Source organism: Coloeus monedula (assembly GCF_965178545.1).
Source record: "Coloeus monedula genome assembly, chromosome: 5".
Classification (NCBI taxonomy): Eukaryota; Metazoa; Chordata; class Aves; order Passeriformes; family Corvidae; genus Coloeus; species Coloeus monedula.
Genome location: NC_138785.1, coordinates 74925382 through 75171665, shown reverse-complemented (window position 1 = coordinate 75171665; position 246284 = coordinate 74925382). Strand labels below are relative to the sequence as shown.

Below are 246284 nucleotides of genomic sequence, written 5' to 3'. Positions count from 1 at the left end.
AACGACCCTTTCATTGTATTTTCTCTCCCTGCTCAGCTGAGGAGGGGAGTGAGAGTAGTTTTGGGAGGCACCCGCTGTCCAGCCAGGGTCACCCCACTACAGTGACAATCCAGAGAGCAGTGTCATGCACTGCCTGTATCCTGAGCTGGCTGATTCTCAGAGCCAGACTGGCTTTTCTGGCAGCACCTTGGGAAATGACTGGGTATCTGAATCCACAGATTCAGGGCATGCTGGCAGTTCTCTGTGTCCCAGGAATATAGATGTATGTAGAAATAGCCTCTGTGTGCCTCCATTTCTGTATAGCCTACAAGGGATTTGCAACCTATTTCTCATCACTCACACCTTTTTGGTTTTATGTTGCCTTTGAATACCAGGTCAGCCCATCACAGCAGTTCTAAACTAAACCCAAGATTTCATCCTCCTTCTTAAGGCCTCAAGCAGAAAAGGCAAAATCTCTGAGCAATGGTTTTGTTAGAGATAATTGACTGACAAGAAAAAGCCAACCAGTCTTTAGACTGTTTTCTTTCCTATCTGCTCGACACCCTTCATTATCCCAGTAACTCACACAGAAATCACTAAGGCTCCCACTGAGAATCTTCCTCAGACAGGTAACTAACATTTGAATTTCTAAACACAAATGAACTATTGAAATGTGGTGAATTGGCTATTTCCACCTAGTCTGCTGTCTTTGCATTGCTGCACTTAAACCATGGTGACCCTTTTAGAGGGAAAAATGTGAATAGGATCTTTTTCCCTTTTATTTCTTTTAGTAATAAATTCTCAGCTGTTGACATCTTTCCTCACTCAAAACTATTTCTGTAAGTCCAGACACAATCATATTGCTGGAGACAGACCAAAGGTAACAGTTACCTAAAATCTCCAAACACTGTCAACTTTCTCACACCATTTTTAATCTGTTGAAAATGAAAGGTCTGAAATTTTCACCCTTCGTGCTGCAAAGGACATCCTTGCTGTGTGTCCAGCAGAGTTTGCTGCTTTGCCCACAAATTCAGAAGAGGATGACTTTTAAATTCTTTATTCTTCCTTGCTGAGGTCTTTGCTGTTAGAAATTAAGACCCAGAAATCCTTGGAGATCATTAGCTTGTTTTCCAGGGTAGGACGGTATCCTTTTTTTCAGATCCTCTTTTTTTTGCTTACACAATTAGAATCATAAAATCACAGAGTGGTTTGAGTTGGAAGGGACGTTAAAGCTGATCTCATTCCACCCCCTGCCACAGGCAGGGACACCTTCCACTAGACCAGGGTGCTCCAAACCCTGTCCAACCCAGCCTTGGACACTCCCAGAGATGGGGCAGCCGCAGCTTCTCTGCGCAACCTGTGCCAGGGCCTTACACCCTCACACGGAAAAATCTCTTCCCATATTGCTTCCTAGGTTGTTCAGAGCCCCATTCAGCCTCACCTTGAACATTTCCTTTTCCCTGCCCTTCAGCCTCAGCGTGTCCCCACGCCTCAGGCCCACAGTGTGTGGGGTGATTGGGGAGCATTCCCGAGGTAGGGGGGACACAACCCCACCTCTGAGGGGACCTTTTTGGGCTCACCTGTGGAATGGCGACATCCCCAGGATGCTGGTGGGACAGACCCCCAGGCAAGCCCTTTCCACAGTCCATGGGGGGCAGTGGAGCCCAGCACAGGGCTGCTCCATCCCAGGGCAGTGCCTGCCCCTGTGCCGGCACTGCTGCGGCACCTCCAGTGCTGGGGGCAGTCCTGAGCCCCGCAATTCAAGACAAACATGAAGGGGCTGGAGCGTGTCCAGGGAAGAGAACAAAGTTGAGGAAGGCTCTGGAGCCCCAGGAGCGGCTGAGGGAGCTGGGAAGGGGCTGGAGAAATCCTGAGGGAGCTGGGAAGGGGCTGGAGAATTCCTGAGGGAGCTGGAAAGGGGCTCAGGCTGGAGCAAAGGAGGCTCAGGGGGGACCTTGTGGCTCTGCACAAGTCCCTGACAGGAGGGGGCAGCCGGGGGGGTCGGGCTCTGCTGGCAGGGAACAGGGACAGGAGGAGAGGGAACGGCCTCAGGCTGGGCCAGGGCAGGCTCAGGGTGGACATCAGCAGGAATTTCCCCATGGAAAGGGTGCTCAGGCCTTGGCAGGGGCTGCCCAGGGAGGTTTGGAGTCCCCATCCCTGGAGGTGTCCAAGGAATGACTGGATGTGGCACTCAGTGCTCTGGGCTGTTTGACAAGGTAGGTGGGCGGGGGGGGGGGGAGGGTCACAGGTTGGACTTGGTGATCCTGGAGGTCTTTTCCAATCCCAGCGATTCTGTGATTCTCTTACTCCCATTAGCCTTCCTTTAACTGGGGGCAGTGCTTGTGCTGTATCTGTGCCAGCTGCTGCTTTCTGACCTGTAATATTTAACTAATGGAGAGCAGTAAAGGGGCTTTCATTTTACATACCAATTTTAAATCGACTAATTTCCTGGGAAATGGCATTTCATGGTTTGGGAATTGCCGTGTGCTTTAAACTCTGCTTGTTAAACTTGCTGAGACGAGAAACTCACCCCTAAGTGAAGAGTTCTGCAGCCGTAGGACCTAACCAAGAATTGCTTCCACTCTTTCTAAACTAGGGATTGTAATTAGTGGAACCGTCCTGTGACTCTGTGATCCCCTGATCCGCCCCCTCCCCGCCGCCATGGCCGCGGGGGTGACGTCACTAGCCCCGCCCCCCGGTTCTCCCCCCACTCGCGGCCACCGTAGCGGGATCGGCGGAGGCCTCGCGGCGGCCGATGGTCCGCGTTGTGCCGCCGCCCCCCGCCCGCCCCGCTCCGACCCGGCAGCGGCCGCAGATGGCGCGGCGGGGACCGGGCAGGCGGGGCGGGAGGTCACCGGCACCGCCGCCGCTGCTGGCGCTGCTGCTGCTGTTGCTGTTGGGCCCCGCCGCCGCCGCCGGCGAGGAGGTGGCGGTGTCCAAGGAATGCGACAAGCCGTGCGCCAACGGCGGGCGGTGCCAGCCGGGCACAGGGCAGTGCGAGTGCCAGCCTGGCTGGGTGGGCGACCAGTGCCAGCACTGCGGGGGGCGCTTCAGGTGAGACCCCGCGGGGCGGGGGGGCGGGGGACGGAGTGCGGGGACGCGTGGGGTCGCTGTGGATGGGGGTTGAGGGGCCGGTTTGGGTAAGGGGTTGGTTCGGTGTTCGGGGCTGGTTCAGGAGTGAGGGGTTACGTTTGGGGTACGGGGATGAAAGGGTAGCTCAAAGGTGAGGGGCTGGTTTGGAGTGAGGAGTTGGCTCGCAGTATGGGGGTCTGACTGGTTTGGGTATGGAGCGGAGTGTGTGGCAGCCACAGCAGGGCCGGGGGTGAGGGACGGGGCAAGGGAGAAAGGAGGGGACACAGGAATGGGTCGGTGGTCCGGGTCAGATTGCCCAAAGGAGCACTTGAGGGAAATAGGGAGGTGGGTACGAGAAGCAGGTTTGAGCACTCAGAGGGTGTGGGAGGCTGAGGGGGGTCCAGGGATGAGTGAGGGTAGGAGGGTCGTGGTGCGAGGGGAAGGGCCGGGTGACAGTAAAGGTGAGGGGCGGGACCAGGTGAGGTTAAAGGTGAGCGGCAGGTAAAGGTGACAGTAAAGGTGAGTGGCAGGTCAAGGGGATGGTGAGGGGCACTCAGGTGATGATAAAGATGAGAGACAGGTCCAAGTGATGATAAAGGTAAGGATACAGGTGTTAGAGCAGGTTAGGAGTGTGTTGAGGGGACAATAGGGGCTGGGGCCCTGGCTGAGTGAGGGCAATGAGAGTATGAGGTGGGATGTGGATGTAAAGGGATAGGCAGGAGCCATGCAGGGAGACAGAAGGGATTTGGATGCAGAGGGAGAGGTGGATGTGCGGAGACAGGCTTGAGAGGTGACGGCAGCATGGGGTGATGGGGTGACAGTGTAGAAGGCTAGATCTGGAGGTCCACAGAGGAGATGAGTGGTTGGGGCTTCCTGGGGGAGGTCTGGGAGCAATGGGATGTGGGTGTTGAGTGCCCCAGTTGGTGAGTACAGGATATTTGTAATGCAGAAAGGCACCTCTGAGGGGGTTGAATTTTTGGTTGCAGAGGGGTCACTGGTGATGAGTTGTGACTCTCAGGGGCTATGTAGGAGCAGGGATGTGGTTGTAGGGCACTGGATCAGTCGGAGTCTGGATGTGATGGATTGCTGAGCCAGGAAAATGTTGGGTTTAAGTTTTAGTAGGTCTGGACAGAAAGTAAGGCTGGAGGGGAGTGGGTAGGGGGGGATATTTTTTTGGCAGCAGGGTTAGGTTTGGGGACTGTGTAGATGGAAGTCTAAGGATGATGGGTGAATGGGGGCAGGCTTTGTGTGTGGGTATGGCTGGAGGTGGAAGCAGGTGAGAGCAGTGAGGAGCAAGTGGACAGAGGAGGACAGCGTGGGTGTGGGACCAATTCCTGGGTGGAGAGAAGGACTAATGTGGAGATGGGAGTAGATCAGACTGAGAACAGGTTGGAGGGGAAGGGTGTGCAAGTGGGTGTTAGGGCTGGGTGGAGACTTTAGAGGTGTTTGGGGGGTTAAGGACGTTCCTCTTGGCAGATCAGCAGGTGCTGGTTTTGGTTAAAGGTTATTTCAGGAGAGGTGTGTGAAGGGGAGAGAAGCAGTATCGTTATGGGAGTAGCTGATATTTGGGAGGCTCATCTTTTGGAGCTTTAATGCTGCTGGCTCTTGTTGAAGGACAGTGGGACTAGCAGCCTGGTGGAAAGAAGCTCCTGGGCATGTGGGGAGACAAGACTGGGCAGCGGGAGGGAATTGAATGGGACACAGGACATTGGGAGAGTCCTGCTGCTTCAGAGTAATTTTTTTTTGAGAAAAAAAAGGCTAAAGGGGGAGGCTCTGGGCAGGGGGATGGAGCACCCCTGGCTCTGCGCTGGTCCAGGCCATGTGCAAACGTGTGTGTGTGGGAATGAGGGGTGTCTGCACAGGACACTGATTTTTGGGCTATATGATGATGGAAAGTGCATTTCTGCAGTGCTGGGGCCAGTTCTTTTAGTGTTGGGTTTCTTGGTTGGGTTGTGTGTCTGAAGTCTATCCCACAGGATGAGAAAATGGAAATCTTCTTGGGAATAGGCTGGGAGTGCTCCCTGGCTTCTCTGTTATGGCAGGGGTTTCTGTAAGATGGTTACCTGCCTTGGATTCGTCAGCTGTTGCAGTGAGAGAGCCAGTGTGTGTGTCTGCATGCATTAGGTGAATTCCCTGGGAAGGGCTGATTCCTGGAAAAGAAGGAAATGAGAAAAGGATGATTATCCTAGGCAGTGACTGCTTTCTTGGGGAGCTACTGAAAGCGCCAAGCACTCTTCGATGACATTCCCTATGGATGTGGGAGAAGGATAACTGTCTGTATGACCTAAAGTCATGGAAGAAAAATACTTCAATTTTTTTTATTCCTGTTTATTGACAGTCTGTAGATGGGTGTGTGTTGCAGACAGTTTGCAAGGGGTTTTGTATAGAAACAATTTCAGGTTAGGCAAGCCCTGGAAGTCCAAACCTGCCTTTTTCATGTCTTTTTGCTGCTGTCATTTTCTTTTAGCTGGGAGAGAGCTTTACGGAATAGCCTCATACTTGTTACTTTCTTAGAGAAACTTAGGTTTTTTGTCGTTTTAAGGGGACTGGATTTGAGAAGCTTCTTTTCCAAATGGTGATGCCCGGTGAAAAAAAGAATTGGTATATATTCACTGCTAATAGAACCTCAATTTTTTATCCTCTTACCTGTTTTGATAAAACTTCTTGTTTCTTTCTCACATATAATTCTAGTCTAAAATTTTGCCTGAAAATATAGTACATGTTTTCTTTATAGATGATTTTTCTGTTTATTATTTTATTAAGGAGTTGAAGTTTCTAGTAATGTTTTTAAACTCGGCGCTCTGAGAAGTGCAGGCGAGCAATGTTCAGAGCTTTGCAATCATGTGTCTTCTTTCACATGCCTTGAGTTTGCTCTGTGTCCTGTCAGAAATGGCTCTGCAGGAGGTTTTTTTTTGGTTCACGATTGTCAAGGGTTTGGCTTTAAAGGACTTGATGTGTTATTAGGTGCTGTAGGTACAAATGGGAAGTAGAAGAGCAGGTGAAAATTATTTTCTAAGTGTGGCATATTCCATGTGCTTATCTGCTAGACTGAGAGATGTAATTAAATTTGGCATGTTAATCATACTGTCTTGATGTGTATGATGACTATATTTGTGGCCTTGACTATTTTCATTTACATTGTAAAGATACACCTTGTGCTTCACTAACCTACTAATCTCTCAAATCTTGTGTTCACAGTGAAGGATGAACATTGTAGCATAGAGTTGCAGTCTGCTAATATTCTGTTTCCTTTTTTCCCTGAGAAAAAGTTTTGGGTCTGTTTTAGACTGCAGTTGGATGTTTAAGTGACATACCCCAGATCAGTGGTGCTCTTTAGAGGTAGAAGGCTGATTTAGGAAGGACTTCAGGTGGCTTTTTTTTAAGATGTGGAACCAGCCACTTTAGTTGTTCAAAGATAAACACCTTGGTGTTAATGGAATCTGAAATAGAAAACACAGAATGTGCCTGATGTGCTTGTCTTCTATTTCAGTACAAACCTTCAGTGGGCTCTTGGCTGGGTGGAGGCTGCTGTGGGCTTTGAGCTGCCATGATATGGGCAGGAGAGGAGCTACTGCTGGGAGGGATGAGAAGTTCTCCAGTCACAGATCTGCAGCAGCATCCTGAGTTAACATTTGGAGCAGTGGGAGCTTGGGAGCTCCAAACTTGAGAGTGAAATTGGCAGCATTGAGTATTGTACAGTCAAAACGATTCTGCACACTTGGTTAACAGCTTCTTCAAAGCACTATCTGCAGCTCGGTGACACAACCTCTTGTCCTGCCTAAACTGCGTTGTGTCAGCCAGCTGCCTAATTAGCAGATGGAATTAAGGTTGGAAAAGCCCTCCGAGATCATCGAGTCCAACCGCCCCCCCAGCACTGCCAAGACTACTGTTAACCACATCCACGTGTTTTTTGAACACTTCAGGGATGGGAACTCAGCCACTTTCCTGGGCAGCCTGTTCCAGTGCCTGACTAACATTTCCATGAAGAAATTTTCCCCAATATCCAGTCTAATCCCCTGCCACAGGTGCAACTTGAGGCCATTTCCTCTTGGTTCTGTCCCTTGTTCTCTCGGAGTAGAGCCTGACTCCCCCTGGCTGCACCCTCCTGTCAGGGAGTTTTAGAGAGTGAGGGAGTGAGAACGAGCTCTTCTCATTCTAACCCCCTGATCCTCTGTTTTTCCAGGCTGATACCCCCCAGCTCCCTCAGCTGCTCCTCACCAGACAAGGTGGATAAAGCACAGGATAAGAAATGACCTCTGGTTCCCATAGATTTATTGTCCTGAGATTGTAAAGGGTTGGATTAACAAATTCAGGATAATGATTGACTTATTGAACAGTCAGTGTATGTGGATTGTGTCTGTAGGCTCACTGATGGGCAGTTTGATGTATGACTGTAGCTGAAAATAATATTTTGACTATGCAATAAAATACCAAATGATTTCAGGAATATGGATTTTGTATGTAAAGGCACTGGTGTTCCTTTCATGGTAATACTTTTTTTGTGGTGGAAGATGGCAAATGCTAAGCAGGACTTAACCATGCAACCTAACAGTTGGAGAGTAAAAAAAAGAGTTAGCATGTATCCTTTAAACTCCCTTTTCATTAATATAATGGGAGGAGTTATGTGTTGCTGATTAAATGTTACGAAGGACTTGGTGGTTATAGAGTGTCCTTGGTCAAAGAATATTACAGTGAAGAGGAATTTCATCTCTAGATTTGTATAAATCCCAACCTGAAAGAGTTGTGAGCTGGAAAAGAACTATCACAATTCTCTTTGTTAAAGTAATAGGAACTTTTGGTCAAAAGCTTATATACAAGCGATTGTCTTTTAAAAGCTACCTGAGGCAGTTTAACGATTTAGGAAGGTCAGGAAGCTGCTTAACAGATCCAAGGATGTTGACAATTTGAATCAAATCAGTTTAAGTGCTCAAATTAGATCTGGGGGCTGCATTCGTGCCTGATCCCCATTCTGTTTCTCCTTTTTCATTAGGATATTGTGCTTTAGAATGATTTTCTCTTCCATACTGCTTAATGAAAGGCTTGCTCAAACACTGTGCACTGGTAAAAAAGAATAAGCTATTCAAGTAGGAAATACTTAAACATCATCAATTTTAATGAATACACTGAGAAAAAAGAACAAATGCAGGCTTTTATTTAGTTCTTGAAGGTATGTGTGGTTATCTTAATGCATGCGTATCTATATTTCTGTCTATCCATATGTGTCTATAAGATATATAAATATTATATGTTTTGTGGCTTGGAGCAGCCTGGTCTAGTGGAAGGTGTCCCTGCCCATATCAGGGGTGTGGAACTAGGCGGTCTTTAAGGTCCTTTCCCACCCAAACCATTCCATGATTCTGTTTAAATGATCTGTTCATTGAGAAACTCTTGGCTAATATTTAATCTGAATTCCGTGTTATTGCTTCTCTCACTGTTTTATTGGATGATCTGATATTTTGCTATGGCTGTTTTAAGAACAAAACTTCATCTGTGAAATAATTCAGTATTTTTGAAATATCGGAGTTGTTCTGCAGGTTTTACTGTGCACTAAATGACCAGCATAAATATTTGACTTGCGGGAGGTTTTGTTAATGTTTGCAATAAGCTCACTGCTTATTTTCAGTCTGCTTTATACTAAGGAGGCAGTAGTGGAAAATTCAGAGCAGTCAGATAAAACAGCTCTGCTTCACACACATCCAGTGCCTTCCCTATTGGAGCTTTAGTTGTTGGAATTATTGAACACGTCATGGTTTTAACCTGTGAGAGAGAGGAGTAAGTCCTGTCCTGTTCCTGTCTTCCTGCTGAGCACATCTGAGCATTGAGACCTCCTGGAACAGAGCAGATAAAGGATAACATTCCTCTGCCTGCCAAATCCAGGGACGTATCACTGACTTAGACTTACAAACACTTCCTTATCTGCAGCAGTCACCATTTCTGTCTCATTTCTCTGTTTCTGTAAGTATCAGGGAATACCTGAGTCCCTTAGCAGTTGTCTGACACTACTCTAGATTTTTCCAGTATTTCAGTCTCAGTTGTTCTTTTTGTTATGGATGCAAAATAATCACAGAATGGTTTGGGTTGGAAGGAACCTTAAAGTTCTTCTCATTCTAACCCTCTGTCATGGGCAGGGACACCTTCCGCTAGACCAGGTTGCTCCAAACCCTATCCAACCTGATCTTGAACACTTCCAGGAATGGGGCAGCCACAGCCTCTCTTGGCAACTAATAAAATAAGCTCAGGTCCAACCAGGTGTTCGTTAACATCTTCATCAATTTACATTTAATGTAAATAACTTACATTGAAATACCAAAAAATGACTGAGATTAGCACTGTTTTTACAGAAACTTATTACTTTCTTTAATTAAAAAAAATCAAGGACCGGCAATCCTTTTATCCTGTGTCCTGATAAATTTAAATAATATTTGGAACGCATGTGTTGGATTTGACTTTCCTGGCTTGTTCCTCTGAAGCTTTTGTGAGCAATCAAATTTCAAACCCTGAGCTTCCTGCGCCTGTCTATGAAATCTGTGCTGAGTATCCTATATTTAGATAATGCTGCTGCTGACCAAGCTGTTGTCTTACTGTATTAATTTAGGATACCCTTGGGTGGTCTTTTCTTGAACAGTTTCCTTGAAGAATTTTTTTCCAAATTGAAGTTCTAAGCGCAGCACTTGGAATTACCTTCTTGATCAGGTGGAGCTTTGCTTTTTTTCCTGCACTCAAAATATTCCCAGCAAGTAGGAGCTTTTAAATCACATCTTCTAAAGCACGGGAAAAAACCAGAGTAAAACAGGCAGAAGATGGGGTTGAGAATGATGTGATTTTGTAAGTGGTTTTGGGGGAGGAGGGAGTTGCTCCAAACTGGAATTCACCGTAAGGACCACAGCAATTTTATGCCAGTGCTTTGTTCTTGCACAGCCACGTGCTCACATCTGCCTGTTAAACCTCTGCAGCATCTTGGAAGTAGGACTGGAATATTTGGTAATCAATTTTACAGCAGTGAACAGAGATGGTAGTTTGCTTTTGTGCACGGCTTTGAATGAAATACTCATTTAGTCACCGAAACACTGAAGCAGTAATGATGTTTGCTTTTTGTTTCCTGCTTTTGTTCCCTTGCTTTGTTTATGGCTGATCCTTGCAGAAGTTCCTTTAGATCTACTTGAGACTGTCACTTTTCCTCCCTTTGCTTAAAATAAATATTTATTTGATGGAGAGGCAGGTTGCTTGCCAAGGTTTTGGTGGATGTGTGCTGCATACAGATAATTCTGGGCACAGTTTGGACTTGAGGAATGTGAAATGCTTGGGATATTCAGAATGTAAGGGCTCTGTCCTTATTGCAGAGTTGTGACATCATTGGGGTTGTTAAGAGCCCTTAATTGCACACAGAACAAGCTTCATGTAGCAGTCTGATAACCTAAATTTGGGTCATTGGCATAGTGGGGGATTTGAAGAATAATTTAAAGAAAATGGACTCTGTGTTTTGGGCTGATAATAAGCATCTTAGTGCATCTTGCATGATGAAGAAGAATTTAAACAAACTGAGCAATATTCCTGCTAAAGAGGGGTAGTTGATCTCCAGAGCAGATTGTGCGAAGTACTTCTTGGATACCCCAGGATCTGGATAACATTCCTGGTCCTGGTTATGGCTTTATTTGGTAAAACAAGTTTCCTGCAGTATCACCAGATTCAGAATTTTCAGTTCCCTGAAAATGCAGAAATGGAATTAAGCTGGTTTAGGGGACACCATGCTGACAGGGGTGGTCTGGGCATTCCAACCAAGGGTTTTCCGATGTGTAAAGTACCTTTTATTCCCTGCCATGCCTGTTGGGCTCAGAGCTGCAGAAGTAAAAACATTGCTGTACACAAACTCATCTCGGGTGTGCTCGGTGTGTGTCGCAAAAATTTAAATAGGGGGTTGTTGCTTCTTGTAGGTACAGGGTGTTATGCATCCTCTTTGGGGTGAAAATGATCCATAATGACCTTTACCATTAGATAGTGCTGCTCAGCTTTACCTGGAGACTTAGGCAGGATGTATAAATACAGCTGTGAAAATCCCAGATTTTCTATTATTTGTCCTTGCCCTCTGTTTCCTGATGTTCAGAAGCCTTCATTTTTTTTCTTGCTAGTTTCTGTAGGCTGAAAGGAAACAAAATAAGGAAAGCTGTGCTAGGAAAACACTCTTTGGAAGACTTTCTTATTAGTGTTTGTATTGCTTGAAAATTTAATACCCATCTCCAAGGTGGTGCTTGTCTACTCAAAGGATAAGAAGCTTGGCACAGATGAATTAGCGTTTTTTGTAAACTCCTTTTATAAACTCAAATACAGAAAGTGAGAGCTATTTTTACATTCAGAAAATTTAGGTTGGGTTTAATATTATTTCATGGTGAAGGGAAGGACTAACCATGTCTTCAATTACTTTGTGATTAAAAGCTGTTTAGTTTTCATCCCTGCTGGTTTTCAGTCATTGCAATGAAAAAAATTACTCTTGCAGTGGATTAGCTGTGTATTGAGTGGGTTTAGTGTTTTTTTTCCCCTCAGTTTCTTTGTGCTTGTGTCATAACCACTTTCCTTCCACAGTCTGGTCATTTTCCACATGTTGGTGTCATGGCACTGCTCCCAGATATTTTGAATGTAATTGCCCTATCTAGGGAAAATCTATGATTCAGGTTTACCCTGAGCACAGCTTTTTGATTTCGTTGCTTTTTACGGTCAAAAATGTGTTTGAGTTCCTCTAAAATAAACTTTTCAAGGTGGCTTTGTGAAGGTTTCTTGCAGCAATGTGCAGCATGTTTCCTGCCAGAGTTGTGCACCTGGCTGTTTAATGATTAATTTACACAGTCAATCTCCCATTAATCCAGAGTGGAGAGTGTCACTTGAATTTTATAGTGATTTCAGAGCTTAGATCTCTAGTGTCTGCCTGCTACATGCTTTGATCATGCTTTTGATTGTGAAATCAGCAGAGGTGATGCCACAAAGATTTCCAGCCTTTGCAAGACCTGAGTTGCAGAGTAGTGTGGAACTGAAGTGCTGACTGGACAGGCCAGTGCAACAAGAAAAAAAAAAACAAACCACAAACAGGGAAACCTCCAGCGTTATTTCCTATTAAGAATTTTTGTGCTGCTAGAAGGAAGTATACTACTGTATCCAGATTTTGAGCATACATCCAAGTTGCTGGCTTACTGGAAGCGAAGTATTGCATTCTAAATATTATAGTGGGAAATAATTAGTTTTGAAGTCACTGGTGATTTTAATTTTTTTCAAGGGGACATCAGGAACAGGCAGAATTGTAGGGCGAGTTGCTTTTAGTTTTGTTGAAAAAGTTGAAATTTATTGTTGTTCAAGATACACTATTTCCATCTGCATTTATTTATAGTTGCTGCCTTCTTGTTTGACAGTGTGTTAGTGCACTTTTGTTAAGGGCTTGATTTATTACACTGAAACACATAACAGGCAGCTCTGTAAATTTGGGTCGGTCGGTGTGTTTCTCACAAGCACAGGTTGCAGGGACTCTTTAAAGTCACTGGTTTTCATTTTGGGAATAGTAATGGGTGTTTAAGTATACCCTTGTTCAACTTCTGGAGGATGAATCATTTTGAGGAGGTGTTGATGTGGTTCAAAGTCAAAACCAGGACTTGACTTCCTGCCTATGCACATTTTTTTCTGAAACATCCATGCTAATATTGCTGGAATTTTAATTTTCTTGTGGATGCTGCTGATAGTCTGTTAACTTGTTTTATCTGAATTTATGTGGTGAGCCCAAGGAAAACTCTGAGCTACTGAAAGCATGTTAAACCAGTAATTCCTGGATCATTTCCAGCTTTTCTCAGTACCTGAGCTGATGAGAATTTCTGGGACAGCAGGCAAATGTCAGTACCAGCAGAATTCCCTTATGTGAATGGTACAATAACAATTTCTACACAAGTTTGATGTTTGAGAGGATGGGGATTTGGATTTCTGGTAGAAACAGGAATGTGTGATCCAGCTGGAAAAGCTGAAATTACTTTATAGCCTCTAACTGTACTGTTCCCTTGAGAACAGATGACCACAGACTTCAGGAATCAAATGGAAGTACAGTTCATCGTCTAATCCCCTTGGTTCAGCTTCCTTATCAATTAATTAGGACAAATTATTTATATGTTTTAAAGATGTTCTGATGACGACTCTGTTTACATAGGAATTTGGAGGTTTGAAAGCGTATTTTAATGGCAGTTTTGCATGGTAACTGGTATTCAATTGTCTATTCTGAGAATAATACTGCCCTACAGAAGAAATGTGGTGAAGGTTGCTATAAATATGCCTAAATCATCTTCTCTGAGGCTGATGAAAAAGGATATTGTGTGTAAAAAGTGATGGAGTTTAAATGGGATCTTAATTTCTCTATTCAGCACTTAGGGGAATTTGTCATGTGGTATTGAAAGACAAATTGAAAGACAAAAAAAAAGTCATAATGTGAAAATTGGTTATCAAATCAAAGCTGGTTGAGGCATCAGAGTGGCTTCTGTGCCTGAGCTTTGCTTGCTTGCAAGTGCAAGATGTGTGTGCATTAGATAGGACATGGTGCTGGAGGAGACATCCTTTGCTACATTCCCACTGTCTAAATCCCACTGATTTTCCAGTATCCCAGGGCAGGTAGGATTGAAACATGAGTGCAGACATGAAGGTATGGTGACTCACTCTATGTTGTAGACTTGGCCTCCTCAAGCAGTGACCCGTGGTAAGACAGGTTTGACATGAGGTTCACCAGTGCCAGTGAGATCGGGCACTCTGGCTGGGCTGGAGATTCTCCCAGGGAACATGGAGGGAGGTCTTTCCCTTTTTCTTGTAGGTTGATGTAACTTCATACGCCTAGTTCATGGAAACACAGACTGGTTTGGGTTGGAAGGGACCTTAAAGCCCATCCTGTTCTCCCCTTTGCCATAGGCAGGGACACCTTCCACTAGACCAGGTTTCTCCAAGCCCCATTCAGCCTGGCCTTGGACACTTCCAGGGATGGGGCGGCCACAGCTGCTCTGGGCACCCTGTGCCAGGGCCTCCCCACCCTCACAGGGAAGAATTTCTTCCCGATATCCCATCTAACCTTGTCCTCCGGCAGTGTGAAGCCATTCCCCCTTGTCCTGTCATTCCATGTCCTTGTCCCAGGTCTCTCTCTAGCTCTCTTGGAGCCATTTTAGGTTCTGGAAGGTGCTGGAATTTCGTTATGGAGCTTTCTCAAGGCTGAACCAACCCCAACTCTCTCAGCCTGTCTCCATAGGGTTCCTGCTTTTACCTGTAGATTTGAAGAAGAAATTCTGTAGGAGACAACCGTGCATGTGTCTATTGATTTTTGTTTGCACTTGAATTTTTCATACATTTTGTATTGATTTATAGTTTTGGGGTTTTTTTGTAGCAGAGCCCTTCATGGCTAGTCTTTACAGGGCTCTCTGGGCATTAAGGCTGTCTTGATTTTTTTGTAGTGAGTTCAATAAATAAGTCAATTTCCATCATTCACTGAAGGAAATCTTTCTGTTCAGGTTTAGGGAGATTAACAGGATTCTATAGACACAACTGAAATTGATGTTTCCTTAGTGTCTTGTAACATAATGATTTTTTGACTGATGTGACCAGAAGGAGCAAATTCACACTGAAAATATGAAAGTAGGTGGATGAAGGCCACTACCCATCGATGCTGGAGGGGATAAACCACTATGGATGATCTCTGTGGTAACTGTCATATCTGAAGAAGAAAAAACATTCATTTTGAGGTCAGAAAGCACTGTGGGAAGTTTTTAAGTTCTCCTAACTTAAACATGTGATAAGAGCAGTTGAAAGGTGCTGTGCCTGGTGGTCAAACTGAGCATTGGAAGCCCTTTGACAGGCTGGGCTGTTGATTGGCTGAAGATTAACGGCAGGTCAGGACTGTCACTTGGGGCCAGATGCTTTCCATTTAATCTCCAATTAAATTAAAAAAAAAAAAAAAAAAAAAAAGAAAACCAAAGCCAGATAGCTATAATTTTAATGGGGTAAAATATGTACACATGCACATATTTTTCTCTCTCTCTACCATGACTGACTTGCATTTCAACAGAGGTTCTCCTCTGATGACTTTGAGTCTTTTTATAAGCTTTTTTTATGAGTTGTATATGTTCATTATTAGGTCTTTAAAAACAAACTCTTGAAAATTTTGGCCCCAGTGAGTTGTGTGTTGCTGTAACTTCTGTGGTGAGTGAAAATAGCAGGAATGGTAAGTTTCTAAATTTTCTTTTTGGGTTGTTTTTCTTCTGGCAGCTACTTCTGTACCTAGTATGTGTAAAACATTTGTAGTGTAGGTAAAGCTCTACAATTACTGAGATGTGGAGTCAAAGTAATTATTGTGCATGTCACTTATGTTCCTTAATATATAGTATTCTATTTAAGTAATGGAGCTAAGGAGAAAAGAGGACAGGTCAGCAGTGTGAAATAGTTGTACAAAGTAATTTTGATATATGTAATATGAAGTGTATTATGTCTCATCTCATCCTGATCTTGGTAGCAAAGGTCTTACTGATTATACAGTAAAATATCTTAAAACATTGCTGGTGGTGGTATTGTTTGAGATATTTCCTGACATGTAGAGTAAACTGAATGCAAACTTTTCAGGTGTGGGATTTTGAAATTAAATACCACTTAGGATCTAAAAATGTAAATAAAATGTTATGAGCTGCCTTTTGAGGAATCCGATCCACAGACTGCACAGGACGTGTCTGTTCTAAATGGGCACCGAACTAAACGTAAATGGTGGCAATATGCCACATGCAGTCTTATTCCAGGTTATCTTCAGAAATATTCCTGCAGGAGAGAAGGGGAGACTGAGGTCAGAGCTCACTGTGAACTGCAGCTCCTCCCGAGGGGCAGCTCCGATCTCTACTCTCTGTGACGAGTGATAGGACCCAAGGGAACAGCTGGAGCTGTGTCGGGGAGGGTTAGGTGGATATCAGGAGAAGGTTCTTCCCCCAGAGGGTGGTCAGACACTGGACAGGCTCCCCAGGGAATGATCATGGTCCCAAGGCTGCCAGAGCTCCAGGAGCATTTGGGCAATGTGCTCAAGCACACGGTGGGATTGTTGGGGTGTCCTGTGCAGAGCCAGGAGCTGGACTCAGTGGTCCTTGTCGGTCCCTTCCAGCTCAGGATATTGTGTGATTCCATGTGGAAATAAAGCCAAGACTAGTACAGCAATCTTCCCTGCTGTCCTTGCTTCCTGGTGATATCTATAGCAAACTAGTGGCAGCAAATTACAACAGGATTGAAAATGGGGAAGGGAGATTGCTGTGCATCACTTGGTCTGGTTTGAGGGTTTTTTTGGGTTTTGTTTTTTTTCCACAGTCGTGGTTTGTATCTTGACTTGACTTGTTTGCTGTGTTTTCGTTGAAGTTTCAGTTCAGAAGGGTGTAGCACACTTCCTCTCCAAGTGAACTAATACAGGATAGAATTACAGGACTGATTGATGAAGTGATAACAGCTGTGGTGCTGAGCTGATTGGGTACAAGGAGGTACTTTGCAGCCCCTGCAGACAGAGACTGGGCACCATCAGAGTCTTACCTGCCAATCTGAATATGCCTTTAGAGAGCTGTTTCCACACCAAGCTTTTGGAGAATGGTGAGTCCTTTCCCAAGCTGACTGTTAAACTGCAGAGCTCGTCCCAAGCACTGGAAGTGAGAACATGAGACACCATGTGTATATATCATGTTACTTACGTGCACAGAGGGAGTATGCAGGACTCCTAGTCTTAACGTTTGGATTGTGCTGCCCCTAAAACAGTCCATGTTGTACATTGTCCTGATTATTTATATACTGATGGCATTCACCTTCACTGGTTCAAATGAGATTCTCTGCCTTTTTCATTGCTACTCTTTTAATCTTAATGCTTTGATTAGATTTTCAGAAGTTTTATTGTATCCTCTATATCCTTAATTCACTTTTAAAACCTTTTCTTCATCTAATTAGAATAGAATTTTACCCTTGAGCAGGTGTATGATAATCTTTTAAGAGCAGTTTTAGAAATAGGGTGAAGAAGGTGAAGAGCTAGTAATAGAAAGTAACATTAGTTGAGTCTTCAGTTTGTGGAATAGTGATTAAAAAAATTGAGGGAAAGATGATCTGCTATCTTCAGACCCATCGGTCTGACCTTGAGATCAATTTTAAGAATGCGTTAAAGAGAAGAATAAAAAGTACATAGACAGAAATTTCTAGATAGATTCGCCATTTGTAAGGGATACTGTTTAAAATACAATATATATGTGCGTTGGATGTTTTATGAACATCATTTAGGATGAAGGCACCTGTAAGAGATAAATAACTGCAATCTGGGCTTTGGAAGCCTCTTTGATTCAATGGCACCACCCAAAGCTGGACTGCACTGCATGACCTATGAAGAACTTTTCACCTCAGGTGTGGTAGTCAGGAAATCTGGAGAGTTTATCTTCCATTCTGTTGTTTCTATGGATATAGAATTACTCAGGCTCCTTCTCATATTATAGATGGAAGGGGAGCAGCTGGTGAGGTGTTAAACAGGAGGATGAGGGTTAAAAGAGGGGTCAAGGGAGGGGATTCTGCCCCTATGCCCCGCTCAGGTGAGACCTCACCTGCAGAGCTGCCTCCAGCTCTGGGCCCTCAGCACAGGAAGGACATGGAATTGTTGGAGCGAGTCCAGAGGAGGCACCAAGATGATCAGAGGGATGGAACAGCTCTGCTATGAGGACAGGCTGAGACAATTGGGATTGTTCAGTCTGGAGAAGACAAGGTTCTGGGGTGACCTGATTTTGGCCTTCTAGTAACTGAAGGGAGCCAACAAAATGTGAGGAGACTTTGGACAAGGACTTGGAGAGACAGGACAAGGGGGAATGGCTTCAAACAGAGACGATGTTGATTTAGATTAGATATAAGGAAGAAGCTTTTTATGATGAGGGTGGTGAGGCCCTGGTACAGGTTGCCCAGAGAAGCTGTGGCTGCCCCATCCCTGGAAGTGTCCAAGCTCAGGTTGGATGGAGCTTGGAGCCACCTAGTCTAGTGGAAGATGTCCCTGCCCATGGCAGGGGGTTGGAATTGGATGGGCTTTAAGGTCCTTTCCAACCCAAACCATTTCATGATTCTATTGTGAGAGATAAAATAATGTTTTGTTTCAGGCATAAGAATGTATACTTAATGTCACGTAGGCAAAGATATAGCTAGCACAAGGCCAGGCCTCAGGAGGGAGCGTGGCAGGGAGGAAAAGGGGAGATAACCGATGCTTGTTACGAGGGAGGGGAAGGAAAGGGCAAGGGAGGTGTTGGTTTGAGTGCAGTAGGTGGTCAGAAAGAATGTAAGTTCCTGAGTACCCAGCCAGTGGGAAAGGGGACAGGGACCCCTGCCAGCCGGGGAAGGGTATAAAAAAGTTTGTGGATTTTAGGGGGAGGTGTGTCTCCTCAGTGAGATGCACCTGACTCAGCTGATGCGTTTATATTAATGTATAGTTTTGCTTCGATGACTTTGTCCTCTTTCAACTTTATCGGTGAATATTTCTCACAATTTGGGGAATTGTCTGGGAGACTTGACCTCTGACTCTGCGGAGCGGGACAATGGGAATAGGGGAAGACGTGGCCTGCTGATTTCAGCAGCCCCTGACCCACTGTCGTGCTTCATGAGGGCTGCAGGTGAGGCTCAGATGGAGGACTCCCAAAGCAAATGGGGGAAGAGATGTGAGAAAAGACTAGAGTATATGTGTGGCAGCCGATAATACCTGTGCACAGAACCCAGGTAAGAAAAGTGACTGTTAAGTACTGTTTGGGTGTCTGGGAATAGCAGGACTGAGTATGTGTGGCTGAGATGCAGATTTATCTGCAAAGTGATTGTGCAGTCCTTCTAACTGCAGTTCCGTCCCTCTGCGAGGAGAGCGGTGGGCGAAGGGACGAAGCGAGATGGGTCGTGACGAAAGGTGTTCTGTGGGATTTTAAGAGATGGGGAATAGGCCTAGTAAGAAGAATGGAAAGAGGGGAGAGAAGCTGTAAGACTTCACTCCGAGCACACCTCCCAACAGTCCTTTGGGGAGAATGCTCAGGGACTGGGGCCTGGAGGGTATGTCTTGCACCCAGGGAAATGATAAAAAGAAAATGATACAGTACTGTATGTTTGAGTGGACTAAGGAACCTATTAGATCTGACCCATTATATTGCCTGAAATATGGGTCATCAGAGAATTGGATCTGTCAGGCTTTAAATCAGTATAAACACCAAGAGACCTTCTGATCAAGACAAAAGTGATCATGCTTCCTGTTGGAAAGGGAGCTGGTCTCTCTTTGTGGCTAGGAATTTTAAGGAGAGTAAGGAGGAGAGCAAAAGGGGAAAATGAGACCCTTTAAATAATTTTGCCCGCTTCCTGTGCACCAGAGGGAGAACTGAATGCCACAGCTTTAGAAGGAGGGGCTGATGAGCAGGGTGGGATTGATCACAATGAGGGAGGAAATGAGAAGGCTCCTTCGATTCAAACGATGCGCAGAACTCAGACCACTGAGTTAGAGCAATTTGAAAGGGATATTCAAAACTTTACGTTTCCCTCTTCAGATATGACCCCCATTGCTAGTACAGCAACACAGATGTTCCCCTTGCGAGAAGTGCTTATGTGTGGAGCACAAGGGGGGTTAGGGTTTGTTAATGCACCACTGATGAGTGCTAAAATTTGGGAATTTAAAAAAGAAGCGAGTAAGATACTAAACGACCCTTTAGGATTGGCAGAACAATTAGATGAATTTCTGGGTCCAAAAATCTATACCTGGGATGAAATGCATTCTATTTTGGGGACCTTATTCACAGCAGAGGAAAGGCAAATTATATGGACTGAAGGAATAAGAATTTGGGAGGGAGAAGACCCACCTAATGTATAGGGAAGAGTACCTGGTGAGCAGAAGTTTCCCATAGTAAGACCTAAGTGGGACCAAAATACAATTGAAGGGAGAAATAGTATGTCTGATTGCAAGAGGCTAGTAATCAGAGGAATAAAGGAAGTGATGCCAAAGGGGCAGAATTTTGAGAAAGCATTTGAAAATAAGCAGCGAAAAGATGGGTCACCTATTGCATGGTTACAGAGGCTTAAAAAGAACATGCAGCAATACTCAGGAGTTGATCCTGAGAGTTATATTGGTCAGAAATCGTTAAAGATGAACTTTGTCACTAAAGCCTGGCCTCTTATAAAGAAGAAGTTAGAAAAGATTTATGGGAAATCCCCTTAGTCAATGGAAAGAGAATCTTTGTCAGTGGGTCATCAAGATGTATAAATGGGAAGTGTTATGATGGTTACGCTGTTGTGGATGGTGAGCAGAGTAGTTTACTGAAGAAAGGAAGATTGCCCAACAACTGGTCAGCCCAGACATGTGAATTGCATGCATTGAAACAAGCCTTGGAGCTACACAGAGGAGAGAAAGGAACAATTTATATAGATTCCAAATATGCTTTTAGGATAATACATACTTTTGGGAAAATCTGGAAGGAGTGTGGATTAATTTCCTCTAGAGGAAAGGAATTAGTACATGAGTGGCTACTCTAAGAAGTTGTGGAAGCTCTTGATCTGCCTGAGGAGATTCTGATGTCCCATGACATGAACTACAGCAAAGGAGGGACTCTGGAAATAAGGGGAAATCAGCTGGTTAAGGAAGCCACCATAGAAAAAGAAACCAAAATGCTTGCTCTAACACCTAGCAGCAAAGTAAAGAATATAAAAATCCTGCTGTTTACTAAGGTGGAAGAGGAATTCTTACAGAAGATGGGAGGTGTAAAGATTCAGAAAGGCAGGTGGCTATTACCAAATGGGAGGCAAATATTGAACAAGGCCATTACTAGAGAAATATTAATTAAACTACAACGAGGAGCACACGGGGGAACTCAAGCACTATATGATAAATTTTTAAGAACTTACTGCTGTGTGGGAGTTTACACAGTAGCCAAACAAATGACTGAACAGTGCTTGATTTGTCAAAAGATGAATAAGAAAGTGATGAGTAAAACCCCTAGTGGGGGAAGAACCTTGGCTCTTAGACCTTTCCAGAGCATACATGTAGATTGTTCAGTACAGTGATGGAGATACCTACTGGTAATAGTCAATGATCTTACCCACTGGGTAGGGGCTTTTCCCACTGCAAGTGCTACCACCTCTGATGTGCCTAAAATTCTGTCAGAACAGATATGGAGTAATTGAGAGGATAGACTCTTAATACAGGGACTCACTTCATGTCAAAAACCTTACAGACTGTGTGTGTGGCTTTAGATACAAATTGGAACTTCCACACTCGTTGGTATCCCCAAAGTTTGGGATGTGTTGAAAGGATGAATGCTACACTTAAAACCCATATTACTAAATTAATCATTGAAACTAAACTGCCATGGACCAAGTGTTTACCTTTAGAAACACTAAGAATTAGAACTGCTCCAAGAAAACTTATGGGAGTGTCTCCTTGTGAAATGTTGTTTGGATTACTTTATCTGGGAAGGGAGGAAGGGTTGCCAGTTCCTGAAACAAATGGCCTGTATCTTAAAAATTATTTGCAGGCAATAATGCTCTTTTTTGCAGATCTTAGAAGAAAGGGGTTGCTGCCCCAAACCTCACTCCTGAACATTTACATCCATCAGGTAAAACTGGGAGATTGGGTATTGATAAAATCTTGGAAAAATGACTCCTTGACAGCTGACATGGGGAGGTCCTTTTCAAATACACTTGACAATTGAGACAGCAGTTCACACCACAGTCAGAGGGTGGTCACATGCAACCTGAATTAAAGGATCAGTGGAGTCACTTCCCAGGGACTGGGCTGTGATACAGAGAAGTAGCCCTCTAAAATTAACTCTTCAAAGATAATCTGTCCTGGAAATTAATAATTAAAATTTTACTGCCTGGATTATAATTTTAGTCCTAGTAAACCTTCTGTTTTAGCTAACTCTGGCATTAAATGCTATAGAACCTGGAAAGCTGCTGGAAAAAGTTACTGGGGTTTCACCCATCATCTCTGGCTCAATTTGGCATGCTATTCTGATAAACCTACAAAATGTCAGGAAAGGCTCCCTGGTGAAACACAAACCTGCTGGATTGTCCAAAATTTAGGAACATAGACTCAACCATCAGAAAGTTTGCTCATGTGCTAATACAGAAATGGAATACAATGTGGGATTCTCAGTGATGGGATAACTCATTTGGGAAAACCTGGTGGAAAAAGATGGGCTTCTTTCTATTATGTGCCTTTGCTGGATTATTGCTTATACCTTGTCTTATTCCCTGTTTTATCAGGTTAATTGCTAATGTAGTAGTAGGAATGGAGATGGTCAGAATACCAGTGAACCCAAACCTAGCAGCTGCTAGAGAAAGAATAGGATACCCAGGAGATCATGGTCCTAAGGAGGCAAGATCAGAAAAGACCAGAAGAAGACTGACATCTTACTTTGCACAAGCTAGAGCAAAGCTACGGGCCTCAGCAGGAAACAAAGACCTAAAACTTTGGAGTAAGCCTAGCTCAGCACAAGCCCGAGTTTGCAAAATAACAGGACTGGAGTGTAACTGTTACATTTGAATATAACTGCTCTGCCAACAGGCACCAGCCCACACTGGCCAGACAGATAACCAAACCAGGGGTTTCAGCAAAAAGGTGATAAATAAAAAGAGGGTGGCTTGTGAGGGAGAAAATAATGAGAAAATAATGTTTTGCTTTAGCCATTGTGTCAGGCATAAGATTGTATACTTACATCACAGAGGCAAAGATGTAGCTAGCACAAGGCCAGGCCTCAGGAGTGGCGGGAGGGGAGAGGGGAGTTAACCAAGGCTTGTTACGAGGGAGGGGAAGGAAAGGGCAAGGGGGGTGTTGGTTTGAGTGCAGTAGGTGGTCAGAAAGAATGTAAGTTCCTGAGTACCCAGCCAGTGGGAAAGGGGACAGGGACCCCTGCCAGCCGGGGAAGGGTATAAAAAAGTTTGTGGATTTTAGGGGGAGGTGTGTCTCCTCAGTGAGATGCACCTGACTCAGCTGATGCGTTTATATTAATGTATAGTTTTGCTTCGATGACTTTGTCCTCTTTCAACTTTATCGGTGAATATTTCTCACACTGTGAAAGAAAGGGAGAGGGTAGGAAGTTGGAGCTGGAACCTGATATTTAGTATTTTCATTCATGACCTGGGTAGAGTGAAGAGATGTTCACTGCTCACATCACTGATTATGTCATTGTGGAGCCTGGGTACAGAGATCACACCATCATCTGGGCAGAGCAGGGGGAATGAAGTGACAGAATGAGGCTGAGGTGGTATCGCACTCATGGGGGACTTACAGAAAAAGCCTGTTAAGATGAAGTTATATAAAAAAGAAAGACCGAGGAACAGTAATTGGTTCTTTGAATAGTTATTTGTCAGCATGATGCATTTGGGAAGACGAAGGAAAAAGGCAGAGAGGAGAAGGAGGAAAAATGATACTGTGGTTCAAAGCACTCGTAGGAGCATCTCCTGGGTAATATCATCACCCTCTGAGCAGTTGGTTTCCTTTTAATCATGTGTTTGCAAAGAGGATTTTTCTGGTTTTATTTTTAGGGGTTCTGGCTGTCATTTCTCTCTAAGTTTTTTATGTCTGTTAATCAGCAAGTGCTCTTGGCCTGCAGCTGTTTCTTACCAGTCTAAGAACTGTTCATTCCACAGTGCTTTATGGGTGCTAAACTGAAATTACTATTTCAATTACCGAAGGTAATTTTTGAAATGGAACAAGTACTCATGTTTAATCCAGAGATGTTGATGATTCACTCCAGCACCAGTCATTCCATGATCCTGTACATCTCTCCCTCTGCAACCCAGTGACATATATGCAGATTAGAAACTGGGAGTCAGTAATTGCAGAACGTTTTGTCGTGCCATCTTCCCTTTAAGAACTATTAAGTTGTTTTAGAAGTATTTTTTTGTTACTATTTTTTGTTACACGTTGTTCTCCAGCTCACTGGGAGCAGGTGGATACTTTATTTCTTAATTGTCACCATGTCAGCTTTTCCTCAAATGGAAAAAATACTTTAATATAAAACTTTAACTAGATATATAAAGGCTTGTCACACTCTTAATATAGAACATCAGTCTAACTGAAGTGGAATCAATTAGAGCAAAATAATGTGTGTATGTTACCACTTTTCGTGGGGAGCTGCTGACAGCAGGGCAGGGTGGGGGTGGGTCTCCCTCTCTGCTTTCCATCCGGAGCTGAAGTTCACCCCAAACCCACTGGCTGAGGAATCCTGACAATTATGACCCTTTGGGAGCCTCGCAAGGCTTCTCAGGTGTTCTTCTATATATAAAACTAATTTGCAGGAAGTCAATTTTTTTTCATTCCTTACAATATTGGGATTTTTTTTTTTTTTTTGTTTGTTTGTTTGTTTGAAGCACAAGGTTTTATGTTTCCATCTTTCTGCTGGAAATTGTGTTCTCCCGGTTTTGGCGGCTTGTGTGATGTGTATTCACTGTTCATGTGATAAAGTTCATGTACTTAGAGGATTGAAACGCTAATTTCAACCATTGCATCTTTCAATGATTTTGAAAATTCAGATAAAACTTAATGTGGGAAGTTGTATTTTTGGTGTGGAATGGTGGAACCTATGAAAAAGTGATGTTAAAGTTTTTATGTAAAATTTCAGTAAGGCAAATTAATCTTCCTCCCCTCCCCCTTCCCCCATATTTATTTACATAAATGATTTTTGATTTGTTTCTGGGGTTAAAAAGTGATTGTTTTTAATGCAGTTCTCAAGTGATATTGTTAGTAACCTTGCAAAAGTTTTGCATTAACATGTAATTTTTATGTAATGCTTCACTACACTGAGCCTCATAAAATCTTCCTCTTGCTCATGTCCCTGTGTTAGGGAATTGTGGAAATATGACTGGGATGGGCAGGATGCAAAGTGCTCTGCAGCAAATTAGTGGCTAGATGAGGTCTGGGAGTCTCCAGGCTCGTCTGGCAGAGCAGCCTGTGCTTATTGACAAGTCACAGTGCTGCTCATGTAGAAATAATTTTGTCTCCAGAGAAAAGAGGATCGAGAGCCCTGGGAAAACGTCTGCTTTTTGGTTCAGTATGGAGCAGTGAGGATCACAGGCGAGAGACAGCTTGGACCAAACTCCTAATAAATGCATCAGCCACTGCTTTTGTCCATGAGGGAATTGTTTACTAGTCACTGTGGAACAAACATTAACACCATGAAATCCTGTGTCTCACTGAGATAGCAAATGTGTCATGCAAATTTATTTGGGTTCCAAAGCAGCAGCAAATTTAGTATGGACTGTGCAAGACTTTCCTGTTTCCCTCTGATGTTAAAGGGGGTGTTGTGAAAGGTCCTGTGGGTGAGTTTATAATTGTATTTGGCTGTAAAGCCCTGTCAGCTTTCAAGGCTTTTCTGTGTTTGCTGTCCATGAAACACTTTTGGATTCAGCCTTAAAGCTGTTGCCCACACATAGAAAATGGTGACTTGAATTAAACTTCAAAATTAATGGTCCCGATCTTAAAAACGAGCATTCAGTATTTATCAGTTCTTGCCTTTTCTGCCTCTGAAATACCAGAGAGTTATTTGGGGGGGGTTAATCATGTAATTTTTGATGGAGTTGATGGCAAATGTCTAAATGCTGCTTGTCCTCCTTGCTTTAGAGGGTTTGGGTTAGGGTTAGCTGAGCTGATACCAACAGGTATTAGCTCAGTATTGGCCCAGTCCTATTTAATATTTTATTGATGATCTAGATGAGGAGATCGAGTGCACCCTTAGTGAGTTTGCAGATGACACAAAATTCTGTGGAAGTGTCTGCTGGAGAGCAGGAACTTCTACAGAGGGCTCTGGGCAGGCTGGATTGATGGGCTGAGACCACCGGGTTGAGGGTCAACAAGGCCCAGGGCTGAGTCCTGCACTTGAGTTGCAGCAACCTTGTGGAGCACTCCAGGTGGTAGAGGGGCTGGAGAAGGCCCTGGGGGTGCTGGGGACAGCAGCTGGACATGAGCCCCGGGGTGCCCAGCTGGGCAAGAGGCCAGTGGCCCCTGGGCTGTCCCAGCACTGGAGTGGCATCAGGGCCAGGGCAGTGCCTGTCCCTGTGCTGGCACTGCTGGGGCACCTCCAGTGGTGGGGGCAGCTCTGGAGAGACCCTGAGGGGCTGGAGCTGTCCAGGGAAGAGAACGGAGCTGGGAAGGGGCTGGAGAATTCCTGAGGGAGCTGGAAAGGGGCTCAGGCTGGAGCAAAGGAGGCTCAGGGGGGACCTTGTGGCTCTGCACAAGTCCCTGACAGGAGGGGGCAGCCGGGGGGGTCGGGCTCTGCTGGCAGGGAACAGGGACAGGAGGAGAGGGAACGGCCTCAGGCTGGGCCAGGGCAGGCTCAGGGTGGACATCAGCAGGAATTTCCCCATGGAAAGGGTGCTCAGGCCTTGGCAGGGGCTGCCCAGGGAGGTTTGGAGTCCCCATCCCTGGAGGTGTCCAAGGAATGACTGGATGTGGCACTCAGTGCTCTGGGCTGTTTGACAAGGTAGGTGGGCGGGGGGGGGGGAGGGTCACAGGTTGGACTTGGTGATCCTGGAGGTCTTTTCCAATCCCAGCGATTCTGTGATTCTCTTACTCCCATTAGCCTTCCTTTAACTGGGGGCAGTGCTTGTGCTGTATCTGTGCCAGCTGCTGCTTTCTGACCTGTAATATTTAACTAATGGAGAGCAGTAAAGGGGCTTTCATTTTACATACCAATTTTAAATCGACTAATTTCCTGGGAAATGGCATTTCATGGTTTGGGAATTGCCGTGTGCTTTAAACTCTGCTTGTTAAACTTGCTGAGACGAGAAACTCACCCCTAAGTGAAGAGTTCTGCAGCCGTAGGACCTAACCAAGAATTGCTTCCACTCTTTCTAAACTAGGGAGTGTGACTCTGAGCCAGTTTGAACAGCCTGTCTTAATCGAAATAAAACTCAAATGCTTTGGGCAAGTTTTGTCTCCCTTTTCCCCTATCAGGCTTTAATAAATAAATTAAATAATGAGATGCAAAAAGCTCAAAATAGTACTGCAGAGCTCTTGGCAGGCAGGAAAGCAACTGTTCCTGCAGGTGAGATGAAGGGGAAAAACAAGTTAGGTCTTCAACCCGCTCTTGCTTGTCCCTATTGCGGACTACTGTGACAGCTCACCTTCTTCCCAGAGCTCATCTCAGGCAGTCACACTCCTGAGAGCTGGGTATCATTTTTCCCTCTGCTTTGGGAATCATGTTTGCTTTTTGGGGTTTCAGCTCTGTGTGTTCAGGTGTAACAGGGCTTTGACATGATCTGGGCTATGGGGACCTCCCCTGGTCAGACCACCTATTGTGGTCCAGATACTTGGGATATTTGGAGGAGCTCTGTAATTGGATGTGGGAGTTTTAAAATTTCCTAGGGAATATCGTGCAGACATATTTTTAACTTTTTTGTCATGAAATGATGAATTTTTATTTGTACATTTGCACAGATAATTTTAGCATAAGAACAAAATGGTTCCTGAAAGCTGTTGTCCAGTGCCTGGTACCTTTGGATGTTTTCATATGTCTAAGAGGAATTTATCTCCATGGTTGCTTCACTTCTTATTCCTTGTGCTCTAAATTACCTCTGGCAGATTAATTTAAAGCACAGGAGATGAGAGGAAGTTACTGACCTTATGATGCGTTGATGCATCTGTGGTTAGATCTGGGAAGCATTCAGCTGGAATTTTCTCCTTTGACCTGGAGGTTGGTATTTATTGTGTTAAATATCTGAAATGTGGGCTGACACCAAGATTGCCCTCGGTGTTGTACCTGTGCTATACCTGTGTGTGTTCCTCAGCCCCACAGCAGGGCAGAGAATGGCTTTGAGCCTGGAACAAAAATATATCCAAGAGGAAAAGAGCCTGGCAGATTACCCAAGTTGCATCAACACCTTGAAAGGCTTCCCACGACGTCCAGGCGTGGACAATGTGGCCGTGTTGGAGTGTGCTGGAGAGAAGCACTCTGTGAAGTGGGTTATGGGTTTCTGCTCTGGAGGATTCCACATAAGTGGTTCTCCTAGTGCTCTGTCATAGGGTATAGTGAAGTATCATTTCTTTCTTTAAGCAATTTTAAGGCAGGAATGAACTTTTCCTTGCAGGGTCTAAGGGTGCGGACTGGGGATGGTCGGTGTTTCTCTTAAATAATGTTTTAAGCCATCTTAGTTTTGAATAGAGATAATGAAATGAAAATGTAGGAAGCTAAATGGGAAAGTAGAACGAGGCAAAACCTTTTCTTTTCCTGTTTTTCTTAGTAATAAACTAAGGCAAGCACAGCAGTATTTTGTGCACAATTCCTTGTAAGTGCAAACAGGCTTTTAGAATCATGGAATCGTTTGGGTTAGAAGGGACCTTAAAGATCGTATTATTCCATCCTGCTGCCATGAGTGAGAACACCTTCCACTAGACCAGGCTGCTCCAAGCCCTGTCCAGCCTTGTCTTGGACACTTCCAGGGATCCAGGGGCAGCCACAGCTGCTCTGGGCACCCTGTGCCAGGGCCTCGTATCTCCTGCAGAAAATAATTTCTTCCTAATACCTAATCTAAACCCTCCTTCATCTTAGGGCCATTTCCTGTGGATGTTGCCAGAGTGAGGAAAGAATTGGTGATGACTGAATCCTAAATAAGAAGTTGGGACTTTATTTTTAGAGTTGTTTTGTGGAGAGGTGGCCTGTCAGTCATGTTCAGCTTGGTAGCGAAGTGAGGAGTTATTTCAAAACTTTGCATAACTAGTGTTGAGCCACTGTCTTTGTTTTTGTTGTCACAAATCTGTTGCAAGCAGATGGAATTTCTTTTTTTCCCACTGCCGCCCCAGAATAGCTCCTCTCAAAGTCATTTTGGAGGCAATAGGAAAGGTGCATATGGCAGAGTTAGGGATGTAAGCAATGATTTTTGCAGCTATATCTTCCCTCAGGGTGTTTAGGTCTTTGCTGGCTGAGTTGGGTGCCCACAATTGTGGTATTTTTTTGGTTGGTCTATTCATCTGTTGGATTTGTTGTTTTGTACTCTTTATTTGTTTGAAGGGAGAGTTTCTTTGTAGTGATTATCAAGAGATCTGCATGTTAGACATTGCCTTACTACAAGAAAAGAGAAAATAAAACCCCACCATGCAGGAACATCTGCCTCCACAACTAAGGAACTGGGAGGCTGTGGTGTGACCTTCCCTGAATCAAGAGTGTTTTGTAGACAAACACTCCAGAGCTACTTATCCTAGAAAGAAATGCTAAGAGGTCTTGTATTATAAAGGTATTGTAGCGAGACTGTTGCTAAGGCGGCATTGACATAAAGCACAAATTCTGTGTAATGTGCCAATGAGTGCATTGTTTCTATGTTTTCAAGGTTTGTTCCAAAAATAAAATGGTTTCACATAGTCTTTGCTTGATTAAAGTGTGCTTAAAAAGTCATGGAATCCCAGAATGTTTTAGATTGGAAGGGACCTTAAAGCTCATCTCGTTCCACCCCTGCCATGGGCAGGGACACCTTCCACTGTCCCAGGCTGCTCCAAGCCCCATCCAACCTGGCCCTGGACACTGCCAAGGATCCAGGGGCAGCCACAGCTGCCTTGGGCACCCTGTGCCAGGGCTCCCCACCCTCCCAGGGAACAATTCCTTCCCAATATCCCATTTCTCCCTGCTGTCTGGCAGTGTGTAGCCATTCCCCCTTGTCCTGTCACTTCAGGCCTTGTCCAAAGTCCCTCTGCAGCTCTCCTGGAACCTCTTTAGGCTCTTGAAGAGGCTCTAATGTCTCCCTGGAGCCTTCTCTTCTCCAGGTGAAAACTCCAGCTCTCCCAGCCTGTTTTTATTTTTTAGAAGAATTTTCTTTTTCCAAACCCAACTTTTCTTGCTGCTGCTTCTGCCCAGGTAAGGAGTCAAGGCCTGGTGTTTTAATAGCCAAGAATTTCTGTTGGTGGGTTAGGAAATACCTGACCTGAATTGTAAAGTTTATTGTGCAGATGCATTTAATAAGGCATAGCAGTCTATAGTGCCTAAACCCACCCCATTCCCTAAGGGATTTAGACTGGTGACAGTGATGCTGTCAAACACACTCTGGCATTTGAAAGTCCCTCCAACTCTTCATCTCCTTGAGTTTGGAGCTGTTGAGTTACTGGATGACTTTCACATTTAGTTTATTTGCTCAGGCACTTAAATAAACACTGGGATGGTTTGAGCACTGTGGGTTTATTTAATTCTTCCCAGGAGCTGCTGGAAAAGCTTAGACTGGCTGGTGAAGTAATCTGTGTAGTTAAAGTGATGTGTGCAAGCAGTAGAAAGTTTTCATTGAAGGGATTAAGGTGATTTAATCAAAGCTACATGAAGTCTGGCCTTTTCTCCATTTGCTAAGCCAGGAATTTGGCTGTGTGTTTGAGTATAAAGTGCTGCAGGTGACTTCCCATCCCATAGGTGTGAGTGAGAACACACAGCTGGACGAGTGCTTGGTATTCACGTTTTTTGTATGTCACTGTAGGCCTGTCTAAGTTCAAGTCATCTGGATTATTCTTTATTTTTTGATTTTTTTTCTGCTTAACAAAGGGTAACTTCTGAAGGAAGCCAACTGTGTACACCTGTCTTCATTAGATCGTTGAAGTGTTTGGTATTTAGCTCCTTTTTTTTCTATGTAGTGTGAAATTGCTTTCATTAACATGAGTCATTTGGGGAAAATGCCACTTGTGCTTTTCTGCAAGGGGTTGCAAATAATTCTTTTTCTTGCTGTGATAATGAATTTAGCACAACAGTGTGTGGAATGGAGGAACAGCTGGCTTGAACTGGAAAAGGGAAGGGAGAAGAACTGATGAAGTGTTTGTGGAAGTGTTTACAATTCTGTACCAATATGTATGTGGAAATGAGAAGTTCCTGTAAAACCAGAAATTAGGAGACAGCTTTTCTGCTCCCATCTTTCTGTCTCCTGGATATTGGCAAACATAAGTGTTGCTTATTTATGTTGTGAAGTTGGGTGCTTATTTCCAATTGTTTCTGCAGGTGCTAAAAGATAAAATCCTAGAATGATTTGGGTTGAAGGGACCTTAAAGACATATAGTTCCAAACCCCCTGCCATGGGCAGGGACCCCATCCACTAGACCAGGGTGCCCCAAGCCCCGTCCAGCCTGGCCTTGGGCACTGCCAGGGATCCAGGGGCAGCCCCAGCTGCTCTGGCAATTCCAGCCCAGCCCCTGCCCACCCTCCCAGCCAGCAATTCCTTCCCAACATCCCAGCCCAAGCTCCCCTTTCCCACTGGGAAGCCATTCCCTGCCTCCTGTCCCTCCAGCCCTTGGCCCCAGTCCCTCTGCAGCTCTCCTGGAGCCCCTTGAGGCCCTGCAAGGGGCTCGCAGCTCTCCCTGGCTCCTTCCCTTCTCCAGGGCAACATTCCCAGCTCTCCCAGCTGCCTCCAGAGCAGAGGGGCTCCAGCCCTGGAGCAGCTCCGGGGCCTCCTCTGGGCTCTCTCCAGCAGCTCCACGTCCTTCTGCTCTTGGCCCCAGGGCTGGGGCAGCTCTGCAGGTGGGCTCTCACCTGAGGAGAGATGAGGGGGGCACAGGGGCAGAATCCCTCCCCTCCTCTGCTGCCCACGCTGGGGGATCAGCCCAGAGCACAGGGGGCTCTGGGCTGGGTCATGTCCTGCTCTCACCCACGTGCACCCCTAAGTCTTGCTCCCCTGGGGTGCTCTCCTTCCTCAGCCTGTTCTGATACCAGGCATTGCCCTGACCCAGGTACAGGACTTTGCACTTGGCCTTGTTGAACCTCATGAGTTTTGCACTGTTCCACCTCTCCAGCCTGTCCAGGTCCCATTGGGTGGCATTCCACCCCTCAGGCGTGTCACCCTCACCACTCAGCTTGGTGTCATCAGCTGTTCATGGGAGCAACAGAGCTGGAAACTCAGCTGGATTCTCGGGCCAGCACTAGCGCTGACCTGGGCTCTGCTTTCTGAGCCAGTGATCACAATCCTGCTTGAGTGCCTGTCCAAAATCCCTCAGGTGGATGTGCTGGAGGGACTGTTAGGAGAGAGGGGTCATGTGGCTGAAGGGAGTATGTCTGGGAGCAGATTTCACTGAAATGAGGTTGAAAACTGAATTATCTGAATAGATTGTAGGAGATTGTAGTGATAAATTGTTGGTTTATTTTATTTTTGGTGCTCTGTGGACTTCTCCTTCTCCCCTCAATGAAATTCTTCTCTGTGCCCTCCTTGAGAAAAATATTTACATGCCTTTCATTCTTTACAGTAACACATGTGAGGAGAAGGACATTTTTGGGACAGACAGAATATCCTTGTGCAATACAAACGTACAGACTCTTTACTGAGGGACCACACTTCCCTCGTTCTCTCAGGTTTAATATTTCATGCTTAAAGGGCTCCTTTGGTCTTGTATTATTTTTACTGCTTGTGGCATCCCTGAGAACATCTTCTTTATTAGTTGATCAAGGTGTCATTAAATTATGATATTGGCTGAGAATTGGTTTCATTAATAAATACAGTATTTTCATTATCAACTCCCTGATCTTTGCATGTCTTTATGGTGTTCCTTCAGCCAAAGACCTGCTTTAAAACGTCAAGGATTTGTCATTCTGTAGGATCACAAATGTTTTTCTGGATTTTGGGATGTACTGTTATTACTGTATCCCACAGCTGTAGGGAGGGGAGAAGATCCAGCAGGCAGGAATTTTGCAGCAAGATTGATTTATTTAATTATTTTACAAACTCTTATAGACTTTTTTCTTCATAGTCTAATTGGACAAAGGACCAGCCACCCCCTGGGTGGATTGGCTAAAATCCTAAACATCCATTGTCAAAATATTTTTCTACTGTACCATAAACAAAGTTCTACAAGGTCACAGGTGTTCATAGTTTACAGAACTTCTAATCTCTTCGTGAGAGAGAAAAGTATCCCACGGGCTTAGAAAGAAGCAAGAAAAGTCTTGCTAGCAGCAATATTGTATCCACGTACTATGACTGTTTTAAGGATCTGTATCTGAGGTTGTGTGTCAAAATCTGTTTTTGAGGCCCAGGCCAAACAGAAGTTAACCTTAACAGCAATCTTTTTCCTACCTACTTGTATTTCTTTAGGGATCAGTTTTCCCAGCAGGTAACACTGCTACGTAGTAGCTTAACATTTTTGGATGTCAGGAAGGAAATAAAAAGAATTATTTCAATCCCTATTAGGAAAGTGGGTCAGGCTGTGATATTTATTTATAGAATGTCTCAGTATTTTCATTTTTGTTGCAACACTGACTGATCTTTGGCTTGAGCTTTTCTGTAAGTGCGACTACGAGGTTCTGAGCTCTGCATTTGTCCTAGAAATCAGCAGTGATGTAGGGTGGCAAGTTTGCAGCTAAATCAGATTCTAAATGGGCTTCTTGAGGGTTCAATGGATTATTTTGGGCTTTAGTGCTTAGGAAGAATTGGGCAGCAGTTTCATATATGACATTGGAAAGCGGAAGGGATTGCTGCTGCTGCTTTTACATTTCTCACAGAACCTTGGTGGTTTTGCATTTGTGTGACAAAGTGCAGGATGTTGATGGTCCTCTGCTCCATGGGGATGGCCTTAAGCTCCACTATTTCTGATTCCTGCTGGCCTGAAGGCTGTCAGTTGCTTAACCTCTTTTCACTCACAATACAGCACATGTTCTGCCAATGAATGCTTTTCCTGGTCCTAAATGTAGGCCTGACAACTTGAAAGCTTATCAGAGTGAAGGGCTCTCTAACTGGAGGAGAAGATTGATGTCTGTCAATTCTGAGCATGTGGGCTTTAAAGAATTTGAATTATGAGGCCTTATTTACAAGGGTCACAGGTGTGCTGTACTGCAACTTAATTGATTGCACAGGTGCTTGAGATCCATTGAGTAATTGAATATTTCTAGTTTTGGGAAAGGGATGAAAAATCATCTTACAGACCTTGTGTGCATGAGCCTTTGATGATTCTCTTTGACCATTGCAATAATGTGGTTTCTTTGTCCTTTTGTCTTGCAGAGGGTTAAGTTTTGGGGTAAGACATTTGCAAGGGCTCTTGATCCAAGGTTTTAGGGGTTCATTGTGTGCCAGGGAAAGAGAGGGATTGATATATTCTTTTTCTGCTGCAGTGAGATGGTTTGTGATGCATGAGATGCATTTGCTTCCGCTGTGCTCTGTTGTCTCTTCCTGCCTGGTGTGAGTAAGACAACTCCCTACCACAAACCTCAGGAGCATTTTAGGATCACCAGTGAAGGATGAGGCTCCAGTTTTTCTGGGCATTACAAACACTTCCAGCTAAATTGTCTTTATTTCAATGAACTAGGCCAAGATCCAATAAGTGGATTTGGGAACAGATAGGGAACAGTTGTGGAGTGCAACTGCTGGATTAGATTAATAAACAGCTGTTGTAGTGTCCACCATCTGCATGGCTGATGTCTCGGGTACAGTAGTGGGTATGGGGGACCTCAAGGGGACCTCATGAATTGGCCTTTTGTCATGGTAATGTTTCTGCATAAAATACTGGCACTGGGGAAGGTGTTCAAAGAAATAGGAGTGCTAAGATTGGAGTTGTTGCAGTGTGAAAGCAGAGATCAAAGATAATACAGAGATAATAGAACAATGCCACAGAAAAATGTGCTGCCAAACAGCACAAAATGTGCTGCTTGTGTGAAGAACACACCCCTTCAGTGTAATTATAATAATAATAATAATAATATCTTTTATTCTTTGTTTTACCCAGGAAGTTTAAATGGGGGAAAAATTTGTAGTAAAGGTACACAGTAGTGTTGACATTCATAGTGCAGCTTGGCTGGTTGGTTCAGCAGAGATAAAGCTGAGGTTATGCAGTGAAAAAATGCTGCTTTGTGGTCTCTCAGATGAGGCTGGGAATAAAGAAATAGGAAAATATGCAGGGACCTAAATTTGGGATGTTTTCAGTTTGAATTTAATAGCTGGAAAAACTTAGAGGCAAGAACAAGATTGGAGCTCCAGTGTGTTTCTGGTAGTATCACAAGGCTTCCAAACTGATGGTTTGGAAGCAGTGGAGAAGTGCTGGTGTCATTTGGGATCCAGCACAGGTTTTATTTTCAGTGCTTCTGATGTGGGGAAATGGGGTTGGAGGAGGGAAATCAGCTTTTCCTTCATAGTTTCTCTTGTCTTAGTCTTGAGGTTAGGTAATTTTAATTATTTTAATAATTTGATTTTAAAAAAAAGTTTGTGTTTTAATTATTAGAATAAAAACCTTTACTGTGAGGAAGAAGTTCTTCCCTGTGAGGGTGGGCAGGCCCTGGCACAGGGTGCCCAGAGCAGCTGTGGCTGCCCCTGGATCCCTGGCAGTGCCCAAGGCCAGGCTGGACACTGGGGCTTGGAGCAGCCTGGGACAGTGGGAGGTGTCCCTGCCATGGCAGGGGTGGGATGGGATGGGCTTTAAGGTCCCTTCCAATCTAAAACATTCTGGGATTCCATGATTATGCTACAGCAGTGACTTTTGCATGAGTTTGCTCATCTTGAGGACTTTTATCTCAGTTGTATTGGAGACTTTGTACGTTAAAGAGAGAGGAGGAGAGAATTCTCTGTGTGCGCCTGGAGCAGTTCATAGTCTCTGTTTTAGGTACCTGTTGCTGTGTAAGTAAAATCCTTATCAAAGGGGATTTTGCAGTAATGTCATTACCTTCATCTGTGAGACCTGGCCTGTAGTTAATTACATCTTCCCAGCTTTACCTGTGGTGTGGAACCGAGGTGACAGAAGAAGGGATTTAGCTGTTCTATGGTAGAAATTAATGAAAAATCTGTGTGGATTGCTTATCTGCTTCTCTCATCCCCTGTGTGCCTCACCACTATTCCATGACTGTAAATTAAAGTGTTTGCTTATAATATGTGTCCTTTAACCTCAGTGCTTTTAGTGAGAACACGAACAAAGTCAAATTAATAATCAATTTAGGATAGAAAACGTTTGTTCTGGTAAAAGGCTGTAACAGCCCTTTCTTTATGCCTTCAACTCCAAATATACCCGAAATAATGACTTTTAATTGTGAAGTGCTTGAGCACTTGGGAAGGAGAAGGGAGAAAGGAGGAGAACTCATTGCTTGCATCAGTCTCTAGATTTAGCAACTTCAAAATTAGGATGGACAAGGGGTTTTGGGGTTTGTTTGGTGGTTTTGGCTGTTTGTTTTTGTTTGGTTGGTTTGTTTTGGATTTTTGTTTGTTTTTTTATTATTTGGTTGGTTTTTTTTTTTTAATGCAAAGGCTGTGCTAAACTTCTCCAGACAAGATGCCAGTAAGTCTTCACTGTCAGTGTTACTGCAGTCTAACTAAAAGTAATACAAACCCGTTTTGAGATCCAGTGATGACCGCTTAGAGGTCACATTTTAATGTGTTTTATAAGCCAAACCAGCCTGCTTACCTTTCCTGGTGAGTAATGAAGGAAAGGCAAGCTGCATTTTTTCTTTAATAATACTTTTGATGAAAATAAATATATTCAACACCCTGTTGCCAGCATGTAGTGTACCTTTAATGTCACAATGCTTTGGAAGTAAGTGCTGCAAAAATATTTAATCCTAAATTCTAAGGTACTTTTTATGAGTTTTTGTGCTCACTAGCAACAGGATTGCTTTAGATTTATTAGATGGCAATTAGTCAACAGCTTTAAAGCTTTGCCTTGTTGTGCAGCTCCTGTCTATGTAGGAGTTTTCTCAGTGTATACTACTTCGTATCTGAAAAATATATGCTGCTAGTATTACTCAGGTTGTTATTAAAAACACATGGATTTATCTGGTGATTTCCAATATCAGATTTGGCTGTTTACTCAGGAGATACCATTGGTTGCTGCCTGATTTTCTTGTGTTGTTTTCTGCTTTTCAGGGGTTCCCAGAATGAGTGGGGAATTGAAGATGAAGAATCTTTTTGCATAAAATATTTCTCTTTGAAGTTCTTTTTTGTTAGCTCTTCATTCTTGTTGTTGCTTCCCTTTTGTCTTTTTCTTTAAAAAAGCTGGAATAGGCAGCACTCAAGGTTGGAGCTCTTCGAATATGTGGGCTGTAGGTTCATCTCCCTGACTTTCTTCTTTCCCTTTGATTCTTATATATTGCAGTCTACTTGGAAATCAGTGAAAAATTTAGTGTACACAACACTGTTGTGAACAGTGAAGGTTGAAACAAGCCTTAAGTATTGTGTGTATATGCATGTATATGTATGTATTTATGCAGTATACTTATGTATTTTTTAAATCTGAGTTTTGTGAATAGATTCTTGCAGTTGTTTTTTCTACCCTGGAGGTTTTAAAGTTGATGTTGTAGTTTAGGGCCTTGTAAAAATTGTAGTACAGGGCCTGACTTTTTTGTTTTCTTAGGGTGTAGCAGCTGCTCCTTGCAGAGTAGGAGATGTAACACCCAGGTAGTACAGAAACGCTTCTTGTGTAGCAGCAACATGTTTTACCAAGTTAGCAAAGACAAGTGGTATTTGATGCCTTTCCATATTTTCTTGTGTCTGATTTCTGCATCTGAGTCATAAAATTACCATAAAATCCCAGAATTGTTTAGGTTGGAAAAGCCCTCTAAGACCATCAAGTCCAAGTGTTCCCCAGCACAGCCAAGACCACCCCTGCCCCGTGTCCCCAAGTGCCACAACCACAGGGCTTTGAAATCCCTCCAGGGATGGGCACTCCACCCCTGCCCTGGGCAGCTGTGCCAGAACTGGACAGCCCTTTCCAGGAAGGAATATTCCCAATATCCACCCTGAGCCTCCCCTGGCCCAGCCTGAGGCCGTTCCCTCTCCTCCTGTCCCTGTTCCCTGCCAGCAGAGCCCCGACCCCCCCGGCTGCCCCCTCCTGTCAGGGACTTGTGCAGAGCCACAAGGTCCCCCCTGAGCCTCCTTTTCTCCAGCCTGAGCCCCTTTCCAGCTCCCTCAGGAATTCTCCAGCCCCTTCCCAGCTCCGTTCCCTTCCCTGGACAGCTCCAGCCCCTCAGGGTCTCTCCAGAGCTGCCCCCAGCACTGGAGGTGCCCCAGCAGTGCCAGCCCAGGGACGGGCACTGCCCTGGCCCTGCTGCCACTCCAGTGCTGGGACAGCCCAGGGGCCACTGGCCTCTTGCCCACCTGGGCACCCCCAGCTCGTGTCCAGCTGCTGTCCCCAGCACCCCCAGGGCCTTTTCCAGTTTTCCAGCCCCTCTGCCCCAGCCTGGAGCTGCAGGGTGTTGCTGTGACCCAAGTGCAGGACCTGGCACTTGGCCTGGTTGTACCCCACATCCTAAGCATGCCCAAAGCTTTCAGTGGGGCCAAAAACCCCTGCGCCTGGTGGTGTTGGTGACAGGTTCCACGGGGTAGGAGCCTTCTATGTGAGAGTAGCCTGATGTATGTCAGGAAAACGTTCTGCATCCAAGTCCCTCATTCCTGGAGTGTTTTTCCTTCTTGAGTTACTCATGTGTTCCCTTCGCAAGCCTTTGCTCCCAGACAAAGCCAAAACACTGTGTAGGACATGTCCCAGTTATGGAAAGCCCCAGCCCTGTGTCACGTATGGCACAGGCAGCACTGACCATGGGGAACGGGGCTGTTTGCTTTTTTACTGGAGCTTGGAGATCAGTTGAGCTTTATGTATTGAATGGAAGGATGAAGTTCTAGTTTCAGTTTGCTTTTGTGCTGAAGATTTATTTCTGTCTGTCTGGGACAGTATTTATAGAAGAATATGGATGCTGCTGCCCTGCTCTAGCCAGGCAGTGCAGGCCGTGAGAACTTAATTCCTATCTATTTTACTTTCAGATATGTCAACTCTGATTTATTATAGATTTTTAATATCCCTTATTTGTCCATAATGGCAGGAAGTTTAGTAAGGAGTCTGAGTAACTTACAGATAAGTTTGTACTAATAGTGTATCAAAGTTTGACTTATATTTTTAATACTAAATCCAATGTTTTGCTGAAACTTCATTGAATTACTTTCAATGCTCTTATTTTTTTCCCCCCCTGAGATGTGACATGGCTGGGGCTACAGTACTAACAGGATTTTTTTTTTTTGGTGGCACTCTTGGTAGCATTTCTGTGGTGAATGAATTAGTAATTGTTTCCAGATAAAATTGTTGCTAGAGTTGTATGAGCAGAGGCTCCCTAAAAAACTTGCCACATGGCATGAGGTCGTTTTTAGCTTGAGAGACTTGCTCAGGTTTTCAGAATCTCTGCTCTTGGTTGCAGGCAAAGTTTTGTCAGTGTTCATACTGTTTGATTTATGGCTTTTTCATGGATATTATAGTCAAAAGGATAAAATTTTAGACAAAAAGACTAGATGTTACTGCCTCCAACGTGGAAGTTTCATTTGGTTTTGTGAATTCCTGGTCAGCAGATAAGTGGTTTGAATTTTCAAAGATATTGAAGTTTAAAAATAAATATAAATCAAAGAATTGTGGACTGGTTTGAGTTGGAAGGGACCTTAAAGATCATCCAGTTCCAACCCCTGCCATGGTCAGGGAAACCTCCCACTGTCCCAGATTGCTCCAAGCCCTGTCCAACCTGGCCTTGGACACTTTCAGAGATGGGGCAGTCACAGCTTCTCTGGGTGCCCTGTGCCACCCTCACAAGGAACAATTTCTTCCCAATATCCAGCCTAAATCTATACCTTCTGTATGTGTATTTTTTTTAATCTAATCTCTGTGTACACCTACATCGGTGTCTCCATTGAAGGCCCAGATGCTTCCTGTGCTTCCAAATATCTGAGTATTTTCTTCACTTGCTTGAATGTCCATTTCCTGCACAACTTCAGTAATTGGCTTTTTAAAATCTTCAGCTCAGTTTCTCAGGTTGAAAAGTATTATAATAAATTCATTTATAGACAGAGGAAGGTGGTTTTAAAAAGCCTGTGGGTTTTACCTTTTTAATTTGTATCAGAGATCAACCTTAGAAATGCTTGATGGAAAAGAGTTTGGAAAATCATTTTTGACTCAGCCAAAATATTAAAAAAAGATGAGACATTAACATTAGCAGATCACTGGGGAAAGACACAGAAGAGGTTCCAGCATACTGGTTTTGGGAACTTCTGATCTTGCTTTCTTCTCTTTTTGCCAAGTTTAAATTTACAGTGTTTTTATTTAAAAGCTGTGTTGTAAGTAGGACAGTTGAATTTTGCCAGAGGGCTGTGGTTTGCTCCTGCCATGTGCCGACAATGAAGTTGATAACTTGCCTAGGAAGGAATCCTGTTTTGCATGCCAGGGTATGCTCTACCAGAACGTTGTGTTTGGGAGCCTTCAGGTGCTGCTGCCATTTGCTGCCATCCTTCCCTGTCATTTATTTTCAGCAGTTTCTGCAATACTTCAACAGTTTGTTAGAATTCAGCTGGAATATTTTAACTAATTCATATGAGATAGGAATTTATATACCAATGGTTTAGCTCTTGGTTTTGTCTTTTGCTGGTGTAGAACTTGCACTGTACAGTGTTTGCAGATGTTGATAATAATATAGAATCACTGAATGGTTGGGGTGGAAGGGACCTTAAGGCCCATCTCATTCCATCCCCTGCCATGGGCAGGGACACCTTCCACTAGACCAGGTTGCTCCAAGACTCGTCCAGCCTTGCCTTGATCACTTCCAGGGATGGGGCTTGGGGATCGGTCCTCCATTCAGGAAATTGTCAGGGAGTTTGTGGAGAGTCAAATACAGAATGAGTGAGAGGTTGCACCATCTCTTCATCTGAACTTCATGCACGAATGGTGCAGTTTGTATAGATAAATGCTTTAGGAATAATTTTAGCTTCTGTTGGGAATTCCTTTTGCTGGATAGGTGGTATATCTGTACATGTGGGTTTGGAACCATGACATCAATCTGATAGAGAAACCGTCATTCTTGAAGTGATGTCCTTCAAGATGTCATTCTTGAAGAACAATCATCAGAAGGCCTGCACAGAGAGTTCAACAGAAGATTCCCAGCTGGGTTTTGTTGTGCTGTAGTTGGTTTGTTTATAGTGAATCTTAAGTAAATAATAATGTATTGATGGATCTTCAAAATTTAGGGAATCCTTTCTGAATGTTTAATACCACTGGAAACTAATGCTTGTCTTTGTTTTTTTATTTACAGACTCACTGAACCTTCAGGGTATGTCACAGATGGGCCTGGAAATTACAAATACAAGACAAAATGCACCTGGCTCATTGAAGGAAGGTGAGTGTGGGAAGCAGCTTGGGAGTTTTGTGTTGCTTACTGGGACTTTTAGGTGAGTTTTATCTGCACTGAATATTCTTAGTCTCATAATTCCTTCTGGCTATTCAAAAAGCTAGATAGGGCAACACTTAATTGCTCTTGGTAAATAAGTTTTTGTGCAACTGAGCCCTCCAAACTGACTTCTGATTAAGAGGTTTATGTTGAAAAAGCATGTGGTAAACAAAAATCAGTGCATTTCTGTAAATAATGAAGGATTATGAATTACTTAACTGATACCATGGTGGGCCATTCAGATGATGGGATTCACTACATTATTGGGGGCCTTCCCCCCTGCCGTGGGGTCCTGGGAGAGGGGCCCTGGGGGGAGACACGGGGTTCCTCTGCCCCTGCTCAGCCTCGTTCCCCATTGGTTGTTTTCTGTTCCCTGCCCGGGCAAGGACCCTCGGGTCCCGTGATTGAACAGTTCCTGGGCAGAGCCCCGGCCATGGGCTGGAGAAATAAACGTCTCTGAAAATCTAGCAGGAATCGGTCCATAGATATTTCTTTTCCACGGGCCTCGTTGTTTGATACGCATGTTACAGTAATCCCCACTGTAACAACATATGGGATTTCTCAGTAGTATAAGAAACAAGAGAAAGCTCTGAAAGCTTTTATTCATGAAGAATCAGTTTCTGTAGTGATGAACTTCAGATGTTTCTTTACTCTCTGAGCCATGAGGACTTCAGAGGAACCATTGACCTTTTATTGCAAAGGTTTTCTAAACTGGGAGAAGTCCCTCAGATCTCTCCCCTTACTTTGCTGCCCTTCCTGTATTTGATCCCTATATTGCTTACAGCAATTTCTTGCACAGGTTTTTAGGAGTAGCATATTTAGTGTCTGTCCTCTGTCACCTGATTGATGGTGCAGCAGTTCAGAGTGTCTCACTTGTTGAAGTATATTTTTGATAGTACCAAGCTGGTGCCAGGACTGTAAGAGCCATTTGTTCAGTCTCTAAGGCTTTTCCATGGTCAGATAGGATGCTGTGTGATAACATCTGTGTGTTCAGTCACATTCCATGTTGTTCCCTGAATCTGCAGGTAGAGAGGTCTGTGAATTGGCATGAGTCACGTGAGAGCATGAACTCGCACTGGACGCTGCAAACTGAGGCCTCTTGGCATCTTGGAGGATCAGAACTGGAGAGGAACTTGGGACAAGGGCCCGGAGTACCAAGACAAGGGGGAATGGCTTCCCACTGCCAGAGGGCAGGGTTAGATGTGATATTGGGAAGGAATTGTTGTTCCTTGTCAGGGTGGTGAGGCCCTGGCACAGGGTGCTCAGAGGGGCTGTGGCTGCTCCTGGATCCCTGGAAGTGTCCATGTCTAGGGTGGATGGGGCTTGGAGCAACTTGTCCATGGCAGGGGGTGGAATGAGATAGTGGTGAAGGTCCCTTCCTAGATGATCCACTCTATGGCTCTTTATTTGGGAGGTTTGATGAGTTAGGAGGAATTATTCATTGTATCTGCTTCAGACATTTGTTTGAGTTGAGGAGGTTTAATTCCTAGACTCTCAAAGTACTCAAAACTGAGAGGTTTGCTACTCCATAGAACCATCCAGAATGATGAAATTGAGAGGCAACCACTCACTATTAACTTTATAAGGAGCCCAGTTGTTTGAGGTGGTTAAGAGCAAAAGTTGGATGCTCCAAGTGGCTACACCTTTTAATTTTTGTAGGTAATAGGAGTATAGCTGCAGACAGTTTGCAATTACAAATAATTAAAAAATGTTTCACAAGAGCATTGCTGCAGACAGACCAGTCTCAGCCATCCCAGTACAGCCAGCTTAACCCTCATAACTTCTGTTTTTAAAGGATATTGTGACTCATATTTTTATCAGAAGTGAAGTGCTTCTCATGAGTCCTCAATAATGTCACCAAAGCTGCTCCTCCAGCCTATAATTACTACTGCTGAGAGGCTTCCTAGGGAACCACCACTTTGTGGGGTTTGAAGTGAGAGCTTTCTCGCTGGAAAGACAGAAATGTTCCTCCCTATTCCATAGCCAGGCATTTAGGTTGGAGTCCTTTTCCTGCCTGTGACAGTTTATACCCTGCTGTCAGAGCATGGTGGTAAACAGAAAAGAGATAATCATGCTGATTAAACCAGCTGAAATATGCAGTTGTGTGAAAAGAGTCCAAGCTCGCTGCCAGAAGTGAAATTCCCAGAGATCTGGACTTGGAAAGCAGCACATGCAAAGCTGTTCAGTTCTGAGTGCCCTCACCTTGTTGCTGGCATTCCGTTGTGCAGAGGGCTTTGAGGTTAGCAGGGAAGGGTACAATCCGAGTAAGCCATTGAAGACACTGGAGAAATTCAGATACAGAATTAGCCATGTGTTCCTTAGTGTTCTCATTTCCTTTCTTCACCGTTCCTGATTTTTTTCTTGGCTGGTGTCTGTGCTATGTTCTCATCCCAGGGGAGTCCTTTTCATTTTTCCCAGGAGTGTGAACAAAGCAGATGAGATCCATGGAGCCTTAGGATCCCACGGCAGAACCATGTGATTTTGCAGATGAGGGCTGTCTGCTAATGGTCATTGGCTGTTGCAAAGAGACTCTTCCTTTTTGTTTGTGGTCTGAAGCTTAACTGATTGACAGTTTCTTTCTGCTCTACAGCTGTCAGGCTGTTCAAGTAGAAGCAAACCCCTATGACTCCATAGGCTGCTCAGTTCTGAAGTCGGAGGTACTCTTTGTACCTTTTCTTTAAGCAGGACATTATCCTTGAGTTTCACCTGCTGCTCTTTTTCCAAAGGCCTAGAGCAGATCGTTGTACCTATTGAAAAATAGCCGTTTGCAGAGTAAGTCCCTAAAGACTTCCCCTGCTGTGGGAAGGAAGGAGTCTATGGCAAGCTGACATTTTCAAAATGTATTTGATTAGGATGAACAGGGATTTCGTCTGAATCCAGGGGCAATGCTGTCAGGGTGATCCTAGTCACTTGTGTCTGTCCTTTCAACAGCTACAGCTGTGGGTGGGAACAGGCACTGCTGATATAGATTCACTCTCTATTTGTTTCAGGTCCAAGCACAATGTTAGTGGTGTTTGCACCCTCTTGGAGCTGAGTCCTGAATTAAATATCTGCTGTCGTTTCTCTGTGATTGTCTTTAGATGTATCTTTTTATATTAGCCGTGAAACGAATGGTATCTTACCACGTTGAAAAGTTGGACATGCTCCGGCTGTGTGAGCTAGCCCCCAGAAGCCCCCATGCCGTGGGCTGATTCTCAGAGTGGGCAGCAGGGGAGGGGGATTCTGCCCCTGGGCCCCTCAGGTGAGAGCCCACCTGCAGAGCTGCCCCAGCCCTGGGGCCAAGAGCAGAAGGACGTGGAGCTGCTGGAGAGAGCCCAGAGGAGGCCCCGGAGCTGCTCCAGGGCTGGAGCCCCTCTGCTCTGGAGGCAGCTGGGAGAGCTGGGAATGCTCCCCTGGAGAAGGGAAGGAGCCAGGGAGAGCTGCGAGCCCCTTGCAGGGCCTCAAGGGGCTCCAGGAGAGCTGCAGAGGGACTTTTGGCTTGTTTGGACAGTGGCTGAGGTCACTTGGTTTGTTCAGCCTGGAGAAGACTGAGAGGAGACCTCATCAGTCTGCAACTTCGTTCTGAGGCATAGAGAAGGGGCTGACACAGATCTCCCTGTGGCCAGGGACAGGACCCAAGGGAATCTCTTGAAGCTGTGTCAGGGGAGGTTTAGTTTGGATATCAGGAAAAGGTTCTTTCCCCAGAGGGTGGTCAGACACTGAACAAGCTCTGCAGGGAATGGTCACAGCCCCAAGGCTGCCCGAGCTCCAGGAGCATTTGGGCAATGCACTCAAGCACACGGTGGGATTGTTGGGGTGTCCTGTGCAGGACCAGGAGTTGGACTCAGTGATCCTTGTCAGTCCTTTCCAATTCAGCGTATTCTGTGATTCTGTGATTCTGTGATCTCTACTGCACAATAGGACACAGTTTCTGACCATAAAGAACTTTTTGCTTAATACCAGGGGAGCCGCACAAAAAAAAAAAAAAACCGGAGCCACAGCGTGTTTAATGCACCTACAGTTACACCAAGTCACTCAGTTTTGGTCTTGTCTGGACCAGAGCTTCACACCAGTGGAGTACTGTGAAGGGATTTTGCCCTGTGTGTTGAGTGGCTAATTGCAATTTTTTTTTTTCTTCTTCTTTACAGGCCAAACACAATCCTCAGGCTTCGATTCAATCACTTTGCCACAGAGTGCAGTTGGGACCACTTGTATGTGTATGATGGAGACTCAATTTATGCTCCCTTACTGGCAGCTTTTAGGTAAGTTCCCCTTGGTGAGACTGTTAACTGTAGCCAGTGGTATTTTCTTAAAATAGAGCCTGACTTAAGTATGGCTTCTAACATTGTAAACATGATCCAGTAATCCAAATGTATAACACTGCAAGTGCAGCACATATAGCCAGTGTCCTTTTGTGCACTGTTTGTCAGCATAAACAATTAAGGAGTTGTTTTTCGCTTTTACAATGAACAAGTCATGTCACTGCACTGTAGCATGTAAGTATTATGTTTTCTTTTCCAAATCCTGATTCTTTGAGAGACAAAAAAATTATTGTCATCTGTCTGGGCTAGAGATGATTTGGTGTGCAGGCTCCTTTGAGAGGAGAAAACTGCCCCTTTTATGAGTTTGAACATGATTTAGGAGTTAAACTTGTAGTATGTCAATGCAGACAGAAGGGCAAAAGCCAGCTAATGTTGTAGACATGGAGGTCTCATGGAATTATGTGTATCTTTTACGTACCTTAAACTTTAAACTTTTAAACTATTTGGAACATGTTCAGAAACAACAATGATGGATCAACCTTGTAAAAACAGAATCACAGGATCGTTTGGGTTGGGAGGGACCTTAAAGCTCATTCAGTGCCACCCCCTGCCATGGCAGGGACACCTTCCACTGTCCCAGGCTGCTCCAAGCCCCAATGTCCAGCCTGGCCACTTCCAGGGATCCAGGGGCAGCCCCAGCTGCTCTGGGCACCCTGTACCAGGACCTCACTACCCTCACAAGGAATTGGGATCCTTCCCAATAGCCCATCCATCCCTGCCCTCTGGCAGTGGGAAGCCATTCCCTGTGTCCTGTCCCTCCATCCCATGTCAAATGTTCCTCTCCAGCTCTTGATGTGTAAAAGTATCCATTCTGCCAATAGGTTACAGGTATTTGGCTTGTGATGAGAGATCAGTGTGGATGCTGGTGAACAATCGACATTTCATGCTGAGACCTAAATGTAACTTGTGCATTTCTGTATTTCAGTCTCATAGTCACACCACCACCTTATGCTTTTTATTCTTTAAACTGAAATTAGGAAAATAATCCTAAGTTATCTATGGAAAAAACTAACGGTTCCCCTGGGACTCTGCTTGTTCCAAGCGGCTGCGTAACTATTTCCAGAATTAACCTGCTGCTGGGCTTCCTCTCATTTGTGAAATAAAGATCTAAAAATACTTTGTGTTTGTTCTAGAAAATCTTTGTAGTGTCTATGAGAGAAGATCAACAGAGGAACAAAAGTTGATAAAAATTTAAACCACCATATGTGGTTTTTTGGTCTTCAACTGCAAGTGTAGAGTTGTTTTGGAGTGAAGGAATGTTTCCCATAAAGCTTCAGACTAACGTGAGGTCAAAAAGGACACGTCATTTGAAGAAGAAACAACCTTCTCTCTCCTAAAATCCTCCAAAAACCTGGCAATGCCACCTGGAAATGCTCTCCTGGTATCATGCCCTGATTGATGTGCAGGAAGAGGAGGAAATGTCATCTTGACCCAAAGTCATTTTGTTCTAATCAATCTATTTTTTAATACACTGGTGAAAAGGTGAAATGATGATGATTTGTGCCTGCCGTTTCTTGTGTGCTTTCCAAAAATTAATAGGCTTTTAAAACTGAAGTTATAAGTAGTTCACAGCACAGTTATGTTGTAGTTCACCATCACACAGTTATGGTTCAGACTGGGAAATCTTCTGTAAATCAGGAAGCCTGGGCCTGAGGACAAGCAGACGTGAGCTTAGTACAATACAATAACGTTTTTGAGGTAGTGAAAAAAAATCCAATTTAAAAAAAAATTGCTTCTTTAGATGGCGTTTGAATTTAACTTCATTAGCACTGAGCTGTCGTGTTCAGTAATCCAAGTTCAGGAAATGGCAGATGCTTCTCATTTTGTTGAGGTACTAGAAAGCATCTGGTGAAAAACACCTTTCTCTAATACAAAAAGAATGCACTGGAGTTCTTTAAGGGCAGTGTTCATGTTTTCTCAATTTACTTGGGTTATATTAAATTTATTATTACCATAACTATATTTCCTTGTTCATTATTTTTTGCACCCTGCCAGGAGATTTGCAAGATTGAGCTTTGTACAGTTGGACCCTGTAAACTTTCAGGGTTTGTTGATAAACACTAGAAATTCCTTCCTCTCTGAACTCAGTTTTTGTTCCCTCCCTGGCTTTTTACAGCAGTTCCCTGAGCCTTCACTTCCTTCACTGCTCTCATTTGTTTTCTTGACCTTCTGATGCTTATTTATGTTTGTTCACAAGATGATATTTATCCTGAATGTATATCTATCTTGTATATATGTAAGATGATCTTGGAAATCCTCGGCACTGGATTATAGGGAAGCTTTAAATTGGTTTTAGCAGTTTTTAACAGCAATAAATATTTGCATAATGGCAACATTTACACAGTTCAAGTGTCTGCACAGACTAAACTCCTGGTAGTCTGAGAGCCCCCAGAGCTGCCTGGTCCTGCACATTAAGCTTTTTTTTAATTAAACAGCATTAAAAATATCTTTGCTGGTTTATATTTGTGATCACGGGCACAATGAGACTGTGTAAACGTGCTGCTTCAAAAATGCAATACAAGAACATGGAAACAAATGCAGCATGTTTGCCAGCACTGATGAAGAAATCTGAATTAGATAAACTCCACTCAGCACCTGTGAACTTTGTTGGTTTTGTTAACTTTACACCACATTAAACATTTACCAGAGCTGGTTTTCACCTTTATTTTCATTTTGCTGTGGTTGGCAGGGGGTGTTTTCCTCATCAAACCCAGTTGTTCTTGTGCAAGACCTTTGGCAATGGCCCAGAAGCTCCTGGTGGTTGCTATCAGGTGCCAGATAGATGGTCATGTGAGCCCTTGTTCCCTCAGGAAACAGGATCAGCTCCCCATCCTTTTGTTACTTGCTGGCTAATATGGCACTTGAGCACCCAAATTTGAGTGTAGGATTGAGTTGGGTTGGAAGGGTCTGATCTGTCTCTCAAAGTAGGGCGACAGTCAGAGCCCTTTGCTCAAGACTTCGTCCACGCAAGGTGTGAATTTGTCTTTAGGATGGAGATCTCGTTGATCCTCTGGGTCAGTGGTCCAGAGATTGGTGTTAAAAAATAAAAAGAATGGTAAAAAATGAATCTAATACTAATGTCTAGTCACAATATCTTGCTGCAACCTGTGTGTGTGGCCTCCTGTCCTTTTCTTGTGAACCTCTGGTATTCCCTTCTCTCTGATCTCTCCTGAGGTAGTTGAGGTCTGAAATTGGATTTCACCCTTCTTCAGCCATCTCTCCTTGAAGATAAAGACACCTCACTCCTTCTACCTCTCCTTGTACCATAGATCATATGGTTGACCTGCCTCTATTTTTTCCTAGTATTCCCTCAATTGTTTGCCAGAAATTGTAACTGACCTTGCTGCCATGGGAACGTGTATCCAGCTTGGGGGCCTCCAACAGCAGCAGGGTGTGGAGCTGCCAGAGCAAGTCCAGAGGAGGCCACGGAGATGCTCCAAGGGCTGGAGCTCCTCTGCCATTGACACAGGCTGGGAGAGCTGGGTGTGTTCCTCTGGAGAAGAGAAAATTTCAGGGAGACCTCAGAGCCCCTACCAGTGCCTAAAAGGGCTCATGAGAGCTGGAGAAGGACTTTGGACAAGGGCCTGGAGTGACAGGACAAGGGAGAATGCCTTCCCACTGCCAGAGGACAGGATTAGATAGGATATTGGGAAGGCATTGTTCCCTGTGAGGGTGGGAAGGCCCTGGCACAGGGTGCCCAGAGAAGCTGGGGCTGCCCCTGGATCTCTGGCAAGGCCAGGCTGGGTGGGGCTTGGAGCAGCCTGGGACAGTGGGAGCTGTCCCTGCCCATGGCAGGAGTTGGAATGAGATGATCCTTAAGGTCTCTTCCAACTTAAACTGTTCCATGATTCTGTGCTAACAACAGTCATGTAAGAACTGAGGAGGTTTTTTGGGCAAAGCCCCTGATCTGGAGGGTTCTGCAGATGGACAGGCTTCCCTGTGGTGGTGCTGCAGCAGCTGGGTCTGTGTATAATGCAAAAAGGGAAGAAAGTTTCAAGAAAGATTGTACTTTGAGGTGCTGCCAGCTCTATAATGAATCTATCGTCTATTTTTTTAGTAAGTCTTGTTGCAATGGGTTTGTTTCCTTAAAAGTCCATATTTGGGAGTCATCTTGCTTCATTTCAGACAATAAATTTGAGATGTCTCCTTGTATTCTCCTCCCTCCTTTTTAATTTTTTTTTCTATTGTTTTATTTTTAGTCTTCTGTAATTTCTGTTTTTAGTTTGTTTAGTTTTACTCTTGTAGTTCTGAGTATAGATGAGATGCATGGACTGGTTTTTAGTAACAGAAATCTTGCCATTTTGTGTACGTGTGTGTCCAGATAGATCAAAGTATTTAAAAATTAGGATAATTGGATTTTGATGGATTGCAAAGCTTATTTTTCAGTATCATCTTTATCCTTTTACTCCTCCGTGACCTCTACTCTGTGTTTTCTCTCTTTCCTTTTGTGACTCCCAATTTTGCTTGTTTTCTGCCCAGTAAAATGTCTCATACTTCTGATCTCTAACAGGTTGTGTCTCAGGAGGAAATGAGGAATATACCAGTACTGTGATACTCACATAGCAAATCCAGGAAAAGTAATAGAGGAGGTGCCCTTTGTTTTATATTATTCTGGTTTTTCAATGGTCTAGGGGAAAGAACAGGGCAGGGTGCAGGGCAATGGAGAAGTTGGGTCTCCTGGACATAATTGTGGACTTCAGTACTTGAAGTGAGCCTCCATATTGAGTTGGAGAGAGACTTTGGACAAGAGCATGGAGTGATAGTACAAGGAGGAATGGCTTCCTACTGACAGAGAGTAGGCCTAGATGGGATATTGGGAAGGAATTGTTCCCTGTGAGGGTGGGCAGGCCCTGGCACAGGGTGCCCAGAGCAGCTGTGGCTGCCCCTGGATCCCTGGCAGTGTCCAAGGCCAGGTTGGATGGGGCTTGGAGCAGCCTGGGACAGTGGGAGGTGTCCGTGCCCACGGCACAGGGCTGGAACAAGATGATCTTTAAAGTTTCTTCCAACCCAGACCATTCTGTGTTTCGTTGATTCTGTGATACTGTTTTATTTTCTGCCACTGACTTCACAAATCCATCTTACAGAAAATAGATGTTATTTCAGTGCAAAGCAGAGGTTTGCCTTTCTCTGGGTGTCACTGGGCAGCTGAGCTGAGTAGGAGTGTTTATTTGCTTTGGAGTAGAGATGGTTGCAAAATGTTTTGAAACCTTATGAAAGGAAATAAAAGCAGAGTGTTGTGAAACATGCTAATCGTGGCCAGAGTTGCTCAGAGATTCTGGATCATAATTTAAAGGAAGTTTTGCATAATCCTTTATCATTCTGATTCTGCGTATTGGATTCTTCTTCATGGCAGATGTAAATTCTGTTTGTGCATCTGTTTATTCCATATGATGCTGGCAGCATTCTTGTCAAACAAATCCCAAATTTGAGATTTGAGATTTGTGATTTCTGTGATAGTCCTTTCATTGGAAAGATTATTGAAGGGAATTTTTGTCTTGCCTTCCATCTATTTTGCCCTGTAATATCAGTGATAAGTGCTGAAGAAGAAACCAGAACAAAGAAATTTTTTTCTTGTCCCTGACCTGCAGTTTTCCTTACCCAAATTATTTTCAAATGTCTGTTTTCCCGTGGTGGAGGTATAGTGTCCTACAGTTTCCATTACAAAGGAATATTATGAACCAAACAAGAAGTTTGTTAGGCTTTTTGTTCTTTGGTTTTATGGGAGATGGTCTTCTGGGAGAGATAAACTTCGGAAGTCTCAAATGTTGAGAATGAAACAAGGCACCTCTTCCAGAGAGAGGAAAATAGAATTAATTTTGCCTTTTAATCCCATATCCTTGAGAAGCAAATGAGCAGCAGGGGGAAATCCGGCTTTCTCATAAGGAAATATTTATTGAACTGCATATCTGCAGATGTGCTGGAGGTGTTTAGCCAAAATGTGGGATCAGGTTCCAGTGATTTTATGGCGTGTTGGTAAAATGTCCACTGTAAGACTTGTTGTGCAGGAAGGGCTGTTGTGCAGTTTGCAGTGCGATCCTACTGTAGGTTGCTCATTCATCTGCTGGTTTTGGTGCAAATACCCCAAAATCTGTAGCAAAAAGGATCGCTGGGTGTCTGTTCTATTCTTGGAGCACACCATTGTATTGTACTGTGGGGACAGAAAAATTCAGGTCACAAAAAAATGCTTTCCAGGTGGTATTAATGGATGCTGTGGATAGCTGGGAGTGATTTCCTTGAGTGGATAAACTCATTTACTCTGTCCTAGGAAACTGTCTTCAACTGCATTTCTATTCTAAATAGATGTGGAAAGAGGAAAAGTAAGTTCTTTTCGGGGGGGAAATTCTTTTCATCATTGCTTTTTAGTTGATGGTGGCCTTGGATACTCAGGAGTTGCAGGGCACGGGACAAGGCTCAGCTGTTTTCCCAGGAAAGTGGCTGGAGCTGCCTCTGGTTCCCTGCCCGAAACACTCCACTCTGCGACTTGAAGTCTCTACTTGTCACAAAGCTTCAACTTTGCCTTTGAAAATGGAAGTGAGGCTGAGGAAAGACGGATCTGTACAGGAAAATAGCAACTGACTGTGAATAGAGGGTGGTAGGCAATGTGCTGTGCATGGATAAAGGCTTTTAAAACCATAAATTCAATAGACTTTGAATTTGTGCCAGCTTTGATGCCTGTTGTATGAGAGAGGAATTAACTTTTTCATTTTTTTATTGTCAGGCTTCTGTTAAATGAAGAATAAACATTCCCTTTTAGATACAAAGTATTTAGTGCAATAGGTAACTAGGTAGTAGTTACTTTTTTCAAAGCTCATTGAGTCTCCTTATCAGTTTACTACAATTATTTTGACAAACCATTATATAAATCTGTAGTGTGTCCAGTCTGGAATACTGTGGATAGTCTTGCCCACCATCTTTGCTTCTCTCTGCCACTCCTGGAGTATGAAAAGGCTGTAGGATCTCAGAGAACCTGGAAGGGTGAGAGAAACATCCAAGGTGTCCAGAAGTGTGAAGCAAAGAATGAGGTGGGAGTTGGGAGTGTGCCTGGACAGGCCCAAGGAGCAGCACTGTAGGAACCTCATGGGGTTCAACAAGGTCAAGTGCAAGGTCCGGTATCAGATTGGAGCAGTCTCGAGTACCAGAAGAGACTGGGGGATGGAGGGGTTGAGAGCAGCCACGGGGACAAGGACTTGGGGATGCTGGTGGGTAAGAGACTGGATGTGCCCTGGCCTTGTGAGCTGGGGCCAAGAATGCCCCCCGTGCCCTTGGCTGATCCCAGAGTGGGCAGCAGGGGAGGGGGATTCTCCCCCTGAACCCCCTCAGGTGAGAGCCCACCTGCAGAGCTGCCCCAGCCCTGGGGCCAAGAGCAGAAGGACGTGGAGCTGCTGGAGAGAGCCCAGAGGAGGCCCCGGAGCTGCTCCAGGGCTGGAGCCCCTCTGCTCTGGAGGCAGCTGGGAGAGCTGGGAATGCTCCCCTGGAGAAGGGAAGGAGCCAGGGAGAGCTGCGAGCCCCTTGCAGGGCCTCAAGGGGCTCCAGGAGAGCTGCAGAGGGACTGGGGCCAAGGGCTGGAGGGACAGGAGGCAGGGAATGGCTTCCCAGTGGGAAAGGGCAGGGATGGATGGGATACTGGGAAGGAATTGTTCCCTGGGAGGGTGGGCAGGCCCTGGCACAGGGTGCCCAGAGCAGGTGTGGCTGTCCCTGGATCCCTGGCAGTGTCCAAGGCCAGGTTAGATGGGACTTGGAACACCCTGGTCTAGTAGAAGGTTTCCCTGCCCATGGCAGTGGGTGAAATGAGATGAGCTTTAAGTCTCTGGTTTAAGCTTCTAATGCAAACCAGTCTGTGATTCTATGACTGACTGCTCTTATTTCTCATAGAAAAGGAACCCGAGAGGCAGCAAGTCAAAAATGAGTAGAATAATCCTTTCTCTGTTGTTGTGGACTTAAATTGTTAACCTTACTGCTGCAGATTTTTTCAGGTGAAAAGCATATAAATTATTAAGAAAGGAATTGGATAGAAGCATGGATGAATGGTTTATTTAACTGTGCTGATTTGGGTGCATTCTCCAGGTCTAAGCATCTGAACTGGATGTCTGGAAGCTGGATTACGCATCAACAAAATGCTCTGTACTTGCTTGATTTGTCACAACCTTTCCCAGTCATTTTTGTAGCCCACAGTCAGGAGGAAATCTGGGCTCAGCAGACCTTTACTTTGACTTCATAATACAGATTTTATTCTTTTGGGACACATTAATTTCTGTTTCCAAACATGCCACCTTGTTTTATGAATCGGACCTGCTTAATTCATTGCTGAGTAACAAGGGAGGGAAAGGTTCTTGATAAGGATCACTAACATTCTAGATAGCTTCAGATTTTCTCAGGTTAAATACTTTCAATAGATACTTATTTATGATTCCACAAATTCATTATAAATAATGGAAGTATGTTGAGTTTCAATTATTTTATTAGTACTGGTACATTTACTCTTGTTGCTTTGCTCCCTTTTATTTCTCTTCTAATACTGTTCTTTTACTTTTCCAGTGGTCTTATTGTTCCTGAGAAAGACAGCAATGAAACAGTACCCGAAGTTGTAGCTACTTCTGGATATGCTCTTCTACATTTCTTTAGTGATGCTGCCTATAATCTCACAGGGTTTAACATCACCTATAAGTAAGTGGCTCCACTCCACAGTGATGCTGCAAGTTGAGCAAAAGGAGATTTCTTCTTTTCTCACTTTTGTCTTGAAATAAACAATTGCCATTGAAGTGTGTAATTATGAACAGACACCTGAAATTTGATTTTTATCTTTATTATACCCTTGCAACAGCTAATAAGTGGCATGTGCTCAATGTTACAACTTGTCAGTGTGGACAAATGTTTGCTCCAAGAGACATCGTATTACTTGTTTTATGTTATTAGATCAGTTTGATCGTATCTAGTCAAGAAGAATTGATGTATTTTGTGCATGTCTGTGCTCTCTGTGCAGAGATACTTCTGCGCAAACACACTTTTCCATCAGCCACACATTTCACTTGAGACACTGGGCTGTACCTGCTCTTGAGAATCCTCATCCTTGGGATGCTCTTTCTTATTCAATCCCTGGATTAAATCCCTTAATCCGGTTCTTTTTATTCTGGAATGGTTTTATATTCTTTCTTTCATATTCTGAATAGATGGGTGCTTTCTGTTCACTGACATGTATTTAGTCCTCATTGATGAGCTTTTTAAAAGTAATTCTGGTGTGCTCCCTAATTTTAGAAAGGTTTTGTCTTGAAGTAAATGTATTGACATACTCACAGAGATGGAAGCTTTTGCTACTCTAGGGATCATGAGCTTTGAAATTTTTTGCTCCTGCAGGTGCAAGTTATGTTTGTGCCACACTGGGAGATTTAACTTGGGAGTAACCTGCGGAAGGTCTCACCTCTTTCAGAAAAAACAGCTGGAAAAACAGTCACAACTGACTTTTTGCAAAAATTGAGTTTCTCTTAAAATGAGGAGCTTAGTTCTTGAATATCAAGTCTCGGTGCTTTCATCCTTAGTAAGAACATAAATATGTGCTTAATAATGCACATAATAGTGAATTTTTTGAAAAATAGGGGGCATCCAGAACCCCCTGAAAGCTCCAGAAGAAGATGAGGAGCCTTTGCAAAGTTGCTTGAATCAGAGGAGCTAAAGCAGCAGCATGCTCCAAGTCTGGCTGATTGCGTAAACCAGGACTCCATCTACTGCCAGCTGTTGGGTTTGCACCATTGCAATAAAATATTCTATCCAAGAACAATATTCTTTTAATTCTTCACTTTCTTCATAATTTCAAACAATTTTCAAGTGCTGTTTTGTGTTCTGGTTCTTAGGTTTTCTTGTAACATTTTTTTCAGCAATTAGATTAAATGGTACATTTGTTTCTTTTAACTGTCTTCATAGTTACTACTGGATGTAGGTCCTCAACAAACACTTGTGAAATTATGTCTTGGAGCCAGTGACAGTGAGAATAATGGGTAGTAATCCCCATCTGTGAATTATACTGGTTGTTACACCAGCAAAAACCGGAGTCTGGAAATTAATATGATCTCAAAATTTGGACCTTTACCAAGGATGTATCTGGTTTTGCCTCAGCTACATTGCACATATTATAAAATCAGAAATTATTCAAAGCAGGCACGTCTTTGGCTTAGGTTTCATCTCCAGTGTGTTCTCTTGGTAAGCAGATCCCAGAATAGCACCTGATTGTGAGCAGTTTAAGTATAAATTTCACAGACACCACAGCAGCCTTATACTTTGATTAAATTCCTCCCTTACTGTTGGGTGTTTTAAGGCAAGTAATTTGCCTTACAAATGGCTAAAAATCACTGATAATTTTCTCAGAGGATCTGAGAGTTTAACTTGTGAAATGAAGCAGTTCTGTAGGAATAGAGTACACATCTCTACAGGTCCATCACACCAGGTACCAGATGACAGTCTCTTGGTTTGTAATGATTTGTATTAACTTTGTTCAGCGTCACTCTTGCCTTTGTTAATAAGTCTTGGGGATCTGCTTCCTTCCTGACAAACTGCTCTGTCCCCAGTTTCAATATGTGTCCCAATAACTGCTCTGGCCGAGGGGAGTGCAAGCTCAACAGCAGCACCAGCGCTCTGCAGTGTGAGTGTGCCGCATACTGGAAGGGAGAAGCTTGTGACATCCCCTACTGCACCGAGGATTGCGGGGCCCCTGAGAGAGGCCGGTGCAACTTCAACGACTCCAAAGCATGTGTGTGCTCTGCAGGCTGGCAAGGTGAGTGTCCTGGTGGGGATAGAGAACTTCGGGGATGCCTTTTCTGTGTGTGGAACTGTAAGTTTAATTGGGAGTACGTGGGAATGTTCTGCATGACAAGTATTAGCATTTTGACTAGGAACAGAGTATCTGCTTTTTAAATTTGAAAGATCACATTTCATTTGGAAGGATGGATATGCTGGAGAGGAGGTCACAGAGAGGCTCCAAGGGCTGGAGCCCCTCAGCTCTGGAGATAGGCTGGGAGAGCTGGGGGTGTTCACCTGAAGAAGGGAAGGCTCCAGGGAGAGCTGCGAGCCCCTTGCAGGGCCTCAAGGGGCTCCAGGAGAGCTGCAGAGGGACTGGGGACAAGGGCCCAGAGTGCCAGGACAAAGGGGAATGACTTTAAATTGAAACTGGGTTGTTCTAAATTAGACATAAGGAAGAAATTTTTTACAGTGAGGGGAGGCCCTGGCACAGAGCCCAGAGCAGCTCTGGCTGCCCCATCCCTGGAAGTGTCCAAGGCCAGGGTGGATGGGACTTGGAGCACCCTGGTCTAGTGGAAGGTGTCCCTGCCCATGCCAGGGGTTGGAAGGGAATCCTTCCAACCCAACCCAGTCTGTGAGTCTGTGTTTTCTTACAATTGCTTTTAAGAGCAACTTCATCACCATCCAAAGTGAAACCAACCCGTGGTATGCAGGCATCACTTCAAACCTCATTCCTATGCATCTAAAGGAAATTTGAACCTGGTTGTCATAGCTGACCTGTTTGAACATGTAAAATGCCTTGTTCTCATGTCCAGCTGATCTAATCAGCCATGTCCAACTTGGCAATGATTTGGGCTGAACATACATTTTTCCTTTGTAAAGACCTACTGACATGTAAGAGTTAGTGTCATATTAAATGCAACCAGCTACAGCACTGGTAGGAGATAGACCTCCAGCTGAAATAAAGACTTTGGAAAAAAAGAGTTTTTAAACCTTCTTTTCCCAGGTCCTGGCTGTTCAATTCCTCTTCCTGCAAACCAGTCGTTTTGGACCCGGGAGGAGTACTCTCTTCCAAAACTTCCTAGAGCATCCCACAAAACCGTCATCCATGACAATAAAATGTGGATTGTTGGAGGCTATGTCTTCAATCATTCTGACTCTCAGAAGGTTTTAGCGTGAGTATACACCCAGATAATAAAAACTAAAGAGAGGAACTTAGATTTGAGAGCTAACTTTGCTTTGGTCTATGCTTCATCTCCAAGGGAAAACAACTGTAATAAAAACTAAGGCTCGTGTTTGAGATGGGGGAAAATCTTGCTAAGGGGTGCTAATTTGGGAAAAGAAAAGCGTAAGGTTCCTAATGTTCAGTGAGTTTTTGATTCATCTGTGTCTGACAGCATTTAACTATTCCCCGTATATTTCTGGGCCAGCTCCTAAATTATATCTGGCCTCATATTCAAAGAGGGCAGTTTTGCTTCTATGTTTTTAGCCCTTCCCTGTGTCATGTCTGTGTGACTTCAGAGTTTTAGGCTCCTTAATTAACACATACTGATTACTCTGGATAGTTATCCATAGTGGATAGGATACCAAACAGGGAGTGGCATCACGATGAGGACATTTATGCAATTGTTAGAGGAGATTTAACAGTGACTAAAATATCAAGTAATAATTGTGTGCTTCATGGAAATACTCCATTAAAAAAAATGCAGCTTTTGTATTGTATTTGGGCAGATCCAGACAAAAGCTGGGTTTTTTTCCAGGGATACTCGCATACCTCACTTGGATGAACCTAAGTGAGAGCTGTGTATTCTGCACTCACGTCCGGAGGTAATGGTTCTTATAGGGGAAGAGGAGCTGAAAATGCGCATTTAAATGTAGAACACTTGCTAGATGCACCCACAATTTACTCCTCCAAAGTCACACCTCGTTTTTTAGTAGGATACCCTATGGCTTTGTTGAATGCTTTCTCAGAGATGATTTTATCTCACAAGGCTCTTAGCATGGCAAGTATAGTGCATTATTTTAGATAAAAAGCCACAAGCCATTTTCAGGGCAGAGGGCTTATGTTATTTCAAGCATGAATGGCAAAGACATAATTAAAAAGTGCTTTTTAAGCACTGGCAGATTTTTTTTGATCAAGTATTTGGAAATTACCTAAGTTTAGTGTAAAGTTTTCATACTGTTTTGAGGGAGAGGTGGTGTAGGTTATCACAGCTTAATAGGCAATGCATTAGCTCTTGGGTTTGTATGGAAAAGAAAAGAGGGCAAAGGAAATCAATATGTGGATGTTGGGTAATAGAGCAGGCTCAATTGGATTTTTTTAACCCATAAGTAGTCTGTGTGAGCTTTGTGCATGCTGAAATCATGGCAGGATTTATTATTTTAGTAAATAATTATATTTAATATATTAAGTTGGTAGATAATTTTCCCCAAATCTTAGAAAGGACAAGCAATCATATTCTCAGCTTTAATACCTATTCCTTGGAAAATAATTCCATTTTTGTTGCACAGGTATGATCTTATTTCTGAAGAGTGGCTTCCACTGAACAACTCTGTGAACGCGGTAGAGATGAGATATGGTCATTCGTTGGCGTTACACAAGGTAAGTTCAGTGTTCCAGACTCACTTCCCAGCTGTATCCCCTTCTTCTCTCCTGCTTCCCACCCCTTATCACAGATCAGTCTTGCTTTGGGAGAAGTGTTCCTCATTCAGTGGCTTGTCCACGCTTAGGCCAGGCTGTATCCTTGTGCTCTAGGAAATCCTTGGATGTGTGTCCTAGGAAGTCTGTAGTGCTTCAGCCTGTGTGTTCCTTCTTTGCCCTTTTTCCAGAGATTTTAAGGAGGACTGAGGTCAGTGAGTCCATAATTTCCTTCTTGCTGTCTGTGCTGACAAGACATGCCTGAGGCTGAGTTTGCTGGAGTTCAGCTGGTTCTCCAGCTGCCTTTTATGTAGATCACATAAATATTTTTATGAGCTCTGTTGTCCAAGACACCAAAGGAGAGCTGGGGAATTAGGGATTTTTGTTTCTTGCTCTGCAAGTAAACTTGTGAATCTAATCTTCCAGCATCTGACACAGCAAGCAGATTTGACTGTTTTTATCTCCTTTCTCACCTGTGTGCCTTGCTGTGAGTGAAGGCCATGTGAGAGCAGGATGGGAAAGTCTTTGGAAAGGAAATGAGCTGAGCCATTATTGACCTTTGAGTTTTGGAATGTTATTTAGCTCAAACAGTGCAGACCTGTACAAAACTTAATTATAAATACTCAAAAAATGCCACACACTGCCATTCACAGACAGAGCACTTGAAGAACCTCAAAGGATGGAAATTCATCATGGAATCACAAAATGGTTTGGGTTGGAAGGCACCTTAAAGCTCATCTAGTCCCAACCACCTGCCATGGGCAGGGACACCTTCCATTATCCCAGGGTGCTCCAAGCCCTGTCCAACCTGGCCTTGAACACTTCCATGGATGGGACAGCCACAGCTGCTCTGGGCACCCTGTGCCAGGGCCTCATTACCCTCACAGGGAAGAATTTCTTTCCAATATCCCATCTAACCCAGTCCTCTGCCAGTGTGAAGCCATTCCCTGTGTCCTGTCACTCCAGGCCCTTGTCCACAGCCTCTCTCCAGGGGACTTTATTAAGTAACTTCAGACCAGTAGCTTCATTCCTTACCAAGTAGCTGTTTCCTAAACGCTAAACTCCTTGGCTTTATTTTGTCTGACTTCTTTCAGGATAATATCTACATGTATGGTGGTAAGATAGATGCAACGGGGAACGTGAGCAGCCAGCTGTGGGTGTTCCACATTTCCAACCAGAGCTGGGCCCCGGTGACTCCGAAGGCCAAGGAGCAGTACGCCGTGGTTGGACACTCGGCTCACATCGTCACTCTGCAGGACAACAGCACCGTCATGCTCGTCCTCTTTGGGCACTGCCCGCTCTACGGGTACATCAGCAATGTCCAGGAGTACAACCTGGGTGAGTGTGAGTGGGGCCCTCTGCCAGTCACTTGAAGTGTAAGAGTTGGTTTGAAAGTTATTTAAATTACTCATGTTCAGATAGCAAAACACAGGCAAATGTGTTGTCCTCCTCCTGTTTGTATTTACAAGAAGTTGAACCTAACGTATTTGTATAACCCAGTGAGCAGGCAACCACGTGACTCCAGCTTTAATACACAGTGTTAGGTCCCAAAGACATAAAGCTGTAATTGAGAGACTAAGCAGGACAACTGGGGGGCAATTGAGATTAATTTTCCTCTCTCCCTCTGAAAAAAAAACCCCACTTCTGTAGTTATTTTTTAATCCTGGAATTATAATAATGGCTGTAACAATTCAGACCAAATATCTGCTTAATACCTGATACTCATGTCCCCAGCAGCAGATGCTTAGGGAAAGAGATGCTGAATTTCTGGATTCCCATATCCCTGATAGATCTGACCCCCATATCCTGGAATAGTCCAGGCCCTGATTTTAGGATCCAGAGATTTCTAGTATCATCAGGGGAGAAGCACAGGAAACTTTCCAGGTAAACTGAACTCCTGCCTAACTCAGCAATGGAGGCACGTTCCGGGCTCCATGGACCAAGTTCACAACAGGAATGTGCTGGTTATTCTCAGAAATAGTGGCCCTGTCTGCACTTCGGACCTGTTATCTTTGTCCTCCAGTCATGCTCATCCAGAGCACCTACTGGAGCCTGATTCTCTGGTGTCCACGTGAGCGAGATTTCTTCCTCCAGGAGAAATGCAGAGAGAACAAGGGCGGGTAGGGCAGTGATTTGTTTGTGCCATGTGTGATCTTGCAGACTGTTAAATTCCTTTGCCTATTGTGTGCCTGCTCTGGCCTGGAATTGAGAACCTTGTTTAGGGTTTCATTCAGCACTTACTACAGAGATTTGGTGTATAATGTGGTATTTTTATTTCAGTTGCCATGATAATATGTCTAAAGTGCTTCAGACCAATGTTATTTTAGTGAGTGAGATATAGGATCATGAATCACATTATTAGTTTTTAACGGCAGTGTTCTTCACAGTCAGACTTGGCTTCAGTGTTGTCTGGCTTTATATTTATATATTTACATATATATAAAAAGTAAAAGTGCTCTTGAGCCCCATTCCAAATCAAGTCACTGTGCTGGCATTTTCATGTCATTGAAATGCAATCTATTGTTTGTCTATTTTTTATTTCCCATTTACTTAGCTTGTCTGCAAAATGTAATAAATGACTGTGGAAGAGCTATTTCTTTATTAAAAATAGCTGGCAACACTTCTTGACAACAAACTTCTTGAAGAAGAATATTTTTGGATATGAAGTGATGGAGACAGTGTCTAGATCTGAGTCAGGGGAATCCCAATTTATTTCACCATGTTGTTGATGAGTTATTAATGGACAGAAATTAACCATGTTTTGTCACTCATATTTTTTAGTGACAAATACCTGGAGTATCTTACAGACTAGTGGAGCTTTGGTGCAAGGAGGATATGGTCACAGCAGTGTTTATGATCCAAATACAAGATCGATCTATATCCACGGAGGTTACAAAGCATTCAGTGCCAACAAGTACAGGCTGGCAGATGATTTGTACAAATATGAAATTGATTCCCGTATGTGGTAAGTGGTTCTTCTTGTCTTTTTCCTGTTTACTACCCTATCAGTTTTGTTTGTAGTGAACAAGAGGATGGGTATTTGATAAGGGTACAGTGGTTTATGTCTACCTGAATTCAGGATAGATACTGTGCTCTTGGATCTCTTGTTTTTATGTCCCTTTATGAATAGACAATCATATAATCAATATAATCAAGGCTGTGAACGAGCCAAGAAATCCATTTTAATATATTGTTTGATTCAAGATGGATAGAAAAATATTTGATGTTTTTTTCTTGCTAACTGTACAGCCTGTGCATATGAGTGCAGTTACTGCAGTCAAACGAGTGATAATCCATTCTGCAGTTAAGACTGTAATAGAATTTCTATTATAACCCCATTTTCTTCTGGCTCTGTAACTGCTTGAAATGTTCATTTCTTAAGCTGAAATCTTCTGTGATTTGTTTCTGCCCAAAGGTGAGTTTTTTTAAAAAGCTATGTTCGCATTTCACAACTTGGAGCAACAGAGGTGAAATACATTTTCCTTAATTGTGTGTTTTTCTTAACGCTGCTTCTAAAGGCTCCTAACAAAGAGGAGACTGTCTTTTGGGTTAATGCATGTAAATTTGAGTCGCTATATCTCTTATTGAGTGTTAAAATAGTTTGTGTTTCTGCAACATCTGTTTGTGAGTCTGTACTGATGAGTAAGGTAATGAGTGACTAATTTCCAACCCCCCTCCTTCCCGCTCAGTTGTACACACAGAAATAACCCCACTTCCTCTCTAGGTTAATTTGGTCTTCCACTTCAGCCATGGAGTGGACAAATCTGGCTGAGTACTTAACGGTACTTAGCAGAAACTTAACAAATGTGACAATGTTCTTCCAAACTCCTGCAGCACCAATTTTCTTTTGTCACATTTATTTCATCAGTCTGGCAAGCCCTGTTGAGCAAGTAGAGAGTGTAGGACTGCCTATTCATCTCTATCTCTGCCCTTTTTTTGTGTCACTGACTCTTTGTTTTATTCTTCAGGGATTTAGGCCCTCTCTTCCTTGTTAAATCCCATGAGCTTCCCTTGGGCCCACTTCTTGAGCTCCTCCAGGTCCCTCTGAATCGAATCCTGTCCCTCAGGCGTGTCAAGCACACTCTCAACTCGGTGTCCTTAGTGGAAGGGATGTTAAAGCTCAACCTGTTCCAGCCCCTGCCATGGGCAGGGACCCTGTCCACTAGACCAGGTGCTTCAAGTCCCATCCAGCCTGGCCTTGGACACTGCCAGGGATCCAGGGACAGCCACAGCTGCTCTGGGTACCCTGTGCCAGGGCCTGCCCACCCTCCCAGGGAACAATTCCTTCCCAGTATCCCATCCATCCCTGCCCTTTCCCACTGGGAAGCCATTCCCTGCCTCCTGTCCCTCCAGCCCTTGGCCCCAGTCCCTCTGCAGCTCTCCTGGAGCCCCTTTAGGCCCTGCAAGGGGCTCGCAGCTCTCCCTGGCTCCTTCCCTTCTCCAGGGGAACATTCCCAGCTCTCCCAGCTGCCTCCAGAGCAGAGGGGCTCCAGCCCTGGAGCAGCTCCGGGGCCTCCTCTGGGCTCTCTCCAGCAGCTCCACGTCCTTCTGCTCTTGGCCCCAGGGCTGGGGCAGCTCTGCAGGTGGGCTCTCACCTGAGGGGGCTCAGGGGCAGAATCCCCTCCTTCAACACAAATCCTCAGAAAAGTAGGAAAATCCTCCAAAAGATGACCCTTTGTGTTCAGTGTCATCAATCCTACTGATTGAAGTTGAGATCAGTGCTGAGTTTGATTAGTGCTTCCCATGATTTAGTCACCAATGAACCAGCGTGTTGTGCAGGGCTCACAAGCTGCAGGGCTCTATTTTCAGGAGCTGTATAGATTTCCTTAAAATAGAATTTTTACTTCTAAGCAACAGATGCTGCCCAGTGTGAAAGAATTATTTGGGTTCCTGTAAAAGCAGAGTTACTATAAAATATTGGAGTCTTCCCAGGCTGACTTTGCTCAAAAGCCAAGTTAGTGTGAAAACTTGAGAATCCCTAGGGAAAGAAGTGATGATTTGAAGATCTGTAGCTTTGGAAAGAGGCTCTCATGGATATATTTCTCCTATAAATTGGCAAAGCAAATGGAAAGATGAGAATGAAATTACAGGAGGAATTGAATAGTGTGGAATGTAATTGTTAAGCACCTCATTAGGAAAAGTAGTTAGATACTATTACTCTCCTCCCTGCACCCTCAAAATGTTCTTCAGCTTGGATTTATGGAGTGTTTTGTCTTTGCCAGGTACTTACCAGTCTCATTAATACATATATTTTTATTTCTGAAGGACTATTCTGAAAGACAGCCGATTTTTCCGGTACTTGCACACAGCTGTGATAGTGAGTGGGACCATGCTGGTGTTTGGAGGAAACACTCACAATGACACCTCCATGAGCCATGGAGCCAAGTGCTTTTCTTCAGATTTTATGGCATATGATATCGGTAAGTTCTAGCAGAAATAATGACAAACCCCCAAATACTTGGCTATTCCAACAGAGCTGTCTTCAGTTTGCCTTCAGAATGATTGGTTTACATGCTGGGTATTTTATCCCAAATGGTGCTGGGCACAGGGATGTGCAATCAAGAGAGGCTCATTAGCTTGCTACAGAATTCCAAGCAAATGAGGTGAGTGATTTCCAGTTACAGACAACAGCAGTTCCTTCGTCAACAGTTTATACACAACCTTGGGCATTAAAAATGAGGTTTTAAACTGTGTATTGTTACAGAATCATAAAATCATAGAATCATTAAGGTTGGAAAAAACCTTTAAGATCACCAAGTCCAACTGGCAACCCAGCACTGCTATAATTTTCACCACTGAACCATGTCCTCAAGTGCCACATCCACACCTTTTTTGAACACTTCCAGAGATGGTGACTCCATCACTGCCCTAGGCAGCTTGTTCCGGTGTTTTGCAACCCTTTGCATCAAAAAACATTTCCTAATATCTAATCTGCATCTTCCCTGGCACAACTTGAGGCTGTTTCCTGTCCTGCTGTCTCAGCCGTAAATCTCTCCTGATGTTTTGAGTGTGTTTAAATCTATGATGGATCAAAAATTCAGGTTCTTAGGACAGTTACAAACACTAGACCCTGCTGAAACTCACCTTGTACAGTGCATGCTCTTGTTTTATCTGCTTTATTCAGTAATAAAGCCAAATTTTAGGTTGGATTTGCTGAGTTTCAATAGCCAGGAGAGGGCAGCATTTATTTGTGGATTTGGATTCCAGAGACTATGAGTTTAAGAAGGACAAGGAAAGAAGAGATGAAATTACCTAAAAGAAGTTACATACACACACAGATAATTTGTACTGGGGAAAAACGCCATTCTGTACTCTGACATTTGCCTTTCGCTCTCAGAATGCTCCAAATGTGGGTTCCCTGAAATAATCATGTAAATCTGAAATGTCCAAGTGACTGTCCGCTGAGATCCCACTCCTGGTTTGTGAGAGGAAAGTGCAAGTGAATACTTGGATCATCAGGGTTTGGTATCCTTGTGCCATTTTGCTCTCTGTTACAGCAGTCATTCCATTCTGCCTCCTGTGATTTCCAGTCACATCCCTTTGGAATTTTTGTGTGCTCATAACTGGCTTTATTTTGATTTATTTTTTAATTGAAGAATTAAAATGGGATATTTGACCAGATGGGATGGGGCTTGGAGCAGCCTGGTCTAGTGGAAGGTGTTCCTGGCCATGGCACAGAGCTGAAATGAGATTGTCTTTAAGGTGCCATCCAGCCCAGAGTATTTTGTCATTCTGTGGCAGTCATGAACAGTTTGAATTTTTAAACTTTGGTAGCAATAGTGATAGATTTTTCTTTCTGCATTCTGCTATCTGCCCTGACCTATTGAACTCTCTGTTAGGTGTAAAACACAAATTGCATTAATTTGACAAAATATCCCAATAATGATGTTCATTTTGATTCACTTTAGGTAACAGGCAGGTTCACGTTACATGACATGAGTGGTGTAGTCAACATCCCCCATTCTTACCAGAAGCTCACTGACATGGGGAGCTTACATTGATTTTACTTCACATGATGGGTGAGAGGTGTTCTTGAGTCCCCTCATTCCTTAGAGAAGAGACTCTCAGCCTGAAAAGAGCAGCTTTTTTTTCAGAAATAAGACCACTACTTCTGTTCTCTTCACTGTGGGAGCAGAATCATGCCCATTGTGCATGATTTTCCTTATCCCATGTGACTAGGAATAAATTAGGGTGGAGGCTCATCATTTGTGTCACAGCAGAAATACCTTTTCAGTGGTTCTTCATGCATGATCTCTGCAGTAATCAATTACCCTGGTCGTGCTCATGTTGGTCTCCATGGGAATAAGCTCATATAGCCCCCCCTGTTATCTATCCCTTGATGTTCCCAAGGCACAAGTTACCCAGGAGAAAACCAAGCAAGGTCAGTTGATACTGGGGGCCTTCAGTGGAGAGGCTTAATAATTGTCTTTATTTCCTACTTTTATAGTATGCTGTCTGGCTGGTTTGCTCATTTTTTACATCTCGTTGATTAGTGATCATGACTGATTAATGATCGTAGTGATAGTTGGAAGACTGGAGAGAAGTGGAATTAAACCCAGTCTGAAACAAATGCTTCAAACCCAGGTCTTCTCCTTAACCTTTGCCATTAAAACTTATTTTGGTAGTAACTAATTTTATTTACATCATCAAATTTTTCTGGTTTTCCCTCCTCAAATTTCCAAGTAGTCAGAGCACATGCACTGAGTATTGTGAGGACAAAAAATCTTTTTTCTGTGTGGGGCAATGCCAACAGCTTGCACTGAGATGGTGAGCAATAAAAGTTCTTGAATGCTTCTTATCCTTTATTCTCTGCTTGACCAGGTTGGGACATATTCAGTCCAAATTGTCCAGGTACTGCCTAGTTTGGGAAGGTTTCAGGATAACAATCCAGCTGTGTGCATGTGCTATTGTAGATTCTCAGGACAAGCCTTTGGATTGTTGACATTTGGGTTGGTGAGCACTCGGGCAGAGCTGTCTCACAGTATTTTCCCTGTTTTCTGCACACTGAAATGGCCAATTAGCTCTTCCTGTCCCCAAAATTGGTCTGTCTGGCCTTTGTCAAAAAGTTTCCTGCTCTGCAGCAGCTTTCGGTGGAAAAATGCCTGATGTAATCTTCTACCTCCTGCTTAATGTAAAGGTGCTACTTTTATGATGATCTTTTCTTCCCACAGAAGAGAAACTAAAACTCTTGTATTTACCCCATCAAAATTCTGATTTTATGACATAGGGAGAAGCTGGATGTTTTCGTAGCTGATACGTTATGTTTGAACAGTACATTTAATAAATCCTGCCATTTTAAGCTTTAGGTTAAGTTAGGAAGGAGAAGATTCTTCATAGTCTGAGAATAACTCAGTTTTTCCAATACTTGATCTCTGGTTAAAGATGGGAAAGAAGCTTAGAAAGCAAAGTATTCCAGGCCTTCTATTAATTTAGAAAAACATGTTTCTTGGCCTCACATAACACACAACTTGATGGCTGAAAAATTGCAAATTGCTGTCCAATTTTTCTGAAGTCTCCTATTAAAAACTGGAACTGTCATGCTTGGCTCAGGAGTGATGCTGGGCTAGGTTAAATTCTTTGAAAATGGAGCAAATGACATATAAAAATAAATTTCAAAATAACAATTTATCGAAGTACTAAATCTGTGTGTTCTCTCTTTTCTTTATCGGCACTCTTGAACAAAATTGCTCCTCATCTGTTGTTTTATCCAACAATTTTCCAATTAAATTGAGTAAAAAATTAAAACTTTGTTTATCTTTGTCCTTTCAGTTTATCCATGGGCTAGTTTGGTTTGTGGGCTTATTTTTTTCCAGAGGGTCAGTCCATGCAACAATGGTTTTATCTTGTATTAAAGAATCTTAGGAGTATTTGAGGGCTCTGTAGATCTTTACAGAAGATTGACTTTTCTGTCTTAATTGCATAAATTGCATCCAAGTGCCTCTGGGATATTGGCCCCCAAGGTGATCCATTCCCTTTATGAAATTTAAGTGTTATGAATTGGACTGACTTTTCCTACTTTTGTTCCTTTGCTCACTGGGTTAGATGTTTCTTTGTTTGTTTTTTCTCCCATGCTGCCCAAAGGAAAAAATTACCTGAGAAGCCAAGTAAAAAATGAAGCAGAACTTATAAATGTTATGCTAATAGAAAAAGATGGAATAATCTAACATTGTATTAAAAGAGAAAAACAGCCACAAATCCTTAAGCTGTGATGAGTGAAAAATATTTTTAAAAACATGGATATCTGCCCTCTAGGAACATAATGGCAATGGAAAAAGTAAAAAAAAAAAGATAAGCCTCTGTTCTCAGTGATACTGGTTTGGGGCAAAACTGCAAATAATTCATGTATAAACAGATCAAACCAGAACTTGTTACATGGTGAAAATTCTACTAGTAAAGGAGGAAAAGCAACTACTTCTTGTCCTGTTCCCTGGGAGCAGAGCCCGACTCCCCCGGCTGCCCCCTCCTGTCAGGGACTTGTGCAGAGCCACAAGGTCCCCCCTGAGCCTCCTTTGCTCCAGCCTGAGCCCCTTCCCAGCTCCCTCAGGAATTCTCCAGCCCCTTCCCAGCTCCCTCAGGAACTCTCCAGCCCCTTCCCAGCTCCGTTCCCTTCCCTGGACACGCTCCAGCCCCTCAATCTCTTTACTGAAAGATCACAGGTAGTTTGGGATCTTCCAGGAAGAAGCATGCTGTGTAAGTTGTCTCATTCATTATCCAGAGAAACATTTCTGAAATGAGTTTTTTTCACTCGTAGCTTGTGATCGGTGGTCTGTCCTTCCTCGCCCGGGTCTCCACCACGATGTGAACAGGTTTGGGCACTCTGCTGTGCTGTACAACAGGTAAGGGCAGAGATGTTCCATATCTCTGTACATGTGCACATGGAGATCAGGAACTCTGGACGAGGGGGCTCCTCCTTGTCCAGGGAGCTTTTGGCTGCCCCATCCCTGGAAGTGTCCAAAGCCAGGTTGGATGGGGTTTGGAGCAACCTGGTCTAGTGGGAGGTGTCCCTGCCAATGGCACGGGGTGGAATGAGATGGGATTTAAGGTTCCTTCCCACCCAAACCGTTCTGTCATTCTGTGAATCTCGGAAAGTTTTCAGATCTTCACTCTTGCATGTCTTCAGTATTCACCTGTTCCCATCAGCCCTTCCTCACTGGGCTAAACTGTCTCAGCTCACTTAGTTTTTCCAATAATTTGATTTTTTTTTTCATTATTTTTATATATATTTCTATTTTTTATTTATGTCACAATTGTGCATTTCAATGTATTTCACATTAATTTCTTAGCTGCACTGACACTGATTTTCAAATCTGAATTTCCCTCATGCTTTTTAAATTTGTCCATGTTTCACTTGACACACCTTATCCTATGGGGCTGCTCTTCCCTAGGCACGTGATGTCCAGTATTTGGGTGAAATCTTAGGTGAGATTTCGGCTGTTAAGCCTTACACACTGTATCCCTGCTTCGAGATGAACAGCTGTTACAGAATCAGCTGTTACTGAATCAGTGGAACCAAGTTGGAGAAATTCATATCATAGGAGTCCTAAAATAGAATGAAAATCATATTAAAAATACTTATTATTCAATCAAAACTTCTCTTTTCAGTTGCCTTGAGCCTTCTTCACGGTATTTTTAAGGGTGCATTGGCAAACACAGATGCACAGAGAATTTCTGGGTGACATTTTTGTGTAACTACTAAAATTTGATGTTTTACCTGGTGCAATTGTGATACTGTGGTTTAAAATCCCACACCTCTCCCCCTACAAAATATTATTTGTTTTGGGGGTTGTTTGGGTTTTTTTAGTTGACACAATGACTCTGTGCAGTTGTTACCAGCCATGCAAAGTGTGGTTTTCTGACAGAAGAGTAGAGACAGTGACAGCACCAAATTGTTTTGTCATGGTTTCTGAACTCTGGTGTAATGCTATGATACCATCTCCCCAGTTTTTAGCCTTCCTCCGTGTGTTGCCACTGCAGATTATAGGAGGATCCCACATTTTTGCAGCATTTTATGTGTAATCATGTTGATCAGGTGCTCCCAAAGTTTTGGCTGAAGGGGAACGTTGGTTGATGACCTTGAATAGCTCTGACTCTGTGTTGAGTCTCTCTGGCTTCTCTGAAACAGTGAAATTTGACTGACCTTTTCTTTAGTGCTTCCCTTAACCAAGAGCTATTTATTTGGATTTATATATGCTGGCATGTAATAAAACACTTCCCTCAGACCTTAAATCCCATTTACCTGGAGCAGTGCTCTGTCCATGAAAACAGCTGCGAGATTTTCTCTCTTTACTTCCATGTTGTCCAGCACCATGTATGTATTTGGAGGCTTCAACAGCCTCCTCCTGAGTGACATCCTGAAGTTCACACCTGAGAGATGTGAGGCTTTTGACAACGCGACGTCCTGCCTGCGGGCAGGTCCTGGCGTCAGATGTGTGTGGGCTCCCAGCCCTCCTCGCTGCATCCCCTGGGAAAATGCAACAGTGGAGCAGCAGCAAAAGGTCTTTGAAGACTGTCCTCCCAAGCCAGGTATGTGTCACGTTCTTCCTATTGCCTTTTCTGAAGGGTGTGCAGGGTCTTTTTCTCTTTCCAAATTCTGTCACGTGTTAATTGTATGCCATTACAATGTCAGGTTTTAGATGGGGGGCTGTGGTTGTGCTTCCACATGTCCTGGGAGCCCTTCCTCTGACCAAATGTCATGGAGATGTGGAGAAGTTTCTGTCTCCTGCTCCTGAAGCTGCTTGTTCATGAGATCTTCTTCCTACCCTTCTTCTTGGACTTACTTTTCTGTCCCAAACAAGCATCACCAGCCAGGAACCAGGCCTGGACCATCATTCTGTAAATGTTTGCTCCAAGAATTGACCTTGTGGGAGCCAAGAATTTGCTGGTGAACACCACGGGGTGAGGAAGGGCATCCGGATCTGGTGGAGTTTTCCGTTCAAAAGAGACAGCAGGAATACTGCTTTAGGAAAAGTTACGGTATCTTTTTGGTAGGGGGTTGGAGCCCGATGATCTTTAAGGTCCCTTCCAACCCAAGCCATTCTGGGATTCTGTGATTCTATTTATAGAGGCAGGCAAAATGAATGAATGTTTTAAGGTCTGATTCCTGTATTTCTCCATAGGATAATTTTAAACAGCTTTATCCTGATACATTCATTGCTCTGAATTGATTATACAACCCTTGATTCTGTAACAGATGTGCAGCCTTTAATTATTTAATAGAAACTGATGTAAGGGGACATTGCCTTGCTGGGCTCTCAATGCACCATAAATTTTCACAAAACACAGGCAATAAATAATTGGAAAGATGAAAGAAAAGTTCAGGCTTCGCAGGGAAATGCTCCACTTGAAGGCCTGGTTTGCAGGAAGATGGGCCTGTGGTGGGAGATGGCCACTGTCCTGATGGAATATCCTCTGGCATCATTTCCCCGGGCATTAGCGTGTCTTAGTTCATGTGCTTCTGTGTCTTGGTGCATTATTTTCTGGTGGTGTGTTTTAGGGCTCCTTGGGCACTAAAAATGATTGCTGCTGTAAATAAAAGCAATTTTCTATCAGTTCAAACACATGAAAGTACCTGATTTTAGCTGCTAACAGAAAATCTACAGGCACTGCTATTTGGTTGTATCTTTTGCTGTAAATAATCAAGTTCTTAGAGCTCTGTCAGGAAATGCCTGTTTTTGGTCATGCAGGTTTTTTTCTTTAATAGTTGTAGACAATGAAAAATGTGATCAGATTACAGACTGCTACAGCTGCACAGCCAACACAAACAGCTGTCAGTGGTGTTCTGACCAGTGTATCCCAGCACACAACAACTGCACAGAGGAACAGGTAATGGCTCTTAACACTTCCTTAGTTTGAATTTACCCCTTGGAACAGCAAATGTTCACATGTTTTCATCTGTCAGTGTTATGATCCCTGTTTTGTTATTCCCAGTGCATGTCTAGCTCAAAAGTGCTACATGCTTGGATTCTTTCAATTTGATCCAAGGGTTTTGCATGGTATTTTCCAATGAACTTAGGAGGATGGCTGTGGGCAGGAGAAGAGCTGGAGGTTTCACCATGGTATGATTATTCATTAATCACATTTTGGGTTTGGTATCAATAGGGTTTTCCCTAGGAAAAACAAAATAACCCTCTTGTAAAAGCTTTAGTACAGAAAACATGCCAGGTGGTGTTTGGGGGAATGTCTTGGATAACCAGCCCAGTTCCATGGCTTTTGGATATCTGAATTTCTCTGTAGAGCTGAACTGTGATATTTAGTGTTGTGATTATGGCTGTTATAAACCCACATGGGTTGGATATTAGAAAAAGCCTCACCTGTGCTATTTCTTTTAGGTTCCTGTTACTCTCTATGACAATTGTCCCAAGGATAATCCTGCCTATTACTGTAACAAAAAGACGAGTTGTAAAAGCTGTGCCATGGATCAAAACTGTCAGTGGGAACCTAGGAATCAGGAGTGCATTGCTTTGCCAGGTAGGTACTGGTGGCATAACCCAAATTTACCCAGTCCAAAAGTTGTTGCAGGGTGTTTTTTTAATTTTTGTTGGTTTTACCTCCAAATCTGTAATTTTTAGTGTTAAGATGGAGCAAATAATGTTGTTTAATCATACCAGCTTTGGTATGAAACTTAATTTGTAGTAAATACATCAAGTCTGCTGGAATATTTTTCAGTCCCAGTTGTCTGAAGAGGACTATGATCACTCATATAATTATTAGGCTGTATTTCATCTCTCCCTTTTCATTTGATAAAAGCTGTTGATAATAGGCTTCTGCAAGATATTAGGTTTAATAATGCCTGCTATTTAATTTAGGAACTAAAATTGTGCAAAAGCATAATGGCACATAGTGGACAAATGAGGCAAGTAACACCTGAAGTGTTTAAGGAAAATTCTCCTATTAGAGTGTTTCCAGTGGAGCTCACAAGAGTTGGTTATTAGTTCCCTTGCAGTAATTATTTTTTTTTTTATCCCAATGACTGGGAGAGAAATACACAATCTCCAGTGATTAACATTTGTAGGTAATAAAGTGTAGAGAAAGAGGAGAAAAGAAAGCCCAGGATATTTTAATGGACATGGAAAGCCTTCCCCAAGAAACTGGTAGGTCTGGACATGTCCAGGTCTGGTGTTTGCTAGTTTGCAACAGCTAAAAATTGAGGAGACTTTGAAGAAGAGCAATGAGAGTGAGAAAAACATCTTTTAGTGAGATAGACAAAGAGCTTGGTCTGTTTTATTTGATGTAGAAAGGGTGATGACTTGATCATATGTGTAAAAAGCTCGTATGAAAAATTGACACTTGAGAGCTTTTCCGTCTGCTAAGTCTGAATTCACACTGGAAATGCCCATCAGGGTTTTTTCTGTAAGGGAAATAATTAATCCAAAGTGTAAGGAGTTCTCCAGTAGTGGGGTTGTGCTCAAGATGAAGCAGGGAATGAAGCAGGGATTAATCCTGGAAGTTTGTGCTGTGGAGAGGATTAGCCCAACGACCCTCTCCTGCCAAAAGGTCCCCTGACAACTGTGGGTGAATAAGTGGCTTTAAGACATCAACAAAATACAAGTTTGGTTTCTTTTCCTCTTTCTCCTTCAACAGTTTTACTATTCAGTGTTGTAATAAGTGCTTTGATTACATACTGCAGGTAACTAAATGTCGATGTCGGACTTCAGCTCCCTTAAATGGATTTTCTTCTCCTTCAGTATTATTATCCATCAACATTTCTGAGCACACCTCTATGTCATAGTGGTTTGGGATGGGGCTGTAGGTGTTTTTAGTGGAAGGGAATAGAATCATTAAGTCTGCAAAATACCTCCGAGATCATCATCATCAAGTTCAACCTTTGTCCCAACCTCACCATGCCCACTAAGCCACAGCACTAAGGGCCATGTCTGCTTGTTTTCTGAACACTTCCAGGGGTGGGGACTCCACCACTCACCTGGGCAGCCCCTTCCAATGCCTGACAACCCTCTCCATGAAGAAATTTTCCTTATTACGCAACCTAAACCTTCCCTGGCCCAACCTGAGGGCATTTCCCCCTCTTCCCTGGGAGAGGAGCCTGACTCCCCCCGGCTGCCCCTTCCTGTCAGGGACTTGTGCAGAGCCACAAGGTCCCCCCTGAGCCTCCTTTGCTCCAGGCTCAGCCCCTTCCCAGCTCCCTCAGGAATTCTCCAGCCCCTTTCCAGCTCCCTCAGGAACTCTCCAGCCCCTTCCTAGCTCTGTTCCCCTCCCTGGACATGCTCCAGCCCCTCCAGGGCTCTCTTGGCCCAGAGCTGCCCCCAGCACTGGAGGTGCCCCAGCAGTGCCAGCCCAGGGACAGGCACTGCCCTGGCCCTGCTGCCACTCCAGTGCTGTGACAGCCCAGGGGCCACTGGCCTCTTGCCCACATGGGCTCATGTTTTTTCATGGTTCTTTCACTGCCTTGATTGTTGGGAAGGTCACCTGCATCTCTGGGTTTACTTTCTTTTCCCGCCTTGTCCCCCAGAAAATATCTGTGGAACAAACTGGCATTTGGTTGGCAACTCCTGCCTGAAGATCACCAATGCTAAGGAGAACTACGATCATGCCAAACTGTCCTGCAGGTCCAATGGTGCTTTATTGGCTTCTCTCACCACCCAGAAGAAAGTGGAATTTGTTCTGAAGGAGCTGCAGAAGATGCAGTCTTCGGTGAGTGCTTCTCTTGTACGTCCCTTGTGTAATAAAGCTGTGGCTGTGGAGGAGTCCTTGCCGGGGTATTGTGTGCTTTGTACACAATAGAAATGCCTCTTAACCAAAACCAACTGATTTTCTTTTGAAATTCAGTGTACTCTCTAGGTGCTTCTGAGCTAAAATTGTAGAGAATGTAAATGGGAAAGATAAATATAAACATACACAGTGCCTTGGAGATATCACTTTCTGTTCTGGAATCACACCCGCATTTCCTCAGTGGAATACAGGACTGCAGCAGGAACCCTCTGGTGACTTGTGCACAATATTTTATAAATAAAGGTCCCTTTGGGGCACTGGAGGTGCTTAATGTAAAGTATTGAGTTATTTACTCCACTTAGAAAAGCAGCTGTTTAAAATGTCACCTTCTCATTCCACAGAGCTGCTTGGCTTATTTGGCATTATTTGTGTGTGATTTAGTAGCAGGTGCTTTTCTGTCGGGCCCAGGGAGAAGTGAGTTGGAGTTTTTCCCTCTTCATGCATCAATGAAATAAATACATCTTTTTTCCAGTCCCTGGGAGAAGCAGGGAGATGTTCAGGGCAGGTTGTGTAGGTGGTGCTACAGCCCTGACAAAGAATGATGCTGTGCATCTTTTCTAAAATCCTGGATTAGGCTGGAAAGCTGCTGTGGGCTGATGGCACATCAGAATAACAACTCCGGGCTCCCAGAGGCCACTGTGGGAAGCATTTTCTCTAGAAAAAATGAGGCTAGAGGGAATAGGATTGCTTTTTTTCAGGGGAGAACATGCTTCAGTATTTAAGAGGAATATTCCCCTATTAAAACAAGAACATTCCTTGCCTTGATTCCCTTTGTAATTTTAAAGTGGAATTTCAACAATTACAGTGTTTTAGAGGGGAGTCGATTTAGCCAAGGAAAGGTTAGGTGCAATTTAAGCAAGATTGTTCATTAAGTCTTTTGTAAAATGAGGAAGCCAAGCCTGGGATAGCGTAAAAATATGTGATTCTGACAGCTCCAGGTGTTTCTGGATATTCCAGTAGTTGAGTGTAGAGGAACTTAAAATTCGTAAAGGCACATGGTAACCCTTCCCTCATAGTGTTTAAATCTTTACACTGTGTAAAAAAGAATTGTTAATTTACCGGGTTTTTTTCCACCTACAGAGCACTTTGAAAATTGAGCTGAAAGAGACTAGGAGCCTGTTTTAGTGGATATTAGTATAGAATGCTTGTAAGGTGGGAAACTGCATCCTGAGCTGATCCCAGAGAGTGGGCAGCAGGGGAGGGGGGAAATCTGCCCCTCTGCCCTGCTCAGGTGAGAGCCCACCTGCAGAGCTGCCCCAGCCCTGGGGCCAAGAGCAGAAGGACGTGGAGCTGCTGGAGAGAGCCCAGAGGAGGCCCCGGAGCTGCTCCAGGGCTGGAGCCCCTCTGCTCTGGAGGCAGCTGGGAGAGCTGGGAATGCTCCCCTGGAGAAGGGAAGGAGCCAGGGAGAGCTGCGAGCCCCTTGCAGGGCCTCAAGGGGCTCCAGGAGAGCTGCAGAGGGACTGGGGCCAAGGGCTGGAGGGACAGGAGGCAGGGAATGGCTTCCCAGTGGGAAAGGGCAGGGATGGATGGGATACTGGGAAGGAATTGTTCCCTGGGAGGGTGGGGAGGCCCTGGCACAGGGTGCCCAGAGAAGCTGCATCTATCCCATCCCTGGAGATGTTCCAGGCCAGACTGGATGGGGCTTGGAGCCCTGGTGGATGTGCTGGGGGAGGCTCTGTTTTGAAGTTACTCCTTGTTCAAGTAACCTGTATGTAGATGTTTAGTAATAAGAAAATATGTTGGTGTTAGCACAATATGCTTTGTAACCCTGTTGTTGTTGTAAGCTGCAGCTCTAGGGTATAAAAGCGCATAAAATCATTCTGAAGTAGGTGATGTTTACATATTTTAACAGTAAAACAAGATGCTATTGCAATAGAGCTCAAATGCTCCTCCCCAAAATGAAAGCGTGCCAAAAAATAAATTGGCAGTAGAAATAGTTTTCTTATGGGATCTTTATATTAAGAAGTTTGTGGCCAGCAACACTAACTTCGATTTGACCTGCTCCTTTATTTCTAGCCCAAAACTTTGACTCCATGGGTTGGATTGAGGAAAATCAATGTGTCATATTGGTGCTGGGAAGACATGTCTCCCTTCACCAACACCCTCGTCCAGTGGCTTCCCAATGAACCAAGTGATGCTGGATTTTGTGGATATTTAGCTGAGCCTTCCCAACAGGGACTGAAGGCAGCAACGTGTATCAACGAGGTCAACGGCACTGTGTGTGAAAGGCCAGGTAACAACAGCTGTCTGGTTGATGAGTATTTCTTAGAGAGTAAAGAGAATACAATTTTTTGTGTTTCAACCCAGCTGAATCATGACTTTGCCGAAGAAAAGTAGTTCTGAACCCGTGTCTTGTGGACGTATTTCATGCAGGAACTAGAAATTTTAAAATTAGCTCAACATTTATGCTGTTAACTGTAAAATATTTGAAGTACATTATTTTAATTATTTTTTCTCAATTGCATACCTACATGTGACATTTAGGTTAATTATGGTATGGAGCAATCTCCTGTTTAAAAAAACCAAACAAAGTAACTTTCCAATTGAATTCCTCATTTTCCCTGCTCCTGCTATGTAGCCAGAAGAGGATTTTGTCAAAGTTTGAAATTAATTGGCCAAGACACTTTGGAGATACGAGAACTTTGAAAAAAGGAAGCTATTTGCTTTTGGGAAAAGTCTTCCAGCTTTCTTGAAACTGCGTATCTTTTCAGATGGCTTGGTCTGTTAACTCTCCACTGTAGCTGATTATTTCTGAATACCAGTTAGTGCCTCTTTAAGTGTTAGGGAAGTTGGTTGATCAAATAAAAATTTTAAGTACATTACACCAGTTGAAATCATTCTTTGTGGAAGTGCAGGATGTGAATCCTGAATGTGGAACGTGAACTCAAAATTCTGTATGTTTTCACTTGTAGCACTTGGGTTTAAGCTTTACCTTGTTTTTTATGGTGTGAGAACAATCACTTGAAGCAAAGCTTAAAGCATTGGCTCACACTACAAACTGCTGAGTTAGTTCTGCTTTGAGTGCTCATTTATGTCTGGAACTGATCAAATCACTTAAAACATGTCCCTGTGTGCTCATGTAAAACATGGGGATTCTTCCCTATGCTTTGCTGGGGAGGGTAACTGAGGAATACATCAACAGAGCTGGAGAGAAAAAGAGACCACTCTCATAACACCGTTCCCCGGAGAAGCTGTGGCTGCCCCATCCCTGGAAGTGTTCAAGGCCAGGTTGGATGGGGCTTGGAGCAGCCTGGGATAGTGGAAGTTGGCCCTGCCCATGGCGGGGGGTGGGATGAGATGGTTTTTATGGTCCCTTCCAAGCCATGATTACTTCTGGAAGAGAACTGATTGTTGTCCTCCCCCCGCAGCCAACCACAGCGCCAAGCAGTGCCGCACGCCCTGCGCGCTGCGCTCCGCCTGCGGGGAGTGCACGAGCGGCAGCTCCGAGTGCATGTGGTGCAGCAACATGAAGCAGTGCGTGGACTCCAACGCTTACGTGGCCTCCTTCCCCTATGGGCAGTGCATGGAGTGGTACACCATGAGCAGCTGTCCACGTAAGTGACCGCTCCTGGCTCCTGGGGGTGCCTGGGCGCTTGTGTTTTGTTGGTAAAAGTCATTGAGACCCACGTGGGTTGTGCTGAAAATCCCCTGGATGAGAGGAACAAGACCAGGCTGGATGGGGTTTGGAGCAACCTGGTCTAGTGGAAGGATTCCTGCCCGTGGCAGGAGGTGGAATGACACTGTCTGTAAGGTCCTTTCCAACCCAAACCACTTTGTGATTGCCTGATTATCAAATCCAAATTAGGGTTTACACAAGTGTTTTACTCAGAAGTATTGTCTACTTACAGACTGTAGCAGGAATTTCTACCTCATTATAAATAAATGATTTACTTTTATGCCACTTTTAGGTAGATGTAAGTAAACTGCAAAAGCTTCATGGCACTTTGGAATGCTGTGTTTTCTTTTCAAACTGGGGTAAAAGAGGCAAAAAACTTAAAACAGGCGAAGATGTAGAAATTATTTGATTTATGTTGAATTCTTTAGAAGTTGGGTGTGAGCAGGGCCATCACCAGTAGCTCAAAGTGTTACAAAATAAGAGATGAAGAAAATAATTTTAAGGAACATGAGAGTGTGAACTTCCCATATTGCCAGAGGTCAAAAGTTGGAGGAAGAATCAGGCAGGAGATGAGTAAGCTAAAATAATGGACAACAATGTTTTTCTACTACTCTTCTTTACTTTTTAAAGGCAAATTTTGTCAATTTAAACATCAAAATAGAAAGTCTGCTCATCTTGCATCACAAAGAATCCAGAAAATATTTTTCAAGATGGTCTGGGGAAAGGAATAGAAAAAGTTTTCTGTATGTAAAGAGTTTGTCACCCCTGAAATCCCATCCCATTAGAGAAAGGAGGGGCTAAAGGGTGGAATTTTATTCTTCTACTTGTATTCTATGCTTTTTGACTTAGATAAATACTTGAAATAATAGCATGTGACACTGAAATGTGGCAGGAAGAGGCTCAAAGTGACTAAACCAGCCAGTTTTTAGCCTTTGCTTCCAGATGGCTCATTTGATCATCTGATCGATTATAAATCAATCAGAGATGTTTTCTAGAGGGAACATTAACCTCTGGTGTTAGAGGGTGGTGTGTAATGGTTTGAAAAACCTCTGTGTGTGTTGTGCTGTTTCATAACTCACTGATTAATGAAAACTTTGTTAATAGTTATTTTAGATTCTGGAATAAATATGCTGATAGGAACATGTTACTGTGAATATCAGAATAAATATTTCTAGATTTGATAAGATCAATATTTTGTTGAGGTAAAAATACAAGGTTTTCTGCGTTTTTTGTTGCCTGTGTTTGACATAGTGATTTATTCCACAATTCCGTGTTTGTTTTTTTATAGCTGAGAACTGCTCAGGCTACTGCACATGTGCTCAGTGCTTGGAGCAGCCTGGCTGTGGGTGGTGCACGGATCCGAGCAACACTGGGAAGGGGAAGTGCATCGAAGGCTCTTACCGGGGTCCTGTCAAGATGCCGACCCCATCCACTCCAGGGAAACACAGCTTGGAGCCTGTCCTTAATGTCACTATGTGTCCTGTGGAGAACAGCTATAACTGGTCCTTTATTCAGTGTCCAGGTAAATGAGTGGTGTTTAATTGTCCAGCATTTTGATTAAATGCAAGGGGAGAGAGTTTTTAAGGCTATGGGGATGTCTGTGTTCCCTCCTGCTAATAGAGGGAGGAGAGGAGTATAGAATATAAGTAGGAACTACACACTTGGAGATGGAAGGAGCTGTGCAGCTGAGCTGCACAGGTTTGCTGCATGAAGACATTCTTATTTATTACTTGAGAGAAATAATTACTTTCCCTACAAACCTTTAATGAGATTTTAACTTTTGTTCCTTTATTTATTTTAAGGCTGTTTGAAAGAAAGGCGGATCTTCCTTTGAAGGTTGTCTTAAGTATTAATAATACTTAGGATGATTTTTAACTAATGTTTTTGACACAAAACCAACGCTTCCCTCCCCGTTCCTTGTAAATCCACCCCACCAGCAGCTTCCAGTCCAACATGCCTGAAATGTTTTGCAGTTCAGTTTTCTGTGTATTGCATTCAAGTCCAGTTTTTTGATATACACCTGTCTTTGGCTCCATGTATCGCTAGCAAGAGACAAGAACCTCTCGGAAGATGAATGCAACGGTTTCATTTATCTTCTGCACAGTGCAGACTCCTGAGCGTCTCTGTGAGCTACATTTGAGCACCAATACTCATCATTTTCCTGTTCTCTTCAGCCTGTCAGTGTAACGGGCACAGCAAGTGTGTAAATGAGAGCATTTGTGAGAAGTGTGAAAACCTGACCACGGGCAAACACTGTGAGACGTGTATCTCGGGCTACTACGGGGATCCCACCAACGGGGGCACGTGTCAGCGTAAGTGCTGCCTTCGAGCTTCCTGCACTGAGCTTTTCCATGTTTTTCACTCTTTGCTCGTTCCTCCGCTATCTTAACACAAATTATATCCTGATAATTCATGTTTTCTTTCCTGCAGGCAAGGCTCAATTCTTGTTTCTTCAAATCGAAGACACTCAAACTGCTGAGTGAAATTACTTTCATTGCACATAAAGATGATTTTATACCCTCCTTTCTAAACTTGGAATGACCACAGTGAAAAATGTTTGTATTTTAGTGTTTGATGATCCTGTTTTTAAAAGAAACAGTGTTGATCCGAATGTCTTGAACAAATGTCTGCTTATCTAAGTTTCACCTTCTATTCCATTTGGTTAATGTGTTGTGTGTTTATAGTTAAAATTGTCTGCTTCATAAAGGCTTGCCATGTTTCACTGAGGACTTGGCTGGATTTCAGCTGAGGATTAGGAGAACCCTGTTAAAATTGCATTCCAGTTTGTAAAGTCCTTTGGGACTCTCTGGCACAAAGAGCTGTTTTCAGGTGTGCAAGATCCAGTTAGCAAACTGGGAAAGACCAATGCATTTAGTATTGAGAAATATACATGGAAGTCTTGGAGTTTTGACCTGCAACCTTGTGACATGGTTTTGAACTGCTGTGAATTTTTCAGTGTTGTGGCATTGGGGAGACCAATTGTAAACCAGAATCCAGCTGTGAGAGGTGCAGATGTGCAGATGTGAGAGAAGGTGCTTCTTTCTCCTAAGAGATTTAATCACAGCATCGTGGAATTGTTTGGGTTGGAAGGGACCTTAGAACTCATGCTGCTCCAAACCTGCTGCCATGGGCAGTGACACCTTCCACTATCCCAGCTGCTCCAAGCCCCATCCAGTCTGGCCTGGAACATCTCCAGGGATGGGATAGATGCAGCTTCTCTGGGCACCCTGTGCCAGGGCCTCCCCACCCTCCCAGGGAACAATTCCTTCCCAAGATCCCATCTATCCCTGCCCTCTGGCAGTGGGAAGCCATTCCCTGCCTCCTGTCCCTCCAGCCCTTGGCCCCAGTCCCTCTGCAGCTCTCCTGGAGCCCCTTGAGGCCCTGCAAGGGGCTCGCAGCTCTCCCTGCCTCCTTCCCTTCTCCAGGGCAACATTACCAGCTCTCCCAGCCTGGCTCCAGAGCAGAGGGGCTCCAGCCCTGGAGCAGCTCCGGGGCCTCCTCTGGGCTCTCTCCAGCAGCTCCACGTCCTTCTGCTCTTGGCCCCAGGGCTGGGGCAGCTCTGCAGGTGGGCTCTCACCTGAGCAGGGCAGAGGGGCAGATTTCCCCCCTCCCCTGCTGCCCACGCTGGGGGATCAGCCCAAGGCATAGGGGGTTTCTGGGCTGGGGCACGTCCAGCTCTCATCCACCAGCACCCCTAAGTCCTACTCCACAGGGGTGCTCTCCAGCCATTCCACACCCATCCTGTATTTGTGCTCTGGCTTGCATCAACCCAGGTACAGGACCTTGCACTTTGCCTTGTTGAAATTCATGAGGTTCACACAGTCCCATGTCTCCAGTCTGTCCAGGTCCCTCTTGATGCCATCCAGGTACCGTTGGATGCTGTCTAGGTCCCTCTGGATGTCCCCCCTTCCCTCTAGCATGCTGACCATACCAGTTTGTTGTCACCAGCAAACCAGCAAACTTGCTGTGGATTCCTCAATCCCACTGCCCCTGTCACCAACAGAGATATTAAACAGCCCTGGTCCCAGTGGATTATGTTAATGGAGTATAGTGAGGTAGAATGAGACAATTAGATACAGTGGTGGAAGAGGTAGAATAAAAATAACATTGCTCAGAGTAGCGTCAGTACTTCTGTGAAATGAGTGTGGGTGGTTTGTGGCCATCCTGGAAGATCAAAGCAGAGGTGATTAGTGAGCGGACATTGAAGACTTTTTGTTGCTTCTTCCAAGTGTGGAGACAATCCAGTAGAAAATACTTGAATATTCATTTAGTGTGTTGACTGGAAGTAGTGCTGACCTTTTGGATGAAGATGAGAGTCAGTAGCTGGAGCATGGAGTCCTGTTTCCTCAGGCAGGAGGAAGGTGGTGATGGTTGAGGCTACGAAGAACTTCCCAATGGACAGATTCGAGGAAGGGGGTGAAAAACTCACAGGGATACAGCTGCCTCCCTTAGAGAAAAGGGATATGGAATTCCAACAGACAGCACGGGTACAGAAGAGAGGGTGCATCCCTGACACTTGATTTCACAACATTATCTGCCAGATTAAATACTGCTGATACTCATAAACTCATTTTGGGTGAAGATACTTTGAAATGCAGTAATGAATAAATTGAGGCTGAGTTGCCTGAGAAAATACAGAATTCTACCCTGAGCTTTCAGGTTTAATCATTGGATCACAACGTGCCTGTTGGTAGGTGTCGCTTTTCTATGTGTCTGCAAACGGAGAGTAAGTTCCTTTGGACTCTTGTGCATAAGGATTGTCCCAAAATAGTTTGTTGTTAGATAATGAATGACAGACTGAAATCATCCAGATGCCTGAAAAAGAAATTAGAAAATGTGTTGAGAGGTTGTGGAACAGCATTCATTCCTTATCTGATGGAACCAGAAGCTCATGTCAGAAGTGCTTTGCTCTCAAGTGCTTTGGGTCCAGGTTTTTAATTTGCTGTGATTTAACACTATTTACTGGGAAGGGGAAAGAATGAGGGAAGCAGGAACCTGGGCAGAAAGACTGAGATGGATTGGGAAAGGGAAAGCAAGAGCAAATCACCCTATCTGATGCAGCCAGGCTGACTGCTGCCCATTAGTTATTTTTGCTTGGTGAAAACCTTTCCAGAGGGGAATTCTTCAGATAAGGATTGGCTGACAGGCAGCAGAGCCAGCTCCTGTTTTCTCCCTTCTCTGAGCCGTGGTCCCTCCATCCTTTCCCGTTAATAATGTGCTGATTTCACTCTTTTTGTGCATTTGTGAGCAATACTTTGTGCTGCTCTGTTTTTAGAGCCCACAGTCACAGCCATGCTGGAGATAGTTGTTGTACACTCCAGCCTGACACACAAACATCTGTGTGTTTGCACACTCATTGCCTAGTGTGAGTCATGGGATCATGGAATGGTTGGGTTGGAAGGGTTCTAATAGGCCATTCTATTCCACCCCTGCCATGGGCAGGGAAACCTTCCACTGTCCCAGGCTGCTCCAAGCCCTGTCCAGCCTGGCCTTGGACAGTCCCAGGGATCCAGGGGCAGCCACAGCTGCTCTGGGCACCCTGTGCCAGGGCCTCCCCACCCTTGCAGGGAGGAATTTCTTCCCCATATCCCATCTAACCCTGCTCTCTTTTATTTCAATGCCTTCACTCCTACATAGCCCTGTAAAAAGTCCCAACACAAGGTTATATTACTTGTATTGAAAATATTTTGTCAAACTGCAGTTATTTCCCTGAAAAAATTGTTTGCATCACATCATACACCCTGGTGTTGGCAGAGCTAGGCAGATAATAACTAAATGGCAGGTAAATCACTCCTCAGAGGTTGCTTTTAGGAAGTGTCTAAGTAGAGGAGTATTAATCAGGAAGGGCAGGAAATACAGCACATCAAATGTAAAAATAGCTGCAAGGTGCTTTCTCTGCCTTCAGGATTTTTCTGAATTTTCTGATTAAAGTTTCCCATGAAAATATGCTGGTGGGAGATAAGGAAGTTATTTGCAAGCAAAGGAAAGGCACTATTATGCCTGAAATCAGATTGCAGCTGTGGCAGTGCTTCCGAACACATCCATGCAGCCTTTGCTGGTGGCCCATGAGTTGCTGGTGCCACGGGCCTGCCTGTTTCCATCTTCCAGGGCTCAGGGGGCCCTGCAGGGCAGCTAAAGCACGTGGCATGGAAGAATAGTGTTGGGCAGGTGGGTGACGGTGTTGCCATTGGGAAGCTGGACCCTCACAAATGTAGAAAGAGGAGTAACGATCCGCATGCCCATCTCGAATGAGTCCATGACCCATGGTTTGTGAAGAAGGTGGAAGAAGGCTCACTGGAAGGTGGTTCATCATCAGGCTGTTACCATGATTCACAGTCAAAAAGCCATTTCCAGTGGTTTTGGGTTTCTGCTCCATCATCCAACTCTGGCGGGAAATTGTCATTTGTAGACTCCAGTGAGGTTGTCAGGAACATTCTATCAATAGTTTGTTTCCAAAGTTTAAAGTTCTCTGAAAAGCCATGAGAAAATGTCTCTTTGTGCATATTCCAGTTCTTTAGTAAATGATCTCCAGTTACAGGCTTGTAGGAAAGTGGATAAATGAATAAATTCTGTTGTTTTAAATGGGAATATTTGAGTGTTCAGTCTTCTTGATACGCATGTGGCTGAAGAGCAGAGAGGAAAGAAAAATTAATGTTATTGCTCAAGATGCTGCAATCTGCCTCTAAACAACCTGAGGTTTAAAAATCAGGAGATTTCATGTGTGTTCATCTTGAATATTGATCCAGCTTCACTTTGCTTCCCTTGTGCAAAGTGTAAGAAGACATTCTCAATAGTACTAAGACTTATTTTTCTTTAAGTGGCTCTAATGAAAAGTGTGTTTCTTTCACAGAATACAATTATTTTGTTGAATTTTCATTCTGTCTCCTTGTTCCCACAATAGGCCTTTTAGCTTCTTCCTCTTATGTCTGTGTTGCTGCTTGGAAACCTCTCCCTTGCATCTGAGAAGCACAATTAAGTGTTGCTGATACAGTATAGCTTCCATTATGTGCCAACAGAAAGAAGATATCAAAAGGATTCCTATAATAAGGTCCAAGGCTGGCAGAGATATTCAGGACTGGGGACTTCATGTCTAAGAATCTGCTGGTACATTGATTGGCATGACTGCTTAGTGAGGAGGAATATGTCTTCTTAGGGAGGCTCCGGCCTTCAAAGCACCTTGTTCCCAGCAAGCTCAGGGACCAAAACCGAGATCTTCGCTTTGTATAGTTTTTTCCTTACATTGTACACTCTGCTATGTGCAGCTCCAGATGGATGCACCTTCATTGGCAGAACAACTACTAAAAGGCACCTGCGTATAAGGAGAAGTTGTTAAATCTGTTCTTCCAGTGATAGTGAGCGAGATATCAAAGTCAACTGGTTGTGTAGGCTTTGTTCTTATTTGTTGATTTGGTTTGGGTTTTTTTTTTTCATGTTTCTCTTCTACATCTTTATGAATAAAGGTCTCAAAGTGTGTCAATATGAGCATTTAGTTTAAATCAGGAGCATTTTTGTGAACAAAATCTATTGTATGTCCCCACCGTGCTACCTTGGATTGGATCTTGAGCAGGCTCAGGTGTATGAGGTGGTCTGTTTTGGGCATGTGCCAAACCTGAAGTTGTTCAGGGCTGTGCAGGTTTGCTTCAACCACAACTCGATGACATTCAGTGCAAAGTTATGCTAAAATATATTGGGGAATGCACCCCAAACTAGTTCCAGCATGGATGTAATCATCTTAGCAGCATTTGTTTTCTGCTGATGCTGTTGATAATGACATTATTTCTTCAATAGGACTGATGAGACATTATTTTTCCCAAGGCCTATTTATTTATTTCTAGAAAAAACCCTTGAAGTCCCACAGGCTTTGTTTTATTTTCCAAACTCTTTTCTCAAGAGTTTTGAGTTTGGCTGAAATGTGTTAGCAAGCCCAAAATTATTCCAAATACTATCTTTTCCTTCCTAGTTATGATATCAGCCCTGCTGTCTAACAACAGCAGAGGAAGTTAAATAAATTTTTGAGGCGAAAAAGCACAGTCTGATGATGATTTCCTAGAAAACATCAGTCCTGGGTAGCTTGTGCTTGCTCGGTTTTGATGCACGGGTCTATTTTCATCTGCCTTCTGTAGCTCAAAGAAAGCAAAGAGCACCAAATGGGTTTTCATCTGCACGGTAATTGTCGATGTATCTCAGTTTGACAACTAAAGGACTTAATTGCTATTGAATTTGTTTCTCTTCTTCATTCAACGTTGCATCTTCTCCCCTCTCTTCTCAACAGCTTGCAAGTGCAATGGCCATGCGTCCGTCTGCAACACAAACACAGGGAAATGTTTCTGCACAACCAAGGGAATCAAAGGAGATGAGTGTCAACTGTGAGTCCATTTCCCTTTGTTATTTAAAATCAAAAAGTTGTGCACATACCACCTTGGACACCCCCCCATTTTTTAATGGTTGTGTTTATGATGCCTCTGCTCATTTCTTCCTCCTGACAGTTGAGTGACTGCACCGAGGGTGCAGCCAGCCATGCTTCTCCTGGGGAATATCATGAACAGAATGATTTCCTGAAGACTTCCAGTTTTAAAAACAATTCAACTGGGAATGTCACGCAGAGGGGATGGGTGAAAATCCCCATCTCCCAAACTATACATAAAATCACAGAATGGTTTGGGTTGGAAGGGACCTTAGGGATCATCCCGTTCCACCCCTGCCATGGGCAGGGACCCCATCTACTGTCCCAGGCTGCTCCAAGTCCCACCCAGCCTGGCCTTGAACACTTCCAGGGATCCAGGGGCAGCCACAGCTGCTCTGGGCACCCTGTGCCAGGACCTCCCCACCCTCATAGCCAGGAATTCCTTCCCAACATCCCATCCATCCCTGCCCTCTGGCAGTAGGAAGCCATTCCCTGCCTCCTGTCCCTCCAGCCCTTGGCCCCAGTCCCTCTGCAGCTCTCCTGGAGCCCCTTGAGGCCCTGCAAGGGGCTCGCAGCTCTCCCTGGCTCCTTCCCTTCTCCAGGGCAACATTCCCAGCTCTCCCAGCCTGGCTCCAGAGCAGAGGGGCTCCAGCCCTGGAGCAGCTCCGGGGCCTCCTCTGGGCTCTCTCCACTTTGCTTTTTCCCTCAAGAGTTTCTTTTTAATTGGTAGATTTTACTGTCCGTGCTCTCTGATGCTGTTCTGTGGGAGTGTAAATATATCCGAAATGAGCCTTTGACATTCAAGCAGTTTAATGGAGCAGTTTTAGAGCAACAAATTTGCTGGAGGTTTCTCTGTAACGTAACAGAAATGCTTTTAGTGTAATGTTAGTGGAAATAATTTAATTCCAAATAATTTCACTGCCAGGTTTATTTTTAAAGCATTGCTCACATGAATAAACGTTTATAGGATAGAAGCTGGAATGGCCATAAATGACTTAAGCTAATCCAGTTCCATGCATTGTGAAGAGCTAATAAATACCTTCCAAGTGGATGCAAATGTTAATATCCAGAATTTTATATTTCATTTTTACTGTATGTGAGTTGGACTTGCAGGGAACATGGAATTTCTTCATCAACCCAGTTTAGCTCAGACATTCATCTTTAATTGTATACTGTTATCAGCACAGGTTGTATTTACTGGTATTTAGTGGCTGGGAATACACAGAACTGCAAAAAAAATCCATTTATTAAAAAATATGTATTCTTTTTAGGTGTGAAGTGGAAAACAGATATCAGGGAAATCCACTTAAAGGAACATGTTACTGTGAGTACCCTTGGGATTTTGTTTGGAGATAAAAAATGTGCTTGAAGTTTAAAATACCTTACTTAAAACTTGTTTTAGTTGTCTCAACCTGTGTTTAAAATATGGGGGATTAAGGAAAGGACAAAAAAATAGCTTAAAAACCTTCACTTTTCTCAAATGCGTTGTTTAAAGAGAGTGAAAATGCTTTTCTTGATAAGGTCTCTGTGATGATTGGATCTTTTGAACACTATTTTGAATGTTTTTCATATGACTGAGATGAAATCTGGTCTTTTGGAGAGCCCTCTAAACTATATTCCTAGTAGGTAAAAAACAAAGAATGTCTAGAATTTGTATAAGTGCAAAATACTGTTTATTTTAAATTCTGGTCCATGTTAGAATGGATTTCGAAATTGCCACGTTTCCTCGGAAATGAGCAGTTGGATTCCCATGCAGTTCCAGAAGATCCTTTGCCAAGATTCAGATTACCTAATGGAAACTTTCCAGCTTCTATTTGCAAATATTAGCAATCAGCAGCCTGGCAGGCGTGGAGAGATGGAATCTTAAATTACATAAAGTCTCCAATAGTGGTTTTGTCCAGCACAGAAATGATCAACTGGCTGGTTTTGGCTTATTTGAATTCTGCTTGTGTGGCCAAACAAGGGCACTGCTGGCTTCTCATGACAATCTCTGTGTAAGAATGACCAAATTCCTTGCTGAAATGGCAGGGATGGTTAAATGGGCAAAAAGTGGGGAAAGGCAAAACTTACCAACTCTTACAGGAAGAACCTTGTGCTGTCCAGATCCAGTCTTGCTTGGTTCTATTCCTTGAATATTTCTTTGTGCTGTGCATTATCCCCTTCCAAGTGGGAATTACACAGCTATTGAATTTTTCTGCTATTTCCTTAGATCACAGAGGTATTGCAGGCTGGAAAAGTAAATCTTCTGGCATGTTTTTTACAATGTATAGGTAGGATATTGATTTAGATCAAGGCTGGAGGCTGTTGCCTGGCAAGTATAAGTCACCTCTCTTCCCTCTCTAGGCTCAACTCCCAGAGTTTTTTGTTCCTTAAGTGGAATCATATGTAGGTTGGAGTCATTTGTAGCAGTGTCATGACAGTGTCATGTCCTGGTTGTCCAAGAAACCCTTCAGTGAGACCGTGCCTTCCTTTACAGAAGTTTCTTTATTCCAGGAGGTGGGATAACTGTCTCCCTGCATTCCTTACAGATACTCTTCTCATCGACTATCAGTTCACCTTCAGCCTTTCCCAGGAGGACGATCGCTATTACACAGCAATCAATTTTGTAGCAACACCTGAAGAGGTAAATTTTCTATTTTCCCCTTTAACTTTGTCCTTTGTCTTCTCTTAGCCCTGGAGGCGATGAATTGTTCCAGTTCTGCGGGTCTCCAGGTGTAGTCTTGTGGTGTGGAAGGTGTGTCCAGCTCCCTGGAACAGCCAGAGCTTTCTGACCTTGGCTTGGCTGTGCAGTCCCAAATCCTCACAGTACAATTTCGTAAGGAACCACAGCTGATTCTTTCCAGTTGATTGAACAACCTCTGAGCCATTCCAGTTTTTTTAAATCACAGAACAGTTTGGGTTGGAAGGGACCTTAAAGATCATCCTGCTCCAAACCCTCTGCCAGGTCCTCTGCAGGGACACCTCCCACTGTCCCAGGCTGCTCCAAGCCCCAATGTCCAGCCTGGCCTTGGGCACTGCCAGGGATCCAGGGGCAGCCACAGCTGCTCTGGGCACCCTGTGCCAGGGCCTGCCCACCCTCATATTTATTCCCAATATCCCATCTCTCCCTGCCCTCTGGCAGTGGGAAGCCATTCCCTGTGTCCTGGCACTCCAGGCCCTTGTCCAAAGTCCTTCTCCAGCTCTCTTGGGGCCCCTTTAGGCACTTCTTAGGCACTTCTCTTCTGCAGGCTGAACAATCCCATCTCTCTCAGCCTGTCTCCAGAGCAGAGACAATTTGCTTGTTTTCACCCCATATCTTGTGTCTCAGTTCTTCCTGTGATATTCTATATGCGTGACTTTCTTATTCTTTGTTAGGTTTTCCTTGAGGAGGAGAATGCTTCTTTCAGAAAATGTAGTATAAAGTTTTTAGCTTGATGTATTTTCTTTATGTAAGTAACAAATTTCAGGATAATTTTTTGTAGTGAAGATTTCCTAGGAAACAGTACAGTAAAATTGCTTATCCTAAAAATGGGGTTTCCTCTTTGTTTTCTTCCTTTAGCAAAACAGAGACCTGGACATGTTCATCAATGCATCTAAAAACTTCAACCTCAACATTACTTGGTCCACAAGTTTTGCAGGTGAATCGAGGATGATCTAAGTAACTTGAGAGCTTCTTTATCAGTTTCTGACAAATGCAAATTTAACTGGGAAAACTTGGGGGGTTTTTAACCTATGTACTTTTTGTGTAGTGTTCTTAAATAGTCAGCCTGAGGGAGGAGGTAAAATGTTTAAAAAACCTATGTTTTCAACTTTAATAGTGTATTTTGTAAACATTAAAAGTGCAAATTTTATTTTTAACAATGCAACATCTTGGCACACATTGATTTTGATAATGCAGTGCATCTTAAAATAGTTGGTTTTGAATGAATAGTTAATTTTTTAACATTAGAATTTAGGTTGGTTTGCCCTTTTGTTTGTTTTCTTAAATACACATTGAAACATCTTTTCTTGCTACTCCTTACAACAGCTGGCACGCAGGCTGGGGAGGAAATTCCAGTTGTTTCCAGAACCAATATAAAAGAATACAAGGACAGTTTCTCCAATGAGAAATTTGATTTCCGCAACAACCCGAACATCACATTCTTTGTTTATGTCAGCAATTTCACCTGGCCCATAAAAATACAGGTAAGAGCTGCTAATATATGTAAAATTATTTAAAGGTGCTTTTTTTGTTTCTCTCAAGAACTGTGGCAGTTTGCTGTGCTTGGAGTTTCCAAGCTGAACCAGCCTTGGTGTAATCCCACAGCAGACAGAGTTTGATGTTTCTGGATAAGAGGAAGGTGTGAGGCATCTTCTGATGTTGGCCTCAGCCCAGTGGATCTGAAGATGTGCTGTGAAATAAAGTGACACACGTATTAACAGGGCTGTGTTTCACGAGGTGTGTGACTTCAGATTGATGATATTGATGTTGTAGAAAAAGACTGATAAAGCTAAAGATGAAGCCTGGAAAGAGCAGACAGAGGAAATACTTTAGTGGCTCTTCAGTGTCTGGTTCTCAAAAGGCACAGCTCGAGGACCATCCCTTTTCTCCTGCTGCTGCCTAAGGATGGTGGCATGTGCAGGACAAGAGGGACAAGCTCATTCTTTCACTTCATTCAGTATAGTTGGTTGACAGGCAGTGCTGTGGTGATGAAGCTGGTGCAGGAGAAGCAGTGGATGAAGCTTGGTGGTCATAAAATCAGACAGAATCACTCTGTGATGGCAGTCACAGAGACTCTGCAGCTGCTGAGGCAGCTCACAATTCACAGGAGCCTCGGCCTTCTTCTTGCAGTGGGCTGGTCAAGTATCAACCCCCTGTGTGCTCAGAGTGATGTGGGTGTTCTTTGAAGGACAAAATCCTTTGAGGTCTGGAACAGAGATCATGGAATGCTTTGCGTTGGAACAGACTGTAAAGATGATCTTGTTGCACCCGCTGCCATGGGCAGGGACAGCTTTCACTGGCTCAGGTTGCACCAAGCCCTGTCCAGCCTGGCCTTGGACACTTCCAGGGATCCAGGGACAGCCCCAGCTGCTCTGGGCACCCTGTGCCAGGGCCTCACCACCCTCACAGCCAGGAATTCCTTCCCAATATCCCATCCATCCCTGCCCTTTCCCACTGGGAAGCCATTCCCTGCCTCCTGTCCCTCCAGGCCTGGGCCCCAGTCCCCCTGCAGCTCTCCTGGAGCCCCTTGAGGCCCTGCAAGGGGCTCGCAGCTCTCCCTGGCTCCTTCCCTTCTCCAGGGCAACATTCCCAGCTCTTCCAGGCTGCCTCCAGAGCAGAGGGGCTCCAGCCCTGGAGCAGCTCCGGGGCCTCCTCAGGACTTTCTGAGGACATGAATGTATCGGTCATTCTGTTCAAATGCCATCCTTGAACTAACTTCTGCCCTCTTAACTCTTGAAATATTCTTCACCATCTTTATCTCACCCAGGAATTCCCAGTATATTGATATCCATAATGAAACTTGGATTAGCTCTGTTCTGTTGCCTAGGTCTATATAATAAATTATTTTTCCAAACAGAAGATAGTGAACTGGTATGGCACAGGTTACTGTTGTCAGCTCCACTGCTTGTTCATTTCAGTTTTTCATTTACTAATTAAGTTCTTTCATTCAACTTGTCTTGAAACTTTGCTTTCTCTAGAGGTCTTGGGAGGGGGAATATTTAGATTCTCCCTTCTTCCCTAAGTACAAGTTTTAAATGTTCCATGCGCAGCCATGCTCAGATGGTAAACTGCTTTAACAGCTTTATTCCAGAGGATACTATTTCATGAACCATTTCTTTTGGAGTTGGGATGCATGTTGTGTGCTTTCCCTGGCTCTGAATGCATCATGTTGTGTATCTCCTGTTACTTTATTCCCATTAAACACTGCCTTGTTGTGTATCTCCTGTTACTTTATTCCCATTAAACACTGCCTTGCACCCATGTTCAGTGTCCTTATCCCTAATGAAAACTCTTCATACCTCTTCTTACAGCATCCTCTCTTCCCTTCCCCTCCTGGTTTTCTTTACTTGTATGCTTTGTTTTCATTTGCTGAGCTCTGGCACAGCTTGACTTCTGGCAGTTCTTATTTGATCTCTCTACTTCTTGCTGGCTTTAAAGACATTGCTAATGAATCCTTTCCTCTCCTTAATATGAAGTCTCTTTAATTGATCCTCATGTTCCTTTTGAGGTTAGCTCTGAGGATGCAGCTTTCAAATAGTTTTGCATCTTTGACCTGAGAGAAATATTTAGATGGCAGCTTTCCCATTCCTGATCTCCTTAGTCCACTTGATTTTACTGTTTGATTTCATTTCTCATAGTTAAAGAGTGAACTTTGATTCTCTTACAACACTTAACCTCTCTTTATCCTTAATTTAATGTGAATGTGCTTGTATGCACTCAATCCAAGTTAATGTTTTATCACCAGCTCTTCTTAATGCCTTTTCTACTTGCCAAAACAAAGTCTAAAATAGCATCAGCTCTTTTTCGTTGAGACACACTTTTTGTGAAGAAGTCTGGCAGCAACCAGGAATCTGTGGTCCATAGTATTTCTATTAGTTTCCTCTTCAGTGCATAGCTAAAAACCAGGACTGACTGTGTCCTTTCAGGTCTTGTGCAATCTGCTGTGATGGATTGAGCTTCCCTTAGTTGCAGTCTGTGTTCCTACCTGTCCATTCCATACCCCAATTTTTTTCATTTTTGTGAAGTTGCGGCTCTTTGTAGTTTGTGTTCAATATGATAAAATAGAAGCTAAATCATGGTACAGGTTTTTGGGACAAAGATTTTTTGGACAAATACCTAGAGCAGCTGTGGCAGCTCCATCCCTGGAGGGTTCAAGGCCGGTTGGACAGGGCTTGGAGCACCCTGGGATAGTGGAAGGTGTCCCTGCCCACGGCAGGGGGATGGATTGAGATGAGCTTTAAGATTTCTTCCAACCCACCTCATTCTCTGATTCTGTGATTTTAAGACTTCCTAGCTGAAGTCAGTCCTTGACTCATCCCATGCTACATTCTTCTCAGGAATAGTTTTTATTTAGACCTTTCCCTCTCTGATTTATTTTTCCGAGGGGTTCATCCCTGATTTCACTGCAGAAAAGTTCCTGTGCTATTGGGATCAGTCCTTCAGGGCAGACTGGCTTGTTAATTAAAACTCCATGTTGCAGTATGTGCAGGATGCAAACTGTTCTCTTATCTCCTAGCTTGTCTCCCACAGTATTCCTCATTGCAGGTATGCTATTAAACTGTCACACAGCTACAGAACATGTTTCAATTTCCCTTTGGAAATTACACTGATTTTAATAGAGTATGTCAAAGTCAGGAAAATTCTGCTCCTGCCAAGCTGCTGGAAATTATTCTGTCCTCATGTGTGTGCATCACCTGGCAGCTCACGCATGTGTTTGGGCTGTTCCTGGGCAGTGCAGCATGTCCAAGTCATATTTTTGGGGGTTTTTCTTTGTTTGAATATCTTAGTAAACTGCCCTTGTGCATACACTCACTTGTCCTGGCTTATTTTCAATTTCAATACAACAGATGAATTTAAACATGAGTGTTTATACAAAATCTTGCAACAGAAAACTTCAGAAATGTAGTTGTTACTGCAAAGCAATTCTGTAATCCACTTTTTCTTTAAGTATTACAAACTTTATCTTGAAGTCCTTGATTGAAATCTGTCTCTTACTCACTCTCCTTGCCTGTTAAAATCTGCGCTTGGAAAGTATAAATGCTCCTTTGTGTAAGAGATGGCTGTGTCCCTGCCAATGCTCAGTTCTGGCTCTTCTTTCCCCGTCTTGCTCCACCTCTTTTCCAAACCACTTCAGTTCATTTCTTTTTTGAAGTATATTGGTTTAGGATGTCTTTTCCTGCCTGGTTAATGACTTAAAATGATTATTCAGTAAAAGAACTAAAGCAGCAAAATGCAGAAAGCCTTCAAAATACAGCAATCATCTTCCTAATTCCTCCTTTCTGAGCAGTTCCAAGCATGCAGGAGTTCACTTGAAGCCTTACCTTGCCAAGCTTTCCTGAAAATCCAGGTAAGGTCTTGTCAACAGTGTCTGGATATTTCCATTCTCTCTGCTTTGTGAGCTTTTCTTTGCTGCAAACCTTGGACACGTGGAATTTTGAAGCATTTAACAAACCCCAGCTGTTCACCTTCCTCTCTTCAGCTTTGCTCTAAATATTCCCTATCTTCCCCCAAAGTGGGAGTGCACCCTTTAAGAAAGGACCTTAGTGAGCATTGAAGGGTTGAGCTTTTTTTTCACTTATATAAATGCAACAGTAATCTTTTTCCCACTATTTTTGTTTGCTTAATCTTCATTGTGAGTTTGCTTTGTTACTCTTTCCAAATTTAGCTCAGAGTAAAAGAGAGATATTGACTATAAATAATCAGCTGTACAGTAGCACAGTAAGAAGCAAAGGAATTCAGTGCAGAAACTTTCAGAGGAGTTCTCTTCATGGGTTTCAGTGCATGCAAAGTGAGCTCACTCTGAGGTGAAACTGCAGTTCTGGAGCTGACAAATAGTTAATGGTGAGAATTTGAAACTCTCTTTGATACCTGTGTAAATGTCAGCAGGTTTTAACACTGTTGAAACTAGTATGTATTTACCTGGAGCTGATTCCAGTGAGTGAATCCCTCCCCAGAGTGTACAGGGGGGTGAAAATTCAATCTACTAATGCAGCAAATTCTCCCCTGGCTGTAAGCTTTCTGCTTCATTACAATTTACTGCTGATGGTGTTTGCTACCACTCACTAAATAGAAATTGGTGGTTTAGTCTTGTTTCATACCCAAACTATTGTTTACATTCACTAACATTCTGTCCCATTTGATATTCGATTTTTTCCTCTCAGATTCAGAGCATCTTGCATTGATCTCTACGTCCTGAGAATGTGTGAGACGTTTAGGAGCTGATTAAGGCAAAACCAGTTTGTAATTGTATCATTAACTGGCAATTGCCTCCTCTCTTTCCTTTGTGTTGGTTGAAGGATTTTGATTTGAACATGTTTAAATGTTAATTATGAACCAAATGCTTCAAGAAACAAAAAGAGGTGAAGGAATTTTGCAGCCCTTGCATACAAAATGTACCATTTGCAAAATCTCATTAGATATTCACGATATATAATTGTCTTGGCAATTCATCGTCGTGTTGGGCTTCAAAGAGTGCCACTGTAACTACATAGCATTGCTGCATGTGCAGGGTGCTGGAGGCTGCAGCAGCATTGCATAGCTCCCACTCTTTGAAGAGTATTTGAGAACCAGTGGGAAACATTCAACTCACTTAAATTGTTGCCTTCCACTCAGATTTCATAAAGGCTGTAATGGAAAAATAGCTAAAATTGCCCCTGCTGCCTTCAATTTTAGTTTCTCAAACTTTCTTCCGGTTTCTTCTACTTGATTTATTTCAGGATGGTCTATCTATATAGTCTCCTTTATATCTTTATCCCTTTTTACACAGAAAGTTCCTGGAATGAACTGGATTGGAGGGACCTTAAAGACCATCTATGGAGTGCTTAACTCGGTCACATCATGTGTTGTCCTAATTAACCTATTTCCAAACATGCTGTTTACCCTGATAGGAAGATATTGGTGAACCCACTCAAAATGCTGTGTTGCTCTCTGGTTCATCTGCTGAAAGGGGGAGTGGTGAACTGAAAGGTGGAAACAATTCAGGTCCCTTCAGTGGGTCGCAGCTGGCACAGGAAGTGTCAGGAGGTCAAGTGCAGAAACTGTAACTAATGGGAGACCTGGAAATTGAGGACAGGCTCAAATGTGCAGTAATTAAACCATAATTTGGTCTGTGGTGCTTTCTTTCGGCAGTGATCCAGGTGACTGTCACAGGTGACTGTGTTTGGACTGGCACACAGAATCCTAGAATCACAGACTGGTTTGGATTGGAAGGGACTTTAAAGATCATCTCATTCAAACCCTTGCCACGGGCAGGGACACCTTCCACTGTCCCAGGCTGCTCCAAGCCCCATCCAACCTGGCCTGGAACACTTCCAGGGATGCAGGGGCAGCCACAGCTTCTCTGGGCAACCTGTGCCATGGCCTCACAGGGAAGAATTTCTTCCCAAATCCCATCTAACCTTGCTGTCTGCCAGTGTGAAGCCATTCCCTGTGTCCTGGCCCTTGTCCCAAGTCCCTCTCCAGCTCTGCTGGAGTGCCTTTAGACCCTGGGAGGGGCTCTAAAGTCTCCCCAGAGCCTTCTCTTTCCAGGCTGAACACCCCCAGCTCTCCCAGCCTGGCTCTGTAGGAGAAATCCAGGTGTCACAGCTCCAGCTGATCTGTACAGATCTGTTGCAGGTGCCATCCCCAGGAATGAGATGTCAGCCATTAGCTGATGTGCTCTTTAATGAATCCCCTTCCTTCGGGGCCCTCCCTCTCTGCCTTCTGTTGCTTTGCTTAAATTCCCATTGCCAGGATGACTGTGTCCAACTTTGGAAGCAAAACACTCATTTTAGTGCTCCAGTGAAGAGAGCTGCACTGCTGCATTATGTGAGATTTCTGATAGATCTGGGAGTATGACTGTGCTCCTATTAAACATTTTAGAGCAGGCACTTTCTTGGATTCAAGTGCCTTGTATGTTAGACCTGTGACTACTAATTTTTTTAAGACCTTTTCTTCTGTCCTGAGTTGTTTTAAGGGAATAGCCGAAGCTCTGTTGTTTCACAGGCATCAAAAGACTTCTCTGCCTCTCTCTGCAACCCAAGGGTTTGCCATAGGATTGTGTTATAGTTACTAATTGCCTCCTTTGACCTGGGAAAAAATTCCCCCTGGTTTCCATCATATGCTGAAAATGTCTGTAGGTATGTAGGAGAGCAAATTCCCTTCACATCTCTTTGGCTTAGCAGAGCTGGCAATGATGTTGGAAATGGGTCTTCTCCTTAGCCAGGAGGTATTTCCTGTTTTAGTACTTAGGCAAAATTTAGGTGGAGCCACCTGGCATCAACTGCATTTCTGAGTCAAGATGAATTATACACTAGACTGAGATTCTGCTGAGGAATGGGTCTTGTTTTTTCTTATGGTGAACGTGGCTATTTAAGTTGGAAATATTAGCCAATATTTTACAAACTGCCAGGAATTACATTCCTAAGAAGACTCCACAATCCTCAGACAAAGCTGTCGATCTGATCTTTATCATTGTTTATTTCAGTGTTTCATTGCTGTTGTGTCCTGCAGTATGTAAATACTGAAACCTTCTGAAATTCTCATTTTTCAAAGTAAAACTTCTTCATTAAAGCAGTTTTGATTTGAAATTCTTCTTCTAGTGCTCTTCCCCATCACCCTGCTAGTTTTATTGGCAACATTACCCCTAAAACAGTTGGTCTGCATTAGCAGGAATATTAATACCACTTTGAATTAAGCTTTAATTTTACTTGCCATTCATGTTTAGTGTAGTTCAGGAAACATTTGTTTTGTTCCAGAGCTAAATGATGGATGACACTTTGCCACAGCCAAGGAAAGCTTTGGGGTACCTTTAGCTCCTGCCATCTGAGGAAGGGCCCAGAACAGAGCTGGAGGAACAGCAGATCTCACACATTCCTTTTATGTTAGGCTTTCAGCCTCTTTCAGGTGACATGGGTATTGCCAGCAGTGATGCTCTCTGTGTTTCCACTCTTTGAGGTTTAGAGCCTGACTAAAAGGCTTTCGTAACACATGGGAAAAGATCGAGCAAAGAAACCATCCACGGTTAGAAAGCAGGGCCCGAACTGTCTCTGATTCCTTGATTCCTCTCTGGAGGAAGCATTAGGCATTTGATACAGGGCATGAATAACCCCTGAGGACTGGATATGGCCCATGGAGGTTTCCAGCCTTTCTCTGAATTAGTGTCATTCTCAAATCAAAAGCCACAGGCTCATTGAATGAGAGCTCTAGGTGAGGGTAAAGAGAAAGTGTCTTTGTTGTTGGCCAAAGAGAATAAAATACATTGAGATAGGTAGTGATTGCTTCGATAAAATAATTATGTGGGCTTGAAATTGCAGTGAGGTTGCTGATCTGGACAGGTTTCCTGCCAGGTCCTCATGTGCCTCATGCATATTTAATGAGGAAGAGATGTAGGTGCAGAGATAAAATCATCCTCAACTCTCTGGAACCATTTATTCCAAAAATGTTCTTTTTTTCTGTTGCTTCTGAAAGCATTGTAATGCCAAAGTTGTTTGCTAATGATGTCCCTTGCCTTTCTTTAGTTATAACTGCAGGTGCTTTTGGGCCTCTCTTCCTGTATTTTCTCTCACCATGTGAGAGGTTTTCTTGAAATGCAACAATGAAATGTAAATCAATTTGTTAATCTGATGAAATTTGCTGTTGAATGTAATTACTTTTGGAGACATGCAATTACATGCTGATTTTTCAGAACAGGCAAACTGACATCATCTACTGTGGGATGGAAAGATCTAAAACAGAACAGTTAAATGGTCCTTTAAAACATGAAACAGCTGCTTGTGTTTTATCTGCTCCTGCTGCCTTATTTTTGGCATCAACTGATGACATTTTTCTCCTTTTAGAAGTTGTTCCCTTTTCGATTAGGTAATATTTTTGTTAGCACCTTCTTAAATCCTTTAAAAGGAGGATTTCTCTCAAAGGCAGTTAACCCTTGGCAGGATGTGGTACCACTTCAGTCCTTTTTACAGGAGGTTGTAGCTTCAGCAATCCTGAAAATTGTTCATGCCAAACTTTTCCCAGGTGCTGTGTTGGGGGGGGGGGGGGGGGGGGTGGATTTTCATCAGAGATTCATGGAATGGTTTGGGTTGGAAGGGAGATGAAGGAGCACCTTGTTCCAGCCCTGCCATGGGCAGGGACACCTCCCACTGTCCCAGGCTGCTCCAAGCCCCAGTGTCCAACCTGGCCTGGGACACTGCCAGGGATCCAGGGGCAGCCCCAGCTGCTCTGGGCACCCTGTGCCAGGGCCTGCCCACCCTCCCAGGGAAGAATTTTTTCCCAAATCCCATCTAACCCTTCATTCTTGCAGTAGGAAGCCATTCCCTGTGTCCTGGCACTCCAGGCCCTTGACTCTCCAGCTCTCTTGGGGCCCCTTTAGGCCCTGGAAAGGACAACTGTTAAAATCTTGGGGTTTTTCATCTGCAACTTGGGATTTCTTGGGATGATCTGTAGTGACTCACATAGCTTTTGTGAGGTTTATTGTAATGTCTTCCTACAGCACTAGAAGTCTTTCTGTGTGCCTGTTGCAAAACTTCAGCTGCATAAATAAGAAAAGTTATAGGAGAACAGAGAGAGACAGCCTGCGATTCAGGTTTAATAATACCAGGAGCATTTCTTAGCTTGTATTTTTTTGAGATCTGACAGTGACATATGTATTGATTGCCTTAATTTTAAGGAAGCTGATTTTTTTTTCTCTTTTCAAGTGCAGGGCTGGAAAAAATATGAATATAATATATAAATTATATAGTACATAATATATAATATATAAAAAATTGCAGAATTAATCTTCTATGGAAGGAAAGTCCGAATTAGGCATTAATTTCTCTTGGTTAGGGCCAGTGCTGGTTGCTTGAAGTTGCTGTATTTCTGTGATGAATAACTCTTGAAAACACCATAACCTACCACCGAATGTAAATATAGACCCCAAATTCAAATATATTTAATAAAATGAGTGCTGTGAGCCATTGCTGAGGAGGCAAAAAGGTGAGATACTTTTTGTTTTATAAAAGCTTATTTAAAGAGTTGAAGAATAGTGAGGAGAGTTAACCAAGAAGAGAAAAGTGTATTGGCAATAAAATAGAAGAAGCCACACACTGAAATGCGACAGTGGATTCAGCCTGGCTAAACCACAGGGGAAAGAATATCCAGAACTACGAAAGGGTGACAAACCCAAAAGCCTGTGGCTGGTTTGGCTCACAAACACGGAGCCAGAGACACCTGCATTCCACTGACAGCTCTCAGCTGACTCTGCAGTGCTGCTTTTGGGGAAAAAAACCCATTCCTGGAATGTCCTGAAAATTTCTTTTTCACTCACTTATTTTCCTGACATTGTATTATTAAGATTTTTGGCTTCTTTTTTACTGTATTGGCAAATGTTGCTCACAGCAATGTTGGCAAGCAAGAGCTGGGGTCAGGGCAAGGTAGTACTGTCACAGTCCTGTAAGGGAATTAATTTCTGGAATGATTGGGGGTTTCATAGGGTTTTTTCCTGAATTGTTTCTCTTTTAAATTATTTTTTTTAGTTATAAGTGTCATGTATAGTTATTTCTTTAAGCAGTCTGTTTTGCATGCAAGATTAACACTATCCACCTTCCCACACTTGGACCCAAACCATCAATAAATTACATTGATATTTTGACTGAGGATTGAGGTAAATTCCATCAATTGATTTATCACTTCAGTATTTTACTGGAAAATTTGTCATGACAAAATGGTGAATTACGTGTTCTAGAAATCCTTTAGTGATAGACAGTGACTACCTGGCCTTTTTAATGCAAATTTAAGAGCTTACTGAGAGGTGGTTCATTTTGCCCTACCCAGCATAGTTATGTTTTTCATGTTAAGATTTCTGGAACACGAAATCATAGCCAAGGCTCTCAACAGAAAAACTTGTGATGAATAAAACAACCCAGCCCTATGATTCTGATTCCATGGCTCTTTAAAACTGATCGTGATGCTATGTAGTTTGTTTAAAGTAAATTTGGGGGGTTTTAATTACTGCCACTTCAGGTCATGATGTGACACCAGGTTTGAGACAACGTGTGACTTCAGTATTGTGTAATAATGTGAGAATGTTGCCATTCAATGGTATTTAAATTTGGTTATGTAAATAAGTATATATTTAGTTTGGAGCTGGAACTAGATAATCTTTAAGGTCCCTTCCAATCCAAACCATTCTATGATTCTATATGTAGTATGTATAAATATATATACACTTATTTTACTACTTTATTTTATTAAAGATGAAAAGTCCTTAAAATTTCTGTAGAGATTCCTGCAGCTGGAATATTGCAGGAGTTTTTGCTACAGGTTGATAAACATGTTCAATTTCTCATCCAATATGATCCTTAGAATCCACGGCCTCCTCAGGGAAGGAGACAGAGCTTGTTTTCCCCATTAATACCACTGCAACCCTGAACTCTGTCTTGCATTTATTCCCCTGTTTTGTCTGGTCAGAAATGATGCAAGACAGAAGGTTTTGCCTGTTTCCATCTGTCAGCTATTTTGAAGCCTAAAAAAATGAACTTGCAAATATTGCTTTGGCTGTTTTATTCTTTTTATTCTTGATTCCCTCTTGTGTACTTACATCACCAGCTCTTTAGGAAAGCGACGTTTATTCCTTTTAAGCTCAGTAGACTGTAAAGCTCATTTTTACTGGACTTTGAGGGTCTGAGTGAGTGTTTGAGCTGTTATGTGCTATGTTTTAATTTTTTCCATGCTGAAACTCTCCAGCAATAGTTGGGATGTTGCCGAATGTAACTGAGCCTGCATGCAGATGGTGTCAGAGCTCTGCTCGGCACGAAGCCAGGGAACAGGATCCTTCCCAAATGCAACGGGATCCTTCCCAGATGCACCCACAGTGCAGCAGCTGGGACTGGAGGGAGGTGCTTAAGGGCCTGGAACTCAGGGCATTGGAGTGTTTTCCTGCTGGTGACTTGCCTTCTGTCTCAAGGTTTAGGATCTTTATTTTTAACCACTCTTTCCAAATACCTCTGAGCTTCCTTGTCTCCAGAACAATTGTTGCAATCGCAGAATCACAGAATCACTTACGTTGGAAAACCCTGTAAGACCATCGAGTCCAGCTGTTCCCCCAGCACTGCAAAGGCCACCACTGACCCATGTCCCCAAGTGCCACATGTACCTGGCTGTTAAATCCCTCCAGGGAGGGATGCTCCATCACCACCCTGGGCAGCTGTGCCAGCCCAGGACAGCCCTTTCCCTATTTTTCTTGACGTCCACCCTGCCCCTCCCCTGGCCCAGCCTGAGGCCGTTCCCTCTCCTCCTGTCCCTGTTCCCTGCCAGCAGAGCCCGACCCCCCCGGCTGCCCCCTCCTGTCAGGGACTTGTGCAGAGCCACAAGGTCCCCCCTGAGCCTCCTTTGCTCCAGCCTGAGCCCCTTTCCAGCTCCCTCAGGAATTCTCCAGCCCCTTCCCAGCTCCGTTCCCTTCCCTGGACAGCTCCAGCTCCTCAGGGTCTTTCTTCTTGTGAGAGGCCTGAAAGAAGAACTGAGAAGTTCAGAGAATTCAGGAGAGTTCACTGAGGATTCAGAAGAACTGAGTTTTTTTCTGCCTCAGCTTTCTTGGGGCATGCTACAGTCAGGTGGAGGTGTGCAGGGTCTGAGCTGAGTTTGCTGTTTCAATTACGGGACATTCCAGAATTTTATTTCCTAGTGCACTTTAAATTTAGATGAGCATTACAATTCAACCCCTGGCTGTTTATTGAACAAATACTTCTCATTTGTCAGATTTGTGTGATAATTTCTGGGATGCAGTGAAATTTGGGACCACATCTTAAGCACTATTTTTAATTTAGAGACAGTCGTGCCTGTGTTCGCTCTGCACAACCTCAGAGAGTTCACAAGGGAAGACAAAACACGTATAATTGGCATTTCTGAGCCAACTGCTGACTGCAGCCAATTAGCTGAGAAGTGACAATTTGTGACTACTGCAGGAAGGCAGCACAGTATTGGAATATAAATCGATTTTCATCTCAGAATAAGTTCAGAAGTGAACCAGGTTTTATATTTGCACAGTAGTGAGTGTTTGTGCCATAAAGCTCAATGGCTCAGTTAATATTGCAGCAGGTGAGGAGTAAGTCATTAATCTCTTTCATCCTTCACGCAGGAACACAGCAACTCAGAGTAGTAGCTGTGAAAATCAAATTTGAGTGAGGGTTTTATTTTTGCTTGTTGTAGAATGCAAATGTGAGCAGGGGAACCTCTTCAGCTGCACCAAGTTCTCTCTGATTTGGAGAAAGATGGATTTGATGGGTGAACTGTTCAGTAGATGAGGAATTGGTTCAGAGGAGGCCGTGGAGGTGCTCCAAGTGCTGGAGCCTCTCTGCTCTGGAGACAGAATGGGAGCTGGAGGTGTTCAGCCTGGAGAAGGGAAGACTCCAGGGAGACCTTAGAGCCCCTTCCAATGCTGCTTCTGAAGTCCGCACCTACAGCATCAGGTGTGTTACAAACTCTGGGATCTCCCACTTCCAAATGATGCTCCACTTCAACTTGTTGTGTGTCAGAGTTTTTCAAGTTACAATTAACTCCTGTTAAGGCCCTTTCTTCTCTGAAACCTAAGGTTTACCTTTCTGTCTAGAGAATCTTTCCCTGTGGATCTAGTTAGATTTTTTTCCTAACCTCCAAATTTGGGTGCAGTTTTGCTGTTCATTTAAAATAGAGATCTGTGGTGCCTCTGAAAGAGAATGCCCTTCTGCTTCTGTGGTGTGATTGGGGTATGGATTCACCCAAAAGCTCTTGGATGGGGCTTGGAGCAACCTGGTCTAGTGGAAGGTGTCCCTGCCCATAGTAGGGGGTTGTAATGAGATGGTCTTTAAGCTCCCGTGCAACCCATCCCTTTCTGTGGTTCTGGAGCAGCAGCTGGAGGACAGGTGAGATGTCCCAGGGCAGCTGCAATAGCTTTTACCCCCTTTTAGGCAACGAATGGAGCTTCTAGAGCATTCATGAAACCAAGGGCAAGGATGCACCATGGAAATTTAGGGGTCTACAAAGAGATGTCTCTGTGTGCCTCAGCGTTTATGGTTCTGTTATGGAACTGGTCAGGTAATAATTTTTTAGGCACCTGCACTGGTCAGCTGAATCACAGATGAGGTTTCCATTGAGTGTAAAGGGCTAATAGGAATACCCCTGTGATCCTGGATTTGGATGTCTTAATCTGTGTCTAAATCCCATAAATCATCTGCAGAGGTGCACAAATGCTTCCTTCTGTAAAGTGTTCCTTGGCACTGACATTGTTGAGACGATTTAAGAGCCACCTGTCTGAAAAAGGCTCATCTCAGGTTGCTGCTGTATTTGCTCATCCCTCAGTGAGCAGGGTCAGCTCTAAAATCCCAGCTTCTGAAGGGTGTTTTTGAAGGGCTTTTTGCCCTTCATTCCTATGATTAGCTTTCCACTGCCTTAACAACTTCCATGGCTCATTAGAGATGTTCACAGAACACAGGAAGCAGCAGCAGCATGTGGCAGAACTGAGACTATGTTCAGGTGGTGGAGCTGGATTGCTGTGCTGGCTCATTCTTTCCTAAAACCTCACCGCCAGGGCTCTTGGAGTTGGCTCAGTGCTCCTCTGGAGTGGAGAGCACCAAGATCAACATGGATCTTGGCCATGTGTTTCATTAGAGCACATTGTGTTTGTGTTTAAAGGAGAACTGGAACAGGGAATGACAATACTCTTGAGCAGAAGAGAAGTTCTCCCCCCCAGCATTATTCTAGAGGGCAAAATGAATGTTTTGATGACTTTGGCATCACTCAGGAATACTTAAACCCCCTTCGTTTCACAGCAGGCCCTTTGACAAAAGCGCAGGCACTCAGCATTCAGGCCATGGCGTCCTGTTAGCATTGTCTGTATTCTCCAAGGTCAGATTGAATCCTTGCCTCTAACCGTAGGATAAAAGAGACAAGACAGTGGAGTTTTGGGGGAGAAATAGAGGAAGATCTGCATAAATGTTACCTGCAGCTTATTTGGCTTGTGGCTTTCTCTCGCTGGAAGCCTGTGGAACTCCCAGCTTTCCTCTTTTCCCTGCTGCTTTTTGTTCGTTAACTTTGGTGCTGGGACTAGATTGAAATAAAAAGCAAAAAGCAGCCCAAAAATCTCTAAATTTCTGTGTGGTCCTGTAGACTTTGAAAACATGAGTGCTGTAGCGTTCTCCCACCTGCCAGGTGAGGTTAATGGATGTAGCAGTAGGACCTTTTGATACCTTCTGAATTCACAGCAAGCCCCAAGCTCTGGGAGCCAGCATCACATTGTGCCTCCTCTGCTGGACCCCTCTAGTTTCAGAAGCTAATTAGACTTTTAGTTTTCTTTCTTACACAGTTCTATTCTAGGAGCATGTCCTGTGCAAAATATCATTTTTAGTTTCTCTTTTTCTCATCCCTTATATGAAATAGGGATGAAAAGGAAGGCACCACTGGTGGGAATTTAGTCACTTCATATATTTGTGAAGAAAGATAGAAATATAATGCATCAATAATCCTGAGTTGTTACCAAGGTAAAAAAGTTGTGGAAACACTATTTTCTGGGGTTGTTCATGTTTTTTCAAGTGTTTAGAGACCCAGAATGTACCAAATTATGGTATGAAATTGCCATACTTAAATATTCTTTGGCACATTCACAGAATCCCAGAATGGTTTGGATGGGAAATGACCGTAAAGCCCATCCAGTTCCACCCCCTGCCATGGGCAGGGACACCTTACACTAGACCAGGGTGCTCCAAGCCCTGTCCAGTCTGGCCCCAGACACTTCCAGGGATGGGGCAGCCACAGCTTCTGTGGGCAGCCTGTGCCAGGGCCTCCCCACCCTCAGGAATTCCTTCCCAATATCCCACCTATCCCTGCCCTCTGGCACTGGGAAGCCATTCCCTGTGTCCTGTCACCAGGTCCTTGTCCAAAGTCCCTCTCCAGCTTTCCTGGGGCCCCTTTAGGTACTGGAAGGTCTCCCCAGAGCCTTCTGCAACAACCCCAACTCTTTCATTATCAGTTCTTTAGTTAATTTTAGATTGGGGGTGCTAATACTATGTATAATATTGGAAATTATTTGAGTTTGGAGAAGGAGTTGTCCTAGTCCCATTGTGGTGAATAGTTTGGCTTCCTCTAAAATATCAGTAACTTCCAGCACAAGTGGAAAGAGTAATGCTGCGATGAATTACCTGTACATCTGTTTATTACAGTTAAATGAGAGGAGTTACTCAAATCTGGTTCTTGCTGGATTTAACAAAAAATTTCCACCTAATTTCTTATTTGGATGGGGACTGAGTTTTCTTAGTGGTATGTGAAACTCAAGTTGTTTTTAAAGAGTTCAGGGCACTTGTAGATAACAAGAACAGAGGTTTATATAATTTTGGACATCGTTGCATGTACAGGTTTAAGGTGAACTTAGGTCTTAGTTGATCTACTTTTGTACAAAATTGTTCCCTCAAAATTATTCTCAATTTTCTTTTGTGTTGAAGAACAAACTCTGGTGCTTATGCAAACCAAGTCCTGGTATATAATTGTCCTAATTTGTTTTTCAAAATTTTTATCAGTCACAGGCGGTAGTTTAGCTCCAGCAATATTTTGAGTTTGAAATACCAGCTGTTACTGAAATGTCAGTTGGGTTCAAATATACTTTTCCTTTGCTTATATTATTTTGTGGCCAAGTCATTTGCCATTAACTCCTTTGAAATTTGTGTGTACTGATTTCAAAACCAGTGCAATTTTTAGATGTTGGCTAGTTAGAGGAAGCCAAGTTTTCTTCTTGGCTTCATACTTTATGCTAATCAAATGATAAAAAATGTAAAGCTCTTCATTATAAATTTTTGTCAGTCCATACAGCCAGCTATTTCTGATCCTCTGGAAAGCAGGTGGATTTTTTTGGTACTTCAAATGATGTGGCAATAGAAAAAGCAGGATAGGCAGTTGTGCTCTCCAAGGTATCTTTTCAGATAAGATAAACACAAGCTTTGTAATATTCTTGGAATTAACATAATTAAGTATCTGATCTTAGCTCCCTAAGGGTACCGTGTTATTCCTAAGAACAGGCTATAAAACATCCTTGAGTGCCGTGTATGGCTTGGGAAGAGTCAGGTAGCTGCTCCATGGAAAAGGATCTGGGAGTGCTGCTTGGCAGTGGCTGAAGGTGCCTCCAGGTGTGCCCAGGCAGAGGTTTAAGCTGGATATTAGGGAAGATTTGTTCCTGGAAAGGGAAGTCCAGCCCTGCTTGCCCAGGGCAGTGCTGGAATCCCCAATCCAATCCTCCCCCTGGAGGGATTTAGCAGCTGTGTGGATGTGGCACCTGGGGATGTGGGCAGTGGTGGCCTTGGCAGTGCTGGGGGATGGTTGGACTGGGTGGGCTCAGAGCCTAAACCTAAACAGTTCTGGGATTCTTTGATATGAAAGTGGGGATTTGATTTTGCAGCTGAGTTAAGGTTCTGCCCTCTACCTGGGGGAGGCTTTCCAGGTTCCCAGCACGAGCTACAGGGAGCTTTCCTGCAGTTAAACTGCTTCATCCTTTGGTACAAATGAGTTTTTTCAGAATGGATAAATGAATCTTCTACCGTCAGTTAAAGTTAATTAAAAATCCAGACTGCTAAGGAATTGGTGCCATATTTTTTGTGGATCCAGAATGAACAGCCTACTTTCAACAGCTATTTCCAACCAAACTTTCAGTGTAACTGAATTAATTAAGTCCTGGGAACAGATTATATTAGGGGAAATTAAGCTCTAAGTAAGCAAACCATTAACAATTATGAGACCAAATTGCCTGTGACACAGATTGGTCAGGTTTGATGGCACAAAGTATTTTCAGCTTGTGAGGAATAAATTGTAGAAACAACCTGGGTTTTTTTACTCCACGTATGAGGTACAGGTCCTCAATTGGGCTTTACAGGAGAAGAACTCCAACAGGTAGAGAAAAGAATCACTGGTAAAGCATTTGTAAGGCTTCTGTGTGAAATAAACTTAAATTATTTTTTGTTTGTTTGTTTTTGTTTTATTTGTTTCCTGTAGTTGTTACCAAAAAATGAGAAGCCCTTCTCTGGTAACGGTCTCATTAATCTTCCATAGAATCTCTCTTATTTTAAAATTAACAGATTCTTGTTTTTTCTAATGGGAGCAAGTTCTGGTTTCCATCACCGAAACTGGTCCTGATGGTCATCCACAGAGGACTGGCCTGTTGATGATTCCTTTGTGCTTTTAATTTTTGTTTTCTACTAAAAGATTGTTGATACATAACAAGGGCTTTATTTTGAAATGCATCTCTTATAGTCACTCAGCATCATGGTTATTCTCAGAAGTAATAAGACAAGTTACTACTTTTATGCTGGCCATGTTACATGTTTGTATTTTGGGATTTGATATTTTAGTAAGGATTGTCTTTGCCTTAAAGACATTCCAGAATATACGTTTATTCCAGAATATCCATTTATGCAAATATTGTACCACCATGGTTACCAGGCACTGATTTTTTACACAAAAAGTGAAATCTTGCTCACTATCTTTTTATAATCAGAAAACCATTGGGAAGCACTTCAAAAGCAAAAATCAACAAGAAACTCTGTGTTTTCTTGTCTTCTGTAGGCAGGACTGTTGAGGTTGCAGCATCTGGTGTGCAGGTTTGGAGCTCACTTTGCAGCTACACAGTGGTTGTGCACTGCAAAGGAGCTTTCAACTTCAAAGTATTTCAATATATTTATAAGAAAACTATTTGGGGCAGCTTCTGTACCAAGTTACAATGGATATTTAAAGCAAATATGATCCTAGAAAGTGTTCCAGAACAATAGAAACCCAAGCAGTGACTCACTTTACACATATTCATGAATTTTGGGATGTGGCTGTTGCTGGGAGGGGGGGTTTATGTTTATGCTAATGTTACCATAAGTACTGTTTGTTAAGGAAGAAAAACAACAAATGAGGCCAGAAATGGATTTAATGTCCATGAAAACCTTTGTCAGTCCAGATTCCAGTTTAATTCTGAAATAAATTCTGTTACTTCATGAAAGAGTTAATATCCTGTTGTGGTGCTGAGAGATTGATAGGCAGAGGAAATAGGAGGTACCTGGAAAGAACTTCTGATTCCTAATATTGCACAAGTTGCTTTCCTCTTGGCTCAAGTCCCCTCCACGTTGTTGTTTTTACCCAGGCTCCCTAATCTTCCCTTTTGCCTCTAACCACCTCCCAGTTTCCTGTTCGCCTCTTCCCTCTGGTTTTTGTCCCAAATATTCCGTTGTTTTTCCCTTCTCTCTGCTGTTGGATTGCAGGGAAGTGAGCTAAGATGAATGCCATAGCTGTTTTCACAGTATCTATCATCTTCTGTGTTTCGTGCCTCTTTGCAGCTCTTGGTGTAAGTTCCTTTTTCGAAGAGATTTTGTTGTCTGGATATTGTTTGAAATATAAATATTGAATTCTGGATTGCTGTGTAAACAATAATTAAAGATTTTCACTTTTAATTAAAGATTATTTGCAGCTCTGTGAAACCTCTGTTCTAAGTTTTTGAAGTAGTGTTTTCTTCAATATGCACTGAAGAATATTCCTTGGAACATGTCTGGGAGAGAGAGTTACTTGTTCAGCTTCTTTTTTGGGATATATGTTTTCAAAACAATATGAAGTTATAATTTATTTTCTTTTTCCTCAGAATATTTATGTTCTTTTTCAAAAACAGTGTTCAAGAGTATGCGTTGATCTGAGTAAAGATGCTTTTCATTGTCATTTTCAATCCTTTTAAAATATCTTGAAATATGAATTTTCTTTCCAGTAAGTAACAGAAAGCATTTGTTTTTTTTTTTCAGATTGCATTCTCACAGCACAGCAACTTTATGGACCTGGTGCAGTTCTTTGTGACATTTTTCAGGTACTTTTCATTTAAGACAGCTAAATGTTACTTCTTTAGGTTTTAGGCTTCAGCGTTTGGGTTCTTGTTGGTTTGGTTTTCTAACTTAAACATCCTGCTTACAGCACAGCCTAGAAAATTGAAATCTTCAGTCTGTTTAAAATATTTAATTAGGAATTATGTTAAGAAAATGAATTGTCTGCCCATTTTTGCCAATACATCATGTCCTGTGCATGCAGGGAAAGGGGGGATGGGGCTGGGAGAGGCTTTTGGAAAAGGAGAAGTTCTTTTTGAGATGGTATAGGAAACATTGACTTCCCTCATCCTACAGATAATGTGTGACTTACTGCAGATTTTCACACCTCGTCAGACACCAGTCATAAATTAGGGGAGTTGTTCTGCAGAGAGTTAAGTCAGGAGTAATTTCCAACTCTTTAGGTGCCACCTTTTGATTTTAAACTGAACTCTGAAAGTATGTCAAGTTAAATACAAACATATGTTACAGTACAATAGGAGCCAAATACTTCTGGTTTTCATACACTGCTCTAAGTTCATTTCTTAGTATAAAGTGAACTGATGATTCCCTCACAGTGGGAACCAACAGAAGCCATTTCAATACTTGTTTCCTCTTCTATCCTCCAAAAAATACAGCCCTACCAAAGCAGTGAAAGACTTCCCAAAGCACAGCAGGCCCTCTCTTCAAGGCTTCAAAATCCAGTGTGTTGGCCTCTGTTTTAGGGATTGTTAATACTCCAGAAGTATAAGCCAATACTTGATCGATAAGAAGCCCTTCAGGAGGGATATACATGGAGTAAACACTACTCCAGGTCCTACAATGTGTTCTAAAGTAGGCAATATTATGCCTGGTCTAAAATGAGCAGTGGGAATAGTATCTTGCTTTAGATTTCATGCTAAATTTAATTAAAGCAAGAAGCTCCAGATGGATCCTTCAGACAAGTGGTTTATATAATTTTTTTTTTTCATATGGAGCTTTTAGAGAGTAGAATCTTCTTTAGTATAGTCCCTGGAAAACAGTAGGTTTGAACCACCACCTTCCTGCCTTTGGAGTGGAGTAGGTTGTTACTCCTGGCTCAGATTAAGTATTTGTTTTGCTGAATTAATCACTGTCAACATTTTCCCTAGAAATCTTTGTGGCAGGGTAATTGCTTATTAGGAAAATAGAGGGAAGCAGTTGGTTCCTTAGTTCTTTTCTAATTGTATAAGATAAATCTGCACTACAAAAACTGTTCATTAGTACTTTACAGACCCAACTGCATCTGCATATGAGGGATTGCTCCAAATTCATTATTTGAAGTGAATCCCTGAGGAGCTGTGGCTGCCCCATCCCTGGAAGTGTTCAAGTGTTGGACAGGGCTTGGAGCAACCTGGTCTAGTGGAAGGTGTCCCTGCCCATGGCAGGGGTGTGGAACGAGATGGTCTTTAGGGATCCTTCCAACCCAAATCCTCCCATGATTCCAATCCCAGCGTAAAGCAGAAGATAAGTGCACTGTGTATCTCAGTGAGCACACACAGCTGAACACACATGTCCAAAGGCTGCAAGCTGAAGAGTTACCAGTGATTTTCCTTTCCTGTGTCACTGTTATCACATGGATCTCCTTGAGAAGTAATGTTGTAATATTATTTAACATCCTAACAAGCCAGAGGAATAAGAACATGTGGATTCGGGAGAAGTCAGTTTATTGGTGTTTTCCAATTAAGCATTTATAATGTGTTAGAAATTCTTTGATTCTTTCACTACTCTTAAGCTCCTCTCCAAGTGTTTTATTTTACAGTCACTATAACTCCCTAATTAACCAGTGGATTAGAGCAGTGTGATTCATCTCACTGGGTGTAGGGGAAACTATTGAAACATTTGCATTTTTAATGCTTTAGGGCACATTTCATAATTACTGTTGGATCCAAGGCAGACCATAAATAAGTAATACCTGAGAGCCCCCTGTGCTGTTAATGAGCAACATTTGGCTGAGAATTTGCTCCCTAAAATAGAGGCAAGGAAAATGCTTTGTGAAAACCTAAAAACAGTTGGTAACACTAACACCAAACTCAAAAACTGGGGTATGTATCAATTTCTTAGGTGTAATGGAGACATAAAGAGATGTTGTTCTGGAAAATAGATGTTTAGGGTGACTTTCTGTTTGCACATTTAAGGGTGTTGCTTCATTTTGCTGTTCTGCAGGAAATGCAGGAGTTGCCCAGAGCAGCTGTGGGTGCCCCATCCCTGGAAGTGTCCAAGGCCAGGTTGGACATGTTTTGGACCAACCTGGGGTAGTGGAAGGTGTCCCTGTCCATGGCAGGGGGGTTGGAACAAGGTGATTTTTAAGATCCAACCCAAACCATTCTGTGATTCTATGAATTTGGGAAATCCTTCTGAGCTGGAGATACTGTGGTACATTTCCATATTCTAGAAGCCACTTCCTCCACTTGGTTGTAACCCCATCCTGACTGTGCTCTTCTGCTGTGCAGCTGGAGGCATCAACTGTGCCTTGAGCTGTGTGGAGAACTTGAGAGGGAAACGGGGGATTTTCAGTTTCATTGATGACATTTGAGATGAATTAGGTCAGTGCAGTCCTTACAGTGGGCAAGCCAGATTGCCAAACTCCAGCACTGCTGAGTTTGTGATATCCCAGGCACTGGCTGGGCTGCCTGTGAGACACAGTGGTATGGAAAAGCAGGAGCCTGGTCGTGCATTCAGACACCACCAGGCAGTGCGGAGCAGGACAAAGGATTGGTTTCCATTTCATTGAGGAGCTGGCGACTGTGGTCAGAGGGATGTGCCTCACATTTAGAGGTGCTGTTGGACTCCTGGAGCTCCTTCTGGATTCAGAGTTCAGCAACAAACCAGGCAGGGGGCTGTGTGTAACCCTTAATTTGTACCGCATGAATGTTTTAAGCTAAGAAAATGTCAGTGGATAAAGGTTGGGTAGAACAGTGAAGTTTTGAGGTTATTAATATTGCATTATAATCAGAGCTGGAGGAGAAATGATATTCCAACCATTGTTAACCTTTGCAAAGCTAATGAATTGCAAGTAAACTGGGTTTTCTCTTTCCTCCTCTCTGCTTTTCATAACACAGCTCTTAAATTTACAGATTGTGCAGTTGTCTTTCAGCATGTAGTTTGAGCTATTTTGACAATTTCTAGTGAACATTTTTAATTCATATCTGTGCTTCTTTTTATTCCAAAAAATCTGTCTGCCAGCACACCTATCACAGATATTTATCACCAGTGTACCTTTATGTACAGAAGATGCAAAAATATTTGTGGCCTTGTAAGAATATATTACTGCCAAATAATCCTTCCCCCTTTTTCTTTCTACCTTTTTCTTTCCCCCTTTTTCTTTCTCTTCCTCTCTGCCCTTTCCCTTTTCTTCCCTTCCCTTTCCCCTTCTCCTGCCCCTTCCTCTTTCCCTTCCCCTATCTCTGTGTTCTATGCACCTCTAGTTTATTGACCAGTTCTGTAGTGATTTATAAGGAGTATTAAGATGGATTTGAATGAAACAAGGATGTGGAAGCACCACAAGAAACAGCAGGACAGGAGCTGGAGGCATGGCTTTTGTTGTCACTGCTACCTTTGCTTTTCCTGGTGTAGCAGCACTGAGAGACTCTAACAAGGACATGGAGGCATTGGCTAAGAGATTGGCCTAAAAGGTCAGAAGTGTGAGGGGAACAAAGCTGAACCCAAAAAGACCTACAGGGTATAAAGACCTATAAGCCCTCTAAACCAGGTCAGTTTGTTTCCAACTTTCCCTCCTGGAAAGAAGGGAGGAGATGTGGTGAGGACCTGAGAACCAGCACGTCTTGTCCTGTGTGTGGGACACAAGTGATGTTACCCAGACCAGCTCCCAGTACCCTGGGCATTTGTGAGTGTGAGGGTGTGAATAGTATAATCAATTTTTCTCTGAGGTCTAGTTAAATAGAATCAAGCTCAGCCTAGAGAAAATTTGGGAGACCTTATTGTGATCTCTACATACTTAAAAGAAGGTTCAAAGGAAAATGGGGAGAGACATTTAAGTGGGGCCTGTAGTGATAGAACAAAGGGTGATGACTTTAAATTAAGAGGGTCTATTAAGGCTAGATTAGGGAAGGAATTTTTTATGGTGAGGGTGGTGAAACACTGCACTAGGCTTCCCAGAGAGGTGGTGAATACCCCATCCCTTGAAACATTCCAGTCCAGGTTGGACAGGGCTCTGAGCAGTCTGGTCTAGTTGAAGATGTTCCTATTCACGGCAGAGGGGTTGGACTAGATGCCCTTTTAAGGTCTCTCCAAGTCAAACCATTCCATGATTCTATTGTATGATCTCATCCTGAGCTTTATTACACTGATTTACCCATACCTCTGGTGTCTTCTACTGCACTTCTCTTCTGGGTTCTCACATGCACAGTTCATCTCGTTTCTTGCCTGCTGTTTGTCTTGTCTTCCTTATCTGTCCTTGAAACAACCTTCTAAGGGAGTCCAGTGTCTGGTCTAGTCTAGTGGGAGGTGTTCCCGCCGCTGGCAGGGTGGTTGAAACTGGATATAAGGTCCCTTCCAGCCCAAACCAGTGTGAGATTCCATGATCCAGCACTGACTCTCCTGTCCCACCGTAGGCTTACAATGAGTGTTAGAGAAATGGCTGTTATTTCACAAGTGGAACAAAAGCTGCCAGTTTAGTGTTTTCATGGTGTCTCATCAAACCTCATGTGCCTCTATTAGGGTTTGAATATCAAATGGAAATGTGTAATTTTAGTTTGATACAAATAATTGGACTTGTTCCTCAGAAAAACTTGAGCAGGAGCACTATTTGCTCAGTACAGGACTCAGGCAGATGGTTTTGTGTGCCATATATTGTTTTTCCTGACTGTAAGTGTTGTCCCAGTGTTTCCAATAAGTGGGAATGGCCTTCTGCAATAATTCAAATCTGGAGTTATGCTGCAAATATTTTATTTACTCTTGTTGCTTATTAAGTAATTTTTTATTGCAGCACAAATGGAATTACTAAATATGTGCCTAAAATACAGTCTGAGTCCCTTTTTTTTTTTTTTTTTTTTTTTAGGAAAAGGAAGAGCTTGGGAATATCTTTACATGATTTCTAACAAAATTAAGAAGATTAACATTTCAGAATCCATAACTTCCATCTTCTTCTCAGCACTCTTTACTTCATTCTCCATAATCATAGAATAGAATCATAAAATCGTCTAGGCTGGAAAAGCCCTCTGAGATCATTGAGTTCAAGCACTCCCCCAGCATTGCCAAGGCCACCCCTGCCCATGTCCCCAGTGCCACATCCACAGGGCTCTGAAATCCCTCCAGGGATGGGCACTCCACCCCTGCCCTGGGCAGCTGTGCCAGGCCTGGACAGCCCTTTCCAGGCAGGAATTTCCCCAATATCCACCCTGAGCCTGCCCTGGCCCAGCCTGAGGCCGTTCCCTCTCCTCCTGTCCCTGTTCCCTGGGAGCAGAGCCCGACCCCCCCGGCTGCCGCCTCCTGTCAGGGACTTGTGCAGAGCCACAAGGTCCCCCCTGAGCCTCCTTTGCTCCAGCCTGAGCCCCTCCAGCTCCCTCAGCCGCTCCTGATCAGACTTGTTGTCCTGGTTTTGGCTGGGATAGAGTTAGTTTCTTCTCAGGAGCTGTTCTAGTGCAGTGTTTTTGGTTCAGAATGAGAATAATGTTGATAATACACTGATGCTTTGGGTTTTGCTAAGATGTGTTTAGATGTGTTTCTCAGAAGTTTGTTGGGTTTTTTTTTTTCCTCTTGCTCTGCCAGTGAGAAGTTACTCAAAGTGGGAGGGATCATAGCTGGGACAGGTGACCCCAACTGGCCAAATGGATATTCCACACCATAGAACATCAAGCCCAGTGTATAATCTGGGGGAGTTACCTGGAAGGGTTTGATCTGGGAAGGGGGGCTGGCACTGGTCAGCAGGTGGTGAGCAATTATATTGTGCATCAGCTGTTTGGTTGGGTTTTTTTCTTTCTAATATCATCATCATTATTATTAGCCATTGTTATTGTGTTTTGCTTTGTTTTCAATTATTAAACTGTTCTTCTCTCAACCTACAAATTTTACTTTTGATTCTCCTCTGCACTCCACCAGGGTGGGGGGGAAGAGGCGGAGCTTGAGTGGCTTTGCAGTGCTTAATTTCCATCTGGGTTTAACCCATGCCCCCTGTGCTCCAGACCCTTCCCTCTCTTCATTGCCCTTCTCTGCCACAACTAAGGTGAGTTGTGGCTTGTTGATGGCTCATGGCTTCTGCCATCTTCAGCAGAAAGAGGAGGTCAGGAATCTGTCTCGAGGGGCTGCAGGCAGCTGTTTGGCACAACCCAACCAACCACGTGCATGTTATGTACTTGTCCCAATTATTTCAAGGTTTAATGCATCTAGTACTTTAAAATGTGTCCTGTAACTTTGCAGCATATTAAAATTTACTTGTAAATAGCACTTAAATAGCTTCCAATTCATCAAAATAATTTGGGCTGTGTTTCTAGTAATCATAGCAGTGCTTTCTGAAATTATTAAGTGACCTGTATATGTTAAAGCACATTAGCAGTGAGGCTGCTGTACATTTTGGTGTTTAAAGCTGCCATTTTTTACAAGCAATTCTGATGTGGATAAACATTTCACGAGGGTTTAATAATTGTGCCCTAATACACCAGATGGATTTTCTTCTCCCCTCCTGAGAATGCATCATAGTAAAGTGCTGATGGAATTTTCCAGACATTTAAAAATGAAAGTGGACTTGTTTGAAAAGCTTTAAGGATACTGGGAGTGGAGAGAGTATTCTCTCTGTGGTGAAAAGGAGATTAAAGTCCAGAATAAAACCAGACAGTGTGTTTAAGCTCAGATTTTTGTGTCAATGTGGGAATACCCAGTGGTATAACAAGCACTGAAGGCTGATCAACTAAGACTTCATGTATGTGTTGAGGCCAACTGAGGAGAGATTATTTATAACCACATCGCTCATTTATTGTACTTAAATAATCTAATGAATAATTAAGAATGAATTAACAAAGCTATTTGCCAAATAGAAAACTGTCCATACAATTTAAATGTATCTCCTCCCTGCATTGCAATATTTATGCTGTGTAAGCACAGATTTTTATAACTGTGTGAGCCAATGGAAGCTCTACTTGGTAGAACCTGACCGAAATGGAGTCATGTTCAAATTTCCCTGGGATGAAAAACTCTCTGGGGGTGTTAGATGGCTCTTGATGGTTCTTTTTCCTTTCAGTCTGGTTTCACACCGGAGTTTGCAGGTTTTCTTTTTTTCTGTTGGAAGACTTTAACTGGTCGTAAACTGGACTTGTCACAGGCCATAGGAAAAGGGAAATCCAACAACAAATAGAATCACAGAGTAGTTTGGGTTGGAAGAGAACTTAAAGATCACCATGTTTCACCCCCCTGCCATGGGCAGGGACACCTTCCACTGTCCCAGGCTGCTCCAAGCCCCAGTGTCCAACCTGGCCTGGGACTGTGCCAGGGATCCAGGGGCAGCCACAGCTGCTCTGGGCACCCTGTGCCAGGGCCTGCCCACCCTCCCAGGGAACAATTTCTGCCCAAGATCCCATCCATCCCTGCCCTCTGGCAGTAGGATGCCATTCCCCTGTCCCTCTGTCTCTTGCCCGAAGTCCTTCTCCAACTCTCTTGGAGCCCCTTTAGGCTCTTGAAGGGGCACTAAGGTCTCCCTGGAGCCATTTGAGATGGGGGAAGCTGCAGAGAGAAGACTTGGGTGAAGAGTGGATTTCTGGGATGAAGGAGGCTCTTGGTAAGCTGTTATTTTTGGACAAGAAAGAGAAGGAGAGGGCAAAACAAATCCCGTAGCAAAATTTTATTTTTAAAGTCTTTTGTAAACTGGTGGATTTTCATGGCTGGCAGAGATGTGCCTGGAGCTGTTGAGGAGAAAGCAGGGCAGGGCACGGTGTTTTACCAGGACTCTGCCAACCGTCGGCTCTCACTCCAAATCATTTCCCAGCACATCTCTCTGCACGCAGCTGGTTCTGTCTGCTGGTCCTGTATCTACAAAGTTGCTTTCCCAGAGAAAGTAGGGAAAAAAAAACTTCTCTAAAGCTACTGATGCTCACATCAGGTCTTTTAACTTATTTCAGGATGGTTTAGGCTGAGTAAACGCAACAATAGATCTTGACTTTGCTCTGCCCCTGGGGCTCTTCCAGCAGGTGATGGACTGCAGCAGGCTCTGCCTTTTATTTCTCCCCGAGTGCTTCCAAGGGTTGTTAGTTCAAGGGGGAAAATATATTTCCTTAGTGATTTTATAGCTTTTGTGGATATTTGCTGCCTCCTTGTGACAGTACAAAGATGTATGGTGCTGTTCCCCTGAAATACAAGGGTACCGTGGTGTGCGTTTTAGCAGAAGTTTTTATTAGTCTTTAATTGTTAATTGCTTGCTGTGTTTTCTCACAAAAATCTTGGCTGTGGTGCCAGAAGTGGGCAGGAAAGGGAAACCAATGAAAGGCTCTGGGACATGCAGACTTGTGCAATGTTGCATTTTGGAAAGGGGATTTAGTAATAAAGGTGATCCTCTTAGTTCTCCACTCTAGCTTTCTTCTCTGAGGGAGTAAATAATACGTAGGGAGACATATTTACAGTGCCACTGTAAATGTGGCACCTGGGGACATGGTTTAGTGGTGGCCTTGGCAGTGCTGAGTTAATGGTTGGACTTGATGATCTTAGAGGTCTTTTCCAACATAAATGATTCTGTGATTCTATGAAATCAACTCAAAATAAGAGGTCCAACAATTTTCAAATTGCTGAGGTCCCTTTTTTCCTGAAAAGGGGCCATCCTTGTAGCAGTTAAGCATGTTTTGATTTGCATCTGCCATTTGGTGTGTCTATTTCTGAAGCTGTCTGATAGATACATGTGACTGGAGCATGTTACTGTGTAAAGGTGGAGACCTTGTTGACTTTGCTGGCTGTGGGTGGCACAATGCAAGTTCATCTGTATCCCTGACCTCCTGAGAAACTCCTCCTGGAGAAACTCAACTGAAATAGGTAATTTAACAGAGGTGCTTGAGATTAATGGCATTTTGCCATTGGTGGCATTTTTCCTCTGCCCTTTGCACTTCCATCTTGTTTCCCCAAAAAAAGGTGTATTGAGGAGATAAACCACGGAAAAGCCATGGCAGCCGCTTATGTTGCATATAAACTGCATCTAAAATCAGAAAATCATGGTATGGCTTGAGTTGGAAGGGACCTTAAAGCCCATCCAGTTCCACAGCAGTTACACCTTCCACTACCCCAGGTTGCTCCAAGCCCTGTCCAACCTGGCCTGGAACATTTCCAGAGATCCAGGGGCAGCCACAGCTTCTCTGGGCACCCTGTGCCAGGGCCTCACCATCCTCACAGGGAAGCATTTGTTCCCCATATTCCATCCAGCCTGCCCTCTGGCAGTTTGAATGCTTTCTTCTGAAATGAAGCTTCTTGCTGGAGTCACGAGGTGAAGACAATTGCCTGGCAGGTGTTGGCTTTGGCAGCCTGTCCTGGGCACTCCTGCAGGTACTTTGAATATATTTCTTTTTCATGGTTAAATGTAATGTGGAGCCAGGATCACTTTCACCCACTGCCTTGAAAATTTTGTTGTATTTTCATTCTCCATTTGTATAATGATATTAAAACATTACTGAAAACAAAGCAGACCAAAGATTTAGCTCTTGGCTGGGCTGAGCTGGGTTTGCAAGGATACAATTTGGATTTTTGCTCTTCAGGGAGCACATTTAGATTTATTGAAGGAAAAGAGAGCTTAAAAGAAGAAAAAAAAGCTTAGCAAAGCCATTAAGTGTGGTGGCATTTGTGCTGTGGGAAGCTAACAGGAGTTTAATGCCCCGTCCCTGGAAGTGTCCAAGGTCAGGTTGGATGAGGCTTGGAGCAACCTGGGATAGTGGGAGGTGTCCCTGCCCATGCAGGGAGTGGAACTGGGTGGGCTTTAGGGTCCCTTCCAAATCCAACCATTCTGTGATTCTGTGAATCCCAAGACAAATGTGAGCACTCAAAATTTTTTCTATTCCTTCATTCAGTTGTGCCCATGCAAGTGTGGAATAAGTGAAATTCCATCTCATACAAGTGTAACCTTTCCTGGAGAGAAATACTGTTTCCAGGTGCTATGGACAGCCTGCTGTAAGAAATAGCAGGCTGATGGTATGAAATCCTCAGTCCTGGACAATGCATGTTTGCTTCTGTCCTGCAAAGAGCAGGGAAATGGACTTGATCTTGATGGGTCCTGTGAAACTAAGATACTCTATGATTCTTCAACAAGATAGCAATTAAAGATTTAATGTCCATGCCTTTTACCTACTGCAGGCGCATTGGTTTTTTACTGCAAAACTCAGTAGTAATCCAGTACCTTTAAAAAAGGAAAATAGCCATTAAAATGCTTGTCTAAACTATCTGTGTTTGCAGAAACATGGCCAGGCTTTTACAGTGCAAGAATGTCAGATTTTAATATTTAGAGAAAATGTGGTTGAAGTGATTTCTTAAAATGAAAGAGACAAAACAAATCTCTCCATGCTCCTCCTTAAATTTATAAAGAAACGGGCACTGTAGGAGTCTTTAAAAGCTGTGCAGATATTTCAGTGCTGAAGTCACAGAATCCCAGACTTGTCTGGGTCGGAAGGGACCTCAAAGCTTATCTCATTCCACCCCCTGCCATGTCACAAGGGCCACCTTCCACTATCCCAGACTGCTCCAAGCCCTGTCCAGCCTGGCCTTGGGCACTGCCAGGGATCCAGGGGCAGCCAGAGCTGCTCTGGGCACCCTGTGCCAGGACCACGAAGTCAAACAAGTGCAAATTTTTTAATGTTATGTGTTATATGATAGTAAAGCATGTTTCTGTGCATATCTAAGCCTGAAAAATGTAATCCCAATCACTGATTGGGTGTGTGTGCCCAATCCATGGAGTTTTCATAACATGTAGTCTGTAGATGGTGATACAGCAACAAGAACAGTCTCCACCTTTTGCATTTCTCAGGGAATGGTTCCTGCTGTCTATCCTGCTTTTTAATTATAGGTATTTCCAAGTCATAGTATCACAGAATCATTTAGGTTGGAAAAGCCCTCTGAGATCATTGAGTTCAAGCACTCCCCCAGCATTGCCAAAGCCACCCCTGCCCATGTCCCCAGTGCCACATCCACAGGGCTTTGAAATCCCTCCAGGGATGGGGAGTGCCAGGCCTAGACAGCCCTTTCCAGGAAGGAATTGTCCCAATATCCACCCTGAGCCTGCCCTGGCCCAGCCTGAGGCCGTTCCCTCTCCTCCTGTCCCTGTTCCCTGCCAGCAGAGCCCGACCCCCCCGGCTGCCCCCTCCTGTCAGGGTGGAGTGTGAGAACATCTTTGCAGTCCTTTGCAAAGTTTCTCTTCAAGAGAAATCCTTGTTGGAGCATCCGGAGCCCAGCAGTTAATGTGAATGCTGCACTTGAGCAAATAAGTCATCTGTTCTGGTTAATCTTCCTGTCAATGGAAATTTTCCTTTAACCTGTCTTTCAGTATGTGCTGGAACATGCAAACAGGTTTGCAGATGTTTTCTGTAACCCATCAGTGCAGTCCTTTAGGAAAGAGGCTTCCACTGGGGTTCAGATTTTAATCTTAGCCTGTGTGCCTTGAAGTTGCTCATTAGGTATTCAGTGTGATAAGATCATAACTGTCAATACAATTGTTGTTATTGTTGTTGTTTTTAGTATTTACTACTCCTTTTTGTTATATCTGCTTCCTTGCATTTTCCCTAGAAATTCATAAATCCATTCATCCTTTTCCCCCCCCGCTCTTTTGACTGAAGAAAACCAATATAGTTTTGGGGAAATCAAGAAGTGCCTATAGTTCTGCAACAGCCTGTTTACAAGAATTCACCTACTTTACACTGTATCTTATTTTTGTAATTTGGAAAAGAAATAATAATCAATTTTCTCTGCTTCTTTCAAGGCTTCTCGTTTTGGGAGTTATCCTCTCACTTAAAATATCACCAGAGATAGGCAATAGTGGCTTTTCAAATCTGATTAAATCTTTTACCCTTACTGTCATTTAAGGAAGTCAGGTAGAGAACTTTGGAACAACAGTTTTCCCTGAAAATAACTGTGTCATTCCTCACTGGGTATCACAAGCACTGAACTGTGCTGGATTTGCTTTCATCAATGTATCTCTAATTATTATTTTAACTTTTCATTTCTTAGAGTTTTTCAGCTGCCAGTATGTTATGAACAAGGGCAATAAAATATTATTTTCTAATTTTTTTCCCTGTCCTTTCCAGTTGTTTCCTGTCATTGCTCCTGGTGGCAGCTGTGGTTTGGAAGATTAAACAAAGTTGCTGGGCATCACGACGGAGAGAGGTGAGAAGGATAAAATGCGGTTCCTTAAATGTCTTTTTAATAGTTGTTCTTGCTAGTATTTATTCACATATGCATCACATTAACCTTAAATTGAAGGCTAAGCTAATTCAGTTAATGCTGCTGTTTAGGCCTTTAGTGTATTTTTGATTACAGTTTCAGTGACAAATTATGTTATTTTAGTATCCGGATGCTGCAGTTTCTGTGAAGCATCAAAAAAATAGGGGTGAATATCCTGAATTCCCAGAACTTCTATTTCTAGACAACATAAGTACAAAACCACATAAATTAGGAGATTCTGCACATCTGTTTCAAAATAGGAAACAGAAAATAGAAACATTAGCTCTTGCTTTAATATGTTAAAAAAAGAAGTCAAATCCCCATTTTCAAATTAAACCTTGCTCAGATATTTTGGGAGGTTGGTTTTTCCCCCCCTGGAACATTAGGAGCATAAGAAGAAGGTGGGGAAGCCACCCAGGATTTAGAAAGCTGTAGTTTACTACTTAAAAATGCAAATTTTAGAGCCAAAGTTTTTTCTTCTTCACCTACCCATGGTCCAAACCAGCTTCACAACTTTTTGCATTTGCATCATGTAAATAACTTTGTGCTTTGCTCCCCAAAATCTGGTTCCTCCTTGTTTATCCCTGATTTTTTTTTTCACTGCCTTCTTCTCTTGCTTCTCAATGGAACCTTGTTTCCTGTTCCACCCAAAGCACTCAGGGTGACCAGGGTGAGGTGGCCAATTGTTGTGGCACACAGAATGTGTCCTCAGTCCTCATTTTCCAGCACAAATGCCAAATACCTGAGTTGTGTTTGTAGAGAAGTCCTGTGTGCCACAAGCAACCAACCACACATTCACTGGGTTTTCTTGGTGTGCTAAGTGCTAAAAGCATGGTAGGAGAGCCCCATATAATGTACAGGTATCAGAGGTTGGGCTGGGCTGCACCTGGAATTATTTCTAGGAGCTTTGTCTTGTTTTAATCTGTTTATTTCTATGCAAAAGGAGAGAAGCCAGACATTATTCGAGCAAGTCCATGTGCACTTCCTGTGTATACTTATCTATATGTCATAACCTGAGGCCAGATTCCCTAAGGAATAAGGTGTGTTTCTCCCCTGCTTTGGGATTTTCAGGTGAGATCTGCCCATTCCTATAGGTTTTCCTCCCAGCTGTCCTGCTAGGATGAAGCTCTTGGCAGCTGCAGACACGCAGCTGTGTCACTGTTCTGTTCAAGAGTGGTTTGTTCCCACATAGGAGTTGATCAAGAGGATTTGGGGGATTAATTTTTTCAGTGCTGGAATTCTTTGTAAGTCCCTGTTTCCTGCATATCTTCAAAAATCTGTAGCTGGTTGTACTTTGCAGTGCAGTGGTGTGAATAATATGAATTTATTCCATACGAGGAGCTCCTCTCTGGTAATAAAGCCGGATGATGTCTGATAACCCTTCTCCTCTTCTTCCTCTTTCTGCTTCAGATGTTTCTGCTCTTACTGGTGAACTCGCTGCAGAATATAATCATTGCTTTTCAAACAGATAACCCGTAATCTTGGAAATAATGGAAGTCTTTGAGGTTTTCTGTATTCTCTGAAGGTAGATCAGTTTTTACTAAGGCAGCTGGTTTTTTCCTGCTCACTTTCTTGGCAAGAAACAAAGTCAGCATAACATTCCCTGTGGCTCCTGGGGTTAAATGTTATCTAGGAATGTATAAGGAATACAGACTGAGAAGTAAATACTGTGCTTTGGAGCTCAGTTAAAGTATTTGAGCAGTAGCCTAAGTGAGAAATGTCTCTATAAATTAAGTTACAGTCTGATGCATGTTTTAAGGAAAAAAAAGCTGGACTACTGGCAACATATTGGCATGTTTTGGTCTAAATTCAATCTACACGTGTGGCTGTTTGACAGGCAGTTGTTCAGGGTGGTGTTTTCCAGGCACATTCCTGTCTTTTGCTGTTATTTGTCTTGCTCTCTCTTTTTATCTAGTGACTCTATCTTGTAATTCATGGATCTCTGCTGTTCCATTCATCTTAGAAATGAAATAATTGTAAATCTTGAGGAAACAGTTTAAAGTCTTTGTCGTGCCATAATTACATATATTAATAAAGACTGTCTCCAGAAACAAAAGTCCACCCAAAAATTTGTTATCTAAGATAATTTTTTTAGCTTGAAGGTAGAGTTTCTTAGTACTGACTCTCAATAAACCAAAGCAAAGGTCTCTTTAGTAGTTAAAAATAATGATCAATGCCCCATCCCTGAAAGTGTCCAAGGCCAGGCTGGACAGGGCTTGGAGCACCCTGGTCTAGTGGAACGTGTCCCTGCCCGTCGCAGGGGTTGGCACTAGAAGATCTTCAAGGTCCCTTCCAACCCAAACTGTTCCATGATTCTACAAAATGCTGCAGCCCTGAAGGAAGATCTTTCTCTGGTTTGGGCTGTATTTTTAGCAGTAGTCAAGTTACAATCACCTGTTTCCCATGTGGTTGTTCTCTAATCTTAACCCAGAAGTCAGTAAGATATGATGCAGTGTGCAGGTAATTTCCAGCTATCCAACACGTCTGCTTCCAACCCAAGCACTGAAAGTGCCCAGCTTCTTCTCACAGTGCAGAGTGAAAAGCTGATCGCTGAGACTTGTTTGGGATATGTGTAGGGCAGAAAAAGAAGTGTGCTGACAGGTTTAGTAGTCAAAATTACTCAGCCAGGATTGCTTGGAAAATGTGGTGGGAGAAGGCATACAGCTGTGCTTGGTGTGGCTGGTTAATGGAACACAGCAGCATCATTTGGTTGAAACCAAGTTTGCTTTGCTCCTTATGGAGAAGGCAGCATGCTACAAATCCAAAATCTCCATCAGGATCTTGTGAAATATACAAGATTCTCCTGACTTCTTCCCTCTTCTGTATTTCAGCTGCACTTCTCTGGCCAGCTGCTGGCATGTGTCCGTGTCAGTGCTTCTCAGCCTCCTGACTGAAGGGGCTGTTGGGTGTGCAAACACGGTGTAGCCAATGTGTAGGAAAATGAGTTTAGAACACTGAGAGAAAGTTCAGACCTTGCAGAGTGTAAAACTTGACCTGAAGTAAAAATGGGAATGATTTGTGCCATATCAGGTGTTGGAGTGAAAGCTCCTCTGGACTCAGGCGCAGAGGGAAGCCAAAGCACAGGGGTTGAATTAAAACCTTTGGACAAGCTGACATCCATGAAGCCACACCAAAGTGAAATAGAAATATAGATTTTTAACTTCAGTAGAAATAGATGCTAAATGCCTTAAACATTAAAAAGCTGTAGCAGGGACCTTAAACACCGTTCTTGCCGCAGCAGTGTTACCTTTTCACAGAATTCTTTACTTTAGACAAAACACACATAGAATTACACTATTCATATTTTTTAGATAGAGTGTTCACATAAACAATAAGAGCTGATAGAAACTGCATCTGCAAATCTGTGTAATACCCATGTAGTACTTGTGTGAGGCTTACGACTGTTAGAATTAGACCAGGATGGGTTAAGAAAAAGAAAACTAGAATCGTGTGTTATTCTTATTGGTCAGTTAACAAATATAATCCACACTTCTGTAAGAAAAAATATAAAGCTTATAGAATTAGAAGAAAAAGCTCTTTTTGCCTGCTGTTTGCTGTTGCTGCTTGCCTTTATCATGTAACCCCCTTCAAACTCTGCCTTCAAGAAAGCTGTGAGACTGTGAAATAAAGAACTTAGCAGAACAGCAGCATCCTCTGCTCTCCTACCCTGGTCCGAGAAGGAAGAGTAACCCATCCAGGCTCAACAATCAGGCATTCAGGAGATGGGGTTGTAAACTGTGTGTTTATTCCCTTGCCATTGAGTCCCACATTTGAGTATCTTCAGACATCTTAAAAAAGGAAAATAGAAATAAAAAGGCAGCTTTTATAGGAGGCTTAGAGTAAGGTGACTGACATTAGGAAATAGGGATAGGAAACCTTTCTGTCTTGTCTATAGAAAATGACATGTTAAAGGAATCAAGGTGGTAAGAGAGAATAACGCACAAAGTATGAGCATGATGTTAGAATTTTAATATGCTCATCTGCTGTCAGGAATTTTCTGTGCTATTGTTCTGTTTTTGCACCAAATCCTCTTTTCTTCACCCTCAGTCTGCTTTGTTTCCTTCACTTGGAGCAAGGAGAAGCTCCCTCCCAGCAAAGGGATCATGGCTGACCCAGGGTGGCGAGGGTCAGCTGGATCACTCTCTGTGCCTCTTTGGAATGTGGTGGGAGTTTCAATAGCAAGCACCTACAGAGATAACTAAATTTGGATGTCTAGAGCTCAATTTAACCCTTAACATTAAATGATCTATATTTTGCCTCCTTTCTTGCCAAGACTATCTAAGACTGAATATTTTCACTCTGCGAGTCACCCAGTTATTCAGGATGGGGTTTGTGTATTGATTTACTGCAGGAATTATCCTTCTCCTTCTTGACGTCCTTGCTGAAACCTTTTTCCCTCCCAAGTATATTCAAAACTTAGTAGTGCTTCTGTTTCCACTGGCATCCTCCCCTGTAACATCCATGCACACGGAATACCACGTAGGCAAGCAAATTTCTATGTTTTTTACAGCAATGATGTTCCAAGGGATGTGTGCTGTGTATTGCTTATTGCCCTGCCTTCCTTTCCTTCCCCTTCCTGCTCTCACCTGTTAGTATTTCATTCATCTCTTAGATCTTCTCTCGCAGGCTGTGATTAAGGGCATCCTTGGTCAAAGAAAAAGCTTTAGATTTGAAATATTTTCAAACTAACTGTAATTCAGGCTCTTCATCATTGTTTAGAGTCTCCAGTGGTGTTTTGGACCAGGATCTGCTCCAAGGGATTTGGTATCAAACTTATGCAGAAGTATTAAAAGGTCTGGCAACAAATACCTCTAGATTTGGGCAGTCCCAGGTGCTTTGGAGGGTTTCCTGGTGTATTCTCTAACCTCACAGCAGTCATTTGCCATGTAGACCTTCTTGTTCCATAGCACTGACAGCACTATTTGGTGTCTGTCAGCAAAAAGAAAATATTAAGCTTTAGTTTGGGGTGGTTTGTAGAGAAAACAAGACTTGGAGGAGTGAGAAATGACAGCCAGCAGGTGACTGAGGAGGTCAAGTCACATGGTGAGCACACTAATTTCTCTCTTTACAGTGGGAAGCATAAGCCTGATTGTCTTTTATTTATGCAGTTAAGGTGGGTTTACTTCCCAGAATAGCTATTCCCAGGATGATAGACTGAAGTAATGGTGGCTGTGGTGTTCTAATAACTGTATGTAAATTTCCGTTTCCTGCATTTATGAGTAGTAAAATAAGAGCACAGTGTTACTACTGGGTGTAACAAGTTATTGGAGTACTGTGTCCACACTACTCTCAGCAATGTTTTGGGTATTGCAGATGGTGGAGAACAACACTGAAAGATTAATTTGTTATCTGGAAGATAAGCAAGAGTTTAAAGCACTGCAAATTCCTCATTTTCTCCAAGGAAGAACATACTGAGGTTTGGTGATGCCAGTCAGTGGCTGTGGAAAGGAATCATAGCAGATTCATGATGGGATGAGGATCTTCTAAAGGATCTGCCAAAAGTTTAAACAGTATGTCCCTGCCCATGGCAGGGGATTGGACTAGATGAACTTTAGGTCCTTTCCATGCTGAACCAGTCTGTAACACCCAATGTCAGCAACTGTAAAAAAGTGAAAAACTGGGGTTTTTTTCCCCTTCTTTTTAATGGCAAAAGTGGCAATGCCAATGATTTATATTTTTAGAAACATGGCTCTCAGAATCAGTGCTTTTGGAAGGACCTTTTCTAGGTCAAGCACATGGTGCAATTCAGTGACTCGTACTAGGCAGGAGGTCAGATCAAATAATCGTAACTTTCCGCTCTCCCTAAATTTAAAATCCATGAATGGGAACCAGCTCATAGTGCCAGGAGGCTTTTTCCGAAATACAAACACTGTGTGCTCTGCAGTGATCCATGTGGCTTTGGTCACCAACTGAAGGAAACTGTAGCAGAAATAAGAGATGCCCTGAAGAGGAAAAACATCCCAAAATATTAGTGTTGACAAGAGAGTCCCGCTTAGGGGGGAAATTGATGGTCTGTTTTTGTTTGAACATGCTTCTGTCACTTCTGTGCCCAGTGCAGCTCATCTCGGGGGAACTTGCAGATGGCCAGTTTCAGCTGACCAGTTGGGTCTTTAGCCTCTCTGTGTAGGACACCATCAGATTGGGTTGGCAGTCACAGACATGGCGCTGGCAGATGACTGAGGTCTTGTAACAGTGGGGCTGGTGCTAGAGAGTTCAGTTGGTTTTGTATCCCAAAAAAGAACTGGTGGGAACTTGAGCAAAGATGAAGCTGGAGTATGAAATTAGATGAAGCTCAAGTATCATCCTTGGGATACCAACCCATTGGATTGAACCTTCTGTTTGGCAGGGGGTGGAACTGGATGGGCTTTTAGGTCCCTTCCAACCCAAGCCATTCCATGATGCTATGATTCTATCAAGCCCATCTTTGGGAGAGTTCAACCTTGTTTAGAAAAAGCTCATGACTGCAGGTGTATTGAAGGTGCTCTTGTTTCAGACTCCCAAGGTCTCTTTCTGATGGTAGGTATCAGCTGTACAGGTATCTAATTTAGTTATTTCGAAAAATTAGGGAGAGAAGGAGTGTTGTGTACTTACTCCAGAAGAGCTCTACCGAGCTAAAGCTTCATTGCGCTATTGTGTAATTATCAGGTATTGGTGTATATTTTGGTCTGCATGGACTAGATCCTTCTGATCTTTTAAAAAGAAATGATCTTATTCTTCTTATTAAAGGTCAGGATTTCTATGCCCTCCTACTGGGCATGATTGTGATGAATAACTTGCTTATCTTAATCAGCCCTGAATTAAATATCTTCCGTCATTTCAGCGTGAGGCAACTTCCCGGCAGCTTTGCTTTCTGGTTTGTATAGTTCTGAAGTGTGGAAATGCCTGTTGAGAAGGATTTGAACATTAATTCTCTCCTCCTCTCCCTTTCAACATAGCCTGCAAAGTCAGTTACAAAACTAATTAGCTAACATTAATATGTGCACTGCTCTAGGGGCTTAAAAACTTAATTTTCAGTGATGATGAAAGCATCAGAGAAAATTGTTTGTTTGTTGACTTACATGGTAGTTAGTGTAATTGTAGTTAAATGCTTTAAATCACTTAGTTCTGAGACACTGTGGCTCATCTTCATGGAATATTTATGGCTCTTATGTTTATTTTTTGCTGATGCCAATTTTTGTTTTGGAAGGTAACTCCATTGTCTTCTCCCCTTCCCCTCAAGGTCACCAATGATATATAGCAAATGTTCCTACAGCAGGATCTATATGTTACTTCCTAGTAATGTACAGTGATTCTCCTTGGAGCCAGGCTGGGGGAGCTGGGGGTGTTCAGTCTGGAGAAGGGAAGGCTCCAGGGTGACCTTAGAACTCCTTGCAGGGCCTAAAGGGGCCCCAGGAGATCTGGAGAGGGACTTTGGACAAGGGATAGAGGGACAGGACGCAGGCAATGGCTTCCCACTGCCAGAAGGCAGGGTTAGATGGGATATTGGGAAGAAATTCCTGGCTGTGGGGGTGGTGAGACCCTGGCACAGGGTGCCCAGAGAAGCTGTGGCTACCCCTGGATCCCTGGAAGTTGGACAGGGCTTGGAGCAACCTGCTCTATGGAAGGTGTCCCTGCCCATGGCAGGGGGTTGGAATTGGATGGTCTTTATGGTCTCTTCCAACCTAAACCATTGCATGATTCCATGGGGCCTGAGCACCTGTTGGAGCTGGCCCAGCAGACGTGCAGATCCATCAAGCTGCCACTGCCACCAGGGCTGGAACCTTCTCCACAGGTCCTTGGGAACCCGGTGAGGGTGGTGTCCCCTTTCCACACTGATTGTCAGCAGCCTGCAAGCTGCAGTTTTGGGAGATGTCATTACAGGTGAGTTCTGGGACGTGTCCCCCCAGCTAAGTTAATCGTGCCTGAAAATAGGGTGTTGATAGTTTATGTGCATACGGAAATAGTTATTTGTGCATAAATGGGACATGCTGCCTGCTGAATTCAAATGGAGTCCTTGAAGCAAAAGGATTTGCAGGAATAAGCTCAAAGTACCAGTCTGAACTAACTCAGCCTTTACTCATAGGTGTTCCATCCCTCTAATCATCTACATCTTCCTTATCTTTCTCCCCTTGCTGTGACACTGGAGCTGGGACTTCTGTAGACTTGCTGTGGTTTGTGAAGGCTCTGGGTTTTGGTCCATCTCTGCAGTACTGACAGGAGTGTGGCTCAGAACACACAGCTGATTTTGGAGTCTCCTGGGTTTTCAGGTTGGCTGTGGACAGCATGGAGAGCACAGTGTGTGATTTTGCTTGTTCATGGGGGGAGCTTGATTTTTTCCATGGTGGTACAGAACTACAGGATCAGAGACTCAGTTAAGCAGGGGCTTGGTTATAACCGAATCCTTGAGGCACTATCTAAAATTCATTGCAACCTTGAAGGTTATCATATGAATATTTAAGGATGACTTCTAGTAGTATTTGTCTCATCAGGATGAGAGGGAAGAGCCTCAAGCTGTGCCAGGAGAGGTTCAGGGTAGATATAAGGAAAAATTTGTTCACAGAAAGGGCTTTCCAGTTCTGGCACAGCTGCCCAGGGCAGTGGTGGAGTCCCCATGCCCGGAGGGATTTCAAAGCCGTGTAGATGTGGCACTTGGGGACATGGGTTATTGGTGGCCTTGGCAGTGCTGGGTTAATGGTTGGACTCAATGGTCTTAGAGGGTTTTCCAGCCTTAATGATTCTGTGATTCTATCAAAGTAAAGGAATGTGTAGCTTGCTTTGTTGGAATGTCTTCAACAAATGTTCTTCTCAAACCAAATATATGTCCTCAGGATGCTTGGAGTAGCTGTACTTCTAAAAAGAGCAACCTGTGGGTCCAGAAATATCTGAATTTCAGAAATACCTTGAAAAATTAGAGCTACAAGTTTCCTGGGGAAAAACCCACTGTTGATCAGACCATCACTCTTTTCTGGCTCTCGTTGTTGAAGTTCACCTCCTTCGACTGTGGGTTGGTGTAACGGTACCAGACATACCAGCAGACATACTCAGGCTGCCTGGCCTGAATACATCCTGTCTGCTGCAATTTTCTTCCCTTTCTGTGGGATCCTGCTTGCTTTGCTTTTACTCTCCATTGAAATGAAAGCTCATTCATGCCTGCTGCTCGCTTAACACACCCATGGTTCTAGAATCATAGAACGATAGAACGATTTGGCTGCTAAGGGACCTTAAAGCTCATTTCGTTGCCCCACCTGCTGTGGGCAGGGATACCTCCCACTATCCCAGGCTGCTCCAAGCCCCGTCCAACCTGGCCTTGGACACTTGCAGGGATCCAGGGGCAGCTGCAGCTTCTCTGGGCAACCTGTCCCAGTACTTCACTACTGTCCTCCTGGAGTTCCTACTGGTTTCCTTCCTGGTGTGTTTTCCTTCTTCAAAAAAATTGAGACAAGTTGCTCATGTAAATACTGGAGTTTATTAAGAGTTCAAGATGGCTGTTTTGATAAGCTTGTTTTTAAAGCCATTCTTCATATGGAGCAAATAAAATCCAGAATGTGTGCCTTTCTTCTGGAAAAAGCACCATTATTTCATGGCTGAAAATACCAGAGCCCTACCCCCAAAGCTCCTGGAGCCCTGTGCTCATGAAGCAGTCTCTGCAGAGGGCAGTTGCTGAGGTGGATGTAACAGGATGGCTGTATGGAGCCTGGTGGCTGTTTTATGGTGGGAATAAAATGTCCAGGCTTTTCTTGTCAGGAAGCATGGCATAGGTTATATTAGTCAATTAACCTGGTAACCTGAATAGCTGTTTGTCTTCTCTGTGAGAGCCTGCACTACTGCCTGACAAGGCTTTCCTCACTTCCTCAGGAGGTTTTTCTCCCATCAGTAACACACTCTTCATTTTAGATTGTCCATTACTCAACATGTGTGAATTTAAAATATTCCTGGTAGGAATCACTTTATTTGAAGGGTTCCAGGCCAGGTTGGACTGGGCTTGGAGCAATCTGGTCTAGTGGAAGGTGGAACCGTAGCAGGGGGTGGAACAAGAGGATCTTTAAGGTGTCTTCCAACCCAAACCATTCCATGATTCCGTGATATGGAAAAAAAATCAAGCTCAATGCAAATAGAAGTTGTGGACATTCTCACAGTTTGCAGTTATTTAAATATTAAATGCCAGAGGTGTATTCCAGGACAGGCTTTTTGATGTGATTTCTTTCTAAGCCTGTCAAATGTTTTGCCTTTAAAATCCTCTTCCTAAGTGATTTTAAATATTCCTAGGTTGTCCTATTAATTGTGTCATCTGGAAAACAAGGGTTGGCTTGACAGAGTATTGAGGTTCATTATCTGAAATCCCAGAAAGCCCATCATTAGGAGTGAGGGAAAGGCAGGTTCTGGGGTATCTAGATGTTAACAGCTGCTGACTTGTAAAGCCATGATCAGCCTCTTGACTGGGGAAAAGTTACAATTTCTCCCTTACAGCATCTGAAAATCTTTTAATTAAAAATTTGACACGCCAGACAAATATTGCAGGATAGATATGTGTCTGGGTTAAACAGGCATGGTACAAGCCTTGGGGGAGAGAGTGACATTCAAGTTATAGAACAATTATTTCTTAAATTAGTTCTTAATTTTTAGGGGGAACTTTGCAACATAACTTGTGCTACACCAGAAGCTGGCATTAGGAAAAGGATGTTGCCTTAGGCATTTGCTGCTTTGGTTGCATCCTGGACCTCTGATTTTACCTGGTTTGGGCATTTTTATGCTCAGGTGAGAGCCCACCTGCAGAGCTGCCCCAGCCCTGGGGCCAAGAGCAGAAGGACGTGGAGCTGCTGGAGAGAGCCCAGAGGAGGCCCCGGAGCTGCTCCAGGGCTGGAGCCCCTCTGCTCTGGATCAGGCTGGGAGAGCTGGGAATGTTGCCCTGGAGAAGGGAAGGAGCCAGGGAGAGCTGCGAGCCCCTTGCAGGGCCTCAAGGGGCTCCAGGAGAGCTGCAGAGGGACTGGGGCCAAGGGCTGGAGGGACAGGAGGCAGGGAATGGCTTTCCAGTGGGAAAGGGCAGGGATGGATGGGATGTTGGGAAGGAATTGCTCCCTGGGAGGGTGGGGAGGCCCTGGCACAGGTTGGCGTGGGAAGCTGTGGCTGTCCCTGGATCCCTGGCAGTGTCCAAGGCCAGGTTGGACACTGGGGCTTGGAGCAGCCTGGGACAGTGGAAGGTGTCCCTGCCCATGGCAGGGGGTGGAACTGGATAATCTTTGAGATCCCTTCCATTCCAAACCATTCTGTGATTCTATATTCTCAAAGCTACTTTAGACTTCAATAGGAGTCATGTTGCCAAATTGCACATTTTCTTTAGTAAAATAACTTCCTTTGAAGAACTAATAGCTTTTAGTTCGTCAGTCTCTTGGACATCTTCATCAGGACAGCTTGTTCATTGATTTTATAGCCATTAAACAAAGCACTTTGCGATAGCTGAAGGGGACAATTACAGGAACAACAACCCAGCAATCTGTTTCACACTTGCTTTCGTCTGCAATCTGCTGGTGTGCTTTAAATACCCGAACACTCCTCGTGTCCTTTTACCCAAGTGTGAGTTACACACAAGTTTGCTTACGAACACTCCATTTCTGTGGATTTGTTGGGTTTTTGCTTAGTGACAGTATCTACAATCTGCTCAAAATGCCTTTTTTCCTCCCTTTCTTTTTTTCTTTCAAAAATTAAGGAAAACTTTATCACATGCCTTTTATGGCAGTAAAATTTTACAGTTCTTTTAACTAGACTGAGAGCCATAGAAGCTCATACACCCCTCAAGCTTATCTGCATTGACCTCATCATGCCTTGCCTGCACCCCCAAGTTACAGAGACAGTCCTCTAGTTTTCTGCACTGAAAATGTCTCAAAATTATAGGTGATTTGGCGAAGCAAAGACCGAAAAAGGTTCCCAGAGGGTTGTAATTAGTGGCACAGGGTCTGGTTGGAGGCCTGTCACTGGTGGTGTCCCCCAAGGTTCTGTACGGGGCCCAGTGTTGTTTGAGTGGTTCATCAGTGATTTGGATGAGGGGTCGGTGCCTCCTCAGCAGTTCCCTGATGACACAGAGGTGGGAGGAGCAGCCAGTCCCCCCGAGGGATCTGTGTTACCCTTCAGATGAACCTCAACAGGTAGGAGAGATTGGCACAGAGGAACCTTCTGAAATTCAGCAGGGGCAAATGCAGGGGTCCTGCACATGGGAGGAACAACCACCAGGTCCTGGTGGACAGCCGGCTGTCCCTGAGCCAGCAGTGTGCCTTGGGGGCCAAGAAGGCCAATGGGATCCCAGGAGGCATCAGGAAGAGCAGTGCCAGCAGGTCAGGAATGGGATCCTGCCCCTCTCCTCAGCCCTGGTGAGGCACATCTGGAGTGCTGTGTCCAGCTCTGGCCTCCTCAGGACGGGAGGGAGAACATGGATGTCCTGGAGTGGGTCCAGAGGAGACTGCGGAGCTGAAGAAGGGCCTGGAGCATCTCCCTGCCTGGAGAGGAGCCCCAGCTGAGAGGGGCCCTCAGCCCTGGGTGTCCCTGCTGCAGGGAGGGCTCTGAGCAGGGCCCAGCAATGGCACAGAGCAATGGGCAGGGCCCGCTCGCAGGAAGGGGGTGGAACTGGATGATCCTTAAGGTCCCTTCCAACTCAAACCATTCTGGGATTTGGTGATTGTGTGAATTAGTTCTGTCCAAACAATGTTGCTGGATAACGGCACATTCCTTTCACCTTCAGCTGTGCTGGATGGGGGATGTGTGGGGCATCATGCATTTTGTGGTGTTTCCTGTAGCACTTTTTGAGTGCTGTAAATGATCAGTTCGGGCTTGGAGTGTCAGGTTGCCCTGAATTAATGGGAAAATGTGGGTGGTGATGGTGGGAATTCTAGAGAGCGTTGGTGGTGCCTCAGTCTAGCTTAAAAGTAGAGGATAACTGGTATTGCTGTAGTAAGTAGTGATGGTAAATGTGTAAAGCTGTACAAGAGGTTTGGGCAGTTTCTGCATTTAAGGTTAAGAGCACTGGGTTTTCACTTGCTGTACAAAGTGTTTGCTTCTTCCTTTATTAGAGACACAGAGTTCCATTGGACCCCTTGCTTCAGGGAATTCTGACTTCTGTCTCACCTGAGATTAGTCACTGGAGCCAAAAAGAAGTGTGTCCACAGCTCAGCTAAAACTGAAATGCTGTTTCCAGCCCAGCTGTGTAGAAAGTATCTATTTTTTTCGTGTTAAAAAAGGGGAAGCTGCATCGTAATGCTTAGAAGTGCTTAAGAGCACAATAAAAAGATGTCTTGTGTCATGAGGGCTTGTGGGGATTTGCCCAGGAAAAGGTTTTTTATTTTAATAAAACATTTTGCAATAAGGACATATTTGCCATTTTCTGTATTCAGCAAGGAAACAATAAAAAAAGAGGATTATTCAACAGAAGCCTGACAGCATTTTGCTGGTGCTGTTATAAAAAATAGCAACTTCATTCTTACGGTAGTTATATACTGCTGCTAGTTTAATTTTAAAATGATTCCCACAAATCCTGTAGAGTGGGCATCAGACAGGTGATGACAAACAACAGCTTAAAAAGTAAATAACTGCTTTATGGAGATTCAGTCGGATCGTTTTCCCTCCCAGACGTGTCAGGCTCACATTGTGCATTCAGCTTTACTTCCAGTAACTTGTTAAATTGTAGTAATGTGAATATTTACCATTATCTGTATTCTTAAGCCCGTTAAAACTCCTGGAGGTTATTTTTCCATATTCATTGATACCCCTTTGTATTGGGCAAAACCTTTTAGATACATTTGTCTTTCATCTTTGTGTCAGAACAATATGATGATAATATTTTTCTGTTTAATAAATTAGCAACTACTGCGTGAGATGCAACAGATGGCAAGTCGCCCCTTCGCCTCCATCAACGTTGCCTTAGAAACAGATGAAGAGCCACCAGATCTCATCGGGGGAAGCATAAAGGTGAGAGCTGGGGATTTGGGATGGTCCTCACCACAATTAACCATGGATATTTAACACAATAATCCCAAATCCTCTCATTTTTTTATGTACCTGCAAGAAACTGTAAGCCCAGGAGGTCCAACAGGTACCCTTTTAATTTGCTTTTATCCCTTCAGATATTCCCTCATAACTTTTAGGCTGGTTCACATTAAAGTTATGCGGATGTTGGATTTGAAGTGCTGGGTTTGCCTTGTTAGTTGTTATGCTTTGAAGCAGAGAAGAATTCAGCTTTACAACAGAGAGCACTGGGCTGCAAATGGAAACCCTTTCCCGTGATATCTCAAAACAAATGTGAATATAATCATGTCTGTGTACTGTAATAGTGTTAATATATGTCTGATTAAAAATACATATTCCAATATATCTTGTGTTTAGCAAGTAGGAGCATGAAGAAATCACTGTCGTACACCAGGCTGGCATGTTCTTACACACAACACGTTGAATTTTTAGGAAAAGCCTATTTAACAGGTGATGAATTAATTCAAAGGTCTTTTTGATGTGATGCTTTGACCAGCACAGACTTTTATACAAAAAGACAAAATGAAGAACCTGAGATTATTTTTCTTTCTCATCTAAGGCAGCTGGATTGTTTTATTTTATTTAGACTTAAGTTTTTTGGAAGACTTTTTCATTAGGTCTTAAGGTTAAGAAGGGTAGATGTAGATTAGATATTGGGAAGAAGTTCTTCCCTGTGAGGGTGGGGAGGGCCTGGCACAGGGTGCCCAGAGCAGCTGTGGCTGCCCCTGGATCCCTGGCAGTGCCCAAGGCCAGGCTGGACATTGGGGCTTGGAGCAGCCTGGGACAGTGGAAGGTGGCCGTGCCCACGGCAGGGGTGGCACTGGATGATCTTTCAGGTCCGTTCCACCCCAGATCATTCTGTGATTCTGTGATTAGTCCTCTGTGATTAGTCCAGATACTAAGTTTCTCACAATCTCTTACTATAACAAGAGAGCTAGTTCTTGTTTTCTTTAAAAAATACGTGTATTTAATTATTGTAAAGCCCACGAAAGCAGTCTGACCCCCAAACTTCTGTTTGGTGAGTAATAATTTTTAAGGCTTAGCCTAAGTATCAGGAAATGCCGCCATTAAGGTTGCCTATATGGCTTTAGCTTTTCCTTATTTATGTGTAAATACGGTCTGTCATGGCAAATTTTAATACTTTTCCACTTGATTGGTGCCATGCTCCATGTTCTGGGTGGACACTGTGTAGAAACAGCTTTTCAGTATATTGAATCACAGAATAATTAAGGTTGGAAAATCCTTCTAAGACCAGAGTCCAACCATTCCTCCAGCACTGCCAGGGCCAGCACTGCCCCATGCCCCCACAAGTGCCACGTCCACACAGCTTTCAGATCCCTCCAGGGATGGGGACTCCACCACTGCCCTGGGCAGCTGTGCCAGGGCTGGACAGCCCTTTCTGTGAAGACATTTTCCCTAATTACCAATCTAAACCTCTTCTGGTGCAGCATTAGGCTGTTTGCTCTCATCCTGTCTTGTCCCTGGTTTGGAGCATAGTGGAAGTGAAGTAAAATTTGCAAAGGTCCTCAGTAATTGGAGTGATGAGTATCTGGACCTCCCCTTGGATGCTCTGAGTGGTTCTCCCCCTCAGTGACTTCCTTTTGACTCCAGATCCTCAGATTTTCTGATTTTTTTAATCGTTTCCCTGCTTCTGTCATGAGGCTGGTATTGGGAGTCACTACCTGTAATAGCTCACCCAGACTCGGGAATCCACACTTGCACACTTGGATTGTCACTCACCACACTAGACTGAACCTTTGTTTCACTGCTCTTCCAAAAAGATGTGGGATGCATATGGATGTTGCCATGGGGCTGGAGGCAGATCTGGGAGGTTGTAGCCTGGCTGCTGATAGTTTTGGGTTGCAGTCTGTCTGTCTGAGGCCCTTCCCTTCACCTTTTTCTGTTTCTGGAAGTAAACTAGCGAAAAACACCTCTCCTGTGGAATCAGGCTAGAACAAAGCTGTCCTAAACTTTCTGTCTGAGGCCCTTCCCTTCACCTTTTTCTGTTTCTGGAAGTAAACTAGCTAAAAACACCTCTCCTGTGGAATCAGGCTAGAACAAAGCTGTCCTAAACTTTTTGATCTCTGACAAGTTGTCTGCACTCAAGCTACAGAGAGGATAAACTTTGGATCTCTTCAATTCTGATGAGTGCGTTATTTCTTCTCTTGTTCTGCTGCCTCATCTTGTCTGGCCTCCTTGGGTTGCTCTAGAATGGATGAAGAAGCTGGTTTGGAACATAATAAGTAAGACTGTGGAGAAGTACCCTCTTTTAGACCCAGAAATCATTATCAACTGGTAATTGCCTCTGTGCTGATAACTCATATACATGTTTCTTAATGAATGTTGGGCACAAATGAGACGGTCTGATTCATGCCAATGGCACAAACCTGGTACAGGAATCTGGAGCCAAGTAGATGAATGTGGACCTGTAATGTTGTGTCAATGGGTAACTTCATAAAACCATCGAGTCAGTGTTTTGGGTTGGAAGGGAACTTAAAGATCATCCCATTCCAACTACCTGTCATGGGCAGGGACCTCTGCCGTCATCTGCTGGCAGATGAGGTGCAGAACAAGGACACGTCTACATGACAAGGAGAGTTACTAAATTTTATGGGGTTTATTTAGTTTTTTCTCATCTTGGAGAACTTGGGTAGGGAATAAAAGTAGTCATAAAAGGCTGGAGTGTTTCACAAAAGGACGGGAGGCTTGGGAAGGTTGTGGGCTGGAAGCAACTTGAGGAATGATGCTTCTGAGTCTGACCTGTTGGCTCCTGCATGGAAATGAATTCAAAGAGAAATGAAAAACCAGTCTGAGTATCTATGGGGTGTTATGAATTAATGTTAGCCAGCAACTTGGGTTTTTCTCCTCATCCCTTCTGCACCTGCATGGCAAAAAGCTCTTGGCAGGAGAGAGCTGCAGGAAGGTGGGCTGGGGCAATGCAGAATTGGACAACTGCACTTTCTTTTGTGGTTGCTTTGTGGTCTGGCTGTTCTTTAACTCTTAGCCAAGAAAAGAGGGAAATGTTACTGTGGTGCTGGATGTTGTATCCACCCTCCAGTTCCTCTGCCATCCACTATGTCAAAATTTGAGTCTTCATTTTAATGCAAGAAAGCCAGACCTGCATTATCATGAATTCACTGATGGTTTTCTTTCCCCATGGGAATCAAAGCCATTGGTTAATGAAGAGTTGATTTGAAGGTTACAAAGGAGAAGTGGAAAATGGGATGTCTTGTCTGCAAGAGATTAATTTCCTATTCCATTGTCCATAGCCAGTTGGCAGCCAGTGTCAAGCTAGTTCCATCCTAAGCTAATGTTTTCCAGCTGGACAGTATTAGAACTGTGTTTTCAATTAGTATTTTTCCTGGGGTACTTAGGAGTAATAGAAAGTGATTTACCTGCAGGGAAGCAATTCCTATTAGAGGCTGCAGCTAGGCAACACGTAACTAGCTGCTTTGGTTTATTTGCCACTCAACAAATACCCACCAAATCACAAATCTACCACTAAATTTGCTTAGTTATTACAAAATCTGTTGGCTTCTCTCTGCAGCTCTTTGTGCATCCAGAGGTGCTGAATATTGCATTTTTTTTTCTAAGAGTGTTTAACTTCCTTGGGTGCCTGGGGCTCATCCAAGTGTCTGAACTGGTATTGCTGTAGCTTGGGCTTTTTTAGGGTTTGTTATCGAATTAATCTAAGTCTTGTAATCCTCTGCAGTCATTTTTAGAAGCTTTCCCAAAAGAATTTGGGAAGTTTATAATTTTGACATTGATTTCCATGTATCTTGAAGTTGCTAAAGGCAAGAAGTTACCTTGGAAAAAACATGCACAGCCTAGCAAGCAAATGATGAGGTTGAGCAAAGCACTTACAGGGTCAACAAGAAAATTGTTGCATTGGGAAAAAATTATCCTCAAGTTGGAAAAAAAATATTTTGGGATCTTTTTAGAGCAGAGCTGGAGCAGTCTTTGCTGTGCTGTGTTTAGTGATCCAGCACATGAAGCCAGTGCTAAGGGTTAATTATCTGTGCATCCATGGCCTTTAGTTTCCTAAAGGGAAAGGGAGAATCATTTGGTGAGCAAAATCCTTGTGAAGTTCATTTAGCATGTTCTGTACCATTGTGCCAATGTGCATTTAATTCTGCTGTTTGAGGGCTTCACTGCAAATTCTGAATCAGACAGCAAGCTGATTCCTTAAAAATAGCAGAAAAATAGATGGGAAATAGCATCTTACTCTAGTAATTAGTTTGCTTTGTTATGGGAGAAAGTGCTGTTGAGTGGTTTAAAGGCTGCCAGAAGATCCCATCTGTTCAAGAAGTGCAGAGCTAAAGTGATGAGCTGATTTGGGAGTGGGCAGGGGGTACCACAGATTAATTAATATATTTTCAGTCTATTTGTATTTTTTATCCAAGTGATGCCCTTGTTAAATTCCTTTTATGTTGCAATGAAGTTGCAACCAGCAGTAAAGGAGCAGAGAAATGAGTTGTAAGTCCTGTGCCACAGGGTGCAGGGTTTGGGGAAGCTGCAGGGTGAGGAATGATTTGAAATGAAGCATCTGCCGGCTCCAGCACTTCTACAGGGTGAATTCATCTTAATTTTGACATGTAGCTTGATTTTAGGCTGTTTCATGCAGCTGGGGTTCAGTGAAGAACTAAGGGCCAAGGAAGGAACTGATGGTTTTTACAGCTTTTATCCTGTTCTGGTTGTCACTCTTGATGACTCACTTTCCCCTTTACTTCCCACGTTGCTGACCTGCTTTTAGTCCATCAAATCTGCTGATGGACCATCTTCTGTGACCTCCCAAGCTACTCACTCACAGTGAGCTGGGTTAGTGTAAGCGTGGCACAGACACTCCACCGAGCTGAGACTGGGGGTCCTGTGCAAGTAGGCAGATTGGGAAGGAGGGCAGGCTTGAGATGTGATGTATGAAAGCCATGTCAAGAAGAAATGACCAGGCTGTGTCAAATCGTAGAACTGATAAGGCTGGAAAAGACCTTTAAATCACCGTGTGCATTCATGAACACAGCACCACCACTGAGTTTACCATTAAACTATGTCTTCAAGTACCACATCCACAAGGTTTTTGAACATTTCCAGGGATGGTGAGGCCCATTTCCATGGGCAGCCTGTGCCAATGCTTTACAAGTCTTCCCATGAAGAAATTTTCCCTAATATCCAGTCTAAACCTGCCGAGGCGCAGCATTTCTTCTTGTCTGATCGAGATGTGTTAGAGGGGGACAGGACAGCTTAGGGTTTTTCAAGGATGATATAAATAAGCTGAAAGTCATTGCTATCCTCAAAAGGATAATAGTTGCAGGAAGGGGATGAAATTGAGGCGGGGAAAAAAAACTGAATAATCCTGGTCTGTTGTGGCAGTTGCTGGAGATGGTTCACATGTAGCCTTTGAGGCCAGAAAGGCTGGTGTGGTTCTGCCTGACCTGGCTAGGGTAGGCTCTGGGCCACTTAACTTGCCTTTGGAAAGGCAGTTTAATTTCTAAAGTCTTATTTCTGAGATTTCTGGCATTTACTGGTTCTAGGAGCTTTTCCATGCGTTAACACCGAGGAATTCCAGGGCTGTCGGTTTGTAGCTGCGGCTCTGTCTTTAGCAAAACCACTCATTAGGCTCCCTCCTGTAGATCGGGGTGACAAAGGAACACACAAGGAGGACACCCCAGCTTGTACTTTCTATTTGGTGTTTATTCCCCTTACACTGGCCCACTTTTAGCTCATGGAAAAGTGTGGGATCCCCTTTGAAGGAATGCCAGTGGTAGGAAGGGAGTGTTCCCTGGGCAGCTGAGATGTGTAAAGCGGATTAGCTGCACTAGAATTCCATATAGGCTGGCTGTGGTCCCTCTTACCAGAACATCAACAAAAATACCTGATAAAACCTTCACCTGATGAATTATTTCCAGTTAACAAGTGCCCAGGATCTTGCTTTGATATCTATTGCAAAATTAGGGAAAAAAATTAGGGGAAACTTTTGCTAGTCCTGTAATATAATATGGAACATAGATATTTGGAAGAGAGCTGTAGTGAGATCGGCAGAGATATCTGTTAAGCCTGCCTTGTATTTAGGGAATACTTGGCTGATAAGTGATTTTAACTAGTTTTAGATTTGAGGACTGTAAACATTTCCGCAGGTTGGACCCTGATTTTAGCTGATAAGGAGGAATTTGCTGGAAGGAGAGGAAGGAGCATGAAGCTTCCCACAGGAGGAGGATTTTCTAAGTTCATTTTTTCCCCTCTAACGAGCATCTCTCTGATTGAAGTACTAATAACACCAGCAGCTTCTCAACAGCATTATCAAGGACTTATTTGCATTCATTTATGCCAAGCAGTTGTTTTGTGTGTTGTGTTTGCAATCTTCCTCCAACTGTCCTGTTTCATTGGGTTTTTTTACTTCTCCTTTTTCCTGTGCAAAAACCAGCTGAGTGCTTGAGAAGAACTGTGCAAGTTCTGCCTGTTCACCCATACAAAATCAAAATAAATACCCACCACTGGCTATATACATATATACATACACATATGTGTATATATATATATCTCCCAGATTTGCTACCCATGGTCTTATCCACCCCCTCCTTGGGGAAGGGCTGGGAATTGAAGACAAAGGACGAGTGTTGGCATCCGTGAGTGGCAAAGCTCAAACTGTGACATGAGATTTGGTCATTTCAGGGGAACTGCCTTGGAGATCCAAATTCACCTCCCAAAATCCTTCCCTTCACCCTGAGCTGGTGGCTGGGTGCTGCTGAACTGACATGTGCACTTGAAAATCCAGAGCAGTTGTTAAATAAAGGGGAAACAGACTTGGGAGCTGGTGCCATGTGGGCTCCAGATATGGGGTGCTCGGATCTGCATTTTCCATTTCAGGCTGTTAACATCCATAGGAGGGTTTGAATATGATTTTTATTCAGTTCCTTACATGCAGCAACCCAGTTTTGGGACCAATTCAATTCATTCCCCAGCCCCTTTAAAATTCCAAGGTAGATATCAGGGACAAGGTAAATGTAAATTTTTAATCTAAACTCATTTACTGTGAATTATTGCTGGAAGTTCATTCATCTCTATCTTGCAGGACACACATATTACCCTGAGAATATGATTTTTAAAGCCTAATAATCTATTTTTAATAGGAAATTGCTTGTAACTTGTTTTGCAAATGTTCACTCAGCTTTTAATGGCACAATTTAAAAACTTGCAAATGGAATTTGACCCTTTTTCTACAGAGTGAAATCACCTGAACAAGTGGAATCAAATAATAAAATGGAACTGTTTGGGTAATGTTCCTTTTCTCATCTACCACCATAAGATTTTTCCTTTATTTTAATTTCCTTCCTGGAAATTGAAAACCATGTAAGAGTTATTTGATCAAACCAAAGAAACATGTTTTCTTGTTAAGGAAAAAAAATACTCCATGGTATTTTTTTAAATACATCTTGAAAAGCAATATGCTGGCAGTGTATCACAGAACCTAAATAAAACTGATGCTGTGTTTGTGAAATTATACAGAATATTTATTGTTCTAGCCATTAGTTTTATGTGACACATTATTAACTTCTTGAATTTCTCAAGTAAAAGCAACATAAATAGAAATAATGAGATGAAATAAAAATGTTTAGGTTGAGCATCACACAATTCAACCTGCTTGGGGAAAGCATTTCACTTTGAAATTGACTCCCAAGGGAACTGGTGGTGTATTCCACACCTGGGTCACCTAGAAATAGCCCAGACAAATTCCTGGGAAATGCCCTGTTCGTGTGGAAAGTCCTGCTGGAGAAGCTGGACTAATTGAATCACCTAATATGTCTCTTATTGATTTTAATGTCTATAATGGTTTATGCTTTATGCATGTTAAATACACATCAAATCTCAGTAACAACTGGGAATGCTTGACTTTTTAGTGCTGGTTTGGGCCAGTAAAATAATCTGTGGAAAACAGCTGACAACAGATTTCACTGCCTCCAGGAGCAACAGGGTTGTGTCACCATTTACTAAAGTACTATTAACTTCCTATTTCCACCTGGAAAAGGGTGGTCACTGTTTCCAGGCTAAGAGGGCTTGACTGGCATTTTGCTCTTTATTTGACATTTGCATTATCCTAATTCTTGGAGTTCTTGGGGGTTTTGCCCATTATTTCCATTGATTGTTGCTTTGCTGCTCTGGAGGAGCAGGGAGAGCCCTTTGCAGGGAAGGGTTCAGGTTATTCAGTGCAGGGGAGGGGGATTCTGTCCCTGGGCCCCTCAGGTGAGAGCCCACCTGCAGAGCTGCCTCAGCCCTGGGGCCAAGAGCAGAAGGACGTGGAGCTGCTGGAGAGAGCCCAGAGGAGGCCCCGGAGCTGCTCCAGGGCTGGAGCCCCTCTGCTCTGGATCAGGCTGGGAGAGCTGGGAATGTTCCCCTGGAGAAGGGAAGGAGGCAGGGAGAGCTGCGAGCCCCTTGCAGGGCCTCAAGGGGCTCCAGGAGAGCTGCAGAGGGACTGGGGCCCAGGCCTGGAGGGACAGGAGGCAGGGAATGGCTTCCCACTGCCAGAGGACATGGGTGGATGGGATGTTGGGAAGGAATTGTTCCCTGGGAGGGTGGGGAGGCCCTGGCACAGGTTGGCGTGGGAAGCTGTGGCTCTCCCTGAATCCTTGGAAGTGTTCAAGGCCAGGCTGGACTGGATGGGGCTTGGAGCAGCCTGGGACAGTGGAAGGTGTCCCTGCCCATTGCTTTAAGATGAGCTTTAAGGTCCCTTCCAACCCAAACCATTCCATGATTCTGTGATTGGCTCCATGAAATTGTCCCTCCAGTGCACTGGAGACACAGTTCTCCATATTTCTTTGAGGACGAGAGGTACCTCAGGGCAGGGGCCTGACAGCTCAACCCGCTGCAGTTGTCTGTCCATGGCTGTTGGCCGTGGTTGTTGTCCACCCTCTCCAGCACCAGGGCTCTGTTCTCCCCTCTGTTTCTCCTCCCAAGGTGGGACTCTGCTGTTCAACCACCTTGCAAAGCACTCCTCTTGTGATGAGTGTCTGAGAGATGCACCTTATTTGAATAGATTTGAATAATGTCTACTTTATTGTGCCATTAAACCTTCAATAAAAAGGAATAATTTCTACAATTCAACAGTGGGTTTATCAAAACACTCTGAATGGAAGTTGCTGGCAGAGGCAGGTTTTAAGCAACTGGTAGAGGTTGTTACAAAGTTTAGAAATACACCTATTTTATATATCTTTCTTAAGTTTGACTGTAAAGCCATCTCTCAGATCTGATCTCTGCTTTCCAAGTCCACTCAAAATCTTCTTGCAGGAGAACAGCTTGGATCTGCAACAAGAGGGTATGGGGCTGTGTCAGGAGAGGTTTAGGTGGAAATCAGGAAAAGGCTCTTCCCCCAGAGGGTGCTGGGCACTGCCCAGGCTGCCCAGGGAATGGGCACGGCCCCGAGGCTGCCAGAGCTCCAGGAGTGTTTGGACAGCGCTCTCAGACAGAGGGTGGGATTGTTGGGGGGTCTGGGCAGGGCCAGGAGTTGGACTGGATGATCCCTCTCGGTCCCTCCCAACTCAGGGGATTCCATGACTCTGTGATAAGGGTACTCAGAAACCATTTGAGTGGGGAAAGAAAGGAGACCTGAGCTCTTCTGAGGTCTCCCCACCAAAATTCCACTTGATGAAGCCAGCCAGCTCCTCTTTAGACCCTTTGTGCCCTGGTGCCACCTACATGGGTTGCATCAAAACACAAGCAGGGGCAGGGCAGGGCAGGGCTGGCGGTGGGCGAGATCCGCAGTCCAGCTCGCAGTGAAGTCGCTGGCTGGAATCTCGCATTTTCCTCCCCGTGCGCAGAGTCGGGTCCCTGGCTCCACCGCTGGGTTTTCTGTGTCTTGCAGAGGGCACAGTGTGTCCTTCACTCCCGGCTGACCTCCTCCTTGCATCAAATTCCTCATTCCTGTCACTCAGCTCTGAGTCATTCCCTCGGCTGCGCTTTGTCTCTTGGCCCGGCGAGCACACGCTCAGAGACGAGATGCAGAATGAGTCACAGTTCAGAAAACAGGTGCCTGAACTGGGGCTGTCAAAAATAAATGTGCAGGACTTGATTCTTTGGCTAGCTTTTGTTGTTATTAACTGCAGCTTGTCTCAGGAAAAGCTGGGTTTGATGGACAATAGCCCATTTTTTTCCCTTTTAGTTTTAAGATGGAGCTTAGTTGCAGCAAAGTGATGTTGTGCTTAATTCCTTCTAAATTAGTTTGCAACTGCCTGATAGATTTTGGGTGCATCATTATCCTTGCTGTGCATGGTTGAGAGAAATAAAGTTCCCCATGCAGGGAAATATTAACAATTTTTTACTAACCCTCATCTTTTTTGGTGTTGTTCAGCCTGGAAAATAAAAGGTTTTGGGTTGACCTAACTGTAGCCTTTCAGTACCTGAAGGGACCACCAGGAAAGCTGGAGAGAGATTTCACAAGGGCTTGGAGTGACAGGACACGGGGAATGGCTTCCCACTGCCAGAGGTCAGTTAAATGGGATATTGGGAAGAAATTCTTTTCTGTGAGGCTGGGCAGGCCCTGGCACAGGGTGCCCAGAGCAGCTGGGGCTGCCCCTGGATCCCTGGCAGTGCCCAAGGCCAGGTTGGACATTGGGGCTTGGAGCAGCCTGGGATAATGGAAGGTGTCCACTGCAGGGCATGAGATGAGCTTTGAGATCCCTTCCAACTCAAATCACCCCATGATTCTGATTCTTTTCTGAGCAGGTTGACAAGGGAAGGGAGGAGGCTCAGGGCTATGTCCGATCCCCACCTGTCTGTGCTGTGGAGTCAGGAGAGCAGAGAGGAGGTAGATGTGTGACCTTGAGGACCAAAATAAAAATCCCATGGAAGGGGAAAGATTGTGCCCACAGGGACTCATAATGAGAGTTCGTGCTGCACACTCAGGGTTCATTAGTTGGAAAGGGCAGAGGAGGAGAGAAGGTCTTGCCTTAGGCTGAGAGATGAGCTAAATTCCCCTCCAAGTCCCTTCAGCTGCCTGACTGAGAGCTATATAATGAACAACTTCTGTTTCTTTCTATTTTATGATGTGCAGGAGACTCAGGGTGATTTTGATACCACAACAAGAGGCAGTGTCAGAGCCCGAAATGCCTTCAGGTCACTGGTGGTCGAGAACAGCAGATGAGGTGCAGAGAGGGGCTCTTGGAGAGCTGGAGGAGGCAGTGCTTGTGTTCAGAGAAGGAATTCAGAGCATTGCTCTTTCAGTTGACCCAAAAGAAGGCTGAGATGTACAGCAGGGTAAAGCCCAGGGAGAGGGTTAAGGCACAGAAGAACGTCAGACAGATGAATAAATGGAGGTATGAAAACATTTGAGGTTAAAAGAAAGTTTCTGGTGGCAGACTGGTGAGATCCAGGACCAGGGAGCCTCTGGAAAGGTCTCCCAGAGGTGATGGCACAGGCTGAAAGTGTAACTACTTTTAAAGCAGAGAATTGTGCTTTTATGTGCCATTGCCTGCATTAGTGAAGGGCTGGATTTGGTGACTCTTGAGATGGATTTTCCAGCCTCCTGTTTCTGCAAGTTGGCTGGAGGATGGTGAGTGTGTTGCTGAGCATCCTCATGGGTTGGAAGGGACTTTACAGGTTGTGTTGTTCCACTGTCTGCCATGGCAGGGACACTTCCCACTACACCAGAGTGCTCCAAGTCCCATCTAACCTGGCCTTGAACACTTCCAGGGATGGGGCAGCCACAGCTGCTCTGTGCTGGGGCCTCCCCACCCTCATGGGGAACTATTCCTTCCCAATCTCCCATCCAGCCCTGCCCTCTGGCAGTGGGAAGCCATTCCCTGCCTCCTGTCCCTCCAGCCCTTGGCCCCAGTCCCTCTGCAGCTCTCCTGGAGCCCCTTGAGGCCCTGCAAGGGGCTCGCAGCTCTCCCTGGCTCCTTCCCTTCTCCAGGGGAACATTCCCAGCTCTCCCAGCTGCCTCCAGAGAAGGGGGCCTCCAGCCCTCAGAGCATCTTCATGGGCATTAATCCATTAGGAGTTAAAAACAAATACATTAAAAAGTATTTTAAAATACAGTTTCTTCTTATTCAGTTGTTCCTTCATTCTCTTCCCCCCATCACTTCTCCAACGGTCTTTGCTGCCCATTCTGCTCAGCGCTGAGGGTGAGCACAAGAGCTCTCTGTAACCCCAAGTACCATCCTCCAAACTCTGGGATTCAGTAGAACTGTTTTATTAACAGTAGAATAAGTAAGATACTTGAGTCTCTCCAAAAGAAAATCAACTTTGTGTTCAGTTCTTGCTCCTACCCATATGCCAGAAGTCTGTGGGCTCTATTCCTGCAACTGCCTTCTCTGTGCTCTCCCCATTACCTCTGGCAGTTGAGTCACTGTGGGGTACAGCCCCAGGATGTGCTTGTTTGCTTGCTGGGAAAAGCTCTACTCTGAGTCTGATCCCTTCGTTGGGGGCGGGGAGATGAAGAAATCTGCTCTCATAAACCAGCAGCCAGCAGCTTCCATCACCCAGCCCGTGCAGCACGTATTTATCTGCCTTGCACAGACCAACAAATCCTGCTGCAATCATTGCAGTAAATGTGAGATATGGAAAGTTTTAAGTTTCATTTTGCTTGCTGTCGTCTCCTTTTGTCTTTTTTATTGAGCAGAAGTAATTTAACAGCATGTTTGACTCCTGTTCGGGCTTTTTCATGGCTTACATTGTATTGAGTTTCTGTTGAACATTTGAGTACTGTGGTGTAGTTCGATGCCTGATGCAAAAAGCACTAATTATTTCATTAATACCAGAGCAGAATTTGTCCATCCTGAACAAGAAAATAGAAAGCACTGAGTTTATGGGGTAAAATAGTGTTTCTCAGCTTTTTTAGCGGATGTGGAACAAAAGAAGAAACTCTCTTGAACCTGTACTCATTGGTATACACTTGCATCCTCATCTTACTGTTGTTGCATCCCACAGTAGTGCCTATCCCATGTAATTGTCTATGGGATTGGGGCCAGGCTCAGGTGAGAACATACTTTAGTTTCTGGGCTGGCATTTTGGTTTTCTAATGACATCCTGAAGTTGGCTGTTGATAATTTAGGTAAAATCCTCACAAGACTGCAGTGGGAGGGAGATGGTCACAGACACTGAGGGGCAGCAAGGGATCCAGTCCCCTGCTCCTCCAGGGTGGGAGAAAGCTGACTGCCCATTATATATTTGAATCACATACTGAAAGGGCCCTTAAGGCCCATCTAATTCCACCTCCTGCCATGGACAGGGACACCTTCCATTAGACCAGGTTGCTTCAAGCCCTGTCCAGCCTGGCCTTGAATACTTCTTTTTGTTCTTGGGAAAATGTTCTTTGCTGCGGTAACGCACTGAGTGCTGTTACGGTGGTACATGGACTTAAATTCTGGAAATAGAATTTCGAGTACCAAGTCACCGTGGTCAGGCGTGCTGATATCAGTGACATGCTGCTGATGGGGTTGATGGAAAAAACCCCTCGGTCCTGTTGATTACATAAGCTGCTCCTTTGTTATTGAATTTAGGGAGAAATACAAACCTTGTGTAGTGCTTGACTTTTTAATAGCCTGATTTTTATTAAGTGAATGTGTTTTCTAATGATGACTCGTGTTTTGATTGCTGCTGACAGTGGTTTTAGCTTTGCTGGCTGCGTGCTGGAAATTTGCCAAGCACAGCAGTGTGGTTCGTGGTGGTTCATGCCCTGGAGCTTGTACGAGCTGGGAAAGCAGTGCTGGGGGAAGAGGGAGGGTGTAACACACTGCTTTACATTTGTCTTCTCTCATTGCTTCCCTCACTGCAGACTGTACCAAAGCCGATCGCGCTGGAGCCCTGCTTTGGGAACAAAGCAGCCGTTCTCTCCGTGTTTGTGAGGTTGCCTCGAGGACTTGGGGGTATTCCACCACCAGGACAGTCAGGTGAGGATTACTGTTGTCTGATGGCTTGGAATATTAACTCCATACTCGTTCCCCAACCTTACAGATTCACGTTCCCTGATCCCACAGAAGCTGCTGTAGCCACAATTCAGCTTGGGATGTGCTCAGGGTATTTTAGGCTCCCTGGTTCGGGCCCTGCTGGCTTCCAACATGAGCTTTGAGTTAATTACTCAGGTCGTTGATGGATGAACATTTGATATTGGACTACGCTTTAATTAACATCTGGGTGGGGGAAGGAGGGATCTGCTACAGACATGTTTGCAGTAGTTACTTGTGAAAGTAACTGGTCACTTAGCCTATCCAACTTCATTCCCAGCTCCATTTGCAGGGGGACATCAAGTCAGAATCATGGAAAGATTTTAGTTGGAAAGGACCTTAAACACCATCCGGTTCCATCCCTTGCCATGGACAGGGACACCTTCCACTATCCCAGGTTGCTCCAAGCCCCATCCAGTCTGGCCGTGGACACTTCCAGGGATGGGGCAGCCTCAGGGCAACTTGTGCCAGGGCCTCCCCACCCTCACAGGGAAGAATATCTCATCTAACCCTGCCCACTGTCAGTCTGAAGCCGTTCCCCCTTGTCCTGTCACTACAAGTCCTTTCAGAGCATCTCTACCCTCCTCTTAGGCGCTCTGGACAAAGAGGTTTTCCCCATCCAACTTAAGATATCCTTGTTCTCAACCCCTTCACACCTAAAACTGATGTCAGGGCATTGGGACATCGTCTCCTGGGCAGTGTGGAATTTAACTGGGGTTCCCCAGTGCCCAGCGAGCTTGGTGAAGGAAAGGCTCCTGAAAGAGGATTAGCAGGGTTTGAATTGGATGGTTTGGTGTTGAGCTGGATTGAGCTAAGTCCCAGATGTGGGTTTGTCTGTGAATAGACTGGGGAGGCCCTGGCACTGGGTTCCCAGAGAAGCTGTGGCTGCCCCATGTCTAGAAGTGTTCCAGGCCAGGTTGGACGGGGCTTGGAGCAACTTGGTCTAGTGGGAGGTGTCCCTGCCCATGGCAGGGGGTGGAACTGGATGGGCTTTAGGGCACCTTTCAATCCAAACCATTCCATGGTTTCCTCATCTGCCATGAGGAGGTTGCGGAGGTGACGTATCCATGGGAAGTGTGGTGAAACCTCCATACACATTTGCTTTCAGGTTTATTGTAGTCCATCTACAATAGAGAATAGAGAAAGGCACCTTCAATATTAAGGGTTCAGGCTTCAATGTTGAGAGTTTTACATCCAGTAATACCCACTCCTATTGCATCTTTTCCTCCTGCTGTTGCTTCTAATTAAACATGCAGTATTTCAGCTCCTTTCAGAATATTGGCTGGAGTTTAATTCTTAAGCCAAAACACTTCTCTAGTTTATTTTAAAAATTCTACACGTTTTGTGGCCTGGAGGGATTTTCTCAGCTGTTTCTGAAGGATTTGTTACTGTGGCTGTTCTGTTCCCTGACTCTTTGTTTTGTTGCCTCAGGTCTCGCAGTGGCCAGTGCGCTGGTGGACATTTCACAACAGATGCCAATTGCCTACAAAGAGAAATCGGGCGCGATACGAAATCGGAAGCAGCAGCCCCCTGCACAGCCAGGAACCTGTATTTGATGCATGGACATCAGAAACTGTCTAGGGTTTTAAACAAAATGGAAAAGTAATACCGAGGAGGAGGAGAAAGATTTCCATGTTGTGTCCCAAGAGACTAGAAGCACCCAGAAAAAACCACAACTTCCTTGAACCCAATTTTTTTCTCTCATCTACGTGCTAGTTGGCTTTATTTGACAACTGCTCCACTTAAGTTTTACTGACACATGGCTTCAGATTGCTCCTTTGTTTTCTTCAAGTTTAAGCAAAATAATTTTATTGCAGGTGCGGTCCGGTCCGATGCCGCCATTCCTGGTCAGTGTAAATACAACAGTAGTCCAATATGAATGACACTCAGGTTTCTACATGGGAAGTGCTTTGTAGTTCATGTATTTATCAAACTGTACAAAAAGAAAAAGATCCAGTGTTTACAGGTGTCAGCTCTCAACACATAAACACTACTATTAATCTTCAAAGCATCTTCATCCTTTGTTTTCATTTAATATTTAATTGTTCCCTCATTATTTCAGTGGAACTCACTTCCAGGCACAGCCTTTTTGTAGTCATCATGGTCCAGGAACACAAAAGCTTGGATGGTTTAAAGGTTATGTTGCTCAGACCACGTGAAATAACTGGAAAGTTGGATGTTGCTTTAGAAAGACTCGGTGTTTACATAGTCTTAACCTGCTTGGAGTACACCACACACAAGTGCCTAGACTCGAACAGATCTAGGGAGTGAGGAGACTGCTACACACGCTGCTTTTTAACATAATTAAATTCCTTTTAAAGGTATGTATACTCACATCTAGAGTCACCCAAGGCACTCTGTGTTCTCTGTCCCGTGCAGTCAGAGGAAAATCACATTTTCCTGACCAACCAACTACTCACCCAGATGGAAATATCTGGAAGGCACATAGAGTTTCAGTATCTCATAAGAAAACTCAGTTTCACCATCATTTTCATAGAAGCAGTCTGTGTTCCAGGTCAGATACATCATATTTTTCTGATTTTGGCCTCTTTCCTCCCCTTCCCTCCCGCCATCCTTCTGGATGAGAGCTGAGCTTGGAGGCATTGCTCCTCAGTGGTTATGATTTGCTCCATCTTCTTACAGGGTGTGAAAAGCAACACTCTGGGTGCCAGATCACTTGAGGATGAAGTAAAAAAAGAACTTTAAATAAAAATCAAGCAGAGCAGCTTTGTTTTGCCACATGTTTGAGTTCTACATGATCAGATCTGGTATTTCCTGTTGGGCTTGAGCTCTGTTTGATGTTGAAGAAGCGGCTGGTTGGTGAAAGGATGAGACTTGCAAACAGCGAAGAGAAGGTTTGGCATTTGGGGGGTCCATCGAACCATCTGAACTGCTCTGACAAGTTGGGACTGTATTTTGAGGCTCAAGGCTGGACTTAACCCATCCATCTGTGTGTGGTGGTGCTCAGTGTCTCCCTGGAGCTGGGAACGTGGCGCAGGGCCAGGGCCACACAACGCTGTGGTGCTGGAGCTGGTAGGAAGATGTTAGTGAAGATGCCAAATGAGGTGTGTGATTGTGGCTTCATCACAGTAATTGAGGATTCACCCAGGTCACTGGGTTGGTGGGTTCTGTTGAGGACATCTGCTATTTATTAAAAGGAGAAGTAACACACGGAAGGGAAGTGCTCTTGGACCTGGCCAGGTAGCACCTTTCCAAGCTGAAACCCAAATAACTGCGTCTTTTTTTGGTGTGTGTTCTGGTGATCAGTCACATATCAGCCACTCATTTCTGGAGTGGTTTTTTTCTAACCATGTATTTTGAAGAAGCTCTTTGGAGCATGGCAGCATTGCAATAAAGAAGTGAATTGCTGGGTGTGTCTGGGCAGTGGTGATGGGAGCAGCCTGATGGTTTAAGGACTGTTGTGGATGATAATTCTGATTTAACGTGTCATTTAACAAGTGCAATGAAACTGCAAAAAAATATTGGGACTGCAGAAAAATATTGGGAAAAAATGCATTATATATATAAATATATAAAAATGCATCTCTTTCTAGACTAGAAGTTTAAATGCTCTCTGGGAAGAAGGAATTATGAGAGGAAAAGGCTTGAGCTTTGTCTTAGAGTGAAGGGATTTAGTCAATTTAAGTTTTACCTGATGCACGGATTACCTCAGACAGATTCATCTCCTGATAATATTTTCTAACTTGATCAGTGAGAGGGTTAATCTGAACTGGAGAAATTAGCCTGGACTAAAATCCCTCCTCTGTTACTACATGTTTTCAGCCATTGTGTGCATCCTCATCTTTGGAGATTTCTTCTTGCTTCTCCAGCTGTTTTTGAGAGGAGAACTGCCAACCCAGATGGTGAAAGCCCCTGTGCTTAAGTTTCCCTCTTCAGGACAGCCCTTGAGCAGGTGCTTAAAGTTGTTGGGTTTTCCTGATCAGAAACAGCTTTCAGAACTGTAGGCCTGGAGGGGTGACAGATTTTTACATTAATAAGACATAAATATGGAGTTTGGGAGGTTTTCTCACTCCTGGAGAGCTGGGCTATCTGGTCTGCACACACAACCAGTGTGCCCAGGAGTGTGGCCGCAAAATGAGGTGTCAGATATTGGAAAAATGAGCAAAAATGATCAAAGTCAGGGTTTGTTAGAGGGACAAGAGTTACTTGTATAAATAAAAGGAACCAGCTTCCTTAGGATGTAGCTCTGCTCTGCATCTGATCTCCATCTTGATGAGGGAGAAGAGAACTCTCATACATAGCTCTGCTGCAGTTTCATCCCAGCTTAGAGGTAAACAGGGAAAAAAGTGGGAAAGGATAGGGGAAAGGAGAATTGCTGGTGGTTTATCACCAGGCCAATGTCAAAAGTGAAGGATTTTAGGGTTTATTTCATTTGGAGGTGAGGTGGGGGAGAAAGAGCAATCTTATTTCATGGGAGAATCTGTACATAAATGACAAATGACACACAGATTTTGCACTTGTACATAAACTCTACAGTAATGTGCAGAACATGGAGAGATTTAAAGGGTATATAATCCAGAAAAACATCTTGAATGTATTTTTGATGCATTTTAAATGATGTATGAGTTTTGTCTTAGTAACTTCTTCATCTGATCAGTATTAGATAATTTTCCAGAGCTTTAAACATCAGATTATATAATGACATCTTGTAAAACAGGGAGGCATAACTTGACTTCTGTATGTTCAAATGCATTTCACTTAAATGTAGAAACCAAGTAAAATATGGCTTTTCCATTTGAAAGAGAGAGTAATAAATGTCCTTGAAGTGGTCACCATGTGGAGGATTAAATCAGTAGTTTACGGCCTTTGTTACTAAAATTGTGGCAGTGTTTCCATTCAGAATCACTCTTTTCAGGTGTTTATAACTGGCTGAAATTCAGCATTCAATGTCTCAACTCTCCGAACATTTTTATTCTGTGAGAGGAGCCTTTAAAAAATTTAATAATAAAATTTCAGAACTGTTGGGGCCCTTTTATTCTAGAAAACAATGGTGCCATTGGATCTCCAAATCGCACTTTTTTTTTTTTTTTTTTTTTTTTTTTTTTTTTTTTTTTTTAAATTCACCATTTTCCGTGGGTTTTAGCCCAGAATTTTCTCTGGACTGTTGTAGCATGACCTTGCCACTCTCTGGCTCAATATTTTGGATACAAGAAGATTTATGAGACACAACTTTTCAGTTGTTACATTCCTCTCCCTGGGCTTAAAATGTGTTGTATTGAAATTACCAAAATAAAGCTATTTATGATGGGGTAGTGCCTGTGATCAGTATCAAGTCACGGCATATAATGTCCCAAAATTCGATGGTACAGTGCCGTTGGTGTGGCAGCCTCCACGGGCAGATCACACTCCTTCGGGGAGTTCATGTACTAAAGATTGCTCAGAAACACCATTTCTCTGCAGGAAATGTTACCAAGATCCACATTACCAAGGCACTGGGTTTATGGGATGGTTGTAAACGGCAGGTCAGCTTGCTTGGCCCTAAATGAGCTGAAAGGAGGGATTGAGGCTGAAATCGACCTTCAGGCCTTTTCCATAAGCTGCTGGAATTCGAGTGCCACAGAGCTGGGCTGCCCCTCCATCCTTTGCTGCTCCAGGTGTTCCCAGCTGCTTTTCCTTTTCCATGAGACCCTCAGTTAGGGACAGGCATCAGCTGCATCTCAGAACCTTAAACCCCTTTTCACTGGAAACAGGGATTTGCTGCACTGAGCTTGTGAGAAAGCAACGAGCAGACTCCGCGTGCCCGGAGCAACTTCCGACCTCATCTGTCCCTCCCAGTAAGTGGTGGCTGTCTCTGCCCCTCGTGGTTTATCTTCATTTGGGAATAGCCCAGGGAAGTGGAGGGAAGGGGCTGACTTGGCCGAGCCTCCTGGGCTGAACTGCAGCAGCAGGTGGGAGAGGGAGCTGGGTGGGCTTCAGTGGGAAGGTGCTTGCGGAGTGTTGGGGCTGTGGAAGGAAGGGAAGGGATGGCTTGGGGTGTGCTCCTCATTTTTGGATGTGTTCTTTGCAATTTTAGTCAAATTCCTGGTTTTTCTGTTGGTAGCTGCTGAAATGAGCTGAGTTTCCATGCCAGGACTACTACAGTATGTGTATATGCTGTTTTTTTCTGCATCAGGGCAGGTTTTGTTCAGTCTGTTTCTTCGTTCTGACACTACACAGACTATTTGTGTGCGTCTTCCAGGTACTATAATTCTTTAGACATTTCCTCTCAGTTTAGTATTGATTAGAAAAACCTCACCAGTAGAAAGAAGGAAAAAAAATAACAATTGTCGCAGAGTGTATCATATGTCAGTCCATTTTTAAAAAAAAAAAAAAGAAAAAAAAGAGAGTTTTATATTACTCTGAAATTTGTGCACAATAAATGTTCTTTAAACTAAGATCCTTGAATTAATTGTATTCTGGATTTTTTTTCCTCTTTGTTCTGTAATTATTTATGATTCTTATCCGTGTTCAGACTTGAGCTTAGTTTGTTAATATGTATAATTTAGCATTTATTGCATTCATTTGTAAATAGGAGCAAGTATTGTAAACTATTTCATTGCTGGGGTTGTGGGTGTTATACATACACACATTTAGGACTGCAGTTTTTTGGTATAATTTTTTTGTATTGTAAAATAACAGCTAATTTAAAGCCGGAACGAGAAAATTCTTGGGAGGTCTGTGCATTTTAAATACAAATGTGAAGTACATGTATATAAATAAAAGTAAATAATGCAAATCTTTCCTCTGAAATAAAAAGTAGATGATCTGGTTAAAATTTTTCCTCCTGTTTGTTTTCTTAAAATACAGGAAAAAAATAATTCAAGGTGGTTTTGAAGGCTCCTCACTGGGGTGAGTTTCTGCTGTGGTGGTGGTGGTGGGTATCAGTGGGCTCCTGCCAGGTACTGAGTTTGGGAGGAGGAAGGGGGGACGTGTCCTCTGCCGGAGGATGGAGGTGTGAGTTATATCTGTAGATGTTGCAGGTAGAGACAGTCATTAAATAGTTTCCATTTCAACCCATCACCCTCAGGTTCACCTTTCCCCAGGTGCCTTAGGGCAGCTCTTCATCCCTGATCTCTGTGGCTGTCTCTGAAGGGTGGGAGAAGGGAAGAGCATCCCAAAGAGGTGTCAGTATGTTAACGAAGTTTTCAGTATGTTAGGGGTCTTTGCCAACCTAAAAAATTCTATGATTATATAGAAAAAGGGGCTCGTGCTCTGTGCAGGTTGCTTGGGATGGTGAGGGTTGAAGGAGGAATTTATTTGCTCCCACCTCCTCAGCACTGGTGTCATGAGTCCCAGCTGTCACGATACAGCTGCTCCTTAACTGGTTTGGCTCGATGGTCTTAAAGGTCTTTTCCAACCCAAATGATTCAGTGATTCCACAGTCCCAAAACTCAGAGCTTCTACATTCAGGGTTTAAATAGAATCACAGATTGTCCCAAGTTGGAAGGGACTTGCAAAGATCGAGTCCCACCCCTGGCCCTGCACAGCCTCCCCAACAGCCCCACCCTGGGCATCCCTGGCAGCGCTGTCCAAACACTCCTGGAGCTCTGGCAGCCTCGGGGCCGTGCCCATTCCCTGGGGAGCCTGGGCAGTGCCCAGCACCCTCTGGGGGAAGAACCTTTCCTGATCTCCAGCCGTTCCCTGGGTCCTGTTCCTGGTCCTAGAGAGTAGAGATCAGAGCTGCCCCTCTGCTGCCCCTTGTGAGGAGCTGCTGACCACGACATAACCCCAAGAGAACTATAAAATCTCAGTCCCTTCCCTTTCTTACTCTCACTGATAATTTTCCCAGTAAATTTCTTTGTTTAAATCCGAAGAGGAAAATCTGCCCTCCCTGGAAGCTGTATCACCAGTTTTGCTGATGATTTATCAAATGTTGGCACCGGCTGGTGTTTCAGATCCACACAAAAGCTGGGAGACGTCAGAGGTGGCCGCTCCTCTCCCACCACTTGTGCAGCACCTACGGTGTAGCAAAACATGTCCCCGCCACAAGAACTTCCCTGCTGCTCGTTAGCTGGTGCAAGGCTCCTCGCCCTTCACCAAAGCTTGCAGTTTGGTGAAATAACTCACTAAAGACCGCCTGCCTCATGGTGATTCAGGCACCATGGAAGTGACACTACTAGCTGACAATAAACACCTTGCTGGGTAAGCAAGATTGTGAAAAGATAAGCTGACAGACACTCCACTTTACACACTATAAAAGCTACACCAGCCTTTGACAAAGCAAAAGTCTTCTGCACATTCTCTAGAAATTGGTGGGGCTTTTGCCCAAAGCTGGGACACAAAATCTGTGGTTACTCTCTGGAGGGCTGAGTGAAAGGACTCTGTGTGCACTATCAGCAGTTTGGGGGTGAGTCCCATTGACTCCTGCTCCATACTGTGTCTTTGCTAGCTGTAATACAGGTACCTTTATGTCGTGCACTGTTTGATGTAATCTCCTAGCAGTTCTTCTGTTCTATACTGTGTAGTAAGTAACTGTTTAAGGCCTTTTGTCTATTGTCTCCTGTCTGCTCAATAAGTAACACATTTTATAATAGAGCTAATCAGCCATCCTTAAGAACTTGCGAGCCAGAGGGATTTAGGTGCGGGTCACCTCAGTAGAGCTGCTGCCAAAAATCTGAGCCTAAGGCAGGGCTTGTCTAAAGCTCTCACTTGGTCCATAACACCCAGGCATCCACAGCCCAAGTCCCGCCGGGACGCAATCTGTTGTTCTCCATTTATTTTTATGTCACTCTCTAACTTTGACATTAAGCACTGCTGGGATGAAGCAGAGTTGAACCCAGCATTTATGAGCCATGAAGGTTTCAGTCACCATTGCCTCCGAAGACCATTTTGCTGCTTCATTCCATGGCATTAAACTGGGATGCAGAAGCCCAATTCCCAGCAATTGCTGCAGAGCTGAGCGGAGGATGCCAGACTGACAGCACAGCGTGGGGTGTCCAGACTTGAAATGAAATGGGCAGGGGGTAGTGGTTTTAAAGCTGCTTTAAGTTTATTTTGGACAGCAGGGAAAACCACAGAAGGATGGGGCCATTTTTAATCCCTGCTCTGAATTTTCTTGTGTTGTAGCAAAGAAAAGAGGTTTGACAGGAAGGCAGGAAAGAGAGCATGGAGGTTTTCCAAGGCTTTGTGTACATCCAGGATGATGATCTTTGTCATCAGCTGTCATTAATAAATGGTTTTGGGTAAGGAGCCAGAGAGGAATTTGCTGTCCAGCTTTTCTTTCCACGAACCTTAAATATCAAACACCTACAGGAAGAAGTGACTTTAAGTCTTTTTAAAAAACAATTTAACTCCCCCAGAAATCCTGGCCTGGAGGCTGGGTGGTGTTCCACCCAGCAGAAGGTGGGCTTTGGGGCAGCTCTTGGATAGTTGCACATCACTGCTTGGTGGTAAATCAGCTATTGATATGGCAAAAGCCCCAACATTTCCTTTTTTCCCCATTGATGGGAAGAGAGGAGGAAGAGAGGTGTACAAATGAGCCAGAGTTCCACAGCTAACACATTGCCATTTGGGCAAAAAGAATTAGCAGATGTTCTTGAGTTTCTCCCCGGGGTTTTTGGTTTCTGAACTAATCAAGCAGCAAAGCAGGGATTGCAGGGTCAGAGTGGAACCACTGAGATCTTTCCAAAGGCATAAGGTGGGGGGAGATTTTCTGATGAGGTGATGACACCTGCTGATGAGTTTTCCGCCTGGTAACGAGGCTTGGGGACCCAGGTGTCAGCATCACTGGAGGTGGGCTGAGCTCCTCGCATTCCCCATTGCAGGATGGCTGGGAACAGCAACGCTTCCCCAGACTGTGTCAGAGTCCCAACACCCTTGGCCACAGGATTTTGGGACACCATCATCCCCCTATGGAAGCTCTGAGGTAAGGTACATGATGTCCTTAGAGGCACCTCTTCTCCTGGTGACTCCAGAGACTCAGTGACAAACTTGGGATTTGGGATCTCAAGAGACATCTAGAGATGTCTCAGAAGAGGTAAATCCTCCCCACAAACAAAGAGCAAGATCTGAGGACTCAAACTGCATTGAATTGGATGTTTTTCAGTGGCATGTAGGTTTAGGACAAGGTGGAATGGCAGGGATAGATGGGATACTGGGAAGAAATTCTTCCCTGTGAGGAAAGTGAGGCCCTGGCACAGGGTGCCCCGAGAAGCTGTGGCTGCCACATCCCTAGAAGTGTGTCCAAGGCCAGATTGGACGGGACTTGGAGAAACCTGGGATAGTGGACAGCGTCCCTGCCCATGTCAAGGGGTGGAAAAAGATGATCTTTACAGCTCCTTCCAGCTCCAGCTATTCCGTGATTCTACCATCAGCTGCAGGATCAGCTCTCTTCTCTATATTCCTGGGCCCTCACTCAGGCCACATGCATCACTCAGAAACCACATCTGCAGAGAATTTAGCCAAAAAAGCCACTGACTGGGTCACTCTGGCTCTGCCAAGGAGGACAATGTCTTCCTCCTCTTTATCTCCCTGCTGCTGACAAGCAGCGCAGGTGCAGCTCCATGATCCCACAGCCTGTGGGGCTGGGGCTGTTTCTCGTCTCCCCCAGTCCGTGGTGACCAGCAATGCCACGGGAGGATGGGATTTCATCTCTCCTCAAGCTGATCCCTGAATTTAATTTGGAAGCAGAACTTTAGTGGGTAGGTCTGGGCTGGGATGGCTGATAGTGAAGTACTGTCTTGATGAGGAATTACAGCACAGCATGGACATAGCTGGTGTCTCCATCCATCCCACCTGCAGCTCCCTGGCTGCTTCATCAGCTCTGCTTTCCAGCCACAATGTGCCTGCAACAGAGTGACTGGCAGGATTTCCATTGGGAAAATTCCCTGGAAAACATGTTCCCTGGGATCCTTGCACAGAAATCATTTCCACTTCTCCTTAGAAAAATCCCCGCAAAATGACTTGAACATTTTTCATGTCAGAGCTAATTCTGCAGCTCTTCCCTTTGGCAAACATCCGCTGTTTCCGCAGAAATTCAGTGTTTTAATAACACCGAAGCAAGATGCCTCCACCCCATCAGCATTTTAGCACTGTTTGCTCGGAGATAACGTATGGTAAATTGTTGTTTCTGATTTCAACATCCCCTTGCAGCAGTTGAACATCAGCTGCAGGATTTTGCTTGTGCTGTGTCTGCAGTCACAGTGTGATGGGGATTGTGGGTCCCATCTGCAGGTCTCTCCTCCAAACCTCCAGTGCTGCCCCAGGCTCTGGTCTGTCATGGAATCATGGAATGGTTTGGACTGGAAGGGACTTTAAAGTCCAAGCCCTGTCCATCCTTTCCTGGGAGCTACAGAGGTTGTTAAGACCTTTTCTCTGGGAATGTGGAAAAATCACTTCATCTGCTCTTTCCTCAGTGTTTGATGTCTGTGGCTGTCGGAGGGAGCGGCACTCAGTTTTGTTGTGGGCACAGCCAGCAGCTCCCAAAACCATACCCAGACCGAGAGATGGGGTAGAAGTGAGGGTCAGCCACAATTTCTTCCAGCTATTAGTGCTTCTCCTGCTCCAGATTCTCCTCACCCCAAATTTAGGATGATTTCCAGGCTTTCTTGGAGCCAGTTGTTACATCCCAGAGCAGGGCTGCTCCAGCCCGCCCCATGCTCTGCCTAGTGCTGATCTGAGTGCAGAGCATGGGCGAGTCCCACTGGGGAGTCCTGAGATCTCCTTCAACACCAGGACCCCCTGGAGCCCAGCAGCCCCTGTCACCCCATCACTGTGTGGCCCTGGACTGGCCCCACCAGCCTCTTGGGTGCCGACCTTGGCGGAGCAGCTGCTTGCTGAGAGCCAGGGAAAATACCTCAGAGCTGCAAGGCTTTCACAGGAGTTTCAGGTTCAGAATTATCCTTTGCTCAGCAAAACCCCAGCCTGGGCAATGTCGGGAGGGAAAAGGCTTTGAGGAGCATCTAAGTCCATCCCTAACCCTCAGCTGCTCCATGCATGCATGGAGGCAAACATGATTTTTGGGAGGAAAAAGTGTTATGTTTATGTGTTCAACCATTTACTCACTCTAAGAACTGTCTTGAATTTCACTCATTAGTTTTATATAAATTTTATATGCATTTGTTTTCTAGATTTTTTTCCTGCCCAGAATTGGCAAGAAAACATTCCATTTGCCTCTAATCAATTTTCCTGTGATTTCTGTTTTTAAGTTGCCAAAAATAGCTCACAGATGTTCATGGCATGAACATGTGGGAACCTAGAATGCAGAGAATATTTCTCTGCCTGTTTTGAAAGGTTTTTACTCCCCTGGACAGTACTGCTTTTGGCCTTTGTCCGTGGGAAAATTTGCCTAGCCTCTGGGAAGAATCTACAATGGTGTGAATTAGGTGATAGAATACTATGTGAGATTATCACAGGGTGAAAAATTTAGAGTTTTTAGGTCTATTTGCATAGTAAATAGATAGAAGTAGAAAACCTCAAAATGAAGGATAAGTTGTAGTTAAAAGCTTCTTTCTCCTTCTTCACTAACTCCATATTTTGCAGCAATAGTGGTCTGGGATGATTGGATACAGAATTCTGCAGTTCCTGTCTATGTGATTTAGGAACTTGTTGGACACTGGTAAAAAAGTGGAAATATCTTGTGTTTTAAGCTTTCATTGGGTAATTTACCTTTAAAAAGGCTGTGAAATCTTGATAAGTTGCCTTCTTGCTGCATTCTCTGCTCTGTGCTATGTCTAGGCCACGCCAGTGGCTTGTACTCCTTAGATAAGAATTAATAAACACCTCTCTGGAGACTGAGAAGCATGAAGTCCCATTCACCTCCTTTTTTCTCCTGGCAAAAATCTGAACGTCACCCCCATCAGGGAAGACGCCCATTAGTGACGTGGACAGAGTTATGAACAGAAGTCTTCCTGGCTGGCATGAACCATCACCCTCCCTTCTCCTCCACCTCCCTTCCTCCTTTGCTCAGCACAGGGGTGCAGCACCAGCCTTCCCCAGTTACTTCCACTCAGTGGGACACACGGTGACACCTTGGCATCAGTGGCTCCCCAGGCCCCTAACTGCAGGTGCAATTATTCCCATCCCTGCTATATCTTGCAGTGCCTCCCTCTTCCTGTGCTGGCACCAGTTTTGAGCCAAATCTGCCCCAAACTGCTCCCAAACCTTTGCATGTTTCACCCCCGCAGACAACACAAACAGCCCCAGGACTTGTGTGGGGACTCATGTCTCCTTCCCTGGTGACACTGATGCCTTTCCATCTCAGCAGAGCTGTTTTTCACCTGTCACCCCTCCTTGCTGGAAGACACCAGACTGGAGCTGGGTTTGGAGCCGAGAGGAGACCTCAGAGCTGTCAGCGGCTTCCTCCTGAGAGGCAGCTCCAGTCTCTGCTCTCTGGGACCAGGGACAAGACCTGAGTGAACAACTGGAACTGTGTCAGGGAGAGTCGGGTTGGATCTCAGGGAAGGTTCTTCCCCCAGAGGGTGCTGGGCACTGCCCAGGCTGCCCAGGGAATGGGCACGGCCCCGAGGCTGCCAGAGCTCCATGAGCGTTTGGACAGCGCTGCCAGGGATGCCCAGGGTGGGGCTGTTGGGGGGTCTGGGCAGGGCCAGGGGTGGGACTGGGTGATCCCTGTGGGTCCCTCCCAGCTGAAGATACTCTAGGATTCTGTGATTCCAGCCAAACACGGCTCATCTGAGCCCCCCTCACTCTTCCAACCCCCACAAAACAATCCCCCATTTCTTCCAGCTGCCCTTAGAGCACAGGAGCAGTGAGCTCAGCACCCTCCTGGACATGCTGGCATGGACAAGCTGGAATTGCAGACAGGAGTGAGGGGGTCAGGAAAATGCGTGTGTGCTTTATTCATGGATATGTTTGAATATTGACATGTACAGAAAAGGCAAGTACAAGTTTGACCCCAGTATGGGCTGGCATCCACCACCCTCCCCTCGTGCAGGTGCACACACGGGGCTCCTGCTCCAGCACCATCTCCCAGCCCTGGGTTTCCCTCCAGCTCCTGCTCCCGCCTGGACAATGCTGTACATGACGACATGACAAGTATAAGTACATACACAATATTTCACAGGCTCTCAGGGCTGCCAAACCACTGGCAGTGGTGCTGTGCAGCCAAAAAAATAAGAGTTCAGTGGCTACAGAAAGTCTGGCTGGTTCTTTAACTGTGTTTTTTTCCTTTCTTTTTCCCGTGATTCTTCTTTGTGCTTATGGAAGTCCTCAGGAATGGAGCAATTCCTAAAAAAATGTTGTCTCCCTTTCTGTCTCTTGGCTCGCTCAGTCCTTTGCCTTTACAAGCAGCTGCTATGACTTCTGTGGTTAATCAAGAGACTTAAAAATGAAGATCCATGGTTCACTTCACAGAATTCAGCAGAGATGGAATTTCATCCAAAAAAATTACTGACTTTTCACAAGGAAAAAGCAGTGGCCTGTGCACACATGTTGGTGAGTGGGAGGAGAGTAATCATGTTTGCTTCCTCCAAAAGAAAGGTTCAAAAGTCATCCTTTTTTGCAAAGTTTGATTCATGAACAGGCTTGGAGGGAGAATCAACATTAAATACTGGTAAAAAGGGTGAAATAATCAGAAAAAAGCCATGAAAGTTTGGGGATAAATTTTTTTTTGTTCATTCCCAGCCCCCAACTCTTTCCTATTGGGTGAGAGGCTCCTTGCTCTGTGCCTCATTCACTTCCTTCCACAGCATCCCTGAACCATGGGGAACCCCCAGGAGGGCAGGACCTGGCCTGGGACAGGGCTTGAAGGATGGGACACGGGAACTGAGGGTCTTGTTGGGCTCTGATGCGTAGAGACAACTAACATCTACAGAGTCTGGAAAGTAAGATACCCCTGGAAACGTCCAAGGCCAGGTTGGATGGGGCTTGGAAAAACCTGGGCTAATGGAAGGTGTCCCTGTCCATGGCAGGGGGGCTGGAACGAGATGAGCTTTAACCCAACCCCTTTCATGATTCTGTGATATAAATCCAGGGGAGATGGTGATGTCTCTCACTGAAATTGTTACAATAGGTGCTGATGTGGGACATGGTACTGGCACTAGGAAACCTCTGGAGGTTTCCTCCATCCCATCCAGTCCTTCAGTAGGATTCTCCACACCTTTTTTTTACAGCACACCAGTCTGAAGGGAGAGGTGAGGTGGGGCCACCAGGCATCCTGACCACACAGAAAAACTCCTTCTCTGCTGAATGAGAAGGAGATGGCGAAGTGGCACTTCAGCATCACTGACATATAAGAGACACAGGAGTGGGTGCTCCTGGAAAGCAGCTGACACTTGTGTCCCCATCCTGTGCAGACACTCAGCCTGTGCATGATTAAAAGCTGGTGGAGACTGGCTTGATGGGGCCAGACGTGTGGGAAAGCAGGGCATGACTACAGGACCTGAAAGGGGCAGAAGAACGCGATTCCCAGCATGACCTCGTGGTGTTGAGGTAGTTCCTTGCCTCTGCAGGGCTGAGCAATCAGGGTTTCATCCCTCTCCCACCTGCAGCTCAGAGGACACAAGTTTCGCAGAGTTGCAGGCAGTAGTTGTGTCACTTGGTCCCTCAGAAGACACTGATGTCCTGGATAAAGGGGAGATGTTCACAGCAACTCCGTGCTCGTATATGGGCACTTTGAGAGGACTTTCCTGCCTGTAGCTCTCCCTCTTTGTCTGCTTTCCTGATCTGAGTGAGCCCCTTGGCCATGAAGTCCTCACATACAACTTTTAGCTGGGGGTGTGGCTTGTCACCCTGCATACAAGCCTTGGAACTTGGTGTGTTCCTTCACACAACCTTGGATCAGGAAAACCGGGTGCTACAGCCCTGAGGACCTCAAGGAGCAGCACTTTGGACAGGATGCAGCAGGAGGATTTCTGTTCGTGTCAGACACATCCACAGGTGTTCAACTGAAAGCTAGAGAGGTTTCTTGTTGGAACAAAAGCCATGGAAGTTGCTGCAGTTTCTCAGCAAAATCTGAAGCAATAAACAATGGGAGAAGTTTTGCAGGAAATGGGAATAAAAAGCAATGGACTTCGCTGTGTCAGATGCTTCCTTCCTAAGCCTTTCCATGCATTCAAATGCCAAGGAATTAATGATATTTATTGGAGGAGCACAAACCAAGGAATAAATGGACTACTGCAAAGGCCAGGCCTAAAAACACTCAGGGGGATTTTGGGGCTATTGCTCTTCCTCCCATGGCACTCAGCCTGGGTAAGCACTAATCCTGGGAAACCTTCTCACTCTTCCTTACCTGGCTTAACACAGTAAAGGGGTTCAGCCCACCAAGAGGGCACTAGGACTCCTCAGCTCACCTCCTCGAGGAAAGACCCTGGGATGCTCAGGTAGTCCAAGGTCACACATCTGCCTCCCTGTGCCCCAAGACACCAGACAGATTATTTGTCTTCACCTTCCTGCCCTGGGCTCGGGTTGCAGCTCAGTGGAAAGGGTCACTTTGCTTAAATGACATCTTGACTGAAAAAACAGAACCTGCAAGAGGCAAAGCCCTTTACCTGCTCACCTGGACACAGGTGGTTGCCTCAGCCAGTTCTTCTAGGAGAGCAAACTGTAACAATCCAATCCCCACCCATGATATAATTCATGACTTGGCCTTTCTTGGCTGGATATTTCTCTCTTCAGGGTGGTATCCAGCAAACCTCTCCTATCCTATCTCTGCCTAGGAAAACTAATGAAATCCCTTGGCTGAAGACCTTCTGCCTATGAGACCAGTGGATGAACAGGTAGCATGTGAGAGTGGGATGTGTTGGGCTCACTTCAAATCCTGCCCACGGGCTGATGGAGAAAGGGTCAATGGAGTGGGACAATATTGGTCTCTGGTTGTTTGGGTGTGACAAAAGCTGCCCCAAACACTGTACAAGACCAGCGGATAGAGATGCTTGGGTTGGGACACCAAAAATTCAGCCGTAAACAAAATGGAACACACATGTTTCCTCCTGAATACCATCAATACAGGACACAGGTTTCCCTAAGAAGGAGGGCCCGAGGGGCAGGTGACAGCTGGGACATGGATGCTGGTTGCACTCTGGCCATGGTTGTGAGAGGGTGGATAATCCCTGCCAGGCAGTTCAGAGCATGGTTACTTGGACTTCCCCAGAGGTGCTTCAGGCTCCTCTCCAGTGAACAAAACCAACCACCTTCTCACCAGTGCTCTGGTTGCCTCAGTCTGAAGGAACCAGATGGGTTGTCCTTCAGGTCCTGAGCAACCCTGGAGACAGTCTGAACTCCACATCACTTGACATGTCCTGTCAAGAGCCCCTCAATGTGAGTCAGGGCTTCAGGAAACCTCCTGGCAGGTCATCCATTCATCCATCCATCAAAAGTCTTTCCCCTCTTGGCTGGGGCAGGAAAAAGCATCTCCTTTGCAGCTCTCATTTCTTGGATCAACTCTCTCCTTCCTCTTTTCCAAGGGAATTGTCCATGCCTCCAACTCTATCCTAGAGAGCTGGAGAAACAACAACCAAGCTGTGGTGTGGAAAGGTGGCCAGGACCAAGAATGAGCCGGCTGTCAACAATGCTGATCATATAAAATCAAATGAACTGGCAGACAGATGAGGAAGAGGAAGGGATGCCCAAACACTCACCTCACCTTCCCTTCCCCTCCCTTCTCCCTGCCCTCCTCCTGAAAAAGTTACTGGCCTGGTTGTTCAGTAAAGAAACCAACACAAATTGAGTCTCTGCCTGGTGTGTGCCTGCCCTGCCTCACATCACAGGGAGGCTCAGCACAGCAGGAGCGATGAGAAGCCACATCTGCAGCAGAGAGGCTGCCCAGCAGGAAGCGGCTGCTGGGCTGGAGGTCCCTGAGGACAAACGAGTGGAGCCACGCAGGAGCCTCTCCTCTCCAGCCACCTGAAAGAGAAAGAAGACAGCGTGGGGTGAGAGGTGTAGCTGATCACGGAGTCATGCAATGGTTTAGGTTAGAAGAGACCATAAAGACCATCCAATTCCAACCTTCCACAGAGCAGGTTGCTCCAAGCCCCATCCAACCTGGCCTGGAACAGCTTCCCAGGGCAGCCACAGCTTCTCTGGGCACCCTGTGCCAGGGCCTCATCACCCTCACAGCCAGGAATTCCTTCCCAATATCCCATCTAGACCTGTCCTCTGGCACTGGGAAGCCATTCCCTGTGTCCTGTCATTCCAGGCCCTTATCCAAAGTCCCTCTCCAGCTCTCTTGGAGCCCCTTTAGGCACTGGAAGGCCACAATTAGGTCACCCTGAAGCTTCTCCAGGCTGAACAATCCCAATTCTCTGTTTTCACTCATAGGAGAGGGGCTCTATCTCCAATCAAATTGGTGGCCCTCCTTGGTGCCTCGGAGGATTTGGGGCTCAGGGGCTGTGCAGCCCCAAGTGTGTGCATGTGCAGAGGGGCCAGGGCTGATTTCAGCACCCAGACTCTGGCCTGGAGGTCAGCGCAGCTCTTCAGGAGATGTTGGTGAAGGTGGTGTCACAGCAGAGCCATTTGTGGGCACAGAATTTGTTTGGACACTGGTTGAGGTGAGTGTCAGTGACACCACTGAGTGAGGTGGGTGCCTGGATGCCCACTCAGGTCAGTGCGATCCAGGTATCTTATGGAGCCACTGCTGGCCAGTGGCTTAACCTGGTGGCCTTAAAGGTGGAGATTTCCCTGGGTGTTGAATATACCTCCATGGTGCTGGGAGACATTTCAACAGCTTTCTCCCTCACATCCAGAGGTGAATGGGATCTGGATGTGAAGTTAAGTCCAAAGTCAAGACCCAAATCTCTGGTTTCTCTTGCAGTGTCAGCAGGGATCATGCTCCAGCAGCACTCACACCTCAGTGGAGGGATGTGCTGCTGCCATGAGGAGGTTGGAGATGCAGTAGGGCCATCCCTTACTGCAGCTGCTTTTTCCAGCTTCCCACTTGCTGTTGGGAATACTGTCCTGGCCACAGATGGTTCACAGCTTCTCCATCACTTCTGGGACGAAGTTCTCCATGCTAGATCTGGACCTGAGGCCACTGCTTGGATTTCTCTAAGGTCTGGGGAGCAGAGACTTGAGGCAAATCCTCCAGATTTCTTGGGTCCCAAGCTTACGGCCTGGTGAAGGTATCCCTGTGCTCTGCAGCAGTGCCACCAGTGCCCTGGAGAGCAGTGAGGGAACCTGAGGCCACTTTTCTCCACCTCCCAACCTGCTGCTCTGTGAAAACAGGGTGGGGAGAGGTGAATCCGGTATTTTCCCAGCAAAAGAAACAGTGATAAGCCTTAAAATAACCTGCATTTGGAAGCTCTCTGAAGGTATCAGCCAGCCCCGTGCAAAGCCCACGTTCAGTCCTTGGAGTCTAGTTAAAACTGACAGCTTCTGTAACCTGAATGTTCCGCAAATGAGGGTCACTGTTAATTATTCAATAGTAAAATAATTGAATCTGAAAATTAGTCTGGTGGGTGGCAAGTCAAGGTCATTTTGTTTTATTTAAAAATAAAATATTTAATGCCTTTCACAGCCATCATCAGTAAATGAACCTGTTATTTGTTTGAAAATAATTTCAATTTAATATTATTTTTATAGTAATAATTTGCTGATGAACAGAATCTTTCCTTTCAAATTTTCCAAAGCTTCGCAAACCTTAGTTAAACCGCTGCATTATGACCTCTAGAATCCTCCTCCAACAAGGGAGGAACTCATGGCCTGGGAAGCCAAAATGCTTGTCTGAAGCTGAAGTGATGCTCTGAAGGAGGGTGAGGAGCCAAGCCACTGGTCCTGGCTGAAAACCCCATGGATTTCCCAGTACTTCTAAATGAACCATAGCTCTCAATAATGGGAAGGGAAGGGAAGGGAAGGGAAGGGAAGGGAAGGGAAGGGAAGGGAAGGGAAGGGAAGGGAAGGGAAGGGCAAGGCAGGGCAAGGGTAGATCAGGCCTCCAGGAGGGGGAGGGTTGGTTGGCTGTCTGCATGTGACTGAAATGACACAGGTGGAAGAAGGAGCTGAGGTAAGGAGGCTGCAGGAGACACAGACATGGCCAATCATCTCTCCGGGCCAGGCCCGCCCTCTCCTACCTTGGTGGGCTGGAGGTGCTCAAAGTTGTTCTCTCTGAGGGTTGCCACAGCTCTGTTGGCATTTCGCTCCTGCTTGTACATCTGTGTGGTGGGGGGGATGGACGGGGCCACAGCTGTGTTCAGGTGAGTCCCGTTGCCAAAGGCCTGAATGGCGTTTTCTTTGTGTGGGAAAGAGAGGGAGAAAAGGATTGTCAGGGCAGGGGGAAGCATCCCCTTCCCAGCCTCTTTCTCTGCATCACCCAAATGGATGCCTGAGGCTCTTCGGTAACACGGAGCTGGACACCGACAGACCCTAGAGGACCATGGCATCTCCATGCCCCCATCCACAAGAAGCCTCACCAGCATGCAGCAGTGCCTACAGACACTTACGGAGACACATGTTGTTGGTGAAGAGGTGCAGGAAGCTCTCACACTCTTCCTGCCGGTTCCCGCTGGCGTTGCAGGTGCACCAGGGAGCTATGCTGGACGTTGAGTTGTCGATGTAGTTGGGGGTGATGGGGCTGCCTGCCGGGACCGACGGACAAGCGTTACCGCAGGGCTGGAACTTTGGGAAGGGTTGGTGACATCCCTTTGTGCTGCTCTCCTGGGATACTCTGCCTCAGCCGAGCCCCTCCATGACAGCAGCAAAACCCTTCCAGTGCTGATGTCATGGGTCTGGTTTGCTCCCAGAGAGAAGAGGAGCAGTCACAACCCTTTTGGTCATACCAGCACCACCAAAGCCTTCAGTCAATTATGAAGTGCTATCAGTCCAAGGAATGGGCAGTTTCTGGGAATTCAGGTTCCCTAATAACATTCAGAGAATCCTGGAATGGTTTGGGTTGGAAGGGACCTTAAAGTCCATCCAGTCCCACCCCCTGCTATGAGCAAGGACACCTTCCACTATCCCAGGCTGCTCCAAGCCCTGTCCAACCTGGCCTTGGACACTACCAGGGATGGGGAAGACACAGCTGCTCTGTGCCAGGGCCTCAGCACTCCCACAGCCAGCAATTCCTTCACAATATCCCATCCATCCCTGCCCTCTGGCAGTGGGAAGCCATTCCCTGTGTCCTGTCCCTCCAGGTCCTTGTCCCAAGTCCCTCTCCAACTCTCTTGGAGCCATTTTAGGCCCTGGAAGGAGCTCTAAGTTCTTCTTGAAGCCTTTTATTCTCTCCAGGCTGAGCATTCAAAAACTGTATGTGAATGTGCGTAAAGGCTTTCACGCCGTCATTGAAAAAGCCAATCTCAATCTCCAGAATTAAAGATTAAAACAGAATGAAATGTTGGCCCAAAAATGTCAGTCTATCTCATCCATCAGGACAGACCTGATCCAAAGGCCATTGGCACTTCCCTTTGGACTCTTGTCTGTGCCTGTGCCAACTGCTGCCAGCTGGGCTCTGCAGCATCTGAAACCCAAATGTGACACCCTTCGAAGTCAGAAAAATGGCAGTGGACGGTGATTTCCAGTGGCATCACTGGTGATGGCATCAGGGAATCCCTGGCAGAGCAGACACCCTGGGACAGCCCATCTAATTCCACCAGAGGGAGAAGCTCGAATCTTGCAGCAGTCCATGGTTTTTCTCCCTCCACTGCAGGCATCCTAAAGTTACCCCACACTCACGGCTTAGTCACATCACTGAAGGGAGAAAGACCAGCGCCAGCTTGGATATGGCTTGGAGCAACCTGGCAACCTGGTCTTGTGAAAGGTGTCCCTGCCCATGGCAGGGGGTTGGATGAGATGGGCTTTACAGGTCCCTTCCAAACCAAACCATTCCATGACTCTACGATGCCCCTGAGATCTCAGCTCTCCACCTACTATCCTCATAGTGAGAGGTGACCTTTCCCACCCAGAGGAGACATTTCCCATGCAAACGGGGAAGGAGCCCATGGCAAGGAGGCAGGCTCTTACCGATGATGCCGGTGTAGGCCAGCAGACAAGCAGCGTAGCTGTCCCTGCGGCAGCCGCTCGCAGCCTGCGGGGACGGCTGGCAGTTGAACTGGAATTCTGCGTAGCGCGACCTGATGGAGCCAGAGCACAAAATGGGACATATTACCACAGGTAACTGGGGCCAAAGGGGATGTAACAGCACACCTGTGGTGTTCACAGAAGGGAACACGTTTGCAAAATGCTGCTGTAGGTGTTGTTCAAACAGTTTGAACAAACGTCCTTTTACAATCCCCTGCACACCCCAGCAAACCCAGGAGGAGGTTCTGAACAGGTTCTGCAGTTAATGTTTTACAGGCTTCCTTCAGGACTGCAAGAAAGGTCCAGTCTTGGAAGAAATGTTTGTTTTCTGTTGTGTGAGGTTGGTTTGTGAGAGAAGAGCTCTTACCAGGAAGGAAATCAGTCCGTGTTGCCATTTTCTATCTTTTGCATAACAGCTCTGCCTAAAGACCCCAACCTTCCTTTTTAGTCTGATTTGATGAAACAGAGAATTGCTCTGGTCCAGTTTCTCTCTCTAAAGACTCTAAATATAGCTGAGATCATCTCAGATCAAGGGAAATATCCAAAGGTTCAGATATGAAATGTTCTACCCACCACCACAGCTTCTGCTGCAGATGCCCATTCTCAGGAGAAGGACTCTGTGGAGCCTGTGGAGCAGGCAAATCATTCTGCCAACCAGTTATTTGCCACGTAACTCTTTAGGCATGAGTCAGCTCTTGGCACATGGTGGTGTTTGGAGATTGTAGGATATCTGAGACATCAACACAGGGCTTTCAGGCAGGACATAGTAACAGCTGGAGATCCAAATCCATCTCAACGTTCATTCTGTGGCCAGGCAGGAAGGGATTTTACACGGCATTTGAGCTGCTTAGGAAACTCATGCAAGCACCAGCACTGACAACACTTGAAGGGAGGGCTCTTTCTGTGACAACCTGCACTGTAGGACCTGTGAACTGAAACCTCAAATGTTTACCCTGCCTGGGCAATCTCAGAAAAATGGAGCATGTTGCTCCTCCCAGACATCATCTCTCTTCCAGACACGTTGCTCTTGCTCCTGGTCAGTGTCAGCATTCCAATTTGCACTTTCCAGCCCACTTCTGCCCTACACCCTAGTCTTCTTTTTTTTCTCATCTTGTTCCCATATTTGCCCCATACCAACCCTTTTCTCCTCTAACAGGGACAGGCAAAATCTTCTTTCCCAAAGCTTGGAGCATTGTTTAGAGATTTAGAGAAGGGAGATACTGACTACAGATTTTACATAATCCATATTAGTAGAACCCACCCCTCTGAGCTGGGAAGTTCAAAGGGTTCGAGCTGTGCAGGAGCTGCAGGGCAGACAGGGTGAGACTGGGAGCGTTTCACTCCATTTCTTTATAATTTATTCCCAGCTCTCCTTGTGGATTCCACACTGCTGGCTTTGACCAGGTCAAACGTCAACCTCTTGCTCCCTCTGTGTCTCTAGAGGATATTTTATATTATATATTCAGAGGCCAAGGGACCAGATAATTAACAGCTGTGCTGCTTGCAGGAAATAGTTTCCAGTCTCCTGGGGAGCAACACTCTCCCCTTTGAACCTCTTCCTCCCCACTGGGCCCTCTTGTCATGTCAGAGAGAGGGCAGTACCCATCCATTTTGGATTCCCTGGGTAGCCAGGGGACAACATCTGAGCAGGGCCTGGTCAGCCCAGGGGCTTTGCATCTTTCAGAGTCTACTTCTGCATAGTTCAGTAGTTCTCTTGCCTCCATGTTTCTGGGGTGCAGAGTGCTAAGGGTATTTGTACTTCTGTGCCTCCAAGAGGATGCTGCTGCTCTCACCTTCCTTTGTGAAAACACATAATATTTTTATTGTGATTAAAAGATGATGTGCTGGTAGGGGATGGCTGCTGGAAGTTTAGCTCAGGAAGTCCCAAACCCCGCAACAATTAGAGACTGGGACAACACAGGGAGGTGCGTCCTACACTTGTTCTTGTGCTCTTCCCCAGGTGTCTGCTCATGGGGCAGCTGCATTCAGGGCACTGAGCTGGGGCCCCCATGGTGCTGTTATTAACATCTCTCACTGCCAGGTGGGCTCTGCTCCCGAGAGCTGTGTGTGGATTAACCTTCTGGAATATCAAAGACTTTTTGAGAAACAGGGGGGGTGAAAATAGTACAGATGAAGGAAAAGCACTGAAGGGGTACTGCTGTGAGTGTGCACATGGAATGAGTCTGTGTGTGTGTGACTGGGGCTGGATGGAAACAGAGGAGCAAACCAGGCTGGCCACAGCCTGTGCGATGGATCTGGAATGACACTGGGACTCTGAGACTCCTGTTGCAATCACCAAAACATAGAATCACCAAACCACAGAATGATTTGGGTTGGGAGAGACCTAAAAATCCTCTTGTTCCACCCTCTGCCACAGGCAGGGACACCTTACACTAGACCAGAGTGCTCCAAGTGCTGTCCAGCCTGGCCTTGGACACTTCCAGGACTCCAGGGGCAGCCACAGCTTCTCTGGGCACCCTGTGCCAGGGCCTGCCCACCCTCACAGCCACGAATTCCCAATATCCCATCTAAACCTACCCTCCAGTTTCAAGCCATTCACCCTTGTCCTGTCACTTCTTGCTCTTTGTTGTCCAAAGTCCCTCTCCTGCTCTCTTGTAGGCTCCTTTTAGGTACAGGAAGGTGCTATAAGGTCTCTCCAACACTCAGCCTTGCAGCAGAAGGGTGTGTTTTATACATAAATAGATTAATTTTTCTAATTAAATAAGCAAACAAACAAACATGGTTTTAAGGCCTTCACAAGTGTCTGTGGCTGTCAGGATACCTTGGGTGCTCCTTGAGGATGCTGTGGGCTAGGGAAGAGAGACAGTGAGGCAGATGGATTGGTGAAAGTAGCTGTAAGGACCCCTCCCCCATATTCCTGCTTAGTGTGCACCTTCCTGGAACTGTTTCCATAGCAGGTCTTTCTGTAGGACCAAAGCCAAAAAATCCATAGAAAATGGATGATCAGCATGATCAGCATGATCAACTCGCATCTTCTGCCCATTAACATGTTCTGTAGGACACAAGGACATGCTCATGGGAAGGGGCCACTCAGGCACTGACCCGTCAGCGCGTTGTGGTGGGATGGTGCACCCTGGGAGGACCCTGCAGGTGAACATTACCTGCAGACGTAGTTTTCCCGGCAGGAATCCAGAGGCGCCAGGCAGTTGGGCTTGTCCTTGGCCTCGTAGGAGCAGGCAGGGACGATGGTCTGCCGCCGCCGCTCGGCACAGGCCGTGTCGTCGCAGGGGCAGAAGAGCAGCTCGTGGGTGTACTCCGGGGGCACGCGGTCGAAGAACTTGCGCAGAGCCTTGTGGCACTTGGAGCGGTTGCAGGTGTCGGCCCGGGCCAGGCGCCGGATGCAGAAGGAGACGTACTCCGTCCGCAGCCGCTGGCACATCTCATCCACGTTGCAGGCTTTGGCGGCGTCCAGACACCGGTTCACCTGCGTCACCTCGTTCTCAGAGCCTGTGGGACACGGTGAGGTGGTTTTGCGCTGACAGCAGCACCAGCCCTGAGACCTTCATCCCCACCCTGCTCCCATCCATGGCCACCTCGGTGAGACCACACCTGCTCCAGGAAGGCAGCGGCCAGGGTGAGGTGTAGGTTTGCTCTCTGCGTCCTGGTAGGACCAAATCCCCTTTCCATACTCATGTTTTCCCAAGTGCCACAGTCACATACCAGACTTCACGCCTCAGAGATCACTTTGCCAAGTTTGTATATTTAACAAAATGAATTTTGCTTTAATCTGGGCACCTGGTAACACTTTACTAATGCAAATTAACCCGCCTGAGGCCTCGAAGACAGCAGACATTAGAAAGTGCATCTACCTATGGCTATGAGTGGATCCACTCGAGCGCTGGGATCTCCATTAGTGAACCTTCTGTTTCCACAAGTTGCTCAAGATCAAAGACTGAGTCAGTGGCAAAGCTGGGTCTCTGATACATGCATGGCCTGCACTAATTCCTGGCACCTCAGACTCCCTGTGGCAGGCAGTGAGTTTCTTTAGGCCTCTGGAGGGTCATGTCTGGCCTTGGCAGCAGCTCTGTTTGTTTACCCCAGGATCTGCCCAGCTGAGAGAGACCTGTCTGGGTAGCAATGTGCCCCATCCAGACCAGTCCGACCCAGTATCCCCATGTCCTAAGTAGTGACAGTGCCTTCACAGGGTGGGGTCAAAGGTACCATCCAGCCCCTGGCACCTGATGCTGCCCGCATGTGAGCACACGTGGGTCTCTCCCCACACCCTTTGCAGGGTCACCCTTCACTGACTTCAGCAAAATCACTCTGCATTTCCACCCTCCTAAACAGGAGGAGAAAGAACGTCTCAGTCTGGGTGGGAGAGCAGAGGTGTGCTGTGGGATGCAGGGAAGGTGGAGGAAACCTGCAGCAAGGGGAAAGGTCAGGAAAATGAAGCAAAAACTGTAGTGATGGATGAGAAAAACAGCATCTTCAGTGGGAAAGGAAGGAACTCAGGAGTTTATATGCCAAGAACTTTGTCTGTAAATAGGGGGAAAAGAAGAGGGAAAGGTATTTGTCTAACACTGGTTGTAGGGCTCCTTCAAAGGTGGATGGGGGTCTGTTTTATAGAGGGGAAAAATGCTACAGAGTCCCTGGCAGGCGTCAGTGGAAACATCAGACTGTGTCTGATCAAACACATAAGACAAGGGTCCTTCAAACTTGAGAGAGAAAATGAATTTGAAGCTGGTTTTCACCTCTCTGAATTAAAATCATGACCTGCAGCACACCAGAAGGACTTTCTCCCCAGCAGAGAAAGTTTTTTCCACTGAGGAAAAAAACCCCAGAATGATAAATTCCCAATGCAGAGTCAAGCCCTATCTTTGACTGGGAGTTAAAACCAGCCAGTCACTGCTGACAAGTATTAAACACTGACAGTCTCCCTGAGCACTTCAGAGCTGGCTGCCCTCCTTTATATCCCTGACTTTATCAGATGCTCCTTCTTCCAGCATTTATTTTTCCCCTCCTGTTGCCCCCGCTGCTTACAGTGAGCTGGAAGTCAAATTTCAAGTTTTTCAGTTATTTTATGATGGGTGAAAGTTTTGCTTGGTGCATCCCCATCACTAAATACTTCCTTTTAGAAGTGCCCAGAGATGAATATTGTCAGAGCATTGGTTTATGCTGGGGAGCTGCCAGCTAACATATAGGAAACAGTTACTTGGAAGGGTTTCATTACCCATTCAGCCAATAAATCACAGGGAACATGCTGGATTTTCTCCTCTTCCCACGCAACACCAGCGGATGTGCTTTTTAAATCACTGCTACAATCAGAGTGGAGGGATCCATTTGTACAGTTTTGATAGTGGCCACATATTGTTTTTGTAAAATTTGGTTTAATGTACCTGTTGCTTTCACTTGGCCTATGGTCACAGAGGTGTCTGAGGTTTCAACAAGTTCTTGGGATTTCTTTTTGGTAGATTTGAAAGAGGGTCCTTTGTCAGTGTTGACCATATGACCCTGGACACTGGGCAGGCAGAAGGCAGCAGGTTGTAAGTTATGTTATAGAAGATTTTGATTAGTATAAACAGAGACAAAAAGGTTATGAAATTTTGTGTCCCTAAGTGGATGCCAAGTCCTCTGAAGAATCCCTTCTGATCTCAGCCCATTCGCTTTGCTGCACAACCATTTCAACTTGCTTTAAAACCTGAGAGTGTGCTAACCATGCACAAAAATCCCCATCCCTAGATTTCCCCACGCTCTGAAGCTTTCTAGGACTCAGCAGAAAGAAGGGGAAAAACTCCAGTAAAGAAAACCATGACCCAGCAAACAAAATTCCCTGTCCACGTGCTGATGCGCCAGGTGGAGCCAGTAAGAGTGAGGTCAGGGAGCACCTCCCCTCCCCTCTGCTCCAGTTGTCCAGGGCTGGTGGGTTAATTTGCTCCTGGACATTCTCACCCAACAAGTGCCTGGCCATGGTGGGGACTGCACATTCACCAGCTGCAGGGACATGCTGCTCCTTCCTTGCTTGGGTGCACTCCAGCTGTGGCTGTGACCCCAGAGCAAGGCGCACATTTGGAAAAGCTGTTTGGGCACATCTGCCAGAGACACAGGAGAAGCACATTACCTGCTCCCAGACAGGCAGATTGGTAAAGCTTCCCCAGGCTGTGGTGCATAGGCTGGCTGCAGCAGCAGCCGTGCCACTGGTGATGGACGGGGTACTGGCGGCCACACTGACCCTTGAACTGCTGAGCCCTTGAGGAGTTAAAAGGTGTCAGGCAGCTCTGCTCAGCTGTAAACAGGATTATGATGTGGAGCAGAACATGGCTCTGGGTCCTGAGGTCGCCCTCAGGGCAGGTGGATAAAGGCTGTGGCTGGCATCAACACATAGGTTGAGTTATTGACCTTTTTTCCTGTGGAGTTGGCTCCTGTGACTGATGTGGAAGCACCTTCTCAAACCTAACAACACCCAAGCAGCTCCTGTTTGATGAGGTGTTTGCATGGAACAGATCATCCACCTGCTATGGAGAATGAGTCTGCCTGGGATGGGTCATTGGAAGGGGTCTTTGTACCACATCTTTAAGTCCCAGTCCTTCATGGTAACACTGACATCAAACACCCAAAAGACAAAAATCACAAGTGGCTTTTCCCAGAGCATGTAACAGTTTAGCAGAGGAATCAGAGGCAACTCCTTGGAAAAACAATTGACAGACCTGATCCATGCAGTGCTCACAAGGGAGCAAAAAGGATTTCCCTGTCTGTAGTGCTTGACCCCAGAGCCAGCTCCCTCCCTCCCTACACCCGGAGGTGTAAGAGCATCGTCCCACGCACCTACCTGCAGTGATGGATGCCAGCCGGACGTAATCAAAGCCCCTGATGAACGGCTCATAAGGGGAACTCTCCAGAACATTCATGCCTGGGGAGAAGAGAGAAATTGGTGAGAAGGCAGATGAGGCTCCTGAGGGATGGCTGAGATGCACAAGGTTCCACATCTGCAGCGAAGGATTGTTTGGTGGGTCCAAGTGGACTGTGCTGTAAAGGCCACAAGCAAATGGACAGAGTCATGGGAACAGGTATGGGCACATCCTTGGAGATGGGAATAGAATGTAACTGGCTTTTAAAAATAGATCTCAGTTTTGGAGTCAGGCAGTCTGTCACGGAACTGTTGAGTTGCAACTCTCTGTAGCTCAAGCCCTGCAGCACTCCACAGGCATTGCCAGAGAGGACACTAGGCTGTACCACAGGCTCCTGCTCATGGGCAGAGTTCAGACCACCAGCTCCCTACATACACAGGGCTTCCATCACCATTACTGCTGTTTCCCCCAAGTCCCTTCCTGGGTCAAAGGTCCTCAGCTCTTTTTAGGACACAGACAGAGCAGTGCACAGGGTTATGTGCGTGACAACACACTCCATATTTACTGTCATCTCTCCCTTTCTCCTTGCCAACAGACTTTTCTTACTTGGCATAGAGATAATGACCCACAGCTCCTGCAGAAACTTCCTTAGTTTTTAAGTCTCTGGGAAGCTGATTTTATTCAGCTGGTGCTTCCCTTTCATCTGTGCAATGGTCTGTAATGCCCCATCATCTTGATGGATACCATAGAATATTATGGGAGCAAACAGCTCAGTATCTGTTGGTTTTTTTATTAGACATTTAGATGGATGTGGACAGCAGCAGCAGATGTACTGGCTGGAATAAAAGGGCTATCCCCCCTCACGCTCCGGGCATATGCTGGCCTCCAGCTGTGGGCAGGAAGAAATGGCTCCCAGTGTCCACAGCCCTGTGCAATTACCACAGGTGCATTACAGGGCAGCTTTACACCTTCATTGAAATCTCTTGCATCGTTACTGACTGGAGAGGGGCCCATTTGTATTTTCCAGCATAGCAGTTTTATGTCCTGATGATAAAGCACCTTATCAGAGAATTGTTATCCAGTTGTCATCATGTTATTGTGCCTCTAAATGGGAAGGTGGCTAAACTCGGGTGTGCTCAAGAGAAGCTGAGTAAATAGTGTGCTTTGTAAATTCCCTGAGCACGCACTTCCACAATTGCTTTTGCAAGAGGGCTTCTAGGAAGCTTTTTGCAGCCTCCTGGGTATGTCTGATTGAGAAACAAAGCTTTACACAGACCGTGTGGATTGGCTTCCCTTATCGGTCAATTAAACATGTGTAAGGACTCTGAAACATGTGACTGCTATGAAATATATCCCCCTGGGGAAATTAAGGCAAGGAAATCAAAAGTTTGGTGTGTGAATCTGCATTGCAAATGAAGTCAGTTGTTTGCAAGAGTGTGGGGCTCAGGACATGAGAGTGGAGGAGTAGAGTTGTTGGCAGCCTCCAAGAACAGCCCTCTCCCAGTCATTCCCAAGGTGGAAGTCCCAAGCCATTGGGCAGGGAGTCCATCCAGCACCAAACTCCTATTCTGCATCTGGAGAGCTACAGCTGGCCCCATCTGCTCTCAGCACTCCTTGCCAGCCTCTCTCTCCTCTTCCTTCTAGTGGAAGGTGTCCCTGCCCATGGCAGGGGCTTGGAACTGGATGGTCTTTCACATCCCTTCCAACATAAACCCACCCTCTGTGTCCCAGAGCTGGACATCCTCACGACAGCAGTGTCCTACAGAGCCATGTCACAGGTGACCTGTTTCCAAAGTCTGAGCTTGAAGGTCAGCTGGGAAGGAGTTGTGATGCCGCTCACTGAGCTGAATGGAGAAGCTGGATTGCCACCTCTTCCCCAGGCTTCACTTCAATGGAAACAAATCTGGCACATAATTATGGGAAAGACCAGATACTGGAGAGTGCTGAGCTCTTGTATCTCCCCAGTCCGTTCACAGCACCATGCTCTGCACCCTGCAAGCTGTGGCACCTGAAAGCTTCCCAGGAACTTGATCAACCAGCTTCCATCCTGGCAAGCCTGTGCACTGTAGTCTCCATCCTCTTTGTTTTGCTTGGCCTTTTGGCCTGTGGTCTCACCCCTGCACTTTTCCTTTCAGGTTTCAGCCAGCAGTGTTTTATTAATCTATTTCACAGCCCATGGCTGGAAGGGTCTGTTTTATTCCACATTTTAATTTTCATGGTGCATAAAATACTCACCAGCCTGACAAGGAAGAGTTATGGCCACTGAGGTGCAATTTTATGGTGACTCTTAAAAAACGTCAAAATCCAAACTTACTGAATACTGGCTCTGGGAACACTTTAAGTTCCAACTCGATGTCACCAGCCCCAAATCTTCACTAACCCAAAGACACTGGTGCATTTGAGACATTCTAAGAGAGTGATTTTTTTGACATTCGGGCTGTTTTTCCTCAATGCCTGTGCTTTATGTAGTGTTTCTATAAAATCTATGGTGTTCGTGGTCTTGGTTAACATACATAGATGAAAAATATGCTGTGTATTTCTCCAGCGAAAGATCTCAATGTATATTGGATATGTCCTAAAAGAGAGGTTGGGTTAAAAAGAAAAGGAAGGAGGCATCTTAGGTTTTCAGGACTGCTTTCCCCAAAATGTCAAATACCATGGGGATCAACAGCATCATCGCATCTCCTGAGTTGGAAGGGGCCCACAGGGACCCTCAAGTCCAACTCCTGGCCCTACACAGGACACCCCAACAATCCCACTCTGTGCCTGACAGTATTATCCAAACGCTCCTGGAGCTCTGGCAGCCTCGGGGCCGTGCCCATTCCCTGGGGAGCCTGGGCAGTGCCCAGCACCCTCTGGGGGAAGAACCTTTCCCTGATACCCAACTCAACCTCCTCCAACACAGCTTCATGCTGTTCCCTTGGGTCCTATCAGTATGTCTTGAGACAGAACAGGATAACACAGCAGTATTTTGAAGCAATTTCAGAGCTGGGGAGCTCTGTAGAAAGGCCCATGAGCAATTCCCTTTTAGGAAGATCAATCAGAAATTTTTCTGATCCATTCTACTGACCTTCCATCAGCGTGTGGTGGATGCTCCAGTAGACACTCAAGCAGTGCTTCTCCTTTTTCATGCCCCGCTTGCACTTGCAGCCGTAGAGCTGGCTGGAGAGCAGGGCCGTCACGGTGCTCCGGCACTGGCTCTTGGCGTCGGGGCCCAGCTTGTTGGCGCCATTGCCCGCGATGCACTGCCGGAGCGTCCGGAACTTGGCGCTGCACACGGGGTCGTTGGTGCAGGACTCGCCTGCTTGCAGGCAGTCCCTGCTCGAGCCGACAGCTTCCGCCATGCCTTCTGCAAGGAAACCGGAGAGGAGCTGTCAGGGTCATGGAGCAAGCCCAGGTGGGAAATGGACTGTGTCTCCCACAATCTCCTTCTTCTAGGTTGCCCAGGGAAGTTGTGGATGCCCCATTCCTGGAAGTGTTCAGGGCCAGGTTGGATGGAGCTCTGAGCAACCTGGCACAGTGGAAGGTGTCCCTGCCCATGGCAGAGGGGTGGAACCAGATGACCTTTGAGGACCCTTCCAAGCCAAAGCCATTCCATGGTTCTATGACAGGACCAGCCTGGTAGCAGGATTATACGTGACAGAAACTTGATCAGTTCCTGGTGATTGATTTTCCCTTCTTGAAGCACAAAAATATTTTCAAAGTCTTTCTTCCCCACCTCTCTCCCTTATTTCTGCCTTCCAAATTTAACAGTAGCCCAATGCTATGGAGACCCTGGCCTCTGCTCCTTGAACATGATTTAACTGTGCCTACACCTTCCTGGAGCTATAAATGGCTCTGTGTGGGTGTTTTGACATGTAGTCAGCCCACATGTGTCCCAGGAGTTGGCCCTTGTTCACTGCTACCACCTCCCCAGGACTCCCACTGCTTCAGTCTTGGCTTTTTCCAAGCTTTTGTAAATTCTCTTCAGAGTTCCTTTACCAATACAAAATTCTCTGTTCCCCATTTGGAGAGGAGAGCCCAAAGCATGGGAGGAGGATGTTACTGCTACATGTACACCAACAAATTAGTTCATCAGGGCTCGGTGGTGCTGTGCCCCAGGGCCTGGAGCAGACCAATCCTGTGTTATTTATTTCTCTTCCTCGCTAAAGCAGCCCGGACACATCCAGACTGACTTCTGGGGTGTGCTCACCCCAAGGCTCATGGCTGCACCGCTGCTCCTGGCAAAGGGCAGGGCCAGTGGCTCAGCCATGCTCAGCAGGACATGGTTGTGTGACACCCAGGTGGCAGAGAGGTGACAGGGTCAGGACAAGGCGAATCTCACCCCTTCCAGCTGGTGTGATGCTCTGGAGCATTTGACGTAGGTCAGGCATGACTGCACCATGGCTTGGGAGAGTGAGGAAGAGGCAAACCTGGTTTATGGAAGGGGAGAATCAGTTCCAGTGCCCGTACAGTAATTTTGGATCCTGCTGTACTATAAAAACAGAAACTGCTGTCATGACCTTGAAGAAGAACTTCTCAAATACTTCCCAAAGGAACTCTCTGTCTCTAACATAACTTGTCTTCCCTTTGGACAGGAACCAGAAGGCTAAGGATAGAAAAGACCATCTGTTTTTGACTCCCTCCAGTGTCTGCTTCTATTGAGACCCACTTTGGAGGATATTAGAAAATCCTGCTTCCTGAGAAAAATGTGAGTCCCTGATCTCCATCCCTGAGGGCTTCATGAAATCTCTGCTTTCTCCAAGACTCTGCTGATCTCTTCATAAAGTCCCCTTTTCTGCCTTCCAACTGCTACCTCTCCTTAATTTCTGCACGTCCCAGTTCAGCACTCGAGCGCAGTATATCCATTTCTGTTCCCTCAGCAGCCACAGTGTGTTTGCTAAGAAGAAGCTGCCTCTGTTGCTCTTGATTAGAGTAGAAAGTAGCAGCTGGAGTTCAGATACTTCAATTTTGTTTATTACAAACTTTGGGTGAACCCACCAGGAGGTTTCCTCCTGAAATATCCCAGTGGAATCTCAAATGAAAAACCTTTCATCTAACTGCAGACTATTTCGAAGTGCCTCATGGCCAACGTCAAGTTTTCAGGTATTTCAAATCTCACACCATCTCAAATTTGAGTTCTCCTGCCCTGATTTATTCATAGACCTGGTTTATTTAGCACTCAAGGCTTGTTTGGATCTGCCAGACGTGGAGAGAGAAATTATTTCCAATATGTAGGAAACTCTGCCTTGGGCTGTCATATACTGAAGAACTTCGAACACAGGGAACCAGTTTCCTTGAAATATCATTTGGGCAATTTGCAATTTCACTGAGATCCATAAAATGAGCTAGAGAACATATCTGAGCAGAATCCATAGGAATAAAGAAACAAGTACTTGGCTTATTTTACTCTGGCTTTCTCCAAAGGATCTCCTCTGAATGAGGATAAAGCCCAGCAGGTTGCATTCTAGAAGAGATGACTTTGTCAGTGTCCTGTCAGCTGCTAGAAAAGTAGGTTAAAATAGAAATTATGACCTTCCTTCCCTTTCTCCGCTACATGAATTGCAGAAGATACTCCCCCAGGATGGTTATAAACACAACCAGCGTGTAAAAGCTGTAAAACACTTTGGGACCTCAATTTAAATAAATCAAACAGATTGACCATTTGAGAGATTTTCCTGCAAAATTTTAAGTAAATATATCCTCAAACGGAGCCTTGCTTCATAGAACAAAGGCCAGGGGTGAGTATTTACAGCCCAAACCCACACCATAAAACACCCCCATTCAGACTTTATGACAGAGGTGCTTGAAGCCACTTGGAGTGTCACGAATGACCCGTTCCGTAATTGTGTCACTTAAAAACCAAATCATTCAGGGGCTTTTATTGTTAGCGATGTCTTTGCAACTGAGACAACATAACACCACGTTTTTCTCCTCACACTGCCCCTGAGAGAGTAATTTTATGCAACATTAAGACAGCACCTCTTAGGGAAAAAAATCTCCCTGACTTATAAAATTGATGGTGCTTCCTAACAGGCAGGGACAAGAGCAGTATTAGGACTTCTCTCCCAAAGATGGAGTGGCCTTTCTGGTTTTGCCTTCAAAAATAGTTCCTTGCAGGCTTTGTGCCGCAGGATTTTCCTCCTCCTTGACTGACCAGGGAATTGGGATACGCACCGAGCTGTGTGTGGCTTGGGCTTTCTGTGCCTCTGCTTTTCTGACAGCAGCCCTTCCAGCTCCCTCTGCTCCCTTTAAAAGGCCATTTGTCTGGAGTTTTATTCCTCACTCGCTGCTAATTTCACGCTGTTTACGGTGGGCAGATGGAGTAATGAGTTTATTTTCACATCCTGTTTGTAGCGGTGCTCCACATCTGTTTCTGCTCACTCTTATCTCAGTGCCATTTACCCAGAGTTACTCCTAAAGTGTGGGAGTAAGAGAAAAACCTGTCTCTTCCCATTTTAACAGACCCTCAGTTCTTCTCATACAGGTGTCTCAAAGTGCATTTTGCTGACCAAGCAGGGCTGACTCTCCTCCAAGGAGATAATTTCCTTCCTCAAGGAAGTGCAGCTGTGCCTGGGGTACAGCAGTGTGAAGGTGATTCCGTGGGGGCTGGAAACAGGGAATAAAATGCCTGGAGAGCACCAACGTGGAGTCCTCTCTCCCTTTCTTACTCAACCAATACTTGGTGTTTAGGAGGAACCACACCAGTTCCACCTGGGGCTCTGGGATACATCCCCCTCCCCTGCAGTTTATATTTGAATTAGGTGTGAATCTTTTTACACTCCTGATTGGAGGGGCTGGAGAATGTCCAGAGAAGGGCAATGAAGCTGGGGAAGGGTGTAGACAGTAAGTCCTATGAAGAGTGGCTGAGGGAGCTGGAAAGGGGCTCAGGCTGGAGCAAAGGAGGCTCAGGGGGGACCTTGTGGCTCTGCACAAGTCCCTGACAGGAGGCGGCAGCCGGGGGGGTCGGGCTCTGCTGGCAGGGAACAGGGACAGGAGGAGAGGGAACAGCCTCAGGCTGGGCCAGGGCAGGCTCAGGGTGGACATCAGCAGGAATTTCTCCATGGAAAGAGTTGTCAGGCATTGGAAGGGGATGCCTAGGGAGGCAGTGGAGGTGTCCCATCTCTGGAGGTGTCCAAGGAATGCCTGGATGTGGCACTCAGTGCTCTGGTCTGGGTGACAAGGTGGAGATCAGTCACGGGATGGACTCGATGGTCTTGGAGGTCTTTTCCAACCTCAATGACTCCATGATTCTGTGATTCACACACAGTTCTACAGAGTGCTGAACACTTTATTTCCATGACAAGCTGTTGACCCCAAAGCATTTGGTGTTTGCTTTTACAATATTTGCAGCTAATAGGAGAATAACCACCCAAAACCTCAAAGAAAGCAACAGGAGTGGTTTATTACCCTTCTAGGTTAGCCTTGTTTTGCCTGCAAAGGTGGATGGTTGTCTTTACAGAAACACAGAAGATTTGGGTTGAAAGGGACCTGGAAGCCCCTCCAGTTCCCTCCACCAGACCAGGTTGCTCCAAGCCCTGCCCAGCCTGGCCTTTGTGCCAGAGCTGGTTTCCCAGCCAGTACACAGGCCATGTAAATGGCTGGGAGAGGACACTGCAAGGAGTACTTGCATTCTGTGCTGGTGTGAGACACCGGCAGAAACATGGGCACAAGACCATCCTGCTGTGCTCAGCTGGTGGGAATGGCCACCACAGGACAATCCTCACAGCCCGGGTCAGATTAAACCGAACACTAAACTTAAAATTAAATCCAACTAAATGTTGGTACTTGCTGATAGGCAACTGTCTGATACACAGAACATTTAAACTTCCCTGGAGCTGTCAGAAACAAGCTATTACAAACAGTTGTCCTGGAGTGAAAATTGATGGGAAATATTCCCAGTAGAAGAAATATGAAGAAATATTCCCAGTATTTCCCAAATATCCATAAACCAATAGTTATGCGTGAATGGGCCCAGGTGGTTAATGCAGGCGGCCTCTGCAAAACCTTGTTTAAACTGTGTTTTCATGTCATGATTTTATAGCCAAATGCTCAGGATCACACAAGGAACAAACTTTCATACAGCTCAAATGTCACGTCCCATTTGCTGCTGAAACACCTGCAGAGCAGCCGCAGTGGACACCTCTGCCACACCTTCGCTCCTTCCCCCAGCCTGCTTGGGAACAGCCCTCCCACGAGATCCCACATGCCTTGTCCAGAACTTAGAGCTGTCACCTGGATTTTGTAGTGCCCAGAAACCTCCCTTGGGATGCCATTCTCCATGCAAGGAAAAGTTTCCTTCCCTTCCACCTGTCTTGCCCCAATCTTGGTGCATGTTCCATGCTCCCAACACCATGACCACTCTGAGGGCTGCCCCAGCGTTAACTCAGAGCAGCTCACCTGAAGAGGACACCACCACTCATTGCTGACAGTCCTCTGTGGACGTCCATGGTTTTACAAACACAACACACACATAATGAGATCCCACACTGCAAACTGATCTTTTCCTAGCGATCCTTCCCAGCCAGCACTGGGGTGGCAGAATTGGCTGAGAGCATCTCAGGAAAGTCTGAGGGTGTTAAAGCAATACTGGAAAGGCCAATGACGTGCTGCGTGTCTCGAGCAGGCATTAAAAATGTGCTGCCCGACTCTTTGTAGTTCTCCAGTTCTGACCCTTGCTTCCACATTGTGAGCACTCTTTTGTCTGTATTTGATCGGTGCCTCCACACAGGACCTTACAGGTACGGAGGAGATACAAATAAACACAGTAACACTCACTGAGTATCTCCTTCTCCTCTAATCGCTGATCCATGTAGAAGATAACCAACCCGCTGTATGGACTCAAACCCAGAAGAAAACATTCCTCTGATCTATCTTGCTGTTTATCACAGATTTATACATGACAAGTTGTATCATGTCTCCATTACCCTTAAGGAGAACAGAATTGATCATGAAAACCCTCATGATGACTTGGGGTGAAGTCTCCCTAGATATCATTACTCTCCTACACTAGCACATCCTTTTTGACAAGGCTTCAGCCTTTGTTTTCTAAAGATGCCTCTGGAATGCCCCATCCTGCTGGACTGACTCAGCCAGACTAATCACCAAATCAGCTATAAACAGTATTCTTATGAAAAGGGGATGAAGATCACGCTCGGTGCCCGGCCTGGTTGCAAATAGCTGTGTATCTATTCTAGATAAGTTTAATCCATCAGACCAGGAAGAAGGCTTAGAACTTTTGAGGAACCATGAAGTCCCAAAGTGGATACAAGTTATTCTGAAATACTGGGTATCTGAAACACAGATCACACAACTAGCTGCAAGTTTTGGCAGAGAAAATGATCCATGTCACATTCATTCCTTGCTGAAATTTGGGGACACCATGATATTGGTGTATTGGGAAGCTTCAGTCCCTGATTTCTGCTGGAACAGAGGTTCTCCCATTCCCAAAGCTGGGCAGTTATACCACACAGGGTGAATGGGGTTTGTGATCACCAGGGTCTTGACACTGGTGCCTAAAAATTAAGCATCCCATCCTGTGGGATAACTGGTGGTCTCTGGATATCAGCTCCTCATATGTCAAGATGAGACCATGTCTAGCATAGAGCAGTAAGGACAACTGAGGTCTCAAGGGCCAGAGGTGATCTTTAAGTACTTAGAGAAGATATGTAAGACTGTAAGTTCCACCTAAATTTGACTTTAAAATGTCCTGGCCAGCGGTAAAGACATAAAGATTCTCTGCTGAGGCTGAGCAAAACAAACTCAGAACCAGGACAGCTCCTTTTTTGGTCTAACTCTGCCTGGGTCTGCTCAATCACATCACCTTGTGATCTTCTTTCCCATCTCTGACCTGTCATGTTCCTCATCCAGAGATGTCCCCATGTGCTGGGCAGGGCTCAGACATGTCCCTATTCACCTGAAAGATGATGGTGAGCAAGAGGTTTGTTCCCTTGTCTTTCTGTGGCTTCAAGTCTAATATTTCACCTGCATACAGAATCATAGAACCATTTAGGTTGGAGAAGCCCTTTAAGACCACCAAGTTCAACCATTCCCCCTGCACTGCCAAGGCCACCACTGACCCATGTCGTCAAGTGCCACATCAGCTGGATTTGTCACACACAAGGGAAATCAAAATTCCAAGTCCTAGATATAAGCCTAAGGTAAGGAACACGCAGAAGGATGTAAGTCTAAGGTGAGGAGCACTCTGCAGATGTCAGAAGCATGGGAAAAGGGGGCTTGGTCATGTGCAGAGGCATGCAAAGACAAATGGAGGTCTCTACATGGGGAAATTGGGATAACCAAGGAGTAATTTAAGCAAAGCCGTATTTGTGCTATCAGCAACGTGCTGGACACTCACAACAGCCTCCCCCACTGAGGCTGTATGTTCAAGTTCCTGACCAGTAATTGCCATGGGGCTGATTTTCCAGTCTTTAGAGGAAAGCAAGTGCTGTGTGCTGCAGCTCCTGGTACAGCGTGGCCCTGGTGCTCCAAAGGGCTGCCTTGCTCAAGGCAGAGCAGCGATAATTGAATATTCTTTAACTGCAGTCACTGAGATCCCCGAAGAGCTCAGTGGTGTGTGGGGTTCCTCAACAGTCCACACCTGGAGCAAGATTTATCTTTAAAAGAAAAGTTTCACTGGCCGATATTGTGATTGGATACTGGAACACATGCTGCTGACTTGTTCTCTTGGTCTCTTTCCTAGACCAACCTCATCATTAAACCCTTTGCATCTTCTCCTTTTACAAGCAAAAATTCTTCTCATGTTGCAGTTTATGCTCATCTGCCACTAAAGCAGCATTCAGGGGTCATCAGCCAGAGAGTCTGAAGTAACTGAGCTCCTCAAATATCATTTGATTTTGTACATGTACTTTTATTCCTCTATCTGTGCATCAAGACAAGCTCAGCTTCCCAGCCCAGATTTGGATAAGCAAGGCAGTCTAATTCTCATCTTTTTAAGCAAAATTTCAGCTAACAACACCCAATGCCTTAAAGGCAGTCTGCTTAAGTCCAGCAGAGTGAGATTCAGATCTTTCTCAGTGCCTGTAATGGTTTTATACACATATAAAATTAAATACCTGAGATTTTTTTAACTCCCTTAGCTCCAGTTTGCTTCAAACCAACTGACAGAAGAGTTCTGGCTTTCACCAACTCTTCAAAATCTTGCAAAGTCCTATTAATTAACTGCGCACTGATGTAAAAAATGACCGCTCTGGAAGCCCATATGCGCCACATAAAGGTTTATTGTTTCCTACAGGGTAACCTAATGTAAGAGTCTCTAATAATGCAGTCTCAGAGTACCATGGACCATTCACAGGTCTACCACATCTGACCCAACACCATTGGTTTTTGTCTCCAAGGCAGAAACTCTTGACAATTTCCACAAATCCATTTCCTCCCTGTGTCCACTTGTGGCCACTGCAGTAGATTTTTCATGATCTCACAGATTCCACAGAACCCCTCAGGGCTGTTGCACTGACACTGCTAATTCTTGCATCTGTACACTGTGCTGTCAGTTACAGAAAGCTCTGATCTGGATTGATATGCAGCTCCCAAACCTCCTTCCAGTGACACTGTTAATGGCTTTCTGCACTGTCTTCTCTTTTGCCACAGCTTCCAGAGGTTTATTCCCGACAATGTTCGAGATCAGAGGAATCTCCTCCACCAGATTTGCACGGCCTGTGCTGCTCCCCACACAGCATTCAAGCCTCAAACACTCCCAGGACAGTGCCTGCTCTCAGCTCTTGTTTTCCTGGTTTACACTACTCAAACTCCATGGATGCAGCTGGAAAATTAAAGCTGAACACCCTCCTGTCTTCTCACAGGTGAATGAGCCATTTCTTTAGAACAGTGAAACTGGGGTCAATTTTTTTTTGAGATCCATTTGCCCTACCTGAATATTTTTCCTTAACATCTCCTGCAGCAAAGGCATCCCTCTATACATGAAGCTGCTTTTTGCAGAGTGTTTGAGGAAACAATTACACCAAAGTGCACAGGAGTTCTGTCACACTGTCCTGAGCCATTCACAGAGGGATTTACTGGCCAGGTGGTTGATCTTCGGGTGAAATATTCAAGATCAGGTTGGATGGGGCTCTGAGCAGTGGGATCTAGTGGAAGATGTCCCTGCTCATTGCAGGGAGCTGCACAGATGACCTTTAAAGGCCTCTTCAAAACCCAGACTATTCTCTGATTGTCTGCCACAGCTTGCCCAAACTCAGGTGCTTGCTTTCCTCTCTTTGGCTGGCAAAACTCCCTGACGAAGCTGGCACTCCTGTTTCACTTGGAATCCTCCAGCACAACATCCCAGAAAGAACAGTCATCTCATTTCATTCTGGGAGCCAAACCCTGCAAATCTTTCTTAGCTGTCAAAGCAGCATTTCTGTAATCACATGGCTTTGGCCAGAGTCTATGTATCAGACTCATCAATTCACTTACACTTTCTCCCAAATATCCCACATTTCTGATTTTAAATTCAATTTCTTCTTGCCATGCCCCACTTTTTGACCCTTTTGCTGCCCTCTCCCCCACCCTCCAGTCTATGTGGATTACAATGTCCTTATTTCTTTCAAATAATTCTTGCATTTTCCTGTAAAAAACCTTAGGAGCAAGTTAAAAACCAGAGGGAAATTTTCATAAGGAACATGTCCCATCAGGGGCATTGGAAACGCGGACTTGTGAAGTCTTCTTGGTCAGGGCAATTTGCAAAGACCCACAAAGGGCAGATCACAGCATGAAAAAAACCCACATCTCCAGCCATTGTCTTCAAAATATCTCCCTTGGTACACAAGGGAAAATATTTTCTCTGAATATTCCTACTGAGTGTTTGGGATCTAATCTCAGTCTGAGAGACTTGTTCTTCTTTCCTGCTGCTCCCAGGGGCAGGCATATTGCAGTGACTTCTGTTTTAAAAAATTATTTTCAGTGCTTGCAGATAGCCCAGACTTCTGCCTCGTGAACAGAGGAGCATTTCTGGAGGCTGAAGCACTGAGGGTTTAGGATCTGACAGCACAGATTCCTATGCCTTGCTCACCAGCGCCATTAAAAACATCTCAACACTGCTTTATTTTCGCTCTTTTTTTTCTTTTCTTTTCAATCAGATTCCTCTTTTTAATGGCCCCACGCGTAAGTCAAACCTCACCTATCACTTAGCTGTGACCCACCCCCACTGCTGAGGTATTTTATTTTCAGTTTATTGAAGTTTTAGCCTAAGGTAACCCCCCTTTGATCCCAGCACTCCTTTTTCCCCGGTCACCTGGCAGTGTGTCACTTTCCTGCTCCAGGTACCATCCAGTGATTCACATTCTTTTTCACATTCACAAAGGTCTTTCCATCTGTCGTAGCCTCTGGCTGCAGGAGTTCCTGTGGAGGAGCTGTTAACTGAGAGAGGTGATGGAGCGAGGCTGAGGGTGAGGAGAGGGACAGCTGTGCTGGGGATCCATTGATGGACAGGTGCTCACTCGTAAACTGGGAGCAGGAATGGATCTGGCACTCATGGCATGGGTTTCTCCCTCTCTAACATAACCAAGAGCAAGACCTTGACCTTCTGCGGTGGCGCAGGTCAGAACATGTGGTGGGTGATGAGATGGGCAGGAGATAAAGTAATTTGAGGACGTGGACCCTTTTGGGCAAGACCTTCAGAATGACATCCAGGCTGCTTCTGTCATGTCCCACCACACCCTCCATAGAATAAGAGATTTTCCCCTCCAAATTCTGCCTTAAAATCCATTTCCCCTCATGCCACAGAACTGCTTATACAGAAATACATTCTCCCAGGTGTTGCTGGAAACTGTCAGAGCTTCTGTGTAGATCAGCTACAAGCAATGGTAGAAAAGTAACATCTTTATCTTCCAACTCTTATGAAGAATGAGATCCCAAAGGAGTGGACAAAGAAATGCCCTCTTTAAAGAACCAGGCAAAGGTACCAGATAACTCATAGATCAATCTCATGGATAAGACTGTCCAGGAAAGTGGGGGGTGATGTGTGATTTGACCTCTCCAAGCTATTTGGCACAGGTCCAAATGAGGTGCCATAAGAGTGAGTGGCCTCTGAGCAGTCACAGCCAAGTGGGTGCTCATGAATACAGAGCTCCAAAACCAGAAAAGGCACATTTTCAGACTAAGAAGGTGTCTGACAGTCTGTCCTGAGTCTGGTACTGTTCAATATTCCCATAATGACTCCAGTGATGGAATAGAGAATAGATTTCTGTAATTTGTGGCTGACAGAAGACAAGGAGGGGGTCACAAGCAATGGGCAAGACAAGACTGGAATTCAAAATTATCTTGGTCTGTTTAAGGCAGTGTATGAAATCAGGAGGATGACACTGACCAGAAGCAAAAGTGGCACTGGGAGATGTGAGTGTGAAAAGACAGGATGGAAAAGCAAACCTAGGAAATAGAAGCAAGGGAGATATAACCATGGGGTGAGAGGAGGTCACAGGCTGAGGAGGTCACAGGCTGAACACGAAAAGAAACAGGATGAAAAACAGAAACCATGTGGTGTGGGACATAAGTGGTATGTGTTTATCACATGAAGCAATTATTCTGCACTTCTCAGCTCCAGTAAGGCTTTTGCTGGAGTTTTGGTCATCCTTTGATGGGACAACACAAATTAAGGAAGATTACAAGATCCCAGAGGAATTTTATTAAAATTATAAATGGTTTGCAGGCTGAGGTGAGGATGAAAGAACAGGATTTGTGTAGTTTAGAATGAAGGCTGTGAAGAAACAAGATCATAACACTCAGATACATTAATAAGACATTTTAGATGTGGACAGTAATATATATCCCTCCACTGTCGTGGGACATAAGATGAGAAACAATTCTGAGTAAATGTGCAGCAAGGAGATTTAGTTTGATATTCAGAAAAAAGTTATATGGGAAGTTAAAAAGTGGAACAGATTATGGAGGGTCTGTTTAATCCCCAGCAGTGGAATTATTTACAAAAGCACCTGTCAGAAACAACTCCTGCATCCCCCCTTCTCTGCTGGAGCAGCAGGTGTCATGCACACGGTCCCTTCCCGTTCCCTGTCCCCGTGGCACCGTCCATGGGAGACCTTGTGGCTGCTGTGGACTTGTGAAACGAGGACGGGCACCTCCAAATCAAACAAACCACACTGGAGACAGGCACCAATGGAAGGGGAATAAAGTCCATGCGAAGTGTGGCTCTCCCAGAACAAGGCATCTCCCTGCTCAGGGCCAGGCTGGACCGGGATAGTGGAAGGTGTCCCTGACCAGCACTCCCTGGGTAGCTCTTCCCTGGCTCACCAGGCTCTAACACAGCTCCCAACACTGTTTTTATCCACTGGCTCCCTCCAAATGCTGACACTTCCACCGAACTGCAGAAAGGTGGCTGGATTTTTAAAGCACATACAACACCTGCTGGAGGTCTGTGTCCTCCTCTGCCATCCTTGCCAGAGATCTGAGGGAACTGCTGTTCCAGGGCAAGCTGAGCCCATTTGCTCACTCTGCACCCTCCTTTGTGTCCAGAGCAGCTTGGAAGGCAGAGCACGCAGCATCCCCTTGTCCACTCTGCCAGTAACAAAATAAGGGCAATGCCTTCAAAGACGGAGTTCTCGGAACACAGAGTTCATCAGGCTCTCCGGGGGAGTTGTGATACCCACTGCATCAAACAGCCCTAAAATCGTGTGATGCTGTTGGTTCAGCAGGGTCCAGGAGTCATTTTCAGGTCCCTGTTCTTGCTGTAGAGAAGTGAGGAGAAAATTACGTTTTCCTTGTTTGATCTCTGGCACTTGCTGGATCGGAAAAGTCCACGGGTGTTGAGTTTGAACTGATGCCAGACTAACAATTGTTAGCAAAAATGGACAGTATTTGGATCCTGCCTTCAGTGGTTTCAACAGTCTTATCTGTCCTGCACATCATTACGTATAGCAAAGCACTGGAAAACCTTCCAGCTCTGCCTGCAAAACACAAAAGCAGCCAAGCTGGGCCAAGACAACTGTGCAGACCTTGAGTATTCGTTGCTAAGGACAGAATCTCACCCATTTTTAAAGGGTCGTTTATCAATGAACTCTCTTCTTAATGTACCTCTTTGAAGCACTTAAATGCTCTGCACTGCATGGTTATGATGGGGATCCCAGCCATATGTCAAACAGGAACTGTGACCCCTTTTTCTGTGATTAAGTTCATTTTTGTTCCATCCACTTTTTTTTGTATGTGATTAACTGGTGAATAAAAAGGCTATTTTTTATTTTTCTTTGCAGGGGCTGAAGCAGTTTTAATCATATATAATTCAACACTTGCTATGTGATTTGCATTCCCTGCTTTAAGATGGATTTGGCACTAAACAAGCACTCAATTATACTCCCCCGCCTCTGTTTTCTCTGGAAGTTGCAAAATTCATTCAAACAAAAGCTAAACCCTCCTGAAGATTTATGAAGATTAATGATGATTGAAATCAAAGAACCAAGATTCTTCTCCTGATGTTACGAAGCCACAGGGCTACAATGCACGTCCTCCAGTGACACTTTTCCAGGCAACCCTGGGTTCAAAGACAAAATTGAGTACATGTCGGTACCAGCACAGGTCATTGCATCTATCCATCATCCCTTCATCTCTCACTGACCTTTTTTTGCTTCTGACACTAAATATTAGACATGAAGGCTGGAGTTTGTAAGCCCAAATCACAAGTGAGGACAAATAAGGCATACACTGAAATTAGAGGAGGAAGCCAAGTTGGAAAAACCAGAACAGATTTCAGCTGAGGAAGGGAAAAGGCACTGAGAAGTGACTGGTGACACAAGACAACTGGAATTTGGGCACATAGCCATACATACGTATTTACACATACATATGTATGCAAATGTAACTGTGTGTAGGTAGATAATATTTATTATAGCATCACTGCGGAGAGATAACCAACACAGAGCTGATTAGGAGTTAGGAAATACAAAGAGGAACCTAAATTAAGTACTTGCAGCTACTCTCTGGAATCACTTCTGTGCCCTGGGTGACTGGAGGAGAGCCCAGGGAGCCTCACTTAGCTGGGATCACTCCCATAGCCTGTGGGGCTTATGGGGGAGACAGACTACAAAGAGAGGGTGGGAGGGCATGGAAGGAAAAGGCAGGATGTGTTGGAACAGCAAAAACACAAAACCATGAGAACTTACATTGGGATAAACAAGACTCCACATTGAAGAGACACTGAGGTTGTAAATGCAGGAATTCAAGACATGCCACGAGTAATCCAGAAGGAGCTGAAGTCCATCCTCCCATCCCACAGCAGCACGAGGGCACAGCCTATATCAGCACAGTCCCTTAACAACTCCAGCCTATGCATTAATACCACTTCACACACAGGAGTGATCCTCACTGCACGTATCTACCTTGCCCAGAACATCAGCTGACAGTCAGACCCAGAGATACTATTTTAATCATCAAGCTTGGGTGAGAATTGTACCTTTGGAAGCAGTGCCTGTGTACCTCGCGTAATATTTAGAGAGCTGTGCCGAGACGCGAGAGGCTCCACTGTGAGATCTACACAGCCTTGGCGAGTCTTTTCCAACACATCTCATAAAAGGGAGAGCCAAAGAGATATTTCAGCCGGGTAACTGTGAGTCATAAAAAGCATAAAACCAATGTGGAGGCCACAGAATAAGGAAGAACAGTGGAAACATGATGAGAAAGAGAGAAGACAAATGGGTCAAGTCTTGGGGTGGTTCCAAAACCAGGATGATAAATTGGTTTCCCCCAGAGCTGCTGAGTTGAGGCACTGGGCAGAAATGGGCAGATAATGAACAACAAAGGCAGTGTGCTAAAAAATAAAATATAAAGTATACAGTATAAAGCAAATATTTAATTACTTGTCATATAAGGGCTGTACAGCGGAAAAGAAGAAGTCACGGCCAGCTTGGAGCATCCTGGTCTAGAGGAAGGTGTCCCTGCCCATGTCAGGGAGTGGAACAAGATAAGCTTGAAGGTCCCTTCCAACCCCAGGCATTCCATGATTCTCTGATAATTGTCTTGGAAATCATTCCGTTTATCTCCCCTGAGATGGATATCTTTGTTTCTGCATCACTAGAGGAGCCAGTTGCCCACCTGTGGGTGTTTAGTATGACTTGGGATACTCCAAGGTATCCGAGGGCTACAGACGTGACACAGTCCCATGGGAATCCTGCACGTTTCTGGGAGCAGCAACTGAGCAGAGCTTTAGGCAGGGCAACAACTCAGCTGTAGCTTGACATATGAAATTGGAGGGACACAGCTCTTGGAGGCCAGTCCTGGTCCCATAGGAACAAGTGCTGAAGGTGCAGTGAAACAGAGAGAGCTGATCATGAAAATGCAACTCCCAGGTGTCGAATGTGGCCACAGCAGACACCATGAACTTCATTGTTCAGAGGAGAGCCCTGACCTGTGTCAGGGATTAAAAAAAGCACCTGGAGCCAGTTAGGTTGAGAGTTTGCTGACGGTGGGACAGGCTTTCTCTGCTCACCACAGCAGCACAGAGCCAGCAGTGCCTCCTGCCATAAGCACGGCAGCCCCAAAAGCAGCACTTCCCAAACCCCGGGAAGGAGCAGCATCCTTGAGCCACGGTGTCTTCACCTGAACTAGACCTGGAGTTACAGCAATTACGTGTTCCTTCCATACTAGAGATCCCAGGGGATGGAAGGAAATTAAATAATAATAAATTATTAAGCAACGTTTGAACCTTTGTGCTGAACTCTCTCCTCATGCCCTCACTATTTCTGTCATGGAAATCTGTTTTCGGTCTCAGCTTAAATAACCAAACATGAATTTTGCTGTAAGAAATGATCTTGTAATCCAAGACAACTTGAGCCATACAAAGGTCTAGTAACTTGCTTGAAGGCTTCTTTTACCCTTGTAAAACAAGAGTTCACCCAGCAACGGGAGCAGAATCCTAATATTTAATTACTGGCTGCAGTTCACACGCAATTATTTATGACACGCTTTCAATGATTATTCATAGGTTTCATATTGGGGGCGGGGGAAGGTCAGCAGGTTGCAAACAAGCCTGAAATTCAGAATTACTTGCTGAGGAGAGCTGGGGAAAGATGATTATGATGGAAAATGCAAGAGAAGGGCATAAAGGAAATTGATTATGAAGATTTACCAGGAACATGTGTACTATTAAAAACTCTATTGCACATCAGTGAATTTCAGACACTTAAATCAACAGAACCTTTAAAGGAAAATCACATTTTTTATCATCTAATCAATGTAGGTAAAAGTGTTGTTGGTCTCTCTTCCCTATTCTCTGTTGACTTCAGTTTCCCAATTTAGAGAAGTTGAGTGTTCAATCTAATTTTAAGTGTCATGAAGTTTGAATAGACCAGAGGCAGCTGAAAAAGCCAGAAGTAATTAAGTTCAGCTTTTGTCCTAACTGTCTGTAAAATCCAGCTAATCACAGCTCTCCTTGAATGGTGTTTGTTATTCCAATAACCCTTTTTCCCCACGTGGCACATGGAGTTGCTCTCAGCCTTGTGCTGCTCTGCTGAAGAAAACACGAAACTGTGCCAGCAACTGACCGTGAGGACCCCCTTCCTCCACCTCATGATGAAAAGTAATTCGGAGTTGTTTGGGGCCTGGCAGAGACAACATTACCAGTCAAGTCCAGTTCTTGTGCTGCCTTTCACCTTAGAGAGCCACAGTTCTGTTTGCAGAGCTATTGCAGTCTGGGGCCAGCGCTCCTGGCTGAGTGCAGGGATAGCAATAAGGCTGCAGTGGCTGCTTTCCATCTCCAAAGTGTTTTTTCAGGTGTGGATGAACTTGAGGATCCCAGTGCCCAAGGAAGAATTAAGCTGCTGCAGCATTTCCCCATGGCACCCTCAATATTGGCCTTTCTGCTCAACAGCAGAAAGGTTCTGATGCAGGAGAGGGCTGGAATGTCCCTTTTAACTCAGAATATCCTGTGATTCTGTGCAGGTTGGAAATCACCAGATGAGATAATGACTCAGTGTTTTGGTGAAAAGAAGGTCACAGACTCATAGAATACCCTGATTTGAATGGGGCCCACAGGATCATGGATCCAACCCTGGCCCTGCCCAGACCCCCCAACAGCCCCACCCTGGAGTTCCTGGAGCTCTGGCAGCCTCGGGGCCGTGCCCATTCCCTGGGGAGCTTGGGCAGTGCCCAGCAGCCTCTGGGGGAAGAGCCTTTCCCTGAGATCCTGACACAGCTCCAGCCCTTCCCTGGGTGCTGTCCCTGGGCACCAAAGATTGCTACACCCATTTCAAAAGTCAGAAACCACGAGGAAGAGACGACAGCCAGGAGGGAACGAGCATGAACCTGTCTCTGGGCCAGACCCACCCATGAAGAGCAGGTATGGTCCCAGAGGAGGACAGTGCTGGACATGCAGCACATGGGCCCTTTTCACATGGGGGTGTGAGTGCAAGCTCCCTTGCTTGTGTGGGCTTGTGTTGAGTTACTAGCAGGTGTTATGGAGAAAATGAGGTCAAGGAGAGGCTACAAATTAGGGTGGACATTGGGATTGTAGGAATGAAAGATGAGCAGAGGCTGGATGCTCAGAACAGAGCTAATGTGTCTAGAACAGAGCTGACAGTCTAGAAGTGGGTCAGTGTAAAGTCATTTGGAGCAAAACCACCCCTGAGTGGAAGAGGGTGAAGGTCGGGAGCCCTCGCCTGCCCCCTGCCAGGACCCGCACTGCGGAGGCTGTGCTGCACCGCGGTTCTGCTGAGCTCAGCACGCGGCCGATCGAACCCCAGCGCTGCGGGTCGGAGCCGGGCAGGGCCCTTCGGACAGCAAAAGCACTGGATGATTCACGAGCTCAGACCCAGCGGCAGAGCTGACCTCCTCCCTCACACAGGCCAAAGGACTGCTTCCACTTACAGTGATAATGGCCCCAGTAATTTGTCTTTGGCTCAAGTCTGTTTTCCAGAGAAGAGCTCTCATTGGTAAGAAAACCTCAAGAGAGAAAGAAATCTGTTACCATCCCAGGAAGTTTGTTCCAATGGTTAATCACCCTTCTTGCCAAAACGTGCTTTCTTTGGCTCCTTTGGTTGTAACTGGCCCAAATTCTTCCCCCACCTCTTGTTGCTGCTTTCCTGTGGGGATTAAGTTCTTGGAAACACTTTGGTAACAGAATCACTGCACCACTCATCTTCCTTCTGCAACAACTTCACTCCTTAGAATTTCTCTCCCTGGGAGGTCTTGTCAGAATTATAAATGATTTCTGTAGTCCTTTAATCCACTGATCCAGTGACTCAAAATCTGCCCTCCCAGGCATGGGGAGGGCGCCCATCCCCAATTTTTTTGACATCCACCTCAGCTCTGCTGGTTTGTGCCAGTTCTGTGCCCGTGAAGGGTTTGAGTACTGTGCACACACACAACATCTTCTCAGCAAATCATCAGCACTGCCTGTCTGCCATGGCCCCTAACTCCTCTCTCTGCTGAAATATCACCATCCTGTCATGAGGGATTGTGTTTTGCCTCCCATACTGGAAACCTGGAGCCTGCATTCAGCTAAAGAAAACGCTCACAGCATCTGCCTTGCTTGTCTACCAAAGATGAGGATTTGTGTCTTCAGTTATTCAATACCTCCACACTACAGATTTTTATCTTGTCCAAGACGAGTATCAATATTTTCAATCATGCAGTTAAAGACCATATCAGAATGGAAACGCACCGGGGGAAAGGAATTACATTGCGCAGACAGCCTTGGATCTGTCACCGCCTGTCTTTTACCTGCTTGGCTTTTTTACCTTAACCTTCTCTGATAATATCAGACCATCCTCCCTCACAAGATACTAGTGGGTGTAACGTACCTGTGCTGACCTCCCACTGTCCTCAGGATCTCCAAAATAAACACAAAATAAACACTAAACATTTCTCAAGTTTTCAAACTGCCTTAGAGAGCGGCACAGGCATCTCATCCGTCCTTGTGGAACCTCCTCCCTTCCTGAACCCTCTACAGCTGAAGAGCACACGTGGGATCAGCAGTGAGCCCCACGTTCTCAAGGGAGGACACACAGCCTTTTTTGGGGTGTATGCCTGCTGGGATGCACCTCAGGTGAGGGCTCCTGGCCTAGCTTCTAGCAATGGGATTGGAAGTTCCTCAACCATTTCATGCCTCCAGCTGGGAGGTGAGTTTGGAGATGCTGGCACACAGAGCTTTGAGACCCTGGGTGTTCTGCCAAGTAGGTGGCAGTCACAGGTGTTTATTTCTGGTGGTCTTGGAGTGAACCTGGAGCACTCTGGAGCTGGGACCAGGCACAGAACAGAGGTGTCTGTGCTGGCTTAGCTGGCCAAGGGCATTTGCTCATGGCCTGACTGTGCCTGGGAACAGATCCCAAAGCGCAGAGCCGCTGACGGCACTCAGTGCTCACCGGGGCACAGAGAGCCTCCCGTGCTGAGGAGGGAGCCAATTCAGAAGCGTGTGATTCAACAAGGAAGTAGTTCCTAAGTCCTTGAGGGGTTTTCATCATTTCAGCCTTTGTTTTCTGGAGCTGAATCCACTCTCTTTCAAGGTGCCTCTGTACCACTGCTGGCCACATCCCCTCTGAAGTGCTCATTTCATGCTGCACCCAATTCCAGTTTTCTCTGAGCTCTCATGGGACATTTTCAGAGACAGACTTCATGGAAACACAACTGAGGTGTGTTGAACTCTGACCTGAGAAGGCCCCCTGAGTTCAGCAAAGCATCCTCGAGCCTCCTACATCTGCTACAAGTGTGGGCTGATGTTTGGGGGCCAGGTATGGAACCACACAGTTCCCTTGCTAGTGATGCTGGTCACAAACTTCACTGTCCATTGGCTCTAAGTCATGGACCACCACCATCCCTGCCCATCCACCCCCTCCAGGCAGTCCCTCTCTAGTCTGCTTTTGTGAGCTGGGAATTCTATACTACACTTGTGCTGCATATTCCCAGCTCATTGCAATGCCATTCTCCACGGAGAAACCCCCAATTTCATGAAATTAAAGCTGGCACAGCTGAGTGAAGACACGGCTGACTCAGACTGTACTGATGTTACGCTGATTTACACCAGCCTGGGGGACAGCCACAGTGCTTCTCCTTCTCTTTGATTGAGTAGCCACGGGGACAAGAGAATGAATAGATGACAAAATCAGAGATCATGAACCTAGAACATGCAGCTGGAATTTCCCCAGCAGACTCACAATGTGAAACATCCAAGAAAAGGCCTGTGAAATATGAATTAATGTAAGGACAAGGTTTTAATCACAGTTACACCACTTTCAAACCACAGAAATTCCACAGAGCTCAGTTTGGTGACTCTGGGTGTTTGCTGACATCACAGATGCCTCTAGTGCACAAGGAACAGGCTTTGATGTTATTTTTGATGGTGTCAGTTCTGCAGTGAAGTCAGTGGTGTATAAAAGTGTGAGATTGAAGGCAAGTTTCATGAGCTGGTGTGACTGGTTAGCTCTGCTTCCTCTCCTGGACACACAAACGTGTACTGGGGAGGCCATGGCCCTGCCAGTGGTCAGCGAAGTTGTTGCAGAGTCTCTGCTCTGAATCACAGAATCAGAGGATTGGAAAAGACCTCCAAGGGCATCGAGTCCATCCTGTGACTGATCCCCACCTTGTCAACCAGCCCAGAGCACTGAGTGCCATGTCCAGGTGTTCCTTGGACACCTCCAGGGAGGGAGACTCCACACCTCCCTGGGCACCTCCTTCCAAGGCCCGATCACCCCTTCTGTGAAGAAATTCTCCCTAATATTCAGTGATGTTCTCTTTGTAGTGAAAATCAGAAGTGAAGAAAATGAAAATCCAAATGCTTGGTTTTCGTTTGCCACTTACAGGACTGTACCAAATTGAGTGTCATGACCTAACTCCTGCTGAGCACTGCAGGACTTTGGCTACTCTGAGAGCAGGGACAAGCCCTCCAATCCATGCTCAGCTGCAGAAAACTGTGCGATGGATGTGTCTGTCCCATCCCTTGCCTTGTGGCACCTTTACAGAACCAGTTACACGAGGCTCACCCTCTGCAGCCCAGACTCCTCCCTGGTGTCACCACAATCCCATCTGGGTGCACGTGGGATCGCCCCTTTCAGCTTGCAAAGAGAGGAAGGGTCTGTGCTGGTTGTGTCCAGGTGAAAATGCAGAGACACCTCATGTCTGCGTTGCCTCTTGCTGGTGTCTGAACGATGCCTGGCTGTGCACACACACAGCAGGGGTGACTTTGTGCCACGGTTGTTCACATCCACGACTTGTCCAAGCAGCCACCACTCAAGGTAGCCCCAGGGAAGGTTTATCCACCTCTACACTGCAACCAACCCATGCTCCTTCTAGTGGGTGTCCCTACCCATGACAAGGAGTGCAACTGGATGAGCTTTCAGGCCCCTTCTGACCCAAACCATTCTGGGATTTTATAATTACAAGATAGGAGAGGAAGATTCCCGGAAATGAGCAGTCCTATCTCGCACAGTCCCCGGGTCCTTCCAGGCTGTGCATCCTGGCTTCCTTCCCACGGATACCACAGCACAGGTCAAAGTAGAGCTGGATGCAGGGTCTGAGCCCTTGAGGCAGTGCTGGGCCACGGCCAAGGCACCACAATGGGCACAGCCACCAGAGATTTCTCCTGATAGTGTGCTCTGTAAAGGACACGCTCCTAAAACTGCACAACACTGCTGGAAACAAGGCTCCCACATCACCTCAGTGCTTTTGGGTACAGAACTCCTCATGTGAAAAACACAGTGGTGCTCAGGTCCAGAAAAATGATAGATCCAGCTGGAAATCGATGTCACTTCTTGCAAATTGAGAAAAATACTGTACTGACGGTGTATGTGCTTGGCTGGGTAAAGGCACTGTCTCGTGGCTACCCATGGAGAGGGTAAGAGACCCTCTGTTATCTTGTTGCTCGTGTCACAGAGTAGTGAAACTGTAGGATTAGACCCAAGTTCAGCTGTGAAGTCACTCTACAAAGCAGAACTCATAAGAAACTTCACTGAAACCAAAAAGGAAGGGCTTGCCTCAAATTATGTAACCAATCCTCCCTCCCCCTAATGAAACAAACTCTTCTCTACATTTTATTTTGGGCAAGGCCTATTCTGACAGGAAAACTGTCCCAAATAGCATTTTTAAAAAGAAAATTTACTATAGAATCATAGAATGAGTTCTTATACAGAATCATAGATTAAAGGTTAGAAGGGATCCTAAGGATCATCTAGTTCCCACTCCCAACTAATAATCTCTTCAAGAATGGTGGGATCAAACATTTCTTTTTAACCACCCACAGAGCAAATGGAGATGCACAGGCAAAAAGATGACATATTTTTGCCCATAAATAGAAAACCCAAATGTCCCCAAACTAAGACAAATGTGGCCTCTGAGCTGTTGCCATAAGGGTGTCCTGCAATATGGTCAATTCTGCTCCGAGTTTTACAGCTGGAGTTCATCTCTACAGATGCTGCTCAGGAGCCAAACCACCTCTTTTTTGGCCAAAACCATTTTCTCCTTTGCCAAAAATTTATCAGGTTGCTGGGACCATCTTTCTTGCCTCTGATTTTGTCAGTATTTCCCACAGAGCAAACTCCAAAGGTTTTGCAACCCACACTCTCAATTAGAGCACCCGCCCACTCCCTGGGCTTCGTTTAAGGTTGGGCTGCCCTGTGGCCTGTCAGAATGGCCCCACAGCAGGCTCTGGCCTTGTTTTTGGGGTGAGTCACATCTTCCTGGGTGGCCTTGGGATGCAGCCTACAAAGGGCTGCTTTATCAGCCCGACCACACAGAGCCGAAAGGCTCTTTGGTGATACATATTCAATAACACAGATGTGTCATCCACCACGTGCAGCACAACAGTGCAAGGCAGCTTGTGCCACGTGGCACAGGGCATACAGAGCTTCAGGTGTGCTCAGTGCCCGCAGTGTCTGCTCACAGGTGCCCAGACACCACCTGGTTATTGAATCCCATGTGGATGTGGCACTTGGGGACACGGCTCAGCGCGGGCCTTGGCAGTGCTGGAGAACGGCTGGGCTTGATGGTCTTAAAGGGGTTTTCCAACCTGAATGATTCTGTGGTATTCTACCAATCCTTTCTTATGCAGGAAAACCTGGGTTTGTGGTCATCAGGATTCACCTGAGGGGATCTTTTGATTTTGCAAGGACAAGAGAAGGTTGAAAAATTTACTGGAGTCTGGGCAGTTTTGTACCCGGGCATCTCTGAGACCTGAGGCATAAACGAGGGGTTTGACTCGCAGCCACATTCACCCCTGACACATGTGCATCTAACTTGCACTTGGCACACTTCCATGGTATCTTTAAGTAGAGTGTTTCTCCTCCCAGCGCTCAGAAACTTCTGATCTTGGCTTATGTTAAGCCATTGACTTCTTGCCTTTTATAACTGCGTGCGGCGGATGGATCCTCTCCTCTGCTGCTCACAGCTGTATCCCCCCACACCTCTTCTCCAGACTAAATGAATCCCACTGCCCCCCTATTTCCCCTTTGAAAAGGGCTGAGGCCCCATGATAGCCTTAATGATTCTATACTTCCATGACTGGTGAAAATGTGCATTTCTTCTTGAAGACCCAGATATTTGCAATTTTTGAGACCCATTTCCAATTACAAATCAGCATGAGAAGAAGAAAAACCCAGAAGTTTTGTTTTTCACTGAGTCTATCCCATATAAGAAAACAAAAGCTGATGCAAGGCAAGGTTTAGCTGGGCATCGGAATGGCCACAGCTTCTCACTTCTCACCATCACTTTCACAGGCCCAGGGCAGACCTAGGGAAGGGTCAAATCATCCTGCAGTCACTAGCAAAGAGCTGCTTGCCTTCGAAGCAGAACCCCCCTTCTCAGATCCCCAGTTCTCCTCTGCACCCCAGCTACCCTGCAGAGAAACAGGTACAGAGACAGCACCTTACCCAGAGAATTTGGTTAGGCAGAGCTTGTGCCTTGGTCATGTACACTTCGCAAATGTGCTTTTAATCTCATTAATGTTTGAGAGAAGCAGTGGTGGATGAATCATCTGATGCAAATGGAATAGTTTAGGGAATACATGCATTTTCATTAGCCTAACTTCTCCTCCAGCACTATGTATTAGCATGGAATTAACCCATTAATTCTATTGATTTCAGTTAATATTGTGCATTCCATTAGTGCTCGAATCCCCACAGACTCCTTTCCAACCATCTATAGGAACTGGCTTGTTTAATCAACACTGAGCAACTAATTGAGGCAACAGTTTGGGTCATGAAGTGAAGAAGAAAATTGTTTCTAATTGAGAGGACAGGAGGAATTTGGGGAGGCAGGACAGAATTATTACTGCTGGAGCAGGGCCAGGACACCAGAGATCTCACTCTGCTGGTCTTGCCAGAAGTGCCGTGGGAGTTGTTGTAAGCACAACTGGTGGAGGCAAGAGAAGATCATTTCACCTGTTCATGGAATGGCTTGGGTTGGAAGGGGCCTCTAAAGCCCATCCATTTCCAAACCCCTGCCATGGGCAGGGACACCTTCCACTAGATCAGGGCTCCAAGCCCCAATGTCCAACCTGGCCTTGAACACTGCCAGGGATCCAGGGGCAGCCCCAGCTGCTCTGGGCACCCTGTGCCAGGGCCCCCACACTGTCATCTTAGAGCCATTTTCTTTATATCTAGCCTAAATCAACCCTCTTTTATTTTAAAACCATCACCCCTCATACTATTGCAGCAGGTCCAGCTGAAACACTTGTCCCCACCTTTCTTTTAGTCCCTTTGGGCACAGGAAGGTGCTCGAGGTTCCCCCTGAATCCGTCTCTTCTCCAGACTGAACATCCCCAGGTGTCTCAGCTTTTCCTTGCAGGAGAGGTGTTCCATCCCTTTGCTCTCCTCTCCTGAAAGCCAGCCAGCACTATGCTGGCAGGAAACTCATACCCTCAAATCCACTCGGCTCTTCTCAAGCATCTCCTGTCTGTGTGCGCAGGCTTTCATCAGCCTCTATCACAGCATACCTGATGACCTTATCACACTCCCCATATGTATATTCACAACACCCTCTTTGCCCCGTGCAGCTCCACTGCACCAGTTCTGGCCAAACTCTGCCCACGAGGGCGGCATGGGTGGATGTTGTGTGGGATGCAGTCACTGGAGGCAGCACTTGCTGCTACGCAGTGGTGAGAGGAGGTGGTCAAAGTGCTGTGTCCCCATGGAGGACAAGGGAAACTTCCCATCTCTGCAGTGCCAAACATTTCCCTGACACTTTAGTGTGGTTCCAGGACGGATGGTGTCACTTGGAGAAGTTCAGTCATCAAGGGACAGGGAGGATCTCCAGAGACTATCAAAGTCAAAGCAGGGTCACAAAGATGGTGTTTCATGTTTTTAGCTCAAAGCCTCTGGATTTTTTTTTACTGCTCAGGTAGCAGGGCGGCTCTGCCTCTTGCAGCCTTTGCTTGGAGGAGAGGATAAATGAGGTCTTTGATGTAAAAACCCAAATGAAAGCAAACACAACAAAGTTGCTCTTTAAACTTAGCTTATTCACCAACATCTAATTCTGGCACTCACCTCCCTGGGCAGCCGTGCACTGGACTCACGCTCCCGTTGACTATGCAGGCTGAGACCATATCCATGACATTTTTTACAGCACTCTTCAGCAATATTTCCTCTCAAATTGCTTTTGTAAAAAGACTGTCTTTATTCCCCTCATCATAAGCCCTGACTCATTTTCAGCAGCAAGCTGAACTCTCTCTCTTGCATCCTGGCCTGATTATTAAACAACCCTGTCAAAGTATTCAGTTGTTTGATGATATTTTACTCTCAATTAGAAGTATGAATGTGCTCCATTAGGCTTCTAATATCCTTTATGCTCAGCCTGACATTTGGGGAGCTGTTTTATTACAGCTGACACTCTGGGAAATGGGGCTGCCATAGTTAGCATCAATAATGGTGTTACTGACCCCAATTTTACGAATGCAGGAGGATGTCTGAATGTTACACACTCAGTATCTCGAGGGTTCTCACTGTCTCACACCAACGTCTGCTCTGGGAGCTCATGTCCCTGCCTTTTTGTGGAAGTGTGGGGTTTTTTTCTCACTCTGTTAAGCTCAGAGACACTTTCCTGATCAAGTGTTTGGCAGCTGGTTAACACACAAAAAAGCTCATCAAGATAGTGAGGATTAAGGTTGAGTTTCTCATTGAAAAGCTTGACAGCATCTTGATAAGAATCAAACACAACTGGGAATCCTCAGGGTTGTTCCCACTTGTGAAACAAACTGGTGGCATAGCCCTGGACAAGTTCTTTCTCTTCTCTGTTATTTCATTCTGGGACTGACAGTGAAGTTCCCCTCCCCATCACCCCCTCTCTTTAAAGCACGGAATCATGATGATGATTTGGTTGGAAGGGACCTCAAAGATCATCCAGTTCCACACTCTGCCATGGGCAGGGACACCTTCCATTAGACCAAGCCCTGTCTTCAACCTGGCCTTGGACACTTCAGGGATCCAGGGGCAACCACAGCTTCTCTGGGCAGCCTGTTCCAAACAGATGGTCCCTGCATGAAGGTTTTCAAGACCAAAGAGAAAGCCCTGATCCTAACAAAAAAGGATAACTGGAAAGCTGGTATGAGGACGTGGGGATTCCGAGACACAGTTCTCACCTTCAAACCAGTCATACCCAGTTCTTGCCATAGAGTTTGGGAGGGCTTCATGTTCCTTTCCTGGGAACCCATTAAATGGATCTCAGTCAACAGCAGGTGATGATGGGACTTGTCTGGTGCCCATCCCGCAGCAATTCCAGAGCAACACCAACCAGTACAGAGCTGGAGAGGGGAACCCCAGTGCCACAAACATGAAGGGTCCTCCATGAGCAGTTTGGGATTGGAGGATGGAGCTCAGTGCCACCGAGGGGATGTGTAAGGCAGGGACAGGTCTCTGGCAGCTGCCTCAGCTCCAACGCAGCGGGTGCAGACTCTGGGCAGGCCCCACACGCCCATCCAGAGGTGCTCCGTGCCCTTGGGGAGCCCTCAGAAATGCAGGGGTGTATCACTAGGAGCTCCCACCTCTGTCTAATAAGGAATGGAAGCTTTCAGACCAAATCACCACCCAGAACCCCAGAGAAGCTGTTTTTTTTTTCCCCAGCTGGATCTGCCTTTGGACACCACACAGATCCAGCCCCGCACTGCTCTGCACTGACACCCAGTGAAGTTAAACATCTCTCATGCTCCCCGCACCTCCCCAACACACACATCCCTCCTTCTGCAACAACAAAGCTCCAGCCTCTGCCTCTGAAAATTCAATCTTATCTCCCAAAACCACTCCAGCTCCGCACACCTGGGATCCCATCTCTCCCTCTCATCTGACTTTAATAACAACACCATTCCCCTCAAAAGGAGGAGGACGGAGCCCAGATTAAAAGGAGCTATTTAGCTGGCAGCAATATTCCCTTCCTTTGCCCTTTGATTTTTGATTTTTCTTGTTGTTGTCGCTCTTGCATTTTTTATTGAGCACCTGGGCTGAATGGCAGAATAAAATCGAACTTCCCAGCTGAGACCACACCACAGCTGCTTGGCTGTGCATACCTTAGGGAAAAATGTGGGCAATTTCCATTTTGGCCAGTTATTATGTGGGGGAATATTTTATTCTGGTGGGAAGGTGGATAAGAGGAAAAAAAGCCTTTGCAGGCACTGATTATCTTTTAAAGGAATGATGGCCACTTAAAATTGTTGAGCCAGAACTTCAGCACACATGGATCAGCAGAGATCCCTCATAAATATGGGGATAAAGAGCTAAGAATTTAGCTGGGAATCTGGGGGGTTGGGTGTGGATACGCCTGTGTTTATTTATATATTGCTGCAATTCTCTTTAATTTGGGTTGTGTACTTCTTTTCCCCCTCCTTTTGCCCTGGACATTGGAAATCATCTTGTTTGCTTGGGATCACATTTCTGAGATTTAAATTAATCCCAGGACAGCAAGCACTCCTTCCTCCCACCCTTGCCAAGCATTCATAGGTCCTGCACTGCTGCTGTGTGTGCAAGCACAAACTCTAGACTCACAAACTAACCTTTATTTACTTTGTTTGTGTTCACTGACTTTCCAGACCACCTCCTCTTCCTGCTTTCCCTCTCACTCTTCCTTATTCTGTTATCTCATGAGTGGGTCTTAGCCAGGGACCTCTGCTGTGTTCACCTCTCTGTTTGTTTTCCCTTCCCTCTTCCCTCCCTCCCTCCCTCCCTCCCTCCCTGGCTGGAAAACGCTGCAGGATCATGGCACAAGACCAGGCTTCTGCTCAAAATGAGCCCCCCTTCCTCCAGGATGCCTCTGGGGAACACGGGTGCGGTGACCGTGTGGAGACGCCTGAGGATGACGGTGACAGCGGGACCAGCACATGGTGCTGTCCCTGGTACCTGTCCAGCCTTCAGCTCTTCTCATCCTGTGGACATGGAGTCACAGAATTATTTGGGTTGGGAGGGGCTTTTAAAAGTCTTCCAGTCCAACCCCCCTGCCATGGGCAGGGACACCTTCCACTGGACCAGGTTGCTCCACGCCCTGTCCAACCTGGCCTTGGACACTTCCAGGGACACCCTCCCTGAGCAAAAAGTGGTTTCTGTGCAAGCCAGTGAGTCTCAGAGAGTTCTCTTTGGGGAATGTGCCCAGTTTCCCCACAGTCCCAGGCAAACAGCATGTTGTCCTGCTGTGAGGAGTTCCAGGGGTTGTCTACCTGACATCTGCACCTTGAACCACTCCAGAAGACCCCGTGAACCTCAGAACTTCTACAAAATGATCCTCCCTGGAGTAAAAGGGAGGATCTGCACAAAGTACAGACATGGGAGGGGGATTCCATCCCTTCAACTTCACTTTTGGCAGATATTTCATGCCGAAATTCCCATCAGGGAGCTTCCACCCTGGGTGCCTGGCTGTGCTGCTGTTGCAGCAGGGTTTCAGCTGTGGCTTCTCTGTCTGTTCTATGACACCTGGAATCCAAAAGGGTGACTTACCAGCCTGTAAACCTTCCTGGACAGAGGCTAAATAAAGAGAAAAAATCATCTGCCCCCAGCTGTCCCTACTGAAAGGTTGTTCAGGAGGAGAAAAGTTCTCCGGATGTTTTAAGCACTATAGAAATGGTACAGATGGGTGTTTGATGCAATGTGCAAAACAAATGCTGTGTAGTGCAACGTGTAAAAGCCTCCTTAAAAGATTTTAAATAAAGAAAAAAATATGGAAAGGCTGCAAAAGAAAAGAGAAATAACCTTTTGTGATGCCAACAGACCTGTCCTGTGCAAACAAGAGGAATTGAGGAGTGGGGGGGGAAATAGAGTTGGATGATTTAACTACTTGGCTTTGGTTACTGGATCTTTTCTTGGATTTGGAAAAAATGAAGTTAGAAGGGAACATATCAGGAGATATTTGGAGTGGCCATTTAACAACAGCCCTGAGCCACAGGACAACTGCAGCTGTCAGTAAAACTTCCAGAATCACTTTCTTTGCCTTAAGGTCAGACCTTTGAAGGGAAAAAGAGTGAAAACGAGAGTGCAAATACGAGGAAATCCATTGCAAATATGTAAAATACATAATGGTTTTTTAGCTGCTTGCTTTTGGATTTGAGGAGAGACTGTTCCCCTGGGGACAAATGGACAAGAAAAAAACCTGGAGAACAAGACCCTGGATTTACAGAGACCCAAGGAAACTGTCAGTGTCATGTTTGTGGAGACATCTGACCCAGACTCTTAAGAGGGGACTGTGAGAGCCCTTCACCCGCCACAGCCTCTCCACTGCCTCCAGCAGGGTTAGAAATCCCAGTGAACACTGACTCCCACTGCCCCAGGCCCCACTGCAGAGGGACCAGCAGCATTAAATAGGGCTTCCCTTTTGCTGGGGTGCAAGCATGCTCCTTTTCCTTTCAAAGTTTATTAAGTTTCTAGTCTCAGGATACTGAGAAAACCTCCATTAAATACTCCCTGACAGGCCCCCCGGGTATAACCTTGAAAGCAGCAGCTTCTCCCCAGCATTTCCTTGCTATTAAAGCAATGCGAGTTCATTTTTTTTAATTGAGGGGGGTGTGTGCTTTCCCAGACACAAAGAAATAGGTGGAAGACGGATCTCCCCCAAGAACCACTGAAGTCTGCACAGCCCATTTTTGCCCATTAACTACCAGCTTGAAATGGATTTTCATTTTAGTTTAGTCGTTGAGCTAAAAATCCCTGTTTTCAACTCATTTGTTCCTCTGCCCAACCCGAACCTCCCACAGTGAAGAGCTGCTCCTGCTACAGCCCTGGAACATCTCTAACCATTGTGAGAGCCCAGTCTGCACACGCAGCACTTGGGTTCTGCACGGACTCTGCAAACCAGAGCTCCCATCTTTGCTTACAGAGCAGATAAAAACCTCCTTCAGCAGCAGCCTGCAAGGAATTCTGCCTGGCAGCATTCCTCAAGCAAAGTATTTTGGGGACATACAAAGAATACTGCAAACCAGTCCAAACCCAAAGAATAATCTATTTGCATGTTAAGGTCTAAATTGCAAAGAAAACCCACAAAGCCGAGGCCTCCAGCCCCGGATGCTGCATGAGGAGATAGAGGTCCTAAAACCACAGATGGGTGTTTGTATCAGGGGCGTCAGGAACGCACAAGGTTTCCTCTGCTGTTGGGGCTTTGGTGCAAAGGAAGGTGTGTTTTAAAGGTGAACTTATCACATGGCAAAATTTTATGCTGACAATTCACATGCAGATCATTGGGGGGGTGGGTGGGTGAGGAGAAGCACACAGCTGGCTAATTCTGGAAATTAACAGATTTTTTGTTGTGAAAAGCCAAAGACAATGACTGAAGAGCCCAGGGTGTGTTGAGGGGTGAGGGTGTGAAAAACCAACCACAGGAGCAGTGCAGAGGAGCACTAAAGCCCCCTCTGCCTCTCCCCAGAGCAGTGTCAGCACTGCTGAGCCCGGGCACAGCAATGAGAGCTCGGCCAAGCCCTCCCAGTGCCCATTTCTCCTCCAGTCTCAACCCAATAATAAGGCTGGAAAGGCAAGCAAATGGCCATTCCATGGCTCTGTGATATCCCTGGGTGGATTCCTGGGGATCAGTGAGCACAACCTGCACTTTGATGTCTTCACGCATCGTAAGCCTCGTGGCAGCCACCGGCATCTGGTCACGGCTCCTCTCGCCCAGCCTGGCTGAGGGGTTGCTTTCCCCAGGGGTTTGCTCTCCCAATGCTTGGTGCAACCCAATGGATGTTACAGAATCCCAGAATGGTCTGGGTTGAAAGGGACATTTAAAGGTCACCAGTGCCACCCCTGCCATGGGCAGGGACACCTCCCACTGTCCCAGGCTGCTCCAAGCCCCAGTGTCCAGCCTGGCCTTGGACACTGCCAGGGATCCAGGGGCAGCCCCAGCTGCTCTGGGCACCCTGTGCCAGGGCCTGCCCACCCTCATCGTAAAAAATGTCTTCCTTATACCTAGTCTGAATCTCTACTTTCTTAATTTAAAACCGTTCCCCCTTTTTCTATCTCTACAGGCCCTACTGAAAAGTCTGTCCCCACCTTTTTTACAGGCTCCCCTAAAGTGTTGACAGTTGTGTGTATTGAATGCTGCACCGGCTCAAGCTGAAAGATTTTAACCTCAGGAGAGTGGTCTTTCTTCTTTCCTGACTTCTGCTTCCTTTTGCACACACAGCCGGTTTTACAGCTCCCAGCCTTGCTCTCCAAAGGCTGCCAGCCTGTTACCCCACTCACATTTCCCTGCTCCCCACCAGTGCACTTGGAAAATTTCAGCCGTAAGCTCTCCAAGATGCCTTTGCTCTCAGACACCCTGAGACCTCGTCTGTGCGTCTTTGATTTGAAAAGGGTCACCAGCAGTGGCCTGCACCCGCAGAGAGCAGGGGGTCACAGCCCCCAGAAAGCAGATGTGGTTCTGCAGAGGCTGATAATAAACCAGCCCAGCCAAAGTTATCTCAGCTATAAAATATTACTGCATCATCAAATGCAAAGCTTGGTTTGAGCTTCCCACAGCTTTCATGGCTGTGTGAGTGACAAAACAGCAGCCGTGGTGTTTTAATTAGTGCCTCCAAATCCCTTCAATTCTTTTGCCAGTTCAGTCTGTAATGTTTGGAGTACCTATCCTTCATTAAAGTAAAGAGTCTGAAAGACTTTGGAGCCTGAAATACCTATTTTTTCATACAGCTGGAGGTCAAGGCTCAGGCATTTTAGACACGGTGCTGCTAAAATATACTCAAATCTGCCTCTCCCTGCACATCAGGGCACAGTCTTCTACACCCACATCTGGAGCAATCCCCCCTTTGTGCCAATCCATGTGCTGTGCCTTCTGCTCAAATATTTAACACACTTTTGTGACTGGTGTTGAAATGCAGCAGGACCAGGATGACTGGTCATGACTTGTCTTTCTTAAAATCACCTGTGGTTAACTGTGCTTTCTTCTATGCTCCAAGATCTCTCAGTTGAGGTCCCCATACTCAGAGAAGACATAGAAAACACCTCTCCATGCTTCACTTATTTAGGAATTTTGTTGAGTTGTCCCATGTTTCGAGGGCTGTGAAGGAGTTCTTGATGGTATGAGGCTGGGAGGAGAAAGAGCTTCTTCTAAGACACTGGAGGGAGTTGCAGTGGGAAAGGAAAGTCAGTCTGGACAGACCTTGAAAGGGATTGAGACAGACTCGAGAAGAGGGAATGTTCTGAGATGCTGGGGCAGCCCAAATGGTGCAGCAGACATGGGTGAGACTTGTGGTGGTCTCTGACCGTGAGATACACGGCAGAGTGATGGACATCCCTTATTTGATATTTGGGGGAGAAGGTACGTAAAATTCCTAGGAAATGGAATGACAAGGACTGAGGGTCAAAGAACAGTTCAGTGCTTTTATGAAAATAAACAGACAAATTAAGACCTTTATGTAATAAAAGGATTTTTCTGTTGTTAGTCAATTTATTTTGGTCTCAGTTTGATCAGCTTTAATAACGACCCTGCAGCACTGTTCTTGTTCCCTCCTGTTCAATCAAGAAGCAGCAAAATGGGAAAAAAAAATTCTGTTTCCTGCACACAGAGGGGATGAGGCATTGCCCCATGTTTCAGCACAAATCCATTAAATCCCAGGATGAGATCTAATTCTTTCCGTGTATCACAATGCCATAGCACTGAGTTACTCAGGGTGGGAACTGCAGTGACCCTGGCATGCATTTTCTCTGTTATTTAGGAACTGTAAGGAAGAAAAACAACTGTTATTATCTTTTGGATATTTTTTTAAATCCTATTCTCAACGTGTTTGTCATCACGAGATGGAGTCAGAGGAATTCAGACTCTGCAATGAACACGGGATGGGGATGTCGGTACTTGACAAGAATTGTGAGGCTCTGAGTGATGTGCTGGGTAGTTAATGAAGCCACCTAGAAAGGCTGACATATTTGCATTCCTGCTAAAAGAAAATAATAATAATAATTTGAGGTTGTTGAAAAGCTCTGCTCTGACAGCGCTGGAAAATGCCTCTCATTTACCCACAGACACAAAGCAGCCCGTGCTCCTGCTGTGCCACCACTGCTTTTAGAGAGATCTGCCTGGTTTGGGACACAGCTGCTCCCTGCTGAGGATGAACCCTCGACTGCTCTCCAGTCTGTGTCCCAGGCACCTGCATCCTTTTTTCCCAGGCTGGGGGGCCCCAGGGGCTCCTGCACGCTGTGTGCCCCAGTGGCCCACGGCCCAGACTCGTGGCCAGGGCTCAGCTGGGGCAGCTGCAGGGCAGGGGCTGAGGCCTGGGGACATTCCCGGTGCTGGGGTATCCCAGGTCCTCCTGCTGAGCCAGGGGACAAACCCCAGCACACGCTCCCAGGGAAGCAGCACCTCTCAGAAGGAAGGATGGCAGGGGTCCTGCTGCCTCCACCTTCATGGCATTGTCCTAGACCTTCCTCCCCTCCACCACATCCCGCCCCTACGGACCATGCCCTGGCTGCCTGCACTTTGGTGCTTCCCAAAGTGTCAAAACAACAGGGGAGGGATTCTGGAGCAGTGTGACACGAAATCAAACACTGTTCCTTTTGCTGATGTGTGCCTTGGTTTTGAGTGCGCTGGGTCTGGGTTTTGTCCTTCCTCACTTTCCTTCCTTTCCTTCCTTCCTTTCCTTCCTTCCCTCCCTTCCTTCCTTCCATGGATCCTCAGAGTGTCTCAGGTCAAACCTCAGCCTGCCTGGAGGACTTTCAGCATTCCCAGGATCCAGTGCCCCCCATTACAGAGGCCTTGGGGGTCATCTCTCAGTTGTCTCACAAAAACAACTCGCTGCTGTTCCCACAATGCCAAGTTTGAGGGGAGAGAAGAGCAGCTGGGACCCTGAGAGCTGCTGGGACTCCGAGAGCCATAACCTGCTGCTGCCCAGCCGTGGATGACGGCATGGAATGTGTCCAGGCTGTGCTGGGATCCACTCGGGATCCCCGACTGCTGGGCTTTGGGCTGGGAGGAGGGCTGAACCTCTGCTCCACTCTAAAAAAGCTCCCACTCTACACCAGGCTTCGCAGGAGATGCTTCACTGGAGAGAAAGGCACCAGGGAGGAAAGCAACGGTGAGAAGTAACAAGGAGAAAAGCAGAGAGAACTCTGAACTTGGTAACTTCTGGCCAACGATTGTCTCTAATAAGGCTTGACTGTATTAATTAATTGAGATGTACCTTGGAGAGCAGGAGCTGCTGCCGATGGAAGCCAGCCAGGAAGAAAAAACCCCTCATTTTCTCTGCAAACCTTCTGACTAGACCAAATCTCTGAGGTTCAGTGTGGCAGGCCTTGGGGAGATGGGCAGGTTTTCAGGGCCTACGACACAGCCACAGGTAGAATTTGGTTGTCATGAACTGCCAGGGAAGATGGCCAGGGGTGGAGGAGGACAAAGCTTTTGATTAATTTCCTACCGGAAGCCAAAATGTCTGCACTTGCCTTGTCTGTGTAGGAAGAAAGACAAAAATAAGGGTATGTGTCATTCCTCAGAAGTTCAGGTCATTGGTAGGGCTCAGACCACTCCAGTCCTTACACTCCCACTGTCTTTGCTGTCAGTCCCAATAATAACTCCCACATGAACATCTCTGCGAGGCAGAGACATTGGTGGGCTGGATGGACCAGGACTGCAGCAGGTGACCTCAAATAAGCCCTTCCAAACCACTGCAGATCCTGCAGACCTGGGTGCTGAGCAACAACGTGGGTGCAGGTGCCTGGGGAAGGAAATGCCTCAGCCTCTGCTTGAGCCTGTCCAGCAGCTTGGCCTTGCAGAAACAGAGCTCTGGTGTGCAAGGTTGGGGGTGGCTGAGTTCATATCGCAGGGAACGTGCAGGGAACGCACAGGGATGCAGGGAGCACACGTTTACAGCTGCACAGACTGTTCCCAGGCCTCGGGAAATCTGCTGGAGAAGATGGACTGTGCACCCTTCCAGTCTAAGGGTCAGCTGTGGACTGGCAGGACAAAACAGACCTTTCCAACTCTGCTTTTCTGTGGTGCAGAGAAACTTGTCCCTTGCTTTGAGTGCTGTGGTGGCAGCAGCTTTGTGCCCCATCCATGGATCTGGATTCCTGGATGTCTCCAAGGACCCTCCCACTGCCGCTGCAAGAAGTGATGGATGTCGAGAGACGTCCTGCAGCCCTGTGACCTGACAGCAGGAGCACGAGCTGAGTGCAAACACAGTAACATCGGCTTACCCAAGAGAAAAAGCCCCACCAGAATAGAGACACGTCTGTGTTAGACTCGGTGTCTCCCAGGGCTCTTTTAATGTAATTTTTTTCTCTTGGAAGTTTCAGCCTGGGAGGAGAAGGAAAAATTTCTATAGCTGTTCATTGTTCCTAACTTTTTTCTAAATTTCTGTGATTTGGATGTTAGTGACTGGGTTTAAACTAAATAGAGTAAAAATGTTGCTGACACCCCTTGTAACTCCTACTACAGTTCCTAGAGCCAGGACTTGAGAAAATGCTGGACAGAGGTGGGTACTGCCTGGCACAGGGTTCAGATAGGCAGGAGTAAGAGATGTTGAGCCAGTTCTGGGATTCCCTCATGTTCCCTTTGGACACAATTTCAACACATTTGGAAAGAAACTGTCCAGTTTTCCACAGATGCTTTTTCTGCCATAAGAGGGAAATAATTGAGACTGAAAGTACTTCCACTAATTGTCTGTATTTTTAATCTGGAGTGGTGCCAAGTTCCTGCTTGGAAATTGTTCAAACAGCTGTTGTTAGCAGGCTCCCCAGGAGGACATTTGCACAGCACGTGGTCATCGGGCACCGTGGGAGATGGGTCTGGTCACACAGCCCATCCTCATGTCAATCAAAGTGCTGTTCCCCATGCTGCCAGGTTTCTGCCTGTGGAACATTGTTAGGTCTGTAAAGGCTATGACATAATTTCAAATCTCCAAATAAAAACAGAACAGAAGGCAGATACTTTCCCCCAAAAGACAAAGGATTCTAAGTCTCTACAGAGGACTGAGAGACACATATTTGCAGAGGAAGAAGTGGGATGAGATGTTTTCAACGACCTTTGTTTAACCCACCAGCTCATGAGCCCTTTGCTGGCTTCAGCCATGGTCATTCCTGTGGTGCTTTCTGGAGCCAATGGCTGCGATCTACACGGATGCTGCAAGTATAGAAGGCCACAGGCCTTAGGGAGAGCAAGCAGCAGAGAAATCATGGTGATGAGCTCAGCTTGAGCAAACTCACCCAAAATCCAGATGTACAGTAGATATCTGGTTTAAGGCCCACAGATTCACCTCCTTCTCTGGTACCCAACTCTCCCAGAAACCCATGGGAAGCTCAATTCCCTGATACAATGAACATACCTCAATATTTTGGAAGGTATTGTACAAGCCTTGATGGGTAATTTAATCCCAGAATCTGTTAATAACATAATAGAATCATTGAATATCACAAAATGGTTGGGTTGGAAGGGACCCTAAAGCCCATCCAGTGCCATCCCTGCCATGGGCAGGGACACCTCCCACTGCCCCAGGCTGCTCCCAGCCCCGTCCGGCCGTAGGGATGGAGCAGCCACAGCTTCTCTGGACAACCTGTTCCTAGCTCTGTGGACTATTCCACCTCAACAGAAGTGGCTGTGGCCTCGTTTCGTGTGTAGCTGTGCCTGACCTGAGCCATGTGAGCCATGTGGGTGCGGGAGTGTGGCTGAGGGGACGATGGCCGTGTGTTCGTGTGCGTGTCCCCACTGCATCCCCATCGGGAACGTGCTTTATACTAAAGAGGCTTTGGCATTAATGTGTAAATTACAGTATGACTGCAATAATAGTCAAAAGGGAGCCCAAAAGAGAACAGAGAAGATTGATTATGTGCGTATTTTAAGTGCTTTGTGACTGTGAATGTTTATTTGAAAAATAAGAGTGAATGAGATGCACTAACACTACAAATAAAAATAATAAAGGGAAATACATCTCTTTTATTATTAAATCATAGATTAAAATAGGAAACAAGGGGGAATAGAGAAACATATATCTCTTTGTGGAGGCTTTCTATAACAATCATCATAAAATAACGTTGCAGTACCTGACAGCTTAAATAAAGACAGGAGCTGAGGCTCCTATCTACACATTTATCTCCTCTGATCCAGACAGAGTAAAGAGGCATAAAAGGCTGGGATAATAACATCTTCCCTGCACACCAGCTCCCAAACGATAGGCAGATTTTATACTCGGTTACTCCACATAATGTCAACATTGTTAGAAAACAAAACCACCATGAAGGAACATCTTTTTCCCTCCTTCTCTTTCACCCTTTTTCCCTTCTGATCTATTACTCCATGATTTCTGTATGACACACAAAGGGGCAGAGCAGAAGCTCTGCTCTCTGGATCAGCCCCTGGATCTGTGGGGCAGCAGGACAAGGAACGAAGGGAAGGGGCAGTGAGGTTCAGACAGGTGCACACAAATCAAATGCAGAGAAGCAGAGAAAGCACCGGGCAATTCATTCAACCCCTGTCCCTTCCCTGTGCAAGTGTCACAGGAACTACTGGAGTCAACAGTTCTCCACCACTGCTGCCTTGCCACCACCCTCTGCCGCCCAACATGTCCATGGTGGGATGGACAAAGCTGTGTCCCTGTGTCCCACCGGAGCCCAGCAGCACGAGGGAGGCGCGGGAGGAGCCGCAGCTGGCACTGACCCGGGGGATGGGGCTGCCGAGAAGCCGTGGTACAGCCAGGTGTTTGTTCCCTGTTGTCCAGGCTCTGTCCACTGAGATGGACTCAAACCCTGGGAGGTTCTACTTGAGGACCAGCTTATTCTTTCCCCAATTCATCACCAACAGTCACCTGCTGCCCCTGAGCGATTCTCACACATTCTTGGTATGTTCAAGGTGACACCACAGCAAGAAAATACAACCTGGGGAGTTCCTGCAACAAGCCACCCACACTCCTAAGAAAAAAATACTTACCTGGGACAAAATAAGCAGCACTATGAAAGGAGCTGGATTTCTACATCTCCTTTTCTGCTCTGAACTAACTCTTCCCACAGTGGGCAGTACTCAGAGCTCATTCCCTCTTCCAAAGCCTGTGGGATCTGAACTTCTTCTGAAACTTCTTATCAAACAAGGTCAGGTTAGATGGGGCTTGGAGCAACCTGGTCTGGTGGAAGGTGTCCCTGCCTGTGGCAGGAGGTGGAAGGAGATGAGCTTTTAGATCCCTTCCAATCCAAACCATTCCATGAATGTACGATTCTGTCTAATTTGCCCAGGGGGCTTAAAAACTAGTGGGGGTGGACAGACTGACAGACACACACAAAATTCATTTTCCCAGGAAAACACAGTTGGAAGAACAACATAATTAAATTGTTCATCTTTAGTTGAATCAATTTGTTAATTCTTAGCAGCCTGAAGGGTTTTCTCCAGGGACACCTACGTTTGGCCAGTTGATTTGTTATGAGAAGGCGGAGTTCTTGGCACTTACTTGAGGACATGGGGAAAAATCTTGGCAGCAGCAACCCATATTCTTTTGAAATCATTTACTTTTGAGTCCCAGCATAATGGAAGGTGACAATAGGAGTGATTGTCCAAGCCTGACTTGGAGCCAACCCCTCAGGGAGGTTACCTCCAAACTCCTGCCTTGCTCACCTCCACTCCAGGGAGAACAGGGCCAGCTCCGAAGGCAGGAGTTCTCCTGTCCTCGGAGCAGAGAGGGCCTGGGAGGTGCAGAAGGTGATGCTGGATCTAAGGCACTGAGACTGTTCTAGTGGAGACGAGGAGCCAGCTCATCACCACGAACAACCGGCAGAGCGCAGGGCTTGCCCAGGCTCATCATCCAACACAGAGCCACACCCAGCTCCACCATCAAATGGCCATTGAGACCTTGGGCTGAGCAGCACCATCTTCCCATGGTATCCTCAACATGTGTTTGGGATATACTGGGTAAAAGGGAAAGTGAAAGAACTTTGGCCAACCCTTGACTCCTTCCAAGCAGGGTGACCCTCTGCCTGGAACACTGCTGCCATCTCAAAGGCCACACTGGCCCCTTGTTTGGCTCCTGGATGCACCCAGGACCTGCAGATCCTACACAGCGATGCACCAGTTACTCCTCATGCCTATGACTCACAACTCTCCTGAAAAAATTTCATCAAGCTTCAAGCAGAACTCAAACTGAGACCCTGCAATTTCTTTTTCCATTACAAATGAGAAAAATAGCCTAAACATTTCACTCCTAATACTCAAAACTTTTTCCTTCACTGCTTCACGCTGTTGCTCTCTCTCCTCCCCTCCCTGTCTTACAGCAGTGTGACTAATCCTCTTCCTTCCCTTGCACTGTTACCTTGAAGGTATTTATAGAGTGAGATCATGTTCTCTCCTGTGTCTTTCTCCCCTCTTCAGCTCTGGATAAACCAAGCACCCCCAGGCATCTCTCACGTGCCTTCTCTTAGAGATCATGCTCGCTGCAATGGCAAGCCAAGCAAGGCTGTGCCTTTTGGAGAGGACACTCCGGGGCTGATACAGGCTCTGCAGGGAGCTTCTGACGGCCTTATCCTGCATACACACAGCCTGGCCTCCGGCTGGGCCCGTGTGCCTGTGGGCTTCACACCTCCGTGCACCGAACAGCCAGATTCATCTGCTCCCGATAAATCAGCCAGTGCCACCACTCGTTTTGTATTATCTCGTGTCATTGTGAGTGTTCTGCCTTCTGAGCTGGAAGCAGCAGAAAGGAAGATGAATGTAGGGGCTTGAAGGAGATTAAACTGAAACATGTTTGTCCAGCAGTATCTGGGAGCTGTCTGAGCAAAGGACAGTGCCTGGGAGCGACAGCGTGGTCTCAGTGCCCTGCCTCACTTCCTTAATCAAGGAAACTCAAGGTGCTGGTCCAAATGACCCAGACCTGCCTCACTCAGGCTGTCAAACTCTCCTCCCCTGCAAAGCAGAGCAACCACTCACACGCCGACTGGGAATGGTCCTTGGCTTGCGACCAATGCCCAGGACAGGACTTGTTGGCCACGGCCAAAACCTCTTTAGGGATTTTAACAGGTGGGACAAGCAAATTCCCATGGCTCCAAGTGCTCCTGGGCTCTGAGTGGCCTCTGTGACCACCAGAAGAGCCACCATAGTTCAACAACTCCCCATAGTTCCAACCACCATTGGGACCAGAGCCAACAGGTCTGTGAAACAGTCAGAAATTTCTCACTGGATTTCTTTCTTTCTCTTTTAACCATGGAAAAATATGTTCCCTGGGAAAATTTGGGGTTTGTAAGTAGGAAAACAAAACACGAAATAATGTTTAAATCTCTTTTTTTTTATCTTTCATTTTTTTAGTTGTATCAATTGAAATGATGGGTCCTTGACTTCTGCCTCCAGCATCAGCTGCTTCCTTGGAGGACACGAGAACTTGGTGGCTTAGGTTGGGCTCATCTCACTGATCAAGGAAAGAGCTAAAATTGTCACCATAATTGCCTTTGTAGTCCTTGGAGATAACACCAATCTGCAGAGAGGGCCAGTGTCCCTCCAGACCCGTCAACCTCTCTCCACAATTGAAAGGAAAAGTTCAGAAGACCAGGTGAAAACCAGGTGGGATGAAACCCATTTCCTGCAGCCAGCTGGGACCATTCCCTGTCTGGTGTGTGGGCAGTGGACAAGTGAGAAACAAGTTCCATTTCTCTTCCTGTCCAGGGTCCTCCAGGAAGACCATTTTCTGTTTTCTTAATAAAGGCAGATAAAACAAAAGAGAAACATCTGCAGCTTCATTTTAGTCCTCATTTTTCTTCCCCTGGAATTATACTTAATAAGCATTTTATTTTCCACTTGCTATCTTTTATTTCAAATTTTACTATTCCTGATCTGTCACTGTTGTTCGAAAGTCAAATTGTACCAAAAGCCCAATATTTTTCTGGGAAATGAGCTTCTGTTTTCCAGCTTGCTCTTCGCTCAGAGGCTTTTATGTGCTGCACTCCACGGCTGCTCCCCCTCTGAGGCACCTGGCTGACTCCAGCCCTTCAGCAGGGCACATCCCCAGTCCCGGTGCAAGGCAGGATCCCCAATCCCTGTGCACGGGAAGGTTTTCAGAGCACACTCCTCACCTGAACTTGGCTCCGGCCCGAGCACAAAGCACGAGCTCAGTGGGTCGTGTGCTCGGGCAGGCGCTGCTAAAAGCCACATTGTTCCTCATAGGCTGCTCAGAAATTCCGATCCCAGCTTGGAGTCTGCTGCTTCCCACAAACACAAATATGCCAGGTCAAACACAGCGCTGTCTCCTGGCTCTGCCTCACAAGAATTTCCCTACTTTAAAACTATCCTTATTCTACACGTGGATGCAGTGAATTTACATCATTATCCAAAACCTGACAGACCAGAAACAGACGCTGCAATTCCTCATCCCATGGGTCAGCATTCAACCTGCAGATTAAACACTTCTGGGGGAGTTCACTGGGTTTCTTTTTGCTATTTGGGCCCTTTTAATTTGTATTTGTTAGTTTGTTTTTCGCTCCAACCCTTCCGTTATGATCAAAACTTACTGGTAATGCGATAGCATCTGAGAAACTCAATTAGAGATCTGGACCCCCTGGAGTCAGCTACTTAATTACTAACAGGCTTTCCAGCACACATTAAGGATTGCTGTGGCTGGTCTGTTGGGAGGGAGAATGAAGCAATACCAGGAGAGGGAGATAAATTTCCTTGCATTAGTCCCAGGAGGGTGGTAACTCTGGCACTGCTTTTCCTGGGATATGTGTCCACACTCCATGCTGACGGATGGCTCCCCAAGCTGTCACTTCACCTGCACAGAATCACATCACCTTTTGCAGAAGGAAAATCCAGCCCTTAGGGCTTCCCTGGAACCTGAGAATGGACCTCAGACCTTTGCAGTCCTGCACTTTCCTCCTTCCATCGCCTGAATTCCCTGTTACCATGGGAAGCTTCATCTGCATCTTCTGTCCAACACCTCAGGAGCCTCTTCTCTTCCACTTCCCATCTCCGGACCAGAATCTGCTCAGAACCTTCTCCACTGTTCCCTTCCCAAAATTTCTGGCCCTGACAGAGAAGTCTTGCACTGCAAGTTTAGCAAAGTTCCCAAAACGGCAGGACAGCCTCTAAGGCTCTGTCCCAGAGGAGGTTTCTCATCTCAGGACATTTCCTTTTAACATTCCAAGTAATCACAAAAAGGAGACAAGATTTCTAATTAGACAGGGAAAACCAGCATATTCTCAGGGAATGGGGGACCCGAGCACCTTTGAGGAGCTCCACAGGGCAGCACTTTTGGATTAAGGTTTGCTAATTCTCCAAAGCTTGACAAGTCCTGCACTGATCCCATCAGCCCCCTAAGGGGACTGGCTCTTCTTCCTTTAAGTAATCTGAAATCAAAGCTCTTATTAATAGAATCATAGAATCTTTTAGATTAGAAAAGACCTCTGAGATCACAGAGTCCAACCACTTCAGTCTCTCCTGCAGCGATTCCCTACCAGGCAGCAGACAGAAGGTGTGAGTCCACAGCCTTGGCCAAATTTGGGGTGCTGGAGGGTGAGGTGTCAGAGCTGCAGCACCGTCTGTTCTGAACATACTACATTCCCAACACACAGCTAGACCTCGTCCTCATTCCAGCTCCTTGTGGAGACACCTCCTTCACGTTACTTTGAAGGTTTTCCCGGGCACCACGACCCCCTGAGCACTTTTCCCACATGGGAAGGGAAGCTCTGTGCTCCCTCTCCCAGGGATGATGCGGCTGTGACAGGCAGCCCAAGGTGAGCAATTTGTCTCTCAAGCAACCTCGCTGGGTTATGTTCTCTTACCAAGGGGAAGAAACAAAACAAATGTCTTGGAAGGGGGGAAAAAATGTACCGTGAAATTGCTGTAACTCGTGTCAAATCAACTAACCTTGCAAGGAGGAGTGAATTCCTCACCAAGCAGAGGAAACACTTCAGCACACTCAGCCTTGTCTGGGGCTTACACAAACAGGTCAAATGCCTTTGATTCATTCCAAGCCCTGGCTGATAATTCAGCATGCAGGGTCGCTCTCCTCTCCATTAACAGACGGCAAACACGATGTCCTCACCTGCAGCCTTCATTACAAAAGGCTCCGGGGGGGTTCTGCCGCCTCGAGCCTTGTGACAGGTCTTTAAGGAGCCTTGGGCTGTACACACCAAACATCAAAGGCAAACACCAGCAGCAACAAAGGGAAAAATGCACAGTGCTGCAGGAGACAAGTGCTACCTCTCTCTCCAGGCTGCAGGGAACTGAGTCAGGATATCTGAGATCACTGGGCGGCTGTCACAGGCAGCTTATCGCTCCTCACACGCAGGGAAGCTGAAGTATCAGGAGAAATAGGTACTCTGATAGGAAAACTCGTTTATCCAAAGTCAGACACAGGTGACTGAGGAGCTGTGAGTTTCCTCCCGGATTTTCTTACTGGAGCAACTTTGACCAAGGGGGGGACGGGTTGGCTGCCAGACAAATCATTCCATCTACAGCCAACACTTTGGAGCTGGAGTGCAGATCCCAGACACCAGCTGTGGGGGATGCAGAGCACACAGCCACGGAGTCATGGAACGGTTTGGTTTGGAAGGGACCTTAAAGCTCATCCTGTTCCACCCCTGCCATGGGCAGGGACACCTTCCACTAGAATGAGCAAGGGACAGAATGACATTAGAGTTATAACTGTGGTGGGGGTGATGCCTTTGGGGGATCCAATTAGAGCAGCAGGAGGGAGAAATAAAGTGCTCAATTAAGGCTGCAACAGTAAAAGAAGGTGGAGGTGACACTTCTGCGGGGTCCAGTCTGGGCAGCAGGAGGAAAGGAAAAGAGCAAAGCGTTCAATAAAGGCTGCAACAGCAAAAGATGAATTGAGAAATTCAAACCCCTTTATGATTGATTTGACTGTTTATGTAAAATTCTCACGGACAGGACCACATGAACTCTACACGAGTGGTGGCCCAGACACTGTGTTTGCTCAAAACAAAAATTCACAGCCATCTTCCAAGTGAAGGCTCCCTTCCCACGAGGTTGTAGCTGCCCCGTATTTCCTTTGCTCTGATTAATGGAGGAGGATGGGATTTCCCAGGAGGCACCAGCCAGCCTCATTTGATGCAAAGCTTGAAGCAAAACCTGATTATTTTGCAGAGATTGAGTTCAATTCACCACCTCTTAAGGCACCCTGGAGCTCTCTCAGGACCTGTCCCGAGCATTTGCTGGGTCCAGTTCAGTTCTGAGGCTCCAGAGACCTGAAATCACGCAAGGACTCCCAGAGTTGCTCCTGTTGCTGACTATCTGGAAAGTTGAACTCCTCCCATGGGCGCTTCCACTCCTCCCTGGGTTTGCAGCCATCAGTGGCTCAAGTCCCTGGAGGCAGAGGAGATCTGAACACCCGTGAGCAGCGTGTGCTGCGGGCAGTCAGTGACAGCCCTGCAGCTCAGACAGCAGCACTGCAGGTGAGTTTTAACCCAAATTATGCACTTGGCCTTTTTTTTCACTGTACAAGTAACACAAAGTGAGGAGGAAAAACGCACCAGTTTATCAAGTCTTAACTCCCAGCCCATTAGCATCTGGACCTGTTTAAACTCCCATCCCCAAGTGGACAGCCATCCATAATGAATAGATGGCTGAGCTTGGAGATGTTTGAAAGATGAGCAAGTGGATCCTCCTTTTGGAAGATGCACCGAAAAATCTGTTCCATTCCTTCCTCCTCAAAACCCAGCTGCTGCACGTGTGTGTCAAAGCGCCCTCCGAGCCATATGTCAGCAGCAGTGTGGGGAGTGCTGCAGTAACTCTGCCAGAGCACTCAGTGGGGACAGGTATCACAGACAGGATTTTCCAGTTGGATTCTAAAAATCAAACCCACAGCACAACTGTTTTTACAGCATCTTTCATGCAAACTGCTTTCCAGATGGATTTGGACAGAAAGAGAAAAATAGAATCAAAGAATAATTTACATTGGAAAAGCCCTCTAAATTGGAGAAGACCACTGAGTCCAACCATTCCCCAGCACTGCCAGGGCCACCCCTGCCCCATGTCCCCAAGGGCAGCTCTGAAATCCCAACAGGGATGGGGACTCCACTGCTACTCAGATTGCTCGGATCCAGCCTCATCTGGAATGTTTCCAGAGACGGGGCATCGACCACCTCACTGGTAAGATGCAGGGAGATGCTTGGAAATATCCCTGAGGATAACAACCTCTCTTTACACCCACCGAGCTCGCTGCAGATCAGCCAGAGGCAGCTGCGGCACCACTTGGTATCAGGCCCAGATCCTGAGTGACTCATGGGTCATTCACATGTGATGTGACCTTCCTGCAGACTCCTTTTTCTTTCTTGTGGCTTTCCCAGCTTCTCCTTGCCCAGAATAAGTGGTGGCTTCACCTCTGGAAGCCCTTCTTGCTCTGTGTAAGACAGTCCTGGGTCCTTGTCCCCCATCACCACAACCCCTCTTGGACACACTCCCTGCCCAGTCACGCAAACTCAGCTTTTCTCCCTTTCCCTCTGCAGGACAAAACATCCGTGCATGGTTCCACTCCTATCCACCTCTTCAGGCTCATCCTCTCAGCCATGAGGTTCCACTCTGCTTCCACAGGAATCCAGTGCAGCACAGCCCTCTCTGAACCTTTACAGCTGGGATGGACCAGAGAGATGAAGGCAGTCACACCAGGAGGTGGAAACATCTTCCCAGCCCTCGTCCCTCAGCCACTATCACAGCTCCCACCATCAGCCCGTCCAGGCATGAAGTTCACTGCCAGGAGGTGTTACCAGAGGGGACTTTGACAGATGCTTTTAAAACAAGGGAGCTGTACTGAACTGAAGATTGACGGGAACAAGCTTTTCATAGTTCTGTTCCTTTTTATTTTTTCAACAAAATGTGCTCTTCTGAAAAAATTCTTTTAGCAGGAGAACTACCTTTCAATTTGCCTCTCTTGCTTTTGGGTTGAGAAGAAAGAGGTCATTTATACATTTTTTAAGGAAGCAAAAGGAATATAAAGTCCACTAGAGGGAAAAAGAAATCATGGATATCTTGGTAGCAAGGTATTTTTATCAAAAGGTGGCAAACTTTAGAGACATTAGAAGTCATGTTTTAAAATGACCAGGTGGAAAGTTATAAAAATGAACAAGTCTTGTGTGAAAATGATGAAGGGAATTTCAGGCACAATAGAAATCATCTGTGAAAACTGTCAGGAGAGCAGGGAAGACATTTCTGTCTCCAAAAGCAAAACAAAATGCTATTCACAGTAATTCATACTAATTATTAGCCTTAAGTAGTACTAATTTTTATCCAGCAATAATTACTATTTAAGGCTCCAGAGCTCTGGAAAAAACATTTTCTGGGTGTGGTAAGATCCTTGCGGAGGAATTTGCACAGCGTTCGAGGGCAGCCTGTTGAGGGAGAAGTTTTATTTCTCCTCTGCACCACCACAGAGAGACATAAATATCACATTCCTATTGATGCAAATAACGGATTGCTCCTGTCAGAACTGACAAAGCCACGAATTTAAGGAGTGCGTCCCTCTCTCACACACAGATGCATTTTTCAAGAGATTTTTTTTGCTTTTCCACTGGGATCTGAGTTCCCAAACCAGGTGAAAATCCGCCAGACGATCTCGTGTTTGACTGCATCTGTGAAGAGCCTGTGGGAAACATACGCCAGGAATTCTGGAGAGGAGCGAGCGCGGGGAAACTGGCGGCAGTGGTTGGCAGCAAAGGGCCCCGGTGCCATCTGGGGATCCTGCCCTCCACCGCAGGGGCCCGGGACCAACTCTGGGGCCCAGGGGGATTTCAAAGCAAACTCCTGCTTTCAGCTGTGCCCAGCATTTCATTCTCATCCTTTAATTGGTATTTGGTTAGTGCAGGGACTGATGTGTCCTCTGAGATCTGGGCAGTTCTTTGGGAGCTGGTTACAGGTGTAACCCAGTGTCCTTGTGAAATGAATTATACTCCTTATATTTAGCTATATCAGTGCCTTCTAGAGCCTTGATTTGCCATAAAGTCTTTCTGAATGCCTCACCACTGTCCCGTGAGTGGGATTTCTGCCAATGCCACAAATTCAAGTAAATATCAGGGAACACTACAGCAGCAACGAACTTCCCCAAAGCCATGTCCCTGTCTTCAGGGGTGGAACTGTGTGCTCCCATTCTGTCCTCGCACTGCCATCAACGTGGCTGCTGGGGAGACAGGCCAGGGAGCTGATCTGGCTGAGAAGCAGTTGAGGAAAATAAAAGCACTGTTAAATTCTGCGAGTTGGCTGCTCTGGGTCACCCAGTGTGACCACCCTGTGGCCAGCAGGAAGCTGGGAACAAAGCGGCAGCAGGAGCTCTCCATCCAGGCTGGACAATGGCGACACTGCCTAGTCCCACCGTGGAGAGCCCTGATCTCACCAAGAACTGCCTCGTCCAGCCAGGATCATCGCAAGAATGACAGAGGGGGAACACACCAAAAGCAAGGCACTCGCACTGCAGCCCACCTGGTGCACAGCCGGTGTGGATGAAGCCAAGAATTGCCAGGCTCGTGCCTGCCCTCCCCAGCCTTGCACCCTGGATCCCGGCAGGGCATCCCTCAGGCTCATCTAAATGTCCATCCATAACAAAACCATCCCAAAAATATCTAGAGAAGAGGCTGAGGGTGTCCAGTACCATCTGCTGGGGTGGTGCTGTGTCTGCAGGGGTCAAATGCCGGTTCAGGGGTGAAAAGGTCCCTCTGGAGACCCCGGGATCAGAAGGCCAAGGGTGAGTAGGAGCTGATGGCTTTGCTCTGGCTTGGACCAGAGGTGACAAGTGTATCCTTAGCACCTGTCCCCTATTCCCAGTGGCACTGCTGACAGTGGAGGACTGGCCATTTGCTCTTTTCTGTAAGTCTACTTTCTCTAGAGAAATCAATCAGGCCACCGGTCAGTCAATCAGGCAGTCAATCAATGAGCCAGCCAATTGGAACCGCTTGGAAAACGGATCCTGGACTCCCACCCAGAGGCCCCGTGATCCTTACAGGAAAAACTGCAGCTCTGAGGGAGGCTGAGACCACCCCCAGCCCAGGGCACAGCTCCTGCCCCTCTGAGGCAGCAGCCAGCCCAGCCTGGGGCATGTCGGGTCCCAGTGCACTCCAAGCCCCTGGAGCAAAGCATTCCCTGGCTGAAGATGGTCCCTGTTGGGTGGGGGGGTCGAATGTACCCCCCCCCCCCCTTGGGGACTTGGAAGAGTTGCTGCTGCTGACATCTAGTGACAGGGAGAGCCGGCAAGAGGAGTCACCTGAGCTCCGGCAGAGCCTCCCCGCCGCGGGAAGAACCCACTCGGTCTTGCCAAGGCGCGGGGCTCCCAGCGGGATGCGGGGCGTGCAGGGAGCAAGTGCCGGGCGATCCGCGATGTCCCAGACACTTCCAGTCATCCCAAGACCTTTTCCTCCTCCAGTGGCCACCCGAAGAGAACAGGCGCATCCTATTCCCAGCCTCCCCACAGCCTTTCCTGGTCTATTTAAACACAGGCTCAATGTTGGGTTTGCTGCCTCAGCGGAGCACAGGGAGGGGACAAAATACCCCAAGGGGAGGAGCCGGCGTGGCACCCAGCAGTTCCCAGCCGCTGCCGGGGGCTGTAGCCCCTTCACCCACGGCTCCTTCTTCCCAGGGAGGCGGGGAGCCTCGGGAATTACGCGCACGAGAAGCGTCCGCTCCGAGCTGAGCCGAAAGGGGATGCGAGCGGGATGCTCAAAGCACGGGAGCTGCAGCCCGCATCCCCGCGGACACGGGGACAGAGTCTCCCAACCACGCCAGTGGACGAGGGCTGCCTTTAGAGCTCCACAGGGATAGGGGAAACATCTGGGGTCCTTACTCCCTGCTCCCAGCGCAAGAACAAAGCCCTGAGGACAGCCGAGTTCTGGGGGGCGTGAGGAAACGTGCGGCAGGAACCCCCGAGCGCACACAGACACACACAGACACACACGCGGCTCGGGTCGGGGCTCAGGACACGGGGCTCGGAGCTGCACAACGCAGCGGCACAGCTGGGGCTGCCACCCCGCACACACCTGCCCCAAACCCCGACATTTTCCAGCCTCAGCATCGCCGGGGGATTCCCGGCGCTGGGCAGAATCTGCCTCCCCCCTCCCCAACACAGTCCCTCTCCAAGCTCCTCTTCCCCGAACAGAAGTGCCTTAATTCGCGGTAAATTTGGGGGTGAATTTGGGCATTTCCGCGGCAAACACGACTATCCGAAATGACAGCAGCAGAGAGCCCAGCGCTTGGGTCCAGAGCAGAGGAGGCAACAGAAAGCTGATGATCACGGAGTCACGGAATGGTTTGGGTTGGAAAGGACCTTCACGATCATCTCGTTCCAACCCCCCCTGCCACGGGCAGCGACACCTTCCACGAGCCAGGGCTGCTCCAAGCCCGTCCAACCTGGCCTCGGTGATGCCACCCCAGGGCTCCTCACTGCTCCCGGAGCGCCGGGGAGCGGCGACCCCCCCTGCCCGGGGGTGGCCGAAATACCCCCGCAACCGAGCCCGGCAGAAAGTTGTGCCCCCGCTCCCCCCGCGCCGCGCTACTCACCCAGGAGGATCAGGGTGCAGAAGCAGAGGATGCCCCTCATCCTACCGCTCGCCACGGCTCGGCCCCACCGACTGGGCTCGGCTCGGACCCCCGGCCCGGCCCGGCGCGGCTCGGCGCGGCTCGGCGGTGCCGGAGGATGCGCGGAGGGCTGGGCAGGGCGGGAGGGAGGGAGGCGGCCCCGCGCCCCGGCCCGGCCCCCCGGCCCGAGCGCTCACACGGCCGGCCCGGCCCCGCTCCGGCCCCGGGTCATGCCCGCAGCCGCGCCGGGCACCGCGGGCTCCCGGCCGCCCTCCGCCCCATCCTCCGTGGAGAGGCCGTTCCCGTGATTTAAAAAATTATTTTATGCGTATTAATTATTTAATTTTCCTTTCTTATTATTATCTCTTTTTTTTTTGTTGTTGCTGTGGTTTTTTTCCTTGTGGTGTGTTTTTATGTTTTGTTTTTTCCCTCCTCTCTCAGCAGCAAAACTTGCGGCGGCCGCAGCTCCGCCGTGCCCGAGCGCCGGGGCAGCCTCGCCGCCTTCCCGGGCCGCCCCCGCCCCGCCGCGGCCCTTGGGGAGGGGCTTGGTGGTCCGGCCCCCTCCTCCCCGGCCCCGGGCGGGGGGGTTCTCCTTCAGCGGGGAGCACCTCGTGCGCCTGTGTCTTGGGCATGGCCCCTTCCACCTCTGCAAGCCCCAGGCTGGCTTCTTCCTCACCCACTGCCCTCTTGGAGGGTCCCGGCATCTCTCCCCTGCCTCCCGACCCTCCCATCCGGATGGAAGCACCAGCCTCGTCGCCTTGGACATATGTCCTACTCTTGACTGTTTGCTGGCAGCGACACAGCTCTGAAGGCTTGGGCCACGTCCCCCCCCAGCCATGACACCTTCCATTAGTCCTCTGCAACGTGATGACCTCCCAATTCTCCTCCAAAACCCTCTGGAAATCCAGGTTATGTGCTTCCATAACTTTCCATCCGGTCCCCCACACCTCCTTCGCCATGGTGCACTGATCCCTCACCACCATTCCCTGGCGCTTCCCCCAGCTTTAATCCCCATGGCCCAGCAAGTGACCCTGTTTGAGGGAGCCAAGCAGCAGAGTCTGGCTCCTTAATCTTTATGATGATGAGTGAGCATCATTTTTTCACCGCCTCCACTTCATGCATGGAGTACCTGAGACACAAAACATGAAGTGACATCTTCCGGTTCCCCCAGTAATTAACTGACCGGTGGAGTAGGAACAGCCTCGTTCCCAAGTCAGTATCCTGTGAACACGGCCTCCTCCTCCTAACACAGCCCTTCCCTTCCCTTCCCTTCCCTTCCCTTCCCTTCCCTTCCCTTCCCTTCCCTTCCCTTCCCTTCCCTTCCCTTCCCTTCCCTTCCCTTCCCTTCCCCCAGGACACTTTTCCCACACCGACAGCCCAGGCAGTGCATTTGGATATTTGCAGAAAGAGCTTTTTCCCACTGCTGGCTCAGGTGTTTTCACTTAACAGGTATTTAAATGCTCTGGGAAGTTTTTTTGGTTTGGTTTTTTTTCCACTGGAGCTGTTCAGGGTTCTTAACTTGCTTTCCTCGTGGCATCACCTCATTAATCCTCCAGCAAATTCTCCTACAAAACCAGAGGAATTGCACACTTTTATTTTTCAGGAGTAAAACAGAGAAGGGAAATAATTCATACAGCCATTTTTAGGTGTTATATATCAAACAGAAAAAGTCAAGAAAATACTTTTTATTTTCTTTTTCCGTCTTTTTCCTTCCCTCTTGGCAAATCAAAAGGAAAGTGTGATCCTTGGCCTTCCTCCCTGGCCTTCCTCTCCTTTTGAAAGCTTCTACCATGTTCCAGTCTGGAACTATTCATTTAACAGGTTTCCTAGTCCTCTGTCAGAATTGAAAAGTTGTAAATACATGAATGTCTTTAGCAACTGTATTTCACACCCAAAATTAGCATTTCCTGAGCTACTCAGTGGGGAAAAAGAAAGTGTTAATAAAGCCTCATTTGGAGTAAAAAACACTGCTCTGGAGCTGGGTTTTTTTGATTTCTTTAAGAGGAGTATGATTATGTTTAAGCAAATTTCAAACTGAAATTTCACTGAGCTGCAGCTGAAGCATCATCTGGGAAACTGGGGAAATGATTGGATTTTTCTGCTTATTATTATTTTTAATTATTTCGCAGATTCTTTTTCAGTGTTCTATTTTTGAAGTGGCTGTTTGTCCAGGAAAAAAATCACTGGAACATATGCGAGTTTTTGTGGGGTTTTTAACAAATGAAAAAAATGTTTTCCTTGGAAAATGTCTCTGCTTCCCTCAGGAATGAGATGTTCTGATGCTCCTGGACCAGAGGAGGTGACCTGAGCCCCATCACCCCCCATGTTAAGGAAGGGATGGGTTTAGCTCAGTGTCCCACCTCACACAAGAGAGCTGGGGTGTGGGGGCTTGCTTTCCCTGGCTCTGTCTTGTCCCCTTTTGAGGTCTGAGCAGCAGGAAAACCTTCCTTTTGGTCAAATCAGGGAAGCTGCATGAAATTCCTCCATCCACACAGCTAAAGCTGAAGGAACAACATGGAGGCTGCCTTGGTGGCCCCTCTTGGGCTGAGGACAAGATGCAGCCTCCCCCTCTGGACAAGGGGGAGCTGTCAAGGGATCAGTGCAATGAAGGCATCATTTCTTCCTGAGTTTGGAGAGGAAAAAAACCTGGGGGATTTGGGGATGTGGAAAGTCCGGGCACAGACAACCCCCAGTGCCATCCCAACAGGGAGGCATTTCCTGCCTTGCTGTAATTACTCGTGGGACAACCAGGACAGACAAGTACTGCACTGGGAAAAGCTGCCCAGAAAAGGTCCTACAGATCCTGTGGAGAGAGAAGAACCATTGCTCCCTGCTGCCTCAGTTATCTGCGCTCTCTCCTCCTCACTGGGTGGGTGCTGAGAGGATGAGAGTGGAGCAAAGCCACTCCTTCCACACACGTACACACCCCCCTCCGAAAGTCACCTGCTCCCTTTCCTTGCAAATGAGTCAAGGTGTTGATCAGTCAGGTGGAAAGATATCCCATTGTTGCTCCTGTTAGACCCGAAAAGCTGCTCCCCAGAGCTCCGGACAACAGATTTAGCACAGGCAATGAAAGAAAGGATTGTTTGGGTAGGTCTGTAGAGAAATCACTGGGCAGAGAAAGCACATAAAATGTGCTGATTAAAAGAAATGCACTTGTGAGAGTGAAACTGGTCCCACTGGAAAGTGGAACACAACTTTGGTGTGTGTTCCTGGAGTCAGAGCGCTGTGCAGGACCCCGCCATGCACAATCCCGTGGCAGTAGATGGACTCCAACTCCCAAAATAGCCATGGAAACAAGGCAAGAGAACTGTAGCTGTCACTTTTCATGAAGGGTGAAGTGACTACTGAGAGTTTAAGGGATTCATGCAACTCAGGAAAGCTGGGAAACAGCCAGAACTGCTCCATCCATCCATCCATGCACAGCACCTGTGCACAAATGGCTCTTGCTTCAAAATGCCCCTCAGCGAAATGGTGGCAAACCTGGGCCTGTGCGCACTGGGGACAAGACAAACCACTGCTGGCCAGGAGACATGGGGAGCTTTGAACTGAGAATGAAACTCCAGAAAAGTGGGGTGGGAAATGTGAGAATCCATGGAAACTCATGCTAGGGAGGAGGAAAAAGCCAGGCAGATGTGGGGAGGATGCTCAGGCAGTGTGAGGTGGAACAGAATCCCCACACACTGACTGTCTCTGCCTCCAAAACTGGGAAAAAACAGAGAAGTCCCTGCTCCAGACATTTCCAGACCCCACAGTTTGGAGCCATTTGGAAAATCTCAACATTTGGACTAAGATAGGCCAAATAAAAAAGGCAACACACTTTGAGGTCAGCTCTGCAAACTTCCCCAGTGTGGTCCCAAGAAAATCCTGATGATGGTTTGTTTGTTTGATTGATTGATTGATAAGGTTGTGTGTAATTGCTCAAAACTTCTGGAAACCCACCCAGCTTCACAGCACTTGTGTAAAAACCAAACTGCAGAAACCCTGAGGCCCAGTCCTTCCTCACCTTAGAAATAAATGGTTTCCTAACTGCATCCTGTTCTGCCTCGGGGCCAAAATATGTGGGACCTAAGCAACAGTTTGTGTGCAAAGACAAATATTGAGCAAAGTAACCTGCAGAGCGAAACAGGAACGCACTGCCTGCTGTGCTGAGGGTGTTCAGGAACAGGAGGAAAAGGGATGAGCTGTCTCTCCTTCACCAGAAATATTTGGCAGGAAGAAATCCAGTGGAGGTGAATCCACTACAGCCCTGGGGGCGGGGGGGGGGGGGGAAGGAAGGGCACTCTGCAGGAGGATGGCTCCTGGGCAGGCTCTCGGTGACCCCTCTCCCTATGCACCTGTAGGACCTGTTGGATGCCCCCCAGGGGAACCCCACGGAGCAGGAATGGCAGCTGTTGGTGAACGTTGACAGCACGCTGACCATGAGGATTTCGAGGCTGCCAGACCTTTCCCAAACAAATCCCTCAAAGAACTTTTTCCACCTGCAGAGGCAGGGGACAGGTTGTTCTCGCCCACTTCATCAAGAATCATCAAATCTCCTGAGCTGGAAGGGACCCACTGGGATCATCCAGCCCAACCCCTGTTCCTGCCCAGACCCCCCAACAGCCCCAGCCTGGGCATCCCTGGCAGCGCTGTCCAAACACTCCTGGAGCTCTGGCAGCCTCGGGGCCGTGCCCATTCCCTGGAGAGCCTGGGCAGTGCCCAGCACCCTCTGGGGGAAGAACCTTTCCCTGATATCTGCCTAAACCTCCCCTGCCATTCCAGGCAGCCATTCCCTCAGCAGGGAAGGAAAGGAAGAACCTTCTTCTGCCTGTTTTAATTCCATGTGGTTTGGAAGCAGAGAGCTGGGAGCTGTGACATGGATCCACTTCCGTGGATGGGGTGACTTTAGCCTGGCTGTCCTCTACAGCCTGGGGAAGACACAGGTGTGGGCAAGGAGGGCAGAGATCATTTGGGCAAGGTGGATGGACATCACCTGTCTGCTGCCACATCCCACCCCAGAGTGAGGGCCAGGAAATTCAATTAAAAGAAAGCAGATCCAAAACTGGTAGGGAAAATGGGATCTTTGGTGTGTCATTGCCTTGACACAGGATTTTGGGACTGCTAAAACCTAACATGGCTCCAACAAAATTAACTGGACAATTTCCAGAAGAGCACTCGAGCAAGGGGGAGTGAAGTGCAGGGACCCCACCTGTGGCTCACAGACCCTCGGGATTCAAGGTGGGAGGTCGGGGAGTATTTTGAAAAGTTCTGCCCCGTGCTGTCCTCTTTCTTATTCTCTTCCTTCGATATCCAGCACTGGCCCCTGTCAGAAGCAGATTAACCCTTTCCTGGCCTGGAGAAGCTGCTGGGATGTGCATCCTTGCCTGCTGTGCTCAGGCACCAGCTTGCATTATCTGCATCCCCTCTTTAGTCAGGTGTTGTTGCTTCTGATTTTCAGGAGGGGCAGGAGGAGGGTCCTGGATCTGTCCTATCAGCTGTTTGTGAGAGTGGAAGAGCTGCAAACTGAAATTTGGGGAGGTTGTGTTTAGGAACCTTTCCTGTTGCTCCTCTCTATTGCTTGCAGATGTGTTCTTGTGGGACTCCCTCATTGCTGAACTTCTGGAATAATTCCCGCTGAAACTGGGCTGACAGGAGAGTAGGAGAGTTCCTTGTTAGCATTTAGGATCAAACCAAACCAAACCAAACCCCAATAACTGCAGCTGCTGTGAAACCTTTTCAGGAAGATCTTCATTTTTCCAAGGACCCCGGAGTGTCTCAGCACCTGTAGGGTGAGGAAACTCATTGCCAAGCAGGTTTGACTTGCCATGGCTTGCAATGATTTTGATGCTTCCAAAGGGAAAAGGGAATTTGAGTGATGTAATGACCCCAATCTCCCTGTACTCTTTGTATATTCATTCAGGGGATACTTCAAAAGGAAAGCACAGAAGATGCACAGACATTGCCCAGAAATGAAGGAGGAATCATGGCTGATACGCAGTTATGTGTTTGCCTTGGTGTCTGTAAGATCCCTCAGAAAAATCGATATGGCAACTTTGCTGTCTGTAATATGAACCATTGAAGAGGGTGGGAAAAGCGAAATGCACTGAGAAAGAAAATGTGCTGAGAAATGAGAATTATAGATTCATGGAACGGTTTAGGTTGGAAGGGACTTTAAAGCTCCATCCCATTCCACCCCCTGCCATGGGCAGGGACACCTTCCCCTACCCCAGGTTGTTCCAAACTCTGTCCAACCTGACTTTGACCAATTGTTTGCTTAAGAATTGCCATAACAATTTTGATCTCCAAGATGGAAATGGAAATTCTAATGAAAACCCTCCATGAAATGTACCAGGAGCTAAATATCACAAAGCAGACCCCAAGAATGAACAGAAACAGGATGAAATAGTTCAAAATCTAAAGTCATGAACCTGCACGCTAAAGTTTCCTTGAACAGGGCACTTGATAAACCTTTTCTCTGCCAGACAGAATTCCCAGCTTGAGCCATGGCAGTATGTACTGGTGATGGACACACACGGACTCAGGGACAGCATTTCTGGTTCCAGAGAAGTGCTGGGGGCACCATGCCAAGGTGCAGGATGTGCTTGAGAGCACCTGAGTCTCTGAAAAATCAAACAACCCACTGCTGGAGGCTTCATACTCATCACCCCTTGTGAAGCGTGGAGGAGGAAGGACTATTTTGGGAAAAATCCCTGGGTTAGACAGACCCAACAGTGTGCTGTCCCTGCCAGGATGTGACACAGTGTCTGGTCCAGCTTCCGATTCCTGAGATGGAACCACTTCTCCTAAATCCACTTAAGATGTGCAAACAGCCCTGTCAACAGCAGCTCGCCAAGCTGTGTGGCTTTCTCTGGGCTGCAGTAGCCTTGGTAACTCTCAGGGAAAAAAATAACCTAATTTTCTCTTTCATCCATAAGCTGAACCCTTTAATTTGCTTTCAAGTGAATTAAACATAAGCCTCCATTTTTCTAATTCCTTTGTCCTAATTTAAAAGTACTGACATTTATCAAAGGAGTTTTCAAGATTCCCCATTTGCAGCTCATTGTTTTAGTATGTTTTAAATAAACCAGAGATTGATGCTTTTATTGCTGAAATGCTTTCCTTCCCTCCTCCTTTTCTCAATAACAAGGGGATATTGTGTTCATTTCTAAACTTTCTCTAATAACCCAGAGAGCAGGCTGTGTCCTGCTGCATTATCCAGGTGACCACAGTTCATAGCTGAGATTTGCTGTCGTTGTCCTGGGTAATGCAGGAGCACCTTCAAGGGCACAGAGCCTCATTCAGCTGTCCCGAGTGCACCCTACACCCTTCAATATTCAACACGCCAGTGACCCGCAGTTCATCCCATGAAGTTATTAGAGGTGCTGGGTGCTGGAGAACAACCCCAGTGTTATGAAAACAGTGATATAGCAGCACAAATTTATTTGTATTTCCAGAAACAGCAGCTGCTTGAACAACTTTCACCCTGAAATGTGGATTTGGCGCCCTTGATCCTTTCTGAAAAAGAAATTTCACTTGTTCAGTGTTTGCACAACATCACACACACTGAAACTCCTCTCGGAGTCAACACAAGCATGAACACAGCACAAAATGCAACCTGGGGCAAAGAATCATGCCAGGGACCCTCTTGGAAAGTCCATGCATTTGCTTTCCAAACCTGTTTTTCTTTTTGGGTGGTTGGAATGGTCTCAAGGCTGATGGACAGCCCCTGGGGAGCAAAGTCCTCTGCTTCTCCTCTGGCACGGAGGGTTGGCGCTGGAAACAATTCCCAGCCGGCTCTGCTGGCACTCCCAGAGCTTTCTCGGAAGGACAAGGGGACGAAGTTCACCCATCACGAGATGACAGCTCTTCTCCAGACGCTGTTACTCATTCCAGCACCAGGCTGTTTTTCAATGGCTCATGACAAATCTCCATTTTCCCTCAGAATTATGGGTTGTATTTTCGCTTGCTTTCTGACCCTGATAGCAGTTCCACCATGCATTAAGTTATCTCAGAGCGTCTGATCTTCCGTCAGTGTTAATCTTGGGTCTTGGCATTTGGGGAGGAATGATGGGAAGTATTTAGCACAAGACCTAATTCAACACCCTTTCGTGACTTGGTCCAGTCAAGGTCAAATCCTGAGGCTTGCGCTCTGCCCAACATTCCCGTCTGTTTAGAGACCTCCCTGTCTGCATGAGGACTAAGGAGATCACCATTAAAATAAAGATTATATGAAAATAGTTATACTTTTAAAACCTGGGGAACATAGGATATGCTTAGCTCAGGAAGAGGACTAGGTGTCAGCAGAAGTTACGTTGTATGTGGGGAAGAAGGAAGTTGAAAACAAGTTTAAACTAAGGCTTTCTTATCCTTTTCTTATTCTGGGCTGCCCCCAGCAAGGACTTCATTCAATAAAGTGGGGAATGAGGTCAAGAGCAAACTTGGAATGACAGAATTATTTAGGATGGAAAAGCCCTCCAAGACCAGCAAGTCCAACCATCCTCAGCACTGTCCAGGCCACCCCTGACCATGTCCCCAAATGCCACATCCACATGGCTCTGAAATCCCTCCAGGGATGGGGACCCCAGCCCTGCCAGGCCTGGACAGCCCTTTCCAGGAAGGAGTATTCCCAATATCCACCCCGAGCCTCCCCTGGCCTGTTGCCTAGGTTTTAACTTTTATATTTTCCTGATTCTGTACTGCTTAGAGTGTAGCTCTGAGGTTTCTTGTAGCTTGCTAATTTCTGCTCACTTCTGCTGGGCAGACATAACAAAGCCTCTCTGGGCCTGCTCTCCAAGGTCACCCAGACCGTCCTAGCCCAAAAAGTAGAATCCAAAGAGCTTCTAAGGGGGGCAAGTGGAGGGGAAATTACATCATTGAACTGAAGCTTTAACTGGAGAATTAACCCTGATATGCAAATGAACCAAACCTATAAAGGTGTGAAGGACTCGTGACCCGCTGTCCATCTTGGGGTCCATTTTGGCAACAGCCTGTGGCTCCCAGGGGGTACCTTTGAAGGCCTTTCAAATAAATACCTATTTTATTCTTTTACTCCTGTCCAGTCTCTGTGTCTAGGAGGCCTCTTAAGGCATCAGCCTGAGGCCGTTCCCTCTCCTCCTGTCCCTGTTCCCTGGGAGCAGAGCCCGACCCCCCCGGCTGCCCCCTCCTGTCAGGGACTTGTGCAGAGCCACAAGGTCCCCCCTGAGCCTCCTTTGCTCCAGCCTGAGCCCCTTCCCAGCTCCCTCAGGAATTCTCCAGCCCCTCCCCAGCTCCCTCAGGAACTCTCCAGCCCCTTCCCAGCTCCCTCAGCCACTCCTGGGGCTCCAGAACCTTCCCTAATTTCCTGATTTCCACTGGCAGTAGCTTGGGTACAGCCCCTCAGAGCAGAGGAGTGGAAGAGGAGCTGAGCCTGGGACTTTTGATTTCTGTTACTCCATTGCTCCTGAATCCATCTCAGTTGCCTGTTGCAACAAATTGAACTTTAAAAGGAAAAACAAGCACGTTGTTTTTCAGTGAACATCTGTCCTTCATTCCCTGGTGGACATTTTCTGTTGAAATGCTTACAAATAAGAAAGTTTTCTTTATGGGCTTAGAAAATACCCTTTTAAAAGTAAAGTAAGGTTTCAGTCTCTTCTGGCAGCAATTAAGAATACAGGGTATTGTGCCTTTGAAAATTGAGCCTCTTATTTAACTGTCTAAATAGAGATTTAATTTTCCTGCTTTTGGCACCTAAGCTTGAAAACTTTCTTCTTACAGATGAAAACAGAACATTATAGAAATTGAGTCTGTGGCATTTTTATTCTGCTTTGTGAGAGAAAAAAAAAATGAGGAAGATAATTTATCAGTATTTGCACCTCTTATTCTAACCGCTTTGAACCAAAATCCCTCATAAATATCAGCTCTGGATCACTCTGGATATACCATAAAGGCTGTTTTTAGCACAGAGTCAGCCAGCCCGTGGAAGTGGGCAAGTGCTGCATGTGCTGGCTGAGCTGTTTCCCTCAGCTCCTGTTCCAGTGACTCCTCAGCAGAGGAGTGCACAGATTCAGAGAAAAAAGTAAGGAAAGACCTCTGAGATCACCCAGTCCAACCACCCCCTGCCAAGGGCCACCACTGACCCATGTCCCCGGGTGCCACATCCACACGGCTTGGAAATCTCTCCAGTGATCTCTTTTCCACCCTCACAGATTCTGTGAAGCCCTCCTCCCTCCCCCTATTGTGTTCCCAGCCCGGATCAGCAATTCTTTCCTTTGGAGCAGGCTCTAACTCTTTTCTCCAGGTTGTGCCCCACGAGGTGTTGATCTCAGTGGGGGTCTTTAGACACCCCTGGAATTGTGTTCACAAAGCAAGTGCAAAGAGGAACATAGTGGGACCCACCTCTGCATCCCCTCGGCCTCTTGCCTGTTCCCCATCTCTTGTGCACCCCAGGGCACTTTTCTCATGTGAAAGGACATATTTTGGCTCTGCCTCACCTCACACGAGTCCAGGCTGGAGGAGCAGTGGCCCCGCAAGGGCTCTCACTGCAGCAGTGGCTCCAGGCTCTCCGTGTGGCGGGCCATGTTTCCAGCCAAGTGTTTGCTCGGGGGCTGAGTGAGGCGGGGGCGGTGTGGGATGGGAATGTGCACAGGAGTCAGGGGAGGATGTCTGCACCAGCTCCAGAGGCAGTGGGGAAAGCAGTGACCGGGGCTGCCTCTGGTGGATGCGTGCCCAAGCAGGGATGCGTTGCCATGTCCGTGTGTTGTGTTGGGTTCTGTTCCCAAGGGCTGAGTTAATGAAGAAAAATCCAGTATGGAAAAAGGAAATGCAAGCCCAGAGGGAAATGCCTCTGGTGCTGGAGGGGCAGCATGAAGTGGTCCTCAGAAGTGTTTCCGTGTTTGGTTCATTGGACAGATCACGGAATGTGGGCTTGCCAAAATCATTGGAGGTTCCAGTGGCTGGTGCATCCTCCCAGCCGTGATTTCCTGCCATGAGGAACACCCTTCCCTGGAGCTGTGCTGCCCTGTGTGTGCTGCCTGACAAAATCCATTTGTCCCCAGAGCCAAAGCTCCCACACCCGGTGAATCCCTGTAATTACCATAATCTGCTGTCGATTAGATCGGATAGCTCTGTTATCACTGTTAATAACAACTTATTAGTGAGGCTGTCACAGGGAGTGCTTCTGTAGGGGAAGGGTTTTGTCCTTAACTTCTCATAAAGGCTCTATTTTAAATCAGAGGGAGGCTCTGGCTTCAAGGGCACCGGTACTCAGTGACTTCGAGTCCCTTGCAGCTAAATGCTCCACAAATTTCTCCCAAAACCTGCCAGCAGGGTAGGAAAATGGGAGCTGGGATGGAAAATGTAGCAAGGTTCAGGCAGCCCTGGAGAGATGCAGGGCAGGTAGAGGAGGATGGGATGAGAAGGAAGAATAAAAGGGCAAAGAATTATCTTTTCTTCACAAAGCTGTAACGGCTGGAGCTGTGTCAGGGAGGTTTAGGTTGATATCAGGGAAGGTTCTTCCCCCAGAGGGTGCTGGGCACTGCCCAGGCTCCCCAGGGAATGGGCACGGCCCCGAGGCTGCCAGAGCTCCAGGAGCGTTTGGACAGCGCTGCCAGGGATGCCCAGGGTGGGGCTGTTGGGGGGTCTGGGCAGGAACAGGGGTGGGACTGGGTGATCCCTGTGGGTCCCTCCCAGCTCAGGATATTCCGTGGTTCTGTGCTAAGTACAAAACTCCCTTCACATCTCAAAAGATTTTTTGGAAGATGACAAAGGTTGCCACTGAGGAGTGAAGGATGATTTCAGTTTTAATGATTAAACATGAACACGTTGCCCACAGTCATTTTAGGCATATTTTTTTCTGATGGAAATCTGTCCAATTAAAAAGAAAAACACCCCTCACATTTCTCTTTCCTAATTCTATGATTTCCTCCATGACTCAAAACCTCCATAAACCAGAGCCTACGTAGCAGCTTTGTCAGGAGAGCAGAGCATTGAGAAGGAGCTGGTTGCTCATCCCATACCCTGACACGGGTGGCTTTGCAATGGGAAAGCTCAAGATCTCCCTTGAGTTTTGGTTTGGAGATTCACACTCGCAGTGCTGCTGCAGCAGGGGCAGGGATTGAGAAGATGGAGATGCTCAGAGGAAAAGGCAGCAAATAAATGTACCCCTGGATCCTTTTCTTTCATGTGAAAGAACATAATCAGGGTCTGTTTCATGTCACAGCTAGATGAGAAGTGGGCTTCTCCTCACAAGCCATTATTGAACTAGAGGCAAGGCTACCAAAATAAAGCTCCTTCCATGCTCTGAGCAATGCAGAATCAGGCCCCTTTGCTCCTGAGAAGCAAAACCCCTCCATGATCCATCATCGGTGCTTATGGAGTGAAACTCCTCCTTATGAATTGCAGTGAAGACCTCAATCACTCCGGCAGTGAGTGCCTTTGTTTTCCAGTATTTGATAAAAAATCCAAATCTTTGTGGTCTCACTGTTAATTAGAGCAGCAGCAATTTCGTGAGGCGATGGATGGTCCCGTGATGACTTAACTGAGGTGGCCTCACGCTCCTGTCAGGTTCAGGAGGTGAATCTGTGCTTAGTTTGTGCTGCGGCTGCGGCCACTCCTGAGGCTGTGGCATCTGGTTTCATTTGTAAGACAAAAGAAGGGCTGGTCCTAAAAGCTTCCTTAATGGATGTTTGGGACTTTGCAAAGGGAAATGGTTGTGTTAAAGATGCCACAGGGGATGAGCGTTTGGGTCTGTCCTTTAATCTTCCTCCTTTTCCCTTTCCCTTCAATCTGCTGCCCGTTGTCACCTGCAGGCGGTATTCTGCCTCCCAGGCTGGAGAGGGAGCAGTGCCACATCCAGCAAGGAATATTTTCTGATGCTCAAAGCACTGGCCTAGCGTTCATCCCCTTGCTTTGGCATGCAGGGATTAACCTCCTCGGAACTGTCACTGCTGCTCCCACAGCCTGCCTCAGTTTCCCCAGCCGTGAAAAACGAGCAGTGCTTAGAAGAAGTGCCAGGGACCTGAGAATTACTTGAGGGTAAGAAACCACTACACAGAACGTGCTTTTGCAGGAGCACAAATACATACCCTGTGCAACTGTGCTCTTGTTTTTAAACCCTTTTGCTTCCCAGGACTCATCGTCCGTGTTCCTGTCGCCGTCACTGCTGGCAGCACACACGGATGTTTGTGGCAGAGGCAGATGTTGGCAGTCTGTGCATGTCGAGACAACTGCCAGCAAAGAGCCCCAGTGCCAGGACTGTTCCCTCCTCACGTAGCTCAGTCTTGCCCTGTCCTGTCTCCGGGGTGTGCCTGGGGATGTGTCTTCCCTGGCAAACTTGGAGCACAAGGCTGGAACGCAAAGAATGTGGCAGGCTGATTGCTGGGGGCAGTCACTGAGATTTCCCTCAGAGTCAGAGGGGAGGAACGGGGGGGGGTTTTAGGGTTCAACTCCTCTTGTCCCAAGTTATGTCAACATCTGCTCACATGAGCCGTGTCTTCTTAGCTCCACTGGCTCTGAAGAGCAGCAGCTGTGAACAGGAACCTGTGCTGGAAACATCCAAAGCTTCATCATCTGGGACCATCCTCTGGGTTTGTAATGGCAGCTGATCTCTGTGTTAAACTAATGCCCCCTAACTAGTCAGCAGCGGCAATGTTTGATGTTCAGGGCTGTTCGTCCCTCTCCTGCCAGGCAAATCCCTCTGCAAAAGTTGTTTCTGAGGTGTTTCACTGGTTCTGGTCTCAGCCTCAAAACACCAGGTCCCTGCAAAAATGAACAAGGCTGTTGTATGACCTGCCCACACAGGACTAGGAAAAAATAGTGGCTTCAACAGAAATGGATATTTCACAGAATCACAGAACAGTTTGGGTTGGGAGGGACCTTAAAAAACATCTTGTTCCACCCCTTGCCGTGGGCAGGGAACCTTCCACAAGAAAACGCAAGGTCACGGCTCCATGGAGCTGATTTCCAGCGTGTATTCACACATTTACAGACACCCCTTCCAAAACCAGCAGCCCAGACTGCTGTCTCTGTTGCTACAACGCAAATCAAGACGGGCTGGATTGTGATGGAGTTTCTGCCCCGAGCAGACGGGCAGATGTTCCACCTGCAGAGTCAGCAGCAGCAGCCAAAGCTGTTCCCCGTGTGGCAGTGAGGGAGGAGAGATTTCCTGGGGTAAAATGCTCCTCCATCCATGCCTTCAATTGCAGTCTACAAAGCCAGTGATTTTAGGTGCTGGGGTTTGATATCATAATGTGCCCTATTTTCCATCTTTCAGGCAGGAACAGCGGAGTGTTGTGTCTGTGGATGCACCAGGCTTTCGGGATGCTGCCAAAGGACCCGCAGATCTCCAGAGCTCCCCGTGGCTGCTTCCTCTCATCTAATCCCAGGGCCAGGCATTTGCTAGACCTGCAGTCATGGCCAGGGAAGAGCTGGCCTCGCTGCTGGAACTGGGCATGGAGCAAAGGGACAGGGACGGAGTCTGCACTTCACCCACAGCAATCCCGTGGGACCAGA

The 246284-nt window shown here is 45.7% G+C and overlaps 2 protein-coding genes across 3 annotated transcripts; one reads left to right on the top strand and one right to left on the bottom strand.

Annotated features, from left to right (window-relative positions):
• The first annotated feature begins 2718 nt into the window (after positions 1-2718).
• ATRN (attractin) lies at positions 2719-155352 on the top strand. Of its 2 annotated transcripts, XM_082282483.1 has the most exons (29): positions 2719-3033; positions 41019-41102; positions 45281-45394; positions 53990-54118; positions 56011-56216; positions 57186-57354; positions 58691-58781; positions 59912-60155; positions 61599-61782; positions 64083-64237; positions 68569-68653; positions 70120-70340; positions 71518-71639; positions 72146-72284; positions 74284-74465; positions 76560-76776; positions 77912-78097; positions 79448-79681; positions 80334-80471; positions 86432-86525; positions 87835-87887; positions 89092-89186; positions 90102-90180; positions 90570-90727; positions 109985-110046; positions 122272-122350; positions 136232-136339; positions 150156-150270; positions 151756-155352. In XM_082282483.1, the coding sequence occupies exons 1-29, from the start codon at positions 2735-2737 to the stop codon at positions 151878-151880; spliced, it is 4167 nt and encodes a 1388-aa protein (XP_082138609.1). In that variant the 5' UTR covers positions 2719-2734; the 3' UTR covers positions 151881-155352. The 2 variants fall into 2 exon arrangements, with proteins under 2 accessions (XP_082138609.1, XP_082138610.1); XM_082282484.1 differs by lacking the exons at positions 122272-122350; positions 136232-136339; positions 150156-150270; positions 151756-155352 and adding an exon at positions 115077-116083.
• A 12624-nt stretch (positions 155353-167976) lies between these two features.
• Positions 167977-231837, bottom strand: LOC309573539 (GDNF family receptor alpha-4; the record flags this gene model as incomplete). Its single annotated transcript, XM_082282581.1, has 8 exons — positions 167977-168123; positions 170286-170443; positions 170655-170789; positions 172171-172280; positions 175350-175695; positions 179015-179095; positions 182104-182382; positions 231798-231837. 8 exons carry the CDS (start codon positions 231835-231837, stop codon positions 167977-167979), a joined length of 1296 nt encoding a protein of 431 aa, XP_082138707.1.
• Positions 231838-246284: the final 14447 nt, after the last annotated feature.

Coding starts and splice junctions, on each gene's coding strand:
- ATRN (XM_082282483.1), top strand. CDS start 2,735: ATGGTCCGCGTTGTGCCGCCGCCCCCCGCCCGCCCCGCTCCGACCCGG. Junction 74,466..76,559: donor TGCAGAAGATGCAGTCTTCG/GTGAGTGCTTCT, acceptor CTTTATTTCTAG/CCCAAAACTTTGACTCCATG. Junction 90,181..90,569: donor TTGGTCCACAAGTTTTGCAG/GTGAATCGAGGA, acceptor TCCTTACAACAG/CTGGCACGCAGGCTGGGGAG.